This window comes from Schistocerca americana, chromosome 4 (assembly GCF_021461395.2).
Source record: "Schistocerca americana isolate TAMUIC-IGC-003095 chromosome 4, iqSchAmer2.1, whole genome shotgun sequence".
Lineage (NCBI taxonomy): Eukaryota > Metazoa > Arthropoda > Insecta > Orthoptera > Acrididae > Schistocerca > Schistocerca americana.
This window is the reverse complement of record NC_060122.1, coordinates 513,112,917-513,401,274: the sequence shown is the minus strand read 5'-3', so window position 1 is coordinate 513,401,274 and position 288,358 is coordinate 513,112,917. Positions and strand designations below refer to the sequence as shown.

The following is a 288,358-nucleotide window of genomic DNA, read 5'->3' as shown; positions in this document are numbered from 1 at the left end:
CCGAGCAAGCAGAAAAATGTCATGCTATTAAAAAGAATAAAGGGTTCAAATTGCCTGCTGAACACCTCCTATCACCTTATTGCACTATTTTTAGATTTTGCACATATTTATTTCCCAGACAAGCAGCTTCTTGTGTACAGTATGATGAAAAATATTTTGAATTTGTTTGACCCCCATCTCTCTCTCTCTCTCTCTCTCTCTCTCTCTCTCTCTCTCTCTCTCTCTCTCTCTCTCTAATTAAATGTGAGATTTGAAATTCAAAAAGATGTATCAGATATGTCAGTAAAAACCCACTTGGTACAGTATGGTGTTTCTGTTTATTACTTTAAGTAAATTTTGTAGTCAGATGGAGCTTAGTTTTTCTGCCTGCCATATTTTGAAAAGTTATGCGCATAAAGATTTCAGGTCATGCTCTTTAGTACTGGAATGATTTGTGAACCAGTATTGAATGTAAATTATTCCATAGTCTTGGCTTACTTTGAATGGAACAACCTTATAGTATCAGAAGTTTAATAGCAAACTTGGAGAATTGTTGTAATGCATATGATATAGAGGAAAAAGTTAATGTTTGTTGCCTTAGGCATTTCACACTTTAGACTGCGAATCTTCAATAGTTTCCATCATTTTCGCTGACAGCTGATTTTCTTTCTTAATTAGTACTTTGCTGCTTTCATTTTTGTTTTTAAGCTCATTCTTTCTAGTCATATTTCTTTCTAAAATCTTTGTGTGCTCGAATCCACTCTGAAGCAGAATCTTAGTTATCTCTAGAATGAAACTTCCACTCTGCAGTGAAGTGGGCTCTGGTATTAACTTCTTAGTAGATTAAATCTGTGTGCTGGACTGACATTCGTACTTTGCCTTTTCATGAGCAAGGGTTTGACCAGCTGTATTACCCAGACACAACTCAAACCCATCTCCATAGCTTTACTTCTGCCAGTACATTTTCTAACTTCACACTTCAACGAAACACGTTGGCTATCACTCCTGGAAGAAAGGATATTGGAGAGACATGGCTTAAGCCACAGCAAGGGGAATATTTCCAGAATGAAATTTTCACTGTGCAGTGGAGTGTGTGCTGATATGAAATTTTGCTGACAAGTGTCTCAGTCGGGCGCACACTTTTAATCTGCTAGGAAGTTTTGTATCTTGTTTTGGCACCTATGCACAGCTAAATCACTCCACTGTACACTGAGCTGTTGTCTTGACTACTCAAGGTGTTAAAATGACAAATGTAATATATGTATCATATCACTGTCTCACATCTGATGCAGCAAGGAAAACTGCATTGTTAATTACTATTAGTAGATGGGAACAAGGGAGATACTCGGAGGGCAACGTTGGGTGCAAAGACCATTGAGTTAAACATCATTGTTAGGTGGTCATGACAAGTGGATTGAACAAATGAGTGTGAAACATTGCTGCATATGAATTACAAATATTTGATGCTTTGTACGAGGCACTGTTCAGTTTTAGCCTGTAGTGTTTCTCCAGTCTTTATTATATGGGATTTGTGTGAAAAATTTGCAAGGTGTTGGAAGAATTACAAAAATTTTATAATTTCTCATTTTGCTTCTTATTTAGAATCAGATTTTAAACTTAATTTCTTACAGAAAAAAATCCGTGGTATATGAACACAATTGCTTCTGTTACTTCAGCACTTTTCATTTGTGTACATAGAATATTCTTAGGAGGGCTGTTTTTTATAAGATGGCTCGACCAGTGAAGGCAAAAGTTTTTGAGAAGGTAAAGCTTATTAAAATTCTTCAGAGTGCTGTCAGCTGTACAGTTTGGCATCCATATTTTTAGTGCAAAGGACAATCCCATTGGATGTTACGGAATGGTAGGAAGTGTCATTATCAGGTGGTGCTTGTTCGTACTTGGCAGAATGTTAATGGAATGTTATTGCTTTGCTCAGTACTGAGTGGTGAAAATAAGATTTAGAGACTGTATTCACAAATCCAGGAGCTATTAACAGCATTAAGAAACTAGCAATAAGTTCATTGACTAAGGTAAAATTAATAGTGGATGTTCTTGACAAATCCCACCACTGCTTAGTTGTGAATGAATAAGAAATGTTTCGCAGATATTTCAAAGCGTTAGCACTTACTTGGTTGAGAAGATATATACGTGTACATGCACACGTACACACCAAACAATATGTGGAAGCCAGTACATAGCACCTGTTACCTTTATACTTCATCCTGTTTTCTTCCTAAGTGTTTGAAAAACTTCCAAAAGTGTTTTCCTTCAATAGAGTTAATTTTTTAACTGTTGAAACAATTTTGATTAAAAGGCTTGCTTATATCCTGTTTGTCCATCTGTTGTAAAAATATTTGTTCCTTTGGTATTTGATCTTCCACGTTGAACAGCACTTCAGTTGTCATGCAGGCTTTGCAGTGTGTCTCAAAAACATATCAGAATATAAGATGAAGATTAAGAGCAAGAAATGAACTATATATGTTAGTGTTGAGAGTATTCATTTGTTTCCAATGTTAGTAGATCATGCCATAGTACATGTGTAGTCTTCTACATACTCAGGATTTTAAGACTGTATGCTTGTCACATTCAGTTGATCATTGGTATTCTGCAAGTATGTATTGTGCACACATCCTTAGTAGTCCATTTAGAAGTCAGTTGCGTGAAGCATGCCTTTCACAAAAATGGAGTACAGAATGTAGAAACTTTCAATTGAACAGCCATAAATGATAATCTTTAAAGTGCATTAGCTGTCAGTTTCAGTGACAACCATTGAAGTGAAAATCTTCCCATTGTACTAGGTTTTTCAGAAGTGTTGGATGTTGTAGTTATTGACAGTAAAAACATTATTTTAGTGTTTTTGACTCATTATAATGCAGGCTAATGTTATGAATTTAAAAATACCCTCTGTAAATGCTGAGTGTTGGGGGCATTTGTCCAGTACAGTTGCACATTCAAAATGTAGCTCCCTTGCAAACATCTGTGGTTTCTGTAATGTAGGTGAATTCTAGAATGTTCTCCAGTTTCCCATCATGATTCAAGCGGCTGCTGTCTATAGCAAATTTAGCAACAAAAGTTAAATTTTAGATTTCTTCCCACCATAATTTTCTTTCCCCTGCTCCACCAGAGTAATTTAGTTTGAAAATGTTATTGGCACAAACATCTCTAGGAACAGATATCTATGCCCATGACTTGGAGTGCCAACTTTCGTTTTATCCTTTTAATACTTAGTGGAAGACTGTTTTTGTTGCCTTATATTAAGTTGGTTCACCCTTATTTCCAAACCAGTTATGAAGTATCACACATTGACTTCATGAAATAAGGCCTGTCAAGAACACATTTTCATAACTCCAAATGCTTTGTGTAGTTAGCAGTGTGGTATCCACCTGTTAAAATTGCTCTTGACAAGAACACTCTTTACCGTATGTTTGACGTGATTGTCAATCCCATCTTCAGATTACTTGAATGTGCAGCACACTTCAGTCATTATCTGCACTTAACACTTTTTATTTTGTGGTAGCCATTGATAACTATCCTGATCAAGAATTTTTGTTCCCCCACCTTTGTCAGAATTCGTTGAAACTGATGATGGTTGCCATCAACTATGCTCCTCACATTTCGATTTGTAGCAGCTGGTACTTTGGGTATCATTATCTTCCCACACCTTCCTTGTTCCTTTGTGAACAATGCAGGCGAAGGATTATCATCAACACGGTATGAAATCATCCCATGATTTACAATCATGATCACTTCCCATTACGTATGTTAGAAAGTAAGATTATGCTAGACTCTTCATAAAATGTGGATTCTCATAATTTCACAGGTTAACCTCTCTGCGACACTTCTTTTTGTATACTCTGCCAATGCAAATTTGCTAGTTAAACCTATCACAAAAGTTTTTTTCTTTTGATCCATCGGTTAAGTCCTTTATGGAATAGCATTACTCACGAATCAGTCAAACAAGGATTTTGTAAGTTACCTCTTTCATGGCTGGATTACATTGAAGGTGAAGAATTCTCAGTACCAAATATAATAGCTCTGCACATTAATATTGAAATAACGAGAAATTGTAAATAATTAGGCAGAACAGTGTCTGTTTCAAATGACGGTATCCAGATCCCATACAGAGCAGTCTGCATTTGTGAGCCACTGATAATTAAGTTAGAACATTAGCTTATGTTGAAGCTGGGCTGATAAAAATGAGTACTTATCCAAAAAGTATATGTCATGTTGCATCATGGTAAAACTCCATAGTTAAATTGTAAGTTTTTTGTGGCTGTTGTGCCGAGAAAGAACATCATTCATAACTTTCATTAGAATTAAGTGGAATAAAACATCTTATGTTCAAACCACACTTCAGGTTAGAGTTAACACAATGTGCCTAAACTATGGACTTAGTAGTAGCACTTTCCGTACCTTCGTCAAAGTGTTCATTTCTGTATTCTGTCTTGATTCTTCAGTACATAATAAATAAAAATAAAGACAAGTGTAAATTAACAGTACTCCTTGTTAAAATAAATTACAAAAATAATCTACTAGTAATAAAGCAACATAATTAGGAAAAAATTGTTATGCGGATAACTTTTTGTTGGAAACTGAAATTATGCAATAGTATACAGGTTTGTTCATTCATGTATCAAATATCTTGATAATATAATTTAATCTTGCTGATACAAGAAGGTGTAAAATTTTTCTGTAATATTCTGTTTTGTACCAGTTTCATAATAGTCTAAGCTGCTAGGAATACTTTGACCTGTTGATAGTGAATGTTAGGCTGCTAGGTACTTGCCAATTTGTAAGAATGAGCTTGATTGACAAGGTTATCTTATGAAATACTATTGCTGGGCTGAGTCTTGTATGCTTGTAAAGTACATACCACCAAATTACCTTTATATGTAAATCATCATAGGATGTCTACTGTGCAGTAACTCCAAATGTGCCACATTATGCAGCATTTATTTGTGGGCAATAAAATGCGAAATGAGCCAAATGCAAACAAGTTGTAGTTGCTGTATTCTTCCGTCGTCAGGTGGTATGATACAGTTTATGATTACAGTGAGCTGTATCTGCAGGGAGTGCGCAAGAATATCACTTGGTCACACATGGAATAACAAAATTCATTCCATGATTCACAGTAGTTAGGCACATGATGTAAGCAGTGCGTCTGTTCACACGTGACAACTTCCACTGCTTCCTGCTCTGAAGGTCAGTACTCAGTGAAAGCACAGTGCTACATATTATGCTAATGCAGTATCGTGCAGTCTAAAATAAAAACCTGAAAAATCGGTTGATGGTTCATCAGCATTGAAGCTGCTTGAATTGATGCTGAAGCACCATTGACTATTTACTATTGTTCACCTGGAACATTGCCTAGAAGGCAAATGGTGATCTTGTCAGATTTTAAAAGGGGTTTGTATGCAGAAATTAAGCTGCTCACCCTGAGCAAAAAGGTTTGTTGCTTCTAAGTGAAAAATGGTCTTCATATAATTTTGCTGTTACTCAGAGGTAGAAACATGCATGGAATTGTTTTATACAAGGCATGTCTCAAAAGTAATGGTGAATTGATGTGAAAGTGACTGCAGTGATCAGCTCACAGTAGTACGTGTAAATCCTTGGATATAAATAACCACATATCCTCAGTTATGCATGGCAGCAATGTGAATTGGCTGTGAAAATACAAGATCATCATCAAATGTAAGAGGCAGTGAATGTGGTGAGGCTATTTTGTAGGCATAAGAACTTAAGATTTAAAAAATGCTGGGTAACTGTTGCTTCATAATTCACTTGTTATGGACTTTTTACTGGTGTGTCTTATACTTCTTATTACCCAGAAACTGAAAGATTAAATCTAAAATGCTCAAGATGCTCTCAAAAAATTGGAATTTGCAGTTGTTAGCAAGTAGTGGGATCATAAAAGTGAAATAATTCACATGGGTGGAGAAGAAACAACCACTTCCATATGACAGCCAGTTGGAACAGCAGTGCGACAGTCTGCCCAGAAAGTTTTGCAACTGCGTTTTGGAAGCTGAGTAATATTCCTTCGACAAATTTCATATAGCCCAGAATATCAAAATAAAAAGTATTCTGAAACTGAATGTAGCTTGCTTGTGAGGGACAGACAGTGAAATTAGAATAGTGTTTCGTCTCTGTGACATGAGAAGTGCTTTAAGAATGATTATGACCATGCAAAAGTGTGCAATTTTTGTCAACATATGACATTTTCCAGCCAATTGGCCCTTATTTTTGAGACACACATTGTATATACCTGATGGCAGAAGATTATTGTATTATTGGCTTTCATAGACTTAACAAATGCTTAAATATTACAACCTACTAACATTTAGAATCCATAAATGCAATATTCCACTGTCATCACAGAATTAAGAAATGCAGTTCTTTGCATCTTCTAACCAATGAAGTAAAACAGTAGATCTGTTGATATAATTTTAATGGTAATGAAACGTGTACATGCATAACATTTAGATACATCACTATTTTAGTTGGTGCTACCATAGCATATATAATGTGCAGTGTAGCTGTGAGTGTTCTATTTCATGTGAGCAAATTAAGTACAAAATAAATATTGATGGAGAGGTGCATTTGTGTTGGTTACCACTGTTAACATTGATAGATGCAGGTTTGTGCTGACAATTACTCTGAGGCTATTATATAAAAAAAACACTTTAACCAATGGGTCCTCCAGAGCCGAGATTCTCTGTTGGAAACAATTGTATTCAGTCCTAACTTTGAAAATGTTCTTCAGAGGACGTGTACCGTATTATTGTGGCTCACTGCTTAAATTTACAATGATTTTCATTAGTCACCTGTAAAAATAATGAAGTCATAGATCTGTTTCCTGATGGGAAATAATGTGCACATGAAACCATATTATATAGTCTGGCAAAAACTACAAATTCCATTGTGTGTTTGAAGGCCAGTGAAACGTGATTTTCTTGACACTGGACAATTAATATCAAATAAGAAGGGGTCTTTGTTTTGTTATACACCAAAAGTATATTATTAATGGCAACACCGTCTGATAGTAATGCCTTCCACATAACATTGCCATTGATTGTAGTTTGGACACTTACTGTGAGTTATTGTGTACCACTCATTATTTACATTCCACTAATGTGAATTTGTTTATAAAGTACTACCCATGCTAGTGTACCCATGCTAGTGTTTCTTTGTTGTGGAGCAGATTTTTTTCAGTTTGTCAGCAGTTCCTTTATGTAAAAAAGTTAGTGTACATGGAGCAATTAGAACAAAAGAATATTCCACTGTGTTGGTGCCATCTCCAAAGTAATCACTTGAGTTTCTGCCTTGCTGTGTTGTTGTTTCATGTATTCTTTCCATCACATCAAGACAGAAACTGAAGTGATTACTTTGGTGACAAGACTAACAAGAGGGGATAATGTTTTGTTGGTAACTGCTCCATGTAGACTTGACTTATGATCTTAAGTGGGGTGGGGGTTGAAAAGTAGATTTACTTTAAAATGTGCCAACTTGCTGTTTAGTGCCTCATGTAATTCATATTATTTTGCTTTGATCACATCTACGCATGTTGCGTTGGCCAAGGCATTGTGGGGGTCATTCAAACTTACATATTGGACATAGACATACTATGTTGTTACATGTTCAGAAATTATAACATGGTGTTCACAAGTTGTTGAATGAAGGCCATTATCCAGTAAAATCTAAGCTGAAAAAAGAGATGTAGGGTGTTCATAAGTTAATTATGTTGCATTCTTATCATTCATTTTCTCTCTGCAGGTTGATCAAACTGCCAGGATGAAGAGGCTTCGACATACATCTCCAACAGAAAAAGTGGACAACCCATAGTAGTTGCTTTTACCAGGAGGCATGTGTCGTTCACTGAAAGCAAAAATCTTATACAACATTGTCAAACTTCAATTTCTCAGAGCTTTGAATACTAGGAAACTAACAGGCTGCACCATGTGGCTCCTGTGGTGGCCCATTCAACAATATTCCTCACAGTTTTGTATGCATCATCGCATCTCAGTTCAGAATGTACACTTCCTCAGTTTACTCCATATATGCTTTCTGGCATCTCATGAAGTATGACTGTTACTGTAAATGCATGCTAATACACATTCCACAGCACTTGTTTTTTTGCCCAACATAGTTGCCCCCACTCCTGTGTTCAAGTACTCAGGAGATGAAGATTTGCAATGTTCTAAATGTAATTTGGTTTTCAGGTGTTAAAAGTTTGATATATGCATATATATTGATTTATGCTCACCGACATTAAAATAATTAATGCATAGTTATGAAGCACAAACTTCTTTCTTCTTGGGGAATGGTTTACTTTGATTTTTGTGTTCACAAAGAAGTGCCATTGTCTGTCTAATAATGAAAGTATAAAGAAGTTGGTACATTGTAATACCAGCAACCCAGTAAATGTTAATTAAACTGAGTGTCTAAGGATAATTGTTCATGGTTATTGTTTCAGTGAAGTTCTTTTCATGAATATGTATGCCAATTTTGTATCCCACTAGCTGTGTAATAAGTAGGTAGTACTGTTGCTGTTACTAAGTAATAGTATACAAAATCAATACAGTGTCTCTAGGTTATATAAAAGTGTTTATTAATAATATACTGGGCTATTCACTGCAAAACTTAATTGCATCTCTACCATCAGGGATTAATTTTCAGGGATGGACATGAAATTACTATATTTACTGTCTGCTGAAGCCGTGTTTGTTCTGTTGCTTTTAAAGTGTGACTTTGTTCTTCATGGAACAGAATTGTTATAATTTCTGATTTCTGTGCTCATATCTGGGATGCAGAATGTCTCTTCCACCTGGCACCCTGTTTGATCCATTTATAATTTCTCTTAATTGTGAAAAGTCTTTATACTAAGTATCTGTAACTTGTTTGAAATCCATGTCAAAGTTTCGAAAATAAAGATTGAACGAAAAGATTTATTGGATCTTCTTAAAGCTGTTCTTGTCACTTGTGTTAAACATGAAAACAACCTAGTAATTCTTACCAGTATGTGCTTGCTGTTACCACTGAATAATAGTGCAGCACATTTCCTCATTAATTTGTTGCAGTTTATTTCAGAACACAGTGATGTAGTAGTAATCATAGCTTTCACAGTAAATATGTAGAATATTACCTTTTTTCTTTCAAGAAACCTATGTGGTATTAAAAGTTTTTACATTCCAGTAAATATTGTTATTCTTTTGTATAGTTATGAAGAAGCAAACAGTTGCTTGATTATTGAGTGAGATAATTAGGAGGAAGAATTAAATATAAAGTTCATTCAAAGAAGAATGTTATTTATCAACTAGACTATTGAAATTTTAGCGTCAAAAAACTGACATTTTGGTGTGTGTGTCTGTATGTGACAATCTTTGTCCCTTCAATTATTGACCTTATGAATTAACATTAATATGTAATGTAAGTACATCTGAGGTAGTGTAAGTACTATATACCATTGATTAGTAAAAATGTGGTGTGTCCCTTCATTAATTCAACTCTGAAAGATCCTGATGCCACTGTCCAGGTTGATATCACAATTGCACTTTTTTCCTGATATATTTTTATTTTATTGTGCCCACAGGTGAAGTTCAGTTTCTGGAAATGAGTGATTTCTACTTCATGTAATCAAATACGTGTTTTAATAAAGGTATTTAAAAGTATGCAGCACTTGTTATTCTGTAGAATAATTCTTGTTTCAGTATTTTGATTCTGTGTGCAGTCAGGAGTATATATTTGTTACAACAAAATGACATTTGACAACCGAGGGGTCCCTACATTATTTCTGGCAGATTGGAAAGATGACCAATTCTGCTGTGCAGTTTGCCCCATTGCTGTCAGTTGATAAAATCATCCAACCATCACTACTGTTGCGAGGTTAATATGTACTAACATTTTTTCCATTTTGATAATCATGGATATTTTGTTTGCTTCTCTATGCATGTCTTCAGGTATTCGCATTTTATGTGCTTCAACTGTATAAGAGCAGTCCCTGCAGAAATCAGTACAGTCTCGCATAACTGCAGAGAGTGAGACTGCAATGTAATGTGCCTAAACAAATTTGAGCAGAAAGGGGGTGTCTATTTAACAATTGCCATTCCAGGTTCAATCTCATAATAGCTGATGTAATCAGAGATGAAATACTTTCTTGTTCTTGGAAAAAGATGTGACATACTGATGGTAAAAGGGGCAAAGAAGATTATTCATTTGTTAGCTACTACTTCCGAATGTTGTATCACAGCACATGTAAGAACAAAGAAAAAAAGTCTGCCAGCATTTCTGTTCACATTACAGTAGTCAAATAGCTTCATTTCTGAAACATTTTATGATAATTAGGACAATGAAAGAAGATATGGGTTTCGCACAGCCAATATTTTTGGAAACCATGCAGGGAGGAGGGATTTTGAGAACTTACATTTCAGCTCAGAATATGTTACAGGATTCTGCAACAGATGGATGTCGGTGTGATAAGACAGTAGTTTTTTGGGTCACTTTTCCCAGTCATCTTGTAGCTTGGTGTGGCCTCTTCTATTCTCCAGCTATTGGCCATGTGATAATTATTAATACATTGCAGTAAAGAGAAGCTAACTGAGCTGCAGACTGTGTAGAATCTTAGGATTCCAGTTTGATTCTGTCCACTTTCAGTGATTTCAACCATTTCTCAACAGTACCGGAATATGTATTGTTCCAGGTTTTCTTCACCAAGGCACATTTGAAAATGTCGTTACAGATTTTTGATTGTGCCTCCAATTTTGTTTCCCATGTCAAGTGTGTGTGGATACTAACTTTGAGCCCACTGACTGCCTTTACATATGACCAGAATTTCTTTTGGTTCTGTGAGAGATATTTTGTTAAGATTCTACTACTGTAGTCATTGAGGGTTTCACACATTGGCTTTTGTTTAGCATTTCTCTGACTATAACCCTGTATCTAAACACACATTTTTCAGCAGCCTCCGTGTCTTTAGAAATTCCATTACAGACAGACAACCATGGAGGGTCCCTCATCACAAATAGTTCTGCATGGTACATTTTTAAACTTCAGCCATAATCATCTACATGCTCATGTCCTGAGCTAAAAGTTTAAGTTCATTACTGAACTGTCATACTATTCCTTCTTTAATTAGTTTACTGAACATATAAATCTTTCTGCATGTTTTATTTACTCTTTGTAATTTGGTAATCGTTGCAGCTACGGCTTCCCTGTGGTAAAACTGGTATCAATTTCAGTATCATCCTCAGAAAGGTAAAAATCTGTTTGCATTTAGATCCAGTGGTTTTCCAAACTGTATGTTCTAGTACTTTTCAGAGACCACATTTAAAAATGGTTCATAGGATGTCTTGTCATGTCCACTACATACAAAACTATAACCATGTCAGTTGTTGGATGATGGGCTCTTCTAATGACTGTAAATTAAGGGACATATCTACCAATGAACTGAGCTTTCCTCTGAAGTATTCGGTTGCCTCTGGGAGCCAGTCTGCTGATGGATGTAAAAATACCTTTCTACATTAAGCTGACTATTGATACTGTCTTATGCAAACAAGCTTTTATCAAGGTAACTGCTGATTTGTTGCTCTGTCTTTGTCCAGTTTGACTAATATCTTTGAAAATATTGTCCATAAGGTAGACTAGAACTCTAATTCTGGAATACTGTAAATGTTCAGATTTGAGTGATGGAGCATGAATGATCTATATATAATTATTAAGTTCAAGGTAATTGCTCAAAACTAAGTTGGCTGAGTGGAGTCGGGAAATGAACATGACAAACGGAGAGAAAATAAAAATTAAAAAAAAAAGATATAAGAAAACATTGACAGGATGTAATAGGTGAAGGGTTGGAAAGTGACAAAAAAAAAAGGCGAAGAAAAAATTAGTGTAAGGCAAAGTGAATGACAAGAGCCCATTTATGTTGAACTAGTTTCTCTCTCAAAATTTGGTTGTGAGAAACAGACTGGGGATCAGCCTTCCAAATGAGCGGTAAGTGAGTTGTCTTTTGCTCTGGTATAACATTCTAGAGCTTGTTCTTAACAGGCCATTCATCTTTCCACAATATATAGTTCTCCATCCATTAAGTGGTTTGATGCTTTGAATTTGAAAATTAGTTAACATGCTTAATGTGTTCCCACTCATATTATGATTATGCAGGCTGTTTTGCCATAAATTTGAATGATCTGGTGTGAGCAATGTGCCTGATTTTATAGTGACTATCATTACAGTAGTAACATGGTGATGATTGCCATATAAGATTTTGATAAGCATTTTGTAGAAGTTCTTTGTGAAGCAGAGTACTCCATATATTGCTCGTTTTTCATGGCATGAGAAGCGTAGCAACTGATTAACGTTACAGTCCAGGTGGCTAATGTATAATAAAAGTACACACATTTTTAAGGTGGCGAGTCATTTAGTATGGATTGGACCAATTTAATGTTGAATGTCTTAATTGTGCGAATGATCAGACCATATTAAAAGTAGTCACAAGTGAAGTAGCATATATTTAACAAAACAATGTGCACCAGAAGTTTTGGATCCTATGAAAATAAATGCAATAAGGGGGGGGGGGTGTTTGCTCTGGTCTTTGTGAGGAAGATATGATAGCTGTAAAAATGAAGACACTAACATTGATGGAGGACAGAAAAAATGTGGACATGAACATTGTTTTTGAAAGAGATTTTGTTTCATCTGGAAAAACCACCACATATATTTTTCAAGCAAGGAAAATGTTTAGTTCCTCCAAAATAAAAGTTCACTTGTACCATGAATACGTACAGCGAGAGTAGTCTTCTGAAAATCTCAACGTTACCAACTGTTGCCTGTCCCGAAATAAATTCCTTTTTTGCAACTTCCATAACGAAAGAGAGCCTTCAAGTATGTGGAACAATTTACAGGTACATGCAGGCAACATCTTCGATGTTGACAATGTGCAATACATGATGAGACTAGAATTGTTAGGGGGAGGAGGACTGTGTACATTGTTCTACTCCTTGTATATGTTGCCTTCTGAAGTGAGAGGGAATAGAAGAGTGCAAAAGATCAAAGATTTGCAACAAGGACTTGAATGGAAGTACACCCAATATGAGAAATATATGAATCACAAACTTTGCCACCTGCCTGTGCCTTTGGTGTTGCAGGGAACTGCCTCTCCTGTATTATGATAATTTTAGTGATAATCACCCTATGATCTGCATTCACAGGAAATCAGAGGTGTATATCGTTGTGGCTACTTAACTGCACAATTTTTTTTCTTACTGCTTTCGGATGGATTTGCAAGTAGTTGGGAGATGAAGCTTTGGCCCTCAAAGTGTAGGGTAGTGAGGTGTGGGTAGCAGGAAACTCCATGACATTGTGTTATCAACTAAAATAACACACATTTTATGCTAGCCTCACTCATGGAAACATTTTTTTTTCCCAGAGTTACACATACTATAACATGGAAGTTCGCTATTATTGAATTACGTTTTGAGTGTTTTTTACATCAGTTCTCAGTGAAAGCAATGGCAATGGGACAATATCCCACAAATGCAGATTTTGAATTTGTCTCAAATACCATTTACCCTGTTCTGTTTCAGTTGACATATGGACACTACCACATTGACCCTTACTATTCTGAAACTTCGTTCATCTCTACAACAGGCACACACTTTGCACAAAACATTTGAAGTATGCCTTTAACAGATGAGGTAACTTCAATTGCAGCAAGAACACAGTATTACCATCAACTACAGAATGCTTCTCTGATCTATGTTGTTTCAATTAATTTTCTTGACGTTCTATGGCCCTTGCCGCAAATCTCGACATAGGCTAAACTGCTATATTTCTGATCTCTTTGTATTTCATTTCCCAGTATTTATGATCATTTCACCTCTGTAGGCTGCTGTATAGAGTGCATCAGACTCAGCTTTGGGTTGAACTCCGACCCACGCTGCCTTCTATCTATATTAAGAGCCAACCGTACCTTTCTACGTCTGTTATTCCCTTGTTTCCAACTTGTAATTTATTCATTGCTGTTAGTTCTCTTGTATACGAGGAAGAAATTGTTGCTAATTTCTCACATTGTGCTATGCCACTAAAATTTTCCTGACTCATCGCACCATTACATTATTAACAGCAGATTTGTACATAAAGGAAAGCCTTCATGAACCTGTGATGTCCATTTTTCATTAATTAAGCAGCCTGCTTTTTATTTCACGTGCTTCTAAAATTCCTTTGTTAGTGTCCCTATGGTGAGTGTTTTTGTGAGAGTGGAATAAAATTTGATTGAAAGTCTGCACTTCGTGCATACTTCACCTTTGACACATTTTGAGAGAGAAAGTAGGAAGCATGGTTTCCCCACTAAATATAAGTGTGGGTAATGGAAAGGGGAAATGCCGCCTTCCCATGTAGTTAGGCCAATATGCACAGTGGGACCTAAGCTTCCCACTTGGGGCTGCTGTGCACAAGTAAGAGACATAACAGTCTCATAACCAAAATGAAACCACTACCCCAGTGTGTCGTAGCTGTTGGCTCCTACGATAGAACACAGCAGGCTGCTGTGCAGACAGTGGTAATGTGTCTGCAACCACATTACTGCACTGCTTGACAGCAGAGGCAGCAAAATGCAGTATCACCTTGATACAAAAGAAATGGACTGCTCACATTACTGAGAAACTACTTGTTGAAGCATGACAGGGCACTATTGTTCTTACTGTAAATTCTGTACCTTGATTTTGATGATACTTACCTGTATTAAGTTAATTGGAGGCATTTTCAAATTAGGAGATATTTGAGACCACATGCATTTTCATTCATTCTTTCTAGTGCTCAAAAATATTTCTGCATTGAACTTCCACTGGATGCTCTGTCTCTGTGGCTTGCATACACAGGACAGTCCACGAGCCGGTGTGTGAAGAATGTACTGAGGGTACATAAAATCAGAAAACACTGCTACTGCCACAGCTGTTGCCTCGAGCAAGTTGATGACAGAGTGCTTGCTGGTAGATGACGTAAACCAGCAATGGAAGATTAACAAAAGTGACTGACAGCCAAACCATCTAGAACCACCTCTGCACGATTCAAAAAATATCTTGTATATCTGCTTATTGTGTGTCATAGGGCACACAAATTAGTAGTTTGCATACAGGAGTATCATTGCTGTACTCTCAAAAGTGTGGGTATACATTGCCTGGACTGATAAATCTTGAAACATAGTTTCTCTACACAGCCATATTGCAATTTTTTCTGTTATTACAATAGATAGGCAGGAACAAAATTACATGAATGTACTGAAAGAGAAATTGTCACATATAGTGTTGAAAATTAAGATTGGATTAATCTCCACCGACTTCATAAAATCAGTCTGAGCATCAGTATGAAGTACAAAAATAAAAGGAACATAAATTATTTGCTTATCAGAAGGCTAACACGTCTGCTTACATGGCAGGGGATCTCGGGTTCGAGTCCCAGTCGGGGCACACATTTTCAGCTGTCTCCATCGAGGTATACCAACAACACCTGTTGGCAGCTGAGGGTTTCAATTAATTATCATTTATTCTAGAGAAGCTGCACAGTCATCAATTGTATCTGTTCTTTCAAGAACAGTTACTATCTTCATATAATTATTTTCAACATTACCTGAGTGTGTTCTTTGTCAATCTGTATGTTCTGCGGTAGCAAGATTTGATGCTATGTGTGTTCGTTAACATCTGTGGCACATACTTTTTCTCAGCTGGGACAAGTCAGGATATCCTGCCCCGTCCATGAACTTGTGTAACATTATAACAAAATTTTCACATTAATTCACAATATATAAAAATCACATGTCACATCTGGGCTGTAAAATTTTCATTAGTATTCAGCCTAAAGTTTCCCGTAACATTGTGTGACAGTTATGAGGTATTGGTGAACTGGTGGCTCAGCAGACAGGACCTACATGTTCCCATGTCAACCAAGTAACAATGTCTGTTACAATTGCAGTTGGCTTGGAATCATCAAGATTGAAACATGGAGCAATGGAAACAAGCCGCTTGGTCCAATGAACCATGTTGCTTGTAACATCCAGCAGATGATCGTGTTAAGATATGCTGTCATCCATGCAAATGACTGAAATATGCAATACAACAAGGACGCGGATGGTGATTGCAATATTGTGCTACAGTGAACATTCATCTAGACTTCCATGGGTTCTTCAATACTAATTGGAGTCCCTACTGCAGCTGTGAACTACATGAATTATGTTGTGGAATATCTGCATCCCTTCATGCTTAATTTTTTATCTGATGGTGGTGTAATCTGTCGGCTAGATAAACTGTCCGTCACAAAGACCAGAATAGTGCTACAGAGCTGCCAAATTTGACTGGTCTGAACCCAATGGAACACTTCTAGGGTGCTATTGGGTGCCAATTTTGTGCCCACAAACTGCTGACACGTAATTTTAAGGGAATTGCATCACCTGTGCATAGACATCTGCTGCCACATGCCTCTGGAAACCTACCAAGGGTGAGTCGAATCCATTCCAAGCAGAATTGCTGCTGCACTGCATTCCAGAGGAGAATCAACACACTATTAAGCAGGTGGGATTTTTTTTCCCCATCAGTGTAGATAATGGTTGCATACACACTATCAAAACGTCAAATATCAACCAATAGGATGTGGAGTACTATGTCATATTCACAAAGACCTTTTTCCATCATCTGACTAATGACAAACATGTAGTATGAGACACGTTTGCTTGAAAGAGCACTATAGTACTACCTAAGGATATTTTCAAGCTACCTTTTTATAACTGCTTTCACATTAATTTCTTGTATGACTTACTCGGTAATGTAAATACTTAAGGAGTAAATGAACCATTCGCCGAAAAGCAGAAGTGTTGATTCATCAACATGCACACACGAAAAAGAAGCAGGCTTACTAGCTTTCAGAGTAAATCCTTTTTGAGCTAGAGTACAAATACACATGCAGATGCCCCTACATGGCACCAGCTGGGTGCACGACACCAGTGCTGCAGTTCAGCAGCTGGACTAAGTGCGGTGTATAGGAGGAGACAGAGGCAGGAAGGCTAGGGTGGATGGCTTGTGGGTCAGAGAGAGGCAGCTGCTTTGCCAGCTAGGAATGTGGGGGAAAAGGGTGTAGGTGCACGGGATGCACAGATGTCGAGAACCAATGGGGTGCGAAACACGCTGAAGGTGATGCGACTGTCGATGACTTGACACTTACATTTTTTGGTGAGTAGTCTCCTTCCCCCCTAAAGTATTTACGTTCTAATACTCAGTTACGCAGTTTTATAACTTTAACATTGTAAATTTTCTCCTTTTTCTTTACAGAGCTTATTATTCTAGTTTGTGATGCTTTACTTCTCCCATATCTTTGTTTTTAGTGCATGAATGTTATTTGTTTCATCACAATACTTGTATTATATAAGTGCTAAAATAACACCATCTTCACAATGTGCATAACTATTTTTCAGTTTGTGTATGAGTGACTATTCTTTTGCATTGTTGGTCTTCTGCTACCCTCCTCCTTTGCTTTCGTATTTTTTCTTTTAATGTACAGTATGGGACATATCCAGTAGTATTCAAAATGTTACACCTATCTCTGCAATATTTTTGTTAAGACTTCAATTGCCACAAAATCTTTTTTATGTGGATTTAGTGCTGCAATTCTTTTCTCAGTTGTACTATTGCATGACAGATTTTTTAAATCCATTTTGTTGCTTTAGTTGCTGGGATCATTCTCTCAGCCACTTTTTTTATACTTAACCTTACATACTGTCATTCAGTTCAGGTTCCACAGTAAACTATTAGATACCCCTGTTATTGGCTGGATAAGTCATTTTCAAGACCAGAGGAGGGCAAAGGCATAACACGTGCATTAGGACATGCTTAGTAAAACACAGTGGTGTTCAAACCAATCGTCAGGCTTTGGAAAGTTTTTCCTGTGTATATTCCAGTATGTCCTGTAATCTTGCGCAACACATAATGAATCAATCGATATAATGACGCATACATCCGGTGACGTCACTAGGCACAGCATGGAAGTATACATCCGTTGGCAACTAGTCCTGTGGCTAAAAACCAGTGGCAAACTTAAGCTCTCCGAAATATATATTGACAATGACCTGTACTACACATTTTTCTCTTGGACTGTTAGTTGGACTTCCTTGTTGTCTACCCTTGACATTTGACTAGCACAAGCATTTGCCTGTCTGCCTAATGCTCTTTGCTCACCACTCAACTGGCAGTTTTCGATGAACGAACTGACAGTATGTGGGAGCAAAAAGTACATGGTTCATAGTTTTAGTGATTCACCATCAAATCTACTAACAGTATTCCCCTGCACTAACATGTGACTTATTGTGCAAACTTCCAGAGTATTGTGTTGGCCACAAGGTATCTACCTCCGAAAGGTTTTTTGTTTTCTGTATTTCAGAAGAGTTGCAAACTATTGCTTTCTGATTTGTAAATAATCTGTGCTCATTAAAATCTGTTGTGGAAGAAGCTGTCTTACATCAATGGCAATAAGGGCTTTTTTCTAAAACTGCAGCTCACCCAGTGCTAGAATAAGACATGTAGGGCCATTTTCTTGACTGTTTCAACTACATTGTATCAAGCTCTGGTAACAGCACTTCAGCACCAGTATGAGCATGTACATAAGCTGATGGATCCAGCATGTCTACATATGCTCCAGAAATCCTGGCTTTCAAGCTGTGCAGAGAAGCTCAAGAGGACTGGGATGTGGAAGTGTGTCAAAAGCAGTCGATTAGCTCTTAATTTTCAGGTGAGTGATACATGCTTTGAGCTACAGTGAGCCTTTTTCTTATCTACAATCCCATAGCTCTGTTATCTTGTGCAGATGTTGGCCCTTTTATCTCATCCAGCAGAGATGCCCCTGACTATTCACTCACATTTAAATGAACATTTTGGTACAAAAATGCATGGGGTTCTGCTCATTTATAGTTTTTCGGGGCTATTATTTGCAGAATCATTAATGTGATGAGGTGATTACATAAGCCCTGGACAATGAAGCACACACTCAAACCATATGCCAGTTATATCTTTCTTTAGCTTAAGTTTTGTGTATTCCTAAGACTTTCAAGATTTCTCAAGCAGCTCAATCTTCGATTTACACAGACTGTGAGATACCCGAACTGTCATCTCGATCAGCAACTGTAGTGTGCCCTAGTCTGTCTGATGCTGAAACTGCAGTGGAGCTGTTGCTACTTGACCACATACAAATTAAACTTAGTGCCACAAGTTTTTCACTCAGCCTTGACAAATTTTTTGCAAACTGCACAATCGTCCTGGTCTTTTTCCTATACATGCTAGATGTAAACACTCACATTATAATCATGCCTGTTAACAGTGTTTCCACAAGGATCATATAACATACATTTGTCAGAGCCAATCATGCTGTCAGCAACCAAGTGTGCTGATGCAAATATATGACACCACAGAATCAAGGGTAGCACTACAGCATTGTATGCTGTTAGCAACACTTAATTGTACTCCCATTTTATTTCTTTCATGTACAGAGGCCTTGTCTTGATTATTGATCAGCTTACATACAGGGTGGTCCATTGGTCGTGACCGGGCCAAATATCTCACGAAATAAGTGTCAAACGAAAAAATACAAAGAACGAAACTTTTCTATCTTGAAGGGGGAAACCAGATGCCACTATGGTTTGCCCGCTAGATGGCACTGCCATAGATGAAACAGATATCAACTGCGTTTTTAAAATAGGAACACCCATTTTTTATTACATATTTGTGTAGTACGTAAAGAAATATGAATGTTTTAGTTGGATCACTTTTTCACTTTGTGATAGATGGCACTGTAATAGTCGCAAACATATGGCCCACAATATTAGACGAACAGTCAGTAACAGGTTGTTGTTGTTGTTGTTGTTGTGGTCTTCAGTCCTGAGACTGGTTTGATGCAGCTCTCCATGCTACTCTATCCTGTGCAAGCTTCTTCATCTCCCAGTACCTACTGCAACCTACATCCTTCTGAATCTGCTTAGTGTATTCATCTCTTGGTCTCCCTCTACGATTTTTACCCTCCACGGTGCCCTCCAATGCTAAATTTGTGATCCCTCGATGCCTCAAAACATGTCCTACCAACCGATCTCTTCTTCTAGTCAAGTTGTGCCACAAACTTCTCTTCTCCCCAATCCTATTCAATACCTCCTCATTAGTTACGTGATCTACCCACCTTATCTTCAGCATTCTTCTGTAGCACCACATTTCGAAAGCTTCTATTCTCTTCTTGTCCAAACTAGTTATCGTCCATGTTTCACTTCCATACATGGCTACACTCCATACAAATACTTTCAGAAACGACTTCCTGACACTTAAATCTATACTCGATGTTAACAAGTTTATCTTCTTGAGAAACGCTTTCCTTGCCATTGCCAGTCTACATTTTATATCCTCTCTGCTTCGACCATCATCGGTTATTTTACTCCCTAAATAGCAAAACTCCTTTACTACTTTAAGTGTCTCATTTCCTAATCTGATTCCCTCAGCATCACCCGACTTAATTTGACTACATTCCATTATCCTCGTTTTGCTTTTGTTGATGTTCATCTTATATCCTCCTTTCAAGACACTGTCCATTCCGTTCAACTGCTCTTCCAAGTCCTTTGCTGTCTCTGACAGCATTACAATGTCATCGGCGAACCTCAAAGTTTTTATTTCTTCTCCATGGATTTTAATACCTACTCCAAACTTTTCTTTCGTTTCCTTTACTGCTTGCTCAATATACAGATTGAATAACATCGGGGAGAGGCTACAACCCTGTCTCCCTCCTTTCCCAACCACTGCTTCCCTTTCATGCCCCTCGACTCTTATAACTGCCATCTGGTTTCTGTACAAATTGTAAATAGCCTTTCGCTCCTTGTATTTTATCCCTGCCACCTTCAGAATTTGAAAGAGAGTATTCCAGTTAACGTTGTCAAAAGCTTTCTCTAAGTCTACAAATGCTAGAAACGTAGGTTTGCCTTTTCTTAATCTTTCTTCTAAGATAAGTCGTAAGGTCAGTATTGCCTCACGTGTTCCAACATTTCTACGGAATCCAAACTGATCTTCCCCGAGGTCGGCTTCTATCAGTTTTTCCATTCGTCTGTAAAGAATTCGCGTTAGTATTTTGCAACTGTGACTTATTAAACTGATAGTTCGGTAATTTTCACATCTGTCAACACCTGCTTTCTTTGGGATTGGAATTATTATATTCTTCTTGAAGTCTGAGGGTATTTCGCCTGTCTCATTCATCGTGCTCACCAGATGGTAGAGTTTTGTCATGACTGGCTCTCTCGAGGCCATCAGTAGTTCTAATGGAATGTTGTCTACTCCCGGGGCCTTGTTTCGACTCACGTCTTTCAGTGCCTTGTCAAACTCTTCACACAGTATCTTATCTCCCATTCCGTCTTCATCTACATCCTCTTCCATTTCCATAATATTGTCCTCAAGTACATCGCCCTTGTATAAACCCTCTATATACTCCTTCCACCTTTCTGCCTTCCCTTCTTTGCTTAGAACTGGGTTGCCATCTGAGCTCTTGATATTCATACAAGTGGTTCTCTTCTCTCCAAAGGTCTCTTTAATTTTCCTGTAGGCAGTATCTATCTTACTCCTAGCGAGATAAGCCTCTAAATCCTTACATTTGTCCTCTAGCCATCCCTGCTTAGACATTTTGCACTTCCTGTCGATCTCATTTTTGTTACATTTGTATTCCTTTTTGCGTGCTTCATTTACTGCATTTTTATATTTTCTCCTTTCATCAATTAAATTCAATATTTCTTCTGTTACCCAAGGATTTCTATTAGCCCTCGTCTTTTTACCTACTTGATCCTCTGCTGCCTTCACTATTTCATCCCTCAGAGCTACCCATTCTTCTTCTACTGTATTTCTTTCCACCATTACTGTCAATTGTTCCCTTATGCTCTCCCTGAAACTCTGTACAACCTCTGGTTTAGTCAGTTTATCCTTACAAAGGTACGAGCATATGGAATAAGTTCACAGGTATACGAGTGGCTCGAAGACTTCATAAATAATAGAACCCAGTATGTTGTCCTCAACGGCGAGCTTTCATCAGAGACAAGGATATCGTCAGCAGTGCCACAGGGACATGTGATAATACCGCTGTTCTCTATATACATACCAGGTGTAGAAGTATGAAACCAGAATTTAGCTGCAATAATTACACATCTGTTGTTTGAAACTGATAAAAGATAGTTTATTCAAAATAATCTCTATTACTATTTATATGTTTCTCCCACCTCTCCGGCAGGCTATGAATGTCACGCCAAAAAAAGCGAAAAAGTCAGCAAGCCATTTTCATACGGATTGAAGCGTTGGTCAGCGAGTGTGTGTCCCAGTGATGCAAATAGACAATAATCGGATGAAGCCAAGTCTGAAGAATAAGCTGCATGTCCTCCTATTTCCCAATTGACTGCCTTGATTGTTTCTGTGACCTGTTTTGCTGCGTGTGATGGAGCGATATGACTTTGTGTTGCCTTTCTTCCGTATTCCGGACATTTTTCACGTAATGCTCGATTTAAACCGATCATTTGCTGTTGGTAGCGATCAGTGTTAATGTTTTCACCAGATTTTAGCAGCTCATAATAGATGACGCTCTTCTGATTCCACCAAACACAGAGTATTGTCTCCTTTCCAAAGCGATTTGGTATCGCAGTGGATGTCGATGGTTTGTCTGGACTACCCATGACTTACAATGAATAGGATTCTCAAAATATATCCATTTTTCATCACCTGTTACTATTCGATGGAGAAACGACTTTCTTTTGTATCGGGCGAGCAGCATTTCACAAGTGGTCTTTCGATTTGCGTACTGTCTTTCATTCAGTTCATGCGGAACCCATCTTCCCAATTTCTGCACCTTTCCCATAGCTTTCAATTGAAGAGAAACGGATTTCTGCGTCGCATTCAATTGTTCCGCGAATTCCTGTTGAGTTTGGGTATCATCATCCAATAAAGCCTCCAATTCGTTGTCTCCGATCTTTTTCAGTAGTTTCCCGCGCTCGTCGTTTCTCACGTCATAATCACCGCTCTTGAATTTTTTGGACCACTTGAGACACCGTGTTGTCCCAACAGCATGTTCGCTAAAAGCTTCGATAAGGGTTCAATGCGATTCTGCAGCAGTTTTCTTCAAATGGCAATAGAAAACCGATACTGTCCGCAAATCGTAGTTCATAGGCACAAAACTCAACATGTTTATGGGTTTGAAACAGGTACCATTGTGTGGAACTTCGGTTACTGTGTGTGGACATTCGTCGTCAGCTGTTACAGGAAGCAGATGGTGTTGCAGAAGCAGTCTCACGGGCACTAGGGGAGGGTGGAGTAAGACGGGATGGTTAATATATTTGGGGCCATAAAATCAACAATCATAGTCAGAAGATTTTGAAAAAATTATGGTGTAATTGACACATTATTATAGCTGAGAATGAAGTATAAGCAAATTTGTTTTGACTTTTCAATTATAATATAAATCTGTCTTTGTAATACAATGACAAGTTTCTGTCTTGACCCATCTAGTGGGGCAAGATGGGGTTACTAGTGGGGCATGATGGGGTCAGTCTTTGCACAGTGCACAAACATGAACTGCTTCATTGTTTTCATCTTCTTCTCCTGCACAGGAACAATGAATCCATCTTTTGCATATAAAACACTGAATCCACCCTTCAGTAGACTGTGAGTACAAATATCCACAGTAAAGACTCTCAGCGTCAGAAGATTCTGATGAAAAGGAACTTATCTGCTTACGTTTTAAGTTAGTTTTGTTAATTTATCTGCCTTGCATTTGTATTTTCTTCTTACTACTCGACTTCTTTAGCAATACTCCCTTAGTGATGGTTGTATTTTTCTTATTAAGAGCAAATCTCTTTGTTGAGTTTTTTCTAGCTTGTCCCATTTGCTTCATTTCTTTTTCTCTTTTTAAATTTATTTCTGCTTGTAAATAGTTTTTGTAGGGTGATTCAATCAAAACTGCTGTTTTACCACGCTTTCGGCTCTTCTTTTTTGAATGGAGGCCACTGCAACAGGGAACCGGTACAATGTCTTCTGGTGTTGGACATTTTGGAATGGTTGCAGCCTTTCCAGCAGTTGTAGTAACATTAATTTGACTTGAAACAGGCTGAATATTTTCAATTGGAGCAGCAACTTCAAGTATTTCATATGCAGCATCAGCCTGGAGAATGTCGGATTTAGCAGCAGGCTGATGTGGGCTGTAGACACCAGAAGGTTGAGGTAGGCCTAAATAGGCGGAAGCAGCAGGCTGAGGTGAGTTGAAAGCAGCAGAAAGCTGGTTGGTGTTTGTAGCCTTCTGGGTTTAGGGTTCATTATCTGTGATATCTGGTCTAGGCCTATCTGTAGTCTCAGATGGGGCATAATCATGGTCACTGAAAACGCCTTGGTTGGTAGGCCAAATTCCAGTTTTGTGAAATCCATTAATTGCTGTGGACATAGTTGCTGCCTTTACAAAAGCCCGCCGGCTGCGGTGGCCGTGCAGTTCCAGGCGCTTCAGTCCGGAACCGCGAGACTGCTACGGTCGCAGGTTCGAATCCTGCCTCGGGCATGGATGTTTGTGATGTCCTTAGGTTAATTAGGTTTAAGTAGTTCTAAGTTCTAGGGGACTGATGACCTAAGATGTTAAGTCCCATAGTGTTCAGAGCCATTTACAAAAGCCCTTCCATATAGCTTAGATATTTGGAACAAAGAGACAAGAAGTCCTGGATTCGACCTGAGCCAGCACGAAACTTCCTTGTCATAAAAAACACTCAAAAGCTTCGTGAAGCTTACATCGAGAGGCTGTAAGCGATGAGTGCAATGTGGTGGGAAGCACAACAGCACTACGCCATTTTCCCTTGCAAAGTCAATGACATCCATGTTTTTGGTGTGGATAAAACGGCCATCGAGAATCAGGAGAACTGGCCTCTCCTTAGTAGCTCGGCCCCAGTAAACAAATTTCTTAAACCACCGAAAAAAAATATCGGATTGCATCCAACCACTTGGGTGATATGCTGCCCAGGCTCCAGGAGGGCAGTCATTCATTAACTGATCGTTAGCTCGAACCCTTGGAAAAATAAAAAGAAGAGGCATATATGAACCAGCTGCATTGCAACATACTTCTGTTGTTACAGTGTTGCCCCTTTCAGCAGAAGATAACACACCAACTTGTTTTCTACCTTTCAGAGACAGAATTTTTGACCTACGCTTTGGTACTACTGTTAGTCCAGTCTCAACACAATTACAGATTCTGTCAGGGGTAAATTGATGTGTACCAAAAGTCGTGTTAACAAACCAAAAAAATTAGTTACGTTCGGTTTGTTGGATGCTGCAGCTCGTGCTGCACTTGTGTGCACTGGTTCTCTGAGGGTTATCTGAAGATGCCTGCATTTGAAACTAATGAACCAATCTTTGCCAGCTACTTGTTTTTCTTGAGAAAATGTGTGCTTTTTACACAACTTCTCTGCCCATTGAAAGGCAAGTTTTCTGAGGTCATATGCTGTCAGACCAAATAACCTTTCCTCCATTTTTAGTACGTATTCCACCAACATATTCTCTTCCTCTGGAGTAAAAACGGTTTTAATTGGCCCTAGACTCTTGACCAAAATTGGAGTTGTTTTATTTGAATACACACGTCCACTCAATGATGCAGTAAATATATTTTCCGATTTTTCTGTCTGATCACGAGGTACTTTAACTCTTCTTTCTAAAGTTGTTTGCGGAACACGAAAAGTGTCAGCTGCTCTTTTATATCACATTTCACCTGTGATAACGACTTCAATAGCTGATTTCATTTCTTCTGGAGACCATCCACCTCGATCAGTCTTCCTCTTGTATGTCGTTACCATCTTAGAAACCATGTACAAACAAAGGACGAAATTGTAAAATCAGTGGGGTAGTTCCCAGTGTGCGATTTGCATGGCGGGATGGGGGGGGGGATTCCCCCCCCCCCCCCCCCCCCCCCCTCTGCATCAGACCATCCCCTCCTCTGATTTTAGTTTATACATCCCAACCTGGGATGTTTACTTCCCACGTACTGGAGTAAAACTTTACATATAATTTAAATTTGTGGAGCCGTTCATACAGTCTTACTATTGATACTATTAATATGTTTGCTTATTAAATTTGAAAAAGTGTTATGTAGTAGTCAAGCATTTCAAAACATTTAGAACTAAATCTTCATTATCATGTTGTCATTGTTGCTTTCGTCTAAGGTGCGTCATCCGTTTACTTGCGAGCTTGTGAGGGAAGTGGTGTGGCAGTCATACCGCAGCAGTCGTACCGCAGAGTTGGGTGAGCTGGGGGCTGAAATTCCCACCCCAAGCCCTGACACAGGGTGGTGACCGGCCCGGTACCTGTGCGAATATTCACTGTTAGGCCACCTTTTGGCAAAGGTATGGCGCGGACTAACGCACCTGGGACGAAACCACAAAGTAGTGCGAAGTGAGCAACGGTACTGGTCAGACGGGATCGGACAGTCTGACTTCGCTAGCTGCGAACCACGTGGGTGGAGCTTAACACAGGCTCCCCAGCATCGCGTACTCCAAATTAATTGGTGCCGTTCGTTCGTTGCCTCGCGTCCGCCAAACACACGGCGATCTTCAAACGTTCCCGCGTCAGTAGCTCCATTTGTGAGTTGAGTGCGTCCGGGCCTGTAAGAACTACGGAATTTCAGGATGTCATTCAAACAAAGCAAAATTTCTGATTTCCTTAAGAGCAGTGCATGCATTACCTGATAAGTGTACAAACTCTGACAGTCAGGATACTAACAGTGGTGCTAAAGGAGTTAAAATAGACAGTGAATATAAAAGAGAAAACGGTAATGATGGTGCCAATACAGGGGAAGAGACTGAATCTCCGGTGACTGAAAACCGTGACACGTCTCAAGGTAGGAATAGGAGTAACAGTACTCTTGAGATTATAGTAGGAAATTGTGTTGCCTTATCACATTTTCAAAACTGGCAAAAGACTAAGCCGTGGCTGTCCGTAAATGACAAAAACTTAGTAATATGCACAGTGTGTTCACAAGTTCGTAAACTTAAGGTGGAAAGCAGTGAACGTGTGCGTATCGATAACGCGTTTTTAACGGTGTTTCTGCTAATAACGCCAAAAAACTAAATGATAAAATCGGGACTCATGTAAAGTGCAAATCACACTTGAAGTGCCTAGAAATCATGAGTATAAAAGAAAAGAAAAGTTTAGAAAAATGCGTGAGTGAAAGTGAAAAGTTGTGGGGAAAGCAGCATCAAGAAAAAGTAATCGCAACTGGTTCGTTGTTCAGGTCTGCATATGTAATAGCTAAACAGAAATTATCATTCAAATCGTATCCCACAGTAATCGAACTACAAAAGCTTAATGGTTTATCAGTCAGTAATATGCTTCATTCTGACCATGCATGCCGAAATATCATTTGTTTGTAGGAGAAGAAATGAAAAAGAATCTTGCTCACTCCCTTGTAGAATCGGGTACAAACTTTAGTATCATGATGGACGAAAGTACAACGGTTTCCAATAAAACTTGTTTAATGATATATTTACGTTTGTCCTTTGAGGGAGTTGCTTGCAATTATTTTTTTGACATTGTTGAATTAGAAAGTGGGACAGGGGAATGCATTTTCAGCACAATGTTAGCAGCTCTTTAAAAGTATGGCATTACAAATGGTGTACTAAAAACCCACCTTGTAGGTATCGCAACAGACGGTGCGTCAACAATGCTTGTACCTTACAAAGACGTAGCCGCTCTACTGCGGAGTCATTTACATAAGGATTTAACTGTCGCTCATTGTATGAAGAACAAAATGGAATTAGCCGTCCACGATGTTATGAATGATGTAGCAGATGTATACCGTATACAGGTTTTTTTTTTTAATTTCTTATATTCTGTGTTTTCTTGAAGTCCCAAAAATCAGAGACTACTACAAAGTGTTTCACAAGAATTATCCTCGCAGCTGTTAAAACTAGGCCGTATTTTTCGCGTACGTTGGGTTGCTTCCTCATTTACTGCTGTTCGAGCTTTTCTTGAAAGTCGCAGTTCTCTTGTCCATCTTTTTGAAAACTGAGACATGATGGTTCCTGATCAACTCAGGAGAGATATAAATTTGAAGGTGTACTAAAACATCTCACAAAGTGGTTGCTTGTAATGGAGTTAGTTATGCTGTATGAGGCCCTAGAAGTTATGCAAGTATTATCATTCTTTATCCAGAACAGAAATTCTTCAGTCCTTAAAGCAAAACAGGAAATTGACGTGGCTATAAGAACTCTTGAATAACCGAAAACAGATGACTCGCCAAGAATTAGGATGATAGTACAAGAGTTGGAGGAAAAGCGCACATTCAAAGGGGTATTAATTAAAGAACCATCTTGTGGTGAATATAACAGATTTCAGACATTTCGGAAGAAACTTTTTCAGTCTTTGGTAGACAATATAAAAAACCGCTTTGAGGACCTGGATTTCTTTTCGGGTGTCGCCGTATTAAATTCAGATACATGACCTTCAGATGATTATGAACGTGTGTTTTATGGTGACATGTCAATTTCTCGCTTGTGTAATAAGGTGGATTTTAAATTACTTGAACGCACGTGTGCATCACTAGTTAAAGAATTTCGAATCTATAGAGAAAATCCTCAACACATGCCCAATTCTGTGAAGGAACTTGTGAAAGCAATCGAATATCTACGGCTGAATGCGAACGCGGATTTAGAGCCCTGAATTTAACACTGACTGATCAGAGAAATCACTTACAAATTCCGACTCTTTCAAATTTACTTTTCATTTCAATAAATAGACCTCCACTGCATTGCTTCGATGCAGAAAAATTTGCAGCAAGGTGGATCATGTCTCAGCACCATAGCGCCCTTGACAAACCAACAGGCAAACCCTCGAATCTTCATGAGCAGTCTCATTCATCTCGTCTCTTCAACTAAACTCTGTCAGTTAAAATGACAATTATATACTGTAGTACTAGCTGAACTGGCCACACTTTGCTGTGGCTTTGTCATAATACGATGATTTAACAAATTAACATTCACTTATAATTTCAGAGTGTTAAAATTAAGCACAAAACAAAACAAAAATTTTAATTTTACATTTTATTCATCTCATATTTTAGTATAGTTTGAGTATCGTATATTACATGAATCATTTGCAAAGTTGTTAATTAACAACATATGTAGATTTATTAATTTTATAAATGAGGTAAATAAACTCGGCATTGCCCGGATGTCTCTATCTTCCCCTTATGTCCATCTCCTTCTGTTCCCACTCCCCATCTTCTTCTGCCCTTCTCTCTGTCCATCTGCTTTCCTCCTCTATCACCTCCTACCCCCTCCATCACTCTCCCCTTCGCTAAGGTCAATTTCTCTCCACCTCCCCTCTCTTTCTGTCCCTGTGACATCCAACATTTACATTTTGAAAGCAGTAATTTGCGTCTACAATTGCCATAAGGATAATGGTGAATGTTTTTTGTAGTTGATGTATTCACTTCCAGTATTCGGCGCCAATCAAGGGAAACGGACTTACACAAGGCAAACTAACAGTTGAGAATGGCTGCCGCTTATATGTATTCTTTTTCTTCATCCCTGCCAGCAGTATGAACGTTTTCCGCTAGATTGCAGCACTAACTGAGCCGTAAAGCCAAGTACCCTTTCTTACCCCGTCTTATCCCACTTTCCCCTACGCTGACGGCTATAGGGAAATTCCGGTTACATACTTCTGCACCTGGTAAATGATTTGGCTGGCAGGGTGGCCAAAAATCTGCGGTTGTTTGCTGATCATGCTGTGATGTGCCATAAGCTGTCAAAGTTGAGTGACTGTAGGAAGATACAAAATGACTTAGACAAAATTTCCATTTGGTGTGATGAATGGTGGCTAGCCCAAAATGTGGAAAAATGCAAGTTAATGCGGACGAGTAGGAAGAACAAATCTTTTATGTTGGGATACAGTATTACTAGGCCGGCCGCGGTGGTCTAGCGGTTCTAGGCGCGCAGTCCGGAACTTCGCTACTGCTACAGTCGCAGGTTCGAATCCTGCCTCGGGCATGGATGTGTGTGATGTCCTTAGGTTAGTTAGGTCTAAGTAGTTCTAAGTTCTAGGCGACTGATGACCACAGTAGTTAAGTCCCATAGTGCTCAGAGCCATTTGAACCATTTTGAAGTATTACTAGTTTCTTGCTTGACACAGTCAAGTCATTCCAATATCTGGGCATAACATTGCAAAGCGATACGAGGTGGAACAATCAAGTGAGAACTGTGGTAGGGAAGGTGGAAGGTCGACTTTGGTTTATTAGAAGAATTCTAGGAAAGAGTAGTTCACCTGTAGAGGAGACCGCATATAGGACGCTGGTCTGATCTATTCTTAAGCACTGTTCGACTGTTTGGGATCCGTACCAGGTTATGACCTCGCCTAGTCGGTGGTGCGGGTCTCCCTACGCTCCTCGAAGTATCGAACATCATCAACATCACCAGGTCAGATTGAAGGAAGACATTGAAGCAATTCAGAGGCACGATGTTATATTCGTTACTGGTAGGTTTGAACAACGTGTGTCATGGAGATGCTACAGGAACTCAAATGGGAATCCCTGGAGGGAAGGATATTGACAGAGGAAATACAGACTTAACCAATACCTCTTCTGGCTTCAAGTGTATTGATGGAATGGATAATAGTCTCTGTACAATGCTTCTGATGTCGGAAATTATGCTGAAAGAAATAAAATTGACGATTCCCTAAAGTGTAACATTTTATTGAAACCATGGCAGCATGACAAAAATTAATAATTTACAGAATGACGCAGATAGCATAAAGAGAACATTTCGACTGACCTGGCTGTCATTACATCCATGGCTGGCTCATTCCAAAGCAGCTAAAGCTGCACATTGTTAGCCACGTATGATGCATGGCAATTATGGCACATTTGTAAATCATCCATTTACCAATTTCAAAAATTTCACAAAGCTGCAAAAATTATTACAAATTCCGAATGAGATAAAGATGCTAATGAAAAGTCAAATTATTTTAAGTAACTTCAAAGTAATTTTGTTAATGTTATGACAAACAAAAATAAGAGTGTGGAAAATCTCTATCAATGAAAATCTTGTGAAATTATAACACTCTAATAGCGCTAAGTTGGAATCAGTTGTTTCTTACACATTCTTTTGTGCATTACATAACTGGTCTTTAAGTGGAAAATCAAATTCCAATGCTGTTTTTGAAGATTTATTGCCGTTTAGAATACAGACAGGTGTTGAAACAATGCGGAAGTATTTTGAAACTGCCGCTAAACTGGCACTTAAACATTCGTCATAGAACCAAAAATGGTTTACATTCTGGAACAATCCGCACAGTTTTATTTTGTGCATTATCCTACAGGTTGTATGTCAACAGGAACACGATACAGTTTCTACAAAAATCGACTTGAAAATCATGTTGCAGCTAGTGGTTGTGGATCAAAAGCGCGGAATGTGAGGAATGTTGTCCACATGAATTTTTCAGAACAAGAAAACAATTAATTTAGGAAACATGACTTATGGTAGGACCAACAGAAAATAACATTGACCGGGGAGTAAAAGTGTGCTATAGAAATCAATGGGAGAAAATGATCATCAGGTAACCCTCCATTCAGAGGCTGTTGCACGCAGCGACCGTTATTTTGATTTGTAAATAATAGATTTCAGCTGTCAGTCGTCCTTTGGAATTTTTGTTGGCAGATCTAGATTTCAGCTAGAAACTAGCCATTCTCAATGCACTATTACTTTTGGTCAGTGTATGTAATGCCTGTTGGTCGGGCTTTGTCCACAGTTCAATGAACAAAGACCGACCAACAGGCATTGCATGGATTGACCAAAAATGATAGTCCATTGGGAATGGCTAGTTTCTAGCTGAAATCTAGATCTGCCAATACAAATTCCAAAGGGCGACTGATAGCTGAAATCTATTATTTAGAAATCAAAGGAGAAAATGATGCGCAGATAGCAAGATCCTCAAAATTTCTAAATCAAATGTTTGGGGAAAATGCTTTGCCCCTACCGACATTAAAGCCTGCGGGCGCCTCAGACTATGTTTGTCTTTAAAATGTTATACAAATTTTATGTACTGTACCTAGCACATTGAAAATATCAAGCACACATAACTACAAAATATAACCAACGAATATACTGTTATTTCCCTTTTGAACTTTGAAAAATTAACATATATTGGTATTTAATTTCATAGTTTTCTACAGTCACAAGAAAGACAATGTTGCTTAGTTTTCCAACCAGCTGCTTTAACTTTACAATGCAATACAGTTACGCACACAACAATATACCGCCCTACTTAAAGTCATCAGTTATCTTTTTTTGCTTTTTGTATTTAAGATGTGCCTTTGCATTTTGCTTTTGACGATGCATTCGTTTTAACACCTGTTTATTGTCGTTTATATTAAGCTCTTCTTTGAAAATATGAAATTTTTGTAAAGTTTTTACTGTGCTGAGAGCTTTGTCAAGTGAATGCACAACAAACTGTTCTACCTGTTCATTTTCGTGTTTGTCAGTCACCTGTTGGCTTTGGATGTCAGCTACTACTTCTTCTTCACCAGCTGAGGCATACACGATAAGATTGTTGTCTACCTGGGAGAAGTGCCCTATTTCACAAGTTGACAAAGGTAAACAAAGTTCCTCCTCTTTTTCCGCCGTAGTAATGTTTTCTCATCTTTATCATAAACACCGTCGTTGTGGAAAACGTGTCGCCCCGCTATGGGATGGTGAAGAAAGATCTCTGAATCCTATGTGTTTAAAACAACTGGCAGCTGTCTATTAAGTTACATTTTCCCATTCTTCCGATATCAATAAATTTGCGCGAACAACGTTGAAATCTGTTTCTTTACTTTCTTCGACTTTTTGTAACATCTCCACCACTTAGAACTTTCTTGTACTGCGTTTTCAGAGATTTTGAAACTGCCTGGTCCATGGGTTGTAGAATTAAAGTGATGTTTGTGGGTAAATACATAATGCACTGCAGATTGTCGACTACTGGAGACCAGGAGGTTAATTTTTCGTTTCTGTGGTTGCAGCAGAGAGTCCCAGTTTCCAAACCACTCTTAAAAATGTCAGATGTCATCGAAGATTTTGGATTGTTCCCGTAAACTACAGGTAGGGAACGAATGTTTTTAAAACGTCTAGGTTTTCTCGATTTTCCGAAAGCCAAAAGCTTTTCTCTACATTACCCAGTCATATTTGCAGCAACCATATTTTTGTTTCTTTTCTTAAACTTTTTCCACCTGAACACTTTAAATTTCAATGTCCTACCTTGTTTCTTGTTGTAAAACAATATATCATCTTGTTTGTACCCTTCACACAAAGCAGTCCACTTCTTAGATAGCGACTCATCTGTTGCGTCATCAGTTACACCGGCAGCTTCACCACCAATTCTCTCGGCGGTAATATTTTAGCGAGCTCGGAAACGCCGTACCCAACATGAAGAGCAATTTGAGTTCGGATTTTCCAATAGACGCGCAAATTCATTGGCTTTCGCTTGAAGATTAGGTTCATTGGTCGGTACATTATTAGGTTTTAGCCACTGAAACCACCCAATGAAACATCTGCAGTATCTTTATGCTAAGATGATCTCTCCCATTAGATTTCGAACTGTGTTCGAAAAGAGACTCTATTTTTTTTCTGTCCTTTCAGATTGTAGAAATCGTTGAGTCACCTAATTCCTTCATGGCACTGATCTTTGCCTTCCGCATTCTCTAATCGCCATATTTTGTGTGAGTTTTGGCTCTGAGTACTATGGGACTCAACTGCTGAGGTCATTAGTCCCCTAGAACTTAGAACTAGTTAAACCTAACTAACCTAAGGACATCACAAACATCCATGCCCGAGGCAGGATTCGAACCTGCGACCGTAGCGGTCTTGCGGTTCCAGACTGCAGCGCCTTTAACCGCACGGCCACTTCGGCCGGCTTGTGTGAATTTTCTTCAATACTAAATATTTTCCTCTTTTTTCTTGTTTAATGTACACTCCTGGAAATTGAAATGAGAACACCGTGAATTCATTGTCCCAGGAAGGGGAAACTTTATTGACACATTCCTGGGGTCAGATACATCACATGATCACACTGACAGAACCACAGGCACATAGACACAGGCAACAGAGCATGCACAATGTCGGCACTAGTACAGTGTATATCCACCTTTCGCAGCAATGCAGGCTGCTATTCTCCCATGGAGACGATCGTAGAGATGCTGGATGTAGTCCTGTGGAACGGCTTGCCATGCCATTTCCACCTGGCGCCTCAGTTGGACCAGCGTTCGTGCTGGACGTGCAGACCGCGTGAGACGACACTTCATCCAGTCCCAAACATGCTCAATGGGGGACAGATCCGGAGATCTTGCTGGCCAGGGTAGTTGACTTACACCTTCTAGAGCACGTTGGGTGGCACGGGATACATGCGGACGTGCATTGTCCTGTTGGAACAGCAAGTTCCCTTGCCGGTCTAGGAATAGTAGAACGATGGGTTCGATGACGGTTTGGATGTACCGTGCACTATTCAGTGTCCCCTCGACGATCACCAGTGGTGTACGGCCAGTGTAGGAGATCGCTCCCCACACCATGATGCCGGGTGTTGGCCCTGTGTGCCTCGGTCGTATGCAGTCCTGATTGTGGCGCTCACCTGCACGGCGCCAAACACGCTTACGACCATCATTGGCACCAAGGCAGAAGCGACTCTCATCGCTGAAGACGACACGTCTCCATTCGTCCCTCCATTCACGCCTGTCGCGACACCACTGGAGGCGGGCTGCACGATGTTGGGGCGTGAGCGGAAGACGGCCTAACGGTGTGCGGGACCGTAGCCCAGCTTCATGGAGACGGTTGCGAATGGTCCTCGCCGATACCCCAGGAGCAACAGTGTCCCTAATTTGCTGGGAAGTGGCGGTGCGGTCCCCTACGGCACTGCGTAGGATCCTACGGTCTTGGCGTGCATCCGTGCGTCGCTGCGGTCCGGTCCCAGGTCGACGGGCACGTGCACCTTCCGCCGACCACTGGCGACAACATCGATGTACTGTGGAGACCTCACGCCCCACATGTTGAGCAATTCGGCGGTACGTCCACCCGGCCTCCCGCATGCCCACTATACGCCCTCGCTCAAAGTCCGTCAACTGCACATACGGTTCACGTCCACGCTGTAGCGGCATGCTACCAGTGTTAAAGACTGCGATGGAGCTCCGTATGCCACGGCAAACTGGCTGACACTGACGGCGGCGGTGCACAAACGCTGCGCAGCTAGCGCCATTCGACGCCCAACACCGCGTTTCCTGGTGTGACCGCTGTGCCGTGCGTGTGATCATTGCTTGTACAGCCCTCTCGCAGTGTCCGGAGCAAGTATGGTGGGTCTGACACACCGGTGTCAATGTGTTCTTTTTTCCATTTCCAGGAGTGTACATAATGATTTTAACAAAAAATCTACGAAAAACAAGAGTTTGAAAAAAGGCATAACATTGTTGTTAGTAATTCGCAAACCTGTAGCAAACAAAAACATTTGACATTACAGTTGATATATTTCTCCGAAAATGTAATAAAAAATTCGTCGCTTTATACAATAAGTCGAAATAAGCGAGGTCTTTCTAAGCGATTTTTTTTTTAAATAGCGTTTGTGTAGGGTATAGGTGGGACCGTTAGATTCCACTCTTCTAGTTTGTAAAAGCAATGTCACTATATACGGTATCGACTGTATTAATATTACAATTCTCATAAATACAAACATACTCCACTGTTATTACTCTTTCTCCGACAATAAAGTACTTTTAAATTCCATTTTAACTTAATTAACTTATTTAATTAATTTTTATACTTCATTACTATTAATTCCTCAACAGCTCTCTATTCCTTCAAAGATATATCTTTATACATTTAATATATGTCAGTTGTCTTACAATTATTATTATCCATTGCTGTTAATTCTTTGTTCTTTCCAAGATCAATATTTACGTTTAATTTACTTCGTAGATCACATATTGAAATCCTTCAATCTCTTTTTTTTTTTTTTTCAAATAATGACAGTTTTGTCAATATCTTTCTTTCTTGGTTGGGAGATCAGGTGACATCTATTAGAGGCTAATTTTTTCCTCAAACGGTTATTTATTGTTCACATACACTACTGCTTAGTTCGAGACTGTAGCGCCTGGAACCGCTCGGCCACCCAGGCCGGCTACTGCTTAGTTCAGAGAGGTCTGCCAGTACTACTAGACGTCTCCCAGATATAGAGGCACCCTATATGTTCGAATATTACACATCTGCTATTTTCTTCACTGGCTATTTTTCTTCTGATGCGTTAAAACTTCCACATATCCATCATCTTGCATTATCTCTTATACTGTGGAGATCGCCAATCTGAAACATAAAAACACAAGCACAATATGGTTCCCGACTCATACACGAAAACTTCTAGAACAAAATCTTATTTTACTCGATTTTTTACTTTTGTGGTCTCTTACCATCTTTTGCCCTTACTGGTAACATGATTTCACATTTACGATGATTAGTAGTCTGTTTATCTTTTACCGAAAATCCTTCATCAACTTACTCCTTCCTCCAGACTTGGTCATATCAGGTTCACTCTTTCATCATTTTTTATTTATTTGCGTTCATCATGCCTTTCCTCCTAAAGTTCAGCTATCTGGTCTGTCAACACTATATGGAGATACGTAGCAAATGTCACAGCATACTCACATCAAACTAGCAAATATTCATGTAAATTGGCGTATTGCTGTCTTCACCAACCATCCTCATGTCAGAGCTTTCATACATGTCTGCTAAATTCTCACAGTGCAGTGCTCCTTCATGTCTGCTATCCAACTCTTATCAACACTAACATCAGTCACATAGACTCAAATATCAATCTCCATGACTTCTTGCTCACTGCTCCTTCACATCCACTGAACATATACAGAATAAATCCCATCAATATGCACATCTTCATCAATGGGCAACTACAGCCAATGATCCATTTAATGCATCTCTTCTCAGTACCCCCTGCAGCATTTTCCTGACTTCGTCTGATGACATATGGACTTATTTCGTTTGAAAATTCTCTTTCAAGACTTCATGGCTCTTCTACTTTTTCATGTGTTGTTATTACATATTCTTAGAACCTTATTTCTTATTCTTCTTATTCTCTAAATATCTTAAGATGTGAGATGTGGTGATTTACAGTTGATTTGCGGCTTTGGAGAGTTGCTAATTCTACACCATTGTGATGTACAATTTTCTGGGTGCAGTAACGTCCACAAAATAATAAAACAATTTGCTGTTTTAATATAGACTCTTCCTTGATCACTTCCTTGAGGTAATAACACTTTATCGCCCACAGTAAACTTCATCTCTGTAATCAGTCGTTTATGATTTTTCTTCCTCTTCTCTGCTTGTGTATTTTCCCCCTCCAAATCTAATTTTACGGTTTCCTGGTTTGCCTACGTCTAACAGGTGGGTAGTCTACAGTTTCTCTTCTTCCATTGTCGCCTTTAGTCTTTCTCAAATCCCACCACACAATTTTGATTTAGTTTCTTCACCTTCCTGAAATTCCCAACACATATTTACTGTCAAAATATTTCCATCAAATAGCTTATCCCACGTATGGTCTCTGCAATTGTTATCTGTTACCTCTTTATCGCTCTTCCCATTGTTCACAGTAGCACATTCGAACATTTCCAGCATCTCAAAAGTTCTCGTCCTCGCTTGGGCCCCGTTCCTTTAACAGAGCTTCAACAAATCCTCTTTTATTAGATTGCATCTTAGGAATTCTGTGTCTTTCTCTTCTTATTCGCTGGTCCAAACATCTTCCCATCCTTCGTCATCTATTTTCTTCAGAACTTCTGTGATCAAAGGCAGGTTCACATTTTCCATCTAATCACCTGTTTGAAACTCCTCTGAATCTTTTATTACGTCGCGGCTAACTTCGCCTCCTGCTTCTTCCACTTATTTTTCTTCGTTCCCTAACGTCATTTGCCGAGCGGTTCTAGGCGCTTCAGTCCAGAACCGCGCTGCTGTTACGGTCGCAGGTTCGAATCCTGCCTCGAGCATGGGTGTGTGTCCTTAAGTTAGTTGGGTTTAAGTAGTTCTAAGTTCTAGGGGATTGGTGACCTCAGAAGTTAAGTCCCATAGTGCTCAGAGCCATTTGCACAATTTTTTTCGTTTAAATTTTAAACTGCTTTCTGTTTTCCTCAAACTGTGCTTCCCTTTTTATCTCGCTTCTCTTGGATCGTTCCTCCATTTTCTTGAATCGTTCATTTAATTTTTCGAACTACACGTCATTTTTCTCTGCTCTTTCCTTCGCTCGTTCCTCAATTAATTTCACACTTCTCTTGAACTGTTCAGTCAGAAAAATCTGAAGACTGAATGCTGTGAACTGCTGAGGCGTGAGCTCACGAGTGGCACCCCCTGTGCTTTGCTTTTGTGACCTGTTATTTCGGAAGCCTCCGCTGAAGTTTCGCTTCTCATCTAACGTCACTTTCGAACATCTCATCGTTAATTTGCGTTTGACTTACCTCGTTTCCGTCATTCATTTCATTTTGTGATGCTGCGTCCCATGTTCCACTAAACTCTATGTGCTGAATATTCTCCTGCTGCACCTCCACGTCGGTACAACTGCCTACTATTTCTGAATTAAATGCAACTTCTCTGTCTGCCTTTCTCATCCTTGCCAAATTTCTAACTTGTAACATAAAAATTTTTCGCATGATTAATCAAATCTCTAACACTCCTAACTTTTGAATAAAAACCAACGGACCTACGATAAATGGCTCACACCCTCATACACACTACAATTCAATGGTCTACTAACCTGGAAAACAAAATTCTCTCCGACCTTTCGACAATTATCTTCAGCTGGATAACAAAGGACACATACTAACTCCACTTTACTGCAGTAAAACACATAGATGGTTAGATGGTTAGATACATACCAGGAACTTAATATAATTTACATTAATTTAATGATTATTGAGATGGCAAGCGCTAATCCTTCATCAACAGTAAAGTTTAAATTGTAATAATTTCACAGATCTAACTGTGGCGTTAGGAGTTCACGAGTAAACCTCTCCTGAACAGAGTCGTCAAACTGTAAGGTGTTACTGGGACTTTCGTTGGAGGTGGTAGCTTAAAAATGTGATTCTTTAATTAAATATATTAAAATGGACCGTATATCTGACATGTTTAGATCGTTGCCCACCAAAACAAGGACAAAGTAGTTCTATTATCTACTGTATTAAAATGGATTTCACTTTACTCAGTTTATTACGTGAATATGCGAAGGAAACGGGTTAACAATTGCTGGAAATAATAAACTAATGCCCTGACAAACCTGGACATTGGATCTGGGATGTGATTCAGATAAACGTGTATCTGCATAAATCGATTAAATTCGCGTTAGTAGTACCGTGATTTCCGAAGAGATAAAGATGAAAAGCACTACAGAATGCATGCGTTTGCATTTATGGTTGCAGTTGAAAGAATGTTGAACCTTCAGCTGTAAACAAGGCTTCAGAATGAAGACTGAAATTACCGAACATCGTTAAAAATGACTCAAGTGGGAATTAATTTATTCCGATTTGGTTTGCTTTTTTATTTCTTTTTTTACATTTCTTTCGGAACATTTTGGGAAAAACGGTCTCATAACAACATGAACAGAACAAGCGACTATGAAGTCTCTGAGAGAATTGCCTAGGAAAGAACATTACGGAAAAACAATCAAAGACGACATGAGTGGATATGTCATGTAAAATGTCAGAACTATCATCTTTTTGACATTCTAGAAGAAAGAATACACAGAAAGAATCCGTTTGTGGCACAGGGGTGAGTTTTGCTTGATTTGAGTCGGGGTAGGTGGCTTGCAAGGTTCAGACTTATGAATGCCGACAATTTAAGAGATTTGTCCGTGGATGAATTCATGGTACACCATATGATGCAGGGATGTTACACACACAATTCCACTAAAAGAATTTTAAAATAAAGAATGCCTTTGGAGCTACGTAAACATTTTCTGTTCCCTGTAAGCTGTCGATTTTTCCCAGGTTCTTGGATAATATCAACATCAATACAGCATACTGCTAACTGTATAAAATATAAGCCGAGTAAGATTGTAAGGAAGAAACGCATTTTAACAACTTAAGGTAATCAAAATACACACACAGCTTGTCACTGCTGGATTACACGCAATGAAAAGTAAACTGCCTGTGCAACTGTTATTGTAAGTCAAAAATAAGAAAATCATCAGTTTCAATTTCTAATTTTAAGGAAAAATTAAAACGAAGACTTCAGGACCATGAACTTAATGTGTGTCACCGAACGAAAAAAGAACAATAATATGCAAGGACTAATCCAAAGTAAACAAAATAAAAACTGATAAGCTTATTGTTATAGATAAAAATCAGATATGTTTCTGCTGATTCCATTGCTCTGCATTCAACGTGTACCCATTTTTCACAACTGACACTTCTGTAACACATTTCAGCCCACGCACAAAAGACATTTATGATTCATCAGATAAGGACTCCGTGGAAGCAGGGTGTTATCTTATACAGGTTCCCACGTGATACAAAGAGTGTAAAAATATTGTTAGAATTCATATCAAAAATCAAAAGTTACATGGCTATGAAATGCCCTTATAGTATATTCGAATACCTACACAAACATCACAGTACCTTACAACAAACTGAATGTGCTTACGGGTAAATGTGAAGAAAGAAAAGACAACATGTACAACTCTTGTCCGAATGAGGCTTGTTCTATTCCTTTCATTTTGCCTTATATATTTCCGTGAAAAATAGCGTCTGTATTAATACAATGTATCGTTTAAGTGTACGAGCCTGCTGTAGGCTAATGTTTAAAGTTATGTAATTTATTTGAGCTTTATTCAGTGAGCACTAGTGAAGTTGCTATGCCAAATGGCACTCGTGAATAATAAAGAGAAGTTGTTTTATCACTGTGGCGATAACTGCGTCAACTGTAACGTATTGCGGCACTGCTTACAGCAAGAATACAGTTGCAAATGAAAAAATTAAGTTTTGTCTTTATCATTAAACAATTCTGAGAAGTTCATTACTTTAAAATCTAGAGGCTAGACAAGAAGGAAGAGGTACAAGAGCGTGGCTCTAAAAACCCATCAGAAAATTTTTCCTATGCGCAGAAGTAAAATCACTGCGCAAGGGCTTGGTAAAAAAATACAAGAAACTTTACATACCTTTTAACGAAATGTGCGGATGCCAAAATTGACTCAGGAATCACATGTAATGATTTTTGTAATATACGTCTCACTTTCCGAGCTCAGTCACACTGTTGTGTCATTATTTATGCTGGTAATAAAGGATACTGGCGCCATTGCGAGACAGGACCTATATAAAATTCTTATTATTTGCGTTTATACGAATCACTCTAGAGTTTTGACCTCGTAAGGATAGAAGTATTAACACTATGAGAATACAGTTTTCCAGAATTGATTAAATGTAGATGTAGTAATGCTAATAATTTTCTGTTTCATGAAAAACTTTTGTATATGCATGTCGCTAGAAGAACTAGAATTTTGGAAATTTAAATAATTAAAAAATGTGATAAGACATTTACAGGTAATGATATTTACGATCGTATTTGTCTTTGGAATAAGTGAGTAAAAATTCAGTTTAACTGAATGACACTAGGCATATTTGCATCCATTTTGTACGACTGTTTTAGAGAGTGACTTTAGTACCTGTAGGAAAATAGTTTTTCTTCTCTCGTACAGATAATTTCAATTATTTGAATATTATTTCTATGTAGTGTCGGATTGCGTAGCCGTTTGTATTGTTGTAGCATTCCAGATGTAGACAGAAACCACCCTGTCGGTAGAATACTTATATCCACAGTAATAAGTGGTATCTCTTAGTGAACATAGACACTACTGATAGAATGTTAGTAAGGAATTGAAAACTGTTAATGAAAAAATTGGAAGAAATAATGTAGTCTGGCGAAATGATCGTACAGATAACGAGTCGCCAATGGAAATCGCGGTGAAACCAGAGAGTACTGAAAGTAGAACAGATGATAACCAGAGCTTAAACTCGATGCAAATAATGAACAATGGTTTGTCGATGGCAGATGATAACTTATAAGTGGCCGTCTTGATCTATACCCAGAAGCGCGCTTTAGTTTTTACCGTAATGATTTACGTGACTCATGTATCAATCCCAGTCCACAAATAGTGAAACAGAAAATACATGCTGAAAAGGAACAACAAAGAAGAGTAGGAAATCCAGTCTTATTGGCATCTGGGGGTGACAATCTTCTCCTAAAATATCTTGAGTGGATGGATAAGCAGTCTGAACAAATACTGTCTAAGCAGTTGGAACAAATGTCAAGTAAATTTCACCAGAAATCATTGAGTTTAAAAAAAGAATTTTCGAGTTTTGAACAAAAGTTAGACCAGAAGTCTGACAAAAACTTTTCCGAACTTACAGATGAGCAGAGGAAAACCTCTCACAGGTTAGACGAACTTAAACTAAAACAAAATGGTTTGCAGACAGAACATTGTAGCTGAGCTAAAGTAGAATCGGTGGTGCAACCTAGCATGTCAGTTTTAGCCAACACATACCGTGACTTACCAGATCAAGTACAAAAGATATCGGTGGCTATGGAATTTCTTAAATGAGAACAGAAACGCATCAGTAATGAGATACAAAAATTAAACGACCATGCTGATGTTGAATTATTTCACAGTGATACTTCACTTGCAGAAAAGGTGGCGAAACATCACCGCACTCAACTTGCGCAAGTGGAAGGGATAGTAACGGAAAGAGAGCATAAGGTTGTTTATAAACTCGATGCCGATTTCAACCCCTATCCAACAAATACGTAATGAAATAGGAGCAGGAAGCTTGGGTTCAAATGAACCGTTTGTTGTTAATAACAAAAAGACGAATGGAAAAACAGTAAATAAGCAAAACATAGTATTATATGGAATGTAAGCGAAGGAGAGTAAGGGGCATATGGGCAGTTATCAGTACCTTGTATACACCAAGGAAACTATCCACATGTAACACCAGTAAATGGATTGCATGAACATAATAATACATTTTGTCTATTGACGATCTTGACAAACGAAAACCTGTTAAAACACAGACAATTCCAGGTATTCTGTTTGGAAATAAAGAAGTTACATTCCACAGTATTCATTAGATCTTTCCGAGATATTCTACCATCTAGTTGGAATGAACAGCGAAAGATTCGTCACATAGTAGGATGTACACAAGGGACAACTTGCTATGGGCTATGGACAAAGTTGACTTGTGAAACCTACAGTCAATATGAACAGGCTTTTCTTGCTAACGCTTGGTCACCTAGAATAAAAAACCGACCTAGACTAGAAGTTTTTTACCCAGAACCATTTAATAACAGACAAGGTGGACTTATAAATTATTTTGTAAACTAATTTAAAAGCAGGTGGAAACGTACAGAAAATGGGATGGAATACATATAACCCTGGTTACCTCCTTTGCAAGGTAATGGTAATAATAGAAATAAACATACAGTGCACACTCTAATGCGAATCTAAACAACAGCAATGGATATCACAGAAACTCAAATTGTCATACCAACCTTGTCTCAAGTAATAACGTTAGACAAGGGGAAACAACTTCTCATAGTAATCAAAACAATAGCTGGTGTGCAGTTCAAATAGTTGAATTAGTTAATAGAAATGGGAGTATTCCAGTGCCATAACCAGAATATGTTAGCACGCCAGATCCTGCATTTAGAGGAGCGCATTCAACTATTCATTTCTTGAGGTATGACGAGAAACACAACTTGAGAGAGGAGCTGCATTCCAATGAAGCAAGGAAGCATGAAGAGGCAATAATATATGCAGCTATAGACAATACACCAGTACATATAATTCTGAATACAGGTGAGACTGCAAACTTTTTGTCAAAGAGTTTATTTGACATGATAGCAAAGGACCTGCATGTACCCACTTTGGCCGGCCACAGTGACCGAGCGGTTCGAATCCTGCCTCAGTTATGGATCTGTGTGATGTCCTTAGGTTAGTTAGGTTTAAGTAGTTCTAAGTTCTAGGGGGCTGATGACCTCAGATGTTAAGTCCCATAGTGTTCAGAGCCATTTGAACCATTTTTACCCACTTTCCTCACACAGAACTGCAAAATATTAGTAGCTATAGGAAACAAGACACAAAATGACGAACTGCAAGCATACTTTCCTATTACCTTCGATAATTCCATGATTAAGTGCAATATATAGTGGTTGAGAAATGTATAGTAAATTGTGTTCAAGGAATGGAGTTTTTCAGGCAGCTTAAGCTAAACTTCAACATAGGTACTCACAAATGCTGCTTGCAGGTTGATAACGAGATTTTAATCAGTTAATTTGGTTATGACAAAGGAAAATTGTACTCGAAACAGCAATAAAGTAAATTTTAATCTTATCTATCGTAAAATATTCTCAATAAATGTGCAATGCTGTGAGGAGGTATTGGGTATCCCTGTAACGAATCGTGTTATCAATGAAAAGGTTGGTGAGTCTGGTTAATTACCTTAGCCACAAAGGAAGCAGTTATGCAAATTACTCATACAATATGAACAGATGTTCAGTAAAAAAATAGCTTATAAAAGATTACATTTACAAAATGGACATCTTGCCACAACAAACTTTCTGTCATAATTCTTATCCAATCCCTTGAATGAAGAAAGAAGCAATGAATAAGGAAATAGAAAGTTGGCAAGTAATATAACCTTCAAATTCTCCATATTGCAGCCTGTTGTTAGCTGTCAATAAGGCAAATGGTAGTATTCGATTAGTACTTTGATTAATTAAAAAATCATTCTTCCCATAAGGACAAAACCTGAAAACATCAAGGAACAACTCTTGAAATTTCGTGGTGTTAAATATTTAACTTCATTGGATCAGTGCTCTTCATACTGGCAAGTGTCATTACATCCAGAAAGTAGGAAATACATCACAATCGTTTGGTTGGCTGCAGTTACAATTTTTAAGTATTATCTTTTGGACTCAATGATACTGCAACTGTCTTTATAGCAACATTGGACACCCTTTTGGGTACAGTGCTGTACAAGACAATCACCATGTACATTGACGAAGTGCTGATCCCAACAAATTCATGGAGGGAACATTTAGATTTGCTTGAGGAGATACTGAAATAATATCTTGATTATGATGTTACTGTTGACTTGCAAAAGTCCAAACTGGATAAAAATAAATATTTTGGACCACGTTATCTCTCCCTAGGTGTTTTACATTATCCTAGAAATACTGTGTCTACCAAATGCTTTTTTACACCACCGAACAGAAAACAAAGACGTTTCTAGGCTTAACTTCATTCTTTAGGAAATTCATATCTAAACAATTGTTAAATAGTTATTCCCTCCTAAATCTGTAAAGAAAAAATAGTGCATAGTTATGGACTGAAGAATGCCAATGAGACCACCTAATTTCATTCCTTAGGAAATTAATACTCAAACAATTGTTAAATAGTGATGGCCATCTGAACCTAATAAGAAAAAATAATCCACTGAAGAATGCCAAAAAGACTTTGAGGTGATAAAGGAAAGTTTAGTAGTTGCAAATATTTTACACCAGCTAGAAGTGACACAAGATTTTTGCTTAAGCACAGATGCTTTGATTCAGAGTCTCAATAAGTGTGTTTCAAGTTAGGGAAATAGATGGAAAGAGCACAAGTTGTATAATCAGTTTTGTCAGCCAAACACTCTGCAAGCATAAAAGACCATACTCGGTTACTGAATTCAAAGTGATAGCTGTAGTATGGGCCTTTTGGAAGTTTAGATACTAACGTGGGAAAAACAAATGAAAGTTGGTTGCGACCACCAAACTTTGTATTTTCCATTGGCTTGCTAGATGTTACACAAGAAAACTGTTACATGGTACTTATTCTTACAAGAACTTAGTTTTGAAATAATACACAAAAAGGGGGAACAAACCTCACAGCAGATGCACTTTCTAGACTCCCACGAGGATTACACAAATTAACAGACCTAAACGAAGAGGCTTCAAATTTTAGAATCTTATTAATTCAACAGGAAAATTATAGAACCTATTACTTAAAATTGTATCAAGAAATGGACAATTTGCAATAAAAGGATTCTTATTTGAGGAAAGTAAAGTAGAAACTGAATAATGAGGAAGATGGAAATCTAGGTAAGTGTTTGCGCTATTTCACCAGTAAGTGGTTGCGACCACCAAGCTTTGTACACTCCTGGAAATGGAAAAAAGAACACATTGACACCGGTGTGTCAGACCCACCATACTTGCTCCGGACACTGCGAGAGGGCTGTACAAGCAATGATCACACGCACGGCACAGCGGACACACCAGGAACCGCGGTGTTGGCCGTCGAATGGCGCTAGCTGCGCAGCATTTGTGCACCGCCGCCGTCAGTGTCAGCCAGTTTGCCGTGGCATACGGAGCTCCATCGCAGTCTTTAACACTGGTAGCATGCCGCGACAGCGTGGACGTGAACCGTATGTGCAGTTGACGGACTTTGAGCGAGGGCGTATAGTGGGCATGCTGGAGGCCGGGTGGACGTACCGCCGAATTGCTCAACACGTGGGGCGTGAGGTCTCCACAGTACATCGATGTTGTCGCCAGTGGTCGGCGGAAGGTGCACGTGCCCGTCGACCTGGGACCGGACCGCAGCGACACACGGATGCACGCCAAGACCGTAGGATCCTACGCAGTGCCGTAGGGGACCGCACCGCCACTTCCCAGCAAATTAGGGACACTGTTGCTCCTGGGGTATCGGCGAGGACCATTCGCAACCGTCTCCATGAAGCTGGGCTACGGTCCCGCACACCGTTAGGCCGTCTTTCGCTCACGCCCCAACATCGTGCAGCCCGCCTCCAGTGGTGTCGCGACAGGCGTGAATGGAGGGACGAATGGAGACGTGTCGTCTTCAGCGATGAGAGTCGCTTCTGCCTTGGTGCCAATGATGGTCGTATGCGTGTTTGGCGCCGTGCAGGTGAGCGCCACAATCAGGACTGCATACGATCGAGGCACACAGGGCCAACACCCGGCATTATGGTGTGGGGAGCGATCTCCTACACTGGCCGTACACCACTGGTGATCGTCGAGGGGACACTGAATAGTGCACGGTACATCCAAACCGTCATCGAACCCATCGTTCTACCATTCCTAGACCGGCAAGGGAACTTGCTGTTCCAACAGGACAATGCACGTCCGCATGTATCCCGTGCCACCCAACGTGCTCTAGAAGGTGTAAGTCAACTACCCTGGCCAGCAAGATCTCCGGATCTGTCCCCCATTGAGCATGTTTGGGACTGGATGAAGCGTCGTCTCACGCGGTCTGCACGTCCAGCACGAACGCTGGTCCAACTGAGGCGCCAGGTGGAAATGGCATGGCAAGCCGTTCCACAGGACTACATACAGCATCTCTACGATCGTCTCCATGGGAGAATAGCAGCCTGCATTGCTGCGAAAGGTGGATATACACTGTACTAGTGCCGACATTGTGCATGCTCTGTTGCCTGTGTCTATGTGCCCGTGGTTCTGTCAGTGTGATCATGTGATGTATCTGACCCCAGGAAAGTGTCAATAAAGTTTCCCCATCCTGGGACAATGAATTCACGGTGTTCTTATTTCAATTTCCAGGAGTGTATTTTCCATTGCCTTGCTAGATGTTACACAAGAAAACTGTTACATGCTACTTATTCTTACAAGAATCGAACTGTTGGTGCACCTTTATACCTGAAAATTATGTAAATGATGTTATTATGTTAACATACCACACACAGGGTCATTATGGAGTAAAGAAGTGCAGTGAGCAGATTATGTCTCATTGTTACTTTCTAAATTTGTCCCACAAGGTGCAAAGAGTAATAAAAGCATGTATCACATATCAGAAGGTCGAACACTCGAACTGGTCTTGCCTGAGTTAATTCTATCATATCATTATAGCGTAACTACAAGAATTAGCGACACTTGACACAGCTGGACCATTTCCTCAAGGGAAGGATGCTGCCAAATACACGATTGCTATATCTATATAATTAAACTTTCCATATTTAACATGTTATAACACAGAAATTGATTACCTTATGAGGATAAAACCTGGTAGCATTAATGTCAATGACATGGGGAAGAGAAACAATGCAGAATCAATTCAACTGAAATACTTTTAATGTGCTGTTACAGTACACCATACCTTTACATATTGGTATGGATACTGCTACAAAAGGGGCTCAGTATGGCTCCCATCAGCGTACAGATTTTGAAAGTGCAGGATTGCATTCTTCACAACAGAACGATGCATGTCCATAGGTATGCTGGCTACCCTTCTTCACATGTTGCGCTTCAGGTCAACATGTACATGAATGTTCCCCTGGTAAACCCTGTCCTTCAGGTAGACCCACAACCAGAAATCAAAGGGAGTGAGTCCAGGTGATTGTGCTGGCCAATAATTTGTAAACGATCGGCCGATAATTAGATCATTTCCGAATGTGTTTCGGAGAATCAGGTGAACTTCAGGAGCAGTGTGCGGTGGGGCTCCATCCTGCATGAAAACTATTGAGTTCCTTGCGTCTCTCTCCATAAGATGGTCCAGGGCTGGCTCTCATCCACTTCAGTCCTTGCAAGAAAGTGCAGAGCAAAGTAAACACGTCGTTGTGCATCCTGCGATGCAACTGCTTTATCATATGGATCTTGTAGGGATACCATTTGAGAATGGTTTGAAGCACCTTCCACACATTGGACCACAGGGTGTTCAACCACCGTGACACAGCACGTGAACTACCTGATAGTCGATAGTTGTGTGCAGCATTGTCTTCCATGGCAACAGCCGATCTTTGGCCTCTTCCCAGAGTGATGCACAGTTCTCCAGTTGATTCGAACTTCTTCATCATGCTTCCCACAGCAGGTGGAGAAAGAGGACACATCCATAATCTTTCCAGCCAGTAATATTATCGAAGTGCATATGCAGCATTACTTGTATTGAGAACCTTTCCTGATAATGGAAATTCCACAACCAGCATCCAATTTTTTAGCATTTCCCAAACTGGGAAAGATCGAAGGACTGTATCCACAAATGAAGAATTTTTTTCAGTGAGCAAGTGAACACATGAGGCCTGGGATAGAAGAGGGGAGAGTGTAAATATGTAAATAGTTAATAATAAGTTTAAATACTGTTAGTAATAAGGTTAACTTATGAGCATTGTCCAGAAGGAAGGCATGTGGAAAAAGCACCGTCGTAGGTGTCACTGAGCAAGGTGGTGCATTGGTTAGCAGACTGGACTCAATTCAGGAGGACGACATTTCAAACTCGTTTCAGGGAAACGCCAGGCTGGTTCATTTGAAAGGGCAAGGCCAATTTTCCTCCCCATTCTCCCCCAATCCGAGCTTGTGCTCCGTTTCTAAGACCACATCATTTGACATTAATCTCCTCCTCCTCCTCTGTGAAGCTGCCAGAGGAGCCTTGTGTCGGGAATAAGCTAAAATCATCGTAACTGAAATTGTTTTGCATCACTACTAGAGAACATACCCCAAAATTAGGTATATAGTCATAGCTTTGCTATGACCTTGCATTAACTGGAGGGGGGGAGCGAGTGCTGAAAAAAAGACAAGCCTATCAAAACCACTGCTATGTTAGGATACGGTGAGAGTGAGAAATATTTTATGCGAGGCAATCAGTGCACATAAATTGTATGGCATATTTTTAGGCTATGATACAGCAGATATCGTTACGTTAAGTTACAAGGTATTTACAGGTATCTGTGAAGATACACAGCAGTAGGCAACAATGATATACAAATATATACAGCTATGTACAAGCAACAAACTACAAATTAACTATATCTAGATATACACAACCTTTACACTACCTCAAAGATAACAACGACACTAAAACTAAGGCAATTAATACACCTACAACTAAAATCTAATATACTATATGATATTTAAAAAAACCTACTGAGAAGAGGATCTGCATTTAAGGAAAAGAGGTAATACGTGTATAGATTAGTAAGTATATCAGAGGCCAAAGTTACGCTCAACTGACAGCAGGCAAGAAGTACAAACTTAACCGAAGTTCTTGTTATCCAAAAGGATACAAATATAAACACGTTATTTTGTTGGTATATATTCTTTGACTAGGAACTGTTTGTATGAATAAGTGCGAATGTATGAACAACTGGTTGACCTGTGGGAAACCAAACTGTAACTAGTTAATTAAGTACATTTTTTAAGAACATTATGTAAATGATGCTTTCCACATTCCACTTTCGATGAAGGAGTATATGATGAAGGCAGAGTTACCGGTGGTGTGCAATGCTTGTAATGTAATTATAAGTAATTTGTGTGAAAGTGTTTTATGAATGGGGAAATAATGATAAGGAAGCCATAGTAGATCAGGATATTCACTTGTCAAAGGAAACACAAAAATGACTGCTAATAAAAGCAGAAAGAATATTTTATCTTAGCCTTGAAGTCACACAAAACGCTGTGCCAGTTGCTAAGATACTCCTGTCTACATGTATCTTATGCAATATTATGACAAGAAGTTATAAGATGAATCGAATACATGTAGCTGTCTTAGTTTGTCTTAGCTATATTTGTGGAAAATACAGAACACATGAAGAATTACATGAATCGGTACTGATTTGGATATTATACTAGACAAATCAGTACATAAAAGACAAATAATTAGTTGTAGAAGGAAAATACATTGGCATACGAGGACTGGTCCCGAAAAAAAGCCCTCAGTGCTGACATACACCTACGAAAAATGCAAAAAAACGCTTATGTCACATGTTATAGTGCATCTCCCAAGAACACGTAATAACAAAATGTACTACTAAATAGCTACATGGGTGCAGTGGGACACTGGAGAGCCTGCATCAGCGAAGTATTGACAATCAATTAAGCCATGGTTGAAGATATGAGGTAACTTCATGTTGAAATAGTTTTATTCTCCTTTGTGAATAGCAGTTCTTTCTGTTCTTTCTAATCTCTGTAGTACATAGTTTCTTATACTGGGCTTTGTAGAAAGTTGGTTGCTCCATAGTTAAATATGATGAATGAAAATGGGTCTGATAATTTTTTATAGGGTACAGAACCTTGAGATAGTGCTCATATGTGACCATCAGAATGGGGAAACATGTCCTTGACTGTAAGGTAGAAATGTAGAATTTTAATACTACTTTCGCTTTTATTTTCTTAAACGAAAACCAATATGTACTTGTGTTGGAAATATCATTTTGACGTAATTATTGTACTGTATACAATACATTGTGATGAACTTGTGGGGATTTAATGTTCAAGAATCAAAAAAATGTGAGTGATGCTGACAAGGCACCAAGCTATATAAATTGTTCATAGTTACTACCGATTCACATCGTTGAGGTAACCAACACTCAGAGCAGAGCGACCGCACTCAACAATGAGAGTTGGAAAGCAGAGTGAACAACAATAATTCAAAAAGCGCATTCGAGAACGAAAATAAAGAGACTTGTAAGAATGAAACGTTATATTAAATACACTATGTAAACCTTACAATATCAGTGTTTAAACTGGAAAACGCCCAGAAATGTCAATGGACAGTAAATATAATTGTATGTTTAGACTTAACATTCTTACTACCTGTTTTTTTCTAGATTCTTCTTTTACCTTGTTTCCAGTATGTAGTTTAGGTATAAGAAAAATTTTAACAGACATGTACTTGAAAAGAAAAAATCTCTAATAAAAGATTTTCCTATCCCTGGACCAAATGATAAAAAATTTTTAGATATAATTTTTAAAATATGTAAAAAAACAATAAATGTAACTTACTGTTCAAAATCTCTGTGAAGTGTATGGATATAACAGACACAGCTGCTGTCTGCTGTAATCTATAAGAACTAGAGATGGGGCATCCGCTCCTGAACTAATTCATAGAGTTGAATCTTTCAAAGGAGTGAACAATCAGTGATTCAGAAAAAAAGAACGGTAGCTCCAAACGTTTCCCACAGCAGAGAGAGAGAGAGAGAGAGAGCATATCAGCGGCGCCTCTGCTGGTCAGAGCACACTACACGCCACACAACACAGCCATCGCCGGCCTCTGCCCTGCTTCTACCTTGGTTGCCTGCATTGTGCAGTGCCCCATTGGATTTTGTGTTTCACATATGCCGTGCCCTCTCTGTGCTTCCTGTGCCGTGTGCAGTGTCTGGCGCACCTTAACTTAGCATAGCACTCCATCGGCGATCGTTTCAGTCGCAACAGGACAGAGAGCCTCCTAGCGGAGAACATAAGAACTACTTGCAACAACCTGCTCGCAAGAGAACGGACGATTTGTCTCAGAGCGGGTGAGTGGTGGCCGTTCACCGCTCCCCCCACCCTCGGAACTCGCCCGCTCAACGCTCATCCCACCGTTCTGGACTCTAGCCAGATCGTTGAGCAAAGCAACTCAGGTGTCACTCTGGTCTCTGCGGTCTTAGCTCACGCAGCAATACAGCTCGCGGCTCGACCTGCTTGACTCAGCGCCTCTGCATAGGAGTTCGTCTCTACTGGATATTGTTCTTCTTAGTAATACCGTTATGTATATTACATAATTATGTTATGTATACATCATTTGTTTTTATTTTATTTTTATTTGTTTAAACTGATTAGATTAGGTTCCTGACGGCTCCTCTTACTATAGGATTTTTTATTATGGTCGCTCGAATTTACACTTTAATTACGAGCGAACCGATAAACGTATAGCAAAAGTGATACACCAATATTTTCCTTGTTTTATTCTGCGGAAGGCTATATGCAGCACTTTGGTCTTACAGTCAAATTTATATATTTTTTTCTTATTGTAGTACGGATTTTGCGATTTTAGGCGTCTTCGGAAGGAAATGTTCACTTTAAAAATATATGGCTTGCGATGTATTTGTACGAGGTTAATGAAATTTTAATACATTACAGCCAAATATATTGTTAATGTAAATCTCAAATTACAACATTTTCCTATCACCCAAAAAACCACGATAGTGCAAAATAAATCAATAATCGAAAACATTGTCATATCGTGGAAATTTCAATAAACAATACAAAATTCTTACTCATTATCTGTGTTCCTTCAAAATAGGATCAAATAAGATCAAAATACAGGTATAGTACTGGAATAAACCAAGTTCAAAGGGCAATGTGCCTTCCATTTATTTTCTGTTGTGAATGAGTGGTGAGTCATGAAAAAGAGCTAGTTCATTTCAGGGAGTGAACAGTTCTGATCCGATCTCCGAAAAGAACAGTTTTGTCCATTTCTAATAAGAACGCTAGTATTTCTTACAGGAGAGAAGCGACAAACATATTGTATCTTTTAAGTGTGTGACATGTGCTGAAGGCTAAAGTTGAAAATTACGGAATTCATCCTAATGAGTGTTAGGGGATCCCAAATGTGAAAGAGAACCAAATGAGAATATTTAACTTTTACTTTTATAAAATACAAAATTTGCTATGCCTTGAATATAAACGTTCCATGTCAAAGAATAACTATTGCAAGACAATATATTACATTGTAGGTTGTTACACATTAAAGACATATTATTACATGAAGTATTGTGGACTCCATATTGCATTATTTGCGCTTTTTTCCATGAGCACTGGTTAAGTTGCTACACCATAAGCCATTTCTGAATAATACACAAAATTCATTTTGTCACAGAGGGGGTAAATGAGTCAACTGTAATGTATTGCAGCTCCACACAAAGCAAGAATACAGTTGCAAATGAAAGCAAATCACGTTTGGTCCTTCTCATTATTCAATGCTGAGAAGAAAAGTTCATCACTTTAAAAACTATGCAGCACAGTCAAAAAAGAAGAACTACAGCACTGCAAGAAGTTGGGAGGACTTCTCTCATGTGCAGGAATAAAAACACTGTGCAAGAGCTTGTTAAAAAATATGAGAAACTTCATGCACCTTTAATGAAATATGTGGATTCCAAAATTGACTCAGGAATAATAATTTTTGTGACATACATTTAACTTTCTGAGATCAGTCACACTGTTGTATCATTACCTGTACTGATAATACAATAAATTACTATTGTATTATGCATATCCTGTTTAGTTATTATACTTACCTTACTACTGCTACAAATAATGCATCTACAGGGTGTGAGAGGTATAACTGCAGATATTACTCCTGTTGATTGAGGCCAATGTACTGAACAACATTACATCAGTATTTACTTCATTTGCAGACCAATAATTATAGCTATTGTGAGTAGTATGTTTTTAAGTTGGATAGTACCTCCGAGTATGTGTGGCACAAGCAAGCCATTAACGTTTATTTTTCATGTGGGCAGGTGAGGTACAGAGATCTCGACAAGTGGGCACAAAATGGATAGCCTATACTGACAAGCGTAGTCCACATGGCGACGGAATTACGACCATGCAGAAAACATTAGGTTGTATATCGTGTGATGTGCTTGTGAAAAGATTGTTAGACGCAGAGAAAAAACAACTAACACATTGAAGTAGGTCATATTAAGGTACCAATTATCACAATATCTCAACTCACATCCATAACAACCTCTGTGTTTCTATAATGACAACACCCATACAACGAAATTTTTCTAGGGGTAATAAATAAATAAATAATGCATGCCATAATCCCAGAATGTATGTTGCAAGGGGACTTAATTAAAAAGAAATGACTAATATTAACGAATAGATCCAACAATTTTACTAGCTGTGTGACCGGTTATGAAGTCTCATAACCGGTTGGCCCTGACTAGTATTAGCACGCAATCTGAGTGCATAAAATAAAGAATGACAGGAATTTTCATTAACACAATTGATTAATTAAGTCCCCTGCAACTACAAAAGCTAGGGAACAACAAAGCACAAGTGTAACTGTTCTGTGTGTGGTCGTGTGATTCAACCTACACGTATCTGTCTCAGTTCTTTCTCATTATGACAAAATATTTTGAACACAATTTACAATGAACTAACTGAAAAACCAGAAATACTATAATTACATATAGAAACGAGAATTACAAGTCTAATAAATGAACACGAGCCAGATGCTTTGTTGACTGTACCTGTGAGCAAGAGGGATTGTTATTAAAGAAAACTGTAATACCTTTTTACCTCATTCCTCTCCTTTCTCAAACATATTCTGACAATTGCATCTTCTTCCATCTATACATTACACCAACCAAACAGTACAACATTTCATTCAACACTCAGATTGTCTACTTTCTCGCCCAACAGAACAACAACTGCTCTCAACATCCTCTGAACTACTACTGCCCCAGTGGAGGCGGTGGAATAATAATCTTTGGCGCAATCTCTGGCGCTGTGAGTCAGTGTAGCCACCTTTCCTATGCCCCTCCTCCACAGGCGAGAATTTGGTGCTAATTTTGTCAGCATTGGTGGTGAAAATACCACCAAATTCGTCCAAAAAACACAGACAAAAATAAAAGATGATATTAAAAAGTAAATATCACATAACTAAATAAATTTTGGCTATGCACTGACCCTTCAATAACCTTAATATATAAAAATACAGTAAGAAATACAAATGCTTACATACATACGATTTTACATTATAGTTTACGCAAGCATCACTTCTCAGAGTAGTTAAACAGTTCAACCAATGGCACCAGCAATGACGAATAGGTGCACATGAGAGTCTCATAACGTTTCATAAACAGTAAATACACAATAAATCAGTTTACACGATATTCACATAAAATCTTTTCAATAGTTCAATAAACAAGTAGCACTCCTCAGAGCAGTTGACAGTTCCAACAGTAGCACCCAGCAATGGTCAACAGGTGCAAATAGCAGTCCCATAACATTTCACCAGCAGTATTTGAACAGCTCCAACAGTGGCACCCAGCAATGGCGAGCAGGTGCATGCAGGAATGAGTAACATCACACCAGTAGTTGCAGTGTCACCCAGCAATGGCGAGCAGGTGCAGGCAGCAACAAGTGACATCTCGTTAGTGGTTGAGCAGTTCTAACAGTGGCACCAAGCAATTTTGAACAGGTGCAGACAGGATAAAGTTACATCATCTCAGTAGTAGCAGTTCCAGCAGTGGCACCCAGCAATGGCTAATAGGTGCAGGCAGGAATGAGTTACATCACATCAGTGGTTGCAGTTCCAACAGTGGCACCCAGCAATGTTGAACAAGTGCAGGTAACAGTCTGTAATATTCACCAGCAATAATTAAACAGTCCATCACATTTCATCAGCAGAAATTAAACAGTTCATCACATTTCATCAGCAGAAATTAAACAGTCCATCACATTTCACCAGCAGAAATTAAAGAGTCCATCACATTTCATCAGCAGGAATTAAACAGTTCATCACATTTCACCAGCAGAAATTAAACAGTTCATCACATTTCACCAGCAGAAATTAAACAGTTAATCACGTTTCATCAGCAGAATGTACATACAATTGCTTTTACAAAATTATTATCAATGCTCTTACACTAAACATACAAATTATAATAAACACACAAATGGTATCAGATAATTAGCATATTAACTATTACAAATGCACAAATAATATTTACGGATGTCAGTGCAAGCCACAACAAATAAGTAAAATAATATTTAGGAGGTAGGTCTGTACCAATTATTTGGGATTAGGATCAGAAAACACACTAAACACACTCACTCATCTTTCATCTACGTACTAAGTGCTATTGTGTACTTGGATAATCTTAACTGTGTAAATGCAATACTGTCAAAATTTGATGTGTACCATGTGTATCAATTAGTAGTGGCAGCAGTGTATAATAGTCAATAGTAGTTAGTCAACGTCATAGTCATCATGTCAAGACCAATGTTTGCCAAGCCACATCAAAACATACGGTTGCCGAACAGCTGTTAGTTTGCCAACATACGCAAATACTTACTGCTTAGTGATTTAACAGTGTGTGTGTGTGTGTGTGTGTGTGTGTGTGTGTGTGTGTGTGTGTGTGTGTGTGTTTGTGTAGACAATCTTCCTTCCACTGGAGTGTTTGAGTGTGCCATCTTCATCCTTCTTGTTCTATACATATATATATATATATATATATATATATATATATATATATATATATATATGCTCCTCTCTTACCTTACATCTTATCCACCAAAACTCCAATAATAATCAGCATCACACAATCTCAATACTTAAATAATACCTCTTCAATACATCGATACATATAAACCTTATCACCAACATCATTTCACTTCCATAACAACTCTTTCCTCTAGTTAGGCTGGCTGGGGTGGCCGAGTGGTTCTAGGCACTACAGTCTGGAATCGCGCGACCACTACGGTCGCAGGTTCTAATCCTGGCTCAGGCATGGATGTGTGTGATGTCCTTAGGTTAGTCAGGTTTAAGTAGTTCTAAGTTCTAGGGGATTGATGACCTACGAAGTTAAGTGCTATAGTGCTCAGAGCCATTTTTGAACCTCTAGCCAGTCTCCTCGAACAAGTACAGATAAAATCCTAGTGCAAACTTCAATTCATCATCCCATTCAATCCGAAGACACAATGTCCACACACAACCTCTGTGTAATCCACCTGAGCAAAATCTTCTACTCATTATGAATTACAAAATATATTTTGGTTACCTTGTCCATCATAAAGTAAAAGAAATGCATACATGACCTCTAAAAGCCTTCAGTTTGAATAACTTTTAGTAAATAGGTGTGAGTATACAGTGTTAATGATCACATAAGAATTTGAATGAATAAATCGTAATATTTCACAGTGTGTACACCACTTCAAGAATCATGGCAAAACAGAAACACACATGTGGAGTATTTCTTTGTGTCAAGTGTCACTTGTTATTTCAATTGCTCACGAGAAATGCAGTGTAATAAATGTCAATAGTCTAAAGCTAGTGTTGGTATTTCATGTCGTTAGCTTCCTTCCTATAATAATGAATTTATACAGCTTCCATAAAACCTCCAGCTCATGTAACTTCAATGAAGTTTCTTGTACCAATGTCGTTCGTAGAATTATAGCAGTTCATTATCTTATCTTAAAATATAAGGCACTGAGCGTAAGCAAAACTTGCAATAGCGAGTAAATATATCAGTAGAGAACAGAACGTTAACAAGTGGATGTAGCACAATCCCTATAAGGAGGCTCTACCAAGCGAACGATCTATAATTAATACCGTAGTGTAACCTAAACTCTATGTTCGTACACAGTATATAAGCATTTATATATACTAAATTAAAGAGTAGTTATGACAACAAAACAGAAATGTGTAAATATGCAATCCATACGCAAAGCACCAAGTATATATCTTACATAGTAAATAAGTCTTTAGCATCATATTAGCATAAGCAAATGAATGTTCATACGTAATCTTAATAAGTAAAGATGTAGGAGCAAGCAAGTAAATCACCAAGTATAACTTACATACATAGCCATACCAGCACAACTAATTAGGTGACAAGTATAATTTAAATAAATAGGCACAGCAGGCACATAATGAAAAATATGACATCACTGAATAAGCATAGCAGCCAAGCAATGCATAATAGACACAAGTAACAACACTGTTCATTAATAAAACATTGTCAAAATCAACAAATGTACAGAAGCATCACACCTCACAAATAAATTTATAGAGCATAAAATTTAACACAAAGTATAAATCACGTAATCGCGAGCTGCAAATTAAGTATAATGTACATACCTAAGTAGAAATATGTTACCTGAAAAATAAACCCACTTAATAGTTACCTTTTTAGTTTATTACTTTTTTCCTCGAAATTACATTGTTCCTGAAATTTTCTCGATAGCAAGTCTTCTTAATGTCGGACACGCATAGAATTTACCTGTAGTTCTTAAAGATTTTATACAACTATATCCTGGGAAAACATTAATAACACGATAAGTTACCTAGTCACTATAGCTTTATACTGAATTTAATCAGAGAAATTAGACTGTGTATTTGTTTACGACTGTCAGTGCATTTGCACTGAGGACTCGATCAGCCGTAAGTAGGCGTGACATAGGAAGTAATTGTTTGCGGTCAATGGTTCCCTTGTGCGGCGTGTAGACTGATTGTCGCTTTGTGTATGTGCTGCCGCTAGAACACGGCGCGGTATCCCTGTGTTCTCTGCATGTTTACATGTAATTGTTAATTTTCTCAAAAGTACGTCATTCCACGAAAATTTTAACGTTCGATATATGATGTATTCCCTAAGGGCGCCGTGATTCAAGAGTTTCTACTTCAACAGTGTCATCATGAATAATTTTGCGAACTCTATATGGACCGTTATAAAGCAGAAAAAATTTGCAACACAAGCCTTTTCCTTTGTGAAACAAACGATGAGACTTAATTAACACCTTTTGACCAACTGACAAAATTTTTAAACGACCAGGACGTTTAGATGATTTCTCTCTTCTAGCAGCCCCAGATGCAATATTTTGTAGAGCCAGTTTGACAACTTCAAAACGCCGCAGTTTCCATGTAGGTGGAAAAGGAACTATTTCAGAAATATGATTTGTCGGTGCTTTATTTTTTAATATTAATATAGGCGGTAAAGAAGTTGAAACATTAGGGAGTTCGTTCAGAATGTTTTGAAAAATGTGAAGATACTGATCCCACGTTCTGTGATTATGAAGACAATAAAGACGACACAGTTTATTAATTTCCTTCATCCATCTCTCTGACGTGTTAGATTGAGGGTGAAAACGTGAAATGAAAATTGGTTTAATTTTACGACGCCGTAGAGTACGAAGCCAAACTTTAGAGCGAAACTGTGATCCATTATCTGATATAACTTTATCAACATGACGCACTTCTTTAACAAAATGTTTGATGAAAGCATTAGATACTGAACTAACTGTTGCTTTACGTAAAGATGTAAAACACACATATTTTGACGTCAATTCCACTACTACCATAATGTATGCAAAACCGTTAGTAGAATGAACCACTGGACCGAACAAATTGACTGCAGCCATCTCCTTGAATCTCGCTGGAATGATAGGAAACAACGGTGCTCTGTGAGAAATAGTTGGCGGCTTAGCCTTTTGACATAATTTGCATTTACCAAGAACAAATCGAATACGTTTTTCCATATTACTGAAGTAGCAATTTTCTCGTAATTTATGAAAGCATTTTCTGGGACCAAAGTGTGCGTAGCTGAAATGTGTATACCAAATCGATTTATTAACCCACTCATCAGGAATGCAAACTAACCAAACAGAGTTGTCAACCGATTTCTGTTTAAAAAGAATATCATTACTAACTAAATAATACTGTCTAATCGCTACGGTTTCCTTTCCCCTCCACTTGTTCTTAATGTCCTTCCAGGCTAGATCCATGTTTTTCTCCTTAACGATGTCCTGGAGCGAAGGCGAAATGAAATTTTCAAATGCAACAACTTGAATATGCATCAAACAATAATTGTTTTCTTTGCAGCCTTCCTCAGCACTTTGTTTGAAACCCATAGGAGAACGTGATAAAGCATCAGCAATAATATTAGAAGAACCCTGAATGTAAACAATACTAAAATCAAATTCCTGTAGCTACAGTGCCCATCGTGATGATCTTACATGTGTTAATTTTGAAGACATAAGAAATTCCAGAGCTCGATGATCGGTGTGAACCTTAGTATGTCTGCCATACAAAAAGATGCGAAATTTTGTGAAAGCTCATACAACAGCCAAAGCCTCAAGTTCCGTAATCGAATAATTCTTTTCTGATTTAGAGAGAACACGACTTCCAAATGCAATAGTTTTCTGTACTACAACGCCGTTTTCTTCTATCTCTTGAAATAAGTGTGCACCTAGGCCTTTGTATGATGAGTCCGTTGCCACACAAAAATCATTAGATAAATCCAGGTGTGAAAAAAGTGGGGCAGCGAACTAAAGCATCATGAAGTTGTTCAAATTCTAATTGAGTTTCCTCATCCCAACACCAGTTAGAATTCTTTCCAGAAAATTCACATAAACGAGGTGTGGCCTAATTGTCCAACCTAATAAAGCGTCTAAGAAAATTACAGACACCAAGGAAACTACGAACATCACGATTTGTGGTAGGAACAGCATAATTACCAATAGCATCTAGTTTCTCTGGTTCAGGAAGAATACCTTCTGTTGAAATCATATGACCAAGAAATATCACGTGAGGACGACCAAATTCAGATTTTTCCAAGTTCACTGTAATGTAAACTCTTGCAAAAATACGTAATAATGAATCCAAAATTCTTTTATGCTCACTCTTAGAACGCTTAGCAATAAGAATATCGTCACCATATGAAGTAATATTGTTACGAAGATAAACAGGTAAAATTTCATTTAAACCACCAATGAATGCTGCTGAAGATACAGTAAGTCCAAATGGTAATTTAGGAAATTGATTACAGTTACCAAAGGATAAAAAAGCAGTGTATTTTCTACAATCAGGGTGGAGTTCAATTTGCCAAAAACTTGTGCGGGGATCAATTGTGGATAAAACTTTAATTCCATGGAAATGTTGAAGAAGTTCATCTAAATTTTGTGGACGGTCAGCTTCAAGAATGATGATATTATTAATCTGTCTGGAATCCAGAACCAAACAAATTGACCCAGCCTTTTTAAGAACGACATGTAATGGGCTGGTATAAGGACTGACTGCTGGCTCAATAGTGCCTTGGTCTAACATGGATTGAAGTTCATTCTTAAACTTGTCTCTATAAGCCAAAGGAATAGTGTACGTTTTTCCTCGAAATGGTGTGTGTTCTTTTACTTTAAATAAATATTGTAAGCATTGTATAGTTCCTGTGGATGACTAGATATTGTAGCATCTGAAATCAAAAAGTGCTGTAATTCTTCTCTTGCAACGTCATCTGTTACTTCAGCTTTGTTAACTATTCATTAATAAATTCTTCACTATTAATCATATCATCCATCACGTCTCTGTATCTATTGTTGTTGTCATGAATGAACACATTGTCATCATGATACTCAGCGGAAACATCAGAAGTAAGAAACCTTAAACAATTTGTGTCTGATTCAGATTCGTTACACACTAGAAAAATTTCAAAGATCTCAGCATTCCGGCAACAGTCAAGTTCACATTTTCTTACTTAAAGTTTAAAATTGCTTTATATGTGTTAAGAAACTCCATACCTAATATAATTTGTGTACTTAGTAATGGAACAATAATAAAATTAGCAGAAAATTCATATCCTTGACAAATGAAATTTAAGTTGGTCTGTTGTTTGACTTCCACACTTTTTCCAGAAATAGCTCCTCGAATAGTGGTTTTAGAAACAGGTGATACAGGACAAGCAATAGTTCCTACACGTATACGAAAAACTGATTCACTAATAACATTCAATGGGCTCTCAGAATCTAAAACCGCAGTGAACTTATTCTTTCTCACACATACTTCAATAACAGGATGTAAAAATGTGTCTACATTATTTTCCTTTTCGTCTAGCAAAATATCTCTCATGTCTTCCAAACGTAAGTGATCTAAAGTCGTAGTGTCATTACTTTATGAACCGTCTGTATTGCTGCCAGAAGCCGTAGCTACAAGTCATTGTCGATTGTTTGCGTCTTTGATTATTCGCGTCCCTTCGTGGATCAATTTCTACGGTTTGCACTTGTCTCTCTGAATTTCTGTCACGTGGAGGATGCCAATTAGGTCCTTCCTGTCTGTTAGATGTAAATTCTTGGTTGTGTCTGTTATTAAAATTTCTATTTTCATGGCTATCTGCATGACTACTTCTTGTGTAATTTCGACTGTCACTTCTGAAATTATTGGTAGGTCTACTACCCTGGTTATTTCTGTAGTAAGAATTTCTATTATTGTATGAATAATTTCTGTCTTGATGATACCGATTACTGTTTCCGTATGACTGATCCGGTAAGAATTTCTGTTATTATAATTGTCTGTGTAATTTCTGTTAGAACGTCTGCTATTGTCATAACGCTGGTATCTATTGTCCTGTCTGTTTCGTCTGTCATTTTCAAAATTACCGTCGTCCTTGTCACACTCAAGTTCTTGTAGCAAAGTCTTAAAAGTTTCAGTGTCATCTTTACATCTTCTGACTAAAGCAATGCGTCTTATCGATTGTGTCAGCTTAGTTAAACAAATACGAATTAATTCAATCGGGCTATAAGGGTTGGAAAGGAATTGATTCTTTCGAATCATGTCTTCAAAGCATTCTGACGGCGTGCGGAACTCAGACTGTTCAAAGTTACGCTGCATAATAAGACTATGTTAGTCTCTGTCTTGGAGTGTTTACGGACCAATATGCCGATAAAAATGCATGATAAAAATCATTTAAATTATTACAATCTCTAATATGTGCGCGCATGCGCCTCGCCAGTTCGTTTTCTAAATAACAACACATAAATTCCAGTTTGTGACTTAGTGGCCAATTTGGCGGAAGTGCATACATAAATTGGTCTAACCATGAACATGGATGTATGTCATTCTTAGAATTGCGAAAGATCTCAAATTTCCGAAAAGTTAACAAGTGTTTATAGTCAAAGTTCTCGCCTCGTAGCGACAAATACCTACCGCGTCTGTCCCAGTCCGAATGTCGATTATTGTCAAGTTCGCGCGCCTGGCGCTCTCTTGATGCATCTCGTAAATGAAACAAATTATTTTCTTCAAACCCCCCGCTATCGATAATTCTAAATTTCTTCTACTGTCTTTTCCTACGATTTCGCTTTCAATTTGATTAACTTGCTTTCGTAAAGCCTCAAATTCTCTTTTAACGCGTTCATTAAATTTTCCCTGATTTTCAACATGTTTATTTATATTCTGGTACTCTTCTGTTTCTGCAAATGGCAATGGAGCTGTATCATCTGCATCTCTGTCCCCATATCAACTAAGACTTGTCAATTTATCTGAAATATCCTCAACTTTTTGCGTGAAGTCACCTATTTGTTCTTTCTGTTTATTTACGTCTTCCTTAAGTGTCGCGACTCAGGTTTCAGTATTGACACATTTAGTACTTAACTGTTCATATTGCTGTGTTAGGTTATTTATCTGCCATTTGGTACGGATTCCTGGATTCTTTTAAATATTTCTTCCTTATTGGGTGCACGTTGTAAATTTAACTCTGATAATTTTTGTATTATCATGCGATCTCTTTCTTCCTGTTCTCTATCCTGTTCCTTTTGTCTATTTTCTATTGAAGTTAATCTATTATTGTGAGCATTCACAGTCGGTTGTACTTCTTTTCTAATTTCTTTCTTTAATTCATCTTTAATGTTTACAAAACATGTCCCTATTCGTGAGTCTAACTGTGTTGCCATTGTTCCAATCTCTATTCTAAATTCAGATCCCATCTCAGTTTTAATTGTTCCTATTTGTGAGTCTAACCATGTTCCCAAATTTAGTGCCGGCCGCGGTGGTCTAGCGGTTCTGGCGCTGCAGTCCGGAACCGCAGGACTGCTACGGTCGCAGGTTCGAATCCTGCCTCGGGCATGGGTGTGTGTGATGTCGTTAGGTTAGTTAGGTTTAAGTAGTTCTTAGTTCTAGGGGACTTATGACCTAAGATGTTGAGTCCCATAGTGCTCAGAGCCATTTGAACCATTTTTTGAACCCAAATTTAGTATGGCACTCATCAACTGCTCCATATTAACTGGTTCGAAACTCTTTTCGCTCCTAACATTTTCCCTAAAACTAACTTCCTTCGTCGTAGCTGTAAAGCTGTCTGTGTTTGATATTATTCCAGAATCTTCTATCGTTAATGTCGTATTCTGACAATTTTCTGATTGTGAAAATATTTGCACTGGTTCCGGACTATTTTCCCGGCTTATTAAATTGTTTTCTACTTCACTATTCACCATACTGTTCTCCTGTGTTGGCGAGTTCGCCATGTTAACAATTTCGTTATTCTGACTATCCATCATTCTTGCCTTTTTCATCGATCATGTAATCATTTACAAAACATACAAAACTCGTCACTATACGAAAATTACACACAACATAACACTTTATCACCAACAATACCATTCACACGAAATGCTTCCGGACAAACACTATTAACAAACAATTAAAACCTTCACAATTGCACAAAATTGTCAAATTCGTATATGACACATCAAAAATTAAATTCTGCAAAAATACCATTAGAAGAATGTCAAGACAACTATAATTGTTCAATTACAAAATCTACATATGCAATATAGACTACAGTTACTAAAATACAAATTACTAAAACAATACTACTGTCTACTATTTTTACTGTCAAAAGAATTCCAAGGGACGATCCAAAGCAGCGGTCGCCACATGCAAGGGGGCTTAATTAAAAAGAAAAGACTAATATTAATGATTAAATGCAATAATTTTACTAGCTGTGTGACTGGTTACTAAGTCTCGTAACTGGTTGGCTCTGACTAGTATTAGCACGCAATATGACTGCATAAAATAAAAATGAAGAAAGACAAGGAACTTCCATTAACACAATTGATTAATTAAGTGCCCTGCAACTACAAAAGCTAGGAAACAACAAAGCACAAGTGTAACTGTTATGTGTGTGGTCGTGTGACTCAACCTACATGTATCTGTCTTAGTTCTTTCTCAATACGACAAAATATTTTGAACACCATTTGCAATGAACTAATTGAAAAACCAGAAATACTATAATTACATATAGAAACCAGAATTACAAGTCTAATAAATGAACACAAGCCAGATGGTTTGTTGACTGTACCTGTGAGCAAGAGGGATTGTTATTAAAGAAAACTGTAATACCTTTTTATGTCATTATATATTGACGAAAATATTCCATTACACCAGCATCATAAGTCAAAAGCCCATCTCCTTTCTCAAATATATTCTGACAATTGCATCTTCTTCCGTCTATACATTACACCAACCGAACAGTACAACATTTCATTCAACACTCAGATCGTCCACTCTCTCGCCCAACAGAACAACGACTGCTCTTGACATCCTCTGAACTACTACTGTCCCAGTGGAGGCCGCGGAATAATAATCTTTGGTGCAATCTCTGGCGTTGTGAGTCAGTGTAGCCACTTTTCAATGTTCGTCAAAATATTCTTCTAATAGCTAGGCAGAAAAGTGCTGTCATCAGCATCAACACTTTCTCAACTTGTGTGTCATTATATTACTGGCGTAAAAATACTATTTTATAACTTTCTAATCATGTCTGCCGGAGCCAAAGCTTCTGAAATGGTAAAATGGTGCACTGAAAATTTTTACTTAACGATGAATTTGCATTACTCCATCCAGCATCAGATATCTATCAGAACGACCGGAACGTTGAATGACGGCATTGTTTAGAGGCCAGTGACTGATCTAAAAATTATGAAGTTCGCGTAATTACATTCCTCGGATAGTAACAGAGAAGATCGGTAAAAGAGATCTCAGGGACGCTGAAATAAATGTTTGATAAAGTAAATGCCGATTGTACACTAGCAGCATTCGACTGTGAGCACCAAACAATTCGTCAGCTACCCTCAATCGCAGCACCCTGAAAAAGTCTTGAAATGCAACATAATAAATTGAGATGTGGCATTAATGGAAGATGAAAGTAGGTTTCTTGATTCAAACATGCCTGTTATCATTAAAGTAACATAATTGTTTAATCCAAAGTTACTATTACAAGAGCAACACTTACATTTTATCAGACAGCAATCAAAAACATGCGATAGAGAAGGGGAGAGAGAGAGAGAGAGAGGGGAGGGGGGGGGGAGCACTGCATGGTTGCCAAACATAGAACATTTTTCTTCGTGGTTTAACAACAAAAAATCTCATACTTTGGATTTCAAACCTTGTAAATTTATCACGCATTTAAATTGTCATAAAACCCAAAATAAGAGATATCAAATGAATGTGAATTTAGCACACATTTGTTCATTTAAAAATTTTGAATGAAACAAATAAAATGTTAAGGTGGCCATATTTTCTAGACCCAAATTCTGGACACATTACTCATCTCGGCTGTCTGGGCTGGGGCAGTGAGATGAAATGTGGTGAAATGTGTGAAGGCTTAACATCGATTAAGAACTATGATATAGTTTTATTTCACTCTTGGAAGTTACAAGGGTTCGCGAAGTCCATTACACATTGAGGTTAAATGAGAATGAGCATTAATAAATAATTTCACCATGAGATATAACAATTAGGTGATAATTTATTAGTTCATAAAATTACACAGGTGCATGATATATTATTATTATTATTTCGACGATCTTCAAGGCACTTTAGTTAACTGTGTTGTTAACTGACTGGTATGTATACCCCTCTCATTGGCTCCTTTGGCAAATATTTGGTGACGTTTTAGCGTTTTTCGTTCCTGGTCTGCCATTAGAGGTGCCACTTAGGTCGCGACACTGCCACAGATCACTCAATTATGGCGGCATCTAACCTACATTTGCATACAACTGTGAAATTATTTGTGGTATGTTCTGGTCCTAGTTTATGGCTCCAAATATAATATAAGGTACATCCTCAGCCTCACTGACATCGGCCTTATTTATGTTGCCGTATAATTTTTCCCTAGTCATACGGCTATGCATGTCTTTTGTCGGTTCAAAACTGACGCAATTTCCAGGACGTGTTGGTCCTTTTACGCTCTCTGCAGCTAGAAGTGTCCCTTTCACACTCTCCACAGTTAACCAGTCTCTTATGTGTGTTTTTATCAAATGAACCTTACTGAAAACTCGCTCGCAGTCAGCATTTGTGTGAGGTAGAGACAGTGCAGTTAGAGCAAAAAGAGCCTGCTCAGAAAAATCTTCAGTTTTTAGTAAAAGATCCCAAAACTTATCTGCCTCTCTAATTTTATTCAATCCTTCAGGATACCGAGCTTGTGCATTTGGTAGCCGTCTCTATTGATCGTCTGTTATTTGTTTTTTTGTGTGATCCTCTGGTGCCATTATAAGCGGAACCACTTCAATAAGAGGCATTAGTTCTGGAAAACGGCTTCCGAAATTGTGAGAGAGCACACTGATTCTGTATTGAAAACTTGTAACTTTGACAAGACAGGGTCCTCCATAGTTTATCGTTTCTTTATTTCCTGTGGCAGCAAATTTGTAGAAATTTTTGCAACGTGAGAAGAATTGTTCAATATTTGCAGGATGTCTGACCACATCTGGATGTTTTAAGAGCTCGTATGCTTTGATGTCAAGATACAGTTCAGTGTTATGGAGTTGATGTCGCTGATTTTGAGGGTCTATTTCGCCTAGGTTTGGCTTCACGACATATTCGCTTTGTAAATAACGCAATGGGGCTCCCCGGTAGAGCCCACATATTTCCTCATGTAGATTGTGAATAACTACTTTCTCGTGTTGAAATTCCAGACTGAATTTGTTAAATGAAGGGAGTGGGCATTCAAAAAACAAAAATAAAGTTTGTAGAATGGGTTGCTGAGTTTTTCAGAAATAAATACTGCCCGATTTCGCACATCGCCTTTGGCTTAATGTGCACGATTTTTCGTGAAATCGAGAAAAAATTGACTTTCTATTACTGCAATATTCTTTCAGCCATTGCTGAGAATGAAAGCCATCTTGTCTGAGATGGCTTAAGAATTTTGTGGGGCTCCACTTCAACAAAAGACTGGAAGTTACGAAAGTCAAACTCGCGTCTATCACTGTGTTTAAAAAGTTTGTAAATATCACGAGCTAGTTGCTCTACAGTTTCAGGTAACTGTTTACATGCTTCACACACAAATGGGCTGAGTGACAAGTACGTTTCACTGTTGTGGTTCGGTTAAAATCACTTTGTAATCTCTTTTTTGGCTCTGAGCACTGAATCTATAATCTGGTTTTTACGGAGTCGTTTTCACACATCATGACGTTACACCCATCTGAGCCAAAGCCTGTAACATTTTTCAGTGGGTCATTATAGCTGGTGAATGAATCGATAAGAGACCTGTATCAAATATCGGGACAGGCTGTGGGAATATCATCAGCATCGGTTCTTTCCCTAAAAACTTTGTGCAACTCCCAAAATGTGCTACATATTTTTTGAGCTTTTTGATCAAAATGGAGTATTACAACGCAAGCAGTTTCGACCGTTGACATGTCGGTTGTCTCGTCCGTCATAGCTGAAAATTTATTTATTTGTAGTTTTTGGGTTAATTCTGCAGTACGATCGCCAAGAACGTTCTTTATCACTGCTGTTCCTTTAATTCGTATGAGCTCTATTTCCTTAACTAATTTAGAATCCATCACAACTTCTTTTAATAAAGGTATCAAATGGTCATCAACAAAAAGTGCAATGTTATGCTCTGCAAAAAAAGTACCAAGTCTAATTTCTGCATGTGCTTTTCTTTATTTTGTGGAGTTGCACTTTTTGAAATCCAAGCGGTGTTTGCGATTTTACGCTAGAACCAGGTTTTCTACTTGTATGTTGTTTGGTAGAGGCTTGAGTTTTCAAATTACTTATTTCAGCTACCATCGATTTTCCCCGGCAAAATGCACACTTAGTTTTAGTTGAATCATTGGTGTCTGGCAAAAGCCAGTCCTTAAAAGACGGATTCTTTAACCAACGATGTCTAAAATTTTGTGAGCGATGCTGCGATGATGTAGTACCTTCCTTTTTTCTTGCCCAGCCACATTTTTTGGGTATTTTCTTGGTGAAGTAAGAGTACACGAACGGTAATTGTCTTCCTCACAATCACTCATAATGATTGGTGAATAGGTAGCACAAATAACTACACAAGAGACGCAATACTACAAGTATGATCCAGATAAAAGTAGATACTACATACGGCGAGGTGGGCTATTGTAAGTGCCGGAAACACCTGCACTGAACTATTGATGCACTGTGAGCTCAGAGCGCGATACCGATCGCCTGATTTCGTTAAAGAGCGTTGCAAATGTGTTCATGTTCAAATGTGTGGCTACTTCATTACGAAATACCTACTGAAGTAATACCACACCACGCATTGTTAGACTGCATATGTTGGCAGTGCTAAGATTTCAGTTTGGTAATTGTTGGAGGAAGGGGCCATCTATTCTTGGCTGAGTAGTACTTTCGCGTTTGTAATAGAGACGACAAAGACGAAGAACAGAATTTGTTCCTAGCGGATTCCTGGCTAACTAACCATAGAGTAGACTTCTTTTTCTTTTAAATGACGACATGTTTATTTACAGATAACTTAGACTAGAGTTTTAGCATACGATTGCAAGTTTTACGTCAATTTTTGTGTGACTGAAAGCCATTGAAACGAAAATTAATGTCAATGAGAAAAAAATATTTTATTGCCAGTGGACTTTCTCATACTCATTGTCATGTATTCTAGTGTGCAAAATTCGAATCTTAGTTAAAGTTAATTCTAGAGATAGGCTTTATCAACTAATTATTTTTTATTAATTGCACATAAATAAAGATTGATTAATTTCATTATTACAATAAAACACTTAATTTCTTTAGTAACAGGAAAGTCATAGGCATGTTGCGTTAATGTCGAAACTTTAGAAATTTAAATTGTAACTAAAAAGTACAAAAATCTACCAACAGAAGCCCAAATGTTAGAGAACATTGCAGCATATTTAGGAAATGGACAAGTCTAATGTATTACTACGGAGAATAGATCTATTCTGCTTGAGTATTACATTAACAGTTTTTGTATTGCTGAATGACAATCTATTGTGCATGTGTCATTTCCCTGCAAATTGTAAGTTTAACTTATAATATGCATGGGCATAGTTTTTCTAGTTTCCTGGGATGAGGGGGAAGCGCGGCAAGGAGAAACGAAAGCAAAAGCCAATGCATAACAGCGGCTTTGGCTTCTTGTCAGTATTGCCAATGGGCACACAGTTCTCGCTTATTGTGGTGTAAACAGCACAAAAGTAAACACATTTGCTGAAACAGAGTATTTGTGAAAGTTTATATTAAGTTATGGTAATTTTTATCAATGGATATGAAGTATAGAATAAAGTAAATCATGACGTGTTTCAGCTATTCAATGAATGAGACATGAAATACATTGAAACCCATCACTTTAATACTCAGAACGGATATAATCAATAACAAGTCGGTTGGGGCCACTGCACTCTTCTGGACTCTAGATTTCCTGTGTCATCATCATCATTAACACTATCACGTCCACTGTACACTGAACTTCTATTTATTGTAGTGCCACACATTACAAATCGCATTTGTTGGCAGCAGTGCGTAAATCTGCGGAACGTTCCGAACTCTGCCGACGAGCTCCGAGGAAAACTGAAGGTGCTGTGGGAACCAGGAAGACTTTAAAAGGTACATTAAAATGAAAACATCTGTGAACATACCCAATTTGTCTACTTTTAATGTAGCACACCCAATGTAGTCAAAGTACAAAGACCCATTTAAACCATAAATTCTTGCCCACAATTAAAAAAATCGTGTTATAAGATTTCCTATGTCAGGTCTTTGTGCATAACTGTACGAGCCTGACAGTGTCCTCCTACCTCGTACAGCAGACCACAAATCTCGTATTTGTACGAGGAACTTATTACATTTGGCAACACTAGAGCACAGCTCCTGGTTTTATACAGTCAAAACAAATTACGGATTCTGCCTTCAACCTGCTTTACAGAGTATCTTTTATCAAATTTCGCTGGATAAATATTCCTTGGAATACTGTTTATACGATCAGTAAAAAGTACATTTTTTATATTAAATGATGACTTTTTCTCCTTAATTTACAGATCTATTTTCACAAAGAAAATTTATTCTTTATGTCTTTTAACATTAATTAAACGTTTATGGCATATTTTAATGGTTATTCAAAAAAACAACATTTTATTGCCCCTTTGAACTCTTGTCTTCAGAAATACAGAACGAAGGTTCAACTGTGGGAAAATTAGTGTACATTGTGTTACAGAGGAGTAAACATCACATTCCAATAGAATCATTAACAAAATACACTGCCCACTTGGTAGTTCTTTTCAGAGAAAATTTTCAGTACATGCACTTTACACTTCACTGTCTTTGTGTACCAGTTTCTTAAAGGTTGCTCAAATATAATATTTTGTCTTTATACCAAATGTTAATGAACTTTTAATAAATATACAGAACTACATTATTACAGACGTAAGTTCTTTCTGAGTTTGTTTTCGCGTTTCTATCTTTTGTAGTTTTGCTGATATTTTTATAACAATACTTATGGATTTGTCCGCAACTATGAAACACACGTGGCACATCTGTTTGATACAACACTTAATTGGCGCTAGCTGTTGAGAAGGAGGCGAATCCGTCGGCTCGTGCGGTGATCTCTGGCGACGATTCCAGGAAACATGTCGCCCAGTTGGACGCCCATCGTTGCTGGAACGCTTGCTAACGTCTCTAGCGACTGGCCATGCCCTCGCGCTTGCATGCTCGATGCACGTGACGACCGGTTGCGGCCGTTGTTGATACATGAAAATCAAAGCAAAAAAGTATCAACTCTCCAAAAATTAGTTAAACAACGCAGAGTTGCCCTAGGGAAAAATTTGAATGGTACAACACAGCTCAATTTCGCTGTTGTCTTTCGTGTGTATTGTTCTTGAAATTGAGATCTATCTTTATGGAACTTTAGTTCTCACTAGTTTGTAGTTGGCACCACTGTCTGCAGGTCATGGCGGATTTTCAAACTGAGTGAGTCGAGTCTTGTCGGCTGTGTTCCTCAATAAGGAGTGCTCATATATGTTTTTAGTGTTCACTGCAGGCATTCCAGGAACGTCTCTGCAGAGTCACTGTTATAAAGTTGTTACTCTAAAAAATTCACGCAGAGTATCATCGCAAAGTTTGCGCGCGGCGACAATTAATCACGCTTTCACACGGTGTTTGTTTATTGATGAGACGTTTTTTTTTTTACTTGTCCATTAACTTTCCAGTACAATAATACCTTTTATAAGTACACTAAGTCACTTTTGTGTGCAGATGCATGTGTCAACGTGTATGTGCACATTGAAGACAAGTCATGTACATTGCTCGTGGCCTGATGTTCGCAAAATTCTTTACTTCCCTCTTTTTTATTTTGCACAGACTGAGTACAATTACCGAGGTTACCATTGTGTTACCACGTACCCACGAAATAATTCAACTATAGGTACGGATCGGCAAAAAGCAAAGCAGAAAAAAACAAAAAAATCGCATGTGACAAAAATGTAAACTCCTGCTCCACATAAACTCACGCAACTCATGGTCTCACATCATTTAACATATAATTGATCATGTTGATAAAAATATGTCAGTAGATCTTTATACAGCAATTCTCTGTCTCAAAATAGAATTCACATCAATTCATATGAAACAATTAGTAAGAGATTAACATACACATAAATATGCATAATTACATACAGAATAAAACACCAGCCCAACAGCACCTAGTTCTAGCTTCTGCTTGACGTATCAGTTAGAAATGCTATATTTCATGCTGCTTACGTATTGATATTCACAGTCTGCGTATAGTTTTTGCATGGCCTGTACATCTTCCTTTCCATAAATGGTCAGTTCAATTTACTGTCACTCTGTATAGCACAAGTGTTACCAGAGAATGCACCCTGTTTACATACAGTTCACTACCGGGTTTACTAATTTTCTTTCCTTGGTAGTATTCAGTGTATAAATGTAACACAGATCTAAGCCACAGAAATTCAACTTGAAAAAATGTTTACTACAAGATAACTATTTACACTGAATGTTAAACTGTCTCTTGCTCTATACACACTTAGTTGCAAGTAACAGTTCATATGTTTGTACTAGGCATCAAATTATTAAAAAAAAACTTTAGTTCTCTTTTGGCTTTTGTTCATGACTTCTCCTTATCCTATAATTTAAATGATCTGTACAGAAGTATCTTCCAGAATAAACTTGTCAACTTCTAGAGTCCATATATCTAATGCTGAAAATAATCTGTTCACTGACAAAATACTCAGTCGTCACTTTCTTATTTCACAGTTCTACTGCTGTAGTGAATACTTTCCCATTACACAGATTCACTTTTGACAACATAAACATGCTTTTATGAAGAGACATGGATAAACCTTCTAACTTCAACTTATATTCAGCAAATACTTAGAACTAAAAAATCATTACCGCTTCTAATATTAAACAGAGTAGTTTTACGCATCTTCTAGTTCTAGTGGTACACACACAACACACACACACACACACACACACACACACATACACACACACTCACACTGGTAATATTTATGTCCATTAATTTTGGTACACTAGTACTCATTCTTCATTATGCAATAAATTTTCATAGTATGACAGGTTCGGTTTAAAACTTCAGAATACGGAGCAGTAGATGTAATATACGAAACAATACTTAGATACCTAGGCAAACATCTTTACTGAACATATTTCTTCAGAGCCTTTTGGTGATAATAAAACGTCTGGCCTGGTTCTTACCGGAACAATTATTTTGTTGATAGATCGGGTGTCAAGAAAGGGAAGGCTCAATAATACCCTCCTGTATCTTTGCTGGAGCTCCTGTTTGACAGCGTCCCTTTTGGACCATGGGACAGAATAGGTTGCTTGGCAATAAGTTTTATGCGGCACGACTGTCATCCGATAAACATATCCCTCATCACGCCGGGCTTTAATGAAAATGCCTGGATATATTTCTGCAGTAACATACGTAATTCCGTTTTCTGTTCGAGAAAGGTTTCGCCTCGCCGGATTTGCATCGTATGAGGGAAGAACCTATTTTGTTTTGCCCACTGATCTTTATTTCAGGTGCAAGCTTCGTGTACTGTAAACGGTCTTGCACCCACGGCACTCTATTCTTAATAATTTTGACTTTTGTTCTTTAGCACAAGTTGGTGCGTTTCGCTTTTGTCTTTATTAGATTAAAAAAACTCCTCACCTTCTAACTTTATATGGCATTTCCCTTGCGGGAGGTCAACGTTTACCTCCCGTTCTCGAATGAATTCCATGCCTACGAGACAGGACAGGTTAAATTTTTCAAAACGAGAAACGTAAATTGATCCGCTCCATTCTCGCATTTTACACCTGTCCGTGCCTGTAACGTAACAGTCTGGCCTCTGGCGCCAATAGCACTAGATACCACGCAGTTCTGAACTAGTAAAATCAGAATCCTTACAGACCGCGCTATTTTCTTGAGGAAATTTGCTTGTATCAGTTTAGATTGCACTGGTATCGAAGATCAATGTCGTGGGAATACCTGCCACAACTGTTTGAACAGTGGCTTGTACGTACTCCAAGGGACATTAAACATTATTGTCTACCTCGTTAAATAACTCCTGACGGATGTCAGTCTCATCGCTGTATCGGAGCATGTTTATCTGCCCCCATTCCGCCCCGCGACTGCTACCAAGGAGCTCGATACAGCGACTCGATACTACGGCACCAACGACAACGTCCGTGGCGTTTAGTTTGACGCTTCAACCACCTACACAATCCGGATATCTTGACTATGGTTATCTCTGTTTTGGTTCACAGGCGTACCTTGTCCTTGATTATTTTGTGACCACTGATTATTGTGGCCTTGATTGCTGTTGTTTTGTCGGTTCCCGTTTTGATTATTTTGAAAACCGAGATGGTTCTGATTATTATTTCGTCTTTGAAAGAATTTCAGTCCGCTTTGTGTACCACCATTGTTACCGTTCTGTTTTGCGTCTCCGGTTTGCGACTTACCGCCTTTACTCTGCTGACCTGCCGTTACAGTCGTTATTGTAGCCGTGGCCATTCGTATTCGAGGACTGCTAGTCATTGTTGCCACGCTGCTTTTCATCTACGTAATGTTAGCTCTATGGTATCAAGCACTGACAAAAAGTTTTCGAGGTCAAAATCATGGCCCCCATTAACTTTTCCCTTATGGGCACATGCAACCTTGCCTTCAAGATGCGTAATAGATCTCCGTGCGCTACCGGCTTGTCCCAGTATCTCCTTAAATTAATGTTTTTTTTTTCAAAATACTTCCTCGGTCCACCCTGCTTTGGGTTTTGTAAATTTTTGGGCCAAAGACCTGTTTCCTAAGGAGTTCTTGTAAGTCCACTGACCAATACTTAGCAATAAAAGCCTTTTCGAATTGTTCATTATGTATATAGTTCTCTGCGGCTTCGGTAGCCCATAAGACGCAGTCTCCTTAGTTATGTGAGGCAACGAACTGTATTCTCTACCTCTCTTTCCCTGGCCTGAGTAGTACGTTGCGGAATGAACGTATAAAAGCTACGGGATGAAGTTGTCTTTTGTCTGGGATAAGGACCTGAAATTGTCGGTGTTTTAACAGGCTTTCTTCCTGAAATGTCTCTGTTAAGGTTGCACGTGCCCCCATCTCATTAAGCGATTGTTCTACTGTGCGTTTTACAGGCTGTCACGCTTCAAAGTATCGCCGTGAGCTTTGTGGACTTCGTTTGCATGCATCCTGCATTAGCGTATCGATAGTCGGTGCTTCGCGTGATGGCTGTGATATTGTTTCCACCGTACCGCGCACTTCTTTCATCTGTGCCGAAACTTCGTCCCGCCATTCTGGAATGTCGTTATTTATCACGTGCTTTATGTGGTCTATTTCCTCGCGGAGAGTTTTTTTGCCGTACCGAGTTCGGCCGTCGCTTCGCTCCCAGCGCGTCGTATTGCCCCTTTCCACTCTGAATTTATTTTATCTGAGATCATTTTCTCTTTCTGCTCAAGCCACTTGGTGAATTCGGCATTTAATTTTTCACCTTGCACATCTACCCAGGTTTTCAACACTTCTTCCTCTCGTTCTACAGACAAGCTGTCGACACGTTGCGCTAGTTCATGCATCGTATCTTCCATCGTCTTCTGTGCCGATTGTATCGTTTCCACATCTTTCGATAATTTGGAAACGGTTTATGGTAAATCCTTGTATGCCTCCTTTAGGCTGGTAAATTCGGGTGTAATGTTCCTAAACCAGTGTTTATTTTTCTTTTAACTCCTTATTTACCTGAGTGGGTATTTGAGGGTCCAACTGTTTGTCACGTTCAGTGAAGGTATTATTTATTTGAGATGTCAGCCCTACATCTCTCTTAGGAAGGGCAGTATTTATGAGTGAAGCAAGCGCTGCATCTCTTGCGTTAATTGTCCTTACAACTTCCTTATCGCGAGTGTTAATCATCTCAGCAGTTTTATTGAATAATACAGGAAAAGGATCTACGGCGGGAGGAAGTACTTACTGGGCACTTTCAATTGCATGTGTCTAGGTCTTAGCTTCTGCCTCCACATTTTGAGCATCGTATTCTGCCACAGTCGGATCAGTGCTATTGATATCGCTGTTTTCAGAAACACTATCATTTGCATAATCCATGTTTTCAAATTTACCTATCTTTGTCATAACACAAATTGAAAATATACTTCGAAATAAAGTCTCTTAGTAACAAACTGAATAATTAGCGTAAATTGACCAGAAACTAATTGTTGTAACTAGTAGTAGTAGTAGTAGCTTTATTCATGCATAGATATCTTTTCACAAGGGTATAGGACATGCCTATACTTACAAGTTTAGATCAATTTAAAATAAGCTAATTCGCATACACATACATTTACAGACTTCTAGTTAGAGACCGTCATTAGATTTACTCCTGGTATACAATACATTTTTTGTTTTACAAATAACTTACTAAAAAATGTAATGCCACACTATACACACATTGTTTCATAATACTTCACTCACTACACACACAAACACACACACTGGTGATCTCTGAGCCATTTTCTATACCACAATTCCCGTTTGCTATCCTGAAAAACTGAGTCAGCATCCCTCTATAATGAGTGAGATGAGCTCAGATAGAGGAAGAGGTGTTAGTATTGTACAATGCATAGCTTGGGGGTAGGTTTTTCTAGAAAAGGAAAAAAGAAGGAAAAAACATATGTGTAGGTGTTAAATGAAATACTGGATGTTTTATAATTATTATTATTACTTATTTGTATAACATTTTTTTTACCAAACTCCTACTGTGTTTTATCTAAGTAATCCTTCAATGTGCAAAATGTATTGCATAACAGGTACTTTTTAGCTGCCTTTTTAAATAAGTGTTTTCTTTTGCAATTTCTTCCATCTCTTTTCGTAATTTATTGTACAGTTTTATTCCTTGATAGAAAAGGCTGTTTTGAGTTTTATATTTATTTTTTCTTGGCAAATGTAAGTTGATTCTAGCTCTTGTTCCGTGGTGATGGTCAGAATTGTCTGTGCAGCAATTACCAATGTTATTTTTGATGTGTACAACTGACTAGTAAATGTATTCACACAGTGCAGTTAAAATCCTCAGTTTTTTAACAGATCTTTACAATGAGTTCGACTACCATTTTTGGTTATGATTCTTACGGCTCTTCTTTGGAGTTTGAAAATTGTGTTCATATTTTGTGCATTAGTACCCCCCCAAAAAAATGACATATCTAAGAATTGAGTGTACATATGAATAGTATGTAACTAAAATACACTGCACGTTACATACTGAATATAGATTTCTAAGGGCATTACATGTTGATGACATTCTGTTTGCAAGTACCTTTGTGTGTTCACACCACTTCAACTGAGAATCAATATTCATTCCTAGAAATTTTGGGTTTGTTGTATAGTCTAAAGAGGTGCCATCTACATTTAATTTAACATTGTGATTTTCCCTCTTCAAATTGTAATTCATGGCATTAGTTTTCTTTATGCACAATGTCACTTTATTGCTTACTGACCGACAGTAAACTTCCTTGAGAACTTCATTTGCTTTCTCTGCAAGGAGTTCTCTTGTTTTCTCAATGACTGTCATCAGCGAAGAGAATGTTTTCACCATGAGCAACACTACTGAGAAAGTCATTGACGTGTATCTGGAATAATAATATTGGTCTTAATATGCTATCTTGCAAAATCCCTATATGAACGTATTTTGGTTCTGATAAGTGTTTTACTAATGCTTATGTGTTATCTCTACTCTTTGTACTCTAACGTTTTGACGTATGACTGTGGGTCTGGGTTATACTGATTTATTTTCCCAAACCACATTCCACTTCTTTACGAGATGACTTACTTAGGGCTTGCACAAACTCTCCTTTACTGGATAGCCAGCAGCTGGAAACTCTCTTGGCTTCTTCTCCGTTGAATAACGCCAGGTACAGAAACTTTCGAGCCTCTTTCTATTAGTGAAATAAGTAGCCGTACAAACTTTACGTTTCGTCAATCATGATGTATTTGACTTTCAAGCACAATAAAAATTATCACTTTCAACATAATATGTTACTTCAGTAAGTCTCCCGTACAGTTGTATGTTAGAAACAAATTGATTTACATTCGAAAGAAAGTCTGCTTAGACACCATGACTTTCAGAAAAGGAGATTAGAAAAACGTCTTGCCTCTAACAAGGCTGAGTCAAGAGTCTATATGAGTACTTTTTCAACTGTTCTTGTTTCACATAATAATAGTCAGTGACACAATAAGCACAAAGCTGCATATAGATTCCTTGATTCTTCCATACGCACTCACTATCACATCTATGAATTGTCGGTGCCGTTCGAACGCCGCGTCTGCTTTCTTCCCGTGACTGATTTTAAACCTGCACACACAAACATGTGACGCATAATAGGTAGGATTTTATCATCTCACACTCCTATCTTGATAATCTTGTGTTCGAGACGGTAGAAGGCTGAGTGGTTCTATAATTTATACAGATATTCTCGAATCACTACAGTACCCTATCTGCTAGATATGATCGAAACCAGTCATTAGCAACCCATCTTATTCCTAATGCTTCTAATTTATTTAATAGAATCTTGTGGTCAACTGTATCAAAGGCCTTAGAAAGATCCAAAAATATGCCTGTGGCACACTCAACTTTGTCAAGAGCATCAAGTACAACCTTTGTGAATTCCACTATGGATGACTCCGTATTTTTCCCACTTCGGAAACCAAACTGTGATTCGCTTAGGAGATTGTATTTATTCAGGTAATTCACTGATCTGTCTTTCATATTTGCTTCTATTATTTTTGAGAATGCTGACAGCAGGGAAATGGGATGATGTCTTCTGCATTACCTTTCTTAAGCAAAGGTACAACTCTTGCCCGTTTTAACTGCTCTGGAAATGTCCCTGATGTGACGGATTCATTTATTATATTTGTTAAGGGGCCCTGTATAATCACAATGCATTGTTCCAGTACACACACTGGTACTTCATCTAAGCCTACTGACATTATATTTTTTAGTCTTTGAACAGTTTTATTGACTTCATTCACAGTGGTTGTAAGTAACATCATTGTATTTAGTGCAACATTATTTAGAGGTCCCCTGCATGAACCATGGACCTTGCCGCTGGTGGGGAGGCTTGCGTGCCTCAGCGATACAGATAGCCGCACCGTAGGTGCAACCACAACGTAGGGGTATCTGTTGAGAGGCCAGACAAACGCGTGGTTCCTGAAGAGAGACAGCAGCCTTTTCAGTAGTTGCAGCGGAAACAGTCTGGATGATTGACTGATCTGGCCTTGTCACACTAACCAAAACGGCCTTGCTGTGCTGGTACTGCGAACGGCTGAAACAAGGGGAAACTACAGTTGTAATTTTTCCCGAGGGCATGCAACTTTACTGTATGGTTAAATGATGATGGCGTCCTCTTGCGTAAAATATTCCGGAGGTAAAATAGTCCCCCATTCGGATCTCCTGGCGGGGAATACTCAAGAGGACGTCGTTACGTCATCAGGAGAAAGAAAACTGGCGTTCTACGGATCGGAGCGTGGAATGTCAGATCCCTTAATCGGGCAGGTAGGTTAGAAAATTTAAATAGGAAAATGGATAGGTTAAAGTTAGATATAGTGGGACTTAGTGAAGTTCGGTGGCAGGAGGAACAAGACTTCTGGTCAGGTGAATACAGGGTTATAAATACACAATCAAAAGAGGGTAATTCAGGAGTAGGTTTAATAATCAATAGGAAAATAGGAATGCGGGTAAGCTACTACAAACAGCATAGTGAACGCATTATTGTGCCCAAGACAGATACGAAGCCCATGCCTACCACAGAAGTACAAGTTTATATGCCAACTCGCTCCGCAGATGACGAAGAGATTGATAAAATGTATGATGAGATAAAAGAAATTATTCAGGTAGTGAAGGGAGACGAAAATTTAATAGTCGTTGGGGACTGGAATTCAATAGTAGAAAAAGGGAGAGAAGGAAACGCAGTAGGTGAATATGGATTGGGGCTAAGAAATGAAAGAGGAAGCCGTGTGGTAGAATTTTGCACAGTGCATAGCTTAAACATAGCTAACACTTAGTTCAAGTATCATGAAAGGAGGTCGTATACATGGAAGAAGCCTGGAGATGCTAGAAGGCATCAGATAGATTATATAATGGTAAGACAGAGATTTAGGAACCAGGTTTTAAACTATAAGACTTTTCCAGGGCCAGATGTGGACTCTGACCACAATCTATTGGTTATGAGCTGTAGATTAAAACTGAAGAAACTGCAAAAATGTGACCATTTGAGGAGATGGGACCTGGATAAACTGAAAGAACCAGAGGTTGTAGAGAGCTTCAGGGAGAGCATTAGGGAACGATTGACAGGAATAGGGGAAAGAAATACAGTAGAAGAAGAATGGGTAGCTTTGAGAGACGGAATAGTGAAGGTAGCAGAGGATCAAGTAGGTAAAAAGACGAGGGCTAATAGAAATCCCTGGGTAACAGAAGAAATATTGAATTTAACTGATGAAAGGAGAAAATATAAAAATGCAGTAAATGAAAGGTGGAAGAAGTATATAGAGGGTCTATACAAAGGCGATGTTCTTAAGGACAATATTATAGAAATGGAAGAGAATGTAGAAGATGAAATGGGAGATATGATACTGCATGAAGGGTTTGACAGAGACCTAAGTCGAAACAAGGCCCTGGGAGTAGACAACAATCCATTAGAACTACTGACAGCCTTGGGGGAGGCAATCCTGACAAAACTCTACCATCTGGTGAGCAAAATGTATGAGACAGGCGAAATACCCTCAGACTTCAAGAAGAATATAATAATTCCAATCCCAAAGAAAGCAGGTGTTGACAGATGTGAAAATTACCGAACTATCAGTTTAATTAGCCACGGCTGCAAATTACTAAAACGAATTCTTTACAGACGAATGGAAAAATTGGTAGAACCCAACCTCGGGGAAGATCAGTTTGGATTCTGTAGAAATGTTGGAACACATGAGGCAATACTGACCCTACGACGTGTCTTAGAAAATAAATTAAGAAAAGGCAAACCTACGATTCTAGCATTTGTAGACTTAGAGAATGCTTTTGACAATGTTGACTGGAATACTCTCTTTCAAATTCTGAAGGTGGCAGGGGTAAAATACAGGGAGCAAAAGGCTATTTACAATTTGTACAGAAACCAGATGGCAGTTATAAGAGTCGAGGGGCATGAAAAGGAAGCAGTTGTTGGGAAGGGAGTGAGACAGAGTTGTAGCCTGTCCATGATGTTACTCAATCTGTATACTGAGCAAGCAGTAAAGGAAACAAAAGAAAAATTTGGAGTAGGAATTAAAATCCTTGGAGGAGAAATAAAAACTTTGAGGTTCGTCGATGACATTGTAATTCTGTCAGAGACAGCAAAGGACCTGGAAGAGCGGCTGAATGGAATGGACCGTGTCTTGAAAGGAGGATGTAAGATGAACATCAACAAAAGCAAAACGAGGATAATGGAATGTAGTCGAATTAAGTCGGGCGATGCTGAGGGAATTAGATTGGGGAATGAGACACTTAAAATAGTAAAGGAGTTTTGTTATTTGGGGAGCAAAATAACTGATGATGGTCGAAGTAGGGAAGATATAAAATGTAGACTGGCAATGGCAAGGAAAGCGTTTCTGAAGAGGAGAAATTTGTTAACATCGAGTATAGATTTAAGTTTCAGAAAGTCATTTCTGAAAGTATTTGTGTGGAGTGTAGCCATGTATGGTAGTGAAACATGGGTGATAAATTGTTTGGACAAGAAGAGAATAGAAGCTTTCGAAATGTGGTGCTACAGAAGAATGCTGAAGATTAGTTGGGTAGATCACATAACTAGTGAGGAGGTACTGAATAGAATTGGAGAGAAGAGAAATTTGTGGTACAACTTGACTAGAAGAAGGGATCGGTCGGTAGGGCATATTCTGAGGCATCAAGGGATCACCAATTTAGTATTGGAGGGCAGCGTGGAAGGTAAAAATCGTAGAGGGAGACCAAGAGATGAATACACTAAACAGATTCAGAAGGATGTAGGTTGCAGTAGGTACTGGGAGGTTGAAAGGTGGCTACACTGAGTCACAGCGTCAGAGATTGCGCCAAAGAGTATGATTCCGCCGCCTCCACTGGGCAGTTGTAGTTCAGAGGTTGCCGTGGGCAGTGCTTGTTGAGAGGATGTCGATAGCAGTATGAGTTGAGGGTATGTCGTGTGCAGTTGTTCTGTTGGGTGAGACAGCAGATGTTGTTTGATTGGGGATGTTGCAATGATCACTGTGTATTTTTCGTCAATATGTATGAAGGTTACAAAAAAATTTTTTATTTCAAATTTCCTAAATAACAATGCCTCTTGGTTATAGGTTCAGTCAACAAAGCAGCTGGCTTGTGTTCACGTATTAGACTGTAATTCTGGTTTCTATGTGCAATTATAGTATTTCTGGTTTTTTAAATACTTCATTGTGAATTGTGTTTAAAATATCTTGTCTTGTTGAGGAAGAACCGTGCCAGATGTGTACGTTGAATCACACTTCCACACACAGAACAGTTACACTTGTGCTTTGTTGTTTCGTAGCTTTTATAGTTGCTGCGGACTTAACTAATCAATTGTGTTAACGGAAATTTCCTTTCATTCTTTATTGTTATTCTATGCAGTGAGATTGCGTACTAGTACTACTCAGGGCCAACCGGTTACGAGACTTCGTAACTGGACATACAACTACTAAAAATTGTTTGCATTTTATTTAATTAAGCCCCCATGCACGTGGCGACCGCTGCTTCGGATCGTCCCTTGGAATTCTTTTGATAGTAAAAATTGCAGACAGCAGTATTGTTGTAGTAATTTGTAGTTTAGTAATTGTAGTCTATATTGCATGTATAGATTCTGTAATTGAACATTTGTAGTTGTCTTGTCATTCGTCTGACGGTAGTTTTGTGGAATTTAATTTTTGACGAGTCGTATACGGGTTTGATAATTCTGTGCAATTGTGAAGGTTTTAATTGTTCGTTAGGTGTGTTTGTCCGGAAGCGTTTCGTGTGAATAGTATTGTTGGTGGTAAAGTGTTATGTTGTGTGTAATTTTCGTATAGTGACGAGTTTTGTATGTTTTGTAAGTGATTACGCGATCGATGAAATAGGCAAAAATGATGGATAGTCAGAATGACGAAATTGTAAACATCGCGAACTCGCCAACACATGAGAACAGTATGATGAATAATGAAGTAGAAAACAATTTAAAAAGCCAGGAAAATAGTTCAGAACCAGTTCAAAATTTTTCACAATCAAAAAATTCACAGAATACGAGATTAACGATAGAAGATTCTGAAATGGTATCGAACACAGATAGCGTTGCGGCTATGCCGAAGGAAGTTAGTTTTACGGGAAACGTTAGGGGCGAAAAGAATTTCGAACCAGTTAATATGGAGCAGTTGATGAGTGCCATATTAAATTTAGGAACACGGTTAGACTCACAAATAGGAACAATTAAAACTGAGATGGGAACAATGGAAACACAGTTAGCCTCACTGGGATCACAGTTAGGATCTGAATTAAAAACAGAGATGAGAACTTTGGCAACACGGTTAGAAACTGATATGGGAACAATGGAAACACGATTAGACTCACGAACAGGGACATGTTTTAAAAACATGAAAGAAGGATTAAAGAAAGAAACTAGAGAAGAAGTACAACCGATTTTGAATGCTCACAATAATAGATTAATTTCAGTAGAAATCAGACAAAAGGAACAGGATCGAGAACAGGAAGAAATAGATTGCGTGATGGTACAAAAATTTTCAGAGTTAAATTTACAACGTGCACACAATAAGGAAGAAATATTTGAAAGAATCGAGGAATCTGTACCAAATGAAAGAATAAATAACCTTACACAACAATATGAACAGTTAACTACTAACTGTGTCAATACTGAAACTCGAGTCGCGACACTTACGGAAGACGTAAATAAACAGAAAGAACAAATAGGTGACTAATCGGAAAGAGTTGAGGAGATTTCAGATAAACTGACAAGTTTTAGTTTAAATGGGGACCGAGATTCAGATGATGCAGCTCCATTGCCATTTGCAGAAACAGAAGAGTACTAGAACATAAATAAACATGTTGAAAATCAGGGAAAAGTCAATGAGCGCGTTAAAAGGGAAGTTGAGGGGCTACGAAAGCAAGTCAAACAAATTGAAAGCTAAATCGTAGGAAAAGACAGTAGAAGAAATTTAGAATCACCGATAGCAGCGGGCTTTGAAGAAAATAATTTATTTCATTTACGAGACGCAACAAGAGAGCGCCAGGCGCGCGAACTTGCCAATAGACGACATTCGGACTGGGACAGATGCGGTAGGTCTTTGTCGCCACGAGGCGAAAACTTTGACTATAAACACTTTTTAACTGTTCGGAAATTTAAGATCTTTCGCAATTCTAAGAATGACATAAATCCATATTCATGGTTAGAGCGATTTATGTACGCACTTCCACCAAATTGGCTACTAAGTCACAAACTGGAATTTATGTGTGGCTATTTAAGTCCTCAGGGGATTCGCTACACTAAGTGAATATGTGCCGTAGCGTTCACAGGGCCCCGAGCTGTAGTGGTGCTATTTCCCTTTTAGTTTTCTGCACCGCTGCCTACCCTTCTACTATTCCTTGTATCTATCAAAACAATTCTTCAACTATCAATCTATCTAGAGAGTTGGTAAAGAATAACTGGATATGACTATTTTACCCAAAAGTGATTTCGGAAATTACCGTTTGGACTTACTGTATCTTCAGCAGCATCCATTCGTAGTTTAAACAAAATTTTACCTGTTTATCTTCGTGACAATATTGCTTCATATGTTGACGATATTCTTATTGCTAAACGTTCTTGGAGTGAGCATAACAAAATTTTGGATTCATTATAACGTATTTTTGCAAGAGTCGGCATTACAGTGAACTTGGAAAAATCTATATTTGGTCCTTCTCAGGTGAAATTTCTTGGTCATATTATTTCTACAGAAGGTATTCTTCCTGATCCAGAGAAACCAGACGCTATTCGTAATTATGCTGTTCCTACCACGAAACGTGATGTTCGTAGTTTCCTTGGTGTCTGTAATTTTCTTAGACGCTTTGTTAGATTGGACAATTTGGCCACACCTCGTTTATGTGAATTTTCTGGAAAGAATTCTAACTGGTGTTGGGATGAGGAAACTCAATTAGAATTTGAACAACTTCATGATGCTTTAGTTCGCTGCTCCACTTTTTTCACACCTGGATTTATCTAATGATTTTTGTGTGGCAACGGACTCATCATACAAAGGCCTAGGTGCACACTTATTTCAAGAGATAGAAGAAAACGGCGTTGTAGTACAGAAAACTATTGCATTTGGAAGTCGTGTTCGCTCTATATCAGACAAGAATTATTCGATTACGGAACTTGAGGCTTTGGCTGTTGTATGGGCTTTCACAAAATTTCGCATCTTTTTGTATGGCAGACATACTAAGGTTTACACCGATCATCGAGCTCTGGAATTTCTTATGTCAACATAATTAACACATGGAAGATTGTTACGATGGGCGCTGTATCTACAGGAATTTGATTTTAGTATTGTTTACATTCAGGGTTCTTCTAATATTATTGCTGATGCTTTATCACGTTCTCCTATGGGTTAGAAACAAAGTGCTGAGGAAGGCTGCAAAGAAAACAATTATTGTTTGATGTATATTCAAGGTGTTGCGTTTGAAAATTTCATTTCGTCTTCTCTCCAGGACATCGCTAAGGAGCAAAACAAGAATACAATCTGGAAGGACATTAAGGAGAAGTGGAGGAGAAAGGAAAGCGTAGCGATTAGACACTATTAATTAGTTCATAATGATATTCTTTTTAAACGAAAATCGGTTGACAACTCTGTTTGGTTAGTTTGCATTCCCGATGAGTGAGTTAATAAATTGATTTGGTATACACATTTCAGTTATGCACCCTTTCTCCCAAATTGCTACTTCAGTAATATGAAAAAACGTATTCGATCTGTTCTTGCCAAATGCAAATTATGTCAAAAGGCTAAGCCGCCAACTATTTCTCACAGAGCACCGTTGTGTCCTATCATTACAGCGAAATTAAAGGAGATAGCTGCAGTCGATTTGTTCGGTCCAGTGGTTTGTTCTACTAATGGTTTTGCGTACATTTTGGTAGCAGTGGAATTGACGTCAAAATATGTGTGTTTTGCACCTTTACGCAAAGCAACATCTTGTTCAGTATCTAATGCTTTCATCAAACATTTTCTTAAAGAAGTGGGTCATATTGATAAGGTTATATCAGATAATGGGTCACAGTTTCGCTCTAAAATTTGGCTTCGTACTCTACGGCGTCGTAAGATTAAACCAATTTTCATTTCACGTTTTCACCCTCAATCTAACACGTCAGAGAGATGGATGAATGAAATTAATAAATTGTGTCGTCTTTATTGTCTTCATAATCACAGAACGTGGGATCAGTATCTTCATATTTTTCAAAACATTCTGAACGAACTCCCTAATGTTTCAACTTCTTTACTGCCTATATTAATATTAAAAAATAAAGCACCGACAAATCATACTTCTGAAATAGTTCCTTTTCCACCTACACGGAAACTGCGGCGTTCTGAAGTTGTCAAACTGGCTCTACAAAATATTGCATCTGCGGCTGCTAGAAGAGAGAAATCATCTAAACGTCCTGGTCGTTTAAAAACTTTGTCAGTTGGTCAAAAGGTGTTAATCAAGTCTCATCGTTTGTCTCACAAAGGAAAAGGCTTGTGTCGCAAATTTTTTCTGCTTTGTAACGGTCCATATAGAGTTCGCAAATTTATTCATGATGACACTGTTGAAGTAGAAACTCTTAAATCACGGCGCCCTTAGGGAATACATCATATATCGAACGTTAAAATTTTCGTGGAATGACGTACTTTTGAGAAAATTAACAATTACACGTAAACATGCAGAGAACACAGGCATACCGCGCCGTGCTCTAGCGGCAGCACATACACAAAGCGACAATCAGTCGACACGCCGCACAAGGGAACCACTGACCGCAAACAATTACTTCCTATGTCACACTTACCTACAGCTGATCGAGCACTCAGTGCGAATGCACTGACAGCCGTAAACAAATACTCAGTGTAATTTCTCTGACTAAATTCAGTATAAAGCTATAGTGATTTGATAAATTATGTTATTAACGTTCAGTTTTTTTCAGGATACAGTTGTATAAAATATTTAAGAACTTCATGTAAATTCTGTGTGTGTCTGACGTTAAGAGGACTTGCTATCCAGAAAACATCAGGGAGAATGTAATTTCGAAGAAGAAGGTAATAAACTAAAAAGGTAACTATTAACTGAGTTTATTTTTCAGGAAACATATTTCCACTTAGGTACGCACTTAAGACGTAATTTGCTGCTCGCGATAACGTGATTTATACTGTGTGTTAACTGATTTTGACAATGATTGATTAATGAACAGGGTTGTTACTTATGTATATTATGCATCGCTTGGCTGCACTACTTTTTCACTGATGTCACATTTTTTTAATTATGTGCCTGCTGTGCTTATTTATTTAAATTATAATTGTCACCTGATTAGTTGTGCTGATATGGTTATGTATGATTACATGATGATGGCGTCCTCTTGGGTAAAATAACCAGATGGCAGTTATAAGAGTCGAGGGACATGAAAGGGAAGCAGTGGTTGGGAAGGGAGTAAGACAGGGTTGTAGCCTCTCCCCGATGTTGTTCAATCTGTATATTGAGCAAGCAGTAAAGGAAACAAAAGAAAAATTAGGAGTAGGTATTAAAATTCATGGAGAAGAAATAAAAACTTTGAGGTTCGCCGATGACATTGTAATTCTGTCAGAGACAGCAAAGGACTTGGAAGAGCAGTTGAATGGAATGGACAGTGTCTTGAAAGGAGGATATAAGATGAACATCAACAAAAGCAAAACAAAGGTAATGGAATGTAGTCTAATTAAGTCAGGTGATGCTGAGGGAATTAGATTAGGAAATGAGGCACTTAAAGTAGTAAAGGAGTTTTGCTATTTGGGGAGCAAAATAACTGATGATGGTCGAAGTAGAGAGGATATAAAATGTAGACTGGCAATGGCAAGGAAAGCGTTTCTGAAGAAGAGAAATTTGTTAACATCCAGTATTGATTTAAGTGTCAGGAAGTCATTTCTGAAAGTATTCGTATGGAGTGTAGCAATGTATGGAAGTGAAACATGGACGATAAATAGTTTGGACAAGAAGAGAATAGAAGCTTTCGAAATGTGGTGCTACAGAAGAATGCTGAAGATTAGATGGGTAGATCACATAACCAATGAGGAAGTATTGAATAGGATTGGGGAGAAGAGAAGTTTGTGGCACAACTTGACCAGAAGAAGGGATCGGTTGGTAGGACATGTTCTGAGGCATCAAGGGATCACCAATTTAGTATTGGAGGGCAGCGTGGAGGGTAAAAATCGTAGAGGGAGACCAAGAGATGAATACACTAAGCAGATTCAGAAGGATGTAGGTTGCAGTAGGTACTGGGAGATGAAAGAGCTTGCGCAGGATAGAGTGGCATGGAGGGCTGCATCAAACCAGTCTCAGGACTGAAGACCACAACAACAACAACATGTAAGTTATACTTTTTGATTTATCTGCTTGCGCCTTCATGTTTACTTATTAAGATTACGTATGAACATTTATTTGCTTATGCTGATTTGGTGCTAATGACCTGTTTATTATGTAAGATATATATTTGCTGCTTTGCGTATGGATTGCATATCTACACATTTCTGTTTTGTTGTCATAACTACTCTTTAATTTGGTATATAGAAATGCTGATATACAGTGTACGAACATGGAGTTTAGGTCACACTATGGTATTAAATATAGATTGTTCGCTTGGTAGAGCCTCCTTATAGGGATTGTGCTACATCCACTTGTTAACGTTCTGTTCTCTACTGATATATTTACTCGCTATTGCAAGTTTTGCTTACGCTCAGTGCCTTATATTTTAAGATAAGATAATGAACTGCTATAATTCTACGAACGACATTGGTACAAGAAACTTCATTGAAGTTACATGAGCTGGAGGTTTTATGGAACCTGTATAAATTTATGCTAATAGGAAGGAAGCTAACGACATAACGTACCAACACTAGGTTTAGACCATTGACAGTTATTACACTGCATTCTTCGTGAGCAATTGAAATGGCAAGTGACACTTGACACAAGAAATACTCCACATGTTTGCTTCTGTTTTGCCATTATTCTTGAAGTGGTGTACACACTGTGAAATATTACTATCATTCACACTCCGTACTCGTACTTATGTACTGAAAGTTATTCAAACTAAAGGCTGTCAGAGGTCACGTATGCATTTCTTTTATTTAATGATGGACAAGGTAACCAAAATGTATTTTATAACTGATAATGAGTAGAAGATTGGTTCAGATGGATTACACAGAGGTTGTGTGTGGACATTGTGTCATCGGATTTTATGGGATGATGAATTGAAGTTTGCCCTAGGATTTTATCTGTACTTGTTCGAGGAGACTGACTAGAGGAAAGAGTTGTTATGGAAGTGAAATGATATTGGTGATAAGGTTTATATGTATCGACGTATTGAAGAGGTATTATTGAGGTAATGAGATTATGTGATGCTGACGATTATTGGAGTTTTGGTGGATAAGAGGTAAAGTAAGTGAGGAGCATATTTTTTTTTTTTGTTGGTTTATATGGAACAAGGAGGATGAAGATGGCAGACTAGAACACTCAAGTGGAAGGAAGATGTCTACACACACACTTTGTTAAATCAATAAGCAGTATATACTTCTTTTTTTTTTTTTTTGGAGAGAGGAAGTATTTGCATATCTTGGCACACTGACAGTTGTTCAGCAACCGTACATTTGATTTGGCTTGGCAAACATTGGCCTTGACATGATGACTATGACATTGACTGACTATTATTGACTGTTATACACTGCTGCCACTACTACTTGATACACATGTTGAACATCAAATTTTTGACAGAATTGCATTTACACAGTTAACACTATTCAATTAGAAAGATGAGTGAGTGTGTTTTGTGTGTTTTCCTTTCCTAATCCCAAATAATTAGTTCCAACCTACCTCCTAAATATTATTTTACTTGTTTGTTGTGGCTTGCACTGCCACCCATAAATGTTATAAGTTTACTGATATTTGTGTATTTGTAATAGTTAATATGACACTTATCTGATATCATTTGTGTGTTTGTCATAATTTGTATGTTTAGTGTAAGAGCATTGATAATAATTTTGTAAATGCAATTGTGTGTGCATTCAAACTGTTGTTCATGCTTACACCTATCAACATGATGGGTGCCACTTGGAAATGTTTAATTTCTGCTGATAAACTCTGATGAACTGTCTGATTAGTGATAGTGAGTAATGTGGGCTGTTACCTGCACTTGTTCAACATAATGGGTGCCACTTGGAAATGTTTAATTACTGCAGATGAATTCTGATGAACTGTCTGATTAGTGATAGTGAATATTATGGACTGTTACCTGCACTTGTTCAACATGATGGGTGCCACTTGGAAATGTTTAATTTCCGCTGATAAACTCATGAACTGTCTGATTAGTGATAGTGAATATTATGGACTGTTACCTGCACCTGTTCAACATTGCTGGGTGCCACTGATGGAACTGCTTCTACTGACATAATGTCACTTGTTGCTGTCTACACCTGTTCAACATTGCTGGATGCCACTGATGGAACTGCTTCTACTGAAATAATGTCACTTGTTGTTGTCTGCACCTTTTCAACATTGCTGGGTGCCACTGATGGAACTGCTTCTACTGAGATAATGTCACTTGTTAATGTCTGCACCTGTTCAACACTGTTGGGTGCCACTAATGGAACTGCTTCTACTGAAATGATGTCACTTGTTGGTGTCTGCACCTGTTCAACATTGCTGGGTGCCACTGATGGAACTGCTTCTACTGAAATGATGTCACTTGTTGGTGTCTGCACCTGTTGACCATTGCTGGGTGCTACTGTTGGAACTGTCAACTACTCTGAGGAGTGCTACTTGTTTCTCGAACTATTGAAAACATTTTATGTGAATATTTGTATATACTGATTTTTTGTGTATTTACTGTTTATGAAATGTTATAAGACTCTTACCAACACCTATTCGTCATTGCTGGTGCCATTGATTGAATGATACTTGTGTAAACTATTATGTAAAATCACATGTATGCAAGCTTTTGTATTCCTTACTTTATTTTATATATTAGCTTATTGAAGGGTCAGTGCAAAGTCAAAATTTATTTAGTATGTGATATTTACTTATTAATATTATCTTTTATTTTGTCTGTATTTTTTTTGGACGAATTTGGTGGTATTTGCACCACCAATGCTGGCAAAAATACCATCAAATTCTAGCCCATGGAGGAGGGGCATATGAAGGTGGCTACACTGAGTCACAGCGCCAGAGATTGCGCCAAAGAGTATGATTCGCCCGCCTCCACTGGGCAGTTGTAGTTCAGAGGTTGCCATGGGCAGTGCTTGTTGAGAGGATGTCGATAGCAGCACGAGTTGAGGGCATGTCGTGTGCAGTTGTTCTGTTGGATGGGACAGCAGATGTTGTTCGATTGGGGATGTTGCAATGATCACAGTGTATTTTTCGTCAGTATATATGAAGGTAACAAAAAAATTTTTTTATTTCAAATTTCCTAAATAACAATGCCTCTTGGTTACAGGTTCAGCCAACAAAGCATCTGGCTTGTGTTCACGTATTAGACTGTAATTCTGGTTTCTATGTGCAATTATAGTATTTCTGTTTTTTTTAATTACTTCATTGTAAATTGTGTTTAAAATACACTCCTGGAAATGGAAAAAAGAACACATTGACACCGGTGTGTCAGACCCACCATACTTGCTCCGGACACTGCGAGAGAGCTGTACAAGCAATGATCACACGCACGGCACAGCGGACACACCAGGAACCGCGGTGTTGGCCGTCGAATGGCGCTAGCTGCGCAGCATTTGTGCACCGCCGCAGTCAGTGTCAGCCAGTTTGCCGTGGCATACGGAGCTCCATCGCAGTCTTTAACACTGGTAGCATGCCGCTACAGCGTGGACGTGAACCGTATGTGCAGTTGACGGACTTTGAGTGAGGGCGTATATTGGGCATGCGGGAGGCCGGGTGGACGTACCGCCGAATTGCTCAACACGTGGGGCGTGAGGTCTCCACAGTACATCGATGTTGTCGCCAGTGGTCGGCGGAAGGTGCACGTGCCCGTCGACCTGGGACCGGACCGCAGCGACGCACGGATGCACGCCAAGACCGTAGGATCCTACGCAGTGCCGTAGGGGACCGCACCGCCACTTCCCAGCAAATTAGGGACACTGTTGCTCCTGGGGTATCGGCGAGGACCATTCGCAACCGTCTCCATGAAGCTGGGCTACGGTCCCGCACACCGTTAGGCCGTCTTCCGCTCACGCCCCAACATCGTGCAGCCCACCTCCAGTGGTGTCGCGACAGGCGTGAATGGAGGGACGAATGGAGACGTGTCGTCTTCAGCGATGAGAGTCGCTTCTGCCTTGGTGCCAATGATGGTCGTATGCGTGTTTGGCGCCGTGCAGGTGAGCGCCACAATCAGGACTGCATACGACCGAGGCACACAGGGCCAACACCCGGCATCATGGTGTGGGGAGCGATCTCCTACACTGGCCGTACACCACTGGTGATCGTCAAGGGGACACTGAATAGTGCACGGTACATCCAAACCGTCATCGAACCCATCGTTCTACCATTCCTAGACCGGCAAGGGAACTTGCTGTTCCAACAGGACAATGCACGTCCGCATGTATCCCGTGCCACCCAACGTGCTCTAGAAGGTGTAAGTCAACTACCCTGGCCAGCAAGATCTCCGGATCTGTCCCCCATTGAGCATGTTTGGGACTGGATGAAGCGTCGTCTCACGCGGTCTGCACGTCCAGCACGAACGCTGGTCCAACTGAGGCGCCAGGTGGAAATGGCATGGCAAGCCGTTCCACAGGACTACATCCAGCATCTCTACGATCGTCTCCATGGGAGAATAGCAGCCTGCATTGCTGCGAAAGGTGGATATACACTGTACTAGTGCCGACATTGTTCATGCTCTGTTGCCTGTGTCTATGTGCCTGTGGTTCTGTCAGTGTGATCATGTGATGTATCTGACCCCAGGAATGTGTCAATAAAGTTTCCCCTTCCTGGGACAATGAATTCACGGTGTTCTTATTTCAATTTCCAGGAGTGTATCTTGTCGTATTGAGGAAGAACCGTGCCAGATGTGTACATTGAATCACACTTCCACACACAGAACAGTTACACTTGTGCTTTGTTGTTTCGTAGCTTTTATAGTTGCTGGGGAATAATTAATTAATTGTGCTAATGGAAATTTCCTTTCATTCTTTATTGTTATTCTATGCAGTCAGATTGCGTACTAATACTACTCAGGGCCAACCGGTTATGAGACTTCGTAACTGGACATACAGCTACTAAAAATTATTTGCATTTTACTTAATTAAGCCCCCATGCAAGGTGAAGAACCTTGCACAGGATAGAGTAGCATGGAGAGCTGAATCAAACCAGTCTCTGGACTGAAGACCAGGACAACAACAATATTTACAGGTGTTATATTATTTGTTTTGCTGAATTTTTGCTGTAACTTCTTGTAACACTTGACAACTGCTCATTTACATAGTTTGCTAAGTGCTGTGGATCACTTATCACCTTATCCCCCTTTCTTAGCAGAATGTTATACTGGGTTTGTTTGCCTCTCCCCTTTTCCTTTTTTATAACATCCCAGACTGCTTTGCTTTCATTCTCTGCATTATATATTATTTTTCATTAAATTACTTTTTTGCAGCAATCAGCACCTTCCTATAGATCTTTGTGTATCTGTGATAGAAACTTAAGAATTTTGGATCATTGCGACTCTTTTTTGTGGAACTGAGGTATTTAAGTGTTTGGTAGGACTTCTTAATACCTGCTGTCATCCATCTGTTTTTGTGAGATGTCGATACAGACATGCATGCTTTTGGAAATACCTTTTCAAAGTTCAATTTAAATAATGTGGAGAATTTAGCGAATTTCATATTCACATTGGTTTTGTTATACAATTCATCCCAGCTTCGTTTTGTCAGTTCCTTTGAAAAATCTTTCTGATAGCTGTCATGTGTAGGCTTGTAGTTTAGGGAATGATTCGATGCCTGTGTTTACTGTTGTTATTTGACAGAGATGATCTTATAGTCTGAGATCTTTTACAGCTACATCACTTTTTTCCCTGTTCATATTTGTGGCCACTGATGCAGTCATTGTACTAACCCTTTTTGCACTATTGCCCAATAGGGACATGCCAAAACCCTGAAGGATATTTATGAGGGTGCTGCTGGATTCATCTATGATATTAGTGTTGATGTTAACGTCCCCACACAGAATTATGTTGACCTTTGGACCTAAGACCTTATCTAGAACTTCTGTTAATTTATTGAAATATGTGTCCACACTACCACTGGGAGATCTATACAAACATAAAATGATTAATTTCTTGGTGATATCAAGGGCTGTAAATTCAACAGATGATATTTCAAAGTGTTTGTCTTTATTTTCTGTACTGAGGTCGTTCTTCATTTGAACTGTGTTCCTTTTCTGATATAAATGCATGATCCTCCACCCCTTGAAGCACTTCTGCAGTAAGAGTTTGCCCTTTCATTCGATGATAACTCTACATGTTGGATTTCTGTCTCTCTACACCAGTGCTCAGTAACACAAACTACTGTGCAGTTCAAAGATTGGAGCTCAGCTTCTAATAGTTGTATTTTTTTTATTTATTACATGTTTTGATGGATCCTGTTGTCTGGATTTATCTCAAAAAAGACTTACTTTTCCTACCCATGACAACAGGTATTTGACCACGTGTGGCCCGAGATCCACCCCCTATACTGTCATGAATCAGCTGTACCAATCTTCCCTTCCCAGTCCTGTTTAGGTGTCGGCCATGCCTAGTGAAATCCCAACTGCTGATAGTCCCGACGGGCACGGAGAAACATGAGCAAAGTTGGCTGCCCTCAGAGCCATCCCCAGCCCCACACTGATTCGCCTCACAGCTCCATAAAGGTGTGTTCGACCATGACGCCGGAACAGTGCAACAAGGTGTACATAGGTGCTGAAATGACAAGATGGATGTTTGAAACTAAAACAATCCACTATCACTCGTTTCCATCTTGCTTGTGCGCAGAGCAATAATAGTCATCTTAGTATAGCGCTTAGTAACAATACCTACCGCAATTACTAAGTTGCAAACTACTCAAAATGCAGAAAATCCAAATTTGACCATGAATTAAATGAGCTACGCATTGCGGACTACAAAATTGGTTGATAACAATACAGTTTTTTCGTGTTGCTGTTTGGAGTCTGCTTTAATTCCAGTTACATCAGTTAATTTCATTTACGTTTCGTCTAGCCGTCATCAGTTTTCTCTTGACTCCAATAATACAGCTGATCCATGAGGTATAAATCAGAGAAGCATCAGTTAACATCATAGAATTTTTTTGTTCGAGAATCACGTTGGTTGCTCTAATATAATATTACTGTTATTTAAAAAATAATATTATATAACTTTTTAATCATGTCTGCTGGTGACAAAGCTTCTGAAATGATAAAATGGTGCATCGAAAATTTTTACTTCTTTAACAATGAATTTGCATTCCGCCATCCGGCATCAGATTTAATCACACTGACGAGAGCGTTCGGCTGTGGTCACCAAACAATTCGTCAGCAACTCTCCTTCGCTGCAGCTGAAAAAGTTATAAAATGCAACGTAATAAATTGAGTTGTGGCATTAATCGAAGAGGAAAGTGGATTTCTTGATTCAAACACGGCTTTTATCATTAAATTAATGTAATTATTTAACCAAAAGTTACAGATATGAGAGCGACACTTACATTTTATGAGACGGCAATCAAAAATAAGCGAGAGAGAATGAGAGAGGGAGGAGGCACAGCTCCTGCTTCTATACAGTCAAAGCAAATTACAGCGATTGCATTCAACTTACTTTACAGAGCATCTTTTATCAAGTTTCGATATATAAACATTTCTCTGGAACATTCTTTGTATGAATAGTAAAAAGTACATCTTTTTATATTAAATTATGACCTTTTCTCCTTAATTTACAGATTTATTTTCACCAAGAACAATTATTCTTAATGTCTTTAGCATTAATCAAACGTTTGGGCCATATTTTATTATTTATTCAAGAAATCAACATTTCAGTGTCATATTACAGCTGAGACAATTACACATTGCTGATGTCAGCATTTTTTTAAATATAAATGCACAACACTCTCTCCATGCATTTGCGCCTTGACTATGAAAACGACTGATGAAGACATCGACTGTGATGATGAAGATAATGAAACAATTTGCTGTTGTTACTGTGGTATTCTAGAAATTATAATGAGAACATCGCCAGCAAATATGTAAACAGCAGTAGCTGTGCCACCTCTGGCTCTGAGATGCTTATCATTCAGAGCACCTAAATATCCTAATGATACAAGGTTAGATATAGGTAAGATAGTAACGATAATGGTAGTAGAGGTCGCGAAAACATTATAAACAGCAATCGATAAATAGATCACCCACTTAAGAAAGAAATGTCAAAGGGTAAAGATACCAACACGTACCTTATCAACACTCCCTGCTGTGAGGCAGGGTAACTACTAAATCCAGTGGTAATGAGTAGGAGGAGCATATAAGCTTAACTAATTATGTGCGTTTTCCTTGCAAGTAAGATGAAGTCGTTGCAGCAGCAGGCACTTGATATGCATATAATTTTGTTCATCCGAACCTAATGGCTGAGCACCAGTGGGTGTGACTGTATCAGTGTCGGTATGATATCAGACAGGGAGTTCTACCTAGTGGTAGTATTTGAAAACCCTCGATTTAGTGATGTCAAAGTAGTATTGTCCATGGATGAATGGCGTCGACAATGCAATGCCTCAATGTCGACATCGGCCTTGTTCCACGGAAATACTTACTCTACCTCGATGAGTCTGGTGAACGTACAATGTCTGTAGGGGACTTCCTTGGCACAGTTAAAATATTTAACAACAGGGAGTGCATGTATCTACAGTAGCAGACTTTTAAGAGTTTAGTGAATGCCAGCTATTCAATACAGTATGAGATAGAACAAAGGTGGCAGTCATAGGTTTACCAGTTCTATGGGGCATTAGGGAGTAATCTACTGGAGTTAGCTGCCCGAACTCTCCGTTAATTGGAAGCTCAACTCTACAGCAAATACTGTGCCTCAGTGGTGATGGAAGTATATGATTCAACGTTACCAGATGTGGACACTGAACTATTATCGTATTTAAATTTGTTTATATACTAAGAGTTTGTAAAACACCCTGTATTCCGATGTAAGCGAACAGTTACCACCATGACCAAGTGGACAAAACAATTTCACCACAAAGGTATTGTAGTAAGCGACTGGTCCTGTAATGACGAAGCTAGAAACTAGAAGAACAAGACGAATGGATCATTACATCCTGAATTACACGTGCTTTGGTTATTGGGCCTTTGGGCTGTTGGAAAATTAATCTAGTTCTGACGCTCCTAACGGATCCTGAGGAGTCTGCTTTTTTTAAAAAAACTCTGTGTCAGCCAAAATACCAGCTATTGCAGGAGATGTTGCATGGCACTGAGGGAGTAACACACAAAAGGTTCACGAAAAGCGATTGTATTCCAAGCCTGAAAAAGTAAAGCCAAAAGGCGAATCCATATTTGACAAACCTCATAGTGGAAAATCATCATGAAGTCTGCAGATATATCGGCTTTGGTCGTCATATGAAGTTAACATATTTTATTTGTGCCAGACACACTCAAAGATCCCGAAGCAGTTGTTCTGGGACAGTGCAAACCTTATTATCACTTTCAAACAGTCTGGCTGCTTATCTGATTGAACATCGATCGCACTTACGGACCCTTAGTTAATTTCGAGAAGACGACCCAGTCTTACATCAACGTCTGAAGAACGGGTCGATGGATGGCAGTCTTGCTCTATCGAACGTGGGGTCGTGAGCAGGTGTCGCCCCCGACACGAATTTCATTTCATTGCTAGAGGAGCATGTTTCTTTTGTATTTGTACTATCCGCGATGTCTTCATGTCTTTTTCATTTGGACATTTTCAGTTTTATTCATTTCCTTACTTAACTAATTTTCTAATTAGCCACTATTTGTCTACATTTGGACATTGTAGACACTATTTATGCGGTAGTATAACAAAATGTATGTCAGCAAAGGTTGTAAGTCTGACATTGGAAAAAAAAATTGGAAACGTGTTTGCTTAGATTCCCAACTGGGTTGGAGATTTTTTTCCGCCCATGGACTGGGTGTTGTATTGTCCTCATCACCATCTCATTATCACGACAAGCAAGTTTCTCAGTGTCGCGTCACCTGCTTGGCGGCCGAATTCTCCCAGAAGGGGCCTACCGGCCATCAATGCCACACGATCATTTCTTTTAGTTTCAAACACAGTAATCTGAATTTAAAGCATATTTACCAAGCTTATGTACGAACTAACAAGTCATTCAATGAATTTGTTGCCATGTATGGGCATTGCTGGAATAATTTGCAATATGGTTTCCTGGTTATAGGTAAAACATGGAAACTGAATTAGGTTACGTTAGGTTGAAACTTCAGTGATATTCTGCATACGAGGCAGTGTATCAGTATACTGTGAAGTATGGACAAATTTGCAAGTGTATCACACATTCACTCAGAGGGCAAAGCCACAAGCTTCTATTTGACGAAAAAATGAGGTAATCAACGCTAAGTTAATGGAACTGGAAAGTCTTATAGAGGTGGAGACGATATATATCGAAGCATTGAATGCTACAATACAGCAATGTGAACTGTATGTCAATGAGAAAGCTGAAGAAGCCAACGCTAAACCAACAGATACGGGCGGATAAGTCAAGGCGATGCATAGAGCACTTGACTCTCATCAGCAACAGTCTCAAAGTATATATAAGCTGTAACCTATCTCAGAAGTGGCTCAGCATACAGCAGCATGTCGTTGGCAAGTGTAGGGTTATCGAGGCCCAGGAGGCTATTTGACAGAAGTTACGATCGTTAAAGTTGGGGCAGTTGCAATGAGATCAGCATCTCACGCACACATTTAAGCCAGTAACCGGCAGTTTGAAATGGCGGTCACTCACTATGGAAGAAGGCAGAAAAGAAGAAGTAGAAGAAACAGAAGATGAGGAAGGAAATACTACTACTGATTTTATTAATCCGAGATAGACAGAACATACGGGGCCAGCAGGGTGAAACTCTATATGTTAGTTAAGCACCGAATACATTTAACCGAGAGTGCAATAAGAGTTGGGCATAAGGAATATGAAAGAACGTCTGGTTTATTAGAGCTAATATCCTCAGTAACGTTGAACATAAAAAGTATACTCTGAAAGCTATAAAAGTGTATGTTCAAATGTTATGCTGACCAACGCATATAGGACCCCAAAAGACTGCATGAAAGCCTCAAAGAATGACTAAATACAAAAATATAATTAAACCAGTGACAGCAGCTGCACGTTGCGCTGATAAAGGGGTTGAAGGTAACCAAAAAGACTGAAAAATCTACTTCTAGATTATGTATGTTATGATGACCTAAATTAAACTATAGATCGATTGATTACAAACTCTTACAGCATCAGCTGTCACATGGAATACACGTCACACAACAAAATATAATCAATCATATCTGAGCCTGGAGAAAGATGCATCACTGAGTAATTACGGATACGGTTGTTCATTAGCTTCACAGATCTGCATGCAGAAAATTTCTGTGCAGGCATATGATGATAAGAGGATTGGATGATTTATGGCAGGCTGATATCGTAGATATGTGAGACTACTCACGATAAAATAATGGATTTAAGTACATTCTACGTTTCATAGACAGGGAAGGAAGTTTCAGAGGTTTTTGAGAAACTGTTGCAGAATAGAACAAATCAGTGTTCCAACAACCTTCAGACCGACCATTTCTATGACAGCCAATTCCTTCTCGAGAGCCAAAACCAGAAAATGTAATGTTGTCAGATGCTGGGGTCTGTAGCGAAGACAGTGTTCAAACTCATCCCAAATGTCTTCGATTGGGTTTACATTTGAACTGTGGTCAGCGCTGTCCATTTTAGGTATGTTATTGTTCACAAACCATTGTTTCACCGATGCTGCTTTATGAGATGGTGCTGTGTAATGCAGATACAATCATTGTGTCCGGACTGTTCCTCTATTGTATGCAGCACACATTGCTGTAAAATGTGTTCATATCCATCAGGGTTTAGCGTTTTCCTTAGTGTAATAAGGGGACCACACACTAACCACAAAAAACACTCCCATACCGTACTACCACTTCCTCTGCAGTTTCCTGTTGGCACTACACAACATTGTAGATAATGTTCTCCAGGCATTCAACAGACCCATATATTTTAGTCGGATTGCTCATTACACCAAATTACTCGTTTCCCATCATAAACAGTCCAGTGGCATCGCCCATTACATCAACTCAAGTGTCACTTAGCATTGGTTACAGAAACATAGAGCTCAACCATGCGAGGTTGCGCAGTTGTTAGCTCACTGGACTCGCATTCGGGAGTCCGACGGTTCAAACCCGCGTCCGGCCATCCTGATTTAGGTTTTCCGTGATTTCCCTAAATCGCTTCAGGCAAATGCCGGGATAGTTCCTTCGACAGGGCACGGCCGACGTCCTTCCCCATCCTTCCCTAATCCGATGGGACCAATGACCTCGCTGGTTGGTCCCCTCCCTCAAATCAACCAAACAACCATAGAGCTTATTAAGAGCTGCTCGACCATTGCATTCCATTCTTTTTAACGCCCTACTCATAGTCTTATAGCTGGACTTCTGGTAGCGATTTGGTACTCGTGAGTTATTCCTATCACTGACTTCATGCGATTTTCTGCAACCGTACTCCAAAATGCTCGATGGTCACTGTCCATCTGTACATAAGGTGTGCTGGTATTGTTTTAGCTGGGGTTGTGAAACGTCCCCTTTGAAAAATTTATACATGACTGTGCTTAAACTGACACACAATATTTTGTTAGCGCAACGCAATCTGACTTTCAAAATTCCCTACAAAAGAATGGCCCTGACTAACATTAAACTATACCTTTCACAAATCACTTACCTCACAAAAATCTTCGCTGCTCAAGCTACTGCAATACAGCGAGCGCCACTACTGCCAGCTAAATAAAAGATTCAAACTATGGAAGGCACTAACTACTGATAGGGATAGTTAGCAAATGAAAGATATTAATAGAGAACAAACAATGTATTTACCTTGATATCATCATATATAAATATAGCAGTTCATGACAAATTTCAAAACTCCGCCATCTCTCTCTCCACATCCACCACTGCTGGCGGCTCACCTCCAACTGCGCAACGCTACGCGCTGTTCACATCCAGCCGCCGCTGCCCAACACTACAATGGCAGACAACAATGCAAACTAGCCACAAACTGCACACAGCACAGCCAGTGATTTTCATACAGAGGTGGCGTTACCAATAAAAAAACCTAAACAGCCTACTTACATAGCCCCCATGCTCCCCACAAAAAAAATTTACAAATTGGATTGGGCAGTGGCCAATACAGATTTGAAAAAAAATTTTCATAATTACAATAATAAAGATATCAAATGCACACACTTATTGATACAATATTGGTCAAAAGCTAAAATTTTCTCACAGTCTATAAAGACAGTCCTGATTCATCACAGTAAAATTACAGTGTTTTTCTTTTTTTTTTCAAAGTAGGAACAGTAAACGAAAATGCACACGGAAGTAGTGGATTTCCATGCAGTCTTGAAGAAGTTGTGTTGTCCTTCCAACGGAAAAACAGTGCTGACTCTTGACATGCAGACAGGTATTGGTCCACAACAGAGCAAACCCACAGCAGAGTCAGTCGAAATTTTGAAGAGTATTGGTAGGTAGGTCATCACAGAGCAGACCCACTGTAGTCCTGGTAGAGATTACAGTATTGGTGGGCCACCAGAGGTGCAGACCCACTGCAGTCCTTGTAGAAATAATGGTATTGGTGAGTCAGCAAAGGTGTAGACCCACTGTAGTCCTTGTAGAAATAATGGTATTGGTGGGTCATCAAAGATGCAGACCCACTGTAGTCCTTGTAGAGATAGCCAGCAGCCATCTGTTGTGACTGTGCAGGTGCACAATCACCATTGAAGAGTCTTGTGGATAATATAGCAAGTCCATAACCACCACTTGTGCACTCACAAAGTTTTTGGAATTGTCCTTAGAACCAGCAATGCTGTTATCCAGTCCCTTGCTGAATTATTAACACATGTGCAAACACTAACAGTCCCTACTTCTCACATATTGTCCATATACTATGACCAACAGAAACGTGTGCAGTGAAATGAAACTTACAAGTTACTTAATTTGATGAACTGGTGTCAAGTACAATTTTATAACATAAGAACACAATAACAAAGGTACAAAGCACATCATTAAAAACATAATAATACAGATAACATTTGTAGTAATATGGGCTTTACAAAAGAATCGAAATAACATATACATCAGTGTTACAGGAATTATGACATGAGTACATACATAAAAGATCAGAGTAACTTTCGAAACATCAACTTCACACATGAGCATTAAACAGAACAGAATTAATAATATCTAACATCTTTACAAAGTAAATAACATATTATTAATGCCAATTATATTCGAGGATAACAGTATTCCTCATCATAGTGAATGTAGCTTAATATTAAAAGAAGAAAAAATTCTATGAAACTACACAGAGACAGGAAGAAAACAAATACACAAGGGTACACAAACATATAGTGGGATAACACAAAAGGAAAGGACAGGGTTTGTTGTACTGCAGTATTTTGCAAACAAAACTTTCTTTACTTCTTGGAGATCTCCCTTCATTCATCATTATTCCCAAAAAGTCCTATCTATACCTGCTTTCTGTATTCTATTCATATTTCTTTCAATATAATTATTTCTCAGTGTACAATACTCATTTTAGCCCAAATCTTTTTCATATTGTCCATAGTCAGTTTCTTATATAGTCTACCTCCTCTTAAGCTAACTTAAATCTACTGAGCTCAGATGCTAAACTAAGGAACGAGGCAATGCAGCAGCACAAAATAAGTAACACAAACAACAATGACCAAAAAAATGGAAAATTGCAAAGCAAGCTACAGTAAATCTAAATTACCAAGCAATGCAACATTACAACTAATATGAGCCAATGTACAGAAGCAAGAAAAATAAGTCAGTAGTAAAATTAGCTTAACAGAGTAACACAATTTAAAATTCAGTAGCACTATGCCTGGCAAACAGCAGCAGCAAATATAAAAAATATAAAACTTATATCTATACATGACAAAGCTCAAGCAGAAAAATATTACAGTAAAAACAACAATGCAGATAAGGGAAATGTATATTCACATCTTAATGTCTATGTAATTAAAGTGGTGCACCACAACAACTGATTGTAAAAAGAAATATTACCATGTACTTGAAAAGAAAATTATGTGTTACTGTTACTAGTTCCTTCTTATTGTTCTTTCCTTTCCAAAACTACAAGAAAAAAAATCAGAAGATTCCAGTGAGGTATCCTGGCAGGGTCGCCATATGAAACGTCCCCTTTGCAAAATTTATACATGACTGTGCTTAAACTGACACACAATATTTTGTTAGCGCAACGCAATCTGACTTTCAAAATTCCCTACAAAAGAATGGCCCTGACTAACATTAAACTATACCTTTCACAAATCACTTACCTCACAAAAATCTTCGCTGCTCAAGCTACTGCAATACAGCGAGCGCCACTACTGCCAGCTAAATAAAAGATTCAAACTATGGAAGGCACTAACTACTGATAGGGATAGTTAGCAAATGAAAGATATTAATAGAGAACAAACAATGTATTTACCTTGATATCATCATATATAAATATAGCAGTTCATGACAAATTTCAAAACTCCGCCATCTCTCTCTCCACATCCACCACTGCTGGCGGCTCACCTCCAACTGCGCAATGCTACGTGCTGTTCACATCCAGCCGCCGCTGCCCAACACTACAATGGCAGACAACAATGCAAACTAGCCACAAACTGCACACAGCACAGCCAGTGATTTTCATACAGAGGTGGCGTTACCAATAAAAAAACCTAAACAGCCTACTTACAGTTGTTTCTTTGCATTTCCACTTCCCAATCATATAGCCAACATTCAGTATGGGCAGCTTTAGACATGATGAAATGTCCCTGACGGATTTTTACTCAGGTGACATCCAGTGAGTAGTCCACGTTCTAACACACTGAAGTCTCCTGGCCGAACCATTCTGCTGTCATTGCTTCTCCACTGACAACGCAGTACTCCCCATCTCCTTTTATACTGCCGCGTCCACCTCTTGTGACATCTGGTGGTCAACTGCACTTTAAATAGAAAAGGCCAGACACTTTGATTTTATAGAGTACATTGTGATACATAGTTAGTAATTACTTTCTGGCATCTGTTAAACCTCATGAAATTGCCACAAGATCTGTAAATTGCCCACTTTAAAGGCTAATAAAAGACAACATCTTCTGGCCAAATCCACTAAGATGCGTGGCTTGAAGCAGAATGAAAATCATTCTCTCTTAAGAGTAAGTAGGTCTCAAGCTAGATGTGGAGGCTATCATTATTTAATGTTAGCAACACAGCACCAACTGCAGTTGAATTGATGTTCTGTTCAAAAATTCAGTGCAAGGATTTTGGTTTGGCCAGCTAGTAAAGGAGCATCTTCAGAGGTAACCAACCAGCTCATCCTTTTCCAGCATAGGTATACACTGAGGTGACGAAAGTCATGGGATAGCGATATGCACACACACAGTAGGTGGAAGTTTATTGGCAGAGCTCTCATTTGTACTCAGATGATCCATGTGAAACGGTTTCCGACTTGATTATGCCCACATGACGTGGTTTAAAAAACTTTGAATGCGGAATGGTAGCTGGAGCTTGACACATGGGACATTCCATTGCGGAAATCTTATGGAATTCAATATTCCGGGATCCATAGAGTTAAGAGGGTGCCGAGAATACCAAATTTGAAGCATTACCTATCGCCACGGGTAACGCAGTGGCGCTTATGTAGAGTTGTCAGTGCTAACGGACAAGCAACACTGCGTGAAATAACCGCAGGAATCAATGTGGGACATATGACGACCGTATCCATTATTTGGCGTTAATGGGCCATGGCAGCAGTTGATTGATGTGAGTGCTTTTGCTAACAGCACATCACCTACAGCACCTCTCCTGGGCTTATGACCATATCAGTTGGAATCTAGACAACTGGAAAACCGTGGCCTGGTCAAATGAGTCCCGATTTCAGTTGGTAAAAGCTGATGGTAGGGTTCGAGTGTGGTGCAGACCCCACGAAGTCACGGACCAAGTTGTCAACAGGGCACTGTGCAAGCTGGTGGTGGCCCCAAAGTGGTGTGGGCTGCGTTAACATGGAAGGAACTTGGTCCGTGCGGCTGGTCCCGTTGGAGGTTCGAGTCCTTCCTCGGGCATGGGTGTGTGTGTTTGTCCTTCGAATAATTTAGGTTAAGTAATGTGTAAGCTTAGGGACTGATGACCTTAGCAGTTAAGTCCCAAAAGATTTCACACACATTTGAACATTTTTTTGAACTTGGTCCTCTGGTCCCACTGAACCGATCATTGACTGGAAATCGTTACGTTCAGCTTCTTGGGGACCATTTACAACGAAATAACAATGGAATTTTTATGGATAACAATGTGCCATGTCACCAGGCCACAGTTGCTCATGATTGGTTTGAAGAACACTCCGGACGATTCGAGCGAATGAATTGGCCTCCCAGTTGACCGACATGAATCTAATCGAGCGTTCATGGGATTAATCGAGAGGCCAGTTCCTGCATGAAATCCTGCACCGGCAACACTTAGGTAATTATGGATGCGTATAGAGGCAGTATGGCTCAATATTTCTGCAGGGGACTTCCAACGAACAGAGTCCATACCACGTCGAATTTAAACTCTGTTAATTAAATTAAAATTTAATTATAATTTTGTGCTACATCATGACTTGCAGATGAAATCTTTGTGTTTCAAAGACAAGTGCTCTACCGAATTTTTAAATTTTTTGTCTTCTTAATTTCGATCTGTTTCTTCGTCGTTCTTTTATTTTTCCATCAGTGGTTTCGTGCGGACGACGCACACACACAACAAGCGAGCTACCGTGCCAGCGACCGACTGAGCTACACCCGAAGGACACGCGACTCGCTTTCTGAGCTCAGCTTCCGCCAGTACCTACCTCCCTAAGTTCATAGTTCTTCTTCATATCTTGTGGGCTAAACGGAGTGAGGTACTGGCGGAAGTAGAGCTGTATAAATCCAAGTACTAAGTCGTGCTCATACAGCTAGCTCACTTTGTAGAACATTTGCTCACGAGGCGCTTAAGTTGGCAGCACTGGGAAGTGACACGACGCCTATCGATTTCTTCCGACATCTACTGAACAGAACTAGATTGGCTAGACTCACTAAAAGTTTACAGACAATATATCTGACATGCATTGGTCCCAAAACGACATATATGTTTTCTTGGATAGTTACGGTCATGCAAACACAAATTATTTTCGCAACAAGACAAAATATAAACGCTACCTTACAGAAATCGCATTTGTAATAGAAATTCACTTCAATTAAATTTGTTCAAAATAATATAGTTAATAGAATGATTGAAATGAGACATTCAAGGATCAGAAATTATATTTAAGAATAGAATGATATTTAAAATCAAATTAAACGACTAAAAATAAAGACTACAGTAATTTTGAGAAGTATTTTTACTCTTCTGTGAGTGTTGAACTCCCGACCTTTAGGATAAGAGTATAGAGCCTTAGATATTACGCTGCAGAGCTACTGTGTAAACTCCTCTTACCTTTGATGGCTTAGTGCCTCATGAGAAATAATTTTCGTCGCATTTTTACAAATGAGGTCCCACCAGCTGCACGGTGTCAAATCTGGCACCCAATCCTAGACCATTGTGTGCGAGGTTTCAAAAAGTCATTCCATTCCTGGTGTCTTATTGGCAAACAAATCTTTACTCTGTTAGGAAGTAAATGAATTATACTTACTTACTTATACTGGCCACACAAACTGCAGCCGGTCCTTGGCCTCATTCAGTCCAACCTTCCACACTTTCCTGTCATCTGCATCTTCATCTCCCAAATCCAATATCAGCATGTCTCCGCTGGTATTATCTTTCCATCTCATTCTCGGCCATCCCAGTGGTTTCTGTCCTTCAGCTTTTCCATCCATTTCAATCTTTATTACCGTGTCCTCCCCTCTCCTCCTCACAGGTTCCTACCATCTTAGTCTCTTAATTTTCAAACTTGCTACGACGTCAGACAATGTGTATAATTGTCTGAGTTCTTTGTTTTTCCTTATTTTCCACTGTTCATTTTCTTTCAGTGGTCCATATATTTTTCTCAGTACTTTATTTTCAAAATTGATGAGATTTTTCTCTGTTTTCTTTGTCAGGGTTCATCTCTCACTAGCATAGTTCACTACTGGCTTGATGGCGGTCTGATATATTCTTATTTTTGCCTGCCTAGATAGTAACTTAGATCTTATGATGATGTGCATAGCTCCTAGACATCTTCACCCAGCTTGAATTCTTGTTACTATCTCTTGTTCTATAAAGTTTTGTTGGTTGATGTTGACACTGAGGTACGTGAATGTGTCTGTCTTCTGTATTGTTAGATTTCCCATTTTTAGATGGTTTGATCCTAAATGAGCTCTTCTTCCTACTACCATGAACTTTGTTTTACTTTCATTTATACTTAGACCTACATTCTTAGCTTCTTGCACTAGCACAGTCCCCATTGTCTCCAGGTCTTGCATGTTCTTTCCTATCAGCACAACAACGTCCACAAAGGCCAGGACATTTATCTTTTTTCCTATGGTAAGCCCTGCACTTTTACATGTTACTCTCCTTAGGGTGTTGTTCAGGGTCAAATTTAACAGGGTTGGTGACATAATATCTCCCTGTCTCACTCCTGTTTTTACTTTAAATGCTGTACTTCCACTCTACACTTTTATTCCATCACACACATTTTAGCTAACTTTAACAGCTTGTCAGGTATCCCATACTCTGCCATTATCCTCCATATTTCCTCTCTTAGGAAAGTGTGGAAGGCTGGACTGAATGAGGCCAAGGACCGGCTTCAGTTTGTGTGGCCAGTATAAGTAAGTAAGTAAGTATAATTCATTTACTTCCTAACAGAGTAAAGATTTGTTTGCCAATAAGACACCAGGAATGGAATGACTTTTTGAAACCTCGTACACAATGGTCATATGCTCTGTTGAAATCTATAAACAGGCAAAAGATATCATAATTGTGCCCCCAATTATTATCTAATATTTGTCTTAGTGTGAATATTTGGTCGATTGTTGGTTTACCTTTTTCTGAACCCTGCTTGTGCTGTGTCAATGGTTGTACGTTCTGATTGTTTTCTACCTTTTTTTCATTGTTGTAGGTATCTACCGGGTTGTTCAGTAGTTCTTTGAAGTATTATCTTCTGTTCTCTGAATTTCCTTCACTCATAGTAACCATTTTCCATTCTCGTCCTTCATTATCACAGACTTAGCTCTGTACTCATTTGTATAGCTATTCATTGTCCTGTAAAACCGTTCACTATTGTTCTGGTTATAGTCCTCCTCAGCCTTCCCTATCTGTTTATATATAAATGCTCTTTTCTCTCACCTTATTATACTCTTTATTTCTCTCATGGTTTTCCTGTAAATTGTTTGGTTTTCATGATTGTTATTGCTCATCGTTGCCTGTCTGGCTCTCTTTCTGTCCTCTACTGCTTTTCTACATGTTTCATTGAACCATGATTTGCGCCTTATATTACTATTATTATTATCATCTCCTAGTAGTTCATGCCTTGTCTCCCTCATAACTGTTATCATCTTCTCCCATTTTGTGTTGACATCTTCATCTTCTTTTCTATTGTTATCATTCTCTAATTCAGCGAATCTATTTTTAAGCTTAATCTTAAACTGTTTATTCACCTCTTCCTCTTTTAGCCTTCTCAGATCTATTCTTTGGGTTCTTTTACTGCTGTTGTTCTTACTTGGTGGTTTTGGTAATGATTGTTTCATCTTTATTAGCACAAGAGAATGGTCTGATCCTATCTGAGCCCCTCTTATTGTCCTTACATCTGTTATGGTCTTTTTATGTTTTTCTCTATCAACACATGGTCTATTTGGTTCCCAGTTAATCCATCCGGTGAGGTCCATGGTGCTTTATGTATGTCTTTATGGGGAATAATGTACTTGCTATTTTCATGTTTCTAGCTGTGGGCAAGTTGATAAGCCTTATACCATTATCATTTGATTCGGTGTGAAGGCTGAACATGCCTTTATATGGTTGCCATTGCTGTTCTTGTCTTATTTTGGCATTTAAATCTCCCACACAATTTTGATATCATACTGTGGTAATCTGGAGTACATCTGGTCTAAGGTATCATAGAATTCGTCTTCCTCGTTGTCCTCAGTTGGTGGATGGACACATGTTAATGAGATATTTCTACATTTGCCTTTGATTTTGATGTAGCATATTCTTTCACTGACATTTTCTAATGCATCACATTGGCCATTATCTTATTATGAACCGCAAAATCTGTCCAAAATATATAGTGACCATGCTTGTTTCCACTGCATATGATCGTGCAGTTTTTCTCTCTGTGCATACCTTGCCCAGGCCATCTTATCTCCTGCAGGGCTGTAATATCCATCTTGTACTTTGTTAGTTCTTCATCAAGTATCTTTGTCTGTCCTGCAGCGTAAAGTGTTTTTACGTTCCATGTACTTATTCGTAGTCCTTTATTCATAATCTTAGGTCGTTTTCCAATAGATCCATTCCAATCCGAGGCTGGGTGTGAGTGTATAGGAACCCGTCAGTTTTTACAGTGTTCGATGGTTAGCCCAACGATTAACCCTCCCACTATATCCGGGCTTGATACCAGCTGGAAGGCCAGTTCTCTTCCAGGCATGGTTAAATGAATTATAACATTAACATTTTACTACTAAGTTTTAAAAAAAACTATATAGATCCTATGTTCAATGTGTATGATATCTACTTTGTTATAGTCATTGCACATAGGACGTATATGGTTTTTCATAGATGAATTATAACGGTAACATTTTACAGTCAGATCAAACACTGATAACTGATATCTACTTTGTTATATACATTGCACATAGATTCTACATTTTTTTAAACTTAGTATTATGTATTAACGAAAAAAATAAGCTTACTTTATTCTTCACTGTTTCTCGTTTCCTTGTTGACAAATTTCGCAATCAGTAGATAAAATTATATCTCAGTCTCTTAGTATTTTCCACTGTTGTTATACAGTAATATTGCCAGGAGAGACAGCAGTCCATAAATGATTCTTGTGACTAAGGCTCTCTCTTAGGGTTGCCACATGTCCCAGTTTTCCACAACATTCCTGGTTTCAGATTAAAGAAATCGCCTGTTCGGACGCCAGTTCGTCACAGATTTCGGATTTAAGAGAAATTCTCATACTATACATTTTTTCTCCAAAACTAGTGTGGATGTATATTTCAACTCCAGCTCAACTCTTCGACTACCGTTCATTGTTTTTGCTTTTCAATGTTGTTTTCTTCATGTACATATTAGTGGGTGCTGTAGAGGTCGGCTATGTAAGGTCATACGCATATGATGTGGGTGAGGGCAAATTTAGGCGTTGGGACATACGTGTCACGCCAGTATTTTACATTTCCCACCGGTATTACAACCATGAAATGAAAAAAAAACAATTAATAGAGTACAAAATGTTTCATTTTGACAAAGTTTACAATGAATGTATGTAGGAAGAAGTGACAATGAAGTTACGTATGATAGTGTGTGAAACATTGTTTGCAGAGAGGTGTTTAACACACGGAGCAAACTGTTTTTGTCTTGTTTTCGGTTTTCTTCTGTGCGCACCGTCTGCACCGACTCCCTGTAGTACCTTCAATGGGCAACTCGTCCCCTACATTCAACATCAGGTTTGTTACTGTTGATGGCTTGCTTCGGAATCTCTTGCGTTTGCCGTGGCTATTTTTTTTTTATTTCCCTGCCGCCATCAGTTTTGCGGCAAGTGGAACAACTAATTATATGAGTTCCCTCCTGGTGTTATCCTTATACAAAATCCATGCATTCACAACAGCAAGCATAAGGAAATTATGAAATACTCTCTTCCATCATTCTCTTGAGCGCGGGTCAAGTCGTGTACACTAACATTTTGGTCGGAGAGATATACCCCTACCTTGTATTTATTGTAGAAACAAATTACGTCTGCCAGCCAGTGTGGCCGAGCGGTTCTAGGCGCTGCAGTCTGGAACCGTGCGGACCGCTACGGTTGCAGGTTCGAATCCGGCCTCGGGCATGACTGTGTGTGATGTTCTTAGGTTAGTTAGGTTTGAGTAGTTCTAATTTCTAGGGGGACTGATGACCTCAGAATTTAAGTCCCATAGTGCTCAGAGCCATTTGAACCAAATTAGGTCTGGGCTGTCTACCTCCAACTTGCTTCCATCTTTCTGTTTACGACGAGATTTCTCTATTGTAGCACGTTGACAATTACTGAGAACAATAATGTCTTTACTGTCTTGCCACCTTGTTCCTATGTTTTCGTGATGGTTGGCAAAAAATTCAGATTCACCTCTTTTCATTTTCCCTTGAAATTTCGGCACATCTTTCCTAGTACTAATAGCAGTACCCACCTATGGAAATCTAATGCTATTTAGCGCCTTGACACTAGTAACAAGTCTGTCAAAAACAAGTGTCACATCTGTGGTTCTGTTTGTTTCTGTCAGTCTATATAGGACTTTTCCGTAGGGTGTCTGTCACCGGAAGACATTGCCCTGTTTGTTTTCTTGAATATGCATTTAGATTTATAGATGTTCACCATTTGAATTTTGTCGTTGACTCATATATATTCTAGGAGGGGGTTTCTTCCCTTCTTTTGGAAAGGCGTGTTTCAGGCAAGCTAGAACTTCATCAACATAACACGCTTATGAAGCATCAGGAGGTCGCTGAGGGTCATTGAAATATAACTTCGACAGCAACAACTGGAACATGTTGCGTGCAGTGGCCCCTTTAATTAAGAAATAGCAGTGCCCGCCTTATTAAGAAATACGATGCAATGTTCTTCCGGAAATACATGCATGCATGCATGTCCAAATGAATATTGCGTGCACTTACTGTCTTTTTTATAGTTTCACTACCCAAAAAAGAGCTATTTTGGGGCCGATAATCAGACGCAGAGCGCACCTTATTGTAGCTGATTACAAGCATGCAACTAAGGAACAACATTACTTCTCCAGGATCTATACCTTCGAACACTTGTTCTTACTTCTTCGTAAAATCCTAGCGCTTGTTGGTATATAAACAAACTGCGAGGAAACACTTGTAGGCAACAGTCCATTTCGTGAAGTGCCCTATTCAGTTTGCATAATTGTGACCGTTGTGCGATCTTGAGTGACAGTGTGTCTAGGCACAAATGAAATGTTTGGCGTGGACCATACGAAAGAAATATTTTGAGGTGGTATTTGACGTAGACGTTCCGTCTGAACTCACTTCATCATTGGTGGTGATAGCAGACTGACCATCAATTTCAGGTGAACGAGCTGAAGAGTTTCCACGTTCTCTGTCGACGTAGCCGTCCTGATCAGACTGCTATTATATGTCTGATGAATCGTCTGTAGATACGTCACGGTCAGTTTATTTCAATATCCGCAACAATTCTTCGTGCGTCAGTTTTCTTTTAATGTTCATTTCAAGGGCCTACAAATACGTAAAACAACAATGATAACAGCCATTTTTTCTGATTCAGGGGCCTCGAAATACGCAAAACGACGGTGGCAAAAGCCAATTTGAGGATGAATACAACTTCCCTCCAGTACCTCTTGGACAGAACCTAACCTAACCCAACGTAAACTAACTTAACCTAACAACACACCAGACAATACTGAGGAAACTGTTCTGCGATATTACTATAAATATATAGTTACCAGATTCTGATTGGAGACAACTAATACACGTGGAGATGAATAATTAACAATTATTTCAAGAAATCAACACAACAGTGCCTCTGCACGACCAGTACAACGCAACTGACGGGAAGTATCTGTTTTCCTTCTCAGAACATGATATGGGATGTCCTCTATGGACAGTATTCGAAACTAAATATCGCATGTTCATTTCCAGACCAGTGGACAGCATCCTGTGAGTTTTGGAATCACTGTTGCCCAAGAGGTGTCTGGTTGGCGCTTCATGTTCAAAATGGTTCAAATGGCTCTAAGCGCTATGGGACTTAACATCTGAGGTCAGCAGTCCCCTAGAACTTAGAACTGCTTAAACCTAACCAACTTAAGGAAATCACACACATCCATGCCCGAGGCAGGATTCGAACCTGCGACCGTAGAGCAGCGCGGTTCCGGACTGAAGCACCTAGAACCTCTATGTCACAGCGGCCGGCAGCACTTCCAGGGATCACATACACTGATCACCCAGAACATTATGACCACCTACCTAATAGCCGGTATGTCCACCTTTGGCAAGGAAAACAGCGACGACGCGGCGTAGCATGGAAGTAATGAGGCCTTGGTCGGACGCTGAAAGGAGTTGGCACCACATCTGTATATATAATTCACCTAATTCCCGTAAATTCCGGCGAGAGATCTGTGAGCTCTGACGTCACGTTCAATCACATCCCAGATGTGTTCCATCGGCTTCAGATCTGGCGAGTTTGGGGGCCAGCACGTCAACTGCAACTCTCCACTTTGTTCCTCGAACCACTTCATCACACTCCTGGCCTTGTGACATGGCGCATTATCTTGTTGCAAAATGCCACAGCCGTCGGGAAACATGATAGTCATGAAGGAGTGCATGTGGTCTGCAACCTGTGTACGATACTCCTCGGCCGTCATGGTGCCTTGCACGATCCCCACTGGGCTCCTGGGGACCCACGTGAATGTTCCCCTGAGCATAATGGAGCCGTCGCCAGCTTGTCTCCATCCTGCAATAAAGGTGTCAAGAGCTGTTCCCCTGGAAGAGACGGATTCACGCCCTCCCATCAGCATGATGAAGAAGGTGTCGTATTCATTAGACTGTGCAACGCTCTCCCACTGCGCCAATGTCCAGTGCCGGTGGTCACATGCCCATCTCAATCGTAAATGCCGATGTTGTGGTGTTAACATGGCTGCGAAGGCCTATCGTTGTATGTGTTCGGTGCACTGTGTGTTCCGACACACTTGTACTCTGCCCAGCATTAAAGTATGATGTTAGTTCTGCCACAATTCTCTGGCTGTCCTGTTTTACCAGTCTGTCCACCCTACGGCGTCCGACATCCATAATGAGGGGTGGCAGCCCAACCCCATGTCATCTGGACTTGGTTTCATCTTGGTTCCGCCAGCTGCTGGAGACACCACAGCACTCCTGGAACGCCCGACAAGTCGAGCAGTTTCTGAAACGCTCGTGCCGAGCCTCTATACCATCACAATATGCCCTCGGTCAAATTCAGATAGATCGCGCGCCTTCCTGATTCTACACACGGACAACACGCTGACTGATACTACGAGGGGTGTTATAAAAGCCCGTGCAAAGTCCGTGAGATGGCATTACCGGCGCGTATCGGAGGTCATGTTTAGTTAGTAGCATCTTTGGAAAGAACGCACACCAAGTTTCAGCCATATTGGTCTATTTCTTTGTGTTTGGCATTCTTGTGAATCAAGGAAGTCGAGTGATTGTCAAAAAATGGACGAAGAAGAATTTCGTGTGGTGATTAAACATTACTTTATGAAAGGCAAAACGCCTCAGGAGACTAAAGAGAAGCTTGATAAACATTACGGTGACTGCACTTTCGATTAGGAACAGTTTATAAGTAGCTTCCAAATTTTTGGAGTGGCCATGTGGGCACAAGTAATGCTGAAAGTTCTGGACGCCCTGTGGAGGCTACGACTCCAGAAGTCATGGATAAAATCCATGATATGGTGATGGATGACAGAAGAGATTGCTAGTGCTGTGGGCATCTCAAATGAACTGGTAAATAATATTTTGCATAAACATTTGGACATGAGAAAGCTATCCGCAAGATGGGTTCCGCGATTGCCCACGCTTGACCAACAACGGAATCGTGTGAAATGTTGCAAGCGTGGTTTGCAGTTGTTCAGGAAGAATCCGAAGGACTTTAAGCGTCGTTTCGTCACTGTGGATGAAACAAGGATACATTACTATACTCCTGAGACCAAACGATAATCTAAACAATGGGTTACCAAGGGAGAATCTGCACCAAAGAAGGCGAAGACCAGTCTTTTGGCCGGAAAGTTTATGGCGACTGTCTTTTGGCATTCGCAAGGGAAAATCCTCACCAACTATCTGAAAAACGGTAAAACTATTACAGGTGCATATTATTCATCGTTATTGGCCCGTTTGAAAACCGAGATGGACGAAAAACGCCAGCGCTTGGATGCAAAAAAGTCCTTTCCCATCGCGACAATGCAGCGCACACACATCAGCAGTTGTGGTCGCAAAATTAATGGAAATAGGATTCCAACTCGTTTCACATCCCCGCTATTCTCCAGACTTGGCTCCCTCGGACTACTATTTGTTCACCAATTTGAAGAAATGGCTGGCGGAGCAAAGATCTTACTCAAACGAGAAGGTGATTGCAGCAACCAATAGCTATTTTGCAGACTTGGGCAATCCCTGTTATTCGGAAGGGAGCAACAAATTAGAACAACGTTGGACAAAGTGTATAAGTCTAAAAGGAGACTATAAAAGGTTTAGCCCAAACACGTAAGTAGTTATTATTTTTGCACGGGCTTTTCAAACGCCCCTCGTACATGCAACGTGCGCGTGCCTAAACAGTCGTTCCTCGCCAGGTGATGCTGCTATCTCCTGGACGGGTTTATATCGACAGTAAGTCAGTAGTCGTAATGATCTGCTGATCAGTGCATGTACCGTTGGTAATCTGAGGGCTAAGCCAAATAATGAGTTTTTATTATGGCAGCTGACTACGGAGTATTATTGCGCTGTAGCCCTGCTGAGTTTCATTGTTGTCCCTTCTCAGTTCGGTTTAAGCTGCTCAGCAACGTGATTCTCTGTTTATCTCTCAGAATCGTATTGCGGTTAATTTGTTATTAAAGTGTTTGATTGTTTCAGGTGAACTCAAAAGGGCAAAGAGGAGGTGTTCATTCCAAGAAAAATATTCAGAATAATGGTTCTTCATAAAACGAGGAAGAAGTCACAATTAAGTAAAATGTAGAAATTTAAGTGTTATATTTCCATTGCACATAGGGGAAGAGAAGGATCATTTAGCTAGCATAAGTCATAAATCAAACGAGCACCCCGCAAGCACTTAAAAATGGACAGAACAAAATCAACAACAATTGTGAAATCATTGACAGGGCTCGACACTGTCAAATAAATGTGATGATCTACCAAAGATCCGTTATTTTGGCATAGCTACAGACGCTGGTAATCATTAAGCCGAGAAAATGTTTTCATTAATTATTCAGAATTTTACACCGAAAAATGGCTTTCGAGAGAAATTACTTAAACTGACTTCCCTGACAAATGAAAGTGCCTCTATAATAAGTACGTTTTGCCATCATAGCCTTAGAGAAACACAAAATTCATGAAACTAAGTGCATAGCGTTTTGTGGTGACAATGCCAACACTAATTCTGGAGTAGTACAACGAACTGGACAAAAAATGTGCTCGCGAAATTGAAAAATGAAGTAAACGAAATAGATTACTAGTATTCAGAGGTGAGACAATAGTAAAATGTATTTTTGGTTATGAAATGAAATGAGCTGCTCTGAGTCTTGTAATTGCGCCCTTCAGCGGTAGGTTCTCTCTAAAACCCAAAAATCCGATAAATGCCAAACGTAGAAGAGAGCAGAAAATTTAAAGTGGAATGTTGTAAGTTGTAACCGCCAGAACTCTGCATATTCAATTTTGTGTCTCGTAATGCAAACATGTTAAGAAAAGTAGCTGCCTGTTTTATGATGTTGTCATAAGTGTTGTTGTTATAATGTTCTTTCTTTGATTGTATTAAAATAATTATATGTAGTATTAAGTGTGATTTATTCATTTTAGTAAATCAGTAGAATGGAGCTATGGGTCCTTCAAGCGACAAAAAACCGGCCGGCTGCAGTTAGCTGAAGCGATCCGCAGTACACTGACAAATGAGAGCGTTTAGGCAAGCATGCGTCAGGCCATGCTTCGGCTCTGTAGCTGACTCGCCAGCTGTAAAAAGCGAATTGCCTGCTACACTACGGGCTTGTAATCGGCTGATCAGAAGTTACAATGCTGAACATCTACCCATTCTACCGTATGAGCGAGCCCGCTAATATGAACGCGGCGCTCGTATGGAGACGCGGTAATTCTAACAATAAAGGGATAGAGCCATTTCATAATTCCGTCCGTTTTGGGTGACAGATAAGTGACTGCATTGCTTCTAGACAGCCACATTACAATGCGTAAAGTTCTATGTGTCTGATTAGTTAGGTTTCTTCTGTTTTTAGGAAAAGGATTGAAAAAATACGCTTTGGCACACTGGTTCGCAAAAAAAAATTTAAATTTGTGTTTCGTGGATTTCAATTCTTTAGAGAACAGTTGACGGGCAAAACAATAAACGCACAAATATGCATTTGCATTAAATTTTTTATTCAGCTGCACCCTGTACAGTCTTGTGACAATAAGGTCGTGACTCCGCAACTTTCTTCTCCTTTATTTATTTATTTATTTTGAAATACGGTCACAGCCACAAAAGCGGCTGCTTCTCTCTCGAAAATAGTGTGACTCACTGACTGAAGGGCAGTTCGTATTTGAGGAGCTTGAGCACAGGACCTGCTTGTGTGAGCTGCTCCACGCAGCGGTTCGCAATTTCCTTACTGAAGTGAGCCACTTTTTTTAAACTTAAGAGTAGTAATCCTAATTATCCGGGTTTCTGATTACCAAGTTACGTCCATTTTTAGTCAGTTTAAAAGTTAATTAGACAGAAATTAGTCTTTATAATTGTTCCATAGTTTTAATTACTGAATGGATCTCTTCGCATAAACTATTTAAGTTACTGGTACAAATTGAATTCTGAAATTATCGAATCACTCGATGCCGAACACCGAACACGGGGCTGGAATCCCGAACCGTCCGGCAAGAAACCGAACACCTGGCAACACAGTATATAAAACAATACTTCATCTTACGTTAATTTCCTGTCGGCAAAGCGTTAAATGAGAGCTCTGTATCGTATTTTGAAAAATATGCAGCAAATTTTAGCGCCAAGTACACTGATGGAAAAAAATCGCAACACAAAGAAATAATTATCTAGAGTAATGAAATTTCTGGAATACAGTTGTCTGGATAACGTATTTAAGTGACTGACAGTTTAAGGTTAATGTAAGCGCGAGATAAGCCATTACAAATGTGAAATGCCGGTACATTAGTAACCGGTGCAACGATAAGAAAGTTGAATGCAAGCATGCATTGTGTTGCACAGGTGCTGGATGTCAGTTTTGGGGGTCAAGCTCCATGCCTGTTGCACTTGGTCGGTCAGTACTGGGACGGTTAATGCTGTCGGTGAGGAACACTGGGATCCTCCGATGGTGTCCCACATATGCTTGATTGGAGATAGATCTGGTGATCGAGCGGGCCGAGACAACATGTCGATACTCTGTAGAACATGTTCGGTTACAAAAGCGGTATGTGAGCGAGCATTATCCTATGAGAAAATACCCCCTGAAATGCCTTTCATGAATAACAGAACAACAGATCGAATCACTAGACTGACGTACAAGTTTACAGTCAGGGAACGTGGGATAACCATGAGAGTGCTCCTTGAGTCATAAGAAATCGCACCCCACATCATAACTCAACGTATAGGTACAGTGTGTTTTAAATTTTCTTTTTTATTATTAATTCCGACGGGTTCGTTCATGCATAAATGCTAGGGAATGAGCCACACTTATTAAAATAATTATGTAATTTCTCAAATAAGGAATGTTTGTTAATATATTACTCTCGACAATGTCCTTGCGTGGTAAGTGCGTTCTGATTCTTTTAACGACTGTGGATATATCTTCAAATGAAAACTTCTTTTAACGGGTTTGGAAAACATTTACTCACCGAAGATTTGGTTCGTAGCGTACTATTTATATGCTTTTAATGAACGCGGAACCTTTCGCCATGTCAAGACGCAGTATAGCTGAAGACGACTTTTAACATAAAATGAAACAAATATCAAATAATACCAACAATAAATTTACAATGAGACTTACATTAAGCAAAATATAAATCACAATGGCGGTGTGCCGTATAAATCTGCTGTAATCAAAGAAAAGCGTCCGTCTTGCATCGCTTCTAAAACAAAAAGGTGCCGTTCCCTTCACAAAAATAATTGAGGAACATAATTCTACATTTGTTTCTGCGGTTGCATCCTACAGCCGATACTTTCTTTCGTAGTACTTAATTTTTAACTGATTATTTATTAATTTATTACGTTTCAAATATTTCGTTCGTAAAATCTGCTATTACCACAATGCTACCACGCAGACAGCCTAGTTGCAGGCCGTCAACTGGCCTCGTTCTAACCGACAAACGGACGTCACTGTCACCGAGGTAGAACCAGCTTTCATTAGAAAACAGCACATACTTCCACGCTGACCTCCAAAGAGCTCTCGCTTGACGCCACGAAAGTCGCAAATGGAGGTGGTTTGGGGTCAGTGGAATGCACGTTATAGAGCATCTGGTTCAGAGCTGTCCTTTTAGTAACCGATTCGTAAGAGTTCGTTGTGTCACTGTGGTGCCAACTACTTGCTCAGATTGTTGCTGCAAATGCAGTACTATGCGCCAGAGCCATAAGTCGAACCGATGGTCTTCCCTCTCGGTAGTGAAACGTGGCGGTTGAGCCTGGTCTTCTTGCGACCTTGGATTCTCTTGACCAACGCTGCCAGCTGTCACGGACAGAGACGACGTTCCTGCCAAGTCTTCCTGCCGTATCGCCGAAGGAACATTCAGCTTAACGTAGCAGTATTACACGACCTCTTTCAAACTCAATGAGATGCTGACAATGGCGTCTTTACCGCGTAAAAGGCGTTCTTGACTAACATCGACTCACCGCGTCCAGTCTGAAAGGTACCTAACACTCACAACCGTTGCAGCATATATTTAAAGCAAACCTGACTTGCATCAATTTGAGCAGACATCTTGCAGATGTAGAAACACGCCTACCAACTTTCGTTTTATAAGGTGGTATCTGTTCTTTCTGACCATTGGTGATATTGCAGCTGTCGAAGAATGAAATTACAATCAACTCCAGAGCTTTAGTTGCTTACATGCGTTGATTGACGCTCCTCTAGCTGAGCCACTGAGGACAGAGAGGATAGTGCGACTGCAGGGACTTACCTCTGGCACGCTCTCCATGAGACCCACACTTCCAACTTTCTGTCCACACACTACGTTTGTAGTGCCCCTGCCCACTATACTCATTACTCGTGACAGTCAATCTACCGATTCCCGTAAGAGTTCGGGCAATGTGAGTGCATCCGCAGCGAAGAAAGATCATTGGCCAGTAATCCTTATCTATGTGAAGATGGTACCCGTTTTTTCAGACATGTCCGAAAGAACAGTTCCCATTGGCGATCTTGCAGCTGTCGAAGAATGAAATTACAATGAAATCCAGACCTTTAGCTGCTTACAGGCGTTGATTGGTGATCTTGCAGCTGTCGAAGAATGAAATTGCAATGAAATCCAGACCTTTTCGTGCTTACCGGCGTTGATAATTATCAACGGAGACAGGATTTCATTGTAATTTCATTCTTCGACAGCTGCAAGATCGCCAATGGTATCTGTTCTTTCGGACATGTCCGAAAGAACTGATCCCCTCTTCATATAGTTAAGGCTTACCGGTCAATGATCTTTCTTCAGTGTGGATGCACTTACATTGCCCGAACACTTATGGGAATCGGTAAATTAACAGCCGCAAGTAACGAGTATAGTGGGCAGGGGCACTACAAATGTAGTGCGTGGACAGAAAGGTCTCATGAGGAACGTGGCAGAGGTAAGTCCCTGCAGTCGCATTATCCTCTGTGTCCTTGGTGGCCGGCCGGGGTGGCCGAGCGGTTCTAGGCGCTACAGTCTGGAACCGCGCGACCGCTACGGTCGCAGGTTCGGATCCTGCCCCGGGCATGGATGTGTGTGATGTCCTTAAGTTAGTTAGGTTTAAGTAGTTCTAAGTTCTAGGGGACTGATGACCTCAGAAGTTAAGTCCCATAGTACTCTGAGCCATTTGAACAATTTGTCCTTGGTGGCTCAGTGAGATAAGAGTTTTTGTCTCCCAGCTCCTTCTTGGTGTTGCAATTTTTTTCCATCAGTGTATAACTAAAACATCTATGCAGCAGAGCTTGTAAATGAAAGACCTGCTTTCATATTCTATTAGTAAGAGATAATGAAGAGCACTGACGTAGATACCCATTTGGATATTTAGAATATTTTTTTTCTCTTTGAATAGAAGTATGGGCTACGGGATGCTTATCCAAATATTTAAATATATTTGAATGTATTTATGAAAGTGTCAGCGTAGTTTCAGCAAATTAGAAGCTACATAAGGACGAGTATAAATAAAGCACAGTGCGTTAGTTCGTCCGGCACTCAGTACTGGTAAGTAGGCATCGACTCAACAAGTCGTTGGAAGTCGCCTGCAGAAATATTGAGTCATGCTGCCTTTATAACCGTCCATAACTGAGAACATGTTACCGGTGCAGGATTTTGTGCACGAACTGACCTCTCGATTATGTCTCATAAATGTTCGATGGAATTTATGTCGGGTGATCTGGATGGCCAGATCATTCGCTCGAATTGCCCAGAATTTTCTTCAAAGCATTCATGAAAAACTGTTGTCCAGTGACATGACTCATTGCCATCCATAAAAATTACATCTTTGTTTTGAAACATGACGCCCATGAATGGCTGTATATGGTTTCCAAGTATCCGAAAATAGCGATTTCCAGTCACTGATCAGTTCAACTGGACCAAAGGACCCAGTCCATTCCATGTAAACAGAGCTCACACCATTATGGAGCCACCACCAGTTTGCACAGTGCCTTGTTGACAACATGAGCCCATGTTTTCGTCCGATGTGTGCCACACTTGAACCCTACTATCAGTTCTTACCAGCTGAAATCGTGACTCATTTGACTGGTTTTCCAGTCGCCTATGGTTCAACGGATATGCTCACGAGGCCAGGAGAGGCACTGCAGGCGGCATCGTGCTGTTAGCATAGGCACTTGCGTTGGTCGTCAGATTCCGTAGCCAAATTTTGCCACACTGTCCTAACGGATATGTTAGTCGTACATCTCAGACTGATTTCTGCGGTTATTTCACGCACACAACTTTACACAAAAGCTGCTCCTCTCAGTGGTTAGGTGAAAGTCGTGGGCCACTGTATTGTCCGTGGTGAGAGGTAACGCCTGCAATTTGATATCTCCACCACACTCTTGACACTCTGTATCTCAAACGTCCATAAACTCGCTAAAAGCCTCGTGCCTTCACAAATATGTTTTGTAACAGAGTCTGGACGTCTGGGCGCCAGTGACCTGTCCCACGGAAGTTCGCAGAAAGCTCACAGTCGTCTCGTCGGCTTCCGTCCTAACAAGGGCCCATCCTCTGCTTTACTGCTGGTCTTCAATGCTCTGCCCATTGCAGCGGCGTCTCCTTGGCGCTAGTCAGCCTACCTGGACGCGCTGCCGACCAACCAGAACCATCCAACGTGTCTGCACAATGAGACCATGGAGCTCGGCAGTTCGCAAATGTTTTCACACAGGTTCCGCAGAAGAAACGCTCTCCCCGGCCCTCAGTCGCTGTACGCTTTTACTGCAGTTATTTAAATTGGCACCCTATTCCTTTGAACGCAGGTAAAGCTTACCGCTATTCCTTCACTAGAGCACACAAACAAGAGCGTTAACTACTGCCCACCATTTCATCATGATGTATGAAGTCAGATCGTATCCAGGTATAACAACCAAGTAATAAAGATCATCTTCCCTAAGAACATTAAGTAGCATGACGCCGAATCATAAGTGAGAGTGCCTTGCAATCTCTCATGTTTGTGTTTAAATAATGTGTCATAGTTTGACCTAACAAACAGCTTTTGTTTGGTCCCATGACTTTTAGTTGCTTCACTGCAACCAGCATTCGATATTGTTTTCCAGCTTCCCCTTCCATTTCTCGTAAGTTCCCGCATTCAATAGTGCTGATGTGCATTGTGCAACTAAAACACTTATTGCACTGCACTGTGTTTCCACAATTTCATCTGAAAAGTCTATGGAACAAATTACTTTAAGATACTCATAGAAAAACTGTATGGTCGCTCGAAAAGCTGTGTGGTAAAACTTTAAGAATTTATAATCCAATTTTGTCATGGCTGAGAATGATGTTACAAGATAACAGAAAGAAAGAGCGAAATATTCCGGTTTACATACCCTTCACTGTTAATGCTGTCATCTGCCATCTGTGAGTGGTTCCTGCACATCCACGTCAAACATAGATGGTGTTCCATTAATGCAACTAGAGCATGTAAAATCTTTTCTTGATCACATATAGTGATAAAATCAATGTACACTAGCTGCCATAAATAATGAGACATAGGTTTTGTTTCACTTTCAGTTTCTTTAGGAATTTTGTACGATTTGTAATTTGTTTACTACAAGGACACATTTAATTCGTCTTTGTAATATTTTTCGTCTATATAACTCATGTAAGCAATGTTTTTCAGTAACGCTTCATTTTTATTAAAGCTAATTTACAAATTACCAAATTACTTACATCTGTGCAGAAAAAATTCCAGAAAGGTAATTTTCTGGAGGGGGATGGAACTTTTTCTGAGGCTTTGGCAGTTCTGCCAGCGGCGCAGGATTACCTTGGTAGTACTCTGACTATGGGTCTTAATCTGCTGGCCCCAAACATTGCGTAGATGTGCAGACAGCTGGGCCAGTAGGGGGAGAGACAGTAGAGTTCGCTATGGTGCAGGGAAAGAAGGGGGAGGGGGTTATGTGTGAGCTGGTCCGTCCAGTGGGCCTGCCTGAGGTAGCCCTAAGCATGCCATGGCGAGTGGCAAGGTGGAGTACAGGAAAGAAGTTCATCACTGTGGAAGGATGCGCTGCAGAGTCGGTGGGGGGGGGGGGGGGGGGGGGGCTGTGACGTGGTGAGAAGAGAGTGGTAGTGGTAAGGCTTGGCCCGGCTGTTGGCAGCGTCTCTGCAACGGAGCAGTGGAAACTGGGCCTGATTGCCTCTGGTCTTTCTCGCTTGTAGTACACCAAAATCAAGACATGCTTAAACAGTTTCATATAATATTGATAAATACATAGAAGAAAATTAAATTCCTGGGGGGGGGGGGGTGTTGTGGCCCTTAAGAATGAGCTGCCTATGGCAACGCAATATCTTCAAGATTGCCTTTAAAACCACTGGACTCAGGTGCCCCCAAGGAGGGCTGGTGTTAAAGAATATCCAACAGCAATGCAAGATTTTATTCATCAGCAGGACCACAAAAATAATGCAGAAGTACACAGCGGCATTGACAATCAACTGTTTACCTGTGTTAAGACGTCAAATACTCCAATAAATCTTACCAGCATAAATTCAAACCTGCACCATGCATGTGAGTTCCTCTTAGAATCAAGTTATGGCCAAGCGAGGAATTACATTCCATGTCTTGATATCATGGCCAAACTATACTCTGATATCACAATGGAATGCACACAGAGCCCTACTGACTGCAAGTATCCACTCGTAAATTGCAATAATGTCTAGCACACCATAAATAGTCCGAATCTGAATAGTAAAGTTAGAGTCGTGTTGTACGCTATTGTAAATGAGGTAGTACCTACAGGGGAAAGCCTACATAAAATAAAATAAGACCTTCAACCACAGTGCACGAAATGCCACCTAACAAACCTTATCGGTATATTTACTTGTTGGGACTAGACTAAGGTTTGGACATGCACCGGGCAAAAAATAGCAGTTATCAACACAACCAGTGAGAAAGCCATGCCAGTGCAACAAATCAAAAACACCGATTGGAGACAATTCCCAGAGATGAAAGACGACAATTACATTTGGCTCATCGTTAGCTGTGCTTACTATACTCTGAGAACGAAATGCCCATCAGTCCCCGAATATACACTCTAAGACACAAAAAAAGACGCACCACGAGGAGTTAGGCAAATTGGTCAAAAACTGATATTAATGCAGGTATCAACGGAAAATCCAAAACTGTAAACGTTGGATAGCAAACAAGGCTCATGTCGAGGTCAGGGTATAAAATCATTCCGAATTTCATTCTATGTACTCAGTGAATAGTAACTATGCCTTGCAGACAGGCGCGTGAACGATGTACACAGACGTCAGCATTTGAGAGAGGAAGTGTCTTGGGCTCAAAGAAGCCGGTTGGAGTAATTGGGGAATCGCTCGACATTTGAACAGGAGTGGCATCACTCTATTCGATGATGTTGGCAGGAATAGGTAAACCATGGCTGAACACAACGTCAAGAAGGAAGCCGTCGACCTAGAAAGATGACAAAAGCGAGGAGAGAGCGACATCAGAGAGGCACTCAGAGCCCCGGATTCATCATCGCCATCAATCCGACATACAATTGGTGCCTCAGTGACCACAAGTAGCATTAATAGGCAGCTCACAGAAAGGGAGCTGAGTTACCATTGGCCTCTGCACACCAACAATCCTGTCTGCAGTGGTATCAGGCACCTTTGGCCTGGAATCTCATTGACTGGAGTAGAATTATCTTCAGTGATGGATCACGCTTCGAACTGAGCCCCGATGAAGAGGGAAGACTACCTGGACGCGCCCCAGACAGTGGTGGGGTACCAAACTGACTACTATCCGCCATATCGCCCGACAGCCAGCAGTGATGGTTTGGGATGACATTTCTTTCCGTAGCAGGGCCCCTTTGGTTGTCATCCGCAGCAACCTTCCAGCGCAGCGGTATATCGGCGATGTTCTACGCCCTATTTGTTTACCTTCGTGCCAAGCCATCTTGGCGAGATAGTACACACCCGCACTTGGCGAGAGTTTCTACTGCTTGTCTTCGTGCCTGCCATACCCTACCTTGGCCAGCAAAGTACTGGATCTGCTCCATGTGGGAACGTTTGGAGCATTATGGGCATGACCCTCCAACCATCTCGAGATTTTGACGATTTATCGCGCCAATTGGACAGAATTTGGCACGATATCCTTCAGGAGGACATCCAACAACTCTGTTAATCAATGCCAAGCCGAATAACTGCTTCTCCTCTTGAAAGGGCCAGAGATGAACAAATGTATTATTGGTTTGGTGTTATTGACATGCCCAAATTGTGAAGCTCTTTCTCTTCATAAATCGTCCATTTTTTCTGACATTGTAATCATTTGTTTGTCTGTACATGTATAGTACATCACTGATTTCAAATGGTTGAAATGGCTCTGAGCACTATGGGTCTCAACTTCTGAGGTCATCAATTCCCCAAGAACTTAGAACTTCTTAAACCTTACCTAAGGACATCAGACACATCCATGCCCGAGGCAGTACTCGAACCTGCGACCGTAGCGGTCGCGCGGTTCCAGACTGCAGCGCCTACAACCGCTCGGCCACCTCGGCCGGCCGTCACCGATTTCCGTCCCACTTGGAAAATCCTTTCGTGGTGCGTGTTTCTTTCTTGTTGTTGTCGTAGAGTGTATATACTACGTCACGGAACATCACAGAATTCTGCATGATAAACGAAAGTACAAGAAGTGGCGCAACAACGTCCTCGACAAAACAATTTAAGGGAAATTTAGAATCCTTTATCCGGAAAAGAAGTTTATTTCATCAAAAAGCACCGTAGTTTTCACAGTAAAATAGGTTTAACATGACAGAAAAGCCATAGACTAGACCAGAAAATAGGTAATATTCCATTTTGAACCACTTTATGATGTAAATAACTAATTATGCACTATTTTTAGGTCTTAGTGATGTATCATGTATCATGATGTAATGAATCTGCATAATATAGAAAAAAAAGTTAAAAAAAGTGGAGGGCCTGCAGCGTGCGGAGACAATTCTTGGCGCACTGTGAATGTATACGGGCCCTGGCTGTAGAAACTCCTACCTGAGCTACACTGTGAATTGCAAAAACAGAGGCGGACTAGTCCAAAGAGAACCGGACCTGTCAGTTCTCGAAAAAAGCGGGATTAACGCACTTCCTTACAGTTGACGTCTAGCAGCGAGTGAAGTAACCACTATTTTCTGTACGTTGTGTGCTGTAGCGAATTTTGAGCTCGGGTAACAAGTGAATACGTGAAATAATGAAATTGATAATTACTTTGCTCTATGAACCCTTCCATTTATACAAGTTTGAAGGAAAATTAAAAATAAGAGGCTGGGTAGGTTGACTCCTACTTCAATAATTCCACAGACAGTTAAAACTAAAACTCGTCAGTTCAGAAAAAAATTTAACTACGAATGACACAGCAAACGTGAATGGCTGAGATCTGAAAAACTCCTTACTTTGTTTTCCTTACTTTTATTATTTGAATAGAGCTTTCTTAGGCTAAACACGAAGTCTATGACATTCAACTCCTCCATGAAGAAATTAGGAAACGCAAACTTTCTTCAGTCCTTGTGAATAATGTTCAGAATCTGGCAAGCCTGGGCAAATAAAATATAGGTAGTCAATTATACAGTCGGTACGGTAGATCCGTGGCATTTCAGAACCAAAAAGTTACCGATAATGGGTACATATTAAATCTAATTTCTAACTTTATTCGTTTCTGTGGTGCGTTGGTACTTTCCCTCCGAGACTGAATCATCTTCCAATCTTGGCGTTCTTCGTACCTTGATTGATGTAGAGCAGAATTAAAATTGTTATTACATCTTTATTTAGAAAAAGCAACAGTTTTCAAAGGCACCTCTTAAATCACCCAGAATGAACGCTCTAATACATGCTTCAAGTTTGCCAAGAGGAAATTGCAAAGGAAATTAAGAGTACGGGGTTTTGGCTGTAACAGCTTACGAAACCAGTGACGTAGCCTGTGTTTCCTAGATGATTGTAGAATACAGGTACATCATTAAGGGATGCCCAGTTGAAAGATTTTGGGACTGCGTAGCAGCAGAAAAGCAAGATACCCCAGTCTTTGGCAACGTACATAACAGAACAGATAAATCGCCATACGGAGAATTGTCCATACAAACTAATAGCAAAAACATATGATGGTGCACCAGTCACATTGAAAGGTGGCTACACTGAGCCACAGCGCCAGAGATCGCGCCAGAGAGTTTTGTTTCGCTGCCTCCACTGGCAGTGATTATTGAGAAGTAGCGGAGTGCAGTGCTTGTCGTGAACTCGTAGTAGTGAGTGCTTGCTGAGATGTCGTAGTGAAGAGTGCTTGTTGAGAACTCGTAGTAGTCAGTGCTTGCTGAGATGTCGTAGTGAAGAGTGCTTGTTGAGAACTCGTAGTAGGCAGTGTTTTGTTGAGAAGTAGCAGAGTGCAGTGCTTGTCGAGATGTGGCAGTAGTCAGTTCTTGTTGAGATGTGGTAGTAGCGAGTCGGTGTGGAGATATTGTAATGATTAGAGTGCTTTTCATCAATATAAATGAAGGTAACAAAACTCCTTTTCTTTTTTTTCTCATTATTTCAATGTCCTGAATAATGCGTCATTATAGGTTCAGTCAACAAAGCATCTGGCTTGTGGTCTTGTATTAGAGTGTAGTTCTGGTTTTCTTGCGCAATTATAGTATTTCAAATTTTTTTATCACTTCAGTATAAATGGTATTTGAAATTTCTTGTCTTATTGAAGAAGAACCGTGCCAGATGTGTACGTTGAGTCATACTTCCACACACAGAACAGTTATACTTGTGCTTTGGTTTCGTAGGTTTTATAGTTGCTGGGGACTTAATTAATTAATTGTGTTAACGGAAATTTCATTTCGTTCTTTGTTGTTGTTCTATGCAGTCAGACTGCGTACAAATACTAGTCAGGGCCAACCGTTTACGACACTTCGTAATCGAACATACAGCAACTAAAAATTAAAAATTATTTGCATTTCATATTTTTAAATAATTAAGCCCCGATGCACGTGGCGACCGCTGCTTCGGATCGTCCCTTGGAATCTTCTGATTGTAAAAATAGTAGACAGTAGTATTGTTGTAGTAATTTGTAGTTTAGTAATTGTAGTCTATATTGCATGTGTAGATTTGGTAATTGGCATTCTTCTAATTGTATTTTTCAAAATTTAATTTTTGTTGTCTTGTCTACGGGTTTGACAATTTAGTGCAATTATTTCAATTGTTCGATTAATCGTGTTTGAAGGAAACATTTCGTGTAAATGGTATTGTTGGAGATAAAGAGTCATTGTGTGTAATTTTCGTACAGTGACGAGTTTTGTATGTTTTGTAAATGATTACGCGATCGATGAAAAAGGCAAAAATGATGAATAGTGAGAATAACGAAATTGTTAACATGGCGAACTCGCCAACACAGGAGGAAAGGATGATGAATAATGGAGTTGAAAACAATTTAATAAGTCGGGAAAATAGGCCGGAAACAGTACAAAATTTTTCACAATCGAAAAATTTTCAGAATACGAGATTAACGACAGAAGAGATGGAGCAGTTTATGGGTGCTATATTAAATTTGGGATCACAAATAGGAAGATTTAACACGAAGATGGAAACTTTGATAACACGGTTATGCTCACAAATAGGAATAAGTAAAACCGAGATGGAAACAATGGAAACACAGTTAGGCTCACGAACAGGGACATGTTTCAAAAACATGAAAGATGAATCAAAGAAAGAAATTAGAGAAGAAGTACAACCGATTTTGAATGATCACAATAATAGTTTAATTTCAACAGAAATCAGACAAGAGGAACAGGGAAGAGAACAGGAAGAAAAAGATCGCATGATAGTACAAAAATTTTCAGAATTAAATTTACAACGTGCACACGATAAGGAAGAAATAATTGAAAGAATCGAGGAATCCGTACCAAATGACAGAATAAATAACTTAACGCAACAGTGTGAACAGTTAACTACTAAATGTTACAATACCGAAACCCGAGTCGCGACACTTACGGAAGACGTAAATAAACAGAAAGAACAATTAGGTGACTCATTGGAAAGAGTTGAGGAGATTTCAGATAAACTGACAAGTCTTAGTTTAAATGGGGACAGAGATTCGGATGATACAGCTCACCATTTGCAGAAAACGAAGAGTACCAGAACATAAATAAGCATGTTGAAAATCAGGGAAAATTTAATGAACGCGTCAAAAGGGAATTTGAGGCATTACGAAAGCAAGTCAAACAAATTGAAAGCGAAATCGTAGGAAAAGACAGCAAAAGAAATTTAGAATCACAAATAGCAGAGGGGTTTGAAGAAAGTAATTTGTTTTATTTACGGGATGCAACAAGAGAGCGCCAGGCACGCGAACATGACAATAATCGACATTGGGACTGGGACAGACGTGGTAGGTCTTTGTCGCCACGAGGCGAAAACTTTGACTATAAACACTTTTTGACTGTTCGGAAATTTAAGATCTTTCGCAATTCTAAGAATGACATACATCCATGTTCATGGCTAGATCAATTTATGTGCGCACTTCCACCAAATTGGCCACTAAGTCACGAACTGGAAATTATGTGCGGCTATTAAAGTCCTCAGGGGATTCACTACATTAAGTGAATATGTGCCGTAGCGTGCATAGGGCCCCGAGCTGTAGCGGTGCTATTTCCCTTTTAGTTTTCTGCACCGCTGCCTACTCTTTTACTATTCTTTGCATCTGTCAAAACAACTCTTCGACTATCAATCTATCTAAAGAATCATTAAAGAATAACCGGATATGACTATTTTACCCAAAAGTGATTCCGAAAATTACCGTTTGGACTTACTGTACCTTCAGCAGCATTCATTCGTAGTTTAAACGAAATTTTACCTGTTTATCTTCGTGACAACATTACTTCATATGTTGACGATATTCTTATTGCTAAACGTTCTTGGTGTGAGCACAACAAAGTTTTGGAACCATTATTACGTATTTTTACAAGAGTTGGCATTACAGTGAACTTGGGAAAATCTGAATTTGGTCGTTCTCAGGTGAAATTTCTCGGTCACATTATTTCTACAGAAGGTATTCTTCCTGATCCAGAAAAACTAGACGCTATTCGTAATTGTGCTGTTCCTACCACAAAGCATGATGTTTGTAGTTTCCTTTGTGTCTGTAATTTTCTTAGACGCTTTGTTAGATTGGACAATTTGGCCACACCTCGTTTTTGCGAACTATCTGGAAAGTTCTTTTTAAACGAAAATCGGTTGACAACTCTGTTTGGTTAGTTTGTATTCCTGATGAGTGGGTCAATAAGTTGATTTGGTACACACATTTCAGTTATGCACACTTTGGTCCCAGAAAATGCTTTCATAAATTACGAGAAAATTGCTACTTCAGTAATATGGAAAAACGTATTCGACCTGTTCTTGTCTGCAAATTATGTCAAAAGGCTAAGCCGCCAACTATTTCTCATAGAGCACCATTGTTTCCTATCATTCCAGCGAAATTAAAGGACATGGATGCAGTCGATTTGTTCAGTCCAGTGGTTCGTTCTACTAATGGTTTTGCGTACGTTTTCGTAGCAGTGGAATTGACATCAAAATATGTGTGTTTTACACCTTTACGCAAAGCAACAGCTCGTTCAGTATCTAATGCTTTCATCAAACTTTTTCTTAAAGAAGTGGGTCATGTTGATAAGGTTATATCAGATAATGGATCACAGTTTCGCTCTAAAATTTGGCTTCATACTCTCCGGCGTCGTAAGATTAAACCAATTTTCATTTAACTTTTTCACCCTCAATCTAACGCTTCAGAGAGATGGATGAAGGAAATCAATAAATTGTGTCGACTTTATTGTCATCAGAATCACAGAACGTGGGATCAGTACCTTCATATTTTTCAATACATCCTGAATGAACTTCCTAATGACTCAACTTCTTTACCGCCTATACTGATATTAAAAAACAAAGCACCGACAAATCGCATTTCTGAAATCGTTCCTTTTCCGCCTACACGGAAACTGCGGCATTCTGAAGTTGTCAACCTGGCTCTACAAAATATTGCATCTGCGGCTGCTAGAAGAGAGAAATCAGCAAAACGTCCTGGTCGTTTAAAAACTTTTTCAGTTGGCCAAAAGGTGTTAATTAAGTCTCATCCTTTGTCTCACAAAGGAAAAGGCTTGTGTCTCAATTTTTTTCTGCTTTATAACGGTACATATAGAGTTCGCAAAATTATTCATGATAACACTGTTGAAGTAGAAACTCTTAAATCTCGGCGCTCTAAGGGAATACATCACATATCGAACGTTAAAATTTTTGTGGAATGACATACTTCTGAGAAACTAACAGCTACATGTAAACATGCAGAGAATACAAGGGTACCGCGCTGTGTTTTGGCGGCGGCACATACTCAAAGCAACAGTCAAGTCTGCGCGCCGCACAAGGCAGTCGTTAACCGCAAACAATTACTTCCTACGTCACGCGCCTACAGCTGATCGAGCGCTCAGTGCGAATGCACTGACAGCCGTAAACAAATACACAGTCTAATTTCTCCGATTAAATTCAGTATAAAGCTATAGTGACTTGATGAATTATGTTATTAACGTTCAGTATTTTTCAGGATACGGTTCTATAAAATATTTAAGAACTTCAGGTAAATTCTATGCGTGTCCGACGTTAAGACGACTTGCTATCGAGAAAATTTCAGGAAGAATGTAATTTCGAAGAAGAAACTAATATACTAAAAAGGTAACTATTAATTGAGTTTATTTTTCAGGTAACATATTTCCACTTAGGTACGTACTTTAGACGTAATTTGCTGCTCGCGATTACGTGATTCAGACTTCGTGCTAAATTTCATGTTCTATGAATTTACGTGTGAAGCGACGTGCTTGCGTACATGAACTGATTTTGACAATGATTGATTAATGAACAGGGTTGTTAATTATGTATATTATGCATCGCTTGGCTGCTATGCTTTTTCACTGATGTCACATTATTTTTTTATGTGCCTGTTGCACTTATTTATTTAAATTATAATTGTCACCTGATTAGTTGTGCTGATATGTATGTAAGTTATACTTTGTGATTTATCTGCTTGTGCCTTCATGTTTACTTATTAAGATTACATATGAACATTTATTTGCTTATGCTGACATGATGCTAATGACCTGTTTATTATGTTAGATAACATATTTGCTGCCTTGCTTATGGATTGCATATTTACACATTTCTGTTTTGTTGTCATAACTACTCTTTAATTTGATATATAGAAATGCTGATGTACTGTGTACGAACATAGAGTGTAGGTCACACTATTGTATTAATTATAGATTGTTCACTTGGCAGAGCCTCGTTGTAAGAATTGTGCTACATCCACTTGTTGACATTCTGTTCTCCACTGGTATATTTACTCGCTATTGCATGTTTTGCTTACGCTCAGTGCCTTATATTTTTAAGATAAGAAAATGAACTGCTATAATTCGACGAACGACATTAGTACAAGAAACTTCATAGAAGTCACATGAGCTGGAGGTTTTATGGAAGCTGTATAAATTTATGCTAATAGGAAGGAAGCTAACGACATGACATACCAACACTAGGGTTAGACCATTGACAGTTATTACACTGCATTCTTCGTGAGCAATTGAAATAGCAAGTGACACTTGACACAAAAAATACTCCACATGTTTGCTTCTGCCATGATTCTTGAAGTGGTGTACACACTGTGAAATATTACGATCATTCACACTCCGTAATCGTACTTAATTACTGAGAGTTATTCGAACTAAAGGCTGTTAGATGTCATGTATGCATTTCTTTTGTTTAATGATGGAGAAGGTAACCAAAATGTATTTTATAATTCATAATGAGTAGAAGATTTGGCTCAGGTGGACTACACAGAGGTTGTATGTGGACATTGTGTCTTCGGATTGTATGGGATGATGAACTGAAGTTTGCACTAGGATTTTATCTGTACTTGTTCGAGGAGACTGATAGAGGAAAGGGTTGTTATGGAAGTGAAATGATATTGGTAATAAGGTTTATATGTATCGACGTATTGAAGAGGTATTATTGAGGTATTGAGATTGTGTGAAGTTGATGATTATTGGAGTTTTGGTGGACAAGAGGTAAGGTAAATGCTATTGATGATAAGGTTTATAGGTATCGACGTAAGAGGTATTATTGAACTATTGAGATTATGTGATGCTGATGATTATTGGAGTTTTGGTGGATAAGAGGTAAAGTAAGTGAGGTGCATATTTTTTTTGTTGGTCTATATGGAACAAGGAGGATGAAGATAGCAGACTAGAACACTAAAGTGGAAGGAAGATCGTCTACACACACTTTGTTAAATCAATAAGCAGTACATATTTTTTTTTGGAGAGAGGAAGTAATTGCATATCTTGGCTCACTGACAGTTGTTCAGCAACCGTACATTTTGATCTGGCTTGGCAAACATTGGTCTTGACATGATGACTATGACGTTGACTAACTATTATTGACTGTTATACATTGCTGCCACTACTACTTGATACACATGTCGAACATCAAACCTTTGACAGAATTGCATTTACACAGTTAACACTATTCAATTACACAGTAGTATTAATGTGGATGAAAGATGAGTGAGTGTGTTTTGTGTGTTTTCCTTTCCTATCCCAAATTTGGTACTGACCTACCTCCTAAATATTATTTTACTTGTTTGTTGTGGCTTGCACTGACACCCATAATTATTATAGGTTTACTGATATTTGTGTATTTGTAATAGTTAATATGACAATTATCTGATATCATTTGTGTGTTTATTATAATTTGTATGTTTAGTGTAAGAGCATTGATAATAATTTTGTAAAAGCAATTAAGTGTGCATTCAAACTGTTGTTCACACCAGCACCTGTTCAACATTGATGTGTGACACTTAGAATGTTTAATTTCTGCTGATGAACTGTCTGATTAGTGATAGTGAATATTATGGACTGTTACTTGCACTTTTTCTACATGATTGGTGCCACTAGGACATGTTTAATTTCTGCTGATGAACTGTGTGATTAGTGATAGTGAATATTATGGACTGCTGTCTGCACCTGTTCAACATTGCTGGGTGCCACTGATGGACTGTTTCTACTGAAATGATGTCATTTGTTGCTGTCTGCACCTGTTCAACATTACTGGGTGCCACTAATGGAACTGCTTCTACTGAAATATTGTCAGTTGTTGGTGTCTGCACCTGTTCAACGTTGCTGGGTGAAACTGCTTATATTGAAATGATGTCACTGGTAGGCGTCTGCACCTACCTAACATTACTGGGTGCCACTGATGAACTGCTTCTACTGACATAATGTCACTTGTTGGTGTCTGCACCTGTTCAACATTACTGGGTGCCACTAATGGAACTGCTTATACTGAAATAATGTCACTTGTTGGTGTCTGCACCTGTTCAACATTACTGGGTGTCACTAATGGAACTGCTTCTACTGACATAATGTCATTTGTTGCTGTCTGCACCTGTTCAACATTGCTAGGTGCCAGTAATGGAATTGCTTCAACTGAGAAAATGTCACTTGTTGGTGTCTGCAGCTACTCAACATTGCTGGGTGCCACTAATGGAACTGCTTCTGCTGAAAGATGTCACTTGTTGGTGTCTGCACCTGTTCAACATTGCTGGGTGCCACTAGTGGAACTGCTTATACTGAAATGATGTCACTTGTTGCTGTCTGCACCTGCTCAAAATTGCTGGGTGCCACTGATGGACTGCTTTTACTGAAATGTTGTCACTTGTTGCTGTCTGCACCTGTTCAACATTGCTGGGTGCAACTGATGGAACTGCTTCTATTGAAATAATGTCACTAGTTGGTGTCTGCACCTGCTCAACATTACTGGGTGCCACTGATGGACTGCTTCTACTGAGATAATGTCACTTGTTGGTGTCTGTACCTGTTCAACATTGCTGGGTGCAACTGATGGAACTGCTTTTATTGAAATGATGTCACTTGTTGGTGTCTGCACCTGTTCAACATTGCTGGGTGCCACAGATGGAACTGCTTCTACTGAAATGAATTCACTTGTTGGTGTCTGCACCTGTTCAACATTGCTGGGTGCTACTGCTGGAACTATCAATTACTTGTTTTTTTTTTTTTTAATCATGGAAAGCATGTTATGTGAACATTTGTATAAACTGATTTTTTGTGTATTGTGTAAACTATTATGTAAAGCCACATGTATGAAAGAATTTGTATTGCTTACTGTATTTCATATATTAGGTTATTGAAAGGTCAATGCAAAGCCAAAATTTTATCTAATTATGTGATATTTACGTATTAATATTATCTTTTATTTTTGTCTGTACTTTTTTTGACGAATTTGGTGGTATTTTCACCACCAATGCTGGCAAAAATACCATCAAATTCTGGCCCGTGGAGGAAGGGCATATGAAAGGTGGCTACACTGAGCCACAGCGCCAGAGATCGCGCCAGAGAGTTTTGTTTCGCCGCCTCCACTGGCAGTGATTATTGAGAAGTAGCGGAGTGCAGTGCTTGTCGTGAACTCGTAGTAGTGAGTGCTTGCTGAGATGTCGAAGTGAAGAGTGCTTGTCGAGAACTCGTAGTAGTCAGTGCTTGCTGAGATGTCGTAGTGAAGAGTGCTTGTTGAGAACTCGTAGTAGGCAGTGTTTTGTTGAGAAGTAGCGGAGTGCAGTGCTTGTCGAAATGTGGCAGTAGTCAGTTCTTGTTGAGATGTGGTAGTAGCGAGTCGGTGTGGAGATATTGTAATGATTAGAGTGCTTTTCATCAATACAAATGAAGGTAACAAAACTCCTTTTCTTTTTTTTCTCATTATTTCAATGTCCTGAATAATGCGTCATTACAGGTTCAGTCAACAAAGCATCTGGCTTGTGGTCTTGTATTAGAGTGTAATTCTGGTTTTCTTGCTCAATTATAGTATTTCAAATTTTTTTATCACTTCAGTATAAATGGTATTTGAAATTTCTTGTCTTATTGAAGAAGAACCGTGCCAGATGTGTACGTTGAGTCATACTTCCACACACAGAACAGTTATACTTGTGCTTTGGTTTCGTAGGTTTTATAGTTGCTGGGGACTTAATTAATTAATTGTGTTAACGGAAATTTCATTTCATTCTTTGTTGTTGCTCTATGCAGTCAGATTGCGTACAAATACTAGTCAGGGCCAACCGTTTACGACACTTCGTAATCGAACACACAGCGACTAAAAATTAAAAGTATTTGCATTCTTTTTAAATAATTAAGCCCCCATGCAACATGCGGTTCGTCATGTGCGGTCCAGATTAAGGAAAAATTTTCCATTGCTTCATATATCCATTCTTATTAAATGTAAGTCTTTCAGACACTCGATGAAATAATTCTAAGTGTCGACAACTGCTAGAATAATCCGTCCCTCCCCGCCCCCCGCCTCCCTCCCCCCATAAACACACTGAGATAAAGTCCAACTTGCTACGAGCTGTCTCTAAGTGCGAATGAGCTGAACACACATAAATTACAGATTCCAATGAACTGCAGGCAAAATAATCCAAAGTGTTGATCACTTCTTCATTACTAGATGGACATTCTGTTAGTAAAAGGGTAAAAGGCCTTTCAGACCATGACGCACAAATTTTAACACTAAAAGGCTTTTGTACTCAAACAAATGTCATATATAATTACAAACTATGTAGGAAAGTTCATCCATTAGCAGTAGAGAGTTTTTTAAATCTTATCACGGAACAAGAGTGGCAGGATGTTTATAGTGCCAATAACATAGATGATAAATATAAAGCTATCGTTAACACATTTCTCATGCTCTTTGAGAGTTGCTTTCCATCAGAACGTTCTAAACTGGGTACTAGCAGCAACAGGCAGCCTGGGTGGCTGACAACTGGGATCAGAATATCATGTAGAACAAAGTGGGAATTATATCAGAATGTTAGAAGTAGTCACAATCAAGCTACAGTAGCCCAAATGAAAACGGTATTGTAAGATGCTTAAAAATGTTATAAGGAAGGCAAAGAGTATGTGGTATGCAAATAGAATAGCTAATTCACAGGATATTGTTGATTTCGTTTACTTAAACTTATGGATTGACTTTTCTTGGGTTCATAAACATTTCATTTTTATCTGTTCTTTTATGCTCTCATTTCATATACTGACATGTTCCATGACCTTAGAAGTTTGCTCCTCAATTTGGTCCTACGGAACTTGACCTGTAAATAAATAATCAGACTTGCTGCTCAACCATCGTGTGACATATTTCTAAGTGTTGTGACTGTCGCCTGCAAGAACTTCTAAATTCTTAACCCGTGTTGCTAAATCACCACCCAGAGCAGCACAGATCCTGTCTATTCAAATGCGTCCATCCAACAGGGTTTGAGGTAACTAATTATAAGCACAGTAAAAATCTGATGAAAATTACACATTACACTTAATAACATCTAAGGTAGTGTGCTCACAAACCTACGTTGAATAATTACAAATCATACATACAATGAGGTGACAAAAAGTCATGGGATACCTCCTCGTATGGTGTCGGATCTCCTCCAACCAGGCGTAGCGCTGCAACCCGACGTGGAATCGACTCAAATCATTGGACGTTCCCTGCAGAATTATTTAACAATACTGCCTTTGTAACCCCATAATAGCGAAAGTGTTGTCGGTGCGGATTTTGTGCACGAACTGATCTGTCGGTTATGTCCCATAAATATTCGATGAGATTCATATTGGCCAATCTGTGTGGCCAAATCATTCGTTCGAACTGTCCAGAATGTTCTTCAAACCCATCGCCAACAACTGCGGTTCAGTGACATGGCGCATTGCCATTCACAAAAATTTCGTCTGCTGCAATCTGTATCCACATAACTTGAACGATATATAAAATACAGGCTATACTTACGCAAAACTCTGAATAAGTAATTGAAATTGACGACTAAACAAATAAAGCTTATATTCCAAATGTTGTAGGTGATGTATGTATACGCTTGCCAACACAAAGTGCCATGTTGAGTGTGTAAATATTTTGATTCATTAATTAAGCTGACATAACTAAGTGTCCCATTAAAATGTCTCTCATAGGTTAGTTAAGAATGCAATCAAGATCAGTCGATAAGTATTGATTAATATTTCAACCTGGTGGGTCGATCTCTTTTTTGGGCACATCATTATATATGTTATTAAATACATAGTATAAACCCTTTACAGAAACGTTCTCGGGTCTATAACTAATTCCACATATCACTTTCATAATGCAGGGTGATTCAAAAAGGATACAACAACTTTAAAAATGTGTATTTAATGAAAGAAACATAATATAACCTTCTGTTATACATCATTACAAAGAGTATTTAAAAAGGTTTTTTTTTCACTCAAAAACAAGTTCAGAGATGTTCAATATGGCCCCCTCCTGACACACGAGCAATATCAACCCGATACTCCAACTCGTTCCACACTCTCTGTAGCATATCAGGCGTAACAGTTTGGATAGCTGCTGTTATTTCTCGTTTCAAATCATCAATGGTGGCTGGGAGAGGTGGCGGAAACACCATATCCTTAACATACCCCCATAAGAAAAAATCGCAGGGGGTAAGATCAGGGCTTCTTGGAGGCCAGTGATGAAGTGCTCTGTCACGGGCTGCCTGGCGGCCGATCCATCGCCTCGGGTAGTTGACACGTTCTCGGCCGTCCAGAACTTTTCCCTTTGCACAAACACCCATTCTCTGTAAACTGTTTATCCCAACGTTTAATACACCACCTATCAGGAGGTTTAACACCATACTTCGTTCGAAATGCACGCTGAACAACTGTCGTCGATTCACTTCTGCCGTACTCAATAACACAAAAAGCTTTCTGTTGAGCGGTCGCCATCTTAGCATCAACTGACGCTGACGCCTAGTCAACAGCGCCTCAAGCGAACAAATGTACAACTAAATGAAACTTTATAGCTCCCTTAATTTGCCGACAGATAGTGCTTAGCTCTGCCTTTTGTCGTTGCAGAGTTTTAAATTCCTAAAGTTGTGGTATTCTTTTTGAATCACCCTGTATGTCTATATACAAGCCGAATCTTCTCTCTCTCCTCTTTAAAAACGTACATCGTATGTCACCCCCCCATGAACCATGGACCTTGCCGTTGGTGGGGAGGCTTGCGTGCCTCAGCGATACAGATAGCCGTACCGTAGGTGCAACCACAACGGAGGGGTATCTGTTGAGAGGCCAGACAAACGTGTGGTTCCTGAAGAGGGGCAGCAGCCTTTTCAGTAGTTGCAAGGGCAACAGTCTGGATGATTGACTGATCTGGCCTTGTAACAATAACCAAAACGGCCTTGCTGTGCTGGTACTGCGAACGGCTGAAAGCAAGGGGAAACTACAGCCGTAATTTTTCCCGAGGGCATGCAGCTTTACTGTATGATTACATGATGATGGCGTCCTCTTGGATAAAATATTCCGGAGGTAAAATAGTCCCCCATTCGGATCTCCGGGCGGGGACTACTCAAGAGGATGTCGTTATCAGGAGAAAGAAAACTGGCGTTCTACGGATCGGAGCGTGGAATGTCAGATCCCTTAATCGGGCAGGTAGGTTAGAAAATTTAAAAAGGGAAATGGATAGGTTGAAGTTAGATATAGTGGGAATTAGTGAAGTTCGGTGGCAGGAGGAACAAGACTTCTGGTCAGGTGACTACAGGGTTATAAACACAAAATCAAATAGGGGTAATGCAGGTGTAGGTTTAATAATGAATAGGAAAATAGGAATGCGGGTAAGCTACTACAAACAGCATAGTGAACGCATTATTGTGGCCAAGATAGATACGAAGCCCACACCTACTACAGTAGTACAAGTTTATATGCCAACTAGCTCTGCGGATGACGAAGAAATCGAAGAAATGTATGATGAAATAAAAGAAATTATTCAGATTGTGAAGGGAGACGAAAATTTAATAGTCATGGGTGACTGGAATTCGAGTGTAGGAAAAGGGAGAGAAGGAAACATAGTAGGTGAATATGGATTGGGGGACAGAAATGAAAGAGGAAGCCGCCTGGTAGAATTTTGCACAGAGCACAACATAATAATAACTAACACTTGGTTTAAGAATCATGAAAGAAGGTTGTATACATGGAAGAACCCTGGAGATACTAAAAGGTATCAGATAGATTATATAATGGTAAGACAGAGATTTAGGAACCAGGTTCTAAATTGTAAGACATTTCCAGGGGCAGATGTGGACTCTGACCACAATCTATTGGTTATGACCTGTAGATTAAAACTGAAGAAACTGCAAAAAGGTGGGAATTTAAGGAGATGGGACCTGGATAAACTAAAAGAACCAGAGGTTGTACAGAGATTCAGGGAGAGCATAAGGGAGCAATTGACAGGAATGGGGGAAATAAATACAGTAGAAGAAGAATGGGTAGCTTTGAGGGATGAAGTAGTGAAGGCAGCAGAGGATCAAGTAGGTAAAAAGACGAGGGCTAGTAGAAATCCTTGGGTAACAGAAGAAATATTGAATTTAATTGATGAAAGGAGAAAATACAAAAATGCAGTAAGTGAAACAGGAAAAAAGGAATACAAACGTCTCAAAAATGAGATCGACAGGAAGTGCAAAATGGCTAAGCAGGGATGGCTAGAGGACAAATGTAAGGATGTAGAGGCCTATCTCACTAGGGGTAAGATAGATACCGCCTACAGGAAAATTAAAGAGACCTTTGGAGATAAGAGAACGACTTGTATGAATATCAAGGGCTCAGATGGAAACCCAGTTCTAAGCAAAGAAGGGAAAGCAGAAAGGTGGAAGGAGTATATAGAGGGTCTATACAAGGGTGATGTACTTGAGGACAATATTATGGAAATGGAAGAGGATGTAGATGAAGATGAAATGGGAGATACGATACTGCGTGAAGAGTTTGACAGAGCACTGAAAGACCTGAGTCGAAACAAGGCCCCCGGAGTAGACAATATTCCATTGGAACTACTGACGGCCGTGGGAGAGCCAGTCCTGACAAAACTCTACCATCTGGTGAGCAAGATGTATGAAACAGGCGAAATACCCTCAGACTTCAAGAAGAATATAATAATTCCAATCCCAAAGAAAGCAGGTGTTGACAGATGTGAAAATTACCGAACTATCAGCTTAATAAGTCACAGCTGCAAAATACTAACACGAATTCTTTACAGACGAATGGAAAAACTAGTAGAAGCCAACCTCGGGGAAGATCAGTTTGGATTCCGTAGAAACACTGGAACACGTGAGGCAATACTGACCTTACGACTTATCTTAGAAGAAAGATTAAGGAAAGGCAAACCTACGTTTCTAGCATTTGTAGACTTAGAGAAAGCTTTTGACAAGTTGACTGGAATACTCTCTTTCAAATTCTAAAGGTGGCAGGGGTAAAATACAGGGAGCGAAAGGCTATTTACAATTTGTACAGAAACCAGATGGCAGTTATAAGAGTCGAGGGACATGAAAGGGAAGCAGTGGTTGGGAAGGGAGTAAGACAGGGTTGTAGCCTGTCCCCGATGTTGTTCAATCTGTATATTGAGCAAGCAGTAAAGGAAACAAAAGAAAAATTCGGAGTAGGTATTAAAATTCATGGAGAAGAAATAAAAACTTTGAGGTTCGCCGATGACATTGTAATTCTGTCAGAGACAGCAAAGGACTTGGAAGAGCAGTTGAATGGAATGGACAGTGTCTTGAAAGGAGGATATAAGATGAACATCAACAAAAGCAAAACAAGGATAATGGAATGTAGTCTAATTAAGTCGGGTGATGCAGAGGGAATTAGATTAGGAAATGAGGCACTTAAAGTAGTAAAGGAGTTTTGCTATTTGGGGAGCAAAATAACTGATGATGGTCGAAGTAGAGAGGATATAAAATGTAGACTGGCAATGGCAAGGAAAGCGTTTCTGAAGAAGAGAAATTTGTTAACTTCCAGTATTGATTTAAGTGTCAGGAAGTCATTTCTGAAAGTATTTGTATGGAGTGTAGCCATGTATGGAAGTGAAACATGGACGATAAATAGTTTGGACAAGAAGAGAATAGAAGCTTTCGAAATGTGGTGCTACAGAAGAATGCTGAAGATTAGATGGGTAGATCACATAACTAATGAGGAAGTATTGAATAGGATTGGGGAGAAGAGAAGTTTGTGGCACAACTTGACCAGAAGAAGGGATCGGTTGGTAGGACATGTTCTGAGGCATCAAGGGATCACCAATTTAGTATTGGAGGGCAGCGTGGAGGGTAAAAATCGTAGGGGGAGACCAAGAGATGACTACACTAAGCAGATTCAGAAGGATGTAGGTTGCAGTAGGTACTGGGAGATGAAAAAGCTTGCACAGGATAGAGTAGCATGGAGAGCTGCATCAAACCAGTCTCAGGACTGAAGACCACAACAACAACAATCGTATGTCACTGCAAGTACTAGGGGTTAGTACTTTGTGCTTACTGCCGGACTGGACACTACATCGCATCCGGGCCCTTAAAGATATTCACAGGTCCACATACTCTCAATGCCCCGTCTCATGCGCCACCACACAAGGACGTAGCCTAAGTGGACGTCCATCCCTACGACCTAAATGAAGTTACACACGATTAGGTTGCCGTTAAGTGAAATTGAAAGATATTTTGATTTTCTGTCATACCACGAAAAAGGGATATGCGCCATCAACGGTCAACAAGGTCAACGATAAATTTAAACTATCTATATACCCATAACGCTATTGGATATCGCCCATCCCTGTTTTAGCCAAGACTAGATACTGAACATTGTTGGCTTCGCCTGAGCTCAACTGTTGTGTTAATCAGTTCAGTTCTTACTTGCGGTTAATTTAATGTGAGTGGTGCCGTTTATTGTGTGCTGTTGTGATAAATTTGTAACAAGAAAGGAAATTAAAACCGATTCTGATACGTCTACTAGCGTTATGATAAGTTAAAAGTATGTGCGCATTACTACAATAACCAAGATACCTGGCTATAGCAATTTCATTTTAGCACCCGAGTCGTTATTTGGAGAATGGAAGAAAGGTTGCTATATTTTACTACTTCACAAGGCAGCGGAGCGGTAAATACCATTACAATTAACACCAGTCCATAAAAATACACTTGGATTTGCCTGTGTCGCACAATATGATGTTGATCAACAGAAATATCGCCCAAATGTCGACGGCTGCAAATGCTAGTGGCAGCATACGTCGATGGCTGTATTTCTTTTTAAAAAAATGCTCAGTAGTCTATCATTATTAGCCCTAATGGCAAAACATCGCACTGTCGAACAGGGATCTCTTTATTCCTAAAGCCCTGTAGGTAATAATCACAGTGTCCCGAAAGTTCTCGTTCGTCCATTCCGGACCACTTCCTCACCTCCGTGTAAAATGACCTTGGAAGGTGAAGGGAGAGCACACCTAAGTAACGAAATTATATCTCTGTTTGGTGAAAATTTCGAGATCATTGTCGAATAAAATGGTTTATCGTTCTTTATAGAAGTTTTCAGAATAAACGGAAAACATGTGTCTTTTTAAGGTACTCTTTAACACTCCTTGACAAAATCCTGGCTACAACCCGGTGTGACCCCCTTCCTTTCTCTGAACTGTCTGTGTCGCGTCGGCTGATTTTCAGCACTATATCGCGCGCAAACCAAATGCAGCGTATGATCAAAACCAATCACTTCTGATCTCTTTATATTGCGACGCATCACAATAATCATTCAGGTGACTCTAAAATAAAAGATACTGTCAGATCTGTGAGCTCACCGTAGTGAAGCGGTTACTGGTATGCAGTTGCGAAGCCAAAAGGAGGGGGTTCATGTCCTGCTATATTCAAGTATTTTTCATACATCTTCGTGTTTATGAAAGATTGAGGCTTTCTTATTAGATTAATGGTAGTATGTTCGGCAATATGCGATGTTATATACATGTTCTATGTCAGGAATGAATTTGTTCGATTTAGTTAATATACCAGAGAATATGGACAGGCGATTTGCAAGAAAAGTCATGTGAACTACATGCACATTAACTGCATTAACTGTAGAGATAACGTGAAAATGAATCTTATAAACGAAGTGCTGATATAGGTAGGTTCATATATTTACTAGCAAACACAGGTAAAGTACAACTGTGTGAAAACATGTGTTTTTTACTCAGACTGAATGTATACTTTATAAGAAATTGCCTTGCTCCTTTTTCTGTTAAAGCAATTACACACGTGTTTAGATTCTCCATGCACTATTTCTGGAATATGTGTTCTAAACCTGCGTTTCATCACTTAGGTATAGAGGGCACGTAATAAGGACGTTTACAAATTAGTTATTCAAAAACAAACTTTAATTGCAAAAAGAGGAAATGATTTACAGACATACCTGATACAGCACTGAATGCGGTATTCTTCAAGTTTAATTCTCGCCTAACACTGTTATTTCCCAATAGGTGACATGCACGAATAAGTTATTCCAACAACCATCACTGATAACAGGCAGACTGCGCGCAGTTTATTTATGGTTTGACGAATCCAAATCTGCTACTACAGTTCAGAGACAATTGAGGACTAAATCTCGCAAGCTACCACCTCAAAGACAAACTATTATTAATTGGTACCATCGTCTCATCGAAACTGGCTGTGTATCACATAGGACGTGGGCCAGGTCGGCCAGCAGTCTCTGACGCAGCAGTTAAACAAATTCGGCAGTCTTACATTCGTAGTAGGGTAAATCGACGAGAAGTGCCACCTTAGAACTGAATATGTTTAGTGTTACAGTTTCGAAGGTATTACGAAAACCTCATGAAAACCAATGCAGCTCACATTATACTAGGTACAGAAACCTTCTTGAAACCTGAAATTGACAGCAGTAAGATTTTTGGCGAAAATTTAAGTGTATATCGAAAGGATAGGCAAATGGGAAATGGAGGTGGTGCAGTTTGTCAGAGTAGACATGAAACTCAAATCCACCGAGATAGAAGTTGAAGATGCATGTGAGATTGTTTGGGCAAGACTCAGTATCAATGTGTGGGCATAAAAATGATGAGTGGATCCTTCAGTCTCCCAAGAGACTCATCTCCTGGTGTAACCCAAAACTTTAGAGGAAACTGGATTTCATTTGTATGTAAGGTCCCCAACCATAGTGTAATCGTTGGTGAAGACGTTAATCATCCATCAGTTGATTGAGAAAATTACAGCTTTGTTCGTGATGCGCGTGGTAAGACATCCTGTGAAAATTTACTAAATGCTTTCTCTCAAAACTGCCTAGAGCTTGATAGTTAGGAACCCCACTCGTGAAGCAAATATGTTGGCTCTAAATGCAACAAATAGACCTGACCTCTTTGAGGAGTCCATATCGAAACTGGTATTAGTGACCCTGAGGCGGTTGTGGCAACAAAGATAAAGAAAATCAGTAGTGTCATATCTCAATGAAGAACCTGAACCTTTCAGCACTGGAAAGGGACATGTAGAGGAACTCTGGCTCAAATTTAAAAGAATTGTTGACCATGCACTGGATAGACACGTATCCAGTAGAACCGTTCATAATGGAAGAGAACGTCCGTGGTATACAATCACTGTAAAGAAACTTCTAAGGAAACAGAGATTACTGCGTAATAAGTGTAAAACAATGCGTAGGGCTATAGATGAAGAGATGCCGAATGAAATGCTTTTGGCTGTCAGGAGAGAAATGCTTGATACCTTCAGTGACTGCTGTAGCAGAATATTGTGAAGTGATCTTTCACAGAACCCAGAGAAATTCTGGTCGTATGCAAAGCCTGTCAATGGCAGCAAAGTCAGTATCCAGCCCATAGTGAATGAGACAGGAACTGAAATTGAGGGTAGGAAAGTGAAAGCTGTTGTAAATGTTCCTTTACAAAAGAAAACCCAGGAGAGTTGCTCCAACTTATTCCACTGAAAAGATAAATGAAATAAATAGTCAGTGGCGTTGAGAAACAACTGAAATCATTAGAATTGAACAAAGCTCCAGGGTCAGATTCTATACTGAATTTTCGGATGAGTTAGCCTGTCTTCTAACAATAATCTATGGTAGACCAATCAAACAAAAAACTTTGCGCAGCTCTTGGATAAAGGCACAGATCACACCTGTCCACAAGAAGCTTAGTAGAAGTGATACACAAAACTGCCGTCTATATTCTTGACATCGATTTGTTGTAGAATCTTAGAACTTATTCTCAGCTCAAATATAATGATGTATCTTGAACAGAATGACCTCCTCAATACCAGCCAACACGGGTTTCGAAAACCTCGATCACGTGAAACCCAATTCGTACTTTTCTCACGTGACTTACTGAACGCTTTGTATGAAAGGAGTTAGGTGGATGCTATATTTCTCAATTTCAGAAAACCATTAACTCAGCGCCACACCTACGCTTTTTGTCAAAAGTACGACCAGATGGGGTATCAAGTGAAATTTGTGACTGGATTGAGGATTTTTTGGTAGGGAGGACACAGTATGTTATCTTGGATGGAGAGTCGTCGTCAGATGTAGAAGTAACTTCAGATATGCCCCAGGGAAGTGTGTTGGGGCCCTCGCTGATATTGTTGTATATTAATGATGTTACAGACAACATTAATAGTAAATAATAGATTTCAGCTATCAGTCGTCCTTTGGAATTTTTATTGGTAGATCTAGATTTCAGCTAGAAACTAGCCATTTTCAATGCACTATCCTTTTTTGGTCAATGCATGTAAAGTCTGTTGGCCTGGCTTTGTACCAGTTCATTGCACTCCCTAGGAATGTGCCGACTTGGATTGGACATGGTGGAATAATATCCTGGCCACGACTATCACCTGATTTAATCTCACTGGACTTCTGTGTTTGGGATTATTTAAAGACAGAGCTGCGAAACGGTAATGCAAGCTTTTGCCACCATACATCAAGAATTGCTTGATAGGATTTAGCAGGATACTGATTACAGATGGGACATTTGTGTGTTGCAGACGGTAACCACGCTGAACGTTTGTGAATAAAACTTGAAGATATACTGCATTCAGTACTCTATCGAACATTTCTGTAATTTATTTGCCTTTTTCACAATTAAAGGTTATTTTTGTATAATTAATTTTGTGAACATCTCGTATTGTGTAAATGTAAATGGAAGGCGTATAAAGAATGCACGTTGTACCACGAATGAATCCGCAGACACAGTGTAATAAATTACACTACGAAAACAGCAAACTTAGTGATTGATCTACGTATTAACTACGTGTTTTGCTGTCTGAATTCACGTCAATGTGAAACAAACGTTAACTGCTCAGGCAGAAAAAGAAACAAAGCAGTTTGTTGCAAAGCACACGCTTCTGCTTGTTAAAAAACGAATAATACGACTTATTCACTGGTACGTAACCTATAAACACGTTTCCAGTTCTTTGCTAGTGTTTGAAATGATGATTGTGGAGCAGACTGATGCAAAGGGAGCCCACTTCGCATCTTTTGCCGTAACTATTAAATAACAGTAACTAGTCACGTTACTCACATTCGCAGCACACTGCAGCAAGTATACTAGACGCAATATTACTATCACGCTATGGTGGGACTAAATAGAGCCGCTATTACAAAAACGATCCCTAGGAGCCGACGTATTATCGACACAATCAAGATGCCGTATTGTTAGGGGGGAGACAGAATACCGAGTAAGCTTCTGGTGAAAATCCCCCCCCCTCCGCCCACCCCCTATCACCCCCGCACACGCATTCGCTCATCTTACTTCGGTGAAACTCGATGCTACCACGAAACTAGATAGCAGCTGACGAATGTCCTTAATAAGTAGACGTCATTTTGACATCACATCTCAGTAAGCTTCGGGTATAGCTTCTCCTGTGTTTACAGAAGCTACATTGTTATCGCGATTTGGACGAAGGCGAGTTACTGGAGGTAAGTGCTCTCCTGCTTTTGCATTACACAAAGAAATGTTAGTAACGAATACAGAAATCAAGCTTTGTGGATGTGTTCTTTTTTAAGTAAGCGAACTGCTTCCGATACTTAATCGTAGATACATACTTCAGAATGCTGAAGCTCGATTTTGAATAACAATTTTACCTGTGAGGTCACCTTCCACATCAAGTATACAAATATTCATTTTTATCTTGAAAACACCTGATTGCTTCTGTCATATAATATTTATTTGTGTTCCACACGTGTTTCACCTTTTATATTAAATGTAACTTTAGTGGGTATGTTCTGGAAAGCATTTCACATCATAATTTTTTACATGACTAAAATGTTAGTTGCAGTCACTCTTCTGTCTTGCTAGAATCTGCATTTTCTCTCATCTGATCGTGGGTTATGTTCACTTCCTCTACATGCACCCATTTTTCGTTACTGAACTGGAAGCCCACCATAGGAAATGTAGGTTTCCATAAGACAGACGAGCAGCTTTAAGTAACATTTTATTTGTGAAAAAGTTATAGCGCGGACGGTTTCGAATCTCTAAGTAGATCAAAATTGTATTTGTATTAATGTAGTGATGCACACCAGGTTCGCACCCCTTCGGGAATCGGTGAAAAGCCGCGAGTACTGAGAATAATAGGCAAGGTGCACTACGTTAGAAGTGTGTGGATAAGTTGAGAATTTGAATTCGACTGGAGGCATGCTAAGGTAGTCCGTGCAAATGCACTGACCACGTTGTCCGAATCAGACTGCCTTCCGCAGTGGTAAGGCGATCGCGCCTTGTCTTCTTTTCGCCAGTTGTGCTGCTAGCGAGCAAGCGCTCGCCTGTTTACTTCCGCGTAGCGGGTTGTCTTAAGAGTCCGACTTCAACGACCATCACGGCGTTTTCTTACCGCCAAGCGACAATTAAATTAACTTTTCCACATGATTATGAACGATTGAAGGCGTATGAAGTAGAACGGTTTATACGGAACGAAATGTGTCTCCCGCCACAAGATGTTCTCGGAATTCATTTTTCAGTCCTCAGTACTACTGTGCGCATAAGGCTGGCGAATGAAGAGCTGTGCGCCGAAGTTATGCGGCGCCGTGCTAACGATTTGAAGTTCCGATTCTCTGACGGACATATAGGGAGTGTCGTGGTTGCTCACATCGGTTTTAGACACCGAACGTTGATGGTTTACGAACTCCCGTTTGAGGTACCATCGGACGGAACGTCGGCAGTTACGTTGCTGAAACACGGAGGACGTTCAAAACCTACCGTGTCCTCAACGGCGTCCTTAAGATATAAGCTGAACCACGGAAACACGTGCCTTCCTACTTGGTTATTGCCAGCTGCAGGGCTGTACGATGGCCAACCACGCCCTTGTTCAAGTAGTAGCCAGAATGGCGCTGACTGTTCTGAATGCCTCCGACGTGGGCTGGTTCAAATGCATATCGGAGGCGTCGCTTTTCCTGCGTCGCCCACTGTGTTACCTTTATTTTAAGCGTCCGAGGCGGGAGCTGCCTGCTGCCCCGCCCCCCTCCCCTACCCCCTCTTAACCAATCGGTACCGGCGTCGATTCCTCTCGACGGCGCGATGGGCGTTTTGCCTGTCTTTCCTACACTCCTGCCAGAGGCAGTACAAGCAATCGATGATGGTCAGCAGGCGCATCCTGTCTGTCCTCATCCCATGGTTGTTGATCATGGAGCAGTACCGACCTCCGTCTTTCTGCCATCTGTCCACATGTCGGACGACAGCCTTCCGACAAGGAACAGCATTTTAGGAACCTACTCTCACCGAGGAACTGGAAGAGACAGTGGCGTACACTTTCTGATGACTGCTTCTCTCGGATATGTGCACAGGATGATGATCTTCCTACCTATGATGTGATGTCCTCTGACGCCTTGACATCGAATGATGCGACGTCTCTCCGCTCCTCCTCCTCCTCCCATCGGTAACCACCTACGGACAACGACATTCCCCCACCTGTGTGCGATGCGGTTGCCTCCCTCTCTGGGTCTGGCGCTACCTATGGGAGCATCCCTGACAGCGTTCCATTGAAATGGACTGGTGAGAATTTTAGAGGTATACTGAGCGATGGAACCCTCATGGTGGGGTCAGCTCTCTCCCCATCACAGTGATGTATTCTTCCACAGGGACCTAACAGGGAGCTCTGTATGCTCCCCCCACGTTTGCATCACTCATCCTCCTGGTGATCCTCCAAACTTATCGCATAGCTACGGTCAGTGTCAACACTATTTGCACCCGTCACAAACTGGCTCTACTCCACGAAATACTCTATGCTCCGGATATTGACGTTGCCCTCCTTCAGAAGGTGCATATTGCAACATTTTGTGCTCCATACGGACTCACAGCACATGCTTCCCCAACTGGTAGCGAAGTGGCGATCCTCCTACAAGATGGTATCCATGCTGATAGACTAGCCTATCTCCCTGATGCCAGATTCATGGCTCTCACGTTTAGTGGCGTCAGGATCGTCAGTGATTATGTGCCATCTGGTTCGAGTTGCTACCATAAACGCTCCACTTTTTTCTCTGAGGCAATTATGCCTCCGTTCCTGGGTCGCCAGGATGCATTGATCATGGGAGGGGACTTCAGCTCCACGCAGGCACCTAAAGACCAACTGCCAGGCCACTCTCCGTGCATGGTGTTAGCGGCAATTCTCCGACACCTCAATCTTGTGGACTCTCTGTAGCACGTTCATGGTGATCGTCGGGGGTTTACACATTCCACTAGCCATTCTTCCAGTTGCCTTGACCGTGTTTATCGTCGGTCGTGTGCAGGCTACTGAAGTCTGGTCCATTGCGTTCTCTGACCATGTCGCATGCATCTGTGCCATCTATGTCTGCCACCAAAGTGTGTGGCATGTCTGGGGTCCAATGATTCCTCTTACTTCACCTGACTGCTGGTAGCTCATCGAGACCACATGGACAGCTTGTCATCGATGCTGTGATGCATATCAGTCTGCTCAGTCATAATCGGTCCCCTGCACAAAGCCTGCCCTCCAGAAGGCATTGATTCATTACAGAAGGGAGGTGGCGACGTGGCAGCAACGAACACAACATTCCTACTTCACCATTCTTTGGGAATGTACTGTGATGCCATATTCACCAGAGTGTCAGGCGATGGTGAATCGTGCCAAGGAACAGAGCATGTCCATCTCACAATGTCACCTTGAAGGAGCTATGGTCTGGTTGCAGGAGCATCCGTCTATGTACCATGTGATAGCAGGATGGCACCACCGTTGAGGGACTTTGATTAAGATTCTTACGACTAATGATGGATGGTTATTAGGTCTGTCCTCCATGAACATTATGTTACGCTGTACTCTGCACAACATCACCACCCTGTCAACATTATGGCAGTCTCCCAACTTTAATTTGGCTCATTTCCTGGTGATGTAGTGATGGATCTGCTTGCCGACTTCACGGAAGACGAAGTCCATGATGCTGTTCAGGCAGGTTCTACAAACAAGTCGCCTGGCCCTGACGGTCTCCCACTAGAGTTTTACTTGATATTTCGTCCCCTAAAGATGACTTTTTGGATGCAAATTTGTCAGGACCTAATGTCGCCTCTCGTGCATATCCCAGATGGTGTTCTTGACATCCTCCTCATTCCCATCCACAAGCCTCAGAGTACATCACGAATATGTGATTACCGTCCCCTGATGTTGCTCAGCAGCGACCTGAAAATCTTTAACCAGATGTTGTCTGCACTGCACAGCTTAAATGGACGGCCTGGTATGTGGTTTCCCTGATCAAAATTCTTTGGGAGGTGCCAATAACATCCACACTGCCCTCTGTCACTGTCGGGACGTACTCGCTCTTGCTCAAGCCTGTCGTGTCCCTGGACTTTTACAGCTCTTGACTTCAGTTGGGTGTTTCAACAGGCCAACCACGACTTCCTGGAAGGGGTGCTCCTCAATATGGGATACACTGATGCTATCGTTCAAGGTCGTGATGCATCTCCTTCATGGAGCTAGATGCCATATATTCTACAATGGCCATCTCACGCCTCCCAGCTTGACCTGTTGACTGGTACTCAAGGATGCCTGCCCTCTGCACTGTATGCCTTCACCATAGAACCATTGCTCTGCAGCCTTCCCCAACATCTGTAGGGGATGTCTCTCGGTGACTTATGCAGGTAATCTCGTCATCGTTCTTTAGAGCGCTGCTGAGATCAGGGAGTCACAGGGATGGGTTACCATCCATGGCCTAGCTTCTGGTAGCTGCCTTAACGTCCACAAGGCGAGTGCCATGGCTATAGGTGTGGGGCTTCCTGCAGACAGCGCTGCTCCATTATGTGTAACTGATACTATCCAAAGCTTAGGACTCGATTCCATAAGTGATCTACAGTGCACGATTGCCCTCAAGTGCTAGCACCTAGTGTCCCAATTATGGGCTGAGCTCCTCGATCACCATATACGAGCACTCGATCTTCTGTATCTGACACAAAACGTAAATGTATAGTTGACGTCACGTAGCCCCCATGTGGCACAGACACTTTCTATTCCGTCATCCTTGGCCCACCGCATGCTAGTGCCATTGGGTTCATATTTTTGCCACAGCTTGCTGTTCAAGATAAGAGACCCTCATCCTCCCATGGTGTAGGGGAGATTTAGGGCTTTATTATGTCCCTGAAGGAGCGATAGCCCTTTGCATCAGCTCTCAAATGGTGCTATGGCACAGTTGCCCAGTGAGCCTTATCAGCCTGTTGCTGGAGGCCCTCGCCCCTTGCTCTATCTCAGCCCTATACAGCTTTTGGACGTCCTATCTCTCTTATTTTATTTCCGCCATTTTTTCATCAAACTGAGTTACATCCATACTGTGACATTGTCAGTGCACTTGACATTCCCAAAGGTGATCCATGGCTTTCTTCAGCAGCACAGGTCACTGGATGTGGTTGAGGGGAAGCATCCCCACGTCAGCTGGTGTGCCATCTGTGGATTGCTGTATGCTCCTTATGTTTCCACTGATGTCCAGTCTGCCTAATACCTTATAGTCATTGGGAAGCAAGTATGCCAGTCATGCCTTCATGGTATTCACCTCAAAGGCACCCCATTGTGCGTCGCCTGTGGTGTTATGGACATGGGTGAACATCGCCTGGTGTACAGATCAGTGATAGGTATCAGGTTCTTGGTATCATAGATGCTGGCCATAATTGCCCATACAGCGCCTCATCAGATACCTCCTCAACTGATCCTCTTTCCGGACTTGGCATTCTTCCCACAAATGAAGGTGAACCCTGTGAAGTGAATTTGTCACCATGCAGTTTACTACTTGTTTGCTGACGGAGAGAAAAATGTCCTTAATTTTTGGCACTTCCGTAACTAACACCATTGTGAAATTGTCTGTAACACCAGATACAGCAATTTTTCTCCAGTTTTCTTTGTAGGGTCTTCTTTAAACCACCCCAGAGCTGGGGTGTTCCTCCCATGAGTTGATCCCTGTATCTTCCATTGTTGGAACCGGTATATTCTCTGCCCATTGGAATGTTCTTCTCAAAAAAAAAACTCTGAGTCAGTTATCTCACTGAGTCTGGTGTCCTGCTGTGCCCTCCTCCCTGTGACATCAGTTTCCTGCAGTTCTCAGTAATATTAATAATAATTTAATAAAATAAAGGAAAATAAATAAATAATTTATTGATGTTCATTGTGCCTCTATTCCACATTACTTAGGCTGTCCTTGGTTCCTGGGAATTGGTAATGGGATGTGGTGGCCAGGCCTCGTGTTGCAATCCCTGTCCACTTTGCCCCCACCTCACCCTTTTGGGGCCACAGAGGTTTTTTCTCTTTTTAAAAATAAATGATGGCGCAGTGGTCAGTGCATCTTCCTAATTAGCAGGAGAACTACGTTCAAATCCCACTCTGGCACAAATTTTCAACTTCCCTATTGATTTAAAGCAATGTCCACTTGCAGCCAATGTCTGTAATCATTTGTGTCCTAAAACTGTCTTTCACAGGAAACATGTGTCAAAGACATAGCATAATGTTTCTGGAACACAAATAAATACAGTATTGTAGCAAAGCAGACGTTCTCAAGCTCAACAACAAACAATTTTGAATATTTTGTAAAAGCAACTTGTTCGAGAATTGCTAAGACAAGTATTAACTTAAAACACTGTATAGCTACCAGCTTATCGCCAGATTGGTGATCACCCTGTGATGTCTGGCTATCTTATAGTGGCAGCATTAAGGCGATGGGCTGACGTCTAGCTGCTGACCAATGTTAGCTCAAAAAATGGGTTTAACAGTTATACATTTGAAAACCTCCATCAAAGAAGGTTGTACATCACAATTTCATAGTTTTCGATTGTAAAAATAATTGTTGTTTTCGTTTGGTACTACTTATTTATAAATTTTATTATGTTTGATGAAGTGATACAGCATGTATTATAGAATAGCAACGCATATTTACCATATTTTACAATATTTAGAAAGGTATCTTATTTTCATGTAGTTTTCTGTGTAAGAATGTTGTGTATCGTGTAAACGTACATTGTTAAATAACGCTGTACATAAAAAACAATAATTTTCTGTTACAGTGGCGAAAAGAATGGAAAGAACATAATATCAGACATTCTGAACTCATACAATGTATTCATTTAATTAACTTCCAAACTGAAATAAAACTAGTTGGATACAGGAAAAAAACAACAACAAAAAACCTTAAACAGAGGAAAAATAAACTGAACTGTTCAGTCAGAATTTCACATAAAATCCCTGGTGTTGTACATCAAGGGATTGACACATATCCAACAAAGCCTTGTTATCCCAACCAATAAAGAAGAAGTTCTTTGTACAACAAAGGTTGCAGCCACCACATCAGCCCCAACAACTTTCCCACGACCAAATTAACTGAGCTCTGACATAATGCACTCACAAATACACAGAACAGTGTTCTGGTCATGACTGACACTTGCAGCGTAATGAGACTGGGGCTGATTTTTTCTTTTGTTTTTAGGGCAAAATGACATAACCACGATTGAATGACATTACGACTAAGACACAGATACACTGCATTTGGATCATCTGCACTGATATTCAACCAATTAACTAGCAATTTTCAAGTTATGGGCAGACGTCAAAATTACTTCAAGAACATTGACAACAAAATCATTCTGGCTCATTTCCTTTGTAATGAAAGGTGTACTTAACAAGCTTCAAATATTACATACTTCCATTAATCGTTAATCATAAAATCCATTGCTCTTCTTTTTTCACCGGTTAATGTAAAAGTACAGGCCCAAGGCAGAGAGCTGCACTCCGAAATAATAAACTTACGCTCTACTGTTTTAAAATACCCTGTCAAAACAAGGTAGCTGTACAAAAGTATCACTGTCCAGTTGGTTGTTTGCCCAAACCAGGGGGCTAGACCAAGCAAATTATTCTAGTGAACTGTTTTTACGTTATGATGACATACAACGTTCTTATACACTGAAAACCCAAAGAAACTGGTGTACCTGCCTAATATCGCGTAGGGCCCTGCAAGCACGCAGAAGTGTCGCAAAACGTCATAGCATGGACTCGACTAACGTCTGAAGTAGTGCTGGAGGGAATTGACACCATGAATCCTGCAGGGCTATCCAAAAATCTGTAAGAGTACGAAGACCTCTTCTGAACAGCACATTGCAAGGCATCCCACATATGCTCAATAATGTTCTCGTCTGGGGAGTTTGGTTGCCATCAGGAGTGTTTAAAGTCAGAAGAGTGTTTCTGGAGCCACTCTGTAGCAATTATGGACATGTTGGGTGCCGCATTGTCCTGCTGGAATTGCCCAAGTCTGTCGCAATGCATAATGAACATGAATAGATGCAGGTGATCAGACAGGATGTCTACGTACGTGTCACCTGTCAGAGTCGTATCTAGGCTTATCAGGGTTCCCATATCACTCCAACTGCACATGCCCGACACCACCACAGAGTCTCCACCAACATGAATAGTCCCCTGCTGACATGTAGGGTCCATGGATTCATGAGGTTGTCTCCATACCTGTACAAGTCCGTCCAACCAATACAATTTGAAACGAAACTTGTCTGACTAGGCAACATGTTTCCAGTCATCAACAGCCCAATGTCAGTGGTTGATGGGCCCAGGCGAGGCATAAAGCTTTGTGTCATGCAATACACGAGTGGAACTTCAGCTCCAAAAGCCCATATCTATGATGTTTCGTTGTATGGTTCACATGCTGACACTTGTTGACGGCCCAACATTGAAATCTGCAGCAATTTGTGGAAGGGTTGTAACTCTGTCATGCTGAACGATTCTCTTCAGTCGTCGTTGGTCCTGTTCTGCAGGATCTTTTTCCGTCACAGCAGTGTCGGAGATTTGATGTTTTACCGGATTCTTGATATTCAAGTTACAGTCGTGAAATAGTCGTATGGGAAAATCCCCTCTTCATCGCTTCCTCGAAGATGCTGTGTCCCATCGCTCGTGCGCAGACTATAACACCACGTTCAAACTCACTTAAGTCTTCATAACCTGCCATTGTAGCAATAGAAACTGATCTAACAACTGCGCCAGACACTTGTTGTCTTATATAGGCGTTGCCGACCGCAGTGCCGTAATCTACTTGTTTACATATTTCTGTATTTGAATATACGTACCTACCTATACCAATTTCTTTGGCACTCCTGTGTATGTACCACTTCTGACGTAGTTTTTTAAGGCACATCTTTAGCAGTCGCAGAGATACTGAATTTTCCGCTGTTCCTCCTACTTTTCTAGACATTCTGCTCTCAATTTCATGGATCTATTTCCCTTTATATGCTTTTACTTAATGAAACAACATCCTTTGGAGTGAAACTCACATCAGCCACGTCCGACATTTTCACTGATATACAACATTCTTCCTGGATGGTCAAGTTTACAACTACAAATAGCTCAACTTGTAAACAGAAAAAAGACATATATTGCCCTGGTAGGTTGTCTCATGTGATGTACTACTGTATTCCAGTGAAAACTCAACTTTGCGAAAAATATGATATACAACCTTATTTTTGGGTGATATTCATTTTATTAGCAAACAAGCTGCATCACTCGTAGCTTCGTTCCAGTAGTAGTTGCGGGCGCTGCGCATATGTCGACATCAGCGAGGCTGGTGGTCGTTGGGGCAGGAAGTGGCCAGTGGCCAGCTTGACATTAGCAATGGAGGAGAACTGCTGACTCGGGACTCCCCGCAGTCTCACGAGAGCCGTATGTAACCCTTTACTGTAGTGTCCATACCGTTCGGTTCCGTAAGTTAGCCCCAGTAGTGAGGTCATTTTAATTTTATTAGCTGAAGTTTCTATTGTGTTGCCTACTGAGTTCTGTTACCGAGTGTGTTTGAAGGTCCTTTTGTACGTTTTTCTTGAATAACTCGAAAACTACAGCCTGTAGTGGAAACGTTTCCTAGTACAAAATTTAACTAAATTAAATTCTTTACAAAACGGTCCTGTTTATTTTTTCTGTAGGACCAACAGTTTACAGGAAAATGTGAAAAACTCGCACGTGGTTTGCGAAGGCCACCCATAACACTGCGGGTTGCATAAAACAACAGAGGCAGGGACGTCTGAATCACCCCAGAGTCCCAGTCAAGATTTTTTCCTCTTTCTGATCACTTTCAATGATCTTTTTTCTCCTCCTAGTTTGTTCATTACCTCTTCATTATCAAGCCTATCGGTCCACTTCATCTGAAGCATTTATCTCCACAGCTACATTTCAAAACTTTCCAAATATCTTTGTTCTTTCTTTTTAACTACGATTCACTGCTGTATGACACTGCACTCCACACGTTACGTTTCCAAATACTCTGTTTCCCTTATATATCCACCTCCTTATATCTTCTGTACAATGTCGTTAAACTTCCCAGATACAGAAACAATTTTACTTGTTCTATCTTTTCTCTGTCTACAAATATGTTAACTGGAGCTTCCTTCTAGCTTATTCTCATCGCTTTTGTAGCTCCTCTCCTGATTCTGCCAGCACTTCTTAATCATGTGTGTGTTTAAATTTATCCTTTCTTTTACCCTTTCTCCTCCAATAACAATGCCTCTTGCATTCTCTACGGCCTTCCAATGTTAAACAGCTGCAGCGACAATGAGTATCCTTGCCATACATCCCTTCCAATGCTCATCTCTTCATCCCCTCATTCCCTACTCTTTCAGTTTTGTATGCATTTCCGCTATCACCCTTTTGTCTTTCCAGCGTATACCCACAGCTTTTAAAATTCTCATCAGTATTCTTCAGTTGACTCTATAAAGCCTTCTCCCAGTCAATAAAACAAATGTACACCTCTTTGTTCATTTGTATAATTTTTTCACCAATCGTCCCCAGTCAACCTGCAGCATCTCTTGTTTCTTTCTGAACCCAAACTGGTCTTCCGCAGTATTTGCCTCAGTTTTCTTTTCAGTTCTCCTTAATTTGACTCTCGTTACAGCCTTTGTAACATGACTGACAAAGCTAATTGTCCCATAGTCTTTGAATTTTATGTGTTGCACTTTTTGGGTAAAGAATAGTCTTAGTATAGATCTTGAGGTCAAATTACTGTGAGTAATAAATCCTGTTTAGTGTCTCAGTCAATCTGGATATTCAGTTTGGGCCTAAGACTTTCATTGTCTCAGATGGTACTCTGTCACAGCCCAATAGTTTCTTTTCCTGGAGCTCCTGAATTGTTTTCTCCAATTCCCATTTCAGTATCTTAGGACCCCTGTCCTCTTCCTTTTTTTCCCCCTTCATCTTCCAAAACCGGTCTGATGATATCAGCCTGTGCACCATATACTCTTCCACACAATACATCGAAACTTCCTACTCCTCTTTTATACCGGTACATACTGTCTTCTTCCCATGATTATTTTACATTCCTTCTTTGCTTACCTTCCTTACTTCTCTTCTTGTCAAGGACTTTACTGTTTTGTACATTTCTTCCAACTCTCCATTCTTTCCCAATTCTTCTATTTCCTCATATTGTTTCCTCATCTAATCCTTTCTAGGCTGGTCAGTTAACTGTCTCAGTTTTTTGTACCGTCTTCTGCCTTCTTCCGTTCCGTTTCCTGCGCTCATCCATTTTGTCCAAGCCAAGAGCCCATCCCTCCCCTATTAAACAGCTGGCGCTTTTCCCGTGCTGTAGCGACCACATGACAAGGGCATTTCCCTCAATCCCCACCACGCCGTAATTGCTCTGCTCGCGAGCAAGAGCGAGAGCAAACGAGAGCGCTCACGCTCAAAGTCAGCGAGTTGTTACGCCCAGCCCTAGAACGTGACGACTTGCGCACATCACGTCGACTTCGCTGCAGTCATTTGTAATCATGATGTCGTCTACGAATCCCAGTCACTTCTATTACTCTAGTCAACAGCTTTTTTTGTCACAGTAAATGTCGTCCTGTACAGGAAAAGCAAGCTACTCCCTTTCAGACTCAGTTTTCTGGGACACACTTATCTTCAGTCTCTCGAGACTGTTAAAAACACAGCATTTTGTTTTTCTACTGTGACTCATTTTAATTGTTCTACTGATGTAGTTGTTGCAAAGAACTGAACAGTTCACTAGGCGTTCTCATAAAAATCTACCCCCAAGAAGCGATGGAAGTTTATCAACATTTCTTGAGCTCGTAGAATCACGTTGTGATATGCTACCATTTGCGTCTCAGTTCTGAAAACATTGGTCGAAAGTGACTACTTGTTATAGTTTCGTGAGTATTCTTATTTTCTGTTAATCCAGAAGAAACGCCCTGCAACTATATTAGCACAAATTATTTTTGCCATATCTGTGAAGAGTTAACCATCATATCACAAACACGAAAACGTAATCCTCTTGCAATGATCGAATTTCATACTGTTCTGATTGCTCATGCATTGATCAAACAGGAGGTGTATGAGAACTATAAACTTGTATTCACATCCAATATGAAAAATACTAATGACATATTACGGAGATCTCAAAGTAATTACAATTCTGGACACACAACGAACTGCAGGTGTCTTCGACAGTAGGACAGCAAACATACGGGGGAAAATACGATTCGGAGGGAAATGAGTTTACTAGGACTGAACAACTGAAATTCAATAACGCATTCTTCCTACAATACTGCATATGCGTAATCAGTAATATTTCGATATTTGCTAGCCTTCCTGGAGCGGCAATTTTAATGGGCAGCATTGCATCTGTATTTCACCCTCTCTAGAATACCTTTTCTTCTAGGAGTACCTACGAGTCCCACTAGGTATGCAAGAGAACTTCCGTGAAGTTTGGAAAGTAGGAAACGGGCACTGAGGGAAGGGAAGCTGTGAGGATAAGTGACGAGTCGTGCAGAAATAACTCTGTTGGCAGAGCATTTATTTCTAAAGGCGCAGGTTCCATGTTCGAGTCCATGGACGATGTACCGTTTTAATGTGCCAGGATGTTTCAAATCAGATCACACTCTGCTTGGGAGTGAGAATTGATTCACAATCAATTTTATTCGCCACGGTTATCAACAATCATTTTCTGTTGCATTGACGTCAAATATCACAATTGCGCTACTGGGGAATAACGTCTGAACAGCTACAATTTGTTTAGTGAGCTAAGATAATCTTGAGCTTGAAATTTGTCTATATGGTTTTGAAAAACATTTTGTTCGTAGCATCTTCTTTGACTTTGTATTTCTATCAAGGTTCAGAAATATTGGTCGGTTTGCAAAGCATGATTACTAATGTACATGATGCTATAGCGAAAATTCCACAATTTTCAGAGCTTTAGCTCTTTCTCACCCTCTTTTTTCCAAAATACCTAACTGCAATTCAGAGGAACATTTCGTTGTTTATCTGCTGGTAAATCACTTCGGATATTGGATTTCAATGAAAAATATTGTTTGCCAGTTTTTCCTCGTTATGTTTTGATGTGAACTTTTGGCAATTACAGTACATTTAATTATATTAATTTGTGTTCTTTTCGAGATAACTTTTTTTTTTAATTTGTGGCATTCGGTTTCATGAATTTCGGGTAATACAGTCATGAAAACATACCATATTTACGCATGTCTTAGAAACGTGCCATAGTCCTGATCCGAATACAATGTTGGCCTAAAAAACATTCAAGTTTTATTTCTTGGCCACGGAATACGTAATTAATAAGCAAAACAGGAACAGAGTAGTGTCACGCGCTTACACTTCCATCGCCAGGATCGCATTTAAGCTGTATGGTATTTTTCTACGACAGGTATTGGTATCCGTGTATGAAACGTCGATGGCTATGCCCTCTGATGTAGGGCTGAAAAAATTCAAATCTCTGCCGCGCAAGTGACAGGTGGCGATTCACACCTGTAGCAAAGACGTCGAAGATGTCACTAAAGAAAGCACTAAGCCCTTTGAGGCATGTTGCAAGCCCGAGGCGGCACGCATCAGTGCAATCGCCACTGATCTCGTACAGAAGAGAAGCATCTTCATATGACGAACCTCAGATAAACAGTTTGACAAGAAAATTTGGGTAATTCCGGAATCAAATATTAATTACAATATTCTTAATTTGTAATAGCGTATTACTGAAACAAAATTTCATTAGAAATGGCTTATTAAAAATGGAAATATTTTTCCATTCCATTTCTGCATTATGTTTAAACAGGTATCTTCTCACTGCTGACTGTCAGAGTATAAGCAACCAAATTGGCGAACGTCGGCGCTTATGTGGGGGCTGGTATGAAGTTAAACTATTGAGAAGTGTAGAGGAACAATATGAAAAAAAGTTTGCTATCCCTTGTCTGGATACAGACACGATTAATACTTTCCTACAAAGTGACTTGGATAAAGGATTTTCTTTCAATATTTTAGGCAGAGGAAGTTTTGGAACAGTACTGGAAGCAATATATAAAGGTAAGTCTTGCCCTCATGTTTCAGTCTGTGTGTGGTAGGTAGTCAAGTGACATTGAGAACAGTTCTTCATTTGTGTTCCATTTATTCTGATACAGGCTGAAATAAATGTAACTGAGAATGAAATTTTCTTCAGGTAGTGCTCAAAGAAATAATCTTACTATTTATACTCTTTGGAACTTTTAATTGTTGTGCCAGCATATTATTACCACGCATAATATTTTTTTATGCCTAAACAAATGCTCAAATTTATTTTCCTGTTACTGTTATCTCACTGTGATGTTAGGCAGCTAGTGTGATTGTACTTATTCCAGAGACCAGTGATAATTGGAAGTGAATCTGGATATTTTTGCACTAAATTCTTGTAGTCAAAACAGAAGACTTGCCCTGTCTCCATACCAAACTTTCCACCCATAATGTAGGCTGGGAGATGCTAAACACTCAATGTTCTAAATTTCTTGAACGTGCATTAGGGTGAGGATAAGCATAAATGATGCCTGTTCGAAACATTAGCATTATCACCCCAGTCTTACGCTGACCAGACCTCAAAGAGAAAAAACTGGGACACTTGTGTTTAGACTTCATACCTAACTTCATTACTAGACTTACATTTAGCTTTGCCAGTTATCATGGTATTTTTAAGATGATGATAAGCCTATGCTGATGCAACAGCTGAAAAACCCATAACAAGAATTTATCACCTTTTTTGTTAATTGGAAGGAAAGTGTAGGTGCATTACACATAAATAAAATTATTTTCTTCAGAAATGCAGCCTGGTATATACTTTCTTATTGTAATAGCCAGGATATGTTTTCTGCTATGTTTAGTAGCTTACTAGGTACGTAAGTACAATTTGTTAATCGTAAAAAGCAGTAATATTAATAATCAGTAAGTGGATACAAGTTATATGTTTCATACTAAAATTTGAAATTTTGTTTGACTGCTGACTGTTAGGGCAGGTGTTGGTTGGTTGGTTGTTTTGGGTAAGGAGACCAGACAGCGAGGTCATCGGTCTCATCGGATTAGGGAAGGACGGGGAAGGAAGTCGGCCGTGCCCTTTGAAAGGAACCATCCCGGCATTTGCCTGGAGCGATTTAGGGAAATCACGGAAAACCTAAATTAGGATGGCCGGACGCGGGATTGAACCGTCGTCCTCCCGAATGCGAGTCCAGTGTCTAACCACTGCGCCACCTCGCTCGGTCTAGGGCAGGTGTGCATATATGACAAACAGTATTTAATAAGCACTTTTAACACACGTCGCATCAATCACATTGTTCAGAAGATTGACTCCCATATGGCTGCAGTCCTGTTAAGAAAAATGGTTTAAGTGATGTGTTTTTATACCACCTCAGGTTTTGGTTTTGCTTGTTTCAAAGGCCATAAAATGGGAGGTAACAAAGTTGGGATGGGGGATGGTGGTAGGTAATACCTGCTTTTCTTTTCAGTATATCTCTTACTCTTTCTTTGGGTATAATTTGAGTTACACAAAATGTAGTAGGTCCATATTTTGTAAAAATATATTTTTCTGTAATGTTCTACTTTAGGAAATTTGTCTTTCGCAATTATTTAATTGACTGAGAAATATTATTAGGTGCAATTTGTTTCTTGATTAAAAACTGGGTCAGTTGTGTGTCCTTGATGATTTTCTCAGGACAGCAGGACATACTTGTGAAAAGCAGGTCTATCCTGGTAAAAGAGGATGCCTGGTCAACCTACACAACAGGCAACTAGGACTGTGTTGTCCTAGACATGTATTATCTTAATTGTATGCTTCTGGGCTCTCTGCCATGTTGGTTTCCATTTTAAGCACAATATTTTGAAGACTATCCCAGCTGTCTTTATCAGGTGCTACAAATTTTGCTGTGATCTGATGATAACAATACTTTCGTCAACACTGAATGATTCATTGCATATGTACAAAAACAGATTACAGTTTTCGATACATAACACAATAATATATTCTTCTGAATAAGTCATTGATTAACAAAATGATTAGATTACAAATAAAATGGTTTGCTTAACGCACTCCACATCTTTTTTTCAAAGCACTTCTTATTCTCCATGTAATTACAATATTCTTTTAATGTGTAAAATGGATTTTGTAACAGGAATTTCTGTAGCTGAAATTTGTTTTATTGTGGGAAGGATACTAACTCTACTGGGCAGTGCATTGGCTAATTTTAAACATGCATATTCTGGATCATTATTAGAGTGCTGTTCTGTGGTTGCTGATGTAAATTTTTTTCTTTATTTCTGGCATTGCACTGATACAAACCCCAACAAATGTTGTGCTGCAGTCTTTTAACAAATAGTATCACTTTTAGAATGGTTTATTTTGGTTAACACAGCAGTTTTTGGAAACTCACTGCTTTGATGCCAACCAGTCTCAGTATGAAATGGAAACAACAACTCGCCTGAGTGCCCAGAAGCACACTATTAATCATTCACATCAAAGAAACTTCAGAGATCATATAATATCTTGTCTGAAGGTATTTGTGTAATGGATGACTGGTTCTTGATATTTATCAAATCAGAAAATGTCTGTGTTCTGCCTCCATTCAGAATACAAAAAGTGAAAGTCGATAGGAATGTTTGATAAAAGTTGTTGGCTTCGGCCAGTGACTTAATGTTAATGGTGGCTGTCACCTCATCTTTTGCTGCCTGTATTCACAGTTTCTTTGTTAGATGGCAAAGGCAATAAACATAAAAGCATAAAAAACTTGAGGTGGTGACAATCAAAACATGGAAAATCCAGAATGGAATCCAACAGTATTATGAAAAGGATAATTGCTACTCGCCATATAACGAGACGCTGAAAGCCGCAGATAGGCACAACAAAAAGACTGTCACAAAATAAGCTTTCCACCTTTGTGCGAGTGATTTTTTTTGTCTGTGTGTGTGTGTGTGTGTGTGTGTGTGTGTGTGTGTGTGTGTGTGTGTGTTGTCTATTTTTGACAGAGGCCTTATTGGCCGAAAACTTACTTCGTTGTGGTGACAGACTGATCTGTAGCTTAGCCCAAGGTCTAGCTTAGGCTGGAAGGTGACAATTCATTAAGAGCTGGTGAAGACAACAAATGTGATAAGTCACCTTGTTGTTCATGGTGTTTGCCGCGTACTTCCTGTGTCATTTGTCAAAGCAGACACTCGTATTGAACATTTCTTTAGGCCTAACATTGATTCATTGTATAATAGGAAAAGTACTGAAATCCTAGTATTTGCATATGTGTTTCATTCTTTATTCAGAGTGCTGCTGCACCTTCTCTGATCATCTTGTGAAGAGCACAGAATTTAATGGTACACATTTTGATTTAGTGAATCAGTGAAGATAGCTGATAATAGCACATTTCCAAAGGATGCTCGTTTCCAACAATCTGTAAACTATTGGCCATTAGTACTGAGCAGTATGTAATGGATTTAAAGAATAATGTACATAATGAATGTTAACCAGTGTGATCTTCTACATGATCAGGATTACCCTTCTCAGTTTTAAAGCATAGGTAGATCAAACTGTGTTACATTTGCCAAACTTTTCATTTTGAAAATCAGTCTTGTGTGCTCCTTCAGGACATTTTACTTACACCCCTTGCACTGAAGTGGGTGAGATGCCAGCTCTTTTGGCTCCAGCTTATGGTATCATTCATTGTTCAGTGTTGCAGGCAAGTCACTATCTAAATAAAACAATCGAAAGTGCAGGATGGCATGACAATTTGAAAAGGATAGATTGCTGATTGCCATATAGAGGAGGTGCTGATTCACAGACAGGCACAACAAAAAGTTGGCTACATGTTTTAGCTTTCGGCCAAAAGGCCTTCTTCTTACGGAGGAACGATGCACACAAGCACTATTCATGCACATGACCACTCTCTGACTACTGTGGGTGGACTGATTCATAGTAGTGCCTGATGAAAGCAACAATCTAGTGGTGGGCTCGGGAGGATGCATGGTGTTGGAGGTGAGGGGTAGTGGGTGGGAGCTTAAAGGTGTAGTGTTGCTTGTGGGAGAATGCAGGGGTGTGGTGGATATAGGAGGGCTGCTAGGTGCAATTGGAGGGTTAAAGGGAGGTGGGGTTGGTAGAGGAGAGTAGTAAAAGAGATGAATACAGAAGTGAAAACAGACTAGTGGCTGTGTTGATGGAATAGAAGGTTGTGTTGTGCTGGAGTGAGGGCAGGGAAGGAGATAGGAAAGTGAAGGGTGGGGACAGCAAAGGTTGAGGCCAGGGCGATTACGGGAACATAGGATATATTGCAAAGAGTTTCCACCTGCACACTTCAGAAAAGCTGGTGTTGATAGAAAGAATCATATGGTGCCAGCTGTAAAGCAGTCATTGTAGTGAAACATGTCAGGGTGGCCAGCATATTTAGCAACTGGGTGATCCAGCTGTCTCTTGGCCAAATTTTGTTTGTGAACATTCATGCTGAAACATGGGATGTTAATGACAATTCCCTCATAGAAAGCAGCACTGTGGTTACAGCTTAGTTTGTAAATCACATGAGTGCTTAGACAGGTAGCCTGCCTTTGGTGGGATAGGACATGCCTGTGGCAAGACTGGACTAGGTGTGGTGGGAGGACATATGGAACATATCTTGCATCTAGGTCTAAGACATGAGGGAAAAGGTGGGGATCATGAATGGAGCTGGCTGATGAATAGACTTTGATGCAAAACCTGTCCCATACATCCTCCCACCACCATAACCTACTCCACTACAGTCACAGGCATCTCCCATCCCATCAAAGGAAGGGCTACCTGCAAATGCAGTATGTGATCTACAAACTAAGCTACAACCACATGCTGCTTCCTATATGGGCATGACTGTTAAGCTGTCTGTCTGTATGAATGGATGCCATCAAACTGTGGCCAAGAGGCAGTTGGTCCACCCAGTGGCTGAACATGTTGCCTTGCACAGTGTGCTTCACTTCAATGGCTGCTACACAGCCTGCACCATCTGGACCCTTCCTACCAACACCAGCTTTTGTGACCTGCACAAGCGGGAACTCTCCCTGTAATATATCTTACATTCCCGTAACTCGCTGGCCTCACCCTTCAGTAGTCCTTGTCCTCCACTTACCAGTCCCCTTCCCTACTTCCACTCCAGTGCAACACAGCCTTCTAATCCACCAAAGCAGGCACTTGTCCTTTTGCCCTTCTTTACTTATTTCCTTTTCTGCTCGCTACCCCCTCCCCACCCAAAAAAAAGACAACTCTTTAACTGCATCTATCAATGCTGCCATGACCCCATCATGTCCCTGCACATTCCCACAAGCTGCACTACACCTTCCTGCTCCTCACTCTGCTATCCACCCCCACCCCCCTCTCACACACACACACACACACACACACACACACACACACACACACACACACACACACACACACACACCTCCCAACCCCTGTGTCTTCTCCTTATCCCATCCATCAGATTGCTACTCCCATCACGCACAGTTATGACTCAGTCCATCCACAGTGGCCAGATACAGTGTGTTTTTAGTACAAACACAGCAGCCAGAGATATGGGGACTCAGTGTCTCCTCTTTACAGTGAGAAGCAATCTATCCATTTTATAATGTTTGCACTTGCTAAATAGATTAGGCTCACAGGATGGAATTAATAATATTTGGAAACAAATGAGTGCATCTTAATCATATATCAAAACAATAAAATATGAAATTGCAGTCCTTCTGATCTGATTGCAAATGAGGACTTCTGTAACACTTCATGGAATAAAAAAAATGAATTCAGGATAAACTGTGCAATTTAGAAGCACAAAATGAAAAGCAAAAATAATTTCTACATATGCTATGCATTCCTTTCTAGCGTTCAAAAAATGGAACTTCATATTCTGGTGTAAATATCTATTACAGGTTGCTGGTGGTCATTGGGTATGAAACCTACCATTCTCACATATTCAAAACTAAAGTAAGCTTGTGCCTTACTTGCTATTCTTTCTGTAATATTTCAGAATCTGCTCAGGACCTGTGACATTCTTGCAGATGTAGTGATGACATCACATGGGCAGTGAAAATAATAAATGTCCTGTGTGTTATGGTTTTTGATAGCAGGAAAGATATACATGGCTTATGTTTGGTGACTGCAGAGTACTGTTGTTGTTCATGGTGATGGACGATGATTGCTGGACTTCTTTTGCATTACATGCTGGTGGGGCATTCTTCCTGTTGTCACAGGAAGGCATGCAAACCACTGCTGGTTCTGTTCTTCACCAGGCTAAAAGAATGGGCACAAGTATCACTAAAATTAGCTGCATTTTGCAATGACCTTTCTGTTCCATGGATCTGAGTTGAAACATATAATCAGTGAAAATTGTTTTGTGATAAAACACTCATTCTATAATAAATTCCAGAGGAATCATGCCTTATTTCAAAAATTTCATTGTTTTTTGCCTTATCATAATTGAAAATGAAACATCTTAGGTAGTTTTAGAAATACCTTGTTTCCTGGGCCATGTTTTTGAAAAACTTCACTGGCTACCACGCATAATAGATCTCAAAATAAGATGAAGCAAATTACTAACTATTCTTAAGTGCTTCATCAAATGGACATCGGCAACTGACAATGTTTCCTAATGTTGAAAAAGATGGGCTGTACAAGTTATGGTTTAGCAATAAAATCCTGTATGAGATTAAACACTGTTCATCATTTGAAAATTAGGTTCTTATGTGTGCATTCCTGGCCAAGGTAAGTCCTCTAATATCAAATATAGGCCTCAATTTTAGGAAGAAATCTAAGAGAATGTATGTTTGGAGCACAGCATTGTATGGTAGTGAAACATGGACTGTGTGAAATCTGGAGCAAGAGAGAATTGAAACATTTGAGATGTGATGCTACAAAAGAATGTTGAAAATTAGATGGACCAGTAAGATAAGGAATGAGGAGATTCTCTGTAGAATTTGTGAGGATATAAATATACGGACAATGCTAACAAGAAGGGCAGGATTATACGATGTGTGTTAAAACATCAGGGAATAACCTCCATGGTATCTGTAGAGAGAGAAAACTGTAGAGGAAGACACAGTTGGAATGTATCTGACAAATAATTGAGGACATAGGTTGCAACTGCTATTCTGAGACGAAAAGGCTGGCACAAACAAGGAATTCATCGTGGGCCACATCAAACCAGTTAGAAGACATGAATAAAAAGAAAAAAGTGTTTGCGTAGTGGCAGGCATTCAAAATGTAATGCAACATATTTTTTGTCAGCCAATGTCATTTGAAAAAATGCAGAACTCATTGTGAGATATCATAGAACATTCCTGCTCCATCCCCTATATTCTTGTGAATTTCTGATAGGTTGCTGCGCTGTATGTAGCCTTGGTTTCTGCATTTCAAGCAGAGAGCTGTCATCAAGTTTCTTTTGACAGAAAACTAAAACACTTCAGATACTCGTAGGTGCTTGGAGAATGTTTACAGAGACTTGGAATTGAACAAAGCACGGAGAGTCATTGTTTGAGGTGTCTGTCATCATCAGAACAAGGTCATGCAAAGTTGTCTGACCTCCAATGTGCTGGCCAGCAACACACATCAGTGACTCCTACAATGTTGTAACATAAGCACACTCTCATTTCAGGTGACTGACATCCAAATGCCTCACTGCACAGCTGGATGTCTCTGTTGGTAGTGCTGAGGCACTCATCCCTCAGTTGGGGTGCTCAAAGTTGTCACTTGGGTCGCTTGCTGCCTAAAAGAAGACCATAGAGCAACAAAGGACCGTCTGGGCAGAACTGCTTGTGCTTTACAAGGCTGATCATAACCATTTATTTTATCACTGTAACAGGCAATGAAAGATGAGTTCATCACTTTGAACCAGAAACAAAGTGGCAATCTGGAGTGGTGCCACACATCTCTCCTCCAAAGAAAAAGTTCAAAGCCGCACCTGAAAAAAAAAAAAAAATACATTTACATTATTGTTTTTATGCAAAGTGAATCCCTTTGTTTCCATTTCCATGTAAGAGTGCCATATTGCAAATTAGGGCAAATTACATGAAATTATTAATTAGTGAGTTAATAAGTGCTGTGTGTCATTTTGTACAGAAAAATTAAATTAACAAAAGTTTGTAGTCAAAGTTCAGAATCTAATAATAATAACTACAACAAAATTTGCAATGGAAGTAGTTCATGGCTCTGAACTTAAAGTTTAATTACTGCATAAGATAATCAGTTTTAGGTCATTTAAAGGATGTTACTGGAAACTCAGAATGCTTAGCTGTTGGATGGTATGTAATATGGAATTACAGTGAAACCATGCTTAACAAGCACCTCCCATAATGTGCAACTTGCATAATGAGCAAAACAAATTATAAAAAAAAATGACTCACTTACTGAGCAATGTTTTGCATAAGGAGTGATGACGATTTAGTGTGTCATCTACAGATGTTTATGTGCAGTGGGGGAAATGTTAAACAGTATGAACATCTTTAGTTGTCAGCAGCGGCACATGAACAATGTCTTAAGTACCTACTGCAGTCTGGGTTTAATGCTCTTTCTATCACCTTAATGCAGCTTGTGAATACACATTTTTCTAAACTTGCGTTCAAACAGTGCTTCCTTTGTGTGCAAATTTTAATAGCCTTTGTAGAAATGTTCCCAAACATAAAGCTGCAAGAAGACACCCATAAGAGAGAGAAAATGTTTGAATACACAGTGTCTGTTCCTTCAAAAGAACAGATGCCATGCAGATCCAGCAGCTGTGAAACACTATTTGAACTGATGAGAGAGCACTGCTATCAACTGCTGAGGGATATTAAGTGGAATTGGTGGCGAAGAACAAAAATGTGTACCGGACCAGGATTCGAAACTGGGATCTCCTGCTGATTTTGCTTAATATCCTGCTGTAGTGATCCCCCTACAATTTACATATAAAAAGAAAATGACCTTAGAAATGAAATGTAAAATTATTAATAAATGTGAACGTGGTGTGTATGTTGCTGATGTAGCGCACACACTTAAAAGCAGTCTATATCAACGTTTTGCACTATCCTCATAAGCAAGGACAAGATTGAGGAGACAGATGCTTCTAAGGGAGTGACCAGAGTATCTAGACAATGGTTTTGTATTCTGGGTGACGTTGAAAGGTTGCTCCTCATGTGTATAAATGAAAAGCAATTGCAAGGTGACACTCTTAATGAGATCATCATTCATGATGAGGTGAGAATAATTTTCACCAACCTCATTAAGAAGACACCAGGATCATCAGTGGCCAAATAAGTGTTTAACAGAAGTTGTGGGTGGTTCGAGAAGTCTGAGAAGAGGCATACACAGCATTCTGAGACATGGTGAAGCAGCCAGTCTGACACAGACAGCAGAGAACTTCATCAGCAACTGAAAGATGCTTGTAGATTCTGGTGGTTATCTGCTGCAGCAGGTTTTTAATTGTGGCAAGACAGGTCTGTTGTGGAAAAAGGTGACCATCTTACACTGCTATTCTGTGCCAATGCGAGTGGTTTTTTGAAAATTAAACTGTTGGTTGTTTACCATTCATAAAGTCTAGGAGTCTTCAGGAAGTGTAAAATCCAGAAGAGAGGTTAAATGTGATGTGGAGGTCCAGGGCTTGGTTGACACATGAGCCTTTTTGTGATTGGATCAGTGGAGTGTTTGGTCCTTCAGTGAAAAAAAATTTGCTTGAGATGAACTGCCACTCCATGTCTTGCTTGTTGTGGACAACACTCCTGCCCATTCTACGGGCCTACAAGACCACCCCCTAGAAGAATTTCAATTCATCAAGATCCAATTTCTGCTTCCCAACACCACTCCGTTACTCCAGCCTATAGACCAACAGATTATTTCTAACTTTAAGACCTGTGGTCTAGGGGTAGCGTCTTTGATCCATAATCAAAACTTCTTTGGTCCCAGGTTCGATCCCCGCCACTGCCTAAATTTTGATAAATAATCAGCATTGGCGGCTGAAGACTTCCGGCATAAGAAGTCAGCCTCATTCTGCCAACGGCCTTGTCAAAGAGGGCGGAGGAGCGGATAGAGGTTCAGGGCACACTCTTGTCCTAGGGGTGGGAAATTGCCCCTAAAGGCGGAAGAATCAGCAATGATCAACGACATGAGGATGCAGAAGGCAATGGAAACCACTGCATTAAAGACACGCAACTTGTATCCACAGGACATGTGGCCTGTAATCGAAGTAGTGTCATGATGATCTCTCCATTGGCAAAAGATCCCGGAATAGTCCCCCATTCGGATCTCCAGGAGGGGACTGCCAAGGGGAGGTTACCATGAGAAAAAGATTGAATAATCAACAAAAGGATAACGTTCTAAGAGTCGGGGCGTGGAATGTCAGAAGCTTGAATGTGGTAGGGAAACTAGAAAATCTGAAAAGGGAAATGCAAAGGCTCAATCTAGATATAGTAGGGGTAAGTGAAGTGAAGTGGAAGGAAGACAAGGATTTCTGGTCAGATGAGTATCAGGTAATATCAACAGCAGCAGAAAATGGTATAACAGGTGTTGGATTCATTATGAATAGGAAGGTAGGGCAGAGGGTGTGTTACTGTGAACAGTTCAGTGACCGGGTTGTTCTAATCAGAATCGACAGCAGACCAACACCGACAACGATAGTTCAGGTATACATGCCGATGTCGCAAGCTGAAGATGAACAGATAGAGAAAGTGTATGAGGATATTGAAAGGATAGTGCAGTATGTAAAGGGGGACGAAAATCTAATAGTCATGGGCGACTGGAATTCAGTTGTAGGTGAAGGAGTAGAAGAAAAAGTTGCCGGAGAATATGGGCTTGGGACAAGAAATGAAAGAGGAGAAAGACTAATTTTCTGTAACAAGTTTCAGCTAGTAATAGCGAATACCCTGTTCAAGAATCACAAGAGGAGGAGGTATACTTGGAAAAGGCCGGGAGATACGGGAAGATTTCAATTAGATTACATCATGGTCAGACAGAGATTCCGAAATCAGATACTGGATTGTAAGGAATACCCAGGAGCAGATATAGACTCAGATCACAATATAGTAGTGATGAGGAGTAGGCTGAAGTTCCTGACATTAGTCAGGAAGAATCAATACGCAAAGAAGTGGGATACGGAAGTACTAAGGAATGACGAGATACGTTTGAAGTTCTCTAACGCTATAGATACAGCAATAAGGAATAGCGCAGTAGGCAGTACAGTTGAAGAGGAATGGACATCTCTAAAAAGGGCCATCACAGAAGTTGGGAAGAAAAACATAGGTACAAAGAAGGTAGCTGCGAAGAAACCATGGGTAACAGAAGAAACACTTCAGTTGATTGATGATAGGAGGAAGTACAAACATGTTCCGGGAAAATCAGGAATACAGATATACAAGTCACTGAGGAATGAAATAAATAGGAAGTGCAGGGAAGCTAAGACGAAATGGCTGCAGGAAAAATGTGAGGACATCGAAAAAGAAATTGTAGTTAGAAGGATAGACTCAGCATGCAGGAAAGTAAAAATAACCTTCTGCGACATTAAAAGCAACGGTGGTAATATTAAGAGGGCAACGGGAATTCCACTGTTAAGTAGAGAGGAGAGAGCAGATAGGTGGAAAGAATACATTGAAAGCCTCTATGAGGGTGAAGATTTGTTTGATGTGATAGAAGAAGAAACAGGAGTCGATTTAGAAGAGATAGGGGATCCAGTATTAGAATCGGAATTTAAAAGAGCTTTGGAGGACTTACGATCAAATAAGGCAGAAGGGATAGATAACATTCCATCAGAATTTCTAAAATCATTGGGGGAAGTGGCAACAAAACGACTATTCACGTTGGTGTGTAGAATATATGAGTCTGGCGACATACCATCTGACTTTCGGAAAAGCATCATCCACACAATTCCGAAGACGGCAAGAGCTGACAAGTGCGAGAATTATCGCACAATCAGCTTAACAGCTCATGCATCGAAGCTGCTTACAAGAATAATATACAGAAGAATGGAAAAGAAAATTGAGAATGCGCTAGGTGACGATCAGTTTGGCTTTAGGAAAAGTAAAGGGACGAGAGAGGCAATTCTGACGTTACGGCTAATGATGGAAGCAAGGCTAAAGAAAAATCAGGATACTTTCATAGGATTTGTCGACCTGGAAAAAGCGTTCGAGAATATAAAATGGTGCAAGCTGTTCAAGATTCTGAATAAAGTAGGGGTAAGCTATAAGGAGAGACGGGTCATATACAATATGTACAACAACCAAGAGGGAATAATAAGAGTGGACGATCAAGAACGAAGTGCTCGTATTAAGATGGGTGTAAGACAAGGCTGTAGCCTTTCGCCCCTACTCTTCAATCTGTACATCGAGGAAGCAATGATGGAAATAAAAGAAAGGTTCAGGAGTGGAATTAAAATACAAGGTGAAAGGATATCAATGATACTATTCGCTGATGACATTGCTATCCTGAGTGAAAGTGAAGAAGAATTAAATTATCTGCTGAACGGAATGAACAGTCTAATGAGTACACAGTATGGTTTGAGAGTAAATCGGAGAAAGACAGAAGTAATGAGAAGTAGCAGAAATGAGAACAGCGAGAAACTTAACATCAGGATTGATGATCACGACGTCAATGAAGTTAAGGAATTCTGCTACCTAGGCAATAAAATAACCAATGATGGACGGAGCAAGAAGGACATCAAAAGCAGACTCGCTATGGCAAAAAAGGCATTTCTGGCCAAGAGAAGTCTACTAATATCAAATACCGGCCTTAATTTGAGGAAGAAATTTCTGAGGATGTACGTCTGGAGTACAGCATTGTATGGTAGTGAAACATGGATTGTGGGAAAACCGGAACAGAAGAGAAGCATTTGAGATGTGGTGCTATAGACGAATGTTGAAAATTAGGTGGACTGATAAGGTAAGGAATGAGGAGGTTCTACGCAGAATCGGAGAGGAAAGGAATATGTGGAGAACACTGATAAGGAGAAGGGACTGGATGGTAGGACATCTGCTAAGACATGAGGGAATGACTTCCATGGTACTAGAGGGAGCTGTAGAGGGCAAAAACTGTAGAGGAAGACAGAGACTGGAATACGTCAAGCAAATAATTGAGGACGTAGGTTGCAAGTGCTACTCTGAGATGAAGAGGTTAGCGCAGGAAAGGAATTCGTGGCGGGCCACATCAAACCAGTCAGTAGACTGATGACAAAAAAAAAAAAAACCACTAAAGCACTCCATGAGTATTTCTTTGAGTTGACTGAAGCTACCAATCTTGTTCTCAGAGCATATTACAAGTATCACTTGAACATCATTGCCTGCATCAAGATGAATGAAAAGGCATGGGAAGGAGTTATCAAGAGAACTCACTTCTTCTTGGAACAAGCTTTGGCCAGAGTGCATGGTCGAATGTGACTGAGGCTTTTGAGTCAGTACCTGTAGAGCCTGTAATCAACAAGACTGTGTGTTTGGCCAAGAGTATGGGACTGCATTGGATAACAATCACATAGATGAACTTGTGGAAGATCACAGCCAAGAAATGACCGTAGAAGTGCTTATGGAGAGGAGTTCAGAGGAGGAGGAGGAGGATGCAGTAATGGCAAAGTAGCAATCTTATGGAGCAGTAAGAGAAATGAAATGATGAAAGCCTGGGAATAAGTTGCATTATACATTGAAAATAATCACCCCCAATAAAGCAGTGGCTATGCATGCAACAAATTTGAAGATAATGCTGTTTTACATTTTTGCCAAGTGTTGAAGCATCACCAGAAATAATGACACTAGATAGCTTCCTAGTAAAAGTAGTAGTAGTTACTTATTGTGAATAATAAAGTACATAAAAATCTGTGTATAGTTTTCTTTAAATAAATGGCGTGAATAAGATAAAAATTTCAATAATTTGTCTGCATGGAACACATTATCACATTTTACATTAATTTATATGGGATAAATTGTTTCATTTAATGAGTTTTTTGCACTAAGAGTAAGATTCAAGGATGGATTATGCTTGCTGTATGGGATACCACTGAATGCTGATTAGCTCACAGTTTTACACATATCAAGTTGTAGTGCTGACTTTAATTAGCTGTAACTTTTAATTAACCTGCTCTATAGCCACACTAATTTTACTGGTGGAATACGCCTAGCCAAAAAGAATATCCAACCAATAAATTTAAATGGTGGGAAAATTTATACTTTAAATTATCAGTACAGATAACACATACTACCTTTGTGACAGTGTTGAAAACATGGGAAATGCATGACAGAGGATACTTCCCAATGCGGAAGCTTAACAATCTGTATCCTTGGCCACAAGTCATGTGGTGCAGATTGCTGTACTCTACTCAGTATTTCTTAGCCCTGTTCTCATCATGACTGGACTTTGGTTGCCAGGTTTATGGATTAGCACCATCTTCGATTTTGACATTATTAGGTCCAGTGCATCATCGTGAAGAAAAACTGGCCACTGGCTCCTCCTGGAATAGTCGTGGAGGTAGTTTCCTTATGAAAGTAGTGCTCTTATCTCTTCAGTTCAGACAGTACAAACTCTTGGTCATTCACACAATCACCATACAACAGTTTACTAGTTATCAAAATATTTTTTCATATGGGAGGTGTCAACCCAAAGACACTCTTTCTCGAGTGGTATTACCAGTTGGATTTGGAATGTTTTAAAGATCCTTTGCAAGGGCATCCACAACCCCCCATCCCCCCCCCCCCCCCCCTTCACCGCCACCTTAGAATGTCTCCCCATGGATTTCTTTGAAATCACTCTTTCTTAGTACACAGACAACAAATGAAGACCAACCTGTTTTCAGCAGTTTGTCATCCTCATGACATTTCAGCATCTGTTCTTTAACAGTAACAGGGTGCTGCCATGATTCCCCTGACAGCTCTAAAACCATGGATACGATGGGATATGCTTTTACGTCACCAACCAGCCAGGAACAACATTTGTTGATAAGTATGTTTAGTGTTAGCAAGTGAAGCTGATAGCCAATTACAGAGCTGTACATTTTATTAAATTAACCTGGTTGACCACATTATAATTTGTATTGAGTCAGTGAGCAGTCTCCAGGTTATTAATTGATGTTACTCTTGTCATCCTATGACACCTCTTATTCACAATCTTCTCTTAACAAAATTGTACTACCTGCTGAATTGCGTTTCCTGGATCCCAAGACATGGTGATATCCCAAGGAATGAACTGGTAGAGTGTTTCACTATAGAAGTGATTACTTGTCTAACATCTGCTTAAATGATCCCAGGTACAGTTCTGTTGGCGCAAATAAAACCTCTGCTTATTCAAAGACGGATCATCTGGGGAGCTACTGTCACATCTAACAAACACTGTGCTATCAAGAGGACTGTGGCTGCATGGCACTCCTTTTCCTGTTCCTCCCATAAGGATTCCACTGTACTGTGTTGTCCCTACATCGCTCATACCAGATTAACCAATAGTCTCATATTACATCATGAGCCATTCCCACTCTCTGGCTGTTCAGCCTAATAGGCAGTACTCTCACCTCCATGGAATGCCCCTCCTCATGGCTGTCTGTACCAAGCATGATCTTCCAAATTTATAGTGAATATTGGTTGACAATTTATGGACAGTTGAACTGGTTCTTCATTTTCTCAGAAAATGATTTTATTCTCAGGTGTATCTTTTAAATTGCTTTTGGGGTGCTGGCTGTGTGGTTGGGTTGGGATGTCTCCCACCTCATGCTGAGCCTTGACTTGTTAGATGACATCCAGCTCCTTACTGACCTGATTATTTCTCTCATCTCATTTTACTCTTTTAGGTCATACAGGTATTATGTTTCTAGTCCTCTCACTTTTATTATTACAAATCTCCTTAGTTAGAAGGCATTATTTGTTCTAGAATGAGATCCTTATTCTGAAGCAGTGTGTGCAATGACATGAAATTTCCTGGCAGATTAAAATTGTGTGCTGAAGAGGGACTTTAAGCTGGAACCTTCATCATTTGCAGGCAAGTGCTCTACCAAATGAGCTCACCAACCATGACTGACTGACTTCCTATAGTACCTCATCTCCTACTTTTCGAACTTCACAGAAGCTCTCCAGAAAGAAAGGGCACTGTGGAGACATAGTTTAGCTGAGTTTGAGTCTTGGTCTGGTGCACAGTTTTAATCTGCTGGGAAGTTTCATATCAGTGCACACTCTGCTGCAGAGTGAAAAACCTCAATCTGAAAATAATACCCCAGTTTGTGGTTAAGCCATGTCTGTGCAGTATCCTTTCATACAGGAGTGCTAGTCTTGGAAGTTTTGTTGGAGAGCTTCTGGGGAGATTGGAAGGTAGGAGATGAAGTACTGGCAGAAGTAAAGCTGTAAGAACATACGTGAATCATGTCAGTAGAGCACTTACTGAGCAGAGTAGTGTAGTGTAGTGGTTAGCACACTGGACTTGCATCCGGGAGGACAACGGTTCAAACCCACGTGTGGCCATCCTGATTTAGGTTTTCTGCAATTCCCCTAAATCACTTACAGCAGATACCAGGATGGTTGCTTCAAAAGGGCATGGCTGCTTTCCTTCTTCTCCTTTCCGAACCAAACTTGTGCTCAATCTCTAATGACCACATTGTTGTCGGGACATGAAACACTAATCTCCTCCTCCTCCTACTACTACTACTACTACTTCTACTACTTCTACTACTTCTACTTCTTGGTAGAGCACTTGCACTGAAGTTGTGAGTCCCTGGTCCTGAGTTTGAGTCATAGTCTAGCACATAGTTTTAATTTGCCAGGCAGTTTCATCATTTATTCTGTTAATGTCTTAGTCCTGCATCAGGTTGGCAGGGAGGGGAGGGGGGAGTTCAGCTTTCAGTGCCTTGATTTTACCAATTCTATGTACCTTCAAATTCGATCAAATTCCTGGCTGACGTATGACTTCAGATGGATCTCTTGACCAAGGGATTGGTGTCACTGTTTCCTTAACCCCCCTCAGCCAAAGTTTCTTGGTGCTCTTCTTTGCTTATTTGCTATAGCTCCTGACAGTCCTATTTGATGTAGGTCCCATGCTCTTGAGCAGTATTATAGATTGGGTCACGTAAGTGTTTTGTCAGCATTCTCCTATATAGATGGATTTATTTTTCCTCGTATCCTACCAATGAACCAAAGTCAGTCGCCTGCTTTACCTCCAATTTAATGTACCTGATCATTCCATTTCATATTCATAAAAATTCTTAGTCAGGTATTTGTATGGGTTGATGGATTCCAATTGTAACTTGAGATTTTAGACATAGGTCACTAAATTTTTGTTTCATTTTGTGAAGTGGGTAATTTTAACTTTATGAAAATTAAATACAAGTTGTGAATCTTTAGTTGCACCACTTCAAAATCGTAAGAACTGAGTCTTTATGCAGCTTTTTTCAGATAGTTATTCAATATGCATCACTTGTGAAATGCATGGGATTTCTGATAATATTGTCAGCAAGGTCATTAATGTAAGGTATATACGTGAATGATCCCAGCCCACTTCCACAGGTCATGTCTGAAATCTATTCTGCATCTACCAATGATTAATCATCCAAGATAACATGCTGCATTCTCCCTTTATAGGGACTCCACAATACAGTTCCAAATGTTGCTTGATCTTCCATAAAATCCTGTTTTAGTTGCCCTTTGCACTTAGATAATTGTTGTTGCTACAACAGCCTCATGATCACTGATAAGTTTAAATGTGGACATCCTCAAAGAGGTTACGTGTATTTGTTATCCTTAGGTCCAATATAATTCCATCATGGGTGGTCTCACAAACTATCTGTTCTATGTGGTTTTCAAAGAAGGCATTCAATAATGTTCCACAGGACACCTTGTCGTGTCCGCCTCTTAGAAATTTGTACAATTTTTGTTTTTGACGATTAAAGTTTCCTCTGATGGTGACAGGGTGTTAGGTTAGTATATGTACTAGCAATTGAAAGTTTTGTCAAAAGTTTTTGGCTCTAAATGATTGCAATTATGGTAATAGGTAGACAGATGCAATTAAAAGTTTGTCCCAATGACTACTGAGTCTTCCCCAATTAATTTCACATACAGCTTAAATTTCTTCCTCAGCAGATTTTAATTTCAACCAAAAAATCAAAAGTATCTGCAATTTTATATGTAAGCTGGTTTAGCTTCCTTTAAAGCCACTACTGAGACAGTGGAATATTTACAAGATGATATTTAGTATTGTTTTATTGAGAACATTTCACCATGATTAGACCTGACATTTTTGTTCTTGGTGTACAGAATGTTTGAACTCATCTCAGTTTGTGTAAATAACTTCCTTTCTATACTTGTTTTGCAAATCAAACTGCCTTTTCCTGCTGCTATTTATTTTATTTAATCCATACGTGTTTCACCTTGTACTGTTTTAAGACATCATCAGTGGGATCTATGATACAATTTTGTTGGTTACAGATTATCAAACGGTTCACTTCGTGATTTTTTTTGTAAAAAATGTAATTGCTTACGATTTGCTGATTTGCGTTTCCTCACATCTGGTCTGGAGGTCACACTGTCACTTTTATAACTGATAGTGTGACCTCCAGACCAGATGTGAGGGAACGCAAATCAGCAAATCGTAAGTAATTACATTTTTTACAAAAAATTGCGAAGTGAACTGTTTGATAATCTGTAACCAACAAAATTGTATCATTATAGATCTCACTGATGATGCCTTAAAACAGTAGAAGGTGAAACGTGTGTGGATTAAATAAAATAAATAGCAGCAGGAAAAGGCAGTTTGATCTGCAAAACAAGTATTTATATGCTTGCTGTGGAAGATGGCCACACAAACAAATGTGAACTTCCTGTCTACTTAGGATATTTGTACTGACATTTAAATTTAAATAAATGATGAGATAAGCCTCTCTTACTGTTTTTCACAACACCAATATTGCAGTAGTGGTAGTTTATTCAACTATTGCAGATACTTTTGACCAGTAAATACTCTAACAGTGGGTAAATTAATTCCTTCTATTTAGTATGAGTGCCCATGTTAACAAATAATTTTTAATCTAAAAGCAATAGCCCTGTACTGTATCCAACTAAATGGGATACATTTATTTACAGGAAACTACATTGCAGCAAAACTAGTGGACAAACAAAGACATCCAGATGCAAGTTTCACACTTGAAAATGAATCAAATGGTATGGGTCTATGCCATCCTAATATAATACACATAATTAAAGTTATAAATCCCAATAAACAGTTTGGAATAGTTTTAATGGAAAAATGTTGTGGTACGGAACTTCAAAAACTCTTGGATGATCCACAATATCCCATTACTGAGGCAAGAAAGATAAGGTAAGCAATAAACCCAATAATTTTCATTTAACTTGTAAAATAGTTCCCAACCTTACAAATACATCCATAGTGTAACATTATGAGCGCTTCGTCACAATACTGCACTTACAGTTGCAATTTTATATAAATTCCTTTGCTACTAGCCATTACATACACATGTACATCTCTACTCTGCAATTCACATCCAAGTCACAAAGAAAGACATTCCCTGCCAGTGGGCATCGATTTATATCGATGGGGCAAGTTGAAAATTTTTGCCAGGTCAGGATTCGATCCCACGTGTCCTGCTTACTAGGCAAATGCAATGAGCACTATGCCATCTTGACTCAGTGGTCACCGCAACCGCACAGCCTACCCTAGCACACCTAGCCTACCCTAGTACATCTCCCGTCAGACCCAAATTCTCAACTTGTACCACATACTACTGATGGACATAATGATACTTGAAACTCGAACTCGAGACCTTTGCCTTTCGCAGGCAAGTGCTCTACCAACTGAGCTACCCAAGCACGACTTGCGCCTCGTCCTCACAGCTTTACTTCTGCCAGTACCTCATGTCCTACCTTCCAGCTCAGTTGGTAGAGCACTTGCCCGCGAAAGGCAAAGGTCCCGAGTTCGGGTCTCGGTCTGGCACACAGTTTTAATCTGCCAGGAAGATTCATATCAGCGCACACTCCGCTGCAGAGTGAAAATATCATTCTGGATAATAATGCTTGTTGATGAATAGTCAGTTACGTGGTGTTTGTTGCTTATATTTTATTACATTTGCAGTCTTCCATGATATCCGTATATATATATATATATATATATATATATATATCTAAAAAGAAAGATGATGAAACTTACCAAACAAAAGCGCTGGCAGGTCGATAGACACACAAACAAACACAAACATACACACAAAATTCTAGCTTTCGCAACCAATGGTTGGCTCGTCAGGAAAGAGGGAAGGAGAAGGAAAGACAAAAGGATATGGGTTTTAAGGGAGAGGGTAAGGAGTCATTCCAATCCCGGGAGCGGAAAGACTTACCTTAGGGGGAAAAAAGGACAGGTATACACTCGCACACACACACATATCCATCCACACATACACAGACACAAAATGTCTGCTTGTGTCTGTGTATGTGTGGATGGATATGTGTGTGTGTGCGAGTGTATACCTGTCCTTTTTTCCCCCTAAGGTAAGTCTTTCCGCTCCCAGGATTGGAATGACTCCTTACCCTCTCCCTTAAAACCCATATCCTTTTGTCTTTCCTTCTCCTTCCCTCTTTCCTGACGAGCCAACCATTGGTTGCGAAAGCTAGAATTTTGTGTGTATGTTTGTGTTTGTTTGTGTGTCTGTTGACCTGCCAGCACTTTCATTTGGTAAGTCACATCATCTTTGTTTTTAGATATATTTTTCCTACGTGGAATGTTTCCCTCTATTATAACTATATATATATATGTGCTGTGTGCGTGCATGTGTATCTATATGAGGCGGTGGGCTGCAAATCTGTTTTACAAGAAAACTTTTGTTTAAAGACTTCAGCTAGGTTAAATTGTGTACCATTTGTTGTGTAGATCCATTGTAAAGAGAGAACCTAGATGTGGAACATGACAGGAAGACAAAAATATCCAATACATATTTACGAAAGAACTGATACATTAGTGTCCCTTCTACAGATCATAATGAGGTGTTACTCTGGGATATGAATAAAACAAATTACACATTTTTTCATTTGCTCATTAATCAAAAAGTTAACAACAAACATTTAACTGTATATGTACTAAAGTGCTTGAGTTCATGTGAAGGGTGTTGTAGAAAAGCATCATACAATAAAAAACAATACACAAGAATTGCTGCACTGAAGGTGTGTCAAAGGCAGCTGTTAAAAAAATATTGATGTTACGTGATGCAGCTAAAAATATATGTATTGACTCGTACTGCTAATTATTTTATTGCAAGCACTGTTGATCCTAATAGCATTATAGTTGCTAGGGTAAGGGATGAGGCAGTGCTTCTTACAATATTTACCTTGAAGGATTTTCATAAAATTCGTGTTAATGGTTACAATAGAGCACAATATGGTAGATTCTCAATAATATTCGTATCAATTAATTTACATCATAATACATGACAATAAAATCGTACATACTATGGAAAGAAATCGGAATTAATATTTACAACTACCCTATAAGACACTTGTATTAGTAACATCTTAATACGAGGGTTGGAACTTTAATAGCAGTAACTATTTATTTCCAGCTCGTACAAAATATACGTGTTTCAAAGTTTTACTGACCTTCAAAGTAGTGACCAGCATTGTGTATAACCGGGTGCCAGCAATGAGGAAGTCGTAGGATACTCTTAGCAGTGCTAGTTGTGTTGACAGTTCGAGCGGTGCGGTCTATTGCCCGTCGAATTTGTAGCAGTTCTGAAGCGAATGTCGTGAAGTGTTTCCTTCAGTTTAGAAATCGAGTTGAGCTCACTAGGGCTTTAGTCAGGGAGTCCAGTAGGTGGTATAGCACTTAGCATCCCTATCAGTCAAAGTAATCAGTAACAGCTTGCTCGGTACATGCTTGGGCAGTGTCCTGCAAAATGATGGTCAGGTCCGGCAGAAAGTGTCATCACTTCTGTCTCTCAGCTGGTCGTAGGTTGTGTTCAAAAAATGAACAGCATAGACACAGAAGTGATGACACTTTCTGCAGGACCTGACCATAATTTTGCAGGACAATGCTAAAGCGCGTACAGTGTAAGCTGTTACTGATTTGTTTGACTGATAAGGCTGCTAAGTGCTATAACACCTACTACACTCTCCTGACTTAAGCCCTCGTGAGTTCAACTCGGTTTCTAAACTGAAGGAAACTCTTCAAGGCGCTTGGTTTAGAACTGCTACAAATTCATCGGGCAACAGACCACGCTGCTCAAAATGTCAACACAACTGCTACTGCTAAGAGTATCCTAAGACTTCCACATCGCTGGCAACAGGTTATACACAATGCTGGTGACTATTTTGAAGGTCAATAAAACTTTAAAACATGTATCTATTTTGTACGAGCTGTAAATAAATAGTTACCACTATTAAAGTTCTGACACACACACACACACACACACACACACACACACACACACACACACACACACACACACACACAGAGAGAGAGAGAGAGAGAGAGAGAGAGAGAGAGAGAGAGAGAGAGAGAGAGAGGGGGGGGGGGGGAGGAGAGATCTGCAGAGAGTCTGTTACAGTTAAAGCAGCTGAGGATATCATTAAATACACTATATTGCCAGAAGTTTTCAGATTTTTCCTTGCTGTTTTATCTGCTAGGAGAGAAGTAGGCCTATCATCTGCCAAGAGGATGGACTTGCTCACTGTAGTGGTACAGAGTGGAAGGTCATTTATAAATATGACTAAAAGCAGTTCATCAATAGGATAGGAGAGGTTAGTGACCAATAAACCATTTAGGCTCTTGTTAAACTGTGCTTTATTTGTAGTTAAATTTTTAATGATGGCTGTTTTACTACTTAGATTGTTGGCCTAAACAATGGACACTTTGTAGACTAAAATGAGGAACTTTGTCTTCACAACAGTTTTTCCTACATCTGATGTTAACTCAATAAACTGAGCTATTGAGTGAAAGAGAGATGTCTTTCTTATGACAAATTTCAATACATGTATTGAGAATTCGTGGTTTGTATATCTGGAACATTTTGGTTTCACTTAGAGTTTCCCCGAAATATGGTATCGCACTGTAAGACATGGAAACAAACAAATGAAGGCCAGATATTTTATTTTTACTTTGCCTATGTGTGACATAATTCACATTCCACGCCAATTTTTGTAGGCATTTCATCAGTTCTATTGTATGCTGCTCCTAACTGAATTAACTGTCAAGTTTTAATCTCAATTAAAACCTCTCTACTTCATCTATCAGCATGTCCTCACATTTTGTACATACATTTGGCAGAAACCTCTTGAAGGTTTTCAACTGAATATAGAAATTTTTGTAAGGTTACTGACACTGAATAGGTTAAAACCATTTATTAATTTCCATAAATTTTTTATTAACAGTCCTTTCTATAACTAAATTTGATTTGCCTTTCATTGCAATAATCATTCGATGTGCAAAGCAAATGAACTTAGCCTCTATTACCATTTTTGCTGAAAGGTCACTGTTATACACAAGAGAAAGTAAAGGTCCTAAGAGGGAACTTTACGGGACACTACATGCAATTAGTTCCCATTCAGATGAAGCCTGGTAGGTTAATACAGGGCTGTTTCTTGCTAAGCTCCATTGTTTCGTCTGCCTTCCTAATACAACTGTCCATCAGAAATACAAACTGACTTTAGCGATGTTACTTGTAAGTAGGCAGTTATGAAGCTTCCTATATATTAACTTACCAAAGATTTTTGAGAATTCTGCAAAATTGAAATTAACCAGAAGTTTGTTATTCTTATTCCTTTCTCATGCAATAGATTAACTTCAACGTTCCAGCCCACTGGAAAATGTTCCCTTGATGGGTTTACACAAGTAAAATGTTTAAAAAAAACTTAGTTTAGCTGGTTAGAAAAGAAAGAACAACCTGCAAGCATTTGAAATGAGGTGCTATTAAAGAATGTGGACAGATGAAGTATGAAAACAGCAAAATTATAAAAAGAATAGATGGCAGAAGTAGTACATGGAAGGCCATTACCAAAAGGATTGGGGGTTAGGGAGACATCTGCTACAACATCCAGAAATAGTTAACTTGGTGCTTGAAGGAGCAATAGAGGGAAAAATAGGAGAAGCTGCTAGGTGAGATTACACAAAACAGAATACAGACAATGTTGTATGTAATAGTTAGATAGGGATGAAAAGATCAGCACAAGACAGAAATAGATGGAGTATTTATCAAACCAGTTCGAACACAGATAACTTAAACCTCACAAGAGCACTCTTTCATAAATTTTGTTATATTATCCTAACACAATTGTATTTTTAATTTCCAAGGAAAACAGACATAACTGACAGTTGATACAAATACTTGGGCATTATGCAGCAGAGCTGCTAATTTCATGAATTGCACACATACTAAACTGAGCCAGGCTAAGCCTTCAACATATTTAAGAATTTGGGGCAAAAGAATAATACTGTATGTCAGTTGTGTGTGTGTGTGTGTGTGTGTGTGTGTGTGTGTGTGTGTGTGTGTGTGTGTGGTGTTTTGTGTACTTTTGACGAAGGCCTTATTGACCAAAAGCCCCAAGTGTTTTTTTTTTTTTTTTTAACCTACTATGATAGGACATTCTGCTATATGGTGAGTAGCAACTGCCCTTTTTACATTATATTGTTAAATTCCATCCTGGATTTTCCATTGTTAGATTCTATCTAAATTATTAAATGGTTAGAACATGATAGGGGCCATTTGAAAGTGGAGGAAGGAACTATAGTTCAATTCTTTTATCTTGGCGGCTCGCGCATGCCCGCCCAGACGCTGGAGATTGCTGCGTTGCCAGTTGCACACGACGCACACGCCAATAGAAGCAGCGCCGTAGTATAGCATAATTCGCAAGCTTACGTGTAGGGGGGAGCGCGCAGTTCATGAAGTAAAGCCACCACGGCCGCACTAACCCTTTCGCTGCTACAAAGACGTGCTCCCTACATTCCACGCTGTGGGCGATTTTGTCACTGCACTGCTCGCCTGTGCAGACACATTGTGTTCTGACTGCTTTGACACTCTTTATCATTCGATTCCACAAAAACTATTTGGCTCAAAAATTAGATTTTTACCTATCTTCTTGACTGATACCTTCCCCCCATAAATGACTTAATTTTGTTTCGATGTTCAATGCAGTTATTATGCAGCATTAAATATAGTAAACCTTTGCATGAAATTTTGAAGAGTTTGCAGAGGTAAAAGTCCATAGAGTATACTTTCCGTATGGTCGATTTTAGTTGCCACAATGTTGAGAATGAAATGTGGACAAGATACCTATATATTTCATTTAATTTAAGTACTACATAAGTGTCCTATGTAATATCCTATGTAATATTGAGAAATATTCCACCTTTCGCGACTGTAACATAAGTTTTACTTACACTGGGCACGTTTGGCTTTATTTTAAAGCACTTCAATCAATCAAAAGGAAGTAGACAAAATACATTAAACAAAACTGTGGACTTACAAAAACATTAGGACTTGAATATACCGTCTGTCATTGAAGTGCTCAGAGCTATGTCAAATATAATTTTGTGTGTGGCACACACAAACAGCATTTATTTGCTAAAACACTGATGAGCCAACACAAACGTTGAATATTGTGCTACCGCAGCACAAAACTACGAATGGTGACTTGGCAATGGAGGACACAAAATACAGTCCTCTTATGATGCTTCAAAAGAGAGAAACGCGTCTGGTCTAAATAAGTCGCTTATTACAGTTGCAGAAGAGGGATATATTTCAATACCATTGGTAAAACTGTGACTGTGGAACAAAATCAAGAAACAGAACATGAATACCATTGTGTATGTGCCATACCTCTCACCGATGGAAGTGCTTTAAAATAAAGCCAAACGCGCCGTGTGTATATAAAACTTTTATTACAGTCGCGAAAGACGGAATATTTCTCAATATTACATACGACACCTATGTGGTACTTAAATTAAATGAGATATTGTTATACAGTAAATATTATATGAAATTTAGGTATCTTGTCCACATTTCATTCTCAACATTGTGGCAACTAAAATTGCCCATACGGAAAGTATACGCTATGGACTTTTACCTCTGCAAACTCTTCAAAATTTCGTGCAATGTTTGACTACATTTAATGCTGCACATCAAAACAAAATTAAGTCATTTATGGGGGGGAAGGTATCAGGCAAGAAGACGTGTAAAAATCAAATTTTTTGGCCAAATAGTTTTTGTGAAATCGAATGATAAGTGTGTCAAAGCAGTGGGAACACCATGTGTCTGCACAGGCGAGAAGTGCAGTGATGACAAAATCGCGCACAGCGCGGAATGCGGGGAGCACGTGTCTGCAGCAGCGAAAAAGTTAATGAAGAGGCAAAGCACTAGAAATTTCATTCAAATGAATAAAATTCGTTAAGTAAGGCACTCCAATATTGTTTTTAAATAAAGAAAATATTAAGCGCCACACAAGGTTTGAACTCATAACCTTTCACTTGGCAGCCCGACACCTTAACCATTCCGCTACCTCAGCTCACCGAACAGTGTAACTCCATAAGGACTTTAACACCTCACGCAACTACTTATAAACACTGTTGGTATGACTATGAATTACTCACACTTCGTCGAAGTACAATAGGAAATAAACAATTACCGCTGTTCTTTATTGCAAAAAAGCAGTTCGTGAGATTGAAACAAACACCTTTCCTTGCTATCGCCTGAATTAGGAGTCTTATTGCTTGTTTGGTTTAATTAATTAATAGAATATGAAGCAATTGGTATAAAGAATGCTTTTTCCAAACTTTCTGTAAAAGAAAGTCTGCTATCAAGACATTGCTTTTGTTCTATCACTTTATTTATGACTGAACGTTTCTAAACCTGAAGACACTCGTCCGTGCTCTGCACTGCTGTCGAGATCTGGCAACGTCGTTCTCTGTTCATTGGCTGACTGTGTTTTGTGACATCAGATGCGCAGAACGACCCTAAACTCGGCCGCCAAGATATATGACGCGCACTTTAACACAACTCGCAGTGGTTGTTGAACAGTGTATACGGTTTAAGTACTGCTACCCAGTCCACAACTCCTACACACTGGGTGGGCCATCCCATATTATTCTTTGACTGGATGAGTTTCCTGTGGCATTTATCATTTAGGATGATCCATGAGGCAAGGATAACGCTTTTTAGAATGCTATGAGCACTGTTAACACCTTATCTCCGCTAAAGTGCGCGTCATATATCTTGGCGGCCGAGTTTAGGGTCGTTCTGCGCATCTGATGTCACAAAACACAGTCAGCCAATGAACAGAGAACGACGTTGCCAGATCTCGACAGCAGTGCAGAGCACGGACGAGTGTCTTCAGGTTTAGAAACGTTCAGTCATAAATAAAGTGATAGAACAAAAGCAATGTCTTGATAGCAGACTTTCTTTTACAGAAAGTTTGGAAAAAGCATTCTTTATACCAATTGCTTCATATTCTATTAATTAATTAAACCAAACAAGCAATAAGACTCCTAATTCAGGCGATAGCAAGGAAAGGTGTTTGTTTCAATCTCACGAACTGCTTTTTTGCAATAAAGAACAGCGGTAATTGTTTATTTCCTATTGTACTTCGACGAAGTGTGAGTAATTCATAGTCATACCAACAGTGTTTATAAGTAGTTGCGTGAGGTGTTAAAGTCCTTATGGAGTTACACTGTTCGGTGAGCTGAGGTAGCGGAATGGTTAAGGTGTCGGGCTGCCAAGTGAAAGGTTATGAGTTCAAACCTTGTGTGGCGCTTAATATTTTCTTTATTTAAAAACAATATTGGAGTGCCTTACTTAACGAATTTTATTCATTTGAATGAAATTTCTAGTGCTTTGCCTCTTCATTAACTTTTTCGCTGCTGCAGACACGTGCTCGCCGCATTCCACGCTGTGCGCGATTTTGTCATCACTGCACTGCTCGCCTGTGCAGACACATGGTGTTCCCACTGCTACGACACACTTATCATTCGATTTCACAAAAACTATTTGGCCAAAAAATTTGATTTTTACACGTCTTCTTGCCTGATACCTTCCCCCCCATAAATGACTTAATTTTGTTTTGATGTGCAGCATTAAATGTAGTCAAACATTGCACGAAATTTTGAAGAGTTTGCAGAGGTAAAAGTCCATAGCGTATACTTTCCGTATGGGCGATTTTAGTTGCCACAATGTTGAGAATGAAATGTGGACAAGATACCTAAATTTCATATAATATTTACTGTATAACAATATCTCATTTAATTTAAGTACCACATAGGTGTCGTATGTAATATTGAGAAATATTCCGTCTTTCGCGACTGTAATAAAAGTTTTATATACACACGGCGCGTTTGGCTTTATTTTAAAGCACTTCCATCGGTGAGAGGTATGGCACATACACAATGGTATTCATGTTCTGTTTCTTGATTTTGTTCCACAGTCACAGTTTTACCAATGGTATTGAAATATATCCCTCTTCTGCAACTGTAATAAGCGACTTATTTAGACCAGACGCGTTTCTCTCTTTTGAAGCATCATAAGAGGACTGTATTTTGTGTCCTCCATTGCCAAGTCACCATTCGTAGTTTTGTGCTGCGGTAGCACAATATTCAACGTTTGTGTTGGCTCATCAGTGTTTTAGCAAATAAATGCTGTTTGTGTGTGCCACACACAAAATTATATTTGACATAGCTCTGAGCACTTCAATGACAGACGGTATATTCAAGTCCTAATGTTTTTGTAAGTCCACAGTTTTGTTTAATGTATTTTGTCTACTTCCTTTTGATTGATTGAAGTGCTTTAAAATAAAGCCAAACGTGCCCAGTGCAAGTAAAACTTTTGTTACAGTCGCGAAAGGTGGAATATTTCTCAATATTACATAGGACACTTATGTAGTACTTAAATTAAATGAAATATATAGGTATCTTGTCCACATTTCATTCTCAACATTGTGGCAACTAAAATCGACCATACGGAAAGTATACTCTATGGACTTTTACCTCTGCAAACTCTTCAAAATTTCATGCAAAGGTTTACTATATTTAATGCTGCATAATAACTGCATTGAACATCGAAACAAAATTAAGTCATTTATGGGGGGAAGGTATCAGTCAAGAAGATAGGTAAAAATCTAATTTTTGAGCCAAATAGTTTTTGTGGAATCGAATGATAAAGAGTGTCAAAGCAGTCAGAACACAATGTGTCTGCACAGGCGAGCAGTGCAGTGACAAAATCGCCCACAGCGCGGAATGTAGGGAGCACGTCTTTGTAGCAGCGAAAGGGTTAGTGCGGCCGTGGTGGCTTTACTTCATGAACTGCGCGCTCCCCCCTACACGTAAGCTTGCGAACTATGCTATACTATGGCGCTGCTTCTATTGGCGCGTGCGTTGTGTGCAACTGGCAACGCAGCAATCTCCAGCGTCTGGGTGGGCATGCGCGAGCCTCCAAGATAAAAGAATTGAACTATAGTGTAACATAGTCCAGATCACAGGGATGCTTCAATCTTATATTTAAAAAGTTTCATTTTCAAGTTCAGTTGGGTACTGATGAGGTGGATGGTTGGAAAGGTAGCTGTCATCAGTGGGCAACCTCTGGGCACCTGTCATAAACACTTTCATTAGATATTTAGGGCTGTGTCTAAACAGACATCTGAGAAGCTTACTAAATCAAATAAAATTCCTCACAATGATATGAATGAGAGACTTGGCAGTAACCATACCCTCCTGGAATCAGCACAAGAAATGTGAATGTCTGGATATGTATAATATTTTTTAGAGCATTCGCTATGATTAAATGGAAGAAGGAACATTTGAAAATAGCTTCTTCCTTTTAAACTTAGGAGGAAGTGGAAAGTGTGAGGGAATATCAATATCAGTAAAGTGTCTGTGCAACATGACACTACTCTCTAAAATGACTATTTTTGTCCAACCAACTTATTGGAAGGTAGGAAATTTGCTGAATGCACAATTAGAGTGGAACTGTACAGTACACCCAACTTCAGCAAGGGCTTAATCACATGCAGAGATGTTATGAACATTTTGACAATACATATATTTTTTTATTAGAAAGTCACTATTTGACAACACTCACAGCCCTCATATTTCATTTATGTGTATTTACTGGGAGAAAAAAGGCAATGATTGACAAAGGGCCAGACCAAAGGTACTACTATAATGTGAAAAGGGAGTTAAGAGAATTTGCATCATCCACGTGTATACTCCACAAGCCATCTTGTGATGCTTGGCGGAGGGTACTTTGCGCACCACTGTCAAATCCCACATTTTCTGTTACTCCTGGTTTCCAGGAAGAGTGATCGCTGGTGAGCCCATGCATGGGCTCAGATCTTTCTAATTTTATCTTCCCAGTCTTTTCATGAGCCATACATCGGAGGAAGCAATATACTTGTTGACGCTCATAAGAATGCATGCTCTTGGATCTTTAACAGTAAACCACAGCACACCTCTCTTGCAATGTCTGCCACTGGAGTTGGTTGATAATCTCCGTGACACTTCAGTGCTTACTACATGAATCTATAATGAAACACACTGCTCTTTGGTTCATCTCTCTTTCTCCTATCAATCGTATCTGGTACTTATCCCATACAGATGAGCAATATTAAAGTGTTAGTGGGATCAGAGTTTTGTAAGCTTCTTCCTTTGTTGGAATACATTTCCTGAGAATTCTTCCAACGAATCCGTCAGTCATCTGCCTTTCCTGTGATTAGTTCTATATGATAATTCCATTTCAAATTGCTCTATACACACACCCCTAGATAGTTTGTGGAAATAACTATTTCCATTGGTTTTTCTGCAGTTGTGTAATGATATAATAGTCATCCTTTCTAAACATGATGCATTAGATATGTTTATATTGAGGATCAGTTGCCTCTCTCTGCAGGTCTTCCTGTGTTCCAGTACAATTTTCTAGTATTGAGACTCCTCTGTATACAACAGCATCAGCTGCAAAAGGCCCCCCAGAATTTAAGACATTGTCTACTATGTCATTTATATACGTTGAAAAATAAATAGACATGTAATTGTGTGTATATTATGAAGCTGTTATATTTTTCCAAATAAATGTAATAGGCAAGGACTGCAGACTGCAAAAAAGCTGTGATACACAAGGTCACTTGGCCAGACAAAACAAATTTTTGCTTAACCCAAAACAACACATCTTCATGCCAAAAATGTACTTCCTACATGGGAATTGAACTTCATAAACTTCCTAAAAACGTAAAAGTTGTTAGTGAGGTCAAACCTTTGGAAAATCTCTAAGGTCATAATTACAGCATCAATCACACAATTTGTCTGATAGTCTGGATACTCATTTTTGTTCATTAGGTTGCAGTGCAGAACTGCATCAAATTTCTTACAGAAATCAAGGAACGTGGGATCTACATGGGCACCTGTAGCTACTGCCACCTGGGTCTTGCGGATGAAAGTAGTGAACTGGGTTTTTGCAAGATCGTTGTTTTCAGAACCCCTGTTGGTTCCTACACAGAAGATTTTCGGTCTTCAGAAATGTCATAATACATGAGCATAAAACATGTTCCAAAATTCAACAACAGACCTGCATCAGATATACAAGCCTATAGTTTTATGCATCTGTTTGATGACTGTTCTTGAAAAGACAAATGACCTGTGCTTTTCTCCAATCATCAGAACACTTCAGTCCTCTAGAGGCCACTGGTATGCTGCTGCTAGAAGAGGCCAGGTTTTTTGAATGTTCAATTTAGTATAATATTGGTATCCCATCAGGTCCCATGCCCTTCCTCTATTCAGCAATTTCAGTTGGTTTTCTTCAATGTCGGCCATTTTGTCCTTGGTGCAACAGTTTAAAGGAGGCACTACACTAGGGACTTGCTCTGTGAAATAGTTTTCGAAAAGACTGCTAGTATTTCAGCATTTTATGTGTTGCACGGTACTCTGTTTCAATGCCCGTGCAAATCAGTGTGTCTGGTCAGATGGCCTCTATCAATTTACTGATTTAACAAAGAGCAAAACTTCTTAGGTTTTGCTGTCAAGTTGGAAGACATAAGTTTACTTTTGAATATGTCAAATGCATCACACACAGGTCTCTCTATTCTAATTTTGACTGTAAGTAATTTTCATTTGTCAACAAGGCTTTAAAGTGAAGGTCCCTTTGGTTTCATAGCATTTTTCTAACATAGCTGTCAAATCATGGTGTGTGCCTTTTCTGTCCCTCACAACTTGCTTGGCACATACCTGTCCGAAGTGTATTACAATGCTCTCGTACTTTGTCTATTGATACTGAATATTGTTAGTGCTGGAGATGAAGTTTTCACGCTGGCCACCTAGGTAATATGAAATGTTTCTTGTTGCTCTTGCTAAACAGAAAGATTTTCCTACCTTTCTTTGTACTCCTATTTACAACAGTTTTCAGTGATGCTGCAGTGGCCTTGTAACCACTGATTCCCTGTTCTACTCTGAGTTGAAAAGTTCAGGTCTGTCTTCAGGAGATCCAATATGACTATTTCACAAATCAGTTCAATGATTAATTGCTCAATGCAATTTTTGGATAAGGCATTTAGTACAATTTCAAATGCTTTCATGTCTCCACAATGCACCTTAATCACTTGAGTATTACAGTCTATAACTGACAAGTTGAAATATCCATCTAATAGTATAACATGACCAGGAAATTTACATGAAGTAGTCTCCAAGTTTTGCTCAAATGTTTACTCCTGCACAGACTATCTAGAACAGAATTTGATGACCATGTTTGGTTTACCTTTAACACTAAGCTTCATGCAAATTCATATTCACAGCCTGTGCTAACATCGTTGCATCTTAAATATCCTTTATAGCTATAAACAAAACTCCACCACTGGTGTTCAACTGTTTTTTTGACATACATTCCAACTAGAATTTAGAAGTCTGTTATTACTGGGACCAGTCCATAGACACTCTGTAGATGAATAATAATGTATTATTTTCTTTCTCTGAACTGCTATGATGAATGTTACCCTGCCTGGAAGCAGAAAAGGTCTTACCAGGCCTATGGAGGGATTTCTCTATCCTAAAAACCTACCATTTGGCACCCTCTGCTCTCCCTTTTTCCATCATACGCTTTCATTCATGTCAGTTATCACTTCTAATTCAGATGTGCACTGCATATCCTGTATAGAATTCTTAGTTTTGGAGCAGCTGCCACCTTTTTCAGCTTGGAGTGGCTGGTGTTGATTGAGCCTCAAAACAGCTCTGCACATGCCAAAAGGTGAAAATAGGAAGAAGTTTCCCACGAATGTACAGTAGATGAGAAACTTCTTTCCCAAAATATTCATAAAACATGTGAAATAAGGGAAAGGCAATAATGGAGCGTTGTGTGGTGCATACACACGTGTAACAGAAAACAATATTCACACTAGCTTACGAGCTCTTGATGAAACTGATTATTGATTTTTGAGAGCAGTTCCGTAAACAGATGGAGGTTGGGACAGAGGTAAGGGAGGATACACAAGGCAAGGAGGGGCTAGTGTGATAGCATGAGGCAGCTCTTTCAGCAGGTAACTCAGTGTCTGCACAAGGAGAAGATTGGAGGGTAGAGCTTGCGAGAGAGAGAGAGAGAGAGAGAGAGAGAGAGAGAGAGAGAGGCCTAATTGTTGCATTCCTGTCTTCACTGTTCCACCTCTCTAAGCTATCTTAATTATCTTCTTTCTTCTGTTTGTTAGTTTTTGTCTGGTACACTTTTTGAAACTCTCAACAATCTCAGGTTCTTTATGCTTACTCTGGTCAGTTTGCTTAAATTACCCACCTTTATGCAAATTTTTCAGCTTTCATCTGCCTTCCAAAACTAATCAGTTACGCTCAGTCTACAACTAACTGCTCCTGGAAATTATTTTTCATTTAAAATCTTGTTTCTAAATCTCTCACCTTTATTTAATCTATTTGGAATCTTCCAGTGTCTCCAGATGTCTTCAGACTATGCAGTCATCTTCCATGATTCTTAAAGGAAGTTTTTATTACTAATCAGATTATGCTCTGCGCAAAAGTCTCTCATGTGACCTCCCCTTTCATTCCTTTGCCCCAGTTAATGGTCTTGTACAAATTTTCCTTGTCACACTTTTCTTAACATAAAATTCCAACCCCCCTGCCTAAATGAGTATTTATCTTTGATTAATTCCCAGCTGACATTTTTCCAGCAATCAAACTAATTTTTTCCAAGTTGAGCCTTAATCAGTTTTTCTATTCTTCTGTAAATAATCTGTGTCAGAATTTTGCAACAACCATTTCATAAATTGCTTGATCAGTAGTATTCACATGTTGTCAGCATCTTTCTTTTTGGAATCTGAAGTTATTACATTCTTCTCAAAACTGTAAGCATTTTGCTTGTCTCATATACTTTAGGCACCTGGTGAAATAGTCTTGTCATGGTTGGCTCTCCCAAGGATGTCAATAATACTGACAGGTTGTTGTCTACTGCTTGGACCTCATTGAGATTTACTGTAATCAGTGTCCTGTCGGATTCTTCTTGTAGTATCTCCCATGTCATCATCATCATCTGCTTCCTCTTACCTTTCTGTAACATTGTTTATATTCATTCCACTTTTCAGTTATTCCTCCTGTGCTTAGTACTGGCTTGCCATTTAAGCTCCTGATAGGATCTTTCCCATAGTCTTGCATGCATCTACAGCCATGCATTTCTCATCTCTGATTTGCCATTTCACACTTCCCCTACATGGTTACCCAGCTATTCCCTCGGTTTTGCTATTCTACTTCACTTCTGTCTCATGTTTCCCCTACCCTTTTTATGGTCCACCTTGGCATATATCCTGCCTTTCTAAACTGTTTCTGTAGTGTGAGCCTATTGTCTTTGGCATGGTTTTTCTCTCACCCCCTTCCCTCCTTCCCTGTCCTAGCATTGCCCCCCACCTCCTCCCCCTGCAAGGTCACCAGCATGTGTTTTATTTTTTTATTTATTGAGTCCTTTGATCATATGTAGTACAGTGTACAGGATGATATTGGACTTATTACTAAGTGCAAAATGATACATATTTAAATAATCATTTTTCAACATGCTACCAATTTCAATAGTTGTAGTTCTTACAATGATACAATGTTAAAAATTACAGTAGCTTTAGTTCTTAACAGTTATTCTGGTCCAAGTATTCCTTTACTGAGTAGAAACAGTGGTACCGTAGATATTCTCTGACAGATCTTTCAAAAGCACTAATATTTTGCAAGCATTTTATACTATTTGATAGTCTATTATAGAGTTTAATACCCAGATAGCACGTACCTTTCTGATACAAACTGGTATTGGCTGGGGGTACATGCAAGTTATATTTTATTCAAGTATTATATTCATGTATATCTTTGTTTTTTAAAGTATTATCATTTCCAATCATAAACTTTTTTACATACATTAGTGTGTCAACAATAAACATACACGGTAGAGGTAGTATATTCAGTGCTTTAAATATTGGTTTGCAAGACTGTCGAGCACCACTCCCTGTCATAATCCTAATGGCTCTTTTTTGTATTCTGAATGTCCCTTGAGCTGCTGGGGAATTTCCCCAGAATATGAGTCCATACTTGAGATGGGCATTGAAGTATGCATAATAGGCACACAATATTGCCTGTTCATTTATGCATTGTTTGAGAATTCTAAGAAGATAATAGCCCGTGCTCAGCTTGGCATTAATTTGTTCTGTGTGTTTGTCCCATTTTAAGTCTCTTTGTATCCAGATGCCGAGAAATTTTGTAGCCTCATCATTTGCAATAGGGTGTTGATCGATTTTTATTTCTGGATATATCAATGTGGTGTTTTGGTGGTTATGGATATTTAAGGCCACTGTTTTGTTGTAGTTTATTATCAACAGATTTTCTGCTGTCCAGTTACTTAGATGTTTTGTAACTGTGTTTACATCTTCTTGTATATCTTCATTTTTTGCTGCTTTTACCAATATTGTTGTGTCATCAGCAAACAGTATTACTTTGTGGGAATCAATATGTATATCCAAATCATTGATATATAACAAGAAAAGTAGGGGTCCCATTACCGACCCTTGTGGTACACTGTACGTGATTGGGCTTTCTGATGATACATGTTCTGTGATTATTCGTGCTTTACCATCTATATGTCTGATGGATACTTTTTGTTTACGGTCGCTGAGAAATGAACGAATCCAATCATTTGCCAACCCCCTAATTCCATAGTGCTCTAGCTTCTTCAATAGGGTTTTGTGGTTTACCATATCAAAGGCTTTGGTTAGGTCCAAAAATATACTTGTTGTTTGTTGTTTTTCATCTATTGTTTTTAATACAGTAGATATGCATTCATAGATTGCTGTCTTCGTTGATTTCTTGCTTCTAAAGCCATGTTGAGTATCAGATAGCACACTATTTTTGTTTATAAACTTTAACAACTTACTACACATAATTTTTTCTATTACTTTTGAGAAACAGGATGTTAATGTAATGGGACGATAGTTTATTACTTCATCTTTGTCACCAGCTTTGAAAATAAGGATGACTTTTGATGTTTTTAGTTGATCTGGAAAGATGCCTGACTCTAGGGAACAGTTGCATAAGTGAGTAAGGGGGGTCAATTATATTTTATATACTGAGTTTTAGGATTCTGTTCGGTATACCATCAATTCCTGCTGAGTATGTTGTCTTTAGTTCTCTGACAGCCTTCAATGTCTCCTCCCTGCTTACTTGGTCCACAAACACTGAAAATTTATTACTGTTGCACTTGTTTACCACTTCATGCTGAGTTGAACTAAAATTAGTTTTTATTAAATTTTCAGCTATCCCAGTGAAGTATTTGTTGAATATGTTTGCTGTTTCTGTAGGCTGTAAAATCTTTTTATTGTTGTGTATCAAGACAATGTTCTCCTCAGTTCTCTTATTTTTGCCAGTTTCTTTTTTAATGATGTCCCACATAGCTTTCACTTTATTTGTAGAATTATTTATGTAGTAATCATTGTACATTCTTTTTGCCTGTTTAATGACCTTTTGTAAGATTTTAGTGTATGTTTTGTAGTGAGTATGGATTTCCTCAGTGGCATTATTTTCTTTGCACATTATGTGGAGCTCCCTTTTTTTTCTGTCAAGAGGTTCTGATTCCCTTAGTAATCCAACCCTTTCCTCTTGTATCCATTCTGTGTGGTGGGGCTGTTTTGTACATATCTGGCTGAGCCCCCTGACAGCACAGGGATCACACTTCTTGTACCTGAGCTGCCACCACTGTGCATAGTCGCGGAGTGGTTGCTCAGTTTTTTGGGGCATCAGAACTTCCGCCAATGGCCACTGTGCCAGGCAACCCTTGTCACAGCTGGGTGGTGCCCATGGGATGAGCCCCTGATTGTGGAGTATCTGGTACCAGGATAGATATTCTGCATCTCGTGTGTGCTCCATACCTCTTATCATTCTTTTGTGGTCATGTCTTCAGTTCCCTCTTTCCTCCTGCTTTTGCTTCCTCAGCCTTCCCCTCTCTGGCCACCCCATGGAAGGAGGCCCAGGCCTGCCTGCTCGAGATGAAACCCTTCAACCATTACTTGGTTTGTTCCAGGACAGATGATGAGACTTCTGTTTATACCTGACTGCTCTTTTTAGTAAATCATATATAAGTAAGTTTGGTGAAATTGAAGTTGACTGATGTAGTAAGATGCAATCTGATTCCCTACTGATAAAACTTTTTTTTGGTCTGTCAACTGGCTTCTCTTTCTGCTTGTGAGCAGTTAGGCTCCATCCCAGCGAGCATCACTTCTCACCAGTCCTTAGTTGTGACCCAGGGCGTTATCTTCCTTGAGACGCGAATCCCTATATCCCACCACCAATGTGCTGTTTCCGGTGTATCTATTTTGATCACGTATCTTCACGATGTCAGGCAAATCTTAATCGTGGTGACTGCAGCTGCCCTCCCCATGTGGGGAGTTCTTGCATCTGGCTGCCCAAGTGCGTGAACTGTTCCAGCAAACATTCCCTTCACTCACTGGACTGCCCAATCTATGAAAAGGAAAGGAAGATTCAGGCACTGAAAACTCTCTACTGTCTATCCTACTCTGAGGCCTGACAGAAATCTGATCATCTCCATCCAGTATCCTTAATGTCAATCTTTACTTCTGATGTGCCCTTTCCTCTTCCTCTGTCCTGTCTTCCTTCCCTTTCCTGCTTCCTGGTGGTACCACTCCTTCCCCTTGGCTGGAAAAGAAACCTTCTTCTGTCACCCACCAGGGATGGGGCTCATTTGACAACTCTTGATGGTTTCCAAGCCTTCTGCCGGAATTGGATTGGCCCTTTGTAAGCATCCGGTGGTGTCTGTACATTGGTCCAAATGAACATTGTTAGTTCTTGGATTCCTATTCATACTTCACTGGAAGTGGTGGCTGTTTGGATCCGTTTAGACTCTGTGATAACTATATGCCAACTTGATCTCTCCACCCCCCCCCCCCTCCCCCTCCCTCCACCCAGACTAGTCTGCTATGCTTCCTGCTTTTCATGAAACCTTTAAACAGCTTCCTCCCCCTTTCTTCCTACCAATGCCCATAACCCTCTGTGGGACAACACAGCAACCACTGCCCAGGTTGTTGAAGACCTGCTGGCAGGGCTATCTGTGTGCCTCCTCAACACCAGAGCACCCACGCACTTCTGTGTGGTACATGGCACTTTTTCGGCTGTTCATCTTTCTGTCTGTAGCTCCAGAGTTCTTCCATCCATTCCATGGGGAGTTCATGATGATTTGTGCGACAGTGATCATTTTCCAGTTGTCTTATCTTTTCTCCAGCATTACTTACCTGGTTGCCACCCTAGATGGGTCTTTACTAATGCAGATTGGGATGCCTTTTGCTCAGCTGCCATCTTAGGTGCTCAGTTTGACAGGTGCCATCCTCTCATCAGCTGCTTTGGTGATTACTTCTATCTTGTTTTCTCCCTGATGGAAGACTGTCCCTTGGTAGACACCCAGAATTGTTGTGGCTGTTAGAGACGGTTGTCATGACCTCCAGTGTTACAAATGGCATCCATCACTCACCACTTTTTAGTAGCTATCAATGGCCTGTCAGCATGTGTGGGGCCCACCATGGCCCCCTTCCTTTTGTGCTGATTTTATGCATTTATTTCCATTTGTCCACAATGGGCATTGCTGAAAGCAGACTGCATGGAGCAATACAGTGAGCATAATCTTGGGCTTCCAATCATTGTTTCCATTTTTAGCTGCCAAAACCTGCATTGTCCATTTCTGTCACCACTGTACAGTCCATCACCATCAGGATCTGTACCTTGATGGCTATTTTCTCAATGTGGTCAACTCTCATAATTTTTTTGGTACTGGTCTTTGAGGCTTAGTTGACATGACTTCCCGATCATTGCCATCTAAGTGAACATGTTGGTTGCACCTCAATGCTCTTTAATGCCTCAGCAGGACCAAGTGGAGTGCAAAACCACTCTACTCAGCTACAGCTCTACAAAGCATTGGTACAGTCTTGTCTAGATGCAGGAGTCTCGCATATGGCTCAGCCTTACCTTCAGCATTACAGAAGCTGGTACCAGTATAGAATTGTGGGGTATGGCTGGCAACAGGTGCCTTTTGGACTAGCCTCATGATCAGCCTCCTAGTGGAGGCAGGGGTTCCATCACTAAAAGTTCTGCACCAACAGTAGTTCATTGCTTATGTGTTCAGCATCTGCTGCTCCCTGGAACACCTACACTATGGTCGCATTTTTCAAAATAGAGACACCCATCTCCTGCAACGGCAACCCAAGTCTGGGGTTGTGATTGCCATCTGCATCTGGTCCCACTTTCCATAACCCCTGCTTTCCCCTGTACCATTTCTTCTCTGGGCCCACTCCCGTACACCTTTGTTGTGTATCTCCCATCCACAACTCTGTCTTCTCCTATCATGAGGCCTGAAAGACTTGGCTCAGCTTGAGACCCTCTGGTGCCAATTCTTTTCAATAGTCAGCACATTACATGTTTTCAGAAGTAGTCCATACTGGAAGCTCGATTGCTATGCTTATATTTGTGCAGGATGTAATGAACTCTGCTGCTTGCTGGATGGCTGCAGTGTTTTCACTGTGGAGCTAATAGCCATCTCTCATGCTCCTGAGCATATACTTTCCTGTACCGATGAGTCCTTTCTCATCTGTGATTGTTTGAGCAGTTTACAAGCTCTTGATTATTGTTACCCTTGCCAGCCCCTTGTCCTGACTATCCAGGATTCCCTTTTTGCTGTCAAACAGTGTGGGCTCTTGATGGTTTTTGTCTGGACCCCAGGTCATATTGGGATCCCAGGGAATGAACTCACTTGCAGGCTGGCAAAATTGTCTACCAGTAAGCCATCTGTTGAGATTGGAATTTGGGAACTAGACCTTCAGTCAGTATTACACCGCGAAGATCTAAGGATTTATAATGTGAATTGGCATAATCTGACTTTGATAAACAAACTACAGGTGATAAAGGAGGCCATGAATTTGTGGAGGTCCTCCACGTGGTCTCTCGCAACGACTCACTCATCCTTTGATGGCTCCACATCGGCCATTATTGGCTGACTCATGGTCACCTCTTCCATCGCGAGGATTCATCCCACTGTCATTGTGGTGCCCATTTGACAGTGGTCCACATTTGCTGGACTCTCCTAACATAGCCACCCTGTGGCAGATGCTTAATATTCTTGACTCAGTACCAGTGGTGGTGGTGGTGGTGGTGGTGGTGGTGCCTCTGTGGCTGACGTGGTTTTATGGTTTGTTCGTGAAGGGGGTTTTTATTGCTCTTTCTAAGAGAGCATGCCTCAGTCTTGTTGGCACATGGAGGGATTGGCAGGAGGTCCTGTTGCCTACTCTGCCCTGAATAGGCAGTGACTGGTTGGGCTTGGTAGTCCATCCAATACATTGCCCTGTGTGTTCTTTTGCTCTTCTTCTCCCTTTTCACAGATCTGTTTTATTTGGTGTTCTTCTTCTGTTTTCCTGTGGTTGTGTCGCCCTGTCCATGTCGCTAGTCCTTTTTGGGCATTGTTGGGTGGAGTTTCTTTGGTAAGTTGCAGGTGTATGTCCCCTATTCCATGTTCTGGCTGCTCCCTGGATGGGAAACCTTGCCTGCCTTTCTTCCTTTCCCCTCTTTTCTTCTTCCTTGTTCTTTTCTCTAGGCTTTGTTGACCTTCACTAGATCTTTGGGGTTTTCTTTCATTGGGTTAACATACTAGGCCATTCTTTGGTACATAGGTTTGTTGACTTGCCTGTTCCAGGCAGGAGGGACTGATGATCTCATAGTTAGATTGGAAGGGGGCCATGGTGGGCCCCACACATGCTTGACAGGCCATTGATAGCTACTAAAAAGTGGTGAGTGATGATCATTAAAGCATCCAACCTTTCCAAGTTACTCATTCATCTTCTATTATATTCCTTTTTACTGTTAGTCATTTAAAGCCTAATGCACTCTTTGTGTGTCTGCTTGAACAGGGTGTATATGACCCGGGACCACCGGGAGATCCGGAAAAAACCCGGGAATTTTTTCATCCAGGAGAAAATCGGGAAAAACCCAGGAATTTTTTAGAATTCCAGGAGTTTTTCATTGTTTTAGTTTTCAGTTAAATTTTTGTGATTTTGACTGGTAAGAACCAATATTCTAACAAAGGATATTACTGTATTCTGTTTCTGCAGAATAATACTGCAGGAACAAAACATGAATGAGAGAAAAGAAAGAAAATAAAACTTAAGCTGCGAAAGAAATACGCCATGTACAACAATAAAACGCAGTGCTCATACAAGCGTTTGCCAACAGTAAAGTGTGTCAAAGGCTTTGGGAAGACTATGCAATGCTTCTTAACAAAAAATTGCCTCCGATGAGCATGACGTGACAGCTGTTCACATTAGATTCGTTTGAGCAGTTGTGGGCGGGCTCTTGTGCATGCGCAGTTTAGCCGCGTAGGAGTAACACCTCCTCTTACGTCTGGCGGCAGAAGTGTGGCTGCGCGCCACTATCCATTATTGCTCCAGTTTGGAAATATCGTAGATCCAGGGCTGATGCACAGAGTAGTCTGAGATGCAGTGGGGAGGTGGGTAGTCTCCACGTGACCTGTGTTAACATTTAGTGATTTTGGTGTTTCCTCTTCATTTATTGCTCTCACATTAAATGAAAACTAAATGGATTTCTGTGGCCGGGAGGTATCAAATGAATTAAAATACGTTTGCTTAATTACAGAAGGCTAAAATATGTTATTGGTTTCAGGTTTTATTTCCACCTTTCTGAAAGTCGAGAATTAATCACCTTGCAGGACAATGAAGTTATTTTTGTTGGTTTGCTAAAGAGATTCAGCTTTTATTAATCTTTTGCACTAAGGCAGTCAATTCATTTTAAATGAAGTGTTTAATTTCACACTGTTGGCTAGTTTCAACTGTTCGCTGCATTTCAAATGCGCGTTTTCCATCTTCTAGCTCATATGGCATTATGCCATAATAAAGAACCAAATGCGAAATAATACAGTACTAGTACTCCAGAAAATTTACATCTGAATCTGGACATGCGAATGTGCACTTTAAGCTGAATTATGCATTTTAGTATGGTTCACGAAATTGCAATGCTCTTGAAGTATCCTCTGATGTTTTGTTTCTTTTATGACATAATGCAAGATCTTTTAATGTTTTACACGTACGAACATGCGGGCTTCCTGTGTCATCGTAGCTGTGCAAGCGCAGTGTTGCCTGTTATCTGGCACTCTCTGGCAACTGCTGAAACGAACCAAATTCTAACAGGTCACAGGAAAATATTGCAAATGGCGTTACTTTCAAAGTGAATTCCCTTTTATGCAAGATGAACTATGTGCGATGAATTTCTTAAATCACAGAGTGTTTGAATCTCATTTAAAAATCAGCTCTTTGAGGATGATCATCTAGAAGAATTTCGAGCGCAGAAGATCAGACATTTATGTCGTTATTAAAAATTTTACTGGCACATTTGTGTGATGTATCTAAAAGTGTAACACATGCAAATACCTTCTCCTGCAGCTTATTAATCTTAGAGACCAATATTATATGTGAAAGCTTTGTTTTTCTTGTAGCTACACTGTGTATATTAATTTAAACAATTAACTTTTCTTATTTGTGTGTTCATGCTACTTAAGAATGATCTTGCTATTGGCTGACTACATCACGTGTCCCATGCTGTCATCAGCAGGTGAGATCAAGTGACATGAGCTATGACTGGCTTGCAAAAGCACGTCGCAATCTCGATTTCTATGCTTTGGAAAGTAACATGCGGTGTTTGGTGGAATTTGAATTTATATTTCGTAGCACAGAAATATGCAGCATTTATGTTGCTGCACATAGAGGATTTTCCAAAACGTGTTTTTTTTTCCCTCCCTGAGTTTCGTTTTCTAAAGTGCCAGGAAATTCTATGTTGGTGTATAAAACCATAAACATTCAAAGGATTGACAAGTTTTACAGTGCCGAGGAAATGTATACTGTCACTTAACACAGAAAAAGTGTATTTTCACCTTGGAGAAAGTGTATTTTCAACCAGGAAATCCGGGAATTTTTTTTCCTTGTCCATGTATACATCCTGTTGAATACCTCATTCAACGTGCTGAAGAAGCTGTTCCAGGAGCCATTAGGAAAAAAGATGCAACCAACTGCATATTGTAAGGTACATTGGGACGAAAGACACCTGTTATCTGGGACCCACGGTCATACTTCAAACATTCCACTGACTCGCAGAAGGTGGAGAAGACAATATTTGTTCTTGGAATTCCAATGAAGTTAGCAATCTTCAGCTTTGTCCACAGAAATGATCACAACCTCCCTGGTTCTGAGTGGAAGCCTTCAGTGAAAGACTTCAGAGGTTTTTTGATAAGCTAGGCTGTCATTTCCTAGACATGAGTTAAATGGTAAAGAACCGTAGGGTCCCCCTAAAAGGATCAGATGTGCACTAAACATCAGGGGCTCCTATCCAGGTAGCTGATGACTACATGTGATATACACACAAGCATATTCAGATTTGGCAACTCTCAATCCATTCCAGACAACAATAGCTCTATGAGACCCCAAAGTACCAAACTAAGATCGAAAGAAATGGTCCCACAGGCAAGATAACTAAAATCCTAGTGATAAACTGCTGAAGCATTTTCAGCAAACTGCCAGTTGGAAGGGCTCCTGCATTGCAATGGATCTTCTACGATATTAGGTACAGAAAGCTGGTTAAAACCCAAAATTAACAATAGCGAGATTTTTGGGATAAATGGAAATGCATATCAAAAGTATAAACTAACAGGAAATAAAGGTGGTGTATTTGTAGTGGTAGACTAGAAACTCAATACCACTAGATACAAATTGAAGCTGCATGTCGGATTATTTAGCAAGCACCAGTTGCTCTTGATCCTCGTCCAAATAATTGGATGTCTGGATGTTACTGGTAACTGGATCTATAAACCAGCAGACTAACCTCCAAATGTAACTGAACACTTCAGAGAAATTCTCAGTTCTCTTAGTTTCTCAGTCATACAGGTCCTTACCAGAGGACACTTTAATAACCCAGCAGTCAAGTGTGTTCCTTACAGTTAGGTAATGTGACGGGACATCCTGAGAAACATTTGTGAAGTGTGTTTTTTGAGAACCACCTGGAACATACAGTGGATATACATTTGGTCTAACAGTGACAGACATGATCTCTATTTAGGATGTCCACATACGAACTGGTATGTCACCCTGAGACAGATGGAGCAATGATGGTTACCAAAGTACAAAGGTCATATAAAACAAGCAGGATGATTTATATGCGAAGCAAAGTATATAAAGAGGCATTAGAAACATATCTCAATAAGAAACATGAAACATTTCGCTCTGAAGAGGAGCCTGTAGAACAACTATCGCTCAGTTTAGAAGAGCAGTTTACTATCCATTTGATGTCTACCTAGTAAAATACAGTTCACTATGGGAGTGACTCTCCGTGATATTGTCACTCTAAAGAAACAATGACAACTCTAAAATAGGTGTAAAATGGGGAGGAGGAGGAGGAGGGGGGAGGGAGGGAGGGAGGGAGGGAGATACTAAATGCAATAAATCTGCCCATAGAACAGGCAATATATGAAGCCTCCCTTGGTTACTGTAGCAAATCTTATTGAAAAATCTATTGCAAAATCCAAATCATTTCTGTTCATGTGTAAAGGCTGTTAGTGCACCAAATTTAGTATCTAGACCCTTACACACAAGACAAACTGAAATTGAAGGCTGAAAATTAAAAGTACACATTTAGATTCAGTTTCCAAAGGAAAATCCAGGAGTATTGCACCAGTTTGTCACACCAATTTAAAGATTAGCGTCATAGGTAGTGGTGTTGAGATACAGCTGACATTGGTGAAAATGAACAAACCTCCAGTGCCTGCTAGGTGGAATCCCTATGAGAGTCGAGACCAAATTTGCACTGAATTACCCTTTCCGTTATACCGCAAATAACATAGCTACCCCAAACAAAAAATCATGCCTTGTGGTTGGAAGAAAGCACAAGTCACACCCATCTACAAAGAGTGAAGGAGAATTGCTCAACAAAACTACCATCCAGTACCCTGGAAATCCATTTGTTGTAGCATCTTGGAACACATTCTGACCTCAGATGTAACGGTGTTTCTTGAACAGAATGACTTCTTCCACACTAACTAGCATGGATTACAAAATGATCAATCACATGAAACACAACTTGACTCTTCTTACATGACATTCTGAAAGCTATTCATTATCTGTAACATCAAACATTAATGGCAAGGGTTCCAACACTCTTATCTTGGACACACCTGAAGTTACTTCATGTGTCGCGGACATTCCATCTGTAACAACATGGTGCATTCTTCCTATCAAGCAGTCATAATTTCCATCACAAATTTCTTCTGATACCCACATGATCATAAGTTTGATAATACGTGCAGGTGTGACATTGGATCAAAAGATTTTTGGAAATAAAGAAATAATGCTTCTACCTGTCCATCTTAATCCATGTTTCCAGGGCATCATGTAAGGAAAGTGTGATTTTGGCATTGTATGACCATTCTATTTAGGACCCTGGTGCTTGGAACAGAGATGGTCTGTCTCTCTGAGAAAACTCATAACTCACTACCTTTTGAGCTGTGAAAGTATTCTCAAATTCTGAAACAGTTTGATGTCATAGGCATTGGACTGGGGTTTTGTGGATTGCTTCAGCTGCCCTACTTGTGGATAGGTGTAATCCACGGTTTCATTCATCTAGTGGCCAGTATTTTGCTTTAGGTATCTATGGTAAATTATGGTTAAAAGATAGGCTAACTCCACCCACAAATTCAGTATAGAATCTAAGATGGATTCTGTCAAGTTCTGAAGCTTCATTCAATTCATTTCAGCTTTATCTTGATACCACTGACACTGATGTCCTTATCACTCATCCTTGAAGTGGTATAAGAATTAAACTGGGGCAATACTTAGAGATTTTCATTTGTTAAGGAACATTTGAAAATTGAGTGCAGCATTTCTGCCTTTTGTTTGCATGCTCAGTTTGTTCCTGTCTTGTCCAAAAGTATCTGAAGGCTAACTTCAGCACCAATAACAGCATTTCTTCAGGGTTTGAGAAGGGCCCTTCAATAATATTCTGCTATAGATGCTCCATTGTCCTTGATTGACAACTGTGTGTCACATAGCATCTCTCTATCTATAGCCCTATGCTTTGTTATACAGATATTATGCAGAAGTATTTTCAGTTTTCTTTACATTGCCAATTCAGCATGGATGTTCCTTTCCACCATAGACTGCTTTACAAAGCACACATCTCTCCAATGCATGGTCAAATTTTGTTTCAAACTTAAGCCACAATTCTTCTGCTTGCTCGTGTCCAGTGCAAAATGTTTCAGGTTCCTCTCTGAGATAAGACATTACTGCCTATTTTAGTTCACTGGCCATACAGATCTTTCTGTTTAACTTATATTCCCTTCATGCTTCAGTAATTATTGTTGCCACTACAGTCTCATGGTCACTGATTCCAGATTACAAGTGGGCTCCTCAAAGGGGTCATGTCTGTTGCCATTAGACCCAACATATTCCCATCATGAGTGGGCTTTTGAACTATCTGTTGTATCTAGTTCTGAGAGTGCACATTTAGAATTGTTTTGCAGGCTGTCTTGTCATACCCACACTTCCAAAATTTTAATTACCTCAGTTGATGGTGGGATTGATAGTCTTCCCCCTATGATGAAAGTATGTTTGAAAACATGTACACTAGCGAATGGGATTTTTATATATATCTAGAAGTCTCCAGCCACATCTGGGGTTGATTTTAGTTTGATGTTAAATACCAAGATGCAATTGTAAGATAACAAAGTCTACACTGGAGATAACTTACAATACACATGCGTGACACATCCTAGAATTTTGCTCCAGTATGTGGGACCTGTACAAAGCAGGACTAACAGGTGATACTTACAATACAAAAAGAAGGCCAACATCAGTGGACACAGGTTAGTTTGGTCCATGGCAGGTGCTTGGAGATAGATGGAAGCTAGTCCCTGAAAGCTTAGAGGAAGTTAAAAAAAAAAAGCTTGAAATGAAGAATGTGGTAACATACTGTTGTTGTTTTTGTTGTTGTCTTCAATCAAAAGACTGGTTTGATGCAGCTCTCCATGCTACACTCTCCTGTGCAACCTGCATCTTCCTGAATCTGCTTACTGTATTCATCTCTTGGTCTCCCTTTATGATTTTTTTACCCCCACCCCCACCCACACACACACTTACCTCAAATACTAAATTGTTGATCCCTTGATGTTTCAGAATGTGTCCTATCACCAATCTCTTCTTTTGGTCAAATTATGCCACTAATTTCTTGTCTTCCCAAATCTATTCAGTGCTTCTTCATTAGTTATGTCATCAGCTCTCACAATCTTCAGCATTCTTCTTTAGTGCCACATTCCAAAAGCTTCTGTGCTCTTACTGTCTAAACTGTTTGATGTAAAAGTTTCACTTCCATACATGACTGCACTCCATACAAATAACTTCAGAAAAGACTTCGTAAGGCTTAAATCTATATTCAATGTTAACAGATTTCTATTCATCAGAAATGCTTTTCTTGCCATTGCCAGTCTACATTATATATCCTCTCTGCTTCAGCCATCATCAGTTATGTTGCTGCCAAATAGCAAAAATGATCCACTACTTTAAGTGTCTTGGTTCCTAATCTAATTCCCTTAGCATCACCTGCTTTAATTTGATTATATTACATTATTCTTGTTTTGCTTTTTTTGATGTTCATCTTATATCCCCCTTTCAAGACACTGTCCATTCAGTTCAACTGCTCTTCCAAGTGTTTTGATGTGTCTGATAGAATTGCAATGTCATCCAGTTTCTGTACACTCCGTGTATTTTACCCCTACCACTTTTACTACATATCCATGTATATCATTCCCATAAGGATTGCAAAGACAAGATTTGACTAATAAATAAAACGATCTCGGTTTTCCAGCTGCATAAATTCGAATACAATCCTCGAGCTTTCGATCATCTCTACCATTGCCGTCAGCTCACTGACTGCCAGGGTTGCTACAGTTTCTCACTTATATAGGCATGATGACATCGTCAGCAGCCAGTCAGATCGAACCAATGTGACACGTGCGTGCGTAAGTTGGCCCGGGCAGCTAGCAGAGCTATTGCCCGTGGCATCACCGGTGACATCAGGTGCCACGTTTGATACTGCCGCTCTGGTGTCGCCCATCTGTCTTTGCTTTCTTTCGATGTCCACCCCCCCCCCCCCCCCCCCATGCCCTGCTGAGTATGTATCACTGTTCTATGTTGAAATTGTTGTTGTTTAAATGAATCTTGGCCACTTCCTTTATAATGGAGTCCCAATATGTCGACGCATGAGCCAACACTTTTGTATTTTCGAACTGTATTTTATGTCCGTTTTCTAGGCAATGCTCTGCAATGGCCAACTTGTCAAGTTCCCTTTGTTTTATATGGCACTTGTGCTCAGAACAACACTCCACAATCGTGTGAATTTTGTCCAATATACATGCTGCCACATTCGCAGGGTACACCCCACACACCAGACACTCTAAGAGCAATGTTGTCTTTAACAGGGCGCAACATACATTGTATCTTGGGGGCGGGCCAGAACACTGGTCTTTGCCCCTGTTTATGCAGCAGACGTCCTAACTTACTGCTAGTTGCTCCACGGTATGGCAGGAATACAGTCCATTTGGCCTCTTCTATTGATTCACCAGGTGCCTTTCGCAGGTGGCCCTTGAAAGTGTTTGGGATGTCTCTTTTGCTGTATCCATTTTCCCCAAAAACAGATTTTAAGTTCTGCAATTCAGACTGTAGGTGGTCGTCGTCAGAGATAATCTTGGCTCTACGAGCCAATGTCTTCAGGACAGCTTTGTGTACAGGGTGGTGGAAACTATTGGCATTCAAGTACCGATCAGTGCGTGTTGGTTTCCGGTACACTGAATGACCAAGCTGGTTTCCTGCCTTCAGCCCAACCAAAACATCCGAGAATGGTAGCTTGCCATGCTTCTCCATCTCGACAGTAAATTTACAGTTGGGATGGACACCATTCATATGATCGACAAACTGCTGTAGTGTACCTTCATCACAAGGCCACATCAGGAAGGTGTCGTCAATGTATCATAGAAAGCAAGACAGCAGTAATATCACAGTTTGCAGAGCCTGCTCCTTGAAGTGCTCCATGAAGAAATTTGTGACTGCTGGAGACAGTGGTGATCCCATGGCTGTGCTGTTCATCTCGTAAAATTCATCGCAGTACAAAAAGTACGTTGTCGTTAGGATGTGACGGAACAACTTAATGATTCCAGATAGAAAATGTTGGGCCAAAAGATCCAACATATCTTGTATTGGCACCCTCATAAAAAGTGACCCAACGTCCAGGCTAACCATTAGGTCGTTTGGGCCTATCTTCATTTTCTAGAGTGTCTCAACAAATTTCTGCGAGTTGACAACATGGTGTTCACAATGTCCCAATTTTGGTGCTAATAATCTTGCCAAGATAGACACAAAGCCCATGCCTACTACAGTAGTACAAGTTTATATGCCAACTAGCTCTGCAGATGATGAAGAAATTGATGAAATGAATGAAGAGATAAAAGAAATTATTCAGGTAGTGAAGGGAGACGAAAATTTAATAGTCATGGGTGACTGGATTTCATCAGTAGGAAAAGGGAGAGAAGGAAACATAGTAGGTGAATATGGATTGGGGGGAAGAAATGAAAGAGGAAGCCGCCTTGTAGAATTTTGCACAGAGCATAACTTAATCATAGCTAACAATTGGTTCAAGAATCATAAAAGAAGGTTGTATACCTGGAAGAATCCTGGAGATACTAAAAGGTATCAGATAGATTATATAATGGTAAGACAGAGATTTAGGAACAAGGTTTTAAAGTGTAAGACATTTCCAGGGGCAGATGTGGATTCTGACCACAATCTATTGGTTATGAACTGCAGATTGAAACTGAAGAAACTGCAAAAAGGTGGGAATTTAAGGAGATGGGACCTGGATAAACTGAAAGAACCAGAGGTTGTAGAGAGTTCCAGGGAACAATTGACAGGAATGGGGGAAAGAAATACAGTAGAAGAAGAATGGGTAGCTCTGAGGGATGAAGTAGTGAAGGCAGCAGAGGATCAAGTAGATAAAAAGACGAGGGCTAATAGAAATCCTTGGGTAACAGAAGAAATATTGAATTTAATTGATGAAAGGAGAAAATATAAAAATGCAGTAAATGAAGCAGGCAAAAAGGAGTACAAACGTCTCAAAAATGAGATCGACAGGAAGTGCAAAATGGCTAAGCAGAGATGGCTAGAGGACAAATGTAAGGATGTAGAGGCTTGTCTCACTAGGGGTAAGATAGATACTGCCTACAGGAAAATTAAAGAGACCTTTGGAGAGAAGAGAACCACTTGTATGAATATCAAGAGCTCAGATGGCAACCCAGTTCTAAGCAAAGATGGGAAGGCAGAAAGGTGGAAGGAGTATATTGAGGGTTTATACAAGGGCGATGTACTTGAGGACAATATTATGGAAATGGAAGAGGATGTAGATGAAGATGAAATGGGAAATAAGATACTGCGTGAAGAGTTTGACAGAGCACTGAAAGACCTGAGTCGAAACAAGGCCCCGGGAGTAGACAACATTCCATTAGAACTACTGATGGCCTTGGGAGAGCCAGTCATGACAAAACTCTACCATCTGGTGAGCAAGATGTATGAGACAGGCGAAATACCCACAGACTTCAAGAAGAATATAATAATTCCAATCCCAAAGAAAGCAGGTGTTGACAGATGTGAAAATTACCGAACTATCAGTTTAATAAGTCACAGCTGCAAAATACTAACGCGAATTCTTTACAGACGAATGGAAAAACTGGTAGAAGCGGACCTCGGGGAAGATCAGTTTGGATTCCGTAGAAATGTTGGAACACTTGAGGCAATACTAACCTTACGACTTATCTTAGAAGAAAGATTAAGAAAAGGCAAACCTACGTTTCTAGCATTTGTAGACTTAGAGAAAGCTTTTGACAACGTTAACTGGAATACTCTCTTTCAAATTCTGAAGGTGGCAGGGATAAAATACAAGGAGCGAAAGGCTATTTACAATTTGTACAGAAACCAGATGGCAATTATAAGAGTCGAGGGGCATGAAAGGGAAGCAGTGGTTGGGAAAGGAGTGAGACAGGGTTGTAGCCTCTCCCCGATGTTATTCAATCTGTATATTGAGCAAGCAGTAAAGGAAACAAAAGAAAAATTCGGAGTAGGTATTAAAATCCATGGAGAAGAAATAAAAACTTTGAGGTTCGCTGATGACATTGTAATTCTGTCAGAGACAGCAAAAGACTTGGAAGAGCAGTTGAACGGAATGGACAGTGTCTTGAAAGGAGGATATAAGATGAACATCAACAAAAGCAAAACGAGGATAATGGAATGTAGTCAAATTAAATCGGGTGATGCTGAGGGGATTAGATTAGGAAATGAGACACGTAAAGTAGTAAAGGAGTTTTGCTATTTAGGGAGTAAAATAACTGATGATGGTCGAAGTAGAGAGGATATAAAATGTAGACTGGCAATGGCAAGGAAATCGTTTCTGAAGAAGAGAAATTTGTTAACATCGAGTTTAGATTTAAGTGTCAGGAAGTCGTTTCTGAAAGTATTTGTATGGAGTGTAGCCATGTATGGAAGTGAAACATGGACGATAACCAGTTTGGACAAGAAGAGAATAGAAGCTTTCGAAATGTGGTGCTACAGAAGAATGCTGAAGATTAGATGGGTAGATCACGTAACTAATGAGGAGGTATTGAATAGGATTGGGGAGAAGAGAAGTTTGTGGCACAACTTGACTAGAAGAAGGGATCGGTTGGTAGGACATGTTTTGAGGCATCAAGGGATCACAAATTCAGCATTGGAGGGCAGCGTGGAGGGTAAAAATCGTAGAGGGAGACCAAGAGATGAATACACTAAGCAGATTCAGAAGGATGTAGGTTGCAGTAGGTACTGGGAGATGAAGAAGCTTGCACAGGATAGAGTAGCATGGAGAGCTGCATCAAACTAGTCTCAGGACTGAAGACCACAACAACAACAACAACAATCTTACCAAATGTTTAGCGAGTCTGTAGGTGGGTGAACAGATTGCACTAACAATGGGCCTCAGAGGAACACTTTCCTTGTGTATCTTTGGTAATCTGTAGAGCCTGGGAGGTCTGGCGGCACGAGGTGTTAATTTCCTCAATACTTCACCTGGTAAGCCAGAATCCTTCAATTACTTCCCTGTCTTGTTCCTCTGAGGCCCACTGTTAGTGCAATCAGTTCACCCACCTACAGGCTTGCTAAACATCTGGCAGGATTATTAGCACCGAAATTGGGACATTGCGAACACCATGTTGTCAACTCGCAGAAATTTGTTGAGACACTCTAGAAAATGAAGATAGGCCCAAACGACCTAATGGTTAGCCTGTACATTGGATCACTTTTTATGAGGGTGCCAATACAAGATATGTTGGATCTTTTGGCCCAACATTTTCCATCTGGAATCATTAAGTTGTTCCGTCACATCCTAACGACAACGTACTTTTTGTACTGCGATGAATTTTATGAGATGATGGACGGCTCAGCCATGGGATCACCACTGTCTTCAGCAGTCACAAATTTCTTCATGGAGCACTTCAAGGAGCAGGCTCTGCGAACTGTGACATTAAGGCCATCTTGATATCTACAATGCCTTGATGACACCTTCCTGATATGGCCTCGTGGTGCAGGTACACTACAGCAATTCGTCGATCATATGAATGGTGTCCATCCCAACATTAAATTTACTGCCGAGATGGAGAAGTGCAGCAAGCTGCCATTTTTGGATGTTTTGGTTGGGCTGAAGGCAGGAGGCCAGCTTGGTCATTCAGTGTACCGGAAACCAACACACACTGATCGGTACTTGAATGCCAATATTTTCCACCACCCTGTACACAAGAAAGCTGTCCTGAACACATTGGTTCATAGACCCGAGATTATCTCTGACGATGACGACCTACAGTCTGAAATGTAGAACTTAAAACGTGTTTCTGGGGAAAATGGATACAGCAAAAGAGACATCACAGACGCTTTCAAGGGCCGCCGATGAAAGACACGTGGTGAATCAGTAGAAGAGGCCAAACGGACAGCCATACTGTGGAGCAAGTAGCAGCAAGTTAGGTCATGTGCTGCAGAAACATGGATTAAGACCAGTGTTCTGGCCCACCCCCAAGATATGGGAAATGTTGCGCCCTGTTAAAGATGACATTGCTCTTAGAGTGTCCGGTACGTATGGTGTACCCTATGAACGTGGCAGCATGTACATTGGACAAACAATTCACACGGTTGTGGAGCGTTGTACTGAGCACAAGTGCCATTGGACGTAGTAGAGCATTGCCTAGAATGTGGACATAAAATACAGTTCGAAAATACAAAAGTGTTGGCTCACGTGTCTACATTTTGGGACTCCCTTACAAAGGAAGTGGCCGATATTCGTTTAAACAACAATTTCAACAGAGACCAGGAATACACACTCAGTGGGGCATGGGGGTGGGTGCTGGACATCGAAAGAGAGCAAAGACAGATGTGCGGCGCGAGAGTGGCAGTTTCAAACATGGCGCCTGCCCCTGGTGCCACCTGATGTCACTGGTGCTGCCACGGGCAAGAGCTCCACTAGCTGCCTGGGCCGACTTACGGGCGTGCCACATTGGGTCGATCTGATTGGCTGCTGATGATGTCATCATGCCTATATAAGCGAGAAACCATAACAGCCCTGTCAGTCAGTGAACTCCTTACAACAATGGCAGAGATGGCCAATGAAAGCTTGAGGATTTTATTTGAATTGACGCAGCTGGAAAACCGAGAATGTTCTGTTCATGTATGCCATCGTGAAAGATTCAGAGGACATGAGATTTGACTAATTACAGTGTGCCCATGGGTGTTGAAGAAGTCATTCTTCCTGCACTCTGTATTTGAATGAAATTGGAAGACCTAATGAGCAGTACAAAGGAAGTACTATCTGCCATGCACTTCAGTGGTTTTGCTGAGTTTGGATATACAGGATTGGCAGAATAAAACTGACCCAGAAAATATGTACAATAAGATTGACATGGGATTGGTGCTTCTTAATGAATATCATAGGAGTTGCAAATATACTTCTCGGTTTTGCCGCTGGATCGTATTGTGTAAATCACACAACATTTCATCAATGCAACTACTCAACATCTTCGGGTGGTGGTAGTTGGTGCTGTCAGTGCTGCAATATGCAACTGATGATGATCGTGTGGTAGCATCAAAATTTATCAGGCCAGAAGCAGGCAATATGCATGCACAGGAAGACGCTCGCAGTCAGAGAAAAGTGGCGCTCCTAGTGCACACTGCTGGAAGCTGCAGAAAGGCCTTCCGCATTTGCACTGCCAAACACTGCTGTGGTTAAAAGCTGACTTAAATCTCAGTGATGTGTTGCGTTGAATCATGAATTGGATGTTCTTGTTTCCGCTTTTAAGATTTAAAGGCAATGAGTGCTGGATTCCAGACAGCACGTAATTGAAAAACTGCACCCCTGTTGCTAGGACGGTCCACCATATGGATATGTATGGCCTCCTTAATAACACAGTCACTGAAAGGTGTCACTGGGAGTAAAATTTCAGTCTTTTTTTTTTTTTAAAATATACAATGCCTCATGTTCAGGCAATGCTACGCTGCTGCTAATACATCAGTTTGCCTCTGGTGTGTGTGATATTGGTGTTCAAAGCAACATTCTTGCATGGTTCGGCATGTCTGCCCAATATAAGATTTTCCACATTGGCATGAGATCTTACCCATGTCACATTCCCTAAGGCCGAGGTCTTCTTTGACCGAGCACAATAAATTCTTCAATCTTGCTGGTGGCTGAAAAACACACTTGATGTGCCTTTCAAGATTGTGTATGTTCTTGAAGACACATTCCAAAATAGGACAAGAATGCTGTTGCAGTGGGTGCTTCCTCATCTTCATTTACATCCCTGCTTTGAATTGGCTTCAAACTGAATGCGTGGCACATCTGTCTGTCAGAATATCCATTCTGTTGAGAATATCATTCTTAGGTGGTGTATTTCGTCAGGTAGACTGTCGGCATGTAAGACCATGTGCCCTATACACCAAGGAGCGTAAGACACTACTGGACAGATCAAGATGATAACTTGTGGCCTGAAAATATAGTGCCATGTGACTTGATTTGCGATAGACACTATTTCCCGGTGTATCGTCAACTTCTGACTGTGGCATTCAGAAATGGTAAAATGCCATCCTTTTCCATTTCCTTCATGAACTGAATATTGGGGTGGAGTGAGTTCGGATGCTGAAGAAAACACAGGTAATGACTGTCTTCTGTGGGGCACACTTGGTGTCGTGTCATTGGAGGATTCTTTCTATTCTTGGAGACATATCACCAAAATAGGACAAGAACACCATTGCAGTAGGTGCTTCTGCATCTTCATTTACCATTTACAGCTCTGCTTTCCACCAACTACAAGCATCTTCCCACGTATGTGTATTACCTGCTCCCGGCCTGATAAATATAGATGCCGCTGTGTGATTATCATCATTTGTGCCTTGCAGCAGTGACAGCAGCAGCTGCCACCATTTGAAGATGTCGAGTAGCTGCATTGATGAAATATTGTGCAATTGACACAATATGACCTCGGAGCAAACCCGAGAAGTATATTTACAACAGATCCCTTGGGAAAGCCTGAAAAGTCACATCAAAGGAGTTGCTGCATATTGCCACCATTGAAGTCTATGTGATCGATTAACCAAACTAAGATATGTGTAGTAACACTGTGTGAGTAATAGCAGCAATGCAGTTGTCAGTGTTTTGCTGTTTGAGTACACCTGACCTTTCTGGTGGTCCCCTGTGTAAATATCACAGAGAGATTGGCCAATAGCGGTGACTGGGATGTTGCACTGCCTCTGCTGACTGTCCTCTCCTCATGCAACACCTCATGCACTGGTGACAGGGTTATTAAGGTAGGTGTGTTGCTCTGTATTACTGAACAGTCGCAGAGTCATTCATCTTCTATGGGTTGAGTTGATCAACATGTGGATTAAACTATTTCAGGACATACCAGCTAGTAATAACACTTTGATACAAAAATTGTATTAAGATGCAGAGATCAGGCATTGCACACTAAGACACCGATCTTGAGATATGCATTTCATGTTGTATTTATAACCCTATACTCACCTGACCAATATATGCCTGATACACAAGAAGGGAAGCAAGCTGGAATGTGATAACTACAGGTATTGTCCATCATCATCCTCAGAAAATTCAACCATTCATAGTGTAGTGGCACCACTGTTTAAGATGGGAAAAGGTTAGCTTCGGTGCAATATTTCTGAGCACACAAGTTACAGCCAGGTGCGGGCCTGTTGACAGTAAGTTACACTTACAAGCGGTTGCAAATTAGAATGGAGGCCACAGGGCCGTAGACCCGCTGAAAAGAGTAAATGCAGTGGTGTGCATGGTGCAAGTTACAGGCAGAAGGGGCCCACTGGCACAACCCAGGTGTTAAAAGTACATTACTCGCAGCGGCACATTAGCAAAACAGAGGCGGACTGCTGTGTATAAATAGGCGACGGTTCACTAACAAGGCATTAAAGTATGACAGCACTCCTGGATGGCGGGGCATGTCACACCACCAGCTACAAGCAGCAACAGATGGGGCACCAGCATTCCAGTCCACACAGCCAGCCAGCCGTGGGCCACGCCACGGCTCGCTACTGTGAACAGTCTAGTTGGCTTCCAACACACACCGGAAGCATCCGAGGTGAGGGCCACAGATTCGGATGCTGGATCACAGGTGCTTGTTGTCGCCATGACCTTAGACACGCCGGAGAGGAAGCACGCCGCAGGCTGCCTTGCAGCTTCCGCTGGTGGTGCTGAGAGGGCAGGGACGGAGACCGCTGAGTCGACCGAGCGAGGTGGCGCAGTGGTTAGACACTGGACTCGCATTCGGGAGGACGACGGTTCAGTCCCGCGTCCGGCCATCGTGATTTAGGTTTTCCGTGATTTCCCTAAATCACTCCAGGCAAATGACGGGATGGTTCCTCTGAAAGGGCACGGCCGACTTCCTTCCCCATCCTTCCCTAATCCGATGAGACCGATGACCACGCTGTCTGGTCTCCTTCCCCAAACCAACCAACCGCTGAGTCGACTGGCGGCGCATTCTGACGCAGTCGCAACTATGCGGCTGTACGAGGCCAACACACAGCAGGGCATTGTACGGGTTGCTGAGGCAGCCATTCCACGCCAAGGCATTTCGCAGGCAGCAAAGTGGTGTCCTCAGCATTGCAGGACCCGATGACACAGACCGAGAGGATCGGGGGCACTGTAGCTGGAAATAATAAATCACTTGGGGAAACTCTAACGAGTTTTAATACGGTGCATCCTGACAGTTACCATCCTCATCCGACATCCCCTCTACAATAGAGAACAACATACAGGAGTACCAAGCTGCCTCTTGACCAACTGACAGTTGTTTAGAAAAACACTAGTATTATGATAGTTATCTACAGTCTGTTCATCAATTTTTAATGTTCATTTGACAGCATCCACAAGAATAGCCTATATGGTGCACTGTGTGACTTAAGGATCCCCGAGGATCTAGTGAGAATATAGCAAATGTTTATGTATGGATCAAGGGCACCAGCAAGCTTCCAAGAAATGTTAGAGATTGAGACAGGTCACAGACAGGGGGAAGCTCTTGTGGGTTTTATTCAATCTCATCTTACAGAAAGTGATCAGGGAATGTAGGCAATAGGGGTGGGTCGGAGTACAGATGGATGGTAATTCAAATTGTCTCACATCTGCATAGGATACAGTAATACCAAGAGAAGCAAACAGTGAGTTGAAAGAAATGTACAAGAAAATGGACAACTAAGAACAGAATGTTGGTGTAAAGGCGAATCAAGAGTTCATGCAACTACGAAGAACACGAGAGCACGAAGATTTTCATGAGATAGATGGCATGAGGTTAGTGTGTCCATCAGTTCAAATACTTAAGATCTTAGTTTACCAGTGAAAACACCACAGAAATGGACATCAAGAAAACACAGCAGTGGGAATGAAATGCATATATTCCTTCATGGTTACAGTCAGCTCAGCATCAATATCAGTGAACACTAAGATGATGATCTGTACTACAGTGATATGCCTAGCATTCATTTATGGATCAGAAACATGGAGCGTGATTAATCAAGCAAAGGAAAATCTATCATTTGAAAGAAGGATAATGAGGCAGACATGAGGACCCATCTTAGTTAAAGGAGAATGAAAGAGGAGGAAGTATGTGAAAATCTACCTCTTGATGCAACAATCAACAATCTTAGGCAAGCTGAGGAGCAAAAGAATTCAGTGAATGGGCCATCTCACCCATATGCCAAAAGGATGATGGTGAAGAAGGCACTTGAGGGGGAAGCAAACACCAGACACCCTCATACGATTACCTAGCAAGGACCTGGTAGCCCTAGGGATGGAAGACACCTGGTGGAATCAAGCACAAACTGAAAGGAATGGAGGCAGTTTGAGGAAGCACTGTGTGGTCCGCAAGGCCTTCAATAACTGGATATACTCACCTGACCAGGTGTCCTGTGTTCTTCCTGACACTGTGCTTCACTAATTCCACTTCAACCTTTTTTAAATTTTCTAACCTATGTACCCAATTAAGGGATCTAACACATTGCACTTGAGCCCATAGATCACAAGATACATTTCTTTACTTTATTTACTTAATGGTATCCTCCTAAATGGTATCCAGCGCAGTTCTGAGTGGGTGGGATATTTTACCTCTGGCAAATTTTACCCATGATGATGCCCTCATTAAACCATACAATAGATCTGCATGTCCTCAGAAAAAATACGTACTATAGTTTCCCCTTGCTTTCAGCCATATAGTGTTTATATGTATAAGGGGCATTCAAATGAAACCCCGTCACTAGTGTAAAGAAATGGTAATGATTTTACTAACTCAAAAATGTAGTTATACACAGTACACATACTCAAAAATAGTCTCCAAGACAGTTGGCACATTTATCCCACTGTGACACTAGCCGGTCGATTCCATTCTTGAAGAAGCTAGTAGGCTGCTGTCAGATCCAGGCCTGAACCCAGTCACACTCTTAGTCGTCTGTTGCAGATCGATGTTCATGAATAGCTTGTTTTAGAGGTCCAAACACATGAGTCACATGGTGAAAGGTCAGGACTGTACAGTGGATGTTCCAACAGTTTCCCACCGAAACTGCTGCAATATAGTCTTCATGGCATTGGCCGTGTGTGGGCAGGCATTATCATGCAGGAGGATAACACAACTGGACAATACGCCTTGATGCTTCAACTTGATGGCTCGTCTAAGGGTCTGTGGCTTGATAACACTGGGCATTGATGGTGGTTCCCCATTCGAGGAACTCAATAAGTGGTAGTCATGGCATTCGATTTCTTTGGAGGTGGTGAAGTCGTGTGTTTCCACTGCTTGCTCTGACACTTCCTTTAGAGTTCAAAATGATGACGCCATGTTTGGTCATGTGTGACAATATGCAACAGAAAGCTGTATTCCTCCTCATGATAACATTGCAGATGACTCAAAGACAGTGCCATTAGAGTATTGTGCTGTTCGGCAGTCAGTGAGGAACCCACTGTGCACAGATTTTTCTAAAGTTCAAGTGTTCATGCATTATGGTGTGGGCGGTGCCCATGCTAATACCCAAACTGATGGATCTCATCCATGGTGATTCTGTGGTTGTCAAAGACTAAAGAATTCACTTCTGCAACCATCTCCGGTGTGATGACCCGATGAGCCTGTCCAGGGCGAGCATAGCCTTCCAGGGACTAATGCCCCTCAAGGAATCATTTGTGCAATTATGCAACACTTGAATGACCCAGACTGTAATCACCGCACACAGCCTTCATCCATTGATACATTTCACGGCCTCCAACTCCCTCTGCTGCCAAAACTCGAATCACTCCTTGTTGTTCCTGCTTACTCGCCTGCACATTCGGTAGTAGATGATAACTTGCGTGACCATCTTCTCTTTGGCGTGAAACCTCACTGGCACTATGCAACATCAAATGGTGTGCATGCGTCACTCTCTCTACCAATAGTTGGAACCGCCATACCTGCAGTTACGTGGTGCGACCTTACATGTAAGGCAAAGGTAGATGCACTAACCAGGTTTCATTTGAATGAACTTCATACATACATCTAATGTTTATGAGTATTTTAAATGCTGAACTTCAATTTATTGCATTAATTGGAACAAGTTTGCCTGAGACAACCCTTTAATTTTAAATCTTGAATGTATAAGGGTTTAACACTTAGGCGGAGTAAATACCTGTTATTACAAAGCAGGATACTCTGTCCATCTGCAATAGACCCATGTCAAAGCATCTGGCACCCTTGTATGATTGGTTACATCCTATACACAAAGAATGACTTCAATGGGAGCATTAGCCATGAATGCAGCTCTGCACAGGATTAAGTGATCAACAGCTGTTGAGAACCAGCATTAGATAATGATGGCAAAACTCTGCCAAGTTGTTAAGGAGAGCAAGCAGAGATTATGGAGTGTTTCCATTCTCCATAAACAGTACCACAAAGGCCACAGTAGAATAGGAAACCGCTAGAATGATTTATGGACAAATTGGGAGAGGGCCAATTACTGGCATAACACCCACTGGAAGTTTCCAGCAAGAAAGACATAATGCAGACAAAGTAGTAGTAGTTCACCCAGTGCCTCGTACTTCGACTGGTTCTAGAATTTCACTAAGACAAAGAAATCACTGAGAGTAGCAACTGTGAATGTAGCTCCATACTCAGGAATTTTACAATTTCCCGTTTTCAGTGAATGCATTCTTAATGGTTCACGATTTGACACTAGACCATGAGTGTTTGCACCATGCTCTGACTCTACACAGTAATTGCTAAAAGAATCTTCTCCACCTTTCATCTGAATCTGGGGGAAAATTAACAGCTTCCACACATTTGAAAGTAATTATCTTAATCTCTCCTAAAACCAGTAGAGGACCGTACATGCCAAAATGCTTATTGTAGTGTTGTGTGTCAGTTTCGTAGGAATGTCTTTTGATCTTGAAAACGCCTAAGATTTCCTTCAGAGCCATGATATCAACAGGCAGTTCAACAAATGGTGGTTCTAGAGACATCTGTTCATCTTTATAAAGTCCTTCCTACTTAGTGTTTTTCTTAAATAAAGGCCAAGGTCATCCAATGATACTGGGTGCCTGACTGATTGTTTCATGAAGAAATTATGAGAAGGATGTTGCTACTCAGCATACAGCAGAGATGCTGAGTTGCAGAAAGGCACAACATAAAGATTGTCAGAAAGCAAGCTTAGCTTTCAGCCAGCAAGGCCTTCATTGGAAATTCTCTCTCTCTCTCTCTCTCTCTCTCTCTCTCTCTCTCTCTCTCTCTCTCTCTCTCTCTCTCTCTCTCTCCCCCCCCCCCCCCCCCCTCCCTCTCTCCCCCTCGCACTTACACCACAGTCTCCTGCTGCTGAGGCCACACGGCGAGCAGCAGTGCATGATGAGTGGTGGGGGTAAAGAGGGGGTTGGGCTGGGGTGGGGAGGGTGAGGGATAGCAGGGTAGGGTAGGTGACAACAAAGTGCTGATTGTGCCAGCATATAGGGGTGAGAAGGAGAGAGAGTAGGTTAGCAAGGTGCAGTCAGGAGGTTGACAGGAGGAGGAGGGGGTTAGTGGGAAGGGGAGAAGTAAAAAGATGTGAGTGCATTGGTGGAATAGAGAGCTGTGTAGTGTTGGAATGGGAACAGGGAAGAGGCTAGATGGGCAAGGGCAGTGACTAATGAAGATTTAGGGCAGGAGAGTTACGGGAACATAAGATATATTGCAGGGAGAGTTCCCATCTGCGCAATTCGGAAAAACCTGGTGTTGGTGGAAAGGATCCATATGGCACAGGCTGTGAAGCAGTCACTGAAATAAAATACGTCATGTTGGGCAGCATGCTCAGCAATGGGATTGTCCAGCTTGTTCCTCATCATAGTTTGTTGGTGGCCATTCATGCAGACAGCTTGTTGGTTGTTATGCCAACACCTCTCCCTGTGATATAGCCTATGTTCCTGTAACTCTCCTGGCCTCAACCTTCATTAGTAATTGTTCTTACCCATCTAGCCCCTTTCCTGTTCCCATTTCAACTCTACATAGCCCTCTCTTCCACCAACACACCCACAGTCTCTCTACTTCTCTCCTTTCCCATTACCCCCGCCCTCCGTCAACCTCCCAACTACACATAACTGCCCTATCCTCTCTCAACTTTGTCCCTGTATGTACCCAAAAACAGCACTTTACCGACCCCCACCATACCCTGCTGTCCCTCCTCATCCCCACCCCAGCCTCCTCTTTACTCCTGCTACCCAGTTGCCTCTCCCATCATGCGCTGATGTTCACAGTGTGGCCTCAGCAGTCAGAAACTGTGGTCGGTCATGTGTGTGCATGTGTATTTCCGATAAAAGGCCTTGTTGGGGGCTGTAAGTTCACTTTCTGAGAGGCATTTTGTTGTGCCTACCTGCGACACAGCTTCTCGATGATATGATGAATAGCAACTATCCTTTTCATAATATTGTTACATTCCCTCCTGGCTGTTCCATAGTTCAATTTCATGAAGAAAAGTGTGCCGAAGAGTCACTCGTAAAAGTATGCTGTTACATGTGTGATTGTGTGTGTGATAAGGAAGTGAATACGGTGCTCTTTTTTTTATGATTTTGTGGCATTTTGCACTAGCTGCAATTAATTTACTACTGTTCGCTACCTGCAACAAACCATTAGGTGATTGGAGGTGTGGACAATTTAGTCAGCATTTAAATTCTCATTATGAAAGTCTGTCTGTTCTCTAAAACATTTAAGATGGATTTGTGACTTACCTGTGATTCATATTAGTGAGTCAGAACTGCTCATGCAAGATTTCCTGATTTTTATTAGCCTGTTTGCGATAACACTCAACTAGCTTCCATATCAAAGACAAATAAAAACCATATTAGCTTAGCTACATGACATCCTAAAATCTCTCAATTCATGGGGAGTAAACAGAGCATGCCTGCTCCAGTTCTATAAAGCGTTTATATAATACCAGCTGGATTACGGTCTGTAGAAATATGGATCATTAAGACCTTCATATACACTCCTGGAAATGGAAAAAAGAACACATTGACACCGGTGTGTCAGACCCACCATACTTGCTCCGGACACTGCGAGAGGGCTGTACAAGCAATGATCACACGCACGGCACAGCGGACACACCAGGAACCGCGGTGTTGGCCGTCGAATGGCGCTAGCTGCGCAGCATTTGGGCACCGCCGCAGTCAGTGTCAGCCAGTTTGCCGTGGCATACGGAGCTCCATCGCAGTCTTAACACTGGTAGCATGCCGCGACAGCGTGGACGTGAACCGTATGTGCAGTTGACGGACTTTGAGCGAGAGCGTATAGTGGGCATGCGGGAGGCCGGGTGGACTTACCGCCGAATTGCTCAACACTTGGGGCGTGAGGTCTCCACAGTACATCGATGTTGTCGCCAGTGGTCGGCGGAAGGTGCACGTGCCCGTCGACCTGGGACCGGACCGCAGCGACGCACGGATGCACGCCAAGACCGTAGGATCCTACGCAGTGCCGTAGGGGACCGCACCGCCACTTCCCAGCAAATGAGGGACACTGTTGCTCCTGGGGTATCGGCGAGGACCATTCGCAACCGTCTCCATGAAGCTGGGCTACGGTCCCGCACACCGTTAGGCCGTCTTCCGCTCACGCCCCAACATCGTGCAGCCCGCCTCCAGTGGTGTCGCGACAGGCGTGAATGGAGGGACGAATGGAGACGCGTCGTCTTCAGCGATGAGAGTCGCTTCTGCCTTGGTGCCAATGATGGTCGTATGCGTGTTTGGCGCCGTGCAGGTGAGCGCCACAATCAGGACTGCATACGACCGAGGCACACAGGGCCAACACCCGGCATCATGGTGTGGGGAGCGATCTCCTACACTGGCCGTACACCACTGGTGATCGTCGAGGGGACACTGAATAGTGCACGGTACATCCAAACCGTCATCGAACCCATCGTTCTACCATTCCTAGACCGGCAAGGGAACGTGCTGTTCCAACAGGACAATGCACGTCCGCATGTATCCCGTGCCACCCAACGTGCTCTAGAAAGTGTAAGTCAACTACCCTGGCCAGCAAGATCTCCGGATCTGTCCCCCATTGAGCATGTATGGGACTGGATGAAGCGTCGTCTCACGCGGTCTGCACGTCCAGCATGAACGCTGGTCCAACTGAGGCGCCAGGTGGAAATGGAATGGCAAGCCGTTCCACAGGACTACATCCAGCATCTCTACGATCGTCTCCATGGGAGAATAGCAGCCTGCATTGCTGCGAAAGGTGGATATACACTGTACTAGTGCCGACATTGTGCATGCTCTGTTGCCTGTGTCTATGTGCCTGTCGTTCTGTCAGTGTGATCATGTGATGTATCTGACCCCAGGAATGTGTCAATAAAGTTTCCCCTTCCTGAGACAATGAATTCACGGTGTTCTTATTTCAATTTCCAGGAGTGTATAAAGATTACTCTTACTGTCTGTAGGTTCCTTCAGGATCAACCCAAGGTTGAGCTACTTGCGTAAATATGGAACGCTGTGTCATTGTGCACAGTATACTTGCTGTCGAGTTACATTCCCATGCATCACTGGGATAGTGAGTGACTGGCAGTGACAAGCAAGACATCAAGGTTGGTGGTTCCTTACATTGGAACTTGAAATGCTATTTAATACAGATCCCTACATTAAGAGGATCAGCCATTAGACAGTGCATGGGGTGTATGAAAGCATGAACACTACATGTTCAGTGTGTACATCATAGTTATAGACATAGACAGGACAGGGAGTTTGCTTTCTATTTGAGGCAACAATATGAGAAATGTCTAGTGGCTTATGAGGTTTTCTGCTACATTAGACACCTTATCTAAAGTAGTGTGAAAGAACTGCCTTTTTTTTCTTTCTGTCAGAATGATTCTGAAAGCTGATATTTTTTAAAAAATATGCCTCCATAAACTTACAATAATTATTGAAATACTACATTCTCAAATAAAAGTACATAAAATAAGGAAAATGCAACCACTTATTACTTAACGACAATTGGTGCACCACACACAGAAATGCATAATAGAAAACAGTTAACCCCAACTTTCGAGCTCTTGATATTTCTCTAGTAAGAGTGTGCACAAGTGTGGCACCACCTATCCCCCCCACCCCCCACAATTACAAACACTATTCATTATACTTAATTTTAAAGTTCATTTGATGTGTACATTTATAACTAAACTTCTGTCTGACCTCCAAATAGCTGTATATTTTTCTTTTTGTAGGTATACACTTGACATTGCTGAAGCTCTTCTGTACTGCCACAGAAGGAATATACTACATCTCGATGTGAAGCCAAGAAATGTTATTGTCTGTGAGAATACCGATAGATGTAAACTTTTTGACTTTGGAAGCTCATTAAATTTGAAGAAGCAATCAAAAAAACAAAGGAACTTAATGGTAAAATTGATACTTTATTATACTATATTATCCTGTGTTCTGTTCTGAGACATATTACTCAAAAATAGAAGTAACTTCACAGTATTTGTATCTTTGAAGGAAGAAATCTCCAATAGCATTACCAAATTGCACAAATAAAATCTCCCTATTTCTTGTGTTATCTTCCTCAGATTCATGCAGAGCCCACTTCTTGCTAGAAAATTACTTTCGTGTGTTGTTGCTTCATGAAATAAATAGAATTAAAACTGTTACCAAAATAAAGGCAATATGTTTGAAGGTGGATATCTTAACACATTTTTGAGATAAAAATCTGCTGCTGGGCAACATTCAGTACTGTGTTGCTCTGCCCATGCATTAAATTTGTCTTCAATATTTGGCAAGCTGTCCTCAAGGTGGTAGAAGTGTTGCTACTCATGCCTGTCATTCTTAGAAGACAGGCTTCTTCAGTTCTTCTGTTGTGTAAGAAGTAGTTCTTCTATGACACAGTGCAAGTTTAAACTGGTCCCAAGTATACATAATCAGATTCATGTTGGCAAATATTGCAGGCAATTCCACTTGGGTGATATCTGCATTAGTTTCTTGGATGATGAACCCATCACTGAAATATTGTACTTAGAGCTGAACAGTAGGTTGGAGAACATTGTCTGATACTCATTTTACACTTCATAGCAATGAGAGGTATCCAACATTTAAACATGATACTAATCCAGAACTGGAGTGACACAATTCCAGGTAGTGCTACTAACTCACAACATGACTGATTCCACCACCTTCTTGTTGAATCCTAGGACTGCATGCATGAGATCTGCATTTAAAGCATTCCATCGTGGGTCAGGCATGCACAATGAGAGATAGATGCACAGGTAGCCAAGAACATTGAAACTTTATTAGTACAGAGAAAGTACACAATAATGCAAACAACAGAAACAGCTTTCAGGTACAGACATTGTAAAGATTGTCGTGATCTGCTGAATCAATGTCACTAACACAATATGGTTCTGGAAGCAGCATGTGAGCACTCACTCTGTCACAGGTGAGAATCACTGCCTCAGGCACAATCGGTGTAGGCTGCACTGGTGATTTCCGAGGTTCTGAAGTAATATGTTGTACTCAGAGAAAAATACTCATGGGACTTCAGAAGTTGAACATTGGTGTTCTGAATAGGACTCCCACTGGCTGGTAGGCTGCTGGGTGGTATTCTATAAAGGCTACCCAACAGAATAATACCGGGAAGTTGCATGCTACCATGTGGTTTGCAGATGTATGCTAATACCAGCTGTATCCACTGAACGTGGCATTTTCAATACTGCTGCAGCTGTCACGGGCAATGGTGAACTGCACCAGTTTGCAGGCATCTGACAGGGTGGCAACCTTTGCATTCCACTGTGTGGCATGTGGCTGGATCATGAGGCACCAGCCATATGCCACAGCATTGGCACCTGGCCACTTCCAAACTGTTCTATGATTGTCGTGCATCAGAGATCTCTCACTTTTCAGTGAAGACAAACAGATGCCATGGTGTAAATTCCATTATATTTTATTTCTTGCTTATATTATTGATGTCCCATGAGGCTGGAAATTATGTACTGTTGTTAACATCTAGATACTAGACTGAATGTGTGGAGCCACAATTTATGTAGTAGTTGTGTCAAATAAAAACAAAGTTTCGGAATTGTATTGTGTCAATGTTTTGCAAATGGCAGATGTTATATAACTTTGATGATGTATATGTTTTGCACAAATAAGGCTGTATGTAACTTGATGTTAAAATACTCTCTAATTGTTCTCACACATTTTCTGTGCCAAAACCCAGGAAAAGCGGCACCAACAAAAATTTTCTGTATGATATCTATGACACTTTGAGAGGACTTGCACATTGATCCTAGAGACTACATGGCGAAATTTCTTCATATGTAATGTAAAAGGTACACTCTCAACTAAATGATTTATGCATTGTGGCATCTAGCTTATTTGTTTTCATTACTGAAATGTATCAGCTTACTGTTCATATACTAACTGTTGGAATAATATTTGTGTAGAGTGTAAAATAATAATTTGATTACACAACAAGCACATCATTAGTCTCTAATGATAAAGTTTAATATTAATGCTCGACAAGTGTGGCCACCTGTCTGTGACACTACAGACATGACTAAATATGAGCACAAATGCTGACTGACTGTCTGCACCAGTAATCAAATAAATTTGCTTGACAACTACAGAACAGAGAGCATACATTAGTAGTCAATTGTAGGAAATTTTGACTAGTTTAATGGCATTGGATAATGCTATCAAAGATTTACTTGATGATGTAGAATACAAAGCTGATGTCTTAGCATGTGACACTCTGAAGCAGTTGATCCTGAAGACAAAATGCAGTACTGAGGGAAGAGTTTGACACTATGACCAACAGGACAACTTCTGCAGTTCCTATAGAGTTGTACAGCCACAGTGTTGGACTACCACAAACCAAGCCAGGGCCATTTTTTGGTGGCATTGATAAATGGACTCATTTTTGGTAACAGTCAGAACCGTCTTACGATGCAGACCTGAACTTGTCAATGATCAGTAAACATGTATTTCTTTGAGTCATAACTGCAGCTCCTTATGAATAAATTAATGGAATTTTACATGCACCTATGATGAAAAATGAAATTACCCAGGTGAATTGAGACTATCTGGAAGGTATCACACTTCTAACACAACTCCTACTCTCCAGAATCTCTTAACACTTACTGATTGTAATGAGTGCATTCAAGTTGTACAGGCAGTAGGGGAGAATCTAGAAGCTTATGGTAGAGTTTTAATTCGAAAGATGCTTTGCACTTTGCTGGAAGACATATGCAGATGCTGGACAATTCCTACAAAGAAGATAAAATTGTCAGAAGGGAACACTCTGAAACTGACCGACTTCATGTCGGAAGAGGTATATGGGCCACAGATGGCTCAAAAGATTTGTTGAGAAAATTGCAGATTAATTAACATTATACCATCTACAGCAGCCCTCAAAATTCACTTGAAGTCAGGACATGCAACACATAAGTCCATGCAGAAAGTAGAAACCTAGTGTGTATTTTGCAAATGGCATGGTCAGTGGGCACAAGATGGCGAGAAAGCCAGGGATGTTCATGACTGCATCAAGATTTTGAGACCTAGTAATAGGTCCTTTCTTTGCCCCAACCAGGGTCACATAGTAAAGACTGTAGAAAGAGGAGAAAAATAATTTTGTCTTTTCTGCAAGTGAAGCCATCATAGAAGTCAATCTGCAGCATTTCAGAACATTTTACTTCATCGTTTGATCCTAATGAACACAGCTCATTGGGTACTGTGAATACCAGCTGTTCAGGATTCACTTATCTCCACATGTATGTAACAGGTCCCACAGGTGTAAGTAGACTTACCTGCTGCTTTTTTGATAGTGGCAGCCACTCTAGCTACATTAGCAGATGACTGACTGAAAATTTAAAACAGGAAGTTGTTGTGAATTACCCACTGGCAATCATTGCATTAGTCACTCTCTCATCGTCTGGTCCACCTGACACTGATAAGTGCATGGAACAATTCTCACAATACAATTGCTACATTTGAGTGTCATCACTCATTTTCAAGATACCCGTCAGTACCTCGAGAGTTCAAAAGGCAACACATCAGCAATTTACAACTAGTCAATCCTGCAGAGTGATACAATGATCTTCCCATTTAGCTACTAATTGAAGCACATCATGGCTGGATAACTGTTAGGATGCTGTGCCAATATGCCTATCGGCATCACTGACTTTACTGCGTATGAAATTCAGATGGATCATTAGTGGAAGCTGCACAAGGATTTCTGTAAATCAGGCCATGATAAAGACGCCATTCAATAGAGCACTTAAAAATGCAATCTGAAATGACTGGTATTTGGAGATCACAGGAAAGTGCAAAAATGAGGACTGATCAGAGTTAGAAGGATTCTGCACTTCTTAAGGAATTTAATGCTTTCTGTTCCATTGAGAGTTACCAAAGAGTAGTCTGCCTCCCACAAAAATTGGCAGTCTTTCTTCCAGATAACATCTTTAATGCTGGGAAACTCTTCCTCACTCCATAGGCATCTACAGGACGACATCTTCAATGCCACATGTGAGACACAGAAGTCAAATTACATCTGAAATAAACAGGATGAACTGGCTCAACAAGAAAATTTTGCCAACACCATTTATTTGCCAAATCAAATAATGATTGGAAAGAGTCAAGAGAGCATCAAGTGGCCAATTGTGTTTAACGTATATTCACATGAAAAGAGTTCCTCACGTAATGATGTCTTGAAAAGAGGGCCTAACCTTCTTGCTGAACTCACTGTACCATTCATCCATTTTTTAATGCAACTTTCTGCCAGTGTTGCAGATATGAGCCAGGCCTTCTTGTAGTTAGTTCTCCATCCAGCTAACAGATACCTAATAAGATTTTTCTGGTACAGTGACTGTAATCATGGAGCAAATGAAACAAGCAGCCTGACAAGAGATGCTTACCGATTCAAACAACTAACCTTTGAGCTTAAATGTAGTTGGTTCCTACTTTCAGCTGCACTGAGGGAATTGGCAGCTATGTAGCAATTGCAGTTTCCTATTGCAAGTGCCTTATCTGGCCGTAACATTTACATGTGTGACTTTGCAGCAGGTGCTGCAGGTAAAAATGATGCAGTAACACTTTACTATGAATTGACCTCACTCATGACTCAGGATGTCACAGTTGCTGCCCAGGACCACCGGCGGGTGCTGCGACGATTTAAGCTCCACCCTTCACAGACCAACTTCCTTGCTTTTAAGCATCTCCATACTAAGGCTCGCTCCCTTATTAAGCAGGGTAAAAAGGGATGCTGGGAGCACTGTGTTTCCTCCCTGGGGGCATTTGCCTCTTCATCGCAGGCTTGGTCCAAGCTCCATAGCTTCTGGGCCACTAGTGACAGTCAACTGTCCAGGGTCGTACTCTCCAAGGTGTTCTGAATACTGATCCACTGGTCCTCGCAGAACACCTCACAACACGCTTTGGGACAGCATCAGCATCCTCTTCCTATCCTGCGACCTTTTTCTGGCTGAAATGCCATGCTGAACAGATTCCCCTCTGTTTAAACCTTCACCAAGCTGAAACCTATCTTGGACCCTTCACTGAATGGGAATTCGTGCAGGTTCTTACCTCTTCACATGCCATGGCCCCAGGCCCAGATCCCATCCAAAACCAGATGATCCAACACTTTGACATTACCCAGAGACAACATCTACTCAGTGTCTTCAACCACATTTGGCTCACAGGTGCCTTCCCCCTTGCAATGGTGTCCTCAAGCCTGGAAAGAACCAGATGTCTCTCAACAACTGCTGCCCAGTTAGCCTGACAAACATCTTCATAAACTGCTTGAGAGGATGGTTAGTTTCTTATTATGTTGGGTACTCAAATCCCGGTGCCTCTTGTCCCCTATCAGTGTAGCTTCTGGGAAGGACAATCTCCAATCAACCATTTACTCACATTGGAAACAGCAATTCAACAGGCTTCTATTAACTACCAGCATCTTGTCATGGTCTTCTTTGACCTACATAATGCATACAATATGGCTTGGCACTATAACATTGCAGTTACTCTGCATGACTGGGGCTTTTGTGGCCCCCTTCAGATTTTTTTTTCATGAGTTTTTATCCCACTGGCTCTTCCGGGTTAGAGTTGGAACTTCACTCAGCAGCCCTAGATTCAGGAGAAAAGTATCACATAGGGTTCTGTCCTTAGTGTTGCACTCTTCCTTATAGCCATCAACAGGTTTGTAACGTCTGTTGGGCCTCTGGTGCAGCTCCCACTGGGTAGCATATGTTGAGCGTTGGCTCCCAGGTGCCATTCGTCAGGCCTCTACATGGGCTGCCTTCCATGGCTTCCAGTTTTCTCCCTCCAAAACACAGGTTATGCATTTTTGTCATTGACACACAGACAGAACTTCATTTAAGCGACCAGCCCCTAGATGTTGAAGCACAGTCCCATTTCTCAGTCCTTATTGTTGATAAGCTGATGTGGCTGCCCTGTATTCTCCACCTGAAGACTATATGCCCAGATCAGGACTGACATATTCCAAGGTCCTAAGGTATGTCATCCCTAGGGTCTCTTTGCATCTTGTACGTTCCATCCTTGCAGAGTTTGAGTGCCACCATCTTCTACACTGATGGTTCTAAGATGAGGCATAAGGCAGGATACACTTCCACATCTCCTGAGGCTTCGAACATTATTTATTGCCGGGATTGTGTGTGTTCTTTGCAGAGCTGCTAGCAATTGACAGGACCCTCCATTTTGTTACTCTGGCCTCCCTCCACAGTGTTCTAATATGTACCCACTCAATGAGCAGCCTGCAGGCTATTGACTGATGCTACTCTAGTCATGTTTGGTTTCTGCTATCCATGACCTTCTCTGTGCCCTTACCCCGTGCTGCCTGTTCAGTTGGCTTTCTCTGGGTCCCAAGTCATGTGGGCATCCCAGGAAATGTACTGGCTGACCATTTGGCTAGAGAAGCATATACTTACCCCATTCTATTTCATAATTCCAGCTGCAGATATGCGGATCAATGTCAAATCTCTCATTGCCCAAAAGTGGAATGACATCAGGTGCACTACTGCTCTCAGTAGTAAACTCTGCACCGTCAAGGAGACTACCTTCATTGGGAATTCTTCCTTCCTCTCCTCTGAGTAGTAGTCCACTGTCTTACCTATATCGCTTTGGTCATTCCAGGCTCACCCATTGTTTTCTCTTGCGTAACAACCCACTCCCACAGGGTGGTTATGGAGCCAGACTGATAGTATCCCATATATTGGTGGAATGTTACCTTCTTTTGACTCCTTTATTAGGTATAGTCTTCCAGATTCCTTAATTTTAATATTAGCAGACAGTTCACAGATGGTCGAACTGGCCCTCAATTTCTTTTGTGAAAATGGTTTTTATTTTCAGATAAGACATTTTGCTTTACTCCTGGAGCAGGGCAAGGTGGTTGTGGTTGGGACCTCTCTTCATGTTTTCTTGATCTGGAACGATTACCACTCCCCTGTGCAAAGACAGCTCTTTTACCCCTATGTTCTTCTGGTTTTTAGATTTAGTTTACTCTTTTATGCCTTCTACTGTGTGTGTTTTAACTTCCTCGTTCAAGTTTTACTCCTCTGACTGGATCTGTCCACTTTTAGTGGACCCTCCCTCTTCCATGAATAACTTTGGAATCACAGGGCTGATGGCCTTGCCATTTTGTCCCATAACCCCCCTCACAATTAATTAATTAATTAATTAATCAGTCAATCAATTTCATGAATTGCTCACTACCTATTTTCATGTCACTCCTACCTCTATCTCCGTTCTTGTCTTTAACCACAACTTTCATCTTCTTGGTGTTTGTTTCTAGTCTTAGTTTTGTTACCTCTTGATTTAAGAACTCAAGCATTTTATTTAGCTCTGTCTTCACATGTGCACAATTAGTGTTGTGGGAGTCACCAGAAGAATGTGCATAAATGCACAGTGATGCACAGCATAACTCCATGGTGATGAGCGCACAGACAATCTGCTTTACTCTTCCATTTTTATGACTATTATTCTTCCACTGCTATTATTGTCTCCTTGTTGAAAATATCAAGTAAGGCGATACGGCACCCAAGTCTTAATTCTCCTTCTGGTTTTGTGCTACCATTAATATCCAGCTCAATACTCTGATTTTTGCACATCCTCATTATTAATCACCTGTCCCTCCAACCAGGTGCTACTTCATGCACTGCTTCAAATAACAACTTCCAGTCAATATACCAAATGCTTCTCTAGGTGAATAAATGCTGTATATATTTCTCTATTACATCTAATCTTCTTTCCAAAATCTGACACAGTTCCGTTATTGCTTCTCATTTCTTTCCCTTGTCTGAAGCCAAATTGATCATTGGCTAAGTTTCAACCTATTTCGTTCCTAATCCTCCCTTTACCTACTGACAGTAATATTTTTGATGAATGTGACATAAGGGATAGTATTCTATAATCTGTACCGTCTTTTGTGTTTATCCCCTTGGGCAATGCAATAGCTCTACTTTTTGTGAAGTCAGGTGGTATAATACTGTCATCACAACATTCAGGTACCATAGTGAACAGTTTACTCCCTCCTGCGGGTCCGGGAGTTAAAATAGGCCTCTGAGGTATTCCTGCCTGTCATAAGAGCCAACTAAAAGGAGTCCCACATGTTTTGGCCTGTAAATGATGGTCCCCTGTAGGTTTTCACCTCCATCTTTCAAAATTTTCCCGAAGAGTGAGCCAATTGGGGAAGGGTGCCTTAAATGGTGCATAGTGCCCATCATGCATTGAGACCTCTTGCATCCTTCGTCAAAGTGGATCTGCACTTCCACTCTTTTTCCAGCTGTTGGGCAAGGTCACCCTACTGGGTGCATTTTTCTCCATCCTCTGTGCAGTATTGCTTTCTGCGCTGTCGACGATAATGGACTTCTTAGCTCATTTCCGCTTGATATCCAGCAAGGTAGCCAGTCCATTGTGGTGGGGTCACCATGTACCATGTTGGTTGCAGCCTCCTGACCACACTTGGATCGCTCTGCTGATGACTGCACTGTTAACTCCCCACGTATGACAAGGAGTGGATGCCCATCACCCTGGAGCATCGGTACTTGCAGCAATGACCATCCTGCCAGGTGGCTTTTGCTGTGGCACCCATGGGGAGAGCCCCTGGTTGGAGTGGGTGGCATCAGGCCAAATGACACACCATGAAACGTAGTACGTCATCTATTGCTGGTGGTCAAACACCAGCAGTCTCTAAGCAATCTAGGTCTAACTTCAATGCTAAGAAATACAACCCCAAATTGTCCCCCCTCCCCCCATCCCCACTCTTCCTGGCCACACCATAGGAGGAACACCAGGCTAAGGAAGGCAGCGAAACTTATTCACCTTGGTACCTCGTATGTACAAGAGTTGATGGGGAATCTTTCGTGTCCATGAAACCTCAGTTTTTTGTGGAGCATTTAGAGGACAAGTTTGGGCAGGTGGAGGGTTTGTCCAAAGTGTGGTCAGGGTCAGTTTGATCAAACCATCATCCTCCGTCCAGTCACGGGCACTACTCGCCTGTGACATGCTGGGCGATGTTACTGTTTCCATCATGCCCCATAAGAGCTTAAATATGGTCCAGGGTATCATATTTCATGGAGACCCTCTGTGGCAGTCTGACGATGAGCTGCGCACCAGTTAAGAGTTGCGAGGTGTCCATTTCGTCCGGCGCATCCACCAGGGTTCGAGGGATAATCAGGACACCAGCGGTGCTTTCATCTTGGCCTTCTCGGGTGACACATTACCCAACAAGGTCAAGGTGATGGTCTGCTGCTGTGACGTAAAGCCATATATCTCTTCACCGATGTAGTGCTTTAAGTGGTGAAAGTTCAACCATATGTCTTCCTGCTGTACTTCCAACATCACATGTCGGGATTGTGGATGTCCTTCACATCCCAATACTCCCTGCACCCCACCTCCCATCTGTGTCAACTGCAGAGAGCATCGTTTGCCTTGCTCGCCAGACTGCAGGATTCTCCAGAAAGAAAGAAAGAAAGAAAAATAATGGAATAAAAGACCCTGGACCAACTGACCTACACTGAGGCTAAGAGAAAATGAGAGGCTATGTCCTGTGCATATGACACCAACCTAAGCTGCCACTATGACACTGATTCTACCATCTTCCGTTCCACTGCATACAGTTGGCTCTCAGAGCCATCACTCCACCTGCCCCCTTGATGGTGGTGGTGGGGGGGGGGGGGGCGGCACTTCCCTCCCTGTTGCCCTTGCACAGCATACTTCAGGAGTAACACCCCCCCCCCCCCCCCGCCAACCATCGGGAACGTAAGTCCCCACTTCTCAGCTGGAGAAGTGTAAGTCTTCTTTGGCTCCTCTCATCAGAAAGGGATTCCTTGGGTCACTCCTTTCCCAGGTACCTACCAGTGGCAAAGCTGATACCCATCAGTGACTGTAGCAACCCCTGGTAGCTGGTTGTAGGGCTTCACGGTCCTCCTCAGTCCCTGAGACTGAATCAGTGAAGCCCTCCCAGCTGGACAAACCTAAAGAGCAGCGAGAGAAATCTAAAAAGAAAAAGCTACCAAGAACCAAGGCACTGCAGTGGCAACCACACCACCACTACCTACAAGTTCTGTGTCTGAGGATGAGGTGTAGATTCAGGCATCCGCTAAGGACCTAGATCTCGCTGGGCCCTCAGACACAATGTATGTCGATCGCACAGGTACTCATCTGGTGGCAGCAGGTGACTCTGAGGTGTAGACTGCCTCATTGAGTGTTTGATGCCTTACCAATCTCAAGATCTTTAATCCTTCAGTGAAATTGCGGCAATTTTTCCACCACCTGGCTGAGCTATGGCAACTGTTAAGTTGTATACTTGATTTCTGCATTGCCCTCCAGGAAACCTGGTTCCCGGCAATGTGGAGCCCTACTTTCCGCAGCTATAAAGGTATTACAGGAACAGTAGTAACTATAATAGTATGTCAGTTGGAATTTTCGTCTATGTCCTGAACTCAGTATGTAGTGAACCTGTGCCCCTTCAAACCCCTCTTGAAGCTGTGGCTGTCAGGATAAGCACGGCACAGGAAATAACTGTCTGCAACGTATATCTTCCTCCAGAAGGTGCAGTACTCCTGAACGTATTGGCTGCACTGATTTATCAACTCCCTAAACCTTTCGTACTTCGGGAGATTTTAATGCGCATAACCCCTTGTGAGGTGGCGCCACGCTTACTGGCAGAGGTAGGGAGGGTGAAAATTTCATGTCACAACTCGTCCTCTGCCTCTTAAACACAGTTGCCCCACACATTTCAGTGCGGCACATGGCACACATTCAGCCATTGATCTCTCAGTTTGCAGTCCTGGCCTTGTCCCATCTATCCACTGGTGAGCACCTGACGACCTGTATGGTAGTGATCACTTCCCCATCTTCCTGTCACTCCCCTGCCATCATGCCCATGGACGTCTACCCAGATGGGCTTTAAAGAAGGCAGACTCAGAAGCCTCCACCTCTACTGGCACTGCTGAATCTCCGCCACATGGTGCCATCGATGATGTCATTGAGCAGATCACTACAATGATCGTTTCTGCGGCAGAAAATGTGATCCCTCTTTCTTTAGGCAGCCACAGTGAAAGACAGTCACTTGGTGGTTGCCGGAAGTCGCTGAGGCAATTAACGAGCATCGGCGAGATCTACAGTGACATAAGCGGCACTCTTCCCTAGAGCACCTAGTAACTTTTAGCGGCTCTGTGCCCATGTTCCCCAGCCTATAAAACGACAGAAACAGGAGTGTTGGGAGAGGCATGTGTCGACAATTGGTGCCATTTTTCACCTTCCCAAGTCTGAAAGAAGATTGGATGTCCCAACAGGTGTCCCTGGCATTAACATCAATGGCGTGTTATCTACCGATGTGAACGCAATTGCCGAGCGCTTTGCCAAGCGCTTCCCCCCAGCCTTTCACACCCTCAAACGGCGGATGGAAAGGGAAGTCCTCTCATTCACTACATGCCATAGTGAATCCTAAAACGCCCCATTTACAGAGTGGGAGCTCCTCAGTGCCCTTACACATTGCCCCGACACAGCTCCTGGGTTGGATGGGATCCACAATCAGATGCTTAAACATATCTTGTCTGACTGGAAGCAACATCTCCTCGTCATCTTCAACCGGATCTGGTGCGATGGCGTCTTTCCACCACAATGGCAGGAGAACACAATCATTCCAGTGCTCAAACCCGGTCAAAACATGCTTGATGTGGATTGGTACCAGCCCATCAGCCTCGATTGGGTTGGGTCCTGGAGTCACTTGACCTACTAGCTCCATGTCAGGGCGGCTTCTGCCAGGATCGCTCTACCACTGTTAATCTTGTTCTCCTTGAGTCTGTCATCCGAACAGCGTTTTCCAGATGCCAACATCTGGTTGCCGTCTTTTTTGACTTACATAAAGCATACAACACGACCTGGCGGCATCATATTCTTGCCACATTGTATAAGTGGGGTCTTCGGGGCTTGCTCCTGATTTTTATCCAAAACTTCCTGTTGCTCCATACTTTCTGTGTCCAAGTCGGAGCCTCCCATAGTTCTCCCCCACCCCCCACCCCCTCCCCTCGTATTCAGGATAATGGCGCTCTGCAGGGTTCCGTATTGAGTGTCTCTTTCTTTTTTAGTGGCTATTAATGGTCTAGCAGCAGCTGTAGGGCCTTTGGTCTCACCTTATCTGTAGGCGGATGACTTTTGCATTGCATCCTGCTGCTCCAGTACTGGTGTTGCTGAGCGACACCTACAGGGAGCCATTCATAAGGTGCAGTCATGGGCTCTAGCCTACGGGTTCCAGGTTGCAGCCACAAAGTCAAGTGCTGTGCATTTCTGTCGACGTCACATTGTTCATCCAGAACCAGAACTTTACCTTAATGATGATCCACTCACTGTAGTGGAGGCATATCGATTCTTAGGACTGGTTTTCAATACCCGATTGACTTGGCTACCTCACCTTCGTCAGCTTAAGCGGAAGTGCTGGTAGCACCTCAATGCTTTCCACTGCCTGAGCAACACCAACTGGGGTTGCAGATCACTCTAAGCTGCTGCAGCTCTACAGAGCCCTCGTTCAATCCCACCTTGTCTATGGGAGTCGGGTTTACGGTTCGTTGGTGCCCTCAGCATTGCGTTTACTCGACCCAGTGCACCACTGAGGCATTCGCCTAGCGACAGGAGCTTTTAGAATGAGTCCAGTGACCAGTATGCTGGTGGAGGCTGGAGTCCCTCTGTTGAAGGTTAGGCATGCACAACTGCTCGCCAGTTACATTGCACATGTTTGTAGCTCTGCACATCCAAATTACCATCTCCCTTCCCAACCACGGCAGTTCATCTCCCGCATCGGCAGCCAAGGTCGGTGCTTACGATTGTAGTTCACATCTGGTCCCTTCTGTCTGAACGGGAGTCCTTCCCGTTACCAGCTCTCCTCGAGGTCCATTCACATACACCTCCATGGTGCACACCTGGGCCGCAGGTTCTTCTAGACATTTTGCGTGGGCCTAAGGACTCCGTTAACCCTGCAGCTCTTCACTATCACTTTCTCTCAATTCTCAACTTTAACTGGGGCTATGAAGTGGTTTACACTGGCAGCTCGATGGCTGATTGTCACATGGGCTTTGCGTATGTTCATGGAGGACATATTGAACAGCACTCCTTGTCAGATGGCTGCAGTGTTTTCACTGCAGAACTGGCAGCCATATCTTGTGCTCTTGGGCACATCCACTCATGCCCTGACGAGACATTTCTCCTGTGTACTGACTCCTTGAGCAGCCTACAAGCTATAGACCAGTGCTCCCTTCCCCATCCTTTGGTAGCGTCCATTCAGGAGTCCATCTGTGCCCTGGAACAGTCCCGTCGTTCAGTGGTGTTTGTGTGGACCCCGGGATGTGTCGGAATCCCAGGCAACGAACTTGCCAAGAGGCTGGTCAAATAGGTTATGCAGAAACCACTTCTGGAGATTGACATCTCCAAAACTGACCTGCATTCTGTCTTATGCTGCAGGGTTTTTCGCCTTTGGGAGACAGAATGGCATAACAGTAAGCACAACAAAGCGCATGTTATTGAGAAGACTACGAATGTGTGAAGTCTTCCATACAGTCCTCTCACAGGGAATCAGTTGTCTTCTCCCAGCACTGCATTGGCCATACATGCGTGGTTACCTTCTCTCTCAGGAGAACACACCTCGGTGTTGCTGTGGCTCGCAAATGACATTTGTCCAACTCTTGCTGGGCTGCCCACTTTTAGCTGCTCTGTGGTGGACTTTTAACTTTCCCAGCACCCTACCTTTGGTGTTGGGCGACAATGCCTCAACAGCAGCTTTAGTTTTATGTTTTTTCATGAAGGTGGGTTTTATCATGTGATCTAAGTTTCAGCGCATGTCCTTTGTCCCTCTGTGTCCTCAACACTAGTGCTTTTAGGATGGAGGTTTTTAATATGTTGCAGAGTGGATGGATTCTCCTTTTTATTCTCATGCTCAGCCAGCCATGGTAATCTGTTTCTTGTTTTGATCTCATCTGCGTGTTTCTTGTGTCTCTCTGTGGTTTTCTTGTCAGATTTTGTCCATTTTAGTGTTCGTTGCCCTTCCGTCATTCATGTGGTTTTCTCCTTTCTTCCAGCTGTGTTTTGTATGTCTCAATTATTTTACTCCCACCCTTGTCGAATTATTTTAATCAGAACGAGGGACCGATGACCTAGCAGTTTAGTACCTCCCCCTCTCTTTTAAACCAACTATTTACTTTTGGTGCTGTCACTAATGTTTTGTAGTGCAGTTTCTTTATGATTTGATGAAATGTAATGACTTCCATTTTTAGTCATATTTGGTCCTCGCCAACTACAGAAGTGTACTGCCTATTTTTATTCTGGAAGAATGTGTTAATGACAACCTGTTCCTCCCGATAGATGATATATCTTGTGATCTGCTATTTCTGATACCACATCCAGTGATTGCCACTGCAGAATTTATCTTTCATTTTTATCCTAATTTAGTATTAACATGCCACGATATCACCTTTGGTGTGTGGTTTTCTGCCCTTTATTAGCTTCTGTAAAACTCTTAACAGGTCTTTTGCCTCTACATCACACTGTGAGCACACGTGCATCACCTTTGACTTTAGTGGAATATTTTTTTATTCATTTTCATAAAAATTCTTGTTTTTTATTTAATATTTCTTCAGCATCTTTAATATTGGTTTTTAATTTCCATGTTTATAATAACAGCTTTACCTGAATTTCCTTCCCGCTCCGTTCCATCATGCAAAATACAAGTTCTGGTTTTAATTTTATTCACTCTTCATATTTTCCCAGCACTTTCGATAACCGTACTATATCCCATTTGATTTTATTTAACTCTTCTAACTCATCTAAAGTGCCTCCATGTTATATAGTTTAGCACATTATTGTCCTCAAATAAATAGTAGAATCTTTTGGATCTCTAAGGTGCATGTTGTTATCTACAAGGAATTTATGGTTAGAACTGAATACTTAATTCTAAGTTGACATAGCAGCTTAAACCTTGTATTGTATGAAACTGGGAACCTAGAAATTAGGGAGAGGCTTTGTCCCCACCGTAGCCTGCAGTAGTGAACAACCCCACAACAGGCTACAGCATTCCACTCAACCCACCGCCGCCCCACACCGAACCCAGGGTTATTGGGCAGTTCGGCCCCCAGTAGAACGTCTATCACCCTCACACCAGATGAGTGTAACCCCAATGTTTGTGTAGTAAAGTACTTATGGTGTACGTGTATGTGGAGAAAGTGTTCACTCAGCAATTGCCAACATAGTGTAACAGAGGCGGAATAAGGGGAACCAACCCGCATTTGCCGAGGCAGATGGAAAACCACCTTAAAAACCATCCTCAGACTGGCCAATACACCGGCCCTCAACACTAATCCACCAGGCGGATTCGTGCCGCGGATCGGCATGCCTTCCCACCCAGAAACCAGTGCGTTAGACCACACGGCTAACTGGGTGGGCTAACTTAAATTTTACAGGAACACCTGAAGCTCATAGTACGTGTTCGAAGTCATAACCACCAGCCTGTGACTGTATCTGAATAGAACATCAGATTTGTCGCACTGTTGCTAACAAGTTCCTATTTAGTTTCTCATGCACCATTTAATTCCTGTAACACTAAAGTAATGAGTCTTTGTAATAATGATTGCCATTGGTTATCTGTTGTTCAGATCCATAATTATTTTGTACAGTTCACCTTCACTGGTAGGTTCAGCTTAAAGCTCTGATGTTCATGAACATCAATATTGAAGTGAGATTGTACACTGCCATGTGAAAATCACGTCCTGTCAGAGACAGCAACTTGTAGATTCAACAACAAATGTGGCTACACATGCTGAATGATCACCGGATAACATGCACCACTGAAATGGGGTAGTATCAGATATTGTCTTAGTAGTTGATACTGGACAGCTCCAGTCCACAAGTTTATAATAATTGACAGTGATCTGAGATGATATGGTGTATGTATACTTGTCTCTCTGGGTGTGACTATTGTGTCCATCATGGTTGAGAGAGGTCTTTCCCATGAAAAATACAAAGTGTGGGAAATACAGGGCACTTCAATGACAGAACTGAACATTGCACTTAAAAGTATTTGGTCCCATTGCTTGTACACTTTATTTGTAAGAGCTGTACCTCTAGCTCCACTATTACTAGTCAATGTGTGGTCTGAATTTTGCATTTCAAAGTAAATTTGTCAGCATGCTTACTGACAAATTTTCTTTTATGCGATCTAAGATCACCTCATATTTCTTCGTACCACCAATTCATTGCTGAAAACCTTGACCCATTGTGGCTTCAGCAAGTCAGTTTCTTGTAGGCTTTGATCTGTGGAACAATCTTTATTCCAGTCAAGGTGATGCCTGTTCCAACTCTCTGCTCCGTAGATACATTTGGCTTGCAGTATATTAAACCCTACTGCACAATACATGGTGTAATGACTATAGCTCCATCTTAGATGACCAGTCATGAGCTATTAAGTAGATGTATTCTCCATCAAACTCAAGTCTCGGACAACTGTCTAGTATTCTCAAGGTAGTGCCAGAAATGTCACTGTGACAGACAAATGTTTGTTATGAAACGAACAGTATAAACGTACATCTCGCAAACATTCTCATTTAAGATGCTGTGCTTTCTGAAATATTTGTTTACAATACTTACTTACTTACATCAAAGTATTCAGTTCAGAATCCTCCATTGGTTGTGTAATTTCAGCTCCAAAGATTTTGATCAAACTACATATAAAAGCCATAAGAAAAAGGTACTCAAAGTTGGAAGACATTTTCCTCATGGATAGAAGAAGAAAATACATTATATGGACTTGGATCTGGAAATAGTTCATTACAATGATATAGCTCAGTTTCTACAATCATTTATGACAGGTTCAACACACAAACACAGAATGTACAAACATACCACACAAAACACTCTTAAAATGTTCAAACACTCTCCCATTAGTATTGATAAAAAAAACATCTACTCTTTTGCATTGTATCCCAAGTGTATGGATGTATTTTCAACATTTTATGTAAGTAGAAATGTCTTGTTGCATGTTCTGTTAATCTCCCATTCCTAATGTACCTTGAAGAATTGGAGACTTGGTTCTAACACATTTGTGTCCGTATAACATATTTTCTTCTTCCATATGGAAGGAATGTGTCTTTCACTTTGAGGTGCACATTTTAATTTCACACTGTACAATCTGTGTGGAAAGAAAGAAAGAAAGAAAGAAAGATGGGCTCAGATTGGACAATGGTGGGGGAAGAAAATGAATGTGGCATTTTTGATGGAAATAGTATTAGGCTTTCAGCTGGTATTTTAGCTTACTGATCTGGCTTGATATTGTGTGTGTCCAGAATTGCAAGATTTCCAGGAAAGATATAAAGACTGATCCAGATTCATTCTAATATGGAACGTTTTAAATGTAAATGTCTTTGTTTCTTTCTTACCATAATGTAGTCAATTCTATAGTGTCTTGTATCCCTGTTTTTTTTTACATATAATATCTTCTTGGTTGGTTGTGAAATACTATATTTATCACCAGCTTTTCTCCATGCAAAAGCCTTCGTCCTCTTAGATTTCTAACTCCTGATCTATATCTACCTGTGAGTTCATTTCCTTGTGTATTTCCCACCACACTATTCCAGTCACACTTGATAATAAGATTCTGTCTTCCATAGTACATAACAATGTTATATTCTGACAGTGTGTTAATTCTTTAAATATTAGCTGTCCCAGTTTACTGCATTGTATTCACCTATTTCGATAATCTCCTGACAAATGATCAGGGTAGTAAGTATTATATTCAAATGTTTTATGTTATACTTTCTGACATATTCCACACCAATGAGAATCATCTCATTTTTTGTGTCTATGGAACAAAAGCTAATCTAGTCTAATCTTATTAAAATAAAACCTTTGAACAGTGATATTTGAACACATTTTAAGAAGACAAGTTTCTTTGCTTGTTTTGATCAGGTTCTGCTGATGATTTTTGGTTCTATTATATTTCATGTTCCTGTCTTGTTCCTTGTTGTTTCCTGCTCAGGAGCTCATTTACCAGTTGAAGAATGAACGCTTTCACTTCAGGTTATTTTTGGTGATCCAATTGTAGATCGTCCTTGCATTTATTGCTGCCATGTCTAGGATACTGTAAAATACATGCACTGACCAGCTCTTGCAAGCAACAACAGTTGAATATTGTGAACTATAATGTCCACACCATAATTTGTACTGTTGTAGACGGTAAGTTTGGGGGTTCTTCTTTCCTTCTTAGCTCACTGCTACTTCAGGACGTACTGTGCTGAGAATGATGATACACTTAATTCTCCTTGCCTTCGTACGCTGTCGGGGGGTGCACTCTGGCTTACCAGTCTTCAACATGACAGTGGTATTAAATCAGAATTGTTTTCCTTCATGCAGTTGGTAAGATTTCCACAGAACTTTTCATTGTTCTGACTGACAGTATTTTCTTCTGTTGACGTTTATTTGCAAAGTGATTGGATGTGAGTGAGTTTCTAGTGCCATGTTCCTTCCTTGGTCTAGAAATGCTTCCACAAGGAATAAAATTATATGCTCTCCCTGTGACTAGTCGGACTTCCTTCTTGCTCAGGTACAGCAAGGCACTGCAAATGCACTTGGATGCCAAGCCTGTAGCTGGGCAATTTCATCTCAAATTACACAGGACATGTCAATTCATGATCATGAATTTCTCTGGAAAAAATATAGAACTCTATATCATGTGTTAAAAAGTAAGATATTTTCTTTTTCTCTTGGGTTTTGTAAATGGGACAGTCCTTTGAAAAATGTAAATTCTGTAAATAACTCTTAGAACAGTAGAGAACTAAAAAAATTTAGAAGATAAGAACATTTAGATTTTTTTCTGTTTAAATTTCTTTTTTAAAGATGTGAAACAAATACTAACAAAGAGATAGAGGGGCTGGCCAGTACTTACCTCAGCTCAGTACAGCCGATAGATGCACAAAAAACAGAACCGAAAATTTACGTTCCTAGCTTTCGGAACAAATGTTCCTCCATCAGGGAGGAGAGAGGGGAAAGAAAGAGAAGAAGGGAAAGTGGATTCAGTTACTCACAACCCAGGTTATGAAGCAACAGGGAAAGAAAAACAGGGAGGGTAGCAAGGATGGAGGCATGGTTGTCAGAGGGAAGCCAAAGATATTCTGCTGTAAGTACTGTGCCAGCTTCAAACCAAAGAGGATTCATACAGAAGTAAAGAGGTATATAGTATAAAGATAAACACAACTATGTAGGCTGAAAAGATGCGTGAATGGCTAAAGAGGATAGGGAAAGAGGAGAAGACTGAAGAGTAAATGGGAGTGAGGTTGTTTAACTTAGGTTCAGTCCAGGAGGATGGCGGGATGAAAGGATGTGTTGGAGTGCAAGTTCCCATCTCCGCAGTTCAGAGGGACTGGTGTTGGGTGGGAGAAGCCAAATGGCACATACGGTGTAGCAGGTTCCTAGGTCCCTAGAATTATGCAGCAGGGCATGCTCCGTTACTGGGTATTGGACGTCTCCTAGGCGGACAGTTCGTCTGTGTCCGTTCATGCGCTCAGCCTGTTTAGTTGTTGTCATACCGATGTAAAAGGCTGTGCAGTGCAGGCATGTCAGCTGATAAATGACATGTGTATTTTCACACGTGGCCCTGCCTTGAATTGTGCATGTTTTACCAGTAGCGGGGCTGGAGTAGGTGGTTGTGGGGGGGATGCATGGGACAGGTTTTGCAGCGGGGTCGGTTACAGGGGTACGAAACGCTGGGTAGAGAAGGTAGTCTGGGAATATTGTAGGGTTTAACAAGGATGTTACGGAGGTTAGGGGGGTGATGAAAGGCAACTCTGGGTGGTGTGGGGAGAATTTTGTCAAGGGATGATCTCATTTCAGGGGTTGACTTGAGAAAGTTATATCCCTGGCGGAGTAATTTGTTGATGTATTCGAGGCCAGGATAATATTGGGTGACAAGGGGGATGCTTCTGTGTGGTCTGGGGGTAGGAACATTGTTGTTGGACGGGGAGGAATGTATTACTCGGCAGATCTGTTTGTGGACAAGGTCTGCAGGATAGTTGCGGGAGAGTCAAAGCACTGGTCATGTTATTGGTGTAATTGTTGAGAGATTCGTCACTGGAGCAGATGTGTTTGCCACAAATACCTAGGCTGTAGGGAAGGGAGCGTTTGATGTGGAATGGGTGGCAGCAATCAAAGTGAAGGTACTGTTGTTTGTTTGTGGGTTTGATATGGACAGAGGTGTCCCTCTGACAACCATGCCTCCATCCTTGCTACCCTCTCTGTTTTCCTTTCCCTGTTGCTTCATAACCTGGGTTGTGAGTAACTGAATCCACTTTCCCTTCTTCCCTTTCTTTCCCCTCTCTCCTCCCTGATGAAGGAACATTTGTTTCGAAAGCTGGGAGCGTAAATTTTCGGTTCTGTTTTTTGTGTATCTATCGGCTGTACTGAGCTGAGGTAAGTACTGGCCAGCCCCTCTATCTCTTTGTTAGTATTTGTTTCACATCATTATATGAGATTTTCCATTAATCCTTTAAATTACTTTTTTATGATTTGGAAAGTCACAGAATTCCAACTTCCTTGTTGTATTACCAGATACAACTGATATAAATACAAACAATATCTTCTCTGCTCCAGCTATCTGTATTACATAAATAGTTATTACTAAAAATTTAAAAATCACTTTCTCATGAGTTTTTATGAATTACGAGGTGGAATCCAAAATTTTTGGGACTGGTGTTACCATCTGGATAGTAGTAGATGATGTTTGCACCACTAGGTGGTGAGAGCTGCATATCTGATAAATCTGTGTGTGGAGTGGCGTTCAGCTGGGAGGACGTGTAGCATGTCCACAGTGATTTCCATAATATTCTGTGTTTGGAGTGTGGCGATTTTACAATGGATCCGTGAACAGGACGGACCTTTGTCAGACCGCATCTGATGATCCAACCTTCTTGTCATGGGTTATCACTAGCGAAGAGAACTGGATTTATGGTTATGACCCAGAGACAAAGCAACAATCGTCCCAGTGGAAGAGACTGGGCTTTCCAAGACCCAAAAAAGTGAGACAGGTGAAGAGCACGATCATTGTTTTCTTCGATACCAAGAGAATTGTGCACAATGAATAGATCCCAACCAACCAAACAGTGAATTCCATGTAGTACTGTGATGTTTTGCGACAGCTCCGTGAAAATGTGTGGCGACGATGGCCCGAACTTTGGTGTCAAGGTAACTGGCTGCTGCATCACAACAATGTGCCCTGTCACACATCCTTGCTCACCAGGACCTTTTTGGCAAAAAACAACATGGCAGTTATACCCCACCCACCGTACTCACCAGATCTGGCACCTTGCAACTTCGGGCTATTCCCAAAACTGAAACTTAAGTTGAAAGGCCACATATACTGAGAAGCTACAATTGCTAATACTGATACAAAGTAGCTGCCCCAAGCTGCAGGTACAGAAATGCATACTGATTTCCTCAAATTATTTAATTTTGAAAGCTTGTAAAATACAAAATGAAAAGGTATTTGGACATCCCAGATTCTTACTGTGGGTATCCATTTCAAGAGCTGCTTAATGATGCTCTGAAACATTACCTCAGTGATGACAAATATTGCAGCAGGCAAAGTCCTAACCAGGCTGATGTTATATGTATGTGGGTGAAAATGGTGAAAAAGTTAAAAAGGTGAAAACATATATGACAAGATCAGTAAGAGAATATCATCTCCTAATAAAAATAAGAACCTAAATTTTAACTGGCCTCACAAAATCCTACTTCTTATGACCAAAATGGGTAAAATACCAACCAGTGAAGAAAGTATGCAAATGTATTCACTGCACTAATTTGAAACCGAATTGTTTCATCATAAGTAGTGTCGCACAGAAGAAGCACACAGAGATGAATCTGAAGATTTTGTATGTGTCAAGAGCTGCAAGATAAACGGTGGTTGCAGGTGTGTGGAGTGTGTCCTAGTGCTGAAGGGATGACTGTTGAAGCATTACACCTTCAGGATTCTGACAGTGACGTAACCTATGCATTGTGGGAGGGAGGAGAGTTGGTGAAGAAGACAGTGGAGCTAGAGAAATTTGTTAAAGAGGTTAGGCATTGGTTCATGAAAGGAGTAGCTCATCGTATCTGCAATATTCTGAGATAGGCCATAGCAGAAGTAAAGTCTGCCACATCCCAGAATACTGAAACATTAGTTCTTCAATTCAACTTCACGAGAACTGGTGTGTTGCTTTGCAGAGTGAAGTGCAAAGTTACCACTGGCTCACAGTACAAGTGTACTGTCTTGCAATTGTCAGTGATGATATAACTCATGACAGTGCACTGCATGCTATGCTGTGAGCGTGGTAACTGATGACATAGCATCTAGAGGTTATAGATTTCCTAAACATAAGTATGTGACTGATGGTGCAGCATCTCATTTTAAAAACTGCTTTCAGCTTTATGAACTTGGAAAACTCTGTACAGGAATTAAGAAAAGTGGATATTTTCAGCAACAGGTCACGGAAAAAATGCATGTGACAGGGTAGGAGGTCACTGTAAACATCTTGCGACAAGATTTACTCTGCAGAATGAAACTGTTGATGCTGTAGGCGATGCTATTGGATTTGTACAGACCATATCAAAATTACTACAAAACACGAAACTCTTTCTTCTGAATGAAAGTACTTGAGGGAATACAGATTTTTAAAAAAAAAGTGGCCTGCTGTGAAGCCAGTGGTGGGAACTGAGTCAAGTCACAGCTGGGTTGCATCGCAGAGTGGTATATACATTGTAAGAACAGTTTCCCAAGAAACGCTGCCTGTTTCCGTTCGTGAAATGCAGAGACCTCAGTATACTTTAGAAAACTTTGTTGTGAGCCACTTCATTCCTTGTGCCCTTGAAACATTAACATTCACTTAGGTGAGCCAGGTGGTGGCGCCCAACTACACTTGATCCGTCAGTAACCCAACCAAGAGACAGTCACGGACCGACAGACCAAACAACTTGCTAGCCACCAATTGGTACATAAAAACTCGAAGACCAAACTGTTACGGAAATGATTATCCACAATGAAATATGTATTAAGCTGTCAAAACTACACACCATGCTGGACAGCAACAACAGGTGAGGAAAGGATGCTGCCTGAAATTACATTAGTGGCCAGGACAGGTAACCAGAACACAAACGGCCACAAGGCAGAAAATTCCGCTGGTGCACTTGAATTGTAGTGAACCAATATAGTTAATTCCACCGCATGGCAGCTCGATTTCACCACTACAAACACTTGGTGTTGCTCACAGGAAAATCTCCCCAACAGTGAATCACTGAAATGAATGACACAACATGAACGGACATGGCTTGGGTACTTAACACACCACTCTACTTTGACGTCCTGGGTCGGTGAGCCACGAAGCTCGTAGCGATCGGACAGCTCCACACACACTCCGACACTGCGCAGGGACCACCAGCGGGTCCAGCAGACTGCACAGCATGGAGATATCCTCCCTGGTCTGCCTGCAGACCCCCTAGCCGGAAACTATATGCACAAGACCAAAGATGGTACACTGTGCAAATATCGATACACATCACTGCTGCCACATGTAGGAGGAGGAAAAACCATTGTATAACCGCAACAACAGTGGGAAACCAAACACAGATAGAAAGGAAAGTTCAAGGAAACGCATAGTTCGGAGGGAGCACAACTCACCTGCTTTGCTTGGAACTAACTGCCCATCAACTGTAAAATTTTCACCAGGGTAGTAACAATGGAGGCAATTTTATATGAATTTGTTTAATGTTTCAGAAATACCAGCATACTTGTCAGCAGGAATACGTTCTGTCTGGTATGATTTCTCATAAAAATGGAGGAATCTACAATGTTCGTTGTATCTTCATGTTGTCATTTTATTCCCGATGAAACGATATGGTCCAAACCATGTTACTTTCATTCTGAGAATTAACTGTGTTCTCTTTCATAAACAGCTTTGATAACCAAAAAGAAGTCAGAAGGCACTGAAGACTGAGTCATTCAATTTGTGACAGGCATATGCAGTAGAGTCTCTTGTTCACGATGTTCAAGTTTCCTTCCAGGCAATAACATGTTATTGACCTTCCATTCTGTTCTGTCTCCAGCTGCTATTTTTGCTGTTGTGCTAGCTGGCTCCTGATACTGTTGTGGAAAGAACTGAGATTGGGGAGTCACTGACCATAACACCTCCTATCATTATCAGTTATCTGTAGCAGAAAATTACAATCTGATAAACCATTTTCTTCTATAGTGTGACCAAATTTATCAAATATAACTGACAACGTTTGCTATAGGCACATAAAACGACTCACTGATAATGAGGCAAGTAGTACAAGCTGATGACTAAAAAGCTATGTTACCATGTCCAGAGTGGAAACCTTTCAGACAATGCATATATGATTAAAGACAGAGATTATTAACAAAAACAAAATGAAATTCAAATACCTTTGCATTTATGAAAACACCATTATTAGTGTTCTGCCAAAAGGCAGGTTTTCACATGGTAGTTCTCCAGGCTGTCCAGTCTTCTGCCATCCTCTTCCCTTTGTTGTCTATCATCTTGTATCTCCTTCTTCTTCTGTCTTCTCCCACAAACCAGTCCTTCTAAAGCATCTGCTAGCAAGCGCTCCATTCTCAATGAATGTCCCAACCAATTCTTTTTCTTTTCTCTTATAACCTTCAGCAGACATCTTCTCTCACCAACCCTTTCCAATACTCTTTCATTACTCACTCTTTCCATCCAGCTTGTTCTCTCCATTCTCCTCATATGCTTGTAACCTTTTTTCATCCTCTCATCTCAGCATTCATGTTTCTGCCCCATATAGTGCCACACTCCAGATAAAACATTTGCCAAGCCTTTTCCTTAGACCTTAATCTAATTTGCCACATAAGTCTCCTCTTTCTGTTGAATGCGTCCTTTGCTATGGCAAATAGAGTTTTCACCTCCTGCTGACATATCAAGTCTTCAGTTACTGTGCTTCCAAGATATTTAAATACACTTACTTGGCTAATAGTAGATTATCCAATTTTAATATTGAACAGTCTGCATCTTGTACTGATGACCACACCCTTTGTTTTTGCTGTGTTGATTTGCATCCCATATTCCACACAAGCTTAATTCAGATGCTCCAGCATGTTATTCACTGTTTGCTCACTTACTGCACTAATACCATGTCATCAGCAAATATTATACATTTTATTCTCTTTCCATCAATACATATTCCTCTTTTCCCATCTAAGCCTTTCACAATAACCTCTTTGAGGTATGTGTTAAACAACAGCAAGGAAAGGCAACAACGTTGTCTAACATGTCATCCAATGCTGCTTCCTTCCAACATTTCATTTCCAATCCTTATCCTTACTTTCTGGTGTAAATATAGATTTTGTATCAGTCATCTCGCTTTCCAATATACTCCTTTCCTCTTCAAAATATCCATCAGCTTGTTCCACTGAACTGTCATAAGCCTTTTCTAAATCTATAAAAAGCAAAGATTTCTCTGCCTTTTTCCATATATCTTTCCCCTATAGTTCTTAACAGGCCAATAGCATCTCTTGTTCCTTTTCCACTTCTAAATTCAAACTGCTACTCTGCAATCCCTCTATCCAGGTTGCCATATAACCTTCTATTCAACACTCACAGCAACACTTTAGCTGCATGACAAATTAGATTGATGGTCCTATTCCCAGACTCTTCAACAGTTCTACTGGCAAATCATCAATTCCACATGCCTTCCTATTCTTCATCTCCTTCAGTGCCTTTTCTGCTTCTGCTTCCAAGATGGTGAATCCCTTTCCAGCTTCCGGTGCGTATTGCTCCTCTTCAAACTTAATTTTGCTTTTTATTTCATACCCCTTACACACGACATTCATTATATTCTTGCCATCTGTTCAAAACCTCCTGTGGTTCTTCTGCTGGAGTACCATCTGCTCTTTCTATTTCCATGTTATTCCTCTTTCTTTTACGTCCAAAAACTATCTCACTAACCAGTCTGTACATCATTTCATACTTTCCCTCTTTCTCCATTTTCTTTATTTCATCGCATTTCTGTTTCATCAATTTTATCCTTGCTTCTTCAGTTTCTCTTCTTAATTCAATATTCAGTTTCATGTATCTCTTTTTGCCTTCTTCAGTTACTACATTTTTCAACTTTCTCTGCTCTTCCATCTTTTTCAACATGTTTTCTGTTATTCATTCTTTCCTGATTTTTAACCATTTGTCATTAACACTTTCATCAATACTACCTCTTTCTGTTTTCCATAAATCTGTTTTCCAAATCTAATGCCTTTCCTCGCTCCTTGAGTCTTTCTATGTTTAGTCTTCCTTTTGCTTTACTTCTCCAGACTTTTTTCAGCTTCACTTGTGTTTCACCCACTACTAGGTTGTGGTCTGAATTTATATCAGCTCCTATATAAGCTTTGTTATTTTTCAAACTGTTCCTAAACCTTTTTTGTATCAGGATATAGTCCAACTGATACCTTTCCCTATTCAAATTTGATACCCATGTGTAACGTCTCCTTTTGTGGTGTTACCCACTGCTAATGAATTTTCTTTACAGAAACTAATTAGTTGTTCACCTCCCTCCTTTCTTATTCCAACACAAAATTTCCTTCTGTATTTTCATCTCTTCCTTCACCCACCACTGCATTCCAGTCCCCCCCATTTCTTTCTTGACGAGTTCTTGTATTTTCTCATAATATTCTTCCACTTCCTCATCTCTATGCTGGCTGGTCGGCATATATACTTTATTAACACCAGATCTTTCAAATTACCCTTCAGTCGTACCATCATAAGTCTTCCATAAATATACTGTACCTTCATTACCTTATTTTTCAGCTTTTGCCCTATCAATATTCCTACTCTGTTTTCACCACTTGTGATTTCCCCTGAGTAAAAGAGCTTATAATCGCCACTGTCTATCTCCCCATTCTCTCCCCATCTCATTTCACACAAACCAAGTGCATCTAACCTGTTCCTTTTGCATTCTCTAGCTTTCCTGCTTGCTGTAGTGTCCTCACATTCCTTCATTGTCCCTTTCTTCCTTTCAGATATGTCTACTCTCAATGTGTTCCCCTCCCAGAGATCCGAATGAGGGGAAGTTGTAACTCCGGAATCTTTCACATGGAGAGACATACCATGTTCTGCTTGGGAATGTAGTGTGGTAGTCTCCCCTTACTTTCCACAGAGGCAGTAGGTTGCCCAGCCTAAAATCAGCCACTCACAATGAGTCACACTCTCTGTAGCCACACCTCTGGGGTACAGTCGCTACTTGTACTCTTTTTGTACTGAAAAGGGTGCCTCTTCCACCAACTTCACCATTCCGAAAGACTCTTTCTCCACTGTTGCTACCGTTGAGGTTTAATACATGTAACAGGAAGGAAAGGGGAGTGATAGGCTGACCTAAGCTACTACCAGCATAGCCCTCCAGATCCAGAGCACACAAACATCCTCGCCCACACGGACAGTGCTACATTAAGGCAGTGTCCTCTGAGGAGGTAAGAAAACAGCAATACACTGTAAAGCAGTCACACTGTGGGTCAGTTGACTCCTCCCATTATTATTTGTATATTTCATGAAATTTCTACAAAATCATGAAAATTTTGCAAACTGCTGTACACTATGGTCAAGAGCAGAAGAAATGAGTAAATGTCCAGAAGTATGGTGGAAGAGTATTGAAAACAGATTTCATTACTGTGAGGAAAAAAATTTAAAGGTGTATTTGATCACTTTTGCTGTTGGCATGTTATTTAGAAGTAGCCTGTCACTACCTATGTAACAAGTAGCTTTTGAGTATAATTCCCCATTGCTATGAGAGTACTACACCAACTAGAACTATCTTGTTTTGATCACTTAAGCATGTTACAAAGAAAGTTTCACTTGGGAATTCACCTTTATTTTCCCATTTAATATCATCAATTTCTGACAAGTCTATTTCTAGCCTTATCATCTCCCATTTTATGTTCTCTACTTTACCACAAACTCCCTGTTGGCTAACATGTCTTATTGCAATTTTTATATGGTTTCTTTGCTTTAATTTTGTTTGTGTCTTGGTTATGACTAATAAACACCTCTCCACCTACAGTCACTACTGAAAGTACTGCTGCTCACTTTTAGGCTAGTTTATACAAGGTCCACCCGAAGATTCCTTTTCCCCAGTACCATCTACATCTAGGAAGCATTCCCATGGGAAGGCACCTGATGAAGCAATGAAAAAGAGAACTAGTGAGCTTGTATATCCAACTAGCACTAAAAATCTAGCAAAACCGAACTGTTCAGAGTGGAAAGGATCATAGAGCAATAATTTTTTCGGATAAACACTGAAGCAGTAAAATAAAAAACCAAATTATGTGCCATTGTTGTATACACCACAAATGTATATGTGAGCAGAGCAATATTCATATCCTTACCTGTGTACATTGGCATGCTTTATGTGATGTCTTTAAATGACTACAGGCATAGTGAGACATTTTCTTCAGTAAGTGCTACCATATTCCTTCTTATCTCTATACAAATCTCAAGTGTGAAGTTCCATTACTTCACTGTAAACGACTTGCTGAAACTGAACCTATCTTCATTTCTCCAGTACAGATGACAGCAGAAAAATAGAATTCCCTCTTAAGATGTGCTTTGGCACAGATTTTAAAAAATCACAAATATGAAATGATCTGAAATAGGAGTTCCTAACCTCAGTAAGATGAAATTTCCTATTGTGGAAAAACTGACTCAAAATTCAAATAATTCAATGTGCAAGAATTACAGTTCCATACATCTGACTACAAAATGTGATACATTCATGAGAATGTTGCTGAAATCATAAAGCAGTATCCTTAGCTAACTGTGATATCTCACTAAGATGTGGAATAAATCTCCTAAAATTGTAGTACATTTGCAAACATTGCTGACCATGCACATAACTATCTTAAGCTATCTACGCGCGCACACACACACACACACACACACACACACACACACACACACACACACACACATATGCACCACTGTGGCTAAATGAAGCATGCTGTAGGTCATTTTTGTTTATAATGTTACATTTGTGAATTACACTGTTGTGTTTAAATTGGAATTGATTGCTGACAACATACTTCATAATGAAGACACGTACTGTGGCAGTATTGAGAACCATTAATGGGCAAGCATTGCAGTGTGTGATAAGTTAGAAATTTGATTTATTCATGGACCGTGTCCAGATGACCGAAGCAACCAATCGTGAGAAGTAGTAAATCTGGGTTTGAGTTCCACACAAATTATCAACTTTCACCCTTGCGTTACCACAATGCCCTGTGTGGCTGGAAGTTATAAGTTTCCACCTATCCCTACCCTTTCTTTCCGATTCTCTATTTCACATTAATTTAAGGAGCTGTCTGCAAGAGCTTCTAGAGTGAACACAGCACATATCCTTAAAACACCCTTCTGTGTAACAACTACTTACTTCCTCAATGACAAATTACTGCAGAAATTAAAAAAGAAAAATCAGTCTACTTTTTATATTTTCATCCCCAGAATCCTATATCGTTCATGCAAAAGTTAGAGCTTAGCCATTCAAAATCTGTAACATATGACTTCCAGTTCAGTTTTCTATCAATATATACAGGTAATAATGTAGAATATTGTTTCACTCGTTGACTTGTCCTTGGTTGTTACTTCTAATGGTGTGAGGAGGCCTTATGCAGTACAGAGTTGCCCTTATTATGTTGCATTTAAGCTTTGTGACAGTTCGATTTGCACACCTAGTTATTAATTTTGAAGAAATGTTATTTACATTTTCAAGTTCTGAGTTACTCACATAGGCTTGATAAATATGAAAGAGAGAGAGAGAGAGAGAGAGAGAGAGAGAGAATGCAAATACCCTTCAGTTAAAAAGCAGTTCAGTTGTGGTCAGAGCAACATCACACTACTGGCAGGTTCATGTGATTTTGTTGTTAATTTTCTTCAGTTCTATACAGGAATACAATCGTGACACACAATCCCAAGAGCCGGGCATTTTTCGATGTCCAGTACTATCTATATAGCCTTTAAAGTGATCCACAAAACCTGGAGGATTTTTTCAAGGAACATGAATGTGTGTTTTGGTTTGATCCCTGCTAATACACAATGCATGACATGTCATTAAAAACAAATGATAAGAATCAAATTTGCTTTCTTATCATTTCAAAAAGAGCAGTCACAGATTTTGTTGTTTTGTTATGAATTTCAATCTGTATTATAGTCCAAATTACTCATGTGTGCTTTTCAATCAATTAACTTACAGTCCACAGTAATATATACAGCACCAGAAATGTTTAAAGGGGAAGAAGAAACACCAGCAGTTGATGTTTATGCCTTAGGTATAACTATGTGGCAGATAGAGCAACGTGAAATACCATATAGTATGTATCACACTGCTGAAGAATTAATACTACAGGTTTGTGCATCACCTACAGCTGAGAATTGTTACAATTTTGTTACATTAAATGAGTTATTAAGTTGGTGGTATCTTTCAGGTAAGTGCTGGCCTGAGACCAAAGCTGAGCAGTACCAATGACACCTACACTGCCTTATACAGAGAATGTTGGAAGGATGATCCTTTGTGTAGACCTAACATGCTGCTGATTACTCACAAATTATCTGAAATGGCTGATGAACACCTTAAGTCTCAGAGAAAATACTATGATCAGAAATGCTTAGGGGAAAATTGTTTTTATTCTTCACTTAAATGATGATTATTAGGATAATGTACAGCTTTTCTTATGTAGCCTATGTATGCGTAAGTTTAAGCTTCACATTTTCTATTATATCGCATAGTTTTATTAAATGACATGCAATGAAAATAGTTCTGTATATTTAACTTTCTTATAATGGGCCACACAGGACTCTGTCACTTAACATTTTGAAAGCAAATTTTATGTCCAATCTATATCACTTGTATGCAGAATACATTAATTAAAAATAAGCAGAATCATCTCTTATTGAAGGGCACCCTTTCAAACTTAGCCTTCACAATAAGAAAAATATAGTGCAGTGTATTTGGTGAGGATAAGATGCAACACCTTTTCTCTAACTTATTTCACTGCAAAGAGAATTTTTTCTGGAAACATTTAACTCGCCTGTCTTACAAACCTCTTCTGTTCATAAAGGGAAAATATTCAGATTAAAATAGGGATTGTCCTGGAATGAGTTGCCTTTTATCAAAATAACGGAGCAGCCAAAATTGTGGAGCAAAATGCGTCGTAAAGTGTTGTGTTTAATTGCTTAAGTTGTACTCAAGAATAAATTTGATGCATTTGGTGGTTCACTAGTTAGGGCTTACTACTGTACTACATTGCCTGAACAGCAGATGGAAAAAAGGATACTGTCTAGTCATAACTTAACTGCGTCAGAACACAGTTTTTTTTCCATATACAGCCATGAAGTTTGCATTATAGAAATTATCAATAATGGATAATGTACTGTATAACACTAACTACAATCAAACTATGCAGATCAAATGTACAACATTACTGGGAAGAAATTAAACTTTAAAGATTACGTACAGGAAGTAACTCATATAAATAAATTTAGCTTAAGCATAATGGACTCGTAGGCCTAATGAAGAATTCCACAGTACAGTAACCAAAACACTGTCAGCGCAGTTCTGGCATTCCACAAAGCTGTCGATGCCATGTCTGCAGTATTTATAGTGCAACCGATGAGTAACTTAGCCGAGTAATTCCACTATTCTGTCTTTGAAATGCAATACCTGTTTTCGCCATTATTTCTATTGTGGCAAGTTGTATTAACTACGTAGCGACAAACTGACTGTACTAGTATTTTCCCTATTCTCAATTACTCACGCCGTAACGTACATACTACATTCTTCGGCAGACAGTTTTGAGTAAGAAAATAGTTGTCTGAATAATATGGTACAAATGCGCATGACACAAACGGCGGCAAATTAATGCAGGCAAGAGTTACAGTCGTAAAGAGCAAAAGATGTAAGATCGGTCGATTATTAAGTCAATCTTATCTATCAACCCGTATCGGCGTTTTCGAGTAATAACGGATTTGTTGTCAACAACGCCGACATGTTTCAAATCCCACACATACGTCTCACTTCGAACCAATGGAAACGCGTCAAAACTTCCAGAGCGTTGGCCAATAGAAGTGTACACCGATGCTTCAGTGTAGTATCTTTGCAGTTGAAGCTAACATGGCGGTTGTGTAGTGTGTGCGGTGGTGACTGTGGTGTGATGTTTTCATTTAAACTGCTGGTTTATGAGAGAACTGTTGAGATATTGAAGAGGAAATATAATGGATGTTGTACAGCGGTGCGCTCCGAAGGAATAATTCCGTTGTAAAGTACGTAAAATTATTGTAAATATTGTTTATCACAGACTCGTGTTTTGACAGGCACGCTGCGAGCCGTATACGGGTTGCGTTTACGCGCTTTTCATTTAACTTTATCAGCACACTTTCACCATTATTATAATTAACGTAATTTAAGGCTGACGGAAGGTGGCGCTCTGTACTCATTTCTTGAAAAATTTCTTTTGTAACGCATCAAAACTTTGTTTTTCTTTAATTTTTTGACATGCTGTTGACAAGGTTTGTACTTAGGAACTTTCTTATGCTAAGCTACAGTGATATGCACGCTGTACGAGTAACATACATATACACAGTTGGTAAATCAATGTGTTGATAAAAATGTAAACAAATGCGCGTGGAGTATGCAATGTTTTATTGTGCAAAAGCTCGGGGCTCTTATCGCCGTACTCGAATTCTATCATATCAGTGTATAGGTCTAAAATTAAAATTAATACCGAAACTAAGCTTCCTATTGCCGTTGAGCGGTGGAGAGTGAGAATTAGTCATTACAATTTCTTGCGTTCAGTGCGTAGTCATCTATTGTTCCACAGCAGGTGGTGTGGGAAGTATGTGTTTTTAGGTCTGTATCCGAAGCTTTTGGTATACTACTCGTAAGAACTTGAGTGAACATTTCGTTTATAGTAATGTAGGCTGATAGAACAATTCTCGGTGTTCACAACAATCTTGCAGCACTACTTGTAAGAGTCGCATTTAAGTTGTATTCGTTATAATTTAACGTGACATTTCAGTTCTCTAACTATCGGAATATTTTGTCGGGGACAAAATATACTCAGGCTGGAAATATGTGTGAATAGGTTTTCTAAGTATACATTAACGACAATGATGGAAACACGGTATACCACTATCAAACACTTTGATAGACATTTGCGTCCTAGTGAGTGTGTGCTGTGTGACATTAGCCCTGTTACGTGCTGGTTAATGAATGGTAATAAGCCACGAGACCTACCTAACACCATGTTATCGGCTAACAAGAAGTGCTTTCATAAACTATATTGATTAGTGTCATATCGTTAAAGTACAACAATGTTTGGCGAAAGCAGTTCTAAAACGTCGCGGTAACATGACTGCCGTTTGCACACATGGAATAAGTCATTTGCCGATTATGTTCTCCACACACAGTTCATTTTTTATTAACCCTTCCGTCGTCGAGCATAAGATAAAAGTGGAAAATGACGGGAGACTGCTAGACTCCTTTCCACGTGCCCTGAAGGAAACCATAGCAAGTAAGATTCATACAAACCGAATAAGGTAAGGTATTGCTCGACACTACGTGAACGCTCTGTGCTTGTCACATGCTGCCGTTTAATGGAAGGTTTTAATTCTTTTCGTCAATTATAAACTTATTCTTTGGCATAGTAATTTTGTACTTATGACGATCTGTGTTTTAAAACAATACAGCAAGCTTTCGGAGGGACCATGTTCCTCTCTCTTGCCTTCGGTTCATTGTCTTCGTTCTAAGGAATTAAGCAGTCGAAACGAATGAAATACTAGTAAACGGCTGCTTGTCATTATCAGATACTGCTGGAGATATTTCTGTTTTGCACTGAACCTACACCGTCCAGTCACATGAAACAACCGTCTACGTTCGACTTCGGATTTGTAAAAAGGCGAGTTATCCGCTTCTTGCACCCAGGCCTTCAGTTCGGACGATCAAAGTGTATATCAAGCGTCTAACGAAAGGAATACATCCCTAGTGGGTCCCAGAGGCCCTTTCAATGCGTTTGCGTCAAATTTAGTCCTTCCCAATTTCACTTAAGTACATTCTCATTATGCGATGTCCTTGCCTCTTAGAATATAGGGTGTGCGGTAAACTGCGCCCAGAAAAGTTTGAAGAAAGGTCAACTGATCCCCTGTTGAAACTCCGCAACTTTACCGACAAATAGAAGAGACTACGGATCATGCGTGGTGTACTAATAAAGAGGACTGGAGATGCTCGAACATCCACTATAAATGCCAAATTTTTTGCATCAGAAGTGATTTATTTTCTGTATGACGCAATCACATTTTTTTACTCGTGATCAGATCTTAGAACCAATGCAAATTTAAAAACCATCTTACAAATATAGGATATGGAAATCCTATCTCCCCTTCTTGACAAAGCAGACTTTAAAATAAACATAAAAATCGCCATGCGAATAGATCAGTACATGCCGCATGTAATATACGGCGGATACGTTGTCATTCTGCATAAAATGACAGGAGCACGACCGTATGTTAGTGATACAAGCTGTGCATAGTTTCTCAGCGCGCTAAATGTGCTCTCAATATCAGTTCAAAACACGAAAACAATTTTCCTTATAGTTTTGTGTGTCATTGTCAGTATCTCTCAACCATGTTTAATTGTTTAAATATGTCAGTGCTGTGCACTAATTTGTGGTTCTTAATTGAGATGGCGAGGGATTCATAAAATCTTCTTGAGTTTTGAACATGGTTTTTTGTAAGTGGACCCATCCTAGAGTTGCACTGTACAAAATAGTATGGAGTGTGTGGCTGCTGGTTGCCTCACGGCAGTGTGTTAACGTAAACAATGCATATGATTTTTTTTTTTATTAGGAAAGAGAATGCATCATAAAAGAAGGGAAAGTAGGATTTTAAATGTTAAAACGACTGGAACCACTGCGATGTGTGTAGAACGTTACCTCGACCATTGGTAGCGCACTCTTCTTCCGACAGCAGGATGTTTACATTACTGGTCACTTGCATGGCAGCTTCGACACGGCTCGAACAAGGCGGTACAGTACCCCGCTGCCTATACCAAGTAGTGATCGTTCAAGCTGTCATCTACAGGGGTGACAAGGACCTTCAGAGTGCATATAGACTGAGAGATAGTTTCAATCTACGGCAGGTCATTTCGTAATGAACATTTCTTTTGATGCCATAGCAGTTGATAATAGGCGATAATAAACTTCGTGCAATGCTTGAAAAGTTCCAATTTTGCCACTAGCTATTTGTGCGTGGTTGTAGCCGTCCTGAGTCTCCAGTAGGTCTCTCTCTTAAGTTATAATAACACTTCCTCAATTTTTAATGTTGCACGTCCATCGCACTATAGCGCCTTCTAACAATTTTTGGAATGCGAAAGCGTAACTTCTCTTAAGTGCTATTTTAGCATGATGGAATGGTTTACCTTATATCGAAACATTAGCCCACAAACTACCATTCCGAGGAGGGCCAGGGCTGCTGGCCAATAATTAGACCTTTCCCTGCGCCCCCCGTGACTTCCGAGGAGCGCACGGCATGTGCCATAACCCTATTTCCCAGAAACTTCGCTCAGTGCAAGTGGGTCAGAATTAGCGAACACGTCTCTCGGCTTATCCCTAGATAATCGATTCTGAGAAAACGACGGACAGAGTTTTTGAGGCAGTTTACGTGCATTTTAGCGAGCGCATAGTTCAACCCAAGCGTCGCTGCTTCAGCATTTTGCGTCTCGTGTTCGAAACCTGATTTTTATTTTTGTTTATCTACCCATGTCCATAGAAAATGACTACACGAATGTCATTCTGTGCATACTGAAATAACGTTATCCTTATTCGTCTTCTAATTGTATGTCTGATGAATGATTAAATGAAAAAAATATTTGAAATTTTTTTCGGTGAAATTCCTGTAGCGTGTCTTGATTTAAAACCAGTTCCAAGCTCTATTTTTTTGTAAATTGATCCGTTTTGCGTGGTTTGCCACGAAATTATTGCCAACTCGTTAAATCTTCAGCAATGTTCATGACGCTTATTTCCCGAATGAAATTTATACAAAGAAATACTACCTTCGAGCAATGCTCGTGGTGTTCGGAATTTGTGTGTTCCAGATGTTTCTACGATCAATGTGATCCAAGGGAGCGCACGAAATCTTCCTGTAGACACACAAGAATAAAGTAAAAGAATGAATATAAGAATTGATATAAGAGTGAAACATAACAGGAGAATCTGAAAAAGATTGTAACCCCAGAAAACCCCATAAATACATGTATTATGTAATGAATGTGACGTTTATTGTGAAACCCAGTTGTAATTTTGCAATTAATATAATGCCCTAGCATCTCCTAACTTGATACGAAACATTCGTGTAGTAATTTTCTGTGGGTGTGGGTAGGTAAATGAATAAAATTAAACAATACCCGGGTTTCGAGCACGGGGGCGCAAAACTGAGAGGCTGTGACGCTAACAACTGTGCCACGATTCCAGCTGATATTATAGCTCGCTAAAAGGCATCTAATGCGCGTCGAAACCTTTTCTCAGAAGCAATCGAGTATCCACGGGTAAGACGAGGCTCGTGTTCGCTTATTTCGACTGTTCTTCCAGTGAGCCAGCTTTCTGGGAAATCGGGTGTGTTCTCCTCGTTAGTGGATGGGTAGTGTTCAGGAATTTAGGGCGCAAATTTCACTCGGCGAAATTTTCAGGTATCCGAATCTTCAACACTCTTCTGAAGCCCCACAGTTCAAAAGCTAATCTTCTTCTTCATGTCTGAACTGCTTGTCACCTTTTTTTTCTGCACAAGAGTACACTACAGACAACTACCTTCAGAAAATACTTGCAAACAGCGAAATTTGTCTTCATTTCTGCGTCTCAAAAATAGGCCGTTATGCCATTTGACTTCAAAACCAACATCCGGAATATGTTTCACTCCGTTGTGAGAGCCCCAGGCTGCTGTTGATTATTCTGAGAGCTTTGTCCATTGATCGAGCAGAAGCTTTTTGCTGGTTGTCTCATACTGTCGTTGAGAGTGAGTGCAAAAAAACATTGTCACTGGGTAATACGATTGTGCTATCTTCAGAAATTGGGAAACCCTACGCTACCCTCGTTGTGTTGAGATATATACATATGCGTCTGGCGTATTCAAGAAGCGGTTGCAAGGTCATTCATATCATTGGCATTGAGATACTTAGAAAGATGTCACCAACATTCTCCCGTAGGTGCGCGGGGGGGGGGGTCTGTTGTTAGTAAGACAAGTTCATGTGGTGCAGGATCATATTTCGAACAATTGTTGGTTATTCGTGTGCTAAGTGCTCCCGTGTACGAAGTACGAATAATAATAAGTGACGTGTGGAGAAAACATTGGCATTTCAGGAGCTTCTAACAGCTATCACTGAAGAGTTACCTTTAAGTGATGATGAAACATTGTTTATTTGTTTTATCAAAAAGGAATCACTTTCCCGGTGTTTCACAAGTATGGTTTTTGTTCTCACCTGAGGATGGTGTAAGAGCCGGAAACAGGTTCGTTACAAATACACTCCTGGAAATGGAAAAAAGAACACATTGACACCGGTGTGTCAGACCCACCATACTTGCTCCGGACACTGCGAGAGGGCTGTACAAGCAATGATCACACGCACGGCACAGCGGACACACCAGGAACCGCGGTGTGGGCCGTCGAATGGCGCTAGCTGCGCAGCATTTGTGCACCGCCGCCGTCAGTGTCAGCCAGTTTGCCGTGGCATACGGAGCTCCATCGCAGTCTTTAACACTGGTAGCATGCCGCGACAGCGTGGACGTGAACCGTATGTGCAGTTGACGGACTTTGAGCGAGGGCGTATAGTGGGCATGCGGGAGGCCGGGTGGACGTACCGCCGAATTGCTCAACACGTGGGGCGTGAGGTCTCCACAGTACATCGATGTTGTCGCCAGTGGTCGGCGGAAGGTGCACGTGCCCGTCGACCTGGGACCGGACCGCAGCGACGCACGGATGCACGCCAAGACCGTAGGATCCTACGCAGTGCCGTAGGGGACCGCACCGCCACTTCCCAGCAAGTTAGGGACACTGTTGCTCCTGGGGTATCGGCGAGGACCATTCGCAACCGTCTCCATGAAGCTGGGCTACGGTCCCGCACACCGTTAGGCCGTCTTCCGCTCACGCCCCAACATCGTGCAGCCCGCCTCCAGTGGTGTCGCGACAGGCGTGAATGGAGGGACGAATGGAGACGTGTCGTCTTCAGCGATGAGAGTCGCTTCTGCCTTGGTGCCAATGATGGTCGTATGCGTGTTTGGCGCCGTGCAGGTGAGCGCCACAATCAGGACTGCATACGACCGAGGCACACAGGGCCAACACCCGGCATCATGGTGTGGGGAGCGATCTCCTACACTGGCCGTACACCACTGGTGATCGTCGGGGGGACACTGAATAGTGCACGGTACATCCAAACCGTCATCGAACTCATCGTTCTACCATTCCTAGACCGGCAAGGGAACTTGCTGTTCCAACAGGACAATGCACGTCCGCATGTATCCCGTGCCACCCAACGTGCTCTAGAAGGTGTAAGTCAACTACCCTGGCCAGCAAGATCTCCGGATCTGTCCCCCATTGAGCATGTTTGAGACTGGATGAAGCGTCGTCTCACGCGGTCTGCACGTCCAGCACGAACGCTGGTCCAACTGAGGCGCCAGGTGGAAATGGCATGGCAAGCCGTTCCACAGGACTACAACCAGCATCTCTACGATCGTCTCCATGGGAGAATAGCAGCCTGCATTGCTGCGAAAGGTGGATATACACTGTACTAGTGCCGACATTGTGCATGCTCTGTTGCCTGTGTCTATGTGCCTGTGGTTCTGTCAGTGTGATCATGTGATGTATCTGACCCCAGGAATGTGTCAATAAAGTTTCCCCTTCCTGGGACAATGAATTCACGGTGTTCTTATTTCAATTTCCAGGAGTGTAGTTGCAGAATAACAAAGTGTTTCAATTTTTATTATGTAATTGTCATATTCTGTGAAGCACCGACGGAGAATTTAGTTAAATTTACAGTTTTGACAATGTCTTGATATTCCTAAGGGAAAAAAACTAGTATTGATGATTCTACGTGTTTCTAAAAGAAACATAAGTCAAAAGGTGGCAGAAATGAAAAATCATTTATGCACTGAATATTGACAGTGCGGAGATTATTTTATAACTGTGCCCAGGAATAAATGAGATTTTCAGGAAACGATTGCAACCAGTAGCCTTTGTGGCGGTCCAATTTTTATTTTACCATTACACGTTTCAAGTCGTTTAGGGACTCATCACCAAATGGTACACATTCATTTCTTGATTGTTTATGGCATTATGGAGATCGTTTGTGTAGTTTCTTGCATCCTGGCGTTTAATCCTGGTGCACATATTAGTGCCACACAAATCTTGCCACAGGTAACAACTCCCACGTACTTTACGTGAGACTTTTTAAATAATAAAAAGACTGCTTTAAAGCTGAAAATTTTCACCAACAGGTGACAGTATAAAAGTTTCGAAGCAGCTGCACGCTTTTTTGCATACTGTGTGTGAGACGGCGAACATTGACCAGACAAAAGCCGTAAATGCCTTTTGTAACAAATACTGAAGCTCAGCTTTGTCAAACTGGCACACGCTAATTTTACGAGTGTAGCTCATAGTGAAATTGTACGGACGGAAATTTGAATGTGGCGCCATGTATTCCCGTCGCTCTGTTCTCGTGTTAAAAGTGGAAACGCACCAGTGTCTTGTTACCCAGTGAAATCACACATACACAGTGCGCGCTGCTTGGAGAAGCTTGTTTCGATCGATAAATACAAAACATTTCGTGAAGTAGTGCATAAGCCCGACATAACGAACAGCATTGTCTGCGCGAGAGGAATTATATGCGCATGAAATTCTAAAAGTGATTGTTCGTCCCATTGACTGCGTAGTGGTTTAGGATCAGCCACCCTGTTTAGCAGCAAAATCAACTATCAACTGTTCAGCAAATTCTTGACTAAACACCAAAGCTTACAAACTCTTCAGGTTGACAAATGTAAATATGTACGCTTAACGTAACAGTACTATGTAGTAGGCAATGACAATACTATGAGTCTTAACTTGACTGAAATACATGGCAGTAAAAATTAGTGGAGATATTTATTGAAGCTATCAAATAGGTTCATCTGTAGGTAGAGCTAATGGAATGTTTAGATTCTTTGCCATGAACCGTGAAGCTGCATTTATTTTTGCGCAAGATATTACTTAAAAAATAGTTTTGGGGCGTGTACTTTAAGCATTGCTTGAATATGGAACAGTTAATCAGATCTGTTTACTACGTCATGTGCGTTGAGTCAACTGAAACACGGAAAAGTGACTTCTCCCCACACATGATTTCACGATTGTAGCACAATAGCATTGCGCAAGTGGCAGTATCTTTGTTATTAAGCTGTCTTTTTATTTACTACGTAGTACATAGGTAGGTCGTGATTCCAGACTTCCTCGGTGAATTTCACTAACGAATTACTCGTCTATAAATATCGATCCATTTACTCGCCTGATAGATAACTCATAAGTAGAGACTGTTGTTACCGAGTACCTTTTCCAGTTAGACTTGCAGCAACAATTATTTGTGTAACTGTCAGCGACGAGCTGTTCCGATTTTAGCAACAGCACGCGTATGTACATTCTTTCGAATGGGATAAAATCACGTTAGTCGTAAAATGAAAGAAAACAGCATTCACTCTAATATTGCTTTATTGTGGCCAGAGAAACCTATTTGTCAATTCACAGTTATCAGAAACTGTATGAAAAGCTTTTAAGGGTGTCACAGGGTAGGTTGTGCTGAGAAATAATTAAGAAAAATATTCGATACGGTGCGCCGTTTTCGAGTTAATTAGCATTGAAGTTGGCCAATCAGGCCGTTGCGCGCGCAGATTCGAGCGCCCCACCAGATACAGTTAGTTGTTCTCGTAGGTAGATTAGAGCGCACGATACTGCTTAGCCTGTGGCTCGAGTTCGGTCCCTTACTACTGCCCCAGATCCAATTTTTGTACTGCTCTCTTTCTCGGTTTTGGGAAACAACATGTTTGACAACACCGTCCCTGGCAGGCCGCGTGAATTTGCGCGCTCAACCGTCTGATTGGGTAAGTTAAATGCTAATTAACTCGAAAACGGCGCATCGTATCGATTTTTTTCTTAAATATTTTTCAGCACAACCTACCCTGCAATAGCCCTCCCGGCTACCCGTGCGGCCTAACGCACTGCTTCCCGAACGGGAGGCGTGCCTGTCCCCGGCACAAATCCGCCCTGCGAATTAGTGTCGAGGTCCAGTGTGTCGTCCAGCCTGTGGATGGTTTTTAAAGCGGTTTTCCACCTACCCTCAGTTACGATGCGTCGGCGATTGCTGCGCAAACGCAGTTTCCACGTACACATACACCATAATTATTCTACCACGCAAACATTTGGAGCTACACTCGTCTGGTATTTGACGTTCCCGGGGGGAGTGTCCACTGGGGGCCGAACCGCACAATAACCCTGGGTTCGGTGTAGGGCGGCGGTGGGGTGGGTGGACTGCTGTGGCCTGTTGTGGGGGGTTGTCAATCGCTGAGGAGGGCTACGGCGGGCCGAAGTCTCTCTGCTGTTACTAAGTTCTTGATCTAATGACATACATACTTATATACATACATACTCTGCAATACCCTTACAAGCTTTTTTTCATACGCTCCGATTAAATCCTGAAGATAAAGAACCATTAAACTTTCACTAAATCCGTACGATCTTTAGGAATAGTATGCACCATTCGCAACACGATGTTATTCAGTGCTCGTACAAACATTTTCGAATCACACGTAACTATAACGAATGTTAGCGAGACAGTAAAGGAAAGGAACTGCGTCTACGTGAGGTCTCCGTTACCGCGTCCAAAATTTGTGTAGGGCAATTGACGGGCTTTATGATCCAACATTTCGCTTTCACGCACAGCTGCAGCGACTTTTCCGAGTTGTATGAAAGAGCGCGCGCGCAGTGCGTTTGCCAGACTGTAGTCCGCTGAGAAAGAGGCACCGTTTTTCTCCCTTATTTCCATCCATTCCGGTAGGAGTAGCGAGAGGTTGGCGCTATATTTTTCATAGTAATGTGTTTACGCCTGTGACTAGTGGGTGGAGGGGGGGGGGGGGTCGTCTCGTTTGCGTCAAGCACGGAATGAACGCGAGCCTCGACGGACATCGACGCACTGTGTGTTCACTCTGCCCCCACGCCTTCGGCCGAGCTATCGATATCGTCTCAGAATTTTGTTTGTGGCTAGCTGGCAGCACTGTCGTGCTTCCACTGGATCGCAGATGTTTTTGTCATTCATGAATGACTTGCTACAACTTTGACTAGCCTATACTTTTTATCGTGAAACTGACTCTCGCGTGTCACCAATGTTTGAGTTCATAATGTCTTTTTAACACCAGTCCCAGTAGACACACGTTACTGCTTGGATGGCATACCAACAAACTGATCGCAGATTTGTTTACATTTTGAGCGTTCTTAAGGCTTGTTCAGTTGAGGAATTGCTATTTTACGTATAAACTGCATATGGTTGCGTGTACTCAAATGAGTCCAAACATTATGAACAAATGCTTAACAGCATGTTAGTACACCTTCGGGAAGCAGTTCGAGGTGTGTGAGAAAAGTAATGACACTGACAATACTGCGAGGGATCCGGCAACGCTGTGGTGTTCTACTATTGTAGATCGGTGTGTTCTTCCCTTCCACATACTCCATCCGAGTTTGAGCTCCGTACAGCCATCACGTGATTTTTGAGAGCGCCCTCAGCAAAGTTGTGTTTTTACTGCGTGTTGCGAAAATGGAACAGCGGAATTTAACGCAATACTTTATGGCATAATGTTGCTCAAAATTTCGGGAATCCGCGAGTGTGAGTAGTTGAAACAGGACTGTTAGGGAACATTCCTTTATCAATAGCACAAATTTTTCGCTGGCCCAAATAATCTTTGGAATAACGAGAACAGGTCGAAGATAAGGCTCGCTTAGGGTGACCTTCAGCTTCAAAAACCGACGAAAATGTCGAACGTGTGCGTGCTCTTGTGAGGTAGTTCCTCCTACGAAGATATCCTTGAAACTCTCAGGAAAAGGGTGAAATGAGTGACATTGGACATGTCAGTCAAGTGGATTCTGCATCATGACAACGCCCCATGTCACACGTCCACTTCCATCACGGAATTTTTGACCTCGGAAGCCATTCCCGTTTTTCCATAGGCTCCCTATTCACCTGATTTGAGTGCTTCTGACTTTTCTCTTTTCTAGAAATTGAGAAATGTCTTAAAAGCACTTAATTTTGGGAGTCTGCAGAACATTCAAAAGAATTTGATCGCCATCTTAAAAGCCGTATCAGTTGAAACATTTCAGCGCTTCTATCAAGACTGGGAACGACTACGCCGCTGTATAGATGCCGATAGGAACTACTTTGAACGGGACAATATGTTGTTCGAAAAAAAGATAAAAAATAAGTCATTACTTCTCTCACACCTCGTACAGCACCTGCTCTGCGTGGCATGGATTCGTCCTTGGTATGTTCCCGGAGGTATGTAGCACCATACATCTACCCACCGGCCACGTAATTCCTGTACAGTTACGGGCCGGTGATTTGTAGGCGCGGAGGTGGCGCCCCGATTGGGTTGTATCGGATTCGAAGATTTTATGACGAAGACAACGTAAGCTCATGACCACGCTCTTAAAACCACTGTTATACTATAATGGTCATGTCACACGGACAGTTACCCTGCTGGCAAATACCATCACCGTCGAAAACACGAAGCCTGAAGGGATGCAGGTAGTCCGCAATAATGTTCACGTAGTACACAGTCGTTAAGGTGCCTTAGATTACTACCAAAGGTCACATGGAAGCTCAGTTGAATCCCTCCTAGTATAATACTGCCCCCACCCCCTCCCTCCTCCCACGCACCTACCCACCGGCTTGCGTTTGTAGCGCCGTGTGTGTTTCGAGCAGCCGATCGCATCGACCTCTTGCAACAATAAGCGTGATTCATGTCGTAATGAAAAAGAGTTCCATTGATCCATGGTCTAATCTCGATGATTCTGTGCCTGCTGCAGTCATAATTGCATAGAGAGGAATGTCCATGCAGTGAACACTGAGATGCGCAGAACAGGGTTTTTGACTTGGTAAGGCAGAAAAAGTGCTGGTAAGCGCTCTGAAGACGTTGAATGTTATTAATGAAGACAACAGTTTTGCCTTCCACGGTACAAAGCATACTTACTGTGCATGTTTATGTTGTCTTCGGTTGCTGCACGGTATAACTTAATACTGATAGTTTTCTATGGTGAATGGTATAAGTAAGTCCAGCGCAAAAGAAATTAATATGACACTGTGGTGTGTCTTCCACTGAAAAATAATAATAATAATAATAATAATAATAATAATAATAATAGTCTCTAAGAGTCCGACACTTGGGAGACGCCGCTAATGATGTGTAATTGTGTTCCAGTGAATAGTATGTCTGGCGCTTTTATTTCTGATCTCTCAACACTTTCCCCACGTGTGCGCAACGCAGCGGCGTAATCATACTCTTGATGACATACGCACCAATGACAGTGTATGTGTAGTTATTCGGGGCGCCATGTACCACATAACACCATCCATTCTGCTGAGCTGTCAGATGTCAGATTCTCGGCCTCACACAAAGATAGCGTTGATGTCCATGAATTTCGTCTTGTTATGTTGATACATATTGTACAATGGTCAGTGCAGTACAGTGTCTAGTTGGACTGCAGACAAGTTTATTTATGAGGCTTTTTTTTAATGTAGTCGTTCACATGGATAAACTGGAATAAGGTGATGTCATAGTCTGAGTGCAGACGTGGCTGTACGTCTCATGAAAGTGACAAGTGCGGTACATTCCAAAAATGGCAGCTACTTGTGGAAATAAGTCACTAGGCTTGGATCCACAGGCCCATAAATCTCTTGGAAGAAGACATTTTCCTGTGTGAGACTGGTTTTTATTTGAAGTGGACGTCTTTTCGTTTTTTATTTTTTTTATGATTAGCTGATTTCGGCCCTTGAACAAAACAAAATGTAAAAGCAGAGTCGTATAATATGACAAATAAAGTAAAAAAATACAGTAAATGTAAAACTACGCGTTTCAGTTACTTAAATATCAGAATTGTTATGTGTACAGCGCGTCTTTTTGCACAAAGCAATGTGAATATGCACTTTCCACATTGCACGGAAGTGTATGGGTTTAACCTAATGTGGTACGCCTAATGCCTTCTATGATAGCCGGCCGATGTGGCCGAGCGGTTCTAGGCGCTTCCGTCCGGAACCGCGCGACTGCTACGGTCGCAGGTTCGAATCCTGCCTCGGACATGAATGTGTGTGATGTCCTTAGGTTAGTTAGGTTTACGTAGTTCTAAGTCTAGGGGACTGATGACCTCAGATGTTAAGTCCTATAGTGCTTAGAGCCATTTGAACCTTCTATGATAAAGAACGCAGTTAATGGCCAATGTAGCACATTTGGTGAGATTATGAATGATACTACAGAAACAGCACTGTAGTAAATTACTCGATATGCGGTAATCTTTATTCGCTCAAGAACTTTTTCTAAAAAAAAAAAAAAAAAAAAAAAAAAACTACAAAGTTGACATCTCAGAGAAAAAGATTGGTCCGAACTTCTCGCAATTTGCTGCCGTTTCGCGGGCGTGGTTTCACAACTAGGTTATTGTGAAGTTGCGCTCTATTCGACTATCCCTATCCTGATAGGGCCTTATTATCAGATCTTTTTCTGCCCATTCGTACGGATTTGAAGTCTATAAATTGTGATTCACATATGACGACCCCGAGAAAAACCGTAAGTCCAAGTACTTCTATTGGTTCAGTACTGTACAGGATATGCTATATTAGGCGGCTGCTTCAGAATCTGGAGTCGAAAGGGAAAATACCTGTTCTCCATCACGAAATTGCGAGGGCAATTCAGCTGTATGGGGCATTGTTGGTGGCCCTAATGTGTTTTCTGTTCTTTCTGAAGGCATGCTTCAAGCAAGTGAAAATGAAAATGTTCTCCAACTTGTTTGGTTTTTATATTAGCTGAAAGACATAGATGCTCGCTGTGCCACAAAACGTGAAAACCGTGTGTATTACTGCGTCGGATAATCAGAATGCTTGGCACGTGGCGCAGTTCTCCCGCCTGGAGTGACGGGGGAATTTGTTGTGCGCGGAATATACTGCACCCCCCTGTCGCGGTAATTTCCTGCTTGGAATGAACCTAATTTGTAGGCATTTAGAACCCGGGGCTATGACTGTCCATCCTCTCGCCACAGGTTACATCCAGCTGCCTTAAAGTCAGCCAGGCAAACCTAAGTTGTAACGCTGACGGACTGAAAATGAGATGGCGTTGTCTCTCGGCCAGTTGGTATTTCGTTTGTTTCAGAATCTGGCGGACAACAAAGAATCCGAATGCCGTTAGGAACGCCTTTTTCCCCATAAATGCCTTTGGGAGAACTGCTGGCCTGCCAGACATCACGAGCGTTATTATGGTTATTTAGTTTCTTTATATCCTTCCTATTTCTGCACCAATCTGTAACAAATAATGAAACCCCAACTGTTCAAGAAACACAACATCGCGCTTGCCCGTCTTTTCGCTACACTCAGTGGTAGACGATTTTGTCTAAGTGAAGTAAGTCCCCTATAGTCTGAAATTTTATCAGGCGGGAAAGAGTAGCTCCAGCTTTTAAAGTAAAATTCGTGTGGTATGAATAGCTGGGAGTGTCGTCGTCGTCGTCGTCGTCCCCTCGGCAGACCAGGTGCAGCGCCTAATTGGAAAGGTTTTTCGTATCATTCGCGCCCGCAAGCACCTTTCCGTCGCAGCGTGTGTACGTTTGCGTGTGCGCGCGCCCTTTAGAGATACCCAGTCCCCGCGCATAGTCTATTCCTCTCGAATAACACCATACTTTTGAACTATGAGCTCATAAGATTCTCTTCATCTCAGTGCACGAACAGTTATAGCGTTCAATATTGTTGCAGAATTTGCCCTCTTTTCCTTAGTTATACCATTATCTGCTGGTACTATTTGATCTGTTTCGGTAGGTGTCATAATACTGAAACTCTTGGGCCATTTTTACCAGTCTTCGTCTCCCGACGCATTTGATAGGGACGATATCATACGAGGCGGAGCTCTGCTTCGGATACGTTACGGGTGCGAAAAGAAATCTGTGGTTTCATTTTCAAAGGAACCATGTCGAAGTTTCCTTTAATCGATGTAGGAAAGTCATAAGTCTAGATTCTCGAATGGGAGACAAGAACTGCTATCGCCTCCGAATGCGAATCCTAACCCTCAACCACTGCGCTCAGTTGATAGTCACAGCGTTTCCAGTTGTATCTTGTCTGACGAGATATTGGCTGACTCGATGGGACCAATACTTTTCTTCTGTGGTTTAGTAACTATACGTATTCTAATCAATTATTTGGTCGAGAAACTTAATACAATGGTCTAGCGGGCACAACCCAGTGCAGTGGAAAATACTTAGACTCTAGAGAAGCCAGTCTCACTGTACCTCAGCAGTAGCACGATACTGGATAGGCCTGAACATGTTTAACAGACTTCATTTGGAGTGCGTCTTGCGTCAGGCTAAACCCTCAACAGAATTCGGCGCATGGCTTCCAACACAATCGTGTCTGAACTCATACTCCGCTAACTGCCATTTTCTCGCTTAGTGAAGTTATTAAATAATTCACCAAGACTAAATTGCTGCACCCTAGAGAACCAGTGAATCAGCCCTTAAGCGGTAAGCTACCTGGTTTTTGTTGCCGTAGAAATATCGCGGCCGTTTTGAGGGGGGCGGAGGGTTGGATGAAACTACGTTAAGTGCATTGGTGATACGCCCCAAACTTTTAGTAGCGTGACTGTTAGTCAATAGCACCAATGCGTTAGTTGCTAGTAAACCATCTAGTTGAATACATTACACAGGGTTAGTTCTCCTGCAGTCAGTATTAATGGTATGACATGTCGCACAAACAAGACCATACACACCGCACTTGAAATGTAACTTGCCCCGCCCATCTTCTTTTCCGTCCTTGGCAGCTTGTGCGGCTAGCTCTCGTAGATGCTGCAGACAACGAGTGGTCAGGAAAATTGTAACGAAATGCACGCTCAGCTTAGGTATCGATATGTCTTCAAAAATATATAAAAGTAAGTAAGTGTTTCAGATAATTATATCAGTCAGTTTGTGTCTTCGTACGTGAAGTAAATACCCTATAAATTACAAAACGTGTCTCCGTCTGGATTATAATAATAAAGTTGAATGGAATTGTTGGCTGGAAGACGCTGAGCAATAGGTTCATACGCTTAATTGGTGAAATATTCTTTTTTCGCGCATAGCGGCATCTTAACTTCGGAAAAGTGAGTGCTGTTCACTTCAGGTGACAATGTGTGTGTGCTTGCTTCCTTGATGATGACGATGCGACAGAGAAGCGAGCGGGTAAAATCTGATGCCGGCACATAAGCTGTTCCTAATGAACAACAGTGTTAAATACCCTCACCCCGTGAGATACTGCAGGGAGGTTTATAATTTAATCTAGGAAATTGGCGCAAAGTCAGGTGATACTGAGCAGCCCTTTCATTGCTAGACAAATATTGGGGTCGGAAATTTCTCCCACCTAAAGGATTCGAAGCTGCTTCCTCATAGTTTACAGCCACCGCACAAGCTGATGTTAGCTGCCACAATGCAGAATTTCGTCCTCCGCCTGTGGCTGTTCACAGAAGGCAAACATTATTTCTAGCTTTTGGCAAGCAACGTTGTAGCGAAGCCTAGGAATACACAATTTGTAGTTGTTTCAGAAGTCTTTTCGCAGGTAGCAGGAGTCATCAGATTTGAACATAATGGAAACGTAACCGTCGCTCCCATTTCACTGCTTCGTGTTAGGAAACAGGCACAGATGCGCGAAAAATTAAATTGTGGAGAAAGAACGGAATGGAGAACGCGTAGAGGGTTTTGTTTTCTCTCGATGGCGTCGGCATTAATTTACATGTATAACAGGACAAATTAATGAAGCATTTCAGTTCGGACAGTCGCGCAATTACACGCGCCGGGTTAAATAATTGCTTGTAAGAGTATTTGTGGAGGGATGTTTGTTCGTGTATTCATACCTCTGCCGAGAATGCGAAGCACGGGATTTATGTGTGACACGCATTCTAATGCTGTGAAACCGAGAGCGTTTCTACGAAAATGCCTTTCTTTATTATGGAAACTTTTTAAATTAAATTCCCGAAACTTTTTTTCGCGCATACAGGGTGTTACAAAAAGGTACGGCCAAACTTTCAGGAAACATTCCTCAAACACAAATAAAGAAAAGATATTATGTGGACATGTGTCCGGAAACGCTTAATTTCCATGTTAGAGCTCATTTTAGTTTCGTCAGTATGTACTGTACTTCCTCGATTCACCGCCAGTTGATCCAATTGAAGGAAGGTAATGTTGACTTCGGTGCTTGTGTTGACATGCGACTCATTGCTCTACAGTACTAGCATCAAGCACATCAGTACGTAGCATCAACAGGTTAGTGTTCATTACGAACGTGGTTTTGCAGTCAGTGCAATGTTTACAAATGCGGAATTGGCAGATGCCCATTTGATGTTTGGAATAGCACGAGGCAATAGCCGTGGCGCGGTACGTTTGTATCGAGACAGATTTCCAGAACGAAGGTGTCCCGACAGGAAGACGTTCGAAGCAATTGATCGGCGTCTTAGGGAGCACGGAACATTCCAGCCTATGACTCGCGACTGGGGAAGACGTAGAACGACGAGGACACCTGCAATGGACGAGGCAATTCTTCGTGCAGTTGACGATAACGCTAATGTCAGCGTCAGAGAAGTTGCTGCTGTACAAGGTAACGTTGACCACGTCACTGTATGGAGAGTGCTACGGGAGAACCAGTTGTTTCCGTACCATGTACAGGGTGTGCAGGCATTATCAACAGCTGATTGGCCTCCACGGGTACACTTCTGCGAATAGTTCACCCAACAATGTGTCAATCCTCATTTCAGTGCAAATGTTCTCTTTACGGATGAGGCTTCATTCCAACGTGATCAAATTGTAAATTTTCACAATCAACATGTGTGGGCTGACGAGAATCCGCACATAATTGTACGATGGAGCTCCTGCACGTTTCAATCGAAGTGTTCGTACGTTTCTCAACAACAGATACGGTGACTGATGGATTGGTAGAGGCGGACCACTTCCATGGCCTCCACGCTGTGCTGACCTCAACCCTCTTGACTTTCATATATGGGGACATTTGAAAGCTCTTGTCTACGCAACCCCGGTACCAAATGTAGAGACTCTTCGTGCTCGTATTGTGGACGGCTGTGATACTATACGCCATTCTCCAGGGCTGCATCAGGGATTCCATGCGACGGGGGGTGGATGCATGTATCCTCGCTAACGGAGGACATTTTGAACATTTCCTGTAACAACGTGTTTGAAGTCACGCTGGTACGTTCTGTTGCTGTGTGTTTCCATTCCATGATTAATGTGATTTGAAGAGAAGTAATAAAATGAGCTCTAACATGGAAAGTAAGCGTTTCCGGACACATGTCCACATAACATATTTTCTTTCTTTGTGTGTGAGGAATGTGTCCTGAAAGTTTGGCCGTACCTTTTTGTAACACCCTGTATATCTGACGAGCGACAGAAATTCGGCTTAGAAATGTGATAGCGCAAGTACAATGAATAGAAGCCGAACTTGTCGGGCTGCATTTGCGTTCGTGCAGTTGCCGGAAATGCCGGCCGAAGACTCCCAATATTACGAGTCATCTCGTTCTACTAACTGTCTTGGCGAAGAGGACTGAGGAGCGTTCAGAGTTTCACGACAACCTCTTGCCCTTGGGGTGGGAAACTGTTCCTAAAAGGCGGAGGTATCAGCAACGATCAGTGGCATGGTACTGCAGAAGGCAATGGAAACCCTGCATTATAAAAACACATAATGTGTATCCACAGGACATGTGGTCTGTAATTGAAAAATGTCTCTTCAATGGTAAAAGATTCCGGATCAGTTCCCCATTCTGATCTCGGGAGGGGGAGACTGCCATGGGAGAGATAACCATGAGAAAAGATTTAATAACGAACGAAACGGTAACATGATACGTGCCGGAGCTTAGATTGTTATGTGCAGCCAGAAGCAGACACACAGATCACAATTTAGAAATTGTGAAGATTAGACTGAAGCCTAAGTGACTCACGTGAGAGGGTTAATGTGTAAGGAAGTTGGGTACTGAAGCAATGATAAACGATGAGACTCGATTGATGCCCTAAGTATAAAGGTATTGCGATAGTGAATACCACAGTAGGCAGTTCATTTGAAGAGCAATGGACGTCTCTAAAAATGCCAGTCGCATAAGATGAAAAGACAAAGATAGCTGCAGCGAAGGTAACTGCGGAGAGACCCTGGGTAACCGAGAACTGCGAAGAAGTCTTGAGTAACTGAAAAAATACTTCAACTCGTAGATGAAAGAAGATACAAAGTATGAAAGAAGTAGAAGGTCAGGGAAGCTAAGACGAAATGGTTGCACGGAATGTGGACAAGTCGAAAAAGGACTGATTCGGCGCAAAGAAAAACCAACAGCCCTCGGTGATATTAAAAGCAAGAGTATCAACATTAAGAGTGCAATGGGAATTCCGCTGTTAGGGGCAGAGCAGATAGATGGAAAAAGTTCATGGAAGGCTTCTACTGTGGGGAGGACTTGGCTGATGACGTGACTGAGGAAGAAAAGGGGGTCGATACGGAAGACATAGGGGATACAGTATTAAAGTCAGAGTTTAATAGAGCTTTGGAAGGCTTGCGATCAAATAAGACTGGAGATAAAATTTCTTCGGAATTTCTAAAACCAATGGGGAAAGTAACAACCAAGCGCCTATTCAACTTGGTGTCCAGAATCTATAAGATTGGCAAAATACCATCAGATTTTCGGAAAAATATCATGCACTCAGTTCCGAAGACAGCAAGAGCAGGTAAGTGCGAGAACTATTGCACAATCAGCGTAACATCTGATGCATCCAAGTTGCTGATAAAAGTGATATACAGAAGAATGGGAAAGAAAATTGTACTATTAGACGAATATCGGTTTTGGCTTTAGAAAATGTAAGGCTCCAGAGAGTGAGTTCTTACGTTACGATTGACAATGAAAGCAAGACATGAGTTTTCTAGACATTAATGTCTCTAGATATTTTAATACGATTTGTCGACCTGGAAGAAGCGTTCGACAATTTTAGAAATCGTGGGAAAAACATAAATATCTACGTTTACATACATACTCCGCAAGTCACCGAACGGTGTGTGGCGGAGGGTATCCAGTACCACTAATCATTTCCTTTCCTGTTCCACTCGCAAATAGAGTGAGGGGAAAACGACTATCTATATCCCTCCGTACGACAGTAAAATCGTTCAGGCGCCAGTTCTGTAAATTTTCTCAATACTGTTCCTCCAGGGATCCCCGTTTGAGTTCCTAAAGCATCTCCGTAATACTTGAGTCTTGTTCGATCCTACCGGTAACAAATCTAGCAGGTCGTCTCCGAATTGCTTTCATGTCGCCATTTAATCCGACGTGGTGCGGATCCCAAACACTCGAACAGTACTCAAGATTGGGTCGCGAAAGTGTCCTTCATGCGATATCCTTTACAGATAAACTACATTTTTCTAAAATTCTCCCAATAAGCCGAAGTCGACCATTCGCCTTCTCTACTACAGTCGTTACATGGTCGTTTCATTTTACGTTGCTTTGCAACGTTACGCCTAGATATTTAATCGACGTGACTGTATGAAGCAGCTCACTGTTAATGTTGTTTTCGAACATTACGGGTTTGTTTTTCCTATTCATCTCCGTTAACTTACCTTTTTCTACATTTAGAGCTAGCTGCCATACATGAATCCAACTAGAAATCTTGTCTAACTCATCTTGTATCCTCCTGCCGTCAGTCAACGACGACACCTACCCGTACAACACAGCGTCACCAGCAAACAGCCGCAGATTGCTGCTCGCTCTGTTCACCAGATCATTTATGTATATAGGAAATAACAGCGGTCCTATCACACTTTCCTGGGACGCTCCTGACGGCGCCATTCTCTCTTAGCTCTCTTAGGATCACGTCGTCTTACTGGGTTCTGTTACTTAAGAAGCCTTCGAGCCACTCACATGTTTGGGAACTTGTTTCATATGCTCGTACCTTCGTTAACAGCCGGCAGTGGGGCACCTTGTCAAATGGTTTTCGGAAATCTAGAAATGTGGACTCTACCTGTTGCCCATCGTCCATAGCTCGCCGGATATCGTGTGAGAAAAGGGCAAGCTGAGTTTCGCACGAGCAATTCTTTCTGAAGTCCTGCTGATTCGTGGACAAGCTTTTCCGTCTCAAAAGAATTTATTGTGTTCGAATTCAGAATACGTTCAACATCTTTCTTTTATCCTTCTTATATACAAGAGGCGCCTGCTCTTATTCTCCAGTGTCTTGCGACTTTGCGCTAGAAGCTAAGGAAGGGACCGATGCCATACAGTACTCTTTGTAAAATCGACTAGGGATTCCATCCCGACCTGGCGACTTACTTGCTTTCGATTCTTTCAGGTGTTTCTCTATGCCAGAGATGCTTATCACTATGTCCTCCATACATGAGCCTGTGCTGTTGTCAAGCAACGGCATATTTGCACGAGTCTTCTGCATGAACAATTGCTTAAATGCGAAATTTAAAACTTCGGCTTTCCGTATCTTCTACTGCGACACGAGACTCGTGAGCGTGTGTCTGGATAGAAGCCTTAGACCCGCTTAGCGATTTTACATAGACCCAGAATTTTCTCGGGTTCTCGGCATGATCTTTTGCTAAGGTATGACTGTGGTAGTTGTTGCATGCGCTTACAGACACAAGAATTTCTACAAACTTTTGCGTGTCATCATTTGAGCGTTCTCCTTTGAAACGAGGGTGCAACAATCTTTGCGACCTCAGCATTTTTCGAATTTCGTTGTTAAATCACGGTGGGTCTTTTCCGTCCTTAATCCGCTTATTCGGCCCATATTTCCGTAGAGCACGATTTACAGTCCGTTTAAACTTTACTCACGATTCCTCTACGCCCCGTATACTGGAACTTCATGATGTTAGTTCACTGACTGAGTGGTCCGCATCTCGTGGTCGTGCGGTAGCGTTCTCGGTTCCCACACCCGGGTTCGATTCCCGGCGGGGTCAGGGATTTTCCGATCGGTCGCGAAATGGAAACCAGTGGGAAAATCCGGTAAAGCTTTGCACAGACGTGTTGGGCAGTGTCTCTAGTATGCCTGTCGATCGTGTCGCATCGCTCTTTTTAGTTTTGAGTGTACAGTGAGCACGTAAAGATGCGTAGGGAATAGCGTCTCCCGCCAAGTATGAGGACCTGGTTAGAGATTTCGCCTGTGTCATGCAGCCCACATAACACAACTGTCGAGCAGTTCCTTCTTAATGCCAATTCTCGGCCGCGCGCTGCAGGGGCAATGAAGACGCTCCTGCAGCGTTTCCGATGAGAAGTGTTTGATCACCTACAATATAGTCGGTATTTGGCTCCCCCTGATTCTCATCTCTGCTCACAAGAACCGCTGGCTATGAAGACAGAATTTTTCCACAGACAACAGACCAGGGCAGATAACTGGCCGAAAGCACAGGCGGCTGCTTTCTATGACAAGGGTATTGGAAAGTTGATGCAACACTACAACATTCTAAGTTGGAGCGGCGACTATGTAGAGAAGTAGGTGGAAGGTGTACCTAACTGTTGCAAATAAAACGTTTATGTTCATAGCGTGTAGGCTTTCACGGCCGGGGTCTTCAGTAATTAAAACTTCCGGGCTAAGAGGCCGTGGTCCAATAGTAGAAATACTTCTCCCTGACGTTTCGTTGCCAGCTGCGGGCAACATCATCTGAGTTGAGTCTACGACTGGCTGCTAGGCCGTGGAGGTCCTGTTTATATAGAGCGCGTAGAGGGCGCCACCACTCGTCACGTGTTGTCAACAGTAAAACTATCTCTGGCTGGCATCATTACTCTCGATCGAAGGTAATCGATTGTCACATCTTTGGTACAGAGTCGATCGCCATATCTTATCTAGCTTCAAGCCTTCTTCTTTCCTGTTAAAATTATTGTGGTGTTTAAAAATCTCTACAGCCTCTCTATACATACGTGCATAATAATGCGATGTCTTAGCTAGCACGCTCGTCTCACTAAATTTTATTTCATGGTCACCCGTTTCAAAAAAATTTAGTGAGGCGAGCGTGCTAGCTAAGACATCGCATTATTATGCACGTATGTATAGAGAGGCTGTAGAGATTTTTAAACACCACAATAATTTTAACAGGAAAGAAGAAGGCTTGAAGCTAGATAAGATATGGCGATCGACTCTGTACCAAAGATGTGACAATCGATTACCTTCGATCGAGAGTAATGACGCCAGCCAGAGATAGTTTTACTGTTGACAACACGTGACTGAGTGGTGGCGCCCTCTACGCGCTCTATATAAACAGGACCTCCACGGCCTAGCAGCCAGTCGTAGACTCAACTCAGATGATGTTGCCCGCAGCTGGCAACGAAACGTCAGGGAGAAGTATTTCTACTATTGGACCACGGCCTCTTAGCCCGGAAGTTTTAATTACTGAAAACGTTTATGGTTTTCAGTTTGGTTTCCATTTTATGACCGATCGGAACCTACTTTCTGGACAACCCTCGTATTTCCATTGAGTGTGGACTGTCTAACTATCTGCTCAAGACAAATTTTCGAAAAACTTGTTAAAAAGTATTTCACACGACTGTCTGTACCCCCCTGCAATGAATCCATAGACATCCCAGTCTGTACTCGGTAGGTTAAATTCGCCTCCAACTAATATTACGTAATCTGAGTATTTACTCGCTGCTGGCAGTAGACTTTCTTTGAATGACTTTAAAGCTGTCACAGCAAAATCAAGTGGCCGGTAAAAACATCTAACAATTAACTTGATTTCACCTGGACCTGTTATACACGCCCAGATAACTTCACTGTCACATTCGAATTCGACCTCAATAGAGACAATATTTTTGTCATGTGCAATGAACACACTCCTTCCTGTGGCGTCTAAACTCTCTTTTCGATATATGTTCCATTTATCGCTAAATATCTAGGAGCTTTCTACTTCGGATATCAGCCAGCTCTCGATCCCGAAAATAATTTGAGCTTGATGAAATTCCTGGGCGGCAGAAAATTAGGAAACTTTGTTACGAATACTTTGGTAATTTAATGTTAAAATTTGGACAGTTGAAGCATCATTACTCTGAACGCGGTCTGATTTCGCTATATGCTTGTCGTCTTGCGAGTGTTCACAGGAGTACGTCAAACTACCGTCTAGCTTAAAAAACACTCAAGAGCACTCCACAAGTTATTTGCTACTCGAGCAGCTGATTCCGTTGTGTAGTACACCCCTGACATATCAAGGGGGTCCTACAATTCCCCCACTCAATAACACAGTTCCAGAAACGTGCAGCCAAGACCGCCACAGAGTCGACGAAGCCTTTGATTGAGACCCTCCACTCGGCTCCAAATCAAACGATCCCTACTAAGTATGGGAACGATACTAAAAATTAAGAGCTCTGCTTGCACCCCAGGATCGAGGCAAGCAGCCTTCATCACATCCGCAAGTCGTCTTTATAAACTGATGACGGCCTCTGAACCCATGCCACAAGCGTCGTTGGTGCCAGCGTGAGCCTTGACTTGCAGACGGCTGCACTCTGCACGCTAGATAGCTGTTGGCAAAACCACCTCCACATCTCGGATGAGACACCTGGCATAGGCACCGAGCGCACATTGGTTTTCTTTCCGGTCTTGAACGCTATTTCGCTAAGGGGCTCCAAACCGCGCCTAACGTTGGAGCTCCTGATAACTAGTAAACTCCTGCCCCCGTTTTTCTTCTCAGACCCTGCTGAAGGAACCACCTTTCCACCCTTTGGGAAGAACAGACTAGCCCAGACGGTCAGTCTCCACATTGGCCCTCCGCCTCGAGCGACGCTAAAGCTTTACCATCTGCCACTCACCTTGATGTGAGGGCGGATCCATCTGTCGGGTACAGTAGCAGACGCCTCGGCAGCAGAGCACGTGGGTTCCTATAGGGAAAGGCGTATATTAAACAAGATTTACAAAAACTGAGAGGGAACGATAAGAATGGAAAGCCAAGAACAAAGTGCTCAGAGTAAAAAGGGTGAAAAACAGAGATGTAGTCTTTCGCCTCTTCTGTTCTGATCGAAGAAGTCATTACGAAAATGAAAGAAAAGTGCGAAAATGTGATTAAAATTCAGTGTGAAAGGACATCAGTGATAATATTCGCCGATTATTTTACTCTCCTCTGTGAAAGTCAATAGGAATTGCAGGATGTGTTGAATGGAGTGAACAGTGTAATGAATAGATTGAGAATAAACCAAAGACGACGAAAGTAATCAGAAGCAGAAATGAGATTAGCGGAAACCTTAATCTCCAAATTGGGGACCATGAAATAGACAGCAGTTAAAGGAATTTTAGTACTGTGGGAACAAAGCAACATATAACGGACGATGCAGTAACACTAAAAAACAAGTTGGCATAGATAACGAAAGCATTCCTAGCCAAGAAAAAGTCTGCTAATGTCGAACATAGGCCTTAATCTGATGAAAAACTTCTAAGAATGTACGTTTGAGCACAGGATTGTATGCTATTGAATCATGGACTGTGAGAAAACTGGAAAAGAAGAGAATCGAAGCGTTTGAGATGTGGTTCTAAAAAAAATGTTGAAAATAAAGTGTAGTGCTAAGATAAGGTTCAAATGGCTCTGAGCACTATGGGACTTAACTGCTGTGGTTATCAGTCCCCTAGAACTTAGAACTACTTAAACCCAAGTAACCTAAGAACATCACACACATCCATGCCCGAGGCAGGATTCGAACCTGCGACCGTAGCGGTCGCGCGGTTCCAGACTGTAGCGCCTAGAACCGCTCGGCCACTCCGGCCGGCTAAGATAAGGAACATACAGAAAACACTAACAAGAAGAAGGTATAGGATGATAAGACATGCGTTAAGACACTAGGAGCTAACTTCCGAAGTACTAGTGGTAGTAGTAGAGAGTAAAAACTGTAGAAGAAAACAAAGATTGGAATACATAAGACAAATAATTGTGGACGTAGGATGCAAGTTGTAATCTGAGGTGAAAAAACTGGCACGGACGAGGAACTCGTGGCGGGCCGCATCAAACCTACCAGAAAACTGACGACAATAAAACGCCGGGACATTTGTTGCGTAGGGACTTTTGTCCTGGTGACGGTGACTG

General features: G+C 40.5%; 2 protein-coding genes across 6 annotated transcripts in view; both read left to right on the top strand.

Moving 5' to 3' along the window:
- The window catches only part of LOC124612331 (RNA-binding protein 1-like), a 12,657-nt gene extending 3,718 nt beyond the window's left edge, over positions 1-8,939 (top strand). For 3 of the 5 annotated variants that reach the window (XR_006979531.1, XR_006979529.1, XM_047140471.1), the window contains one exon: positions 7,750-8,939. The gene's annotated coding sequence lies outside the window, so the exon portion shown is untranslated. Of the gene's footprint in view, positions 1-5,032; positions 5,182-7,745 lie in introns of all 5 variants that reach the window. The other 2 variants (XR_006979530.1, XM_047140472.1) reach the window with 2 other exon arrangements.
- Positions 8,940-127,023: 118,084 nt separating this feature from the next.
- Positions 127,024-260,705, top strand: LOC124613590 (serine/threonine-protein kinase mos). Its single transcript, XM_047142305.1, has 5 exons — positions 127,024-127,117; positions 182,941-183,175; positions 229,708-229,882; positions 260,258-260,410; positions 260,490-260,705. The coding sequence occupies exons 1-5, from the start codon at positions 127,024-127,026 to the stop codon at positions 260,703-260,705; spliced, it is 873 nt and encodes a 290-aa protein (XP_046998261.1).
- The last annotated feature ends 27,653 nt before the right edge of the window (positions 260,706-288,358 follow it).

What these genes read in the sequence shown, in the direction of transcription:
- LOC124613590 (XM_047142305.1), top strand. Translation starts at nt 127,024, where the DNA reads ATGAAGAGGGAAGACTACCTGGACGCGCCCCAGACAGTGGTGGGGTAC. An exon ending in CCCGACAGCCAGCAGTGATG is followed by an intron (nt 127,118 to 182,940) that starts GTTTGGGATGAC and finishes ATTTATTTACAG; the next exon opens with GAAACTACATTGCAGCAAAA. An exon ending in CTGAAGAATTAATACTACAG is followed by an intron (nt 260,411 to 260,489) that starts GTTTGTGCATCA and finishes GGTATCTTTCAG; the next exon opens with GTAAGTGCTGGCCTGAGACC.